The sequence below is a fragment of the Trichosurus vulpecula genome, chromosome 1 (genome assembly GCF_011100635.1).
Source record: "Trichosurus vulpecula isolate mTriVul1 chromosome 1, mTriVul1.pri, whole genome shotgun sequence".
Classification (NCBI taxonomy): domain Eukaryota; kingdom Metazoa; phylum Chordata; class Mammalia; order Diprotodontia; family Phalangeridae; genus Trichosurus; species Trichosurus vulpecula.
The window spans coordinates 305525981-305814338 of NC_050573.1; the positions used below are offsets into that span (position 1 = coordinate 305525981).

Below are 288358 nucleotides of genomic sequence, written 5' to 3' on the forward strand. Positions count from 1 at the left end.
GGATAATTTTATTCTGAGCCTTTTGAAGAACATTATTAAAATTGTTTTTCCCTAGGAGGTCTATTTTTTATCACAGCTGTTACTACTCAATATTCCTATTCACTATCTTTTAGAAATTATTTAAAAAGAGATAAAATCCTTATAAGATAATAGGAAGAGGAGACTTATGCTGAATATTATACATTACTTTGAATAGTTTTTAGCTGCCCAACATTAGCCTTGGTCTTTCTATTACAGTCATGATTTTATATAATGGCTGTCACAACAGCTTTTGCAATTGAATGTGCAGTCACTGCAGAAAGGAGTTTAAAAGAGTTATTCAGCATAGAATAAAGAATTAGAAATATGAAGAGAGAGAAACAAGGAAAGGAAGACAAAACTATGAAGAAAATTAAGTGGCCCCTGCTGTGGCCCAGAACTAGTCTGTGATAATCATAGGCAAATTGGTCATTCAGATACTGTCATGTGGGTTTGATTTTATTTTTCTGAAAGAGGAATGGCTCCTTAATAGAGAAACCACTCAACTGGAAACTTAGAACTAAAAGTTAGGGAAGAAAGGAGAGAGAATTGCCAATTTGTTTTCATAATGGGCACATTGTTAAGATTCTTTTCCTGTAGCCTTCTTGGCCTGAATTACCTCCATAATTGTCTTAACTCTGTGTCACTAGAGCCTTAGATGTGTATTTAGAAACCATTCCCCAAAACACTAAACATGTTTTTTTTTTTTTTTCGGAATGCGATTAGCTTTGTTTCATGAGCTATCTTATATCCAAGGGTGTTCATTTTTCTTCTCATGTTTAGTTTGGAGAACTCCTCCCTGAATAAACAGTGAGGCCTTATTATTTTTTCTTTTTTTGTATATTTAAGAAGTTCATGAGGCTCAAAAGGATTCTCTCCGGTTAATTCTCATTTTCTCTGGTCAGTGCTCCAAGAGAACAAAAGGAGAGAGAATGGCTTAAGAAATCATTACAGATTTGAAGGTTTAAGAAATTTCTGGTCTGATTATGATCTGAAATGTGCTTCCATCTGGTATTTCTGTGGTGCCTTCTATAAAGGTGTGTTTGAGGTTCTATTGTTGCAACAAATTCCAGTTGTCATGGTCCGAGCAAGCATCAAATTCCTAAGGTTATCCAGCTTTTCTCTCTAATTATGCTCCAAGAATTAATCTAAGCTTTTGATATAGTTGGGTGCACTTGAAAGAAAATGAATGGGAAGTTGAGAGACCAAATTCTAGTTTCCACTCTGCCGCTTACTATTCCCATAGATGTGTATCTTCAGCAAACTCTTTAATCTTTGAGAGCCTTAGTTTGCTCACATGAAAAATGAGGACAGACCTATCTGCCCTAACTGCTTTACAGGGTTACTGTGAGGATAGGCTGATGGAATAATGTATTTTAATACATTTTTACTACATTTCATTCATGTATTTAACAAATAAATGAAAGGAAGCACTAAAGGAATTTCTATGGTTCAGTTGGTAAGGCATAGGGCTCTGTGTGTGTGTGTGTAAACATATATATATATATATATATATATATATGCATATATACATATATATATGCATATATACATATGTATATGTATGTCTAAAACGTCTTATTTATGTTCATTTTGACTAGAGAGACAAGTGGTTTGAAAAGAAAATCTTTATAATCAATTCACGAAACTCATTTATGATTTATTAAATACCTGTTGGGTGCATGAGAAGCAGCATAGGAATGGACAGGAAAATCCCCTCAGAATGACGCTGACTTAGTTTCAGGTCCTGAGTGACCTATACTGACTATGTGACCCTGGACAAGTCAGTCTCTAAGACTAAGTTGTAAAGAACATTCTGACCTACGTTGGTAGAGAGGTTTTTCTCATCTACTTCGAGCCTCTATGACTATGCTATTGTGTGCAAGCCTAATTCATAAGCACGCACACACATGAATACAAAATACAAAATCCTGAAATTGACCCTGTCCTCAGGGAGTTTACATTCAGCTAGGAGGAGGTGGAAGTGATAACATGAATGTCAGTGGGTAATACAGAGTAATTCCAAAAGGGAAAGAGTGATAGCTGGGGAAGTCAGGAAAGGTATAAGAGGTGGCACCTGAGATTTACCTTGAGGGATGTAAGGGAGTCTGTGGCATGGAGGAGAAGAGGGAGTGAATTCCAGGCACTGCGCAGAGCTGGATAGTTGTGCAATGCTGTGGAATCAAGACACAGTTTATCATTTACAGGGAACACCTGACAGACCAGTTTGAATGTAAAACTATGTTACATGAAATAACATTGGAAAGGTAGATGTGAGTCCTATGGAAGGAGGTAGGGCTTCAAATGATAGACTAAGGATTTTATATTTTATACTAGATTCAATAAACTGAGACCCTTTCAAGATGTTTTAGTTCAGGATGAGAGTGAGATGGTCATGTGTGTGTTTCAAGAATATCAGGTTTACTTCTTGTGGAAAATGGATCTGAGATGGAAAAGACTAATTAGGAGATTATTACAATACCAGAGGCAAAAGGATATAAGGGTCTAAATTAGTCTTGAAATTGAGTGGAAAGCGGGGTGGAGCCAAGATGACAGCTGGAAAGCAGGGACTTGCCTAAAGCTCTCCCCCAGTTCCCTCCAAACACCTATAAAATGGCTCTGAACAAATTCTAGAAATGCAGAACCCACAAGATAGCAGAGGGAAGCAGGGCTCCAGCCCAGGACAGCCTGGATGGTCGCTGGGTAAGGTCTATCACACGCAGCTGGGAGTGGAGCGGAGCAGAGCCCAGCGTGGGTCGCACCAGGACCAACCCAACTGGGAGCTGGGTGGAACAGGCCATAGGGCCCTGAATCAGTGAGCTAGGGCAGTCACCAGACTTCTCAACCCACAAACGCCAAAGACAACAGAGCAGGTTAACGGGAAAAGCTTCTGGGACAGAGTGAAAGGAATTCGCGGTTCGGCCACTGCCCCAGGGGCAGCAGAGGAGGTGCAGCTCTGAGGCTGTATGCAGAGCTACAGCTGCAGTTGCTTCCAGTCCCAGGCCCACCTGGTGGGAGGAATTAAGTGGCGGATCAGAGCAGGACTGCAGAGCCTGCTTGGATGTGAGTCACAGTCCAGGTTGGCGGTTCTTGGAGGAGGAAGAGCACTGGTGTGGCAGAGCTTGCTGTGTAGAAATAGCTCTGAAGACAGTAGTGCAGCCCGTCAAGCTTGGGACAAAGTACTCTATATTCTAAAAGCAATCATACCCCAATGAAAAGCTCAAGGGTCAAGTAGTTGGCTAGGAACATGAACAGGCAGTGAAAATGGTCTCAGATTCAGACTTTGGAATCTTTCTTTGGTGACAAAGAAGAACAAAACATACAAACAGAAGAACTCAACAAAGTCAAAGAGCCTATATCAAAAGCCTCCAAGAAAAACATGAATTGGTCTCAGGCCATGGAAGTGCTCAAAAAGGATTTGAAAAAGCAAGTTAGAGAAGTAGAGGAAAAATTGGGAAGAGAAATGAGAAGGATGTGAGAAAACCATGAAAAACAAGTCAATGACTTGCAAAGGGCACCCAAAAAAATACTGAAAAATATACTGAAGAAAACAACACCTTAAAAAATAGACTAACGCAAATGGCAAAAGAGCTCCAGAAAGCCAATGAGGAGAAGAATGCCTTGAAAGGCAGAATTGGCCAAATGGAAAAGGAGGTCCAAAAGACCACTGAAGAAAATACTACATTAAAAATTAGATTGGAGCAAGTGGAAGCTAGTGAATTTATGAGAAATCAAGATATTGTAAAACAGAACCAAAGGAATGAAAAAATGGAAGACAATGTGAAATATCTCATTGGAAAAACCACTGACCTGGAAAATAGATCCAGGAGAGATAACTTAAAAATTTTTGGACTACCTGAAAGCCATGATCAAAAAAAGAGAAGAAGAAATTATCAAGGAGAACTGCCCTGATATTCTAGAGCCACAGGGCAAAACAGAAATTGAAAGAATCCACCGATCGCCTCCTCAAATAGATCCCAAAAAGAAATCTCCTAGGAATATTGTCGCCAAATTCCAGAGCTCCCAGATCAAGGAGAAAATACTGCAAGCAGCCAGAAAGAAACAATTTGAATATTGTGTAAACACAATCAGAATAACCCAAGATCTGGCAGCTTCTACATTAAGAGATCGAAGGGCTTGGAATACGATATTCTGGAGGTCAATGGAGCTAGGATTAAAACCTAGAATCACCTACCCAGCAAAACTGAGTATCATGCTCCAAGGCAAAATATGGATTTTCAATAAAATAGAGGACTTTAAATTCTCAGTGAAAAGACCAGAGCTGAATAGAAAATTTGACTTTCAAACACAAGAATCAAGAGAAGCATGAAAAGGTAAACAAGAAAGAGAAATCATAAGGGACTTACTAAAGTTGAACTGTTTTGTTTACATTCCTACATAGAAAGATGATGTGTATGATTCATGAGACCTCAGTATTAGGGTAGCTGAATGGAATATATATATATATACATGTGTGTGTGTGTGTGTGTGTGTGTGTGTGTGTGTGTGTATGTATATATAAACAGAGGGCACAAGGTGAGTTGAATATGAAGGGATGATATCTAAAAAATATAATCAAATTAAGGGATGAGAGAGGGAGAAAAGGAGAGATAGAATGGGGTAAATTATCTCACATGAAAGTGGCAAGAAAAAGCAGTTCGTTGGAAGGAAGAGGGGGCAGGTAAGGGGGAATGAGTGAATCTTGCTCTCATCAGATTTGACTTGAGGAGGGAATAACATACACACTCAAATGGGTATCTTACCCCACAGGAAAGAAGGAGGAAGGAGATTAAAAAGGGGGGATGATAGAAGGGAGGAGGTAATCAAAAGCAAACATATTCACGAAGTGACAGGGTCAAGGGAGAAAACTGAATAAAGGGGGACAGCATAGGAGGGAGAAAAATATAGTTAGTCTTTCACCACATGAGTATTGTGGAAGGGTTTTGCATAATGATACACATGTGGCCTGTGTTGAATTGCTTGCCTTCTAAGGGAGGGTGGGTGGGGAGGGGAAAGGGGAGAGAATTTGGAACTTAAAGTTTTAAAAGCAGATGTTCAAAAAAAGGTTGTTTTCACATGCAACTGGGAAATAAGATATATAGACAATGGGGCATATCTTGCCCTACAAGAAAGTAAGGGAAAAGTGGATGGGGGTGGGGGGAGTGGGGTGACATAAGGGAGGGCTAACTGGGGAATGGGGCAATCACAATATATGCCATCTTGGAATGGATGGGGGAGGGTAGAAATGGGTAGAAAATTTGTAATTTAAAATCTTGTGGAAATCAATACTGAAAACTAAAAGTATTAAATAAATAAAAGAAAAAAAATTGAGTGGAAAGAATGGGAGAGATGTGAGAGATGATATACATGGAAGCTCTGCAAGAGCTTGGAATTGAATGGCTATGGTGATTGAGGGAGAGGAAAATTTCAATGGTGATTGCAGGTTGCAAACATGAGTAGCTAGAAGAATGATGACACTGTCAACAGAAAGATATCAAATACAGGTCAGCCTTAATTTCACTCTATGCATAAAATAGTCCCACCTTTCCCCAGGACCCTATCCAAATCCTGTCATGGGACATAACTAGTATTCTAAAGTGCTATGGAAAGTTTTAATATTCATTTGGTAAAAACACCTTTTGTATAAGGTAGCTTCTAGGTGGCACAGTGGATAGAGCCAGGCATGGAGTTAGGAAGACGCAAGTTCAAATTTGGTCTCAGATACTTACTAGCTAGGTGACACTGGGAAAGTCACCTAACTGTTGTCCACCTTAGTTTCCCCATCTTTCAAACTGGGATAATAGTAATAAGCATGTACTTCTCAGGGTCATTTTAAGGATCAAATGAGATAATTGTAAAGTGCTAACCATAGTGCCTGGCAAATAGGAAGCACTATATGAATGTTAGCTATATCAATGTTAGGGCCACTAGATGGCACAGCGGATAGAAGGCTGGGCCTAGAGTCAAGAAGATTCATCTTCCTGCGTTCAAATCTGGTCTCAGACACTTATGCTAGTCATTTAACCCTATTTGCCTCAGTTCCTCATTTTTAAAAACAGTTGGAGATGGAAATGGCAACCATTCCATTAAGTTTCCTAAGAAAACTCCAAATGTAGTCATGAAGAGTCAGACACAACTGAATAACAACAACAAAAAATGACTGTTAGCCATTATTAAGTGTACAGATAAATCAGGAGTCTCAAGATAACACTATTAACATAATGGAAGGAAAAAGAGATTATAGGTGAGCTCATGAGTTTTAAACATCTGAAGTGGTCGAACTTACCATGTGTTTAAGTTTCTTTTTCTTTTTGCTTGTATAGGTATAGCCCTTGAGTACAGAATGTTCCCTGGTAACAGATGGGATCTGGCCAAATGGTGATCTTTACATTAGCATTGTAATAAGTAGAGAACTGAGTGCTATAATCTTATGTCAGAACTAATTTATAAGAGTAGAGAGATACAAGGCCTCATTAAAATGGTCATGATTCAGTGACTGCCCAGAAAAGCTGGATGGCAATTTTACTCTCGTTACACTGAATATTTTAACATGGCATTACAAGTATCTTTGAGGTTTTAAAAAAAAACTAGCCTTGATTTTGTGAGAGGATAAAAAACAAACACAAGATTAGAAGGCCATCCAATTATGTATACGATTGGCTGCCTTTAACATGCTCATATTATAAAGCACATGGTGAGCTATACTTACATATACAACCATGATAAAATTTTGCCTTCATCCTCAGACCATTTCCATTCATCTCAAAGAATCATTCAGCCTTACCTATATTTGCTTGGCTAGGAAATTGTGGTGTTAATGTGATTAAAGCTCTTCCCAGCCCATCCAATCGGCCTCAAGTGGAGCTAGTTAAAGGAAGCGTTCCAGGTGGAGCCAGTGAAGAGAAGCTTGATAGGAGAGGCTTGATTGTAGGCAGGCCTACACCGTGTACTTACTAGGCCAAGGCCCCAGGCCCACACTGTTTTGCTAATTAGCTCACAAGAGGTGTGAAGCCCTCAGACCCTAAAAAGAATATATATACAAAAGATAGCCATTGAGAGGTGAGAATTCAGGAGTCAAAAGAGTAGCCAGAAATCACAATTCAGCCCAAGGAGAAGGAATAAGTATTCTGAGTCAACAGAGCTGCAGACAGAGTGTAGAGCAGAGAGTAGAAACCAGGGAGTATTGGAGAACAGAGAACTGAGAGGGGAGAGAACTCAGGCAAGCAGGCAGGATTTGTGAGTGTTTACAGGGAGGCCCCAGCAGGGGGAAATGACTTGGGTCTCTGCTTTGATATTGTGCTTTAAGTTCTTTGCTGTTATAATGAAGTGGACTTACTGATTTTGGGATATAATTGCTATGTCAAATTGGAGTCATTGGTTTTGGGATTTGATCCTCTGGTGTTTGAATAAATGTTTTACTTCTTCTGCCTTCTATATGGAGACTCTCTTATATCCTGCAATACAGAACTATAACAGGCATAATCACAAACATCATAGATGTTGTGTTTATTGCCGTAATGATACAGAAGTTCAAACATGATCATTCAGAGCATAAAGGAGTACTTAGCCTAAGGTATCACTAATGCAGCGAGGTGACACAGTACATAAAAATCCAGGCTTTGAGTCAGAAAAAAGTCCTCTTCCTGAGTTCAGATCTGGCCTCAGACACTTATTACCTATGTGACCCTGAGCAAGTCACTTAACCCTCTTTGCCTCAGTTTCCTTATCTGTAAAATGAGCTGGAGAAGGAAATGGCCTTTGCCAAGAAAACACCATATGGAGCCACAGAGAGCTGGACCTGACTAAAATGACTGAACAACAACAAAAAGGTATCACTAGGCTGTAGACTCTGGTCCCAATACTGACCCAAAATGGAGCATTCTACTTTGCTTCCACTAAGATATAAAGGGAAGTAGGGTGAGTAGGAAGGGAGAGAGCAGAAGGAAGACCACACCTCTGCATAATTACTCGTAATCTTCAGACCCTATGCCAACCCTACATCCTCCAGCATATCTCTTTTTTCTATTTAGTACATATTTTGCTTTGAGAAAACTCTTTTAGGTGGTCAATTTGTCTTTAAACTAGATAAGTTTTTTCATGCAAAACACACTGCCTCCTGGTAGGAGCCTTGTAGGAGCCTCATAGGGTCCTTGAAATTGGAGACTTTGTTTTTTCTTAGACAGTCTTGCAAACAACATAGACTTCATACATGTTTACACAATTAAATCAAATAAAGCTCTATAACTATTGGCTAAGAGTATCAAGGAGATCATGTAGCTAGTTAATTATGTCATCTTGCATATCTGTCAGTCATTGAGCATTTATTAAGCACATGCTAGGCATTTTGCTAGTAAAATGGAGTTATAGATACAAAGAATGAAACAACCCCTCCTTGCAAGGAGCCTACGTTCTAATGAATGTGAATATATAAGTATATATGGGATTATAAAAATAATAAATGCATAGTAGTTTATTGCAGCTAGGCAGTGCAGTAGACAGGAGTCAAGAAGACTAAGTTCAGACACATACCAGGTGTGTGACCTGGTCACACATGTATGAAGTCTATGTTGTTTGCAAGACTCTGTCTAAGAAAAAACAAAGTCTCCAGTTTCAAGTCACTTAACCTTGCTCGCCTCAGTTTCCACATCTATAAAACAAGCCGGAGAAGGAAATGGCAAACCACTCCAGTATCTCTGCCAAGAAGACCCTAAAAGAGTCAGACATAACAGAAAACTGCTTAATAACAGCAAAAAGTTAAATACAAATCATTGAAGTCTATGCTTCATTTTCTTAATTTGTAAATGAGACACAATGGAGGAATGAATGTGACACTGAACTTGAATGAGCAAACTTTGTTTAGAGTTCTGACTTCTACTTATTAATTCAATTCCACAAATTTTATTGTCTGCTATGTGCTAAACACTATTCTAGGTACTAGAATCACAAAGGCAAAAAAAGAAAAAGAAAAAACATTTCAATTAAGTACACTACCTAAGGGATTCATTGAGGCAACCTCTCTGAGCATCATTTTTTTTTCCCAGCTAGGAAAAGGGGATGATTTTTGCAGCTACTTATTGGGGCATTATAAGGATCAAATAAATCATATATGCCAAAACTGTATGTTAAAGAAATTCTTGGTTCCACAGATGATCCTCTTTCTTTATGTTTTAACTTAAATAAGGAAATGTCTCTGTTTTGGGGTGTTTGTTAAATTTGGGATATTAAAAACTCTAAAATTAAAAATAAATTATGCAAAGCAATAATTACAAACTGCTATTGTTAAAAATAATGCCTTCCCTGGCTACCTCGGTGGAGTGTTATAATGATCAAATGAGACAACTGTCATTCATTTTCTTTTAAAGGTATAAGAACTATACATGTAAAAGACATTATAATTTCCATATATTTGTTAAAGTTGTAAGTCTGACTTTTTTAATCTCTTGAATTTTTATCTATTTGAATGTCAATTAAAATTGAATCCTTAGGACAGAATCTTCAATACTTTTTTTTCCACATTCACAAATTTTAGCCCAAATTTTAATGGAACCTGTTGAGGTTTAGTCTGGCCACCTAGAGCCAAAAGCTGTTGGGGTTTCATGATGTGTTGTGATAGAACCGTCTCAAATTCAGAGTCAGACCATCTGTAATCCAAGTATAGGCATTTATCGAGATTCATGCCTCTCATGAAGTGGGCTAAGTTCCAAGAGGAACCAGCAGCTTCAGATAAAGCAGGATGGATTTTTATAGGGACAAGATGCAATTACGTAACAGGAATTTACATAGAATACAGGAATATAATTAATATTAAAAAGGGAGGGGGAGTTTGTTAAGGTATTAGGTAATGGCGTAGGGGTCCTAGTCTCAGTGGAACTGTACGGGTGCTACTGTCGGGTAGGCCCCTTCTATGGTTTGGTGGTCAAGCATTCTGGTCATGCTGCCCCCTAATTGGCTAGCTATTGTGGTACTGTCTAGTCAAGATAGATAGGTACTGTATTGAATACAAGAACACACATAGGAAATGGTTTCTGTGGGACAATGCTGGGTTTCTGTTTCTGTGGGAACTAAGAGTCTGGTGACACTCCTGTTGTTCTAGTGAGCAGGGAGGTATAAGTCAGGACACTGGGGGCAGTGGTGGGGGGGGGAGGCGAGTGACTAAGTACAGTGGGGAATGAAGTTAGAATATTGGGGCTGGGGGGCAGCTGTATTAGGACTCCATCAGAAACTACTTCTATTGTTTTGATTAGAAGCAGATTACCAAGAATGGTCACCTTGTGACTCCTACTCTATGTTAGCTTTGTTACTGGGGAAGGCAGGGTACTGGACTTGAAGACATCTGGAAAAGCTGATTCTAGTCCTAATGCTACTACTAATTTTCTGGGTTATCCTGAACAAGTCACTTCAGTTCCTTGAGTCCCATTGTTCCCATATGTAAAATGTAGGGGCTGGGCTAGATAATTTATAAGATTTGGAATGCAAAACCTTTCCAGTTGGTACTCCGTTAAAATGGCCTTTGGTATTTTCCTAGGTCATTGCCAAGCCATGATGACACATCTCAGTAAGGTTTTAGAAATAAAAGCATATTCCTTCTGCATTCTTAGAAAACAAATGGATACACCTCAAAGGAGGGGTTATCGTAGATACAAAGATTGATTAAATTTGATCTCTTTCAAGCTAGAAAGACTCAAGTTTGAGCCCAATGATCTAGTGTAGTCTGTAACCCAGGGACTAGCCTAGCTCATTGGAGGAATGCTCATCACCAGCAAATGGGCCATGCCACTTGATAATTTTTTGAGAGTGGGGGGAGTGCTGCTGCTACTCAAAACAGGAAAAATTTGTGGTCTGAATTACTTCAGCAAGTACCCATACCAATAAGATCTTAGGTTTCTTGACACCTAAAAATATATGGAAACTATTCTTAATGTTTTCGAAACCTTTTGCTGCATCTCCAGTTTAATATTCAAAGGACAAAGCCTTCTCTTTTTTGAATAAATTCTCATCTTTTTCCTCATCATGTTACTTGAGAATAGAAACCCACTGAGTAGAGTTAATATCTGTGTTCTGTAAGCCTTCTAGCTGATACTTAATAAAGATTCATAATGATGTATTGTTGAATAAAATGACTTCTCTTCACTACATGTATGTATGCTCATTATCATCCCCCAGTCAAGGACTGAATATCAATCTCCCATTTCTATTATCCTTATAGCTAAATGAAAAGGAAGATCCTGCACATATAGAGTACCCTCAGTTAAGAGAAAGATTTCTATTACTCCTGTGAATTCTTGTGAAATTCAAATGAATTTTGCATTTACTTCGTACAAGAAGACATTGTCCCATCTGCTGTGGGGGGTTGGAGGTGGGGAGTGGGAGAGTTATAAAATGAACAGGACTCAATCCTTGACCTCAAGGAGTATACAGTAGGATACATATGTTAGCAAATAAGTAAAACACATGATAGTATGACAGTACTTCCTAGTACTTTAGGGACAAAACAACCAAACTGTAGTCATAGTCAGCTAGATGGCACAGCAGCTAGAGCAGTAGACCTGAAGGCAGGAAGACTTTAGTTCAAATCACCTCAAGCACGTAGTAGGTATAACACCTGGGCGAGTTACTTAACTTCTGTCAGTCTTAGTTTCTATGACAGTAAAATGGGGTTTAAAATGGTATTTACCTCATAGAATCATTTTAAGGATCAGATGACATATTTGCAAAACTCTACAAACTTTGAAGCATTATAAATGCTAATTCTTATTATCATGAGGAGACAGAGAAAGGAGGAGGAGAAAGCAGAGTAGGCTTTATAAAGGAGACAGTTGGAATGTTTCAGTAAAGAGTCACTGTACTTATTCCATTTAGTTATTTCTTGCCTATTTTATCCTGGTTAATCCCAGTTCATGTCCTTTTAAGGTAGTGATCTTACAAAACACCCATGCTTCAGTGTGAATCTTTTGACATTCCACCCGTCCTAGGACCATATGGGGGGGGGAGCGCGGTGTGAATATTTTTGTGTGTGCAAACATACATGGCAAAATACAAATCTGATCTTTGTTATATTTGGTCTGGACCCTCTGGTCTGGACCCATCCTTTCCTATTTTATGTCTGTTGGCATGTCCTGTTTCTCCTATTCCAATTATTTCTCCAGGCATGTCACTTCTCTTCTCAGAAACCATTAATAGTTCTCCATTGCCTATGGAACAAAATCCAAATTCTTTGACCTAGTACTCAAGATATACCACAGTCTGGCAATAGCTTACTTCTCTGGCCTTTTTTACCCCAACTCCTCCTCTCTCTGGCCAAACTGTTATCCCCAAATACCTTGGACTTGTGTCCCATTCTCCCTTTTTAGAATGTTTCCCCCTCTTTGCCTATATAAATCCTCCTTTCAGGCCCTGCTTAATTGCCATCACTTCTATGAAGTTATCCTTGACTACCCCTTCTGAAAATGATCCCAGCCTCCAATGAATTCTTTTCTCATGGCCAGGGCTGAACAAATACAAAATTACCTTTTCACTGTAGAAACTTCATCATAATGCCTCATATACCTAGAGAAGTGCAATTCATTCTTCTCACCATGAACTTTCATGTTTTGCCAAAGTGATGACTTGATGGAATAAAAGAAGTCCCTAGCCACAAATGGTGCTAATTAGTCAAACACTGTTGAGGACTTACCTCCCTGGAGTGATCCTCAGGCTTCCCAGAACTTACTGTTCTTGTTCCAGCTCAAAAATGGACTCTATTATCTTTAAGCACTTGAGGGGAGAGGAGATGGATGGAGTGAAACAAGAGCCACCTGCATCTATAGATACTCATCTCTTAACCCTTCATATATACCCAGAAGTATCCTGGACAGAAATGGGTGGTTCCTTCCTTGAATATTTGAAGAGCATTCTTCTAGAAACTTCTATAGCACTCAAAGGATTCTTCTTTGTATTTTTTCTCTACCTGAAGTTCAAAACCATTGTCCCAAAATGCCATGCTATCTTTTTTGCTTCCTCTCCTCACTTTTCTTTGAAAGCTAAAAAGATTAAATGGCTCTTGAATTTAGGGGCTGGCCTCTAGATCCAATGCAAATTTGTCATGACTGCTCAAAAGTATCTCTGCCTTTAAACTGTGCTCTGTGAGCAATAAATTGTTTAAGAGGGGCAATTGCTATTTTTTTATTCCTTTTATCACCTTTGAAGGAAATTCCTTACATGGAAATATCAAGTTTAACAGCCTTTCATGAAAGTCATTTCACATAATGAAAATGCTGTCAAAAACCTTAACTCTATCTTCAGGAGTGCTGCCTGTACATTATACAAAACGAATACTATAGTAATAGCCTTGACAGGCGAAAGTCTCCAGCTTCCTATCTATCTATCTATCTATCTATTTATATTTGTTCACTTGTTCATTTGCTTCTTTCTTCCTTATTTTCTTTCAATAGTTCTATGTCATCAGTCTAAAAGTAGTGAAAATTAGAATAGAACATTATTCTTTTTATTATCTATCCCCCCATTCATTTTATAGTTTTTTAGTAATGTCAGCTTGTACCTAATCATTGCAAAACTAACCTACCATCATATATCTCTATCAATTTAAAATTAAATACAAATTTGAAAATGAATTTAAAATTCAATTTTTCAAATATTCTCCATTATATGCAGTCATGTGTAACAATTGGAAAGTGAGCCCTCTTCCCATATTTTGTCCTTGTATCCTCAGTACAATCATGGCACAATTCCTTCAACATACTAAGAATTTAACTAAATATTTCATGAATATAATGATATAGAATTGCTGATACATCTTCCTCTGCCATTATCTCTATACAACCTTCAGAATAGTGCAACAAACTCTTGGCAAAGATCATGTAAACCAAAAGATTATCCCTCTTACTAATTTTCTCAAGGAGCTGGACAGTTTATGAATACAGATGATGCAGGCACAAAAATTATATTCCTTAACTGTAATGTTCTCTTATGTTCATATTTTGTTAAATGCCAATAGAGTCACTTAATTATTGTGAAATCTTTGCTTTCAGATATCAACATGGCTGGAGAACCCAAACCCTATAGACCCAAACCTGGAAACAAGAGGCCCCTTTCAGCTCTTTACAGGTAAATTTAAAACTAACCATGATGGAAAATGTAGCAATGACCTAATTTGTTTATTTTTATGTGATGATTATGATGATTGTCAGCATTCATTTTTTTAATTATCCCCATTTTATAATCCACTCATAGGAATTGGAGTAATAGAAATGGTACAGAATACTAACCAATGGCAACAAAAAAGAATAAGATCCAGGGTAGTCAGAAGTCAATCTAAACTGATAATCTCAGAAAAGTAATCTTTTTAAAAAAAAAACATAGCCCCTTTTTCCTGATTTTTAGTGAATAAAAAGCCAAAGCACAATTATTTATTTCAAAATAGATTCTGTTCCACTGTTGTATAACAGATAATTTTGAAATGAGAAAGGAAAAACCCAAATTCTAGTCCCAGGTTTGCCAATAGCTAGTCATGTGACCTGGAAGATGTCATATAAATTTTCTAAGCCTCAACTTCTCCATCTGTAAAATGGACTGGACAAGAAAAATCCCTTAGATCCCATCTGGATAGAATTCTATGAATATCAAAAGTTGGAGGATGAAGTATTTGTATTGTAATTAATGAAACAATATTAGTTGCTTTATTCAGAAAGATAATGTATTTTAAAATAAGATGATGGCTTGTTGTGGATATTATAGAAAAGTTATATGCCGCAAGTAAGAGTTGGACAAGATGACCTCTAATGTCCTTTCTCACTCTAAAATTCTCTTATGATTCAGTGATTGTGTAAATTCTGGTATTCTTAGACTTAATTAAGGTATATCTGATCACAAACAATTATCCCCAATTTTTACAACTGATCTCTCATAGAAGTATGGTTTCATAGTACCGTAATCTAAATCTATTCCCCTGTAATTGTTCACAGCAAAATTCAGAGCCACATTGATCTGACAAAAGGCAAATTTTACCTTTGATAACTTTCATCAAATATAAAAGGCAATATTTTTAAAAGAGATAAATTCAAATGACTCTGAAAGGAGACTCATTTCCCAAATGTTCACGCATGGCTGCATATAATGGAGAAAGTTTGATAAAATGAATTTTAAAGTATTAAAAGGCAACTGACAACATCTTTGTCTTTCTTTTTTTCATCAAAATGTCATCCCTGACTTTAAGAAAGAATGCTAGTTTTCATTTCTCTGGTTCTCTATCTTCCATTGATTTGATCTTTTTATGAGAATGTAGCTTGAGTAACAAGAAGCAATGTCTTCACACATTTTAAAGTGCATTTTTAAATACTTAGGGAATGTCATGACAGAGTGCTGCTTAAAAAGAAAAGTCAAAATTCATTTTAATCAGGTTGACAGGGCATCAGAATTACTACAATATGTACAAGCCTAGTTACAATGGGGCCTATTGCTGGTAGCGTAGAGAAAGGGCACACTACTTTCAATGATTTTTGCTTTTTAGATTTGTCTCCATTAAGTTAGTATTTGGCTGTGTTGGCAAGTAAGAGGCATGAGAATACATACAGAAGAGAATAGTCTGCTGCTTTACAAGCAGTGGCATTTGAAAGAATAAACACTGCATTTTCTACATTTCTCATTTTTGCTATAATTGGGTCAAGATTCCCTGAATAGCTGTCTACACATTTGTCATAAAGAAGGTATGTCACATCATCAAATATGGTCATCTATCAATCCCTTGTGCCTCCCCCTACCCTCCCTTTCCTTTTCCCCAATCCAATGCAAAAAAAGCACTATGAGCAAGACATTGTGTTGGGCAGTAGGGGCACAAAGACAAAACCAAAATAGAGTCCAGTGATCTTATATTCTAATGCAGGAATACAAAATGAGAGCAGATAAATGTATACACAGTTGACATGTTTCTTATGTGTGTATGTATATATATGATGCATAATGATGCGTGTGTTTATAGCATGTATATATAGAGAGAGCACATATATATGTATATATATATGCAATAGCATATATGAAATGATAATTTGAAGAAAAAGATAGCACTGAAAACTAAGGGGAAGAAGAAAGACTTTCCATAAGAGATACCACATGAGTTGATCCTTGAAAAGAAGCTGGGGATTCTATAAAGTCATGATGAGGAAGGAGTCCTCTGCAGACAGTGTGCAATGCCATTGAGGCAAATCTACTTGATCAGGGAACAGTAGGTAGATTAGTTTGGCTAGAAGTTATAATGGGTGAAGAGGAGTGATGTGTAATGAGCCTGGAAAGGCGGGCTACAGCCAGCTTGTGAATGGTTGTAAGTGACAAGCTAAGGAATTTGTAGGTTATCCTAGAACAGGGGTTCTAGACCTTTTTTATCATACACCTTTTTGACAGTATAATGAAGCCTATAGACCTCTTCTTAGAACAGAATTTTTTAGAGTATAAAATGAAATAGTTAGGATTACAAAAAAACAATTATGTTGAAATATGATTTTTCTTTAAAGTTTATGAACCTCTGGTTAAGATCCTCTGTCTTTAGAGACAGTGGAGAGCAACTGAAATTTCTTCAGCAAGTGAGTAACGTGGTCAGGCATGCTTTAGGAAGAGGATTTTGGTTACTGTGTGCCAGCTGGACAGAGGACATATTGCAAGCTGGGATTCCCATCAGGCCACGATTGGAATAGTCTTGATGAGAGATGGTGAGGGCCTAAATTTGAATGGTGGCCATGTGAGTGGAGAAAACATACCTTGTAGGTAAGGTATTAAATTTTTTAATGAAAGCACATTTTAACAATAACAAAAATCATAAAACTTAGCTGTCTCACCCTTTTGAAAAATAATAGCCAATAATACATAATCCATAATGCCATAATCTCCTGCTTAGATTATCGCAGCATCCTCCTAATTTTTCTCCCTGCCTCAATTATCTCAGTCCATTATCGATGCTACTGCAAAAGTATTTCTCCAGTGTAAATGTGATCATGCCATTTCTTTGCTCAGTAAACTCCTATAGCTTCATATTACTTCCAGAATAAAATATTAACTTGTCCATCGAGCTTTCAAAGTTCTTTACTATCTTTCTAGGCTTATTGTACATTATTCCCCTTTTTTGCCCTCTTCAATCCAGCCAAATTGGTCTTCTTTCTCTCACACGTACTTAATTTCCCGCCTTCAGTCTTCATACCTTTATACTAACTGTCTTCCATACCTGGAATGCATTCTCTCCTCACCTCCAACTCATGGAGTCCCTCTTTTTTTCCAAAACACAATTTAAGCACCATCTTCTATATGAAATTTCCCCTACCTGATTCCTTCTTCTCTCTCTTGCTATTTTGCTTCTCTCTCTCTCTCTGTCTCTCTCTCTCTGTCTCTCTCTCTCTCTCTCTCTCTCTCTCTCTCTCTCTCTCTCTCACTCTCTCTCTCTGTGTCTCTCTGTATCTCTCTCTCTGTCTCTCTGTCTCTCTCTCTGTCTCTCTCTCTCTCTCTCTCTCTCTCTCTCTCTCTCTCTCTCTCCCTTTTTCTCCCTCCCCTCTTTCTCTCTTATATAATATTGAACTACTTTGTATTTATTCTGAATATATGTATATTTGTCTTCCTTATGAGAATATAAGATCCTTGTAAATGGGAATTATTTCAGTCATAGTATTTATATTTCCAGAGCCTGGCACATAGTAAGTGCTTAATAAATGCTTATTGATTGATTTTTAAAAATATTTGATGTAAATCTAATGACGAAAGATGTATTCTCATAAGCTTCTGTAGTGCCTCTTAGCAGATGACTGTATAAATGTCTTAAAGAATTAGTTGACCTAGAAGTGAGCACTTTAATAACCGTGTTTATGCTCAGTTCCATCATGCTTGCTTGACATTGATGGTTATGTCATGATGACAACCAAAATACAACAGATTCAGCTCTACGATATTCTCTTCTTGGTGCAACATATCTGAAAATTTTGTAGCACCATGATCTTTGAAGAGTAGAAGTCAGTTGCAAAAAGACAATGGAAAGACACATGGTGAATGTGAGAAAGCCACAGCAAATTACTAATGATGATTTCACATAAGAAGTAGTCTGAGACATAAATAAAGACATATGTGACTAGGAAAAGAGGTGACCTTGACATCATGTATTGACAGTAAGGGATGATGAATGAATGGAAAAAACACACTTATTAAGTACTTACTGTATGCTAACATTTTTAATGTCACTAAACACCATGCTAGGGCTTGGGTTATAAATACAAATGCAAGTATAAGCCCTGTTCTCAAGTACCTTAAATTATAGAAAGTGACAACACACATAGACAATGGTAGACAGGGAGGGATATTTCAGTAAGGAAAATCACAGGGCTGGTGAACGGAATAACAGGGAAGTAACAGTGTTTCTAATATAATCAGGGTACCAGAATGGGAAAACAAAGGGTGAAGGATGTGCTGGTACGGGAAGGTAGCTGCAAGATGGCTAAGTAGTAAAGTGAAGTATTTTGGTGCTAGCTTAGATAGATAGAGAGCCATGAGGCCTTCACCATTCAAGACAGGGGGAACCCCAAGTGGGAGATCCAGAGCTTAAATAGTCATATTTTTCAGGACATGATCTCTGGTCTAGGTGGCAAAAAGAGCTGTAAGAAAACAGCCATTGTGCTAAATGCTGGTGATACAAAGAAAGGGAAAAGGCAATCTCTGCTTCCAAGGAGTTCACAGTCTAATGGTCCTAATAGATGGATGGTACAAATGATAAACTTGTATGAGCAAATTATCGAATGGCCACCTGTGGTGGAATTATGGGAAAACATCAATAATTATTATAAGAGGGTGAGATTGCAGTCTGTACCAGTGGAGACAGCACAGATTCTATGGGCTATTGAAAGATTACCTCAGAATACTACAATAGCAGAGTCGCCTTTGTTATTGTGAATGTAAACAGTTAAAGCTTCAGAGCATAGAGCTCTATTTATTTGCCATAACTAAATAACAACAAAAACTGCCTTACTCACTTTTAGGTAATGGTCAGAAATGAAATAAACAAAACTGAAGGAGGAGGGAAAACCAATGACTTTTACTCCCTTCATCCTACCATGTTCTTTCCTTGTGTGTGCCTCAGGTGTGAGGTGACACCACTGCAACAGTGTTTAGAGTTGAGTCACCCTGAAAATTGTGGTTATCACTACAGGAAAATTCTTGGTCTTTATAGGCTTCATAGAGTTCCCTAGAATCATTTCAAGGACTCCAGAGATAATCTCAGAAGGCCCAGGTCATGGAAACCACAGAAGGTTATGCTTCTAGCATCCCCACTTACTAGATCTCTTCATCAGGTCTCTTGGTGTCTTAGTGAGTACTATAATGATTATACATCACCTATGTGTATCACTGACTATATAGGTCACTCGTATGTGGTGACTATAAGGGAAATGGGAGTCCTGACAGGTGAACTGAAATAACCCCTTATTGGGCTTCCCAAGAGGAAAAGAAAGGACATTAAACTCCTTACATTAAACAATGAGCAGCAGAAATTATCATTACTGGAGGCCTTCAAGTAAAGACTCGATGACAACTTTTCAGGAAATTCCTTTGTTTCTTTTTTTTTGGAGGGGGCAAGACAGGGCAATTGGGTTAAGTGACTTGTCCAAGGTCACACAGCTAGTAAGTGTGTCAAGTGTCTGAGGCTGGATTTGATATAGAGGGAATTCCTGATTAGACTCTCTGACCTCTGGGGTCCTTCTAACTCAGAGACTTGGTGATTCTCTCCACTGATTTTCATTACCCTTTAAGTCATGTTTGCGTAGGGCCATTTTAAGTTTTCAGTTCTTTTATCCAGGTGCTTAAAAATTCCTTTTTTATGTGTGTTACTGGGGAGTAAGGGGTGGTCAGGGAAGACTAGCACCTCTGGTGTAAGGGCTTGCTGAGCCCTTTTCAGGGCTGCTCCTTCACCTTTGGTGTCCTCCTGTCTCTCAAATCTCACCTGTGGCTCCATGAGGCTATAGCATGTGCAGTAGCCACACCCCCGTAAATTGTCTCAGCAGACAGCTAAATCAGGTTGAGGGTAACCAACAGGCTTCAAACCTGTTGGTGAGTTAAGGGGATGTCTACCCCATGCGTGTGAATATTTTACCCAGCAAAACGGGCCGAGAACAGTTTGTTCCGAGAGCCATGAAGGTGGCAGAAGCAGGCACTGTGGAGCACTTGGAGTTTAGTCAGACATCGAAGATGCCAGAGTGTAATATCAATTAAGGTGGGACTTTCTCACTGTTTTAAAATGATTAATGAAGTGTCTTTGATTGAGTCTTACTGGGTGCTAAATTCCAGGCCCAAAACCATATCTATTAGGTGCTAAGCCTATGTGGGCATGAAGCCCTCAGGGTCCTAGGGGAAGTTGCTAAGACCAGAGCCAATGGTAAGAGCTTAAGTTCTGGTCGCTCAGATGATGTTTGATGATGGCTAAAGAGTGCATAAAAAAGGAAAGACAGAGCTGTTTGCTTAGGGCTCTCACTCTTGGGGGGCTGATGCGGAGACTCTGGGCAGCTGTAGTTAAGAGCCCTCCAGCTTGTAAACCCAGATGTTTGGACTTTGTTAAACTCTGGTAACTATGCATTGAGATTTGAATCAGACAAGGTCTGTCTGTCGATGTTTGTAATTTGTTTGTATTTGCTCTGAAGCTCAGGGTGCTGGCCTTTTCCCCTGAACTAAGTGAATGATATTTGTATTCTGGATTAAAGTAAGATTGTTAACCCCTTAACATTGCTCTCCTTAGTAAAGCAGATCAAAAGAACTTGGGCTTGCAGTGTTCTGTGAGCTGGTTGTTGTTGGTTTTACACAGCCACAGCAGCTGCTAGCCGAACTGTTGAAACACAGAGTCATCCGCTGCTTCTTGGGCCATCGGCATTCAGCCAGTCATCTTGACTTTTGTCTCACAACAGGACTTTAATGACTCTGGAACAGAGTTAGGCTGATAATTTTATTCAACTCGTCCTCACTTAAATCCAGTTCTCACACAAATCAAGACATCCCTTTGTGATGCCATTGGTCCTCTTCAAAAATGAAGGCAAATGAAGGATGAACAACTTATGTGTTGCTGTTGCCCTTTGAACAAAATATGTCTTCCATTTCAACTGCAAAGCTAAGAAAAAAGGGTCAGGATTCTACAAAAAGAAGTCCTTGGTAGCTTTAAGAAGGGGGGAAAGGTAAATTTTCCTCTCACCGATTTCATCAAAAAATTGAAAATAGCTTAGCTGGCTCAGCCAATTTAGAATTTACCATACAATGCCAGTCCTTAGCATTTTTTTTTGGTTTGCCACTTTCATCTTTGATAAAGCCAGTGGCCTCCTTCCCAGGGGAAAAATGTTTTAAAATGCAAAATACATGAGGTTACAAAGAAACTCAATTATATTGAAATAGTTATCAATTTAAAAAAAAACAAATTCATAGGTCCCCTGAATTCTATCCAAAGAACCCAAATTAAGAATCTCTGATCTAAAGACAACTTGGGGTGGGGGAAGGGTGGCCACTGCACTGAATCCCAGTTATGTTATTTAGCTGTTTGTAGTCAATCTGTCTTACAGATACCTTCTCCCCGCAATTTCCACAACAATCTTCCTTCTAGGGACTTTTAGCCCCACATTTTAAGAACTTTGTTATGAACTTGACAAAGTGGCATAGAAAATTATGTTTATTAGTAGTCACAGAGATAGGATCCAAATAATTGGTTCCTTGCTAGCACTGAGCAAAAGAGCAAGTATAGCAAATTGGTAAGAACATTGGATTTAGGGTTAGGAGACCTGAGTTCAAAATCCGTCACTCCCTAAATTCAGCATGTAACTCTGAGCAAGGCACTTCAGGTCTCAATTGGCCTCAGTTTTCTTATCTGTAAAATAGAAAAAAAAAGAATAACTTTAGTGATTGTTTCATAGAAATACCTCATAGGATCACATGAAGTTATGTATAGAGTTTTATAGACCTTTAAGCATAATGTACATGTCAAATATTGCCATCACTATCCCCAAGAGAATCAGAAGGACTCTCCGTTTTCTACTTGGTCCTACAAAGTATACATCCCTTGATAAACAAAAAGAGATGTGCTGAGAACATTTTCAAATCGAGAGAACATTTTATGAAAGGGTTAAAAAGATTTATTTCCTACAGAATTTGTGTAGTATCGATTTCATCACTCAATATTTTTTAAAGGTGCAGGACTAGGACAAGGTATTCTTAGGAAATATTTGAAATGTTCCTTTACTGGGATTCTTTTGCTAGATTTTGCATCGCTAGCTAAAACAGTTCAAGAGTTCTGGGGAGCTGGAGATGTATGACAGAGAAAAAGGAGAGTCAAAAAAAGAGAAAGGCTTTGCTCACAGCTTCAGCCCCGAGCGAATGGAAGTGACCTGACTGAGAGACCTTTGAAATAGAGAGTTTTTCACAAAAGTGCTGATACAATGCCCGCTAAAATAGCTCTGCTGGGGGCAGTTTTCTGGGATATTAAAGGATGACCTATTTTCACTCTTCTACTGAGCTTTTTGGGATACGGATCTTATGGGCTCAGCTGCTCTTTATGCATATGAAGGGGTGGTAAAGGATTTGGTGATATTGCATATTCAATGATTACAGAGCACACAGTCCTAATGATTCTGATGTGCACATACAATAATAGCACACATACACATGCTCTTTAAGGTTTACAAAGCACTTTAGATAGGAAATATCATTTTTCCTCACAAAAATTTTATGAGATGAATATTATAGTTAATATTATTAACCCCATTTAATAAAGAAATTACATAGCAGAGAAATTAAGTGACTTGCCTATCATCAAGAGACTATATTGTTAGATGCCAGATTTAAACCCCTTGACTTCAGAACATGACATTGCCTCTTCTCAGAACACCACATTGCCTTTGAAATCATTTTTAAAAGTCATTTTTGAGATACATGCTATTCATTCCCAATTCATAAATCTTTCAGTTGAGGTTTGTAGTAAATCATTACCTAAAATATTTGATTTTTCCTTTGACTCAGAGTCTTTTTTATGTTTCCATAAAAACTGATTTTAAATCACATTTCTCAGTATCACCACTGTCATTACAAATGAACATGTCAAGAGCCCACTATGTAAATCAAATCAAGTCAATGTGTTTCTACCATTCCCCTCTTCCTCCACCCCTAGCTTTGTGCCCTGAACAGTGCTAAGTGCTATGGGGGAGGGAGGGCATGGGAAAGATGTTTAGTTTTGTTATAGTGACAGAATAAGAGAACAATATAGTAAGGAAGGAAGTGCCAAATTGTGTGGAACAGAAACTAGAAGTCTTCATGTAATAAGTAGGCCTTAAAGAATGAATTCTTCCAAAAAAATAAAAGAATGAGTTCTGTTTGAAAAGCTGACAAGTGGGGGATGGCATCCCAGATGGATCATAGGATCATAAATTTAAGGCAGCTTTATAGGTACCTTAGAGATTATTTAACCCAAGGGAAGTCCAGAAGGTTAACTGACTTTTCCAAGGTCATATAAGTAGTAAGTGAACAGCAGAGCTGGGACTGTAACTTGAAGTCTCTGACTCCAAATACACTAATCTTTCCATTGTACCATGTTGAAAAGATTAGTCTGAGTAAAAGTAGGAAAGTAGAAATGAGTGCACCATGCACAATGAGAAGATTGATGTAGCTGAAATAAATGGTTCACTTTAGGAAGCAGTGGGAAATAAGCTTGGAAAGGCACAGAATTTGAAGCTGGAAGATAACTTTATGGTCTAGTGACTAGACTCTAGTCTAACCTAGAAATTGTGTCCCAGGAAAGATAATTGATTTTCCCAAAATGATACTAGTTAGTGGCAGATCTGGGATTCAAACACAGACCCTCTGGCTCCAATATACTCTTATTTCCATGACATTACATGGTATCTTTCATGGGAGAGGCCTTGTAAGAACAGAGTAAGGTCAAGGAGTTGGACATGATCCAAAAGTCAATGAGTGCCTGACAGGGTTAAAATTCTGTCTTGGGAACATGAACCTGGCAGCAATGTCCAGTATAGATTAAAGAAGGATATAGATAAGATATTAGAAGCGTGGAGGCTACTAGTTTGTAAATGTTTGTCGTAATCAGGCACGAGATGAGGAAATACTGAGTTAAGATGGTAAGTAGTATTTGGAATGGAAAAGAATTTCCAGGACACAGAGAAATTATAAGTTTAAAAGCAACAGAATGAGAGGGCGGCAGCAGCTGAGGCCCACAGGAGGGGAAGTGGGGAACGGCCCGGGAGCAGGGACTGTGGCGGTGAGTAGGGACCAAGTTGCTGCCACTACAGAACTGACAAGAAGGTGTTTTGTTAAAATTCCTGTGGAAACAAAATACAATTCATAAGGAGATAATGGATGGGGAAGAGAAAACATACAGCGGGTGTGAGGGCCCAGATGCTGTGTATATGAAATTGACATCTTCTGATGGTCATGAATTTATTGTAAAAAGGGAGCATACTTTAACATCAGGAACAATAAAACCCATGTTAAGTGGCTTGGGTCAGTTTGCTGAAAATGAAACCAATGAGGTTAATTTTAGAGAAATTCTATCACATGTGCTATCAAAAGTATGCATGTATTTTACCTACGAGGTTTGCTATACTAATAGCTCTACAGAGATTCCTGAATTCCCAATTGTGCCTGAAATTGCACTGAAATTGCCGATGGCTACGAACTTCCTAGATTGTTAAATAAAATAATTATAGTAAACTATTAACTTTTTCAGTATTTAATATCTGTAGTTCAGTTAGTAACTTTCTTCATGTAGCATGTTGGGTGTGGAGGCGGGGGGTAGTGGTGGTTGAGAGCTGTAAAGTTAATTGCAAAGCAGATACCTTCAGTCTTTTCTTTTACATAGCAATCATAGTTGAAATTTGTTTTACAACTTAAATAAAATAAGGACATTTTCACTAAATGAGAAATAACCGAATATGCCAATTAGTAGATGGCTATGCCTTATCCTTTAGATGTGGTTTTAAATATTAGAGCAATGATTATACTAAGTGCCAAAATTTAGGCAAATAGTACAGGTTTATACCGGCTAAGTATTTTTATGGGTTTTATTTTTTTGTTATTTTTGGAAGGTAGGGTTAACTTGAACCTACTATATCATGGCTGTCTAGCATTATTAGTTATGCAACTATTTTGCATTGTCGACTTATGTCTATAAATATGGCTTGGCCAAAATATTAATTTTTAATAATTTGAATATATAAGAATTGATCTTACATGTCTTTTGGTAAATTGTAATCATGTTATCATATCAGTGTATCTACATATCTGCTTTTGTCATGCAAATTAAGTAATATTTTTCTTTTAAACCACCTTGGAAGATTGTTAGGTATAGCTTTTGCAGTAGTGAATTTTTAAGAACTTTAGCGAAGCTGTCAATAAGCAACCACAGTACTAGATAGCTTTGGCACTGAAAACTTAGGGATAGTCATACAATATACTTTTTGAGCAATCTAAGTACTGTACTTAATCACCTAGCTAAGAAAGCTTCCTTTGCAATTCCTTTTCACTTACTACATTAATAAATCATTATTTAAATGTATTAAAATAAGATCATGGCAAAATTTATCCACTGCTCCACTCTCCCCCCAAAAAAACTAGAATTGAATTTTTAAAAAGCAATCCAAAAAAAGCAACAGAACTGAGTGATAGATTGGATATGGGGACCAGAATTCCAAGCTGTCAAGTCCTAAGGATGAGGTAGTAATTAATATGAGATGCTATTAACAAAAAGCTTTGTTTGTTTTTGGGGTGTGGACCGTGGAAGGAAGGGAAAGCAGAAATTGTTCTGGGGGCCGTGAGTACTTACAAACTGTAGAAAGGACAGAGCCTATGTACTCCAAGAGTTCAGAATATCAGTGGAAAGAGAAGAGTTATGAATGTACTAACCTTTAATCTTGATATTTGATTTTATTGTATATAATTAGTCTTTCTTCAAAAATGATGGGATTTTGAACATAATTTTCATTAGTGTTACTTTAAAAATTATGTTTATTTTTCTCCTGGAGGAAAGTACTTTTAGGTATGCATTACTTAGAGTAAGAAGACTAGGGTTTGGGTTCTAGTTCTATAATGCTAGATATATGACTATGGGGAAGTTACTTAACATTTCTGTACCTCAGTTTCCTCCTCTATCAAAGAAGGGAGCCAATACTTGCTCTGCCTTACCTCCCTAAATTCGGGGAAAGGCTTAAATGACATCTGTAAAAGTTCTCTGTAACTATAAGCCATTAAAAAAGCAGGAAGCAAATTAATACTAAATAGGCAGAGAAAAAAATAGGTAGAAGGGTTGTGCTACCAGGTTGAATGAATAACTAAAAAAATTTACCCAGATAAAACTCCATAATCACATCTGATTCCTGCCTTTCCTCAGATAAACCCTGAACATGTGCTCATAAATTGTCCACTTAACTGATGATCAAATATCATATTACTGCTTTAAAAGACATCAATATCACAAGTTGTCTCAAATAATTTATATCCAACAATACTATCAATTTTTGATTATTCAAATTTAGTATCACCAATTTATTGTTACAACAAACCAGATGAAAGAGGGTTGTCTTCTCTCTCTGAGTTTATAGTGGGCTATATGTTATTTCCCTGATCATAGCAGAAGTGATTCAGTTTTTTAAAGGCTTTCTCTTCTATTTCCCTTTTCCAGAGATGCTGATGATAGCAATAAATGTTACGTGAGAAGAAAAAGTTATAACATCAACAAAAAAATTAGATAAAACAATATAATATCCACAGGTGGTAATGTTAATGATTTTCTGGACAACAGAGATTCAAATATGATTATGATCTTGTTATTCCTGAAGTAGAAATGGGCATGGTAGAGAATGTTAAGATAAAAATGAGTGAATGAATGAGTGATACAGTATTTATTAAGCACTTACCACATGCCAAACATTGTTCTAGACTCTAGGGATACCAAACCAAATATGAAGCAGTTCTTGCCTTAAAAGCACTTACATTCCATCAGGTCAAACATACATATGCAAAATAAATATATAAAATTAGTACAAGGTAAATTTTTTTAAAAGAAAAGGAAGAACTGGAAAGACCAGGAAAGCTGTCATATAGAAGGCCACACTCAGGCAGAGTTTCAAAGGAGACAGAAGATTATAAGAGGCAGAGGTGAGGTGGGATTGCAATGTGTAGGGAGTTATAGGGAATGTCAGCCTGAAATAAAAAATACTACCAGAGTAACAAAAGCTAGGCTCTTTAATGGAGGCAAGGGGATTGCAATCCAGGGCCACCACACAGCACCAGAGTACTAGAGTGCCCAAGATGGCTAGAGAAGGGCAGAGTTAATTACACTGAGAGAGAGAGAGTGTGTCCTTGAGAAGCAGCCACAGAAAGCTGCCGTGCAAGTTGTTTTACATCAAAAGTTCACAGAAAAGACTGGGCAAGGCTGGGAAGTGGTGACATCTGGTCAGAATGGGGGATTCTTTCTTTTTTTTAGTGAGTTCTCCTTTTAATTGGTTTCGTTTGCCTTCAGGCAATTTGCCCCTTTGGGATCAGGCAAGGTCAGTTCATAGTTGCATTCAACAGGAACAACCAAAGTTAAAGGCATGGGGACAGGATGAGGAGAATCATATGTGAAGAAAATCAAGAATGCCCCTTTGTCTGGACAGTAGAGTGGTGGAAAGGGAATAATTATAGTAAGGCTGGAAAGGTAGGTTGGGATCAGGTGGTAAAGGGTTTTAATGCTAAATGAAGGAGCTGGTATTTGGTCTTAGAAGCAATAGAGAGCCACTGAAGTTCATTGACAAGGAGTCAAGATTAGAGCTGTACTTTAGAAAATCACTTTGTCAGCTATGTAGAAAATGGATTGATTAGAGAGAGGAGAGTCTGGAAGTGGGAACAGTCAAAACAAGAGGTAATGAGGACCATAATTAAGGTGGCAACTATGTGAGAAGAGAGAAAGGAGTGGGTGCAAAAGATATCTTGGAGTTACAAGTAATTCAATATCTATTAGAAGGTTACAAACTTACGTGATGAGAGGTATGGTGGTGTCTTCTATAGAAATAGGGACATTCAGAAGCAGACAGCCTTGGGGAGAAGGACAGTGTGATCAGATTTGGACATTGAGTTTCAGATTGGTCGTTCAGGAAAGACTAAGGTAGATACATTGAGAGTCACGTGTAGAGACATGAGAATTAAACCCAGATGTAAGCAGACCTCTTGAGATTGATAAGTGTGAGATAGAGAGGCATATGTTGATCAGCCAAGGAAAGCAAATAGTTAGGGCCTGCCCTGAAGTTTCTTCTTTTAAGATTGTCAACCGTAGACTAATACCACTAATTAGTGACTTCCTTCCATAGGTAAAGATACACAGTATTGCTTTCCAAACCAAAATTCTCACTCTTAGCAGATTTACATGTAAGAGTGTGCATTATCTAACACCATTATCTGCTCCTCATAGAAAATAAAATATTTAACAGAGTTTGAGATTCAGACACTAACTACTGTTCCTCAGTGTCTGAACCTTGGGAAGAGTATTGTTTGGATTGGCCTCACATCTTTATGTTTTCCTTGTAAGTGCTCCCTCCCTTTGATGAAAATGCTTTGTGGATTTTATCATCTGAAAAACACTTTACTCTCTACCTCAGAAGCTCCTTTAACTTTGTTGTCCTTGTTAGTGATGAGAATGTTTTGTTTTTCCTCTTATTTCCTTTTAGCTTCTTTAGAAACAGGGCTGTGTGTTTTTTTCCACTATGCTCCCTAGCTTTATTTTAGGATTCCTCTTTGTAGAGAGTTGGGGGTGGGGAGAGGAGATTTAAGCTCTCTGGCATGAGTGCCATCCATCATTCTGAAGAGTTGCTCTGGGTTGTTCCTAGCCTTTATTTCTAGAGTATATAGCTTTCAAGGATGAGTGCCCCTTCCTGTAGTGCTCACTGAGAGTTCATTTCCCATTCCTTTCTCACTCTGCCAATGCAGTCAGAAGTGGCTTTGAGGTGCCCCCAGAAATAACAGAATCACTGAGCTAGACCTCAGAAATCATCCAGTCTACCCCAAAGCCAAAAAGAAATCTCTTCCACAACATCTCTGTTGGAATCTGGCATTTTCTTCTTTGTGGAAATCTTTTATACAAATTACAGAAGGTATGATGTCTCTCTTGTTTCACACATGGAAACTCTTTCAAGACCTCTGGGGAAAGAATAGGAAAGGCAGTGAATTAAGCCATTGCACTCAGTGGTACAAAATTTAATGAATCAACAAGTACTTTTTAAGAGCCTATGATATGCCAAGCATTGTACTAGACTGGAGATAGAAAGACAAACCTGAAACAGTTCCTGCCCTCCAAGAGCTTACATTCAGTCAGGGAAATTATATGTACATCTGAAAAATAGATACAAAAATGAAAGCATGGTGATGGGAACTTGGAGGTAAAAGCTGTCCTTAGCCACTTAGAGAATTAAGAAAACCCTCATGTAGATGATGATACTTAAGCTGAGCTTTAAATGGGGAGAGAGTACATTCCAAGTTTGAAGGACAACCCGTGCGAGATAAGATATGGAGTGTCTTGCTTGAGGGACAGGAAAATCAGTCTGATGAGTCCTGCATGGGGTGTGTGAAGGGGCACAGCTTGTAATCAGACTAGAAAGGCAAGTTGCAAAGGACTTTAAATGCCAAACCAGAGTTGTATTTACTTCTAAAGGTGATAGGGAGCCACTGAAGTTTATTAAACCAAAAAGAAGCATGGTCAGATCTGTCTCCAGAAACTATGTGGAGAATTGATTGAATTGTTCTGTTTTTAAAAGTTTCTAAATTATACTTCAACTTGAAAATTGAAGGTGTTTGCTAAATCGTAAAAGTAATGTTATCCTTGATCACCTTTTCCCTTCTTCAGTTTACATTAGAAATGTTTTTCCTCTTCCACACAATCCTTGCTGATAGACCTACATGTACCGTTCTTATAGACATTGTGCCACTTTTTACCTCGTGTAGAGGAACCCGTATCATGCTCTGTATCCAAAGGTCACTGAAGCAATGGTGTTGAGTCAGCTAAGTGAAAGGATGGGTAGAGCCCTGGATGTAGAGTCAAGAAGACCAGGATTCAGCCCTCCCTCATACACTCACTAGCTGTATGATGCTGCTCAAGGCACTTCATGTCTCTCAACTTCGGTTTCCTCATCTGTAAAATGAGAATACCTATCAGCGAGACTGAAAGAATAAAATTAGATAATCCTTCTAAAGCCCTTCACAAACCTTACTACACTATATAAATGCTAGTGATTAATGACAACTTGAGTCATAAGAGTAAAAATCTCAAATGAAGAGACAATGGAGTATAGAAATCTAAAAGCCCGCACATAGGCGTGAGTGCAGAAAAGAAGAAGAATACTCCCATTCATCTCTGAAAATCTTATCTATTTGCCATGTTCTCACCTGTGTTATGGTTCTTTTTGTACACATCTGGTCATCCTACTGAAGTGGAGGAAGCTTCTTTGGGTCAAAGGATTACACCTCACTTCTCTTTACACCTCCCCTGGGTAGTGGATAAAATACTGAGCCTGGAGTCAGGAAGACCTGAGTTCAGATGTGGCTTCGGACACTTCCTTGCTGTGTGATCATGGACAAATCACTTAATCTCTATCTGCCTCATTTTTCTCGAATATAATAATAGCACCTACCTATCAAAGGAGATAACATTTATAAAGTGCTTAGCACAGTGCCTGGCATGTTGTAGGGAATTAATAAATATTTATTTCCTTCCTTCCCAGGGCCTGAGGCAGTCAATATTTTTTTTATTTTATTAATTAATAAGCTATTTTAAAAAGAAGTAAACAGATACGACTGGGCCACAATGATGGTTTCAAAATCAATAATTTCTCCTTTACTGTAATGGGGTTTATAAGTCTTGCCAAAGACCATTGGGAGCAATATGTGTCATAGCACCAAAACAAGCTAGTTTTCTAGCAGATAAAAATTCTTTATTAAATAAATACCATTGTCTTACTTAAAAGTGGTTTTTATGCTCAATTAAAATTTGAAAATACATTACACAAATTATGAGTTGATAGAAGTTTCCAAGTCATATAAAAGTTTATTGAAAGTTTTTTTTTTCTTACCAGTTCAACACTGTACAAAAGTAAAATGAATGTTAGGGGAACGAGCATTTATTAAGCACTTACTATGTGCCAAGCTCTTTACAAATATTTTGTTTTATTCTCACAACTATTATGGAAGGTAGGTACTATTATTATCCCCATTTTACAGCTGAGGAGCCTGAGACAGACAGTATCCAGGGTCAAACACACAAATAAGCATCTGAGGCAGGATTTGAACTCAGTACTTACTAACTCCATGCTGCTGTATCATCTCATAGTTATTTAGGCTTGAGTCTAACTGGGTATTCCAACTGGAAAAAAAATTCTGTGTTTAGGAAGAAGGTAGAAATTATATAATCTGCTAGAAATATTGGTGATATTTAATTTTGAAGAGTCTGTAAGCTCATTGGCATAGGTATCCTATCTACCATTGCATATTACAATTTATCCATGCCTTTTCATCCTTGCTATTGTTATTTATGTCTTCCTATAAACCCTCTATATAGAATCTATCCACAAGCTTGGAGATCTTCCTCTAGGTCTTATAATATTTAGTGGATACCAATGCACTATTCTAATTATCCATCTGTTATTCCTGACTCTAGAAGTATGGCTATCCCACCCTCTTTTCTAATAATATATTTCTTTAATAATGCCTCTTATCTTTTGCTTGCACCAAGTCAGCATTGTAACTCTGTTAAAAAAGAAATTCTATAGCACAAAGGACTATGATCAAGAATAAGCCTTTACTGCAATGTCATAGGAGAGACCCAAAGCTAAAATTGAGACTTCAGGCTTCTCTCCCAAAAGTAAGTTTCACCCAGAGGTTTTGTTTTGTTTCATTTCTTATGTATTAAAGAAAGAATAAAGGGTATCAATTAAGACAATTTGCAGCTTTTAGGGGGAAAATTGATTCAGAATATCATCAAAGGAAAAGAATATCAAAGAAAAGGCAGTTGTCTTAACTGTGTTGAATTATGTATGCCTTCTTTATCAATAGGGCCGAATATATTCAGTTATAACAGGGAGGCTTCTTAAGTTTCAAATAATATTTGGAATTACTGGAGCTACCTCTTGCTTCTCTGAGATAAAGCTTACTACTCAATAGGGATTAGATTTTTAATATCTTTATCATCACTCTTCAGTGTTGTTTGGAGTTACTTAAATTTTTGAATGTTTGAAGATTGTGGAGTTCCATGATTTATAAAGTACTTGTTGACTTGAGGAAAATAGATTGGGAGGTTGGGCTGGAAGGGAGATGCGGTGAAGGGGAACATTTTAGGAGTGTTGAAAGCTCCGTACAGTTTCTGATAGGCAATCCTCCTTGTAGTCTTTTGCATTCTGACTTCTGACTTCATCATTCAACTAAAATTACCCTCTCCAAAGTTATCAGTCATCTCTTAAATTACAAAACATGATGCTTTCCCCCCAAAACCTAATCATTCTCTATATCTGATGTATTTAACAAGTGTTCCAGAGTTGGTGTGCCAGCTTGAATGGCCATGAGAGCTGATTGTTAAATTGTCAGTGTGAACATTTACACCTCAGAAAATTGGCAAAGGCTACAAATTAGTGGTTGTTCTGTTGTTTTGTTGTTTAGACTTAAGAAAGTGGTGCAGAGAATGTTAATAATTTCAAAACTGTGTCATCCTATTTTTTTGTAAGAGAGCCAATTGTTAAAAATTTCCCAGCATACTACTGATGTTGACCACTCTCTCCTGGATACTCTCTCCTCTCTGCATTTTTGTGGCAGTATTTGTTCCTGGTTTGCCTTCTACCTATCTGACTGCTCCTCAGTTTTCTTTGCTGTCTCTTCCTTCATATCATGCCACCTATTCCTGGTTGTTCCCCAAGGTTCTATCCAGGGTTTTCTTCTCTTTTCCCTCCATTACTCTTTATCAGTAACATTAAGTTATAGGTTTAACTTATCTTTCTATGCTGATCATATATGCATGTATTATGCATGTATGTATGTATATATGTATATATATATATATGTGTGTGTGTGTGTGTGTGTGTATGTATAAAGTATCTTCCCTGAGCTTCAGTCCCAAGTCACCAGTTACCTATTAGACATTTCAAACTGTATTTCACAGAGGCATCTTAAACTTGCCATGTATAAAATTTAACTCCTCATCCTTTTCCTAAGCCCACCCCATTTCTAGTCTTCCCTATTTCTAAGACACCGCCATCTTTTCAGTATTTTATTTTAATAACTTGGCATTATACTGGACTCCTCAATGTCCCTTACCTCACATATCCAATCATGGAGAACGGATTCTAATAGTAACTGCATTCTTATAATTACAGTGCATTTCATACACGCCACCTCACTTGATCCTCGTAATAGTCCTGTGAATTAGATAAGTGCTGGAATAATTGTCTCCATTTTACAGATGAGGAAATGGACTCAGTGATATGGCTCAGAGCCAGTATTTGAACCCAGGGTATGAGGGAGGCTACCCAGAGAAGCAGATATGGTCCTTGTCCCCACTCCACCCTCTGCCAAAAAAAAAAACATGATTTACCCCCCATGTGAAGGTTTTATGCAACTATTATATGCAATTAGAAGATGTAACGATATAATCATTGCTGTTGTATTTGAGATACACTGGCACTTAAGAGTTCATAGGATCATAGATCTAGATCTGGGTGAGACCTCAGATCAGGAAATTTTGGACCAGAGATAAAGCTTAAGTGACTTGCCCAAAGTCACACAGGCAGTAAGGATGAGAGAGTCAGGATTTAAAACCAGGTTCTCTTTATCCAGAGCCAATGCTTTTTCCCTTATACCGAGGTGAAATAGTTCTGTGCTTACCAAATCGTACACACAGTGTTGAGAGAGATGAAAGAAGCAAGTGGAATCAATTTGATTTGGAATCCCCGGAGTCATTTTCCTCCACCACCGTGACAGGCCTATTTCCCCTTATTATCTAGTTCATATAACTACTGCTGGCGTTGCTGAACCCCTTTGAGAGTCTGGACATAGGTCGTACCCTAAAGAGTAGCCTTTGGAAAATCTGCATTCAAGCTCAGTGGAAGTTGCCAACATGATCTGAGCCTTCTTAGGTTATTCTCTCTCTCTCCATTGCCTCTAGAAAAAAAAGTAGGTTATTTTTAGCTAAATCCTTTATGTTGCAAAAAAAAGTATGATGCTACATAGTTTTCTCTTTAACTTTCATTAAAGCAACTGTTCATGTGTCACAGTATCTGCTCACATATCTTCCACTTCACTACCAGAAGCAATCTGTGCCTCTGCAGAAGCTCTCTAGTGTTATCTGTTGACTTTGATGAACGTGATAGAAAAAGACAGATGTGTTCTTCATGGACTAGTTTATTTCTTACTTCTGATGTCTATGAGGTACCAGGTGTTGACTTCTTCTAGAACAATAATGAGAAGGAGAAGGAGGAAATGGATGATGATGATGATGATGATGATGATGATAAAAGTCACCATCATCCCAAAGCACCCACCCCAATACACTTTGCTATAGGTGCTTTGCAAAGACACTGCCCCTCTTCAGGAGCTACAACCTCCAGGTCCTTACATTATCAAATATATTATATTAAAAATCATTTGCATCACCTTTGATACCATAGCTGACTACAGTTTTAAAAGGCATCTCTTCTAACTTGCTTGGAGAAACATCAACTGTCCATCGTAACAAACAGCGGGGCAGGAGGTTCAAGTAGAGGGAAGAGTAGAAGACTATCTGAAGTATCTCATCTTGAGAAATAGAAAAGTCAAAATTTATGAGCCCTTAAGTGGCTCAGTAAAATGAGTAATCAAGGATGCATGGGGAGTGTGATGCTTCCGACTACAGATTTGTGAACCTGTAATTAGACAACGTATCCTGCATAACAATAGCCATTCCTAATTGTATACAAAGCTGTAATTCAGCCCGAGTTGCTGATAGTGCATTGCAAGGGCACAGTTTAAGTGGCCTGCAAATAGCAACAGAATTACAAGCTTAGAAGAAGCCTTAGTATTCCAAGCATACAACCAGGATGAGGGGGAAAAAATAACAACAGGAGGGAGGTGATTTAGTTATGATTCTTAGCAATGAGAACATATCAGCCCAGCAAAATTTATGTTGGAACAGACTTAGACATACAGTTGGTTTATGAGGATGCACTTTATTGTGTGTGACACCACAAACTAATAGCTAGAGCTGGAAAGAGGAAAGATTGTAGATGACCTACAATCTATAGATAATCGTGTGTGAAATAGCATTTGGAGCTTCACTGCTTGATAACTGTTATAGATAGTGAAATGTAGACACCAGGGAGAAAATAGAATTGTGTCTTCTAATTTCTTGGCTTTTCTAAAGCATGATGATAATTCTAGGAGGTGAAAGAAATGGATTATGAAAATGTGGTATATGGTAAATTCAAGCATTCGTTCTGCTCTCCCTTTTTTGAATTTATGTAATGGTTTGTGGCTTGCTGGGACATGATTAGCAGATTGACAAATGGTAACTAGTGCCAAAACACATGTATTGTCACTTCTATTACCAGAAATTGACATCATTCCAGAATTATATCCAGCCAGCAGATAAGAACCATGACATTTTTTCCCAATCACTATTGCATAGTCTAGCTAGCATCTTGGCCAAGTATAGCAAACATCGTTGTATTATTGTTTAGGGGATTGAAAAAAGAAAGTATTTCATGAGAAATACTGTGATATATGTACTAAGCTGGTACTGGAAGGTATGAGATATTTTGTACAGGAAAATGTCAAGGACATTGGAATGCAGTTGGCACCATTGGTCATCTATTTATGCCTAAGATCAATATATGCTTTTAAAAAAGATACAACAAGAACAAAGAAAAGTTAACTAGTACTGACTGGTGTCTATTATGCTATGTGATGCCATAACGATGACAAAATTCTGTTACATCATCGGTGTTGAAGAGCAAACTGTGATTTGATTGACCTCAAAGTGTTTGTGACATTCTTACAAAATGGCCAGGAGTGCTGAATGGTTGCATGACTTGCCCGTGGTCACACAGCTTCTATTTTTCAGGAGCAGAACTTTGAACTCAGTCTTCCTGACTGGAAGGCCAACCTTCTATTTACTACAGCATGGTGCCTGTCATTTTCATCTTTAAAGAGAATAAGTGAATTAGCTTTTAATAGATATAGATATGATGTCAGTGGTACTACGGAAGACCCATTCCTTGCAAAATACCTCTTTACCTGTCACTGATACAGGAAACTTCCGCAGAGATTCCTTTACCTTAAAGCTTTCTGGACAAGTCAAACTAGAATCCCCTTAACTAGATAATGATTTAAGCTATTATCAGCTACGCGTTCATTTGTTGGAAGGAGCTTCAAATACTTTCTTGACATCAGATATTGACAAGGGAATGAAAAGAGAGCTAGAGAGCCCTAAGTATCTGAGGGAGCATATAAAGAATTTTCCAGAGGAGATAGAAGAGTGGGGGGGTGGAGTTGAGGTGAGAGTAAAGAATGTAGAGGCTGGATAGACTTTTTTTTAAAAAAAAGTCTGTTTCACATTTTTGCTTAGGACTTTCCCCAGGAATAATTATGCTATTTGGACTGGAGTGGGACAGAGAAAACCCACTGGCTATAGAATTGAGGACCTGGATTGAACCCACTTCTGTTACTTACTATTTGTGTGATCCTGGACAATTCATTTAACTTCCCTAGGCATCTGTTTACTTCTCTGTAAAATGGGGATTAAGGAAAGGTAGACTAGATGATCTCTGAAGTCCCTACTGTCTCTAGAGCTTTGATTCTTTTAATTCTTTCATAAGAACCACACTTGCATTTGGTTAACCTAATTCTGAAGACTCAATTCAACAAAGATCTTTAATCGAAATTATTTTAGATCTAATATTTTTGTCTTCAAAGGGAAGGAAAACGTAAATTACCACTTTCAATCATCCAGTGAATGAAGGAGCATTCACTGAAGGATAAGTTCTTAGAGGATAACTCAGTGAATGATTATATACTTCTCCCACTCTAAAATCTTGGCAGATACAATTTCTGCATAGGATTTAACAGCCATTAACAAACCACAAGATAAACAGATTGAAAGAGACAGCTGAGCCAGCCACTTGCTAGCTCATCTTGAATTTACTTCCTTTTATTACACAGACTTGGAACTGAGATGAGTGAATTTCCTGCAAGAGAATAATTGAGTTTGAAAGTGTCATCTATTGTAAGAGAATAATTTTCTGAAATTAATGGAATAGGAGACAGAGTTGTGGGCACTTCCTGCCAATGTGAAGTGTAGTATAACTTAATCATAGAATCATAGTAGTGGTAGGGAAGACCACACTTTATCCACTCTGGCCAAATACCTATCCATCCTGCTTTCTGTCTGTTAAGACTATCAGAGAAAAATTTTTGTGGCCTCTTAGGGAGCTATGCCAGTGTGCCAGAGTTCCCCTGGTCAGCTATTTCTGTCTTATTACCTAAATTTCCTTGTGCTTAAATTCTCCTTTATATAAAGTTATTCAGGGACATTTCAGCATGGTCCAACTGAAGTCCTTAGCTCAAGACATGCTGACTCATTTTTTTCACTATAACAAGAGTCGCAATTGTGAACATGAAAATGGTCTCTGAGATGACACCAAGATGGAACCACTGGTCATGAGCTTGTTTTGCACCTGCCAAAGTAGACAGTGGCAAAATTCAATGAAAGTTCCCTGAGACACACTCCTAAAGAGGAATTATTCTATTGGTTAAGAAATGATTTGAGAAAGATATCTCAGGAAATATCGAATGCAAGTAGCCTAGAAAAGAAGTTAGTCTGTTAGAAGCTAAAGAGAGGCCTCTCACTGTGAGACAGACCAGCATTATCGTGAGTAAATATGGCATGGTGTAATTGAAAGAACTCTGGATTTGTACTCTGAAGACCAGGTTCAGAGACCCAGCTCTGACATTTCTCACCTTCACCACCCATCCTCCATTAACTTCAGTTCCCTCATTTGCAATATGACTATAATTGTACTTGCACTACCTAGCTTGCAGGGTTGTTGTGAGGAACAAATGAGACAATGTGTGAAAAATGAAAGCTTAATAGGGCAACCAGCAGTGTGCTGGTAAATGCTTAACAGCCAGTTCTCTTTTAAAAATATATCTATGACACACTTTAAATTAAATCTGCATTATTAACATTTTTCATCACTTTCTAAACCTAGATAATCAACAAAGCAATAAATCAAGCCCTGAGATGTAGCATTTACTGATTTCTGAGTTATAAATGCTCACACTGGAAATTTAATAATTAGCTCTCTTAAGCTGGCTTCAGCACATGCCTGGCACTACTGTATATGGGAATTGAAAAATTAGTCATTTCCCAGCACACATGAGGGCATCAGCCACATGCTAACATTTATAAATCCATGTGTCTAAAATGTATTTCCAGGGAATGGAGTTCTATTCTGGACTCTGTCACATTTCTTTAGTCTCTTTGTGACTGAGAAAATTAAGAATCTTTTTTTTCTTTAATTAAACTACACCTCTGACTTAATTGGTATTGAGACTTCTAATGAGGAAACTACTACCGATACAGACCTGCGTTGGTTCTGCAACTTGTACTCTTAGAAAGTTGCCTAGACCACTGAGAGATGATAACTTGGCCAGGATCCCACATCCAAGATGTCAAAGGAAGGGCGTGAACTCAGGTTTCCTGACTTGGGAGCCAAGTCTGTCTTCTAAGTCATGCTGCCTCACATTTATAAATCACTACACACACACACACACATACACACACACACACACACACACACACAAACACACAAATTTATAAAAGCTCTCAACAACCCTGTGAGGTTAGTAGGTGTTTTATTTATTCTTTATGTAGCAGATGAGGATTGTGGCATGGCTAACAATGTAGTTTTGTTGCATTGAAGAGTGTATATAGGTAATTACTGACAGACAAAGCTTTGAAAGGTAGATTGCAGACATATTGTAAGGGGCCTTAAAAGACCAATCTAAGCAACTTGTAATTATCCTGAAGGCAGTGAGGAGCCACTGATGAGTTTTGTTCTGTTTTGTTCTTTTTAGCCAGGAAAATTACTTGATCAGCACTCTTTAGTAGGGAGATTAACTTGATAGTTTGTGAAGGGTGGATTGGAGAGGAGGGAGCCTAGAGATAAAGAAACTAATTAGGAAGCCATAACCAGATGAGAGATGATAAGGACCTCACCTAGAGTGATGGTAATGTGATTGGGGAGAAAATAATAGGTATGAGACATTGTGGAGAGAAATTCAACAGAATTTAGCGAGTTATTTGGGTCAAAGAAGAGAAAGGCAAAAGTCAAAGATAATTCCAAGGTTCTGCACCTAAATGACTTGGAGAATGATGGTTCCCTCAAAAAAAGAGAGGGTTCATGGGAAAGGGGCCAGTTTAGGAAAAAAGAAGACAAGTGTGATTTGGGACATGAAGTTCAGAGGTCTACAGCTGGTGTTGGCCTCAAATATAGCTTGTAATTTTAGCAGTTCTCTGACTCTTGTGAAAGATTGATTTTCAACACAGGTAATAGAATTCAAGTGCTGTGACCTATGAATTTTCTGTCCAAGTTATATGTAGGAGATTTTCTTTTTAACAATAAGTGGTGCTTCAAAAAGTGCTCACAAAATAGAGCCATATCCTAATGTGAAAAATCTCCCATAAAGGAAAATTTTCCCTCAAGAAATCCAGGAATCAGTTTGTGTCCATTTTTAACTGCTGGTGTTTGATCACAGTCAGTAGTTGTCTCTATGCTTAATCAGTTAGCCTGAAAGAGAACCTGCAAAAAAAACATAAAAGCCTCTGAAATGATGAAAGCATGGAGGACCTACTAACTAAACATCCTGCAGGAGGGGTGGGGTTAGAGCATGAATGATTTATGATGCCTTTTGGGCTACATTTCAAATATCTGGAGACTTATGTTAGAATGGAGATCTATTTGCAAAAGAGTATATCAAACTGCCACATGAATATGCAAATATTTGGCTGTCACACTTAAGTTGTAGAATAAATGCTAAAATTAAAAACTTTAACCCAATGTAGAATGCTTCTGCTTCTCACCTTCATGAAAGGCAACCCAGCATAGTGGATTTTTCCAGGAACTACATTCTAGCAAGGTCTCCCTGTGCTCCCTGTGCAGTTGATTTTTCAATCAAGTGTAGCATGTTCTGATTATATACTCTGCAAACTTCCTTCTCAGTTAACACCAATCTATCCATCAATCATCATTAAATCATTTCTGAATCTACCACACAGTATTATCAAGTCCTTGAGCTCTCTGGCCATAAATGTCTGAGCTGAAAGAGATATTCAGACCATTAGCATCCTGAGACAAGTTAATTGCCCCCTGCTCCAAGGACAGGTGTAGGGATACCCCTCAAGTTGCACCTCCAGCCAGGCCCAAAAGCTAGTCTAGTTGAGACAAGGCGCTCTGAAGGAAATACAGGTGGCTGAGACTACCACTTCCTCTCTGATCCTAGTGGAGATAGCCTAAGATCCTGTATCCAAGAGCCCTCCAATAATAGCCATTCTCTCCCATAACTTATATCATCCCACAGTCATGGATGCCACCTCTAAGCCATCAATGAGGATAGCAATTCTTGCGGAGATTGCCTGCTATCCATACCACCAATCATCACCAACTACCCGCCATGAGCAGGTTAGCTCAAGAGCTGGTGGAACAGTAACATCACTTCCTTGTAGCCATCATAAAGGAAGCAACCTTCGTGGAGATGTGACTTGGCAATTGCCTCTAGAGGGAAGAGGGGGGCTGAAATCCATTGGCCCTCCTAGATTAGTGGTCTGTAGGATACTTCCACCGTAATATCTTTCTGTCTCTTCATTTTACCAATACCTGTGAGCTCTATGCCACACTTCTTCCCCAGGTTTATGGATTTTTCACAGGAGTATATGTTCTTATTATAACCTTCCACTGTAATATTCCAGCCATTAATTATGTTCCACTATATCTCAGTGGCACCTATACTGTAATATTTTATTTACCTTCTTGTGTTGAGCTCTCTAGCTCATTCTATTACCTGAACTCTGCATATGCATATATTTTCATGTATATGTGTATGTGTGTATATATGTTGAGGGAGAAATGAACCCAGGGATGTAGAAATCCCAAACCAAATTTCCCAAGGTAAGGCTGCCTGGAATGAATTCACAGACCTAAGCATTCTTTAAGTCAAGGAGGCAAAGATTTATTATGCTTTACGTAAATAAAGTAAGCAAGAGTTCCTAGGGAACCTGCAACCATAGAGGGCTACAGGGAAAGTTTAAGTACAAGATTTAGGGATGAAATCTGTCAATTAGTTGTTGTGGGGTGGGATTATGGAGTGGTCAAGGCATGATTAAGGGTTGGTCAGTTCTTAAAGGAACATGCACTTTTTTGTATCTACTGCGCAGGTATCTTACCCAGAGTTCACTGGGAAATAGCCCAAGGCGGGGCTACCTGTGGGTGTGGTTTTTGCTGTGAAATGTCACTAAGTCACCAAAAGTTCAAGACTGACTGGGAATATCCAGGTGGAGTCCATCACGTGTCTTGTTAGACAAGATTAATGTAAGGGAATATACATTTGACTCTGTCTAGGATGTGTGTTAGACTCAGCGTATCATCCAGAATCAATCTATAATTGAGCATAGCTGCTTACTGAGGAAGAAGCAGAGATAATTTTGGGGCACACTGCCCTTTAGCTAGAGAGGCTGCCTGGGAAAGAATATGTTTTGAAGCTAGGGAGAGATGTGATTTTAGAACTGGAGTTCAGACACAGGCACCCAAGCAGAGGCTAAGGGGAAATGTGATGTTAGAATTAGGGTCCAAGCACAAGCACCCCATCATATAAATACAGATACATATGTATAGATACAAGATTAGATAGACAGATACATATACACACATACATATAAGACTAGATCCTGATTCACTAGACTGGTGGACCTAATCTAGTATTTGTAAATTTAATAAAGACAAATATAAGTTCTTATATTTAGGTTCAAAAAATCTTCCTCACAAATGAAAGGTTAGAGAGGCCTGGCTGCAAACAATCTCGGGATTTTAGTGGATTTCCAGCTCAATATGAGTCAGCAATGTCATATGGGAACCCCCAAAGCTAATGTGATCTTCCCAGCCGTCTCCACATCGTACCATCTTGCCCCCAGGCACAATCCTCATCTCCCTCCCAATGAATACTTGGGCTCCACTTCTAGGACACCAGGCTCAGATAGACAAGTTTTTGCCTTATCTCTTGGAACCAGGCCTCCAGGCCATTAAAACAGCAGAAAGGAGAATCAAAATTTTACATGCTTCTTTTTTAATCCCTCATAAGAACCTGAAATTAAAATGAGGAAAGAGGGTAATTTGGAATGGAATTATAACAATTTCTCATCTTGGCATTTAAAACCCTTTATAGTCTGACTAGAGCTTACTTTTCCAGGCTTGTTATACATTACTCTCTGTTTTAGTGAAACCGGTCTACCTTCTGTTGCATGGATTCAGCAGTTTATCTCCCTCCTCAGTGTCTGCATTCTTGGAAAACTTGCCTTGGCTCCATTTAGAATCTCGAGCTTCCTTTAGGTTTCATTTCATGTACCACCTCCTACAGCAAACCTTTCCTGATTCCCTACTTATTAGTTTTTTGTCCCTTCCAAAACAACGTTGCATATATTGATGTTTAGATGTGGTAAACCTTCTCCCAGTAAAATGTAAGCACCTTGAGGTCAGGGGGTATTTTTCCGATTGCTTTTGTGTCTAATGCCTGTTACTCATTGAGCATAGTTAGTTTGGATCAGATAGGTAGAGCTCATCTGATGAGAATAGACGGCTACCTATGCTTCCTCCTGCCCTATAGTATGGGGGTAGTCACTGATGCTCCTATCCAAGAAACAGCTTTCACTGAGCTCCTTCATCTGAGTGCTTTGTGGTCACTTTCTCCCACATCTATTACCATCGATAACCACTAAGGCAAACTGCCCATTTGCTGCTTGGACAACTCAAATGTAGAGGGCTCCTGAGGGTGCTCCTTTATACTGTGTTTATTTTATGTTGACTACCTTGCCAGATGCGATCAGCAATTAGCAGCCTGCTACCAATGCACTGATATAAATGGTGGGTATAAACGGCAGCTTTGGTGAGATGTTCTTAGAACAAACTTCTAAAACTCCAGATTCTCTTCCTGCTCTACCTCCCCTCTTTTATCTTCATTAAATTATAAATGATCACCTCAATCTTGTATGTTTACTATATAACAGATTTTGTTCTTTGATACTTGTTACTCCATTTTATTGCCGTGAGACAAAATTTTTCTGTTTCAGATTTTATTTGTTTTCCTTTTTAATTCTATGTATTCTTTTGTCTTCTATGCAATAATATTAAATTACAGTTTCATAGCAATCTCAAATTCAATAAAGATAAAAATCAGTTCCTTTCTACGCAAGCAGATATTTATCCTACAAATCGAAAAGTAGGGAATTTTTTCCCAAGGTATGCTCCAACCAGATTATCTAGTTTTAAGTGGTAAGATGATGAATCAATTTCACTGGAAAGCTCATTCTCTTAGTATTTTTTCCCCTACAAGTTCCTTTTTAAAGATTAAAACTACCAAAAGTTTACTACCCAGAATAACTAGCTATCCTCCATGGAGGGTAACCTTAGTCCCATTTGCTTCTATATCTTTAATCAATCTCATTCTCTTCCCTGAATCCTCCCTCTCAATCTATAAACATACTCAGAGTTCACGTAACCTAAAAGATCTTTATTTCTCTGTGAGTATGACTTGAACTTACACCCTTTCGCTCTTTCCTACTTCTGTCTTTTCATCATCAAATTGTTAGAAAAAGTATTTTATATTTGATACTTTCATGATCATACTGCCCATTTGGTCCAGTGAAAGAGCATTTACTGTGTGTTCAGAGGACTTGGGTTCAAACCCTGCCTCTTGTCACATGCTAACTTTGTGACCTTGGGCAAATCATTTAAACTTCTTGGACCTCAGTTTCCTCATCTACAAATTTAAGAATTGAACCCATTGGCCACTGAAGTTCCTTCTAGCTTTAGGTCTGTGATTTTATTATCCTCTTATAATCTAACTTCCAATGCTCTGTTGACACAGCTATGTCAACTTTCACTGTTGGCCAGCTGATTGCCAAATTCAGTACCTTTGCCTCAGGGCTTGTGCTCCCTGAATTCTCTGTGGTGGCTAGTAATTATTAACATTCATATCACTCTAAATTTTACAAAGGATTCTTGTAACAGGCACCCCAGAGGTAGGTAGTCCACTGCATTATTATCCAGAAATCTTACAGATGAGGAGACTGAAATTGTTAGAAGTTAAATGACTTATCCATAATGATATAGCTCAGTTCACAAGCTTTTCAGATTTTTTTTATGAGGGGTACCATGATGCCCCCTCACAATATTCAACAAAACATTATTTAACACAATATTTAACAAAGTAATGACCCCCTCCTACTTGCCAGTCTCAATTTTGGACATGTTGAATTTGAAGTGCTGATAGGACATGCAGTGGTAGTTGTGTTAGAGACATCAAAAGATACTGGTCTGCAGCTCGGCATATCAGGGTTAGAACTGTAGATTTGATATCATCCTCCTTTAATCATCTCTTCCCTTTCTTACCTCTCCTTTTCTACTGGATGCTTCCTCTCAGCCTGGAAATATGGTTAAGTCTCTCCTACACAAAAAAAAATTAATCACTTGATATCCTTTTGTGTTAGGCAGCAGTTTCCTAATGTAGTTCCCCTTAGCCTAACACAGCTTTCTCCCCACACACAAGCTCTCCACAACTTCCTTTGGGCCCAGCTTCCCTACTGGCTTCCTGGTGAAGCATCTTCCCATTCAAGAACCTTCACTGGCCTTACCTTCTCTGATGTAGTTTCCTGGCCTACGGCCGATAAAAAGTCCAGGCCATGTAGGCTTGGTGCCTCTTAGACTTAGTGGGTGCCTAAACCCACACTAGTCACTCTGCCTTCATGACAGACCAGTTTCCAGATTGAGAAGATGATGCAGAGGCTTACAGAGAAGCTAAGTGCCTGTCTCTTCTTGCTGTACATCCTTGTTCCATATACTTGCTGTGTGGGGGCGAAGTAAACATCTTCCTTTGTTAATGTTCTGTGACTTACAAGTGCCTTATTTCATCCCAACAATGAACCTGAACTAAGGGGGTGCTGGCTTTAAAGTTGGGTCTACAACTTGTCAACCTATCAACCTTCTTCTCTTTCCTTCTTCACTGCTAAACTGGAAAGGATTAGTCTACGACAGGGCCATCCAATCTTAGGTTTTTATTGAAACGATAGAAAACATATTTTGATTTGCCATTTTAGTGAGAGCTCTGCCGTAGCTCAGCTTCGTTTACTAAAGCATTTATGTAAATTTCGATGCTTGTAGGCAGCCGCATAAATCGCACCGGGTTTTGGACAGCCTTGGTCTACGTGATCAGCTTCTAATTTTCCACTACTCAGTCATTCCTTAGTTCTTTGAAAATGAGTTGCTGTTCCCAAAATTCTACAGAAATGCCTCTATCAAAAAGGTCTGCAAAGGCTTTATTGCCAAATTCAATGATCATTTTCCATGTTTACATCCTGTTTGGCCATGCTATGCCATTTGCGATGGTGGATAGCCAACCGTTTTGTGTTGGTAGGCAAACTTCTCAGGATGGAGAAAGGCATTTGTATTGTATTTGTAATACAAGATGGTTGCTTCTGTATATAATGACCAAGCACTTGATTTTCTTTTGGTGTCCCTTCCCATTTTTCTTGGTATTTCTTTAATTTCACCCTCAAATCCTACTTCAAGCCCAGCCATATGGCTTAGTATAGATTTGCCCGTACCTCTATTCATGCTGACTCCTCAACTATGACTTAAAGGATACATAAGTTACAATGTTAAAGTTTAGGGGACCTTAAGTTACCTCATGAATGTCTGTCAGAATCCTTCTTCAACATTGCTGACAACCTCATGTTCTCTTTATCCTCAAACTAATTCCTTATATGCTGTCACCTATAGTGCCTTTTCCACTCTGACCTTCCGCCTCTCCCCACCCAACGCTCATGTGTGGTACTCCAGAAAAAAGCTACCCAGATTCTAGGCACTCTTGGTGTGAACATCCACTAACAACCACAGTTCATAAGCTCAAGTTCTATATTTGTAAAAAAAAAAAAAAAAGTAAAAAAAATGAGAAAAAACGCTGCTATCGTATTGAGTACATCCTATATAGAGGGTTCATGAGACGCCTTAGAAAAGAATCCTAAAGGATTACAAGATATAGAGAGGATTCAGTTTGAACTGGCAGAGGAAACTGCACCATAAGAATCATGAACCCGTCTAAATGAACTCAGATTATTATTTGCGTGCATGTAGCGTGTAATCTTACCTGCTTGACTGTGAACTCCTTAAGTTTAGGAACTGCCTCTTATTCATCTCTGTACCCAAGTACCAAGCAAACTCCCTTGCATAGTCAACATGATAAATGTTTATTCAATTGAAATCTTTCTTTTTAGTTAATTGAAATGACTCAAGAGAAGCAGTGTGGCAAAATGAATAGATAGGACCGACCTCTGATCCAGAAACACCTGATTTTGATTGCTGCTTCTACGTAGCAAACATTTGACTCAGCTCTCCCAGGGCTTTAGGCACGTTTGTGCTACATGTTGTAGAGAAGGCACTTATTTGCATTGGTGGAGGGGGGTTTCCTCATCTCAAGTCGCCTAAACCAATGAAATCAGGATTCTAGGCAAATAATGACAAATATTAAAACTAACCTATCCAAGAATTCCTTTTCCCAGAATGAGGTACAATTTTTTCTTGCTTTTCCTATATGATCATTTGTGATTGCGGACAAATGGTGCTAACAAGTGCTGTTACCAGTGTCGTTTTTGGCCCAGTGTGGGCCTCGCTGGTAGACAGAAGGCCTCGGGACACTGAATCACCGGCCGCCACAGCCCAGACTTCTCAACCCACAAATGCCAAAGACAGCTTCAAAGGTCAGTGGGAAAGCTCTCTCACCTGGGTGAGAGAGGAGTGTAGTCCAGCCACAGCCACAGCCCCAGGGCGGCATCAGCCCTGCTGTAGCTGGGGCTGCTTCTGGAGCTCTCAGCCTACAGACTATGGGGGAATTGAGTAGCTGATCCGTCACAGTCCTGTATGCGAGGAAGAGCACTTGTGTGGTGGAGCTTGTGGTGGCTGTAGAGAGGGAACCCTCCTCAGAGTTCCAGGACAGAAAAGAGTGCTTGTGGTCACTCACAAACCAGAGCACAGGCCAAGAGAGGAGTAAACACCTCTCTTTTGATCATACCACTTAGGAGGAACTAAGAATTTACAGGTCCCTAGAGATCTCTGAAAACAGCTACACAAAACCCCTAAAACTTGGGGCAGTACACCCTCCACTTAACAGAGAGCTCAAAAATCAAATAATTGCCTGGGAAAATGAGCAAACAGGAAAAAATAAAACTATAGAACGTTACTTTCTTGGTGAAAAGGTATTTTCTTACATCCTTGGTGGTGAGGAAGATCAAAGCACACAACTGAAAGAAGATCAAAGCATACAACCAGAGAAAGACATCAAGGTGAAGGCTTCTACATCCAAAGCATCCAAGAGCAATATGAAATTAGTCTCAGGACATGGAAGAGCTCAAAAAAGGTTTTGAAAATCAAGCAAGAGAAGTAGAGGAAAAATTGGGAAGAGAAATGAGAGCAATGCAAGAAAATCATGAAAAACAAGTTAACAGCTTGCTAAAGGAGAACCAAAAAAATGCTGAAGAAAATAACACCTTTAAAAATAGACTAACCCAAATGGAAAAAGAGGTCCAAAAAGCTAATGAGGAAAAAAATGCCTTAAAAAGTGGAGTTGGCCAAATGGAAAAGGAGGTTCAAAAGCTCATGGAAGAAAATAATTCCTTAAAAATTAGAATGGAGCAAAAGAAAGCTAATGATTGTGAGAAATCAAGAAATTGTAAAACAAAAACAAAAGAATGAAAAAATAAAATACAATGTGAAATATTGGAAAAACCACTGATTTGGAAAATAGATCCAGGAGAAATAATTTAAAAATTATTGGTCTACCTGAAAACTATGATAAAAAAAGAGCCTAGACATCATCTTTCAAGAAATTATCAAGGAAAACTACCCTGATAGTCTAGAACCAGAGGATAAAATAGAAATGGAAAGTATCCACAAATCACCCCCTGAAAGAGATCCCAAAAGGAAAACTCCTAGAAATATTGTAGCCAAATTTCAGATTTCTCAAGTCAAGGAGAACATATCACAAGCAGCCAGACAGAAACAATTCAAGTATTGTGGAAACATTATCAGGATAATACAAAATTTAGCAGCTTCTACACTAAGGGATCTGAGGACTTGGAATATGATATTCTAGAGGTCAAAGAAGGCAGGATTAAAAACAAGAATCACCTAACCAGCAAAACTGAGTATAATACTTCAGGGAGGAAAATGGAATTTCAATGAATTTCAAGCATTCTTGTTGAAAAGACCAGAGCTGAATAGAAAATTTGACTTTCAAATACAAGAATCAAGAGAAACATGAAAAGGTAAACAGGAAAGAGAAGCCATAAGGGACCTACTAAAGTTGAACTGTTTACATTGCTACATGGAAAGATGATATTTGTAACTCATGAGACTTTTCTCAGTATTAAGGTAGTTAGAGGGAATGTGTGTGTATGTGTATGTATGTATGTGTATATATGTGTGTGTGTATGTATATGTGTGTAAATATATGTATGTGTGTATATGTGTATGAATATGTGTATGTGTGTAAATATATGTATGTGTGTATATGTATGTGTGTGCGTGTGTATAGACAGAGAGCACAGGGTAAGCTGAATATGAAGGGATGATACTTAAAAAATAAAATTAAGTCTTGAGAGGAATGTACTGGGAGAAAGAAAGGGAGAGGTAGAATGTAGTAAATCATCTCACATAAAAGAGGCAAGAAAGAACTTTTACAGTGGAGGGGAAGAGGGGGAAGGTGAGAGGGAACAAGTGAGTCTTAGTCTCATTGGATTTGGTTTAAGGAGGGAATAATACACACTCAATTGGGTATAGAAATCAGGAAAGCAAGGGGGGTGGGAAGGATAAGAGAGGGGGATAATAGAAGGGAGGGCAGATTGCGGGGCACAGGTCAAGGGAGAGAATGGAATAAATGGAGGGAAGGACAGGATGAAGGGAAATGTGGTTAGTCTTTTGCAACATGACTGTTATGGAAGTGTTTTGCATGGCTACACGTGTGTGACCTACATCGAACTGCTTCCTTTCTCAGTGAGGGTCATTGGGAAGGGAAGTAGGGAGAGAATGTGAAACTCAAAGCTTTAAAAAAATGAATGTTAAAAATTGTTTTTGCATGCAGTTGGGAAATAAGATGTACAAACAATGGGGTATACAAAGCTATCTTGCCCTACAGGAAAATAGAGGGGAAGGGATGGGAGAAGGGGGATGATAGAAGGGAAGGCAGATTGGGGGAAGAGGTGGTCAAGTATACTCTGTCCTGGGGTGGGTGGAGGGGAGAGATGGGGAGAAAATTTGGAATTCAAAATCTTGTGGAAGTGAATGTTGAAAACTGAAAATAAATTATATTTTAAAAAAGAAAATAATGAAGAGACCAGCATCAGGGTACTTCAGTGAAAATTTAATCATGAAAGAAAGTTGTAGGTGTCAACTTTGGAAAGATAGTTGGCGAGTAAACTGTGGAGCGCTTTGAATGACAAGCTAAGAAGTTCAGATTTTATCCTACAGGAAATGGAAAACCACTGATGATTTTTGAGCAAGGAAGCTTTATGATTAAAAAAAATGTATTGGAGGAAGATTATTCTGGTAATAGATGTGTAGATCTGTGTCGCATGAGCAAAAGCTTGAAGGCTGTCTCAGGGGAGAAGAAATGCTCAAGTTGGAAGATTTATTACTACCCATGCTTCACCAAGGGGTGGTCAGTGAATTCCTAGTTAGGATATTGAATTCATGACTGTGTTTGCTTCTCTGTCTTGAATAGAGACTGCATCTTGTCAATTAGCAATAGCAGCATGGTTGATTTATATGCATACCCTCATAGCCATCCAGAACAAAGCTGGGAAAATTCCCTATCTTTCATCAGCAGCATGGAGAGATTCTTGCATGGGCCAGATATTGAATGGGGGGGGGGGTGCGGCAGCAAGCACTTATCCTGACATGACAGTCTTCTTAAGACTTGACCAGTTACCATCATACTAAGTACTCTGGGATTGTTAACGTTGCCCGTGTGGATTTTTCTGACTAAGACTGCAATGGAGTGGACAACAAAGGAAGACTGTGGGCAACTAGCTTTGACTTGTTGTTGCAAAGTAAATTCCCAACTTGTTGAGTGGTCCCGCTGAGTATCTCAGAATTAGTAATGCTGAAGCCCAGAGTGCAGAACCAAAGTTATGACAGGGAGTACTATGTGGCCCCAGGTCTGCTAGCCCCTCCATTGTCTGATGGCCACTGGACCTCCTGCCAGGGCCTGCCACGTTACTTAAGTGCGTTCTCCTGCCACGTTACCTCATCATACAGAATTCACAGGATCAGCCCAGGATCGGTGAGGATAACAATGCTAAAGACAGGGCATGCTGGCTTCTTTCCCCAAACCAAACCCCAAGAATAAATCCATCCCCAGCCTTTCTAAGTCTTACTCTTCTACCCTGCCTTTCTACTGTGCCTTATTATGTTACCAACAAACTTCCCTCCCTCTTATATTTCTTCCATCTTTTGTTGCTATCTGAAGCCTGGCTATTTCCTGAAAACATCAAATGCCTTATAATTCATTCCAAGGTTGGTTAGCTCTTCTTTCCCACCTCTGAGATAGGGCTAGAAAGAGAACACTGCCACTTTAAGATGCTTCCTCTGCCACCATCACTCAAGGTACACCTCTTATCCTTTACATATCCCTCCATCCTATCCTGGTCCATGATGTTACCTTATGTGGATCTCCAGCCTTCTACAATAAGTTCAATTCTTGTCTCACAGTTTTCTTCTTTGCTTTAATCCTCACCCCGTTGAAAACCTTGGCCTCCTACTTCTTCAACTACCTCAGCTCCCATAACTGCTATCCCCAGTCTGCTTCAAACACGTTAGAGTAATAATTAATAATAATAATAATAACTAGTAGTATAGCATTTACATAGCTTTTTTAAGGTTTTGCAAAGTGCTTTACACATGTTAACTCACTTGATTCCCACAACAACCCTGTGAGGTAGGCACTATTCAGGTGTCAGGACCATGGAAAGGAATGATTATTAATGAGCACTATCACTCCAACTCCCTGTTCAGGGAATATGACTCATTCAATTAATGGCTTATGCCCCTGTCTAGCTACTCTCTCCAGTCATTTCTTCCCACCATCTGTATCAGTCAAAACCTCTGTTTAGAGGTCATAACCTTAATAGGTCACTTGATTGGATTAGGTATAAGTACAATAAAATTAACTAACTTGCATGCATATTATAGAAGTTCAAATGTCTTGAGTTCCCCCAAGCCCCAGGTCAGAATCTCATTCTTAATAGAGCCCAGTTGGTTTGAAATTAAGATAAAGCCCATGTACTTATCAAACCCCACCCCCAACTTCTTCCTGGTATAGGGAAGGCTAAAGTAATTTAGGAAGTCAGCACTGGTAGGGAGTTCTTTCCATGGATTGAAGGACTATAGAAAGTGCCACAGTTGCATGTGCTGGTTCTCCACAATTTTTGCTCATTAGTTCAATTGGACAGGAGCTTTCTTACCATTCTACAGGTTATCACTGTACAGTACTACTCATACCAGGGCCAGCTTTTAATTTCCTCAGCACTGCTTCTACGAGAGGCACCACTTATTGTCTTTTCCGAGGTCCAGGGGGGAAAATCAGGATAATTAAGGGGTTATTTTCCCCTCTACCTTTCTTTGAATGTCTAAACTTAACCTTGAAAAGTGCACATACTCAGTGATATCCCTGAATCATTCACACACACACGTACACACACACACACACATACACACATACACACACACATTCTCTCTCACACACTCATTCTCTCTCTCTCTCTTTCTCTCTCTCTCTCTCTCTCACACACACACACACACACATACACACACACACACACACACACACACACACACACACATACTTCAAAATTATAGAACAATAAAAAGCACAATGTAGAAAATGCTAAATTGTGTGGTTTCCAGAATAAGGGATGTAGTAATTTAGAAATTTGTGCTGAGCTTTCAAGAAAGTGTTGGATTGCTATATTTATAGATGAGAAGGGAAGGCATTCCAAGCTAATAAAATAACTTGTACAGAGGCTAAGGGCCAAAAAATAGTGTAAAATGTTTGTTGAAGAGCGAGAAAGCTGAGTAAAGTAGAGGGGGTGTTTTGGGAAATAGTGGAAAATAAGAGTAAATGTGTACATTGGGCCAGATTATGCAGGGCCTCAAAAATCAGGCAATGAAATTTAGATTTCATGCAGTAGAAAATAGAAAGCCATTATTCTTTTAAATCAGAAGCTTCATTTAATGACAGCAACATTTAAAGAAAATTTGTCAGTAGTATGAATTGTGAATTAGAAATAGGAAGAGACCAGGATCAGAATGACCACTTAGAAGTCTTTAGAAGTAATAAAGGTATGAAATTATGGGGCCCTAGACCGTAATGATTATTGTAGCAATAAAGAGGTTGGGGCACATGCAAGACATGTAAGAGGAAAATTTGATGGAGATGGAGAACCATTCAATCAACAAGTATTTATTAAGCACCTACCATATGCCATGCATGGTTCAGTGGATAGAGTGCCAGTCCTGAGTTCAAATCTGGCCTCAGACACCAGCTGTGTGCCCCTAGAAAGTCACTTAACCCTATTTGCCTCAGTTGCCTCATTTGTAAAATGAGCTGGACAAGGAAATGGCAAACCACTCCAGTGTCTTTGCCAAGAAAACCCCAAATGGGGTCACAAAGAGTTGGACAAGACTGAAACAACTCAACAACGAATATACCAGGTGATCGGAATACAAAGACAAAAAATTAATAGTACATATATGGTAGTTAAGGAGAGAGGGCACCAGCAGTTGAGGTGATCAGGAAAGACTTCATGTAAGAGATGATGTTTGAGCTGAATCTTTAAAGAAAAAAGGGATTCTGTGAGGTAGAGGTAAGGAATAAGTGTGTTCCAAGTTTGGGGGATGGTCTTTTCAAAACACAGAGACAGGAAATGGAATGCCATGTGTAAGGAACAGAGAGTTTGGCTGGATGATGAGTATAAGAAGGGGAATAATGTATAACCAGCCTAGAAAGACATAAAGGGTCCAAAATGCAAAGGATTTGCCAGCGGAGTCGATATTTTATCCTGGAGTTTGCCATTCCACTGATGTTTATTGAATAGGGGAGTAATGTGGTCAGACCTGCATTGAAGGAAAATCACTTTGACAACTGTATGGATTGGAGTGGGGAGAGACTTCTGACAAGGAGACCAATCAGGAGACCATTATAATAACACAGGCAATAAATGATAAGATCCTGAGGTGGCAGCTCTGTGATTGTTGAGAAAGGTCTGTGTGAATTGTGAATAAACAAGAAGGAAGAATAAAGAATGACTTTAAGGTTTTAAATTTGTAGAAAATGTTACATATTTTGTACACTACTATCAAGATTCATAAGCCAGCAATTTAAATACATTAAAATCTTTTTTTGCCTCAGGGATACAATTTAGGTTAAAATTATTGATGGAAACTTTATAGGGAAGGAACTAAGAAGTTTCCTAAGGTTCCCTCTGATTAATGTTATCTTGTATATTGATGCCTTAGTAAAATTCTAGAGAGCAACAAATGTCTGTTAGGGCTTTTTGATTGTTAAAATTTCGAAGAAAATCACTAAATGTACTACTCGTATTTGAAATAAAGGTATTTTAAAATACTTATAAAAAACTCATAAAGTATCTTTAACAGCATTTATATGGATTAAACTTTGCCCATTTTAAAACATTTACAAAAAGAAAATAAAATTTAAAAGTACCATTTTTATAGGACAGAAGTCTTGACCTGTCAAGTAGATAGTTGGCTTACTGCTAGAAATTATTGACCTAATTCATGGAACATATTTTCTCCATCTGGAAAATATCACAGGGATTGTCTATTATGATTATTTACTCATTAAAAATAAGGAACTGAGCCCTAAAATATTGACTTGTCCAATGCCATATGGTACAGCTAGTACCATAAAGGCAATACTAAAGACAATTATTGGCTTCTTTTTTCAACTGAGTTCTCAAGGAATTCTAGGTATCAAGTGATATCCCTTCTTTCTTATCTGTAATTTATATCCCTAAAATGGGACATAGAAAGTGCTATGTGCAATACTATACCTATAGTGTGGTGACTTGATAATCTTGCTATTTAGTGACTTTAAAAATAAATACAATAGAAAGATGTAGATTCTGGAATGTGCATAACACATATCTAACACATAGTTTTTAGTGAAAATTTTAATAAATTATGTTTATATTTAGACTTATGTTGCCAAAGCCAATTTTATGTACAGGTTAAGAGCTTTTTGCATACAAAAATGTGTTTCTTGAATTTTATTCTATAGAATTAAATATGTCTTGTGAAATTCATTTTCTAGAGGTTATTGTTAATGCAAACATGTTAATTAAAGAATTATAATTCATAACAAAAGGCAAAATAGAAATACAGTTCATTAATATGTTGTTTCTTTCCTGATGACAAATAAACTTGCATTCATTCACTCTTAACTCTGAATGAAAATGGACATTGCAAAAGAAGAGGGTTTGTTTTTTAAAAAAAAATTCATGTTTCATAGAAGATGAAGTTTGGAAATTGTTTTTTTTTTCAGAACAAAAATTAATAGCAAAGAATTGTCCTATGGAGTTGATCTCAGCATTGATGAATGTAAATTATTTTTGGAATTATTATTTTGTATTAAATAGCCTCCTAAAAGCATGAAGGAATTATGAAACTAGGTGGCTCAACAGATACAGTGCCAGGCCTGGAATCAGGAAGATTCGTCTTCCTGTATTCAAATATGGCCTCAAACACTTACTAGCTGTGTGACCCTAGGCAAGTCACTTAACCCTATTTGCTTCAGTTTCCTCTCATCTGTAAAATGCACTGGAGAAGGAAATGTCAGACCACTCCAGTATCTCTGCCAAGAAAATACCAAAAGGTGTCAAAAAGAGTCAGACATAACTAAAAATGACTAAACAACAACACAAAATACATACCTTATATACCAAGGGAATTAGTGATTGAACTGAAATCTGGTCAAATGAAATACAAATTTATTCTCATTATGAAATCACAAAGAGATAGTATATGAACCCTCCTACAAAGAAATTTCTTGTGAATAGTAACTATACTGAATATAGACATTATTCTATCCATTTACTTGTTTATTACTGTTATGCTTACGTAGAATTCTCCTTTAAATGAAAATGTTCTTCCATTTCAAATAGGCTTTATATTAACCCAGAGAGAAATCATTCTAGTTCACAAAGGGTGAACTAACTTAATATTCTCTGATTATTCAGAATTGCTAAATTATGCGTTTATGTGCCTGTGGATGCAATAATTTTACTGTTTCCATGAAAAGGCATCTTGCAAATGCTTTTGCATATTGTTTATTTTCAGTGTGCATATTTTGAAATATGTGTTATTTACTTGATAGACTTGAATCAAAGGAGCCATTCCTGTCTGTTGGGTGAGTATGTCTGTAAATCTTCTTTCAGCATTAATTGTTTAACTCAGTTGAATAATAGGGTACTTCTGATATCATGTAACTTCCATATTCCATATTAAGTTTTATCAGTGCATGCTTTATTCATACATCAACATAGATGTTTATGTTTTTAAAATTTTTTATAAAAATTTGTCATCTAATATGTATAGTAAATAATATTGTAACATGAATAATTCAGTTGGTGAATGAATATAAAGTTTTATGCCCTTCAGCTAAACAGAACACAAAGCAAATTTAAAAGATAGATTTACAATGTAAAGGTAAGTTTAGTTTTGTGGATTTGTTCTCCCGGGTCTTCTGAATCTTAACATTTCTGTCTATCCAATTTCTCTTCTCTCTTTTTCTCTCATTTTCTCTGATTCAGTGTTGCTTCTTCTCTCCTTCTCTAAACCTGTCTTCCAATACATGTTCTTTTCCACTTTTCTCTTATCTCACTTTCATCTCCCCAACATCATCATATTGAATGCTGCTCTGAACACACAGAGGAAGAACCCTGAGGCAAATAAAGGTGAGACTTCAAGCTAACCAACCCTGGTGTGTAACCGCTGAATCATGGCAGGGGTCTCAAGTTCCAACTGCTCTTTCACATATCTCATTATATGGTGGTGCTGCTGACAATAGTGTACATTTGCCATTATTGCAATTTGGAATTCATTGAATGCTTCTGTTTCTTTTTTGTCATTGAGTAGTAAATTTTGTGAAATAAAAAAGTTTATTCTGATTAATAGCTAGTCAATTAGTGAGTATTAAGTACTTTTAATGCCTGGTACAAGGATATGTGGTATTGAAAAGGAGAGATCAGTGATGTTCTCTTGAAGCTTGCTTTTAAGGAAATTGTAACCAGGTTGGCAAGAATAGTGGTGCCTTTGCAAAGAAAACTGAATTAATGCTGACTAGGTTAACCAGAAACATTATAGTAAAGGCTTTTAATTGGAAATGATCAGGATTACTTTTTTCCCATTACTTTTGAAGTTTGCTGCTAGATGTCAAGTACTAAGCTCATCCACTGACCACTGGAATTCCTTCTTCCTTCCCAAGCTTCTAAGAAGTACTTTTAAGCTCAATCCAAGTAACAAACAGCAGAATCAGTGCTGGGGAAGTAGAGAGAGGGAAACAGTGTGTATGTATGTTTACCAGAAAATTTTAAAATAGAAAACAAATTTGTTTTACATAAGCCCTTCAGCAGGTTTGTTTTCCACATTTTGGTAATTCCTTTGTGGTTGAAATGGATTTTTAATTTTTAATTTACCAGTTTTCATTCTCTTGTCAAAAGGGACTGAAGTAACACTTTGGTCTCACTTTTTTTCTGTTTTGGTTTTTTTGGTGGTGTTCCCTCTTCTTATGAACTAGTCTGAGTTGATACCATTTTTTGTTTGCACAGTATCAAGACTACATCCTATATAACTATTGTTTTTCATATTTTTACATGTTTAACACCCTTCTTGAAACTTTAATCAAGGTTTTAACCCAAAAGATTGATAGTTGTTTGCATATAAATTCTTAACTATGTAAAATTCAGCCAGTGTTTATGTAAGAGGTATACAGCCCACAGATGCAAAGACTATGCTGTTTTTTGAGAAAATCCATCCCCCAGAAACCAAAGCTTTATCAACAAGTGATAATATTACTCCAACACAGACTCTGAGTCTCTTATACCTTTCCTATTTCTTTGCTTGCAATGGTGTATTGAGATAATAAAGTCATCTGCTATATTGACACACAGGCTTTTGGGGGATAGAAATTGGGACTGGACCCATAACCTAATTGGCATAAGGAACTTCCAGTGAGGACCTTCCATAGCAATGTAGGCAGTTACCTTAAAGTATTAGAGATGCTACCTAGAGCACTGAAAGGTTAAATGATCTGCCCTGAGTGATACAATCAATGTGTGTCAGAGACAAGACTTGGATCCAGGTGGCTCTAAAACCAACTCATCTTCCATCGCCATAATGCCTCTCTTGATGTACCAATTAAAAGTAATAAATTATTTGGCTCATTGGCAAAGACGCTTGCTGTTCTTCTATGGATTCTTAAATGACATCAAAGTATGGTTCCATTTTTCTCAACAACAATTTCTGTCTCTGCTAGATGAAAACGCATATGTTGTGCTAGGGCCTAAACTGGTTAACAGTAATCTACCCCAAGAAGCTGCTTTTAACTCTTCTAAGCCATTAGGGCCTTATTTAGTAGCTTACTGCTCCACTGGACTATTACTGTTCTATGAGGCATTTTCAGGCATAATGGACCCATAATGGATCCCAACGGCAGCCAGAGAACTGAATTATTACTGAGCTGGTATTCCACATTAGATCAGAAAATAAAACTTTTCTTTTATATGCATTGCCTAGTCACATGCAGTCACAAAAAGATGATTTTTATATGAAGAAGAAAGAAATGTACATGGAAATTAACTGTCAAGAAAGAAAAAATAACAGACTCTATCAAATCTTTATTGATAAGCACCAATACCTATGAATAAATTTTGCAAAACAGGAAGAAGATATCAATATATGTTTAATGTGTACTGTAATTAACATACATTTGTGAATCAAATTCCTTCCTTGATACCTGTATACACTGATTGGCATATAAAACTTAACCTGCCACTGTGAAAACTGAGATTAAAGGGGCAAATGTTAAATTCAGCAGAAATATTTGTAAATCTAAAATTTCTTAGCACATGAAGGAAGGCTATTGAGCTACGATCAGAATCTCAAATTCCTAAGAAAAAAGTGATCACTTTAAAATTTCCTTCAGATTCACCTTGGAAATTTCACACAGTATTAAAATAAAGTAGCAGTTTATGTATATAGTCTTGCCATGCCCCACATTTACCCCTAGGCTACATCTGCAAAATCTGAATCCTTCCAGACCCTGATGGGCCTTGAAAACAACACAAGGCACATTTCCTCATCGCCCTTCTTAGCTGAAAGTGGTGTTGGGTGCTCTGAAATTTAGTCAGACTTTACTTATAAAGGACCAGAGAGATACAAAATTTCCTGGGTTTATTAAGTTTTGAGATGTTCAGGGTGTGAATTACCTATTGTAGTACTATATACAAATATACTCATATGTGTGTATATATACATATGTGTATGTATGTATATGTGTGTACATATATGTACATATACATACATGTTCTAGGAAATTTTAAAATTCTTATTTACTTTAACTTAAGCCTGAACAATTTTAGGATAAAAAAATAAAGTTCATTTTTGTCAGTTATATTGACTGACAGTTATTATAATAGTCCATCTGAGAAAAATATCTTTAATGTGAAATAGAGTAAGAAAGAGCCAATAAAAAAATTCCCAAATTTTCCAAGTTACTTTTACATAGAAAGCCAAGGCCTATATTTCAAGACATAAAACCACTAACAAGCCACTTTGTATTTCCCTTATTCCCCTTATCATCTGAGGAAAGGTAGAATAGAACTGGAATCATCCCTTACCCTAAAAGTGATTTAACCAGTGTTTGGTTGTGGCAATATCTTACTTATCACTGCAGAGATCCAGTTATGCGCAGGATACCATCAACCAATTCAATTTAAGTTCATCTTCCACTCAGCCGTCAAACTTTTCTTCCTTAAGCAGAGATTTGACTGTGTCACCCTCCTCCACTCCCCATTCAGTAAACTCCAGTTGCTCCCTATCAACTCCAGGATCGAATATAAAATCTTCTGTCTGACCTTCAAAATTCTTCATGACTCGACCCTGTCCTACTTTTTCAATCTTCTTATACCTCCCTTCCTCCCCACTACTACCACAACCACTTACTTTCCAATCCATTGTCACAGTTTTTTTTTTTTGCCAGTTTTTCATACTTGACATGCCATCATCAGAGAGGCATTTTGCTGGTTGTCTCACATAGCTAGACTACTCTGCCTCCTCATCTCTCCCTCCTGGCTTCCCTAGCTTCCTTCAAGTGTCGGCTAAAATCCAACCTTCCATAAGAAACCTTTCCTAGTCTCCCTTAATGCTGGTACCTTTCCTCTGTTTATTAACTCCAATTTATCCTAGTATAGCTTGTTAGTACATAATTGTTTCCATGTCGTTTCCTCCATTAGGCTCTGAATTCCGTAAGAGCTGGAACTATCTTTTGCCTTTCTTTGTAGCTCTGCAGCTTAAATAGTACCTGGCTTATAGTAGGTTCATAAGAGATGTTTACTGACTGACTGACTGAATTCAATATCAACAACACAAGGAAGGAAGGAAGGGAGGGAGGGAGGGAGGGAGGGGGAAGGAGAGAGAGACAGAGAGAGGAAGGAAGGGAGGTAAGGAGGGAGGAAGGAGAGAGAGAGAGAGACAGAGACAGAGAGACAGAGAGAGAGAGAGACAGACAGACAGACAGACAGGAAGAGGGAGAGGAAGAGGGAGAGGGAGAAGGAGAGGGAGAGGAAGGGAGGGAGGAAGGAAGGAAGGAAGGAAGGAAGAGCTCATTGCTTTCTAGAACTTCTCATCTAAGAATAAGTGGATATATAAATAAGATTTTAAAATATGAAAAGAATAAAAAGATATGTTCAGGATAAAAGGAGGATCAAAACATAGCATTCTAAGGAAATTGGAAGTTAGAGCCATTGTAGGATTTCAGATGTAAAGGGAGATCATCTGAGATAAGCTATAGAGGAGGAAAGTGCAGAGAAGTTGATTGGTTTACTCAATTACGTAGAATATAAGGAATAGCAGGGAGAGTTCAAACCCAAGTCTTCTGATTGTAACCCACTTCTCTTTGATCTACACCATGACTTTCAGTTGAAGAAGCAAGAACAGAGAGATTGGTGGACGAAGTGCACCAAAGCTGGGCTTTAGTAATAATGGTTGAGATTTGTATAGTGCTTTAAAGATTACAAAGCACTTTTATATAGGAAGTATCACTTGATTATGCACAATAGCTGTTTAAGTAAATACTGCAAGAATTATTATTCTCAATTTATTAATGAAGTAATTCAGTTTTAGAGAGTTTAAGTGATTTGTCTATCATCATATAGGTAATACAAAAGCAATATTCAAAACTAGCTATCCCCAGGCCAAATTTCTTAAGGTCTTGAGAGAAGAAAAGGGAAAAAAATCGTCACCTAAAAGGCAATGGAAAGACAGACCATAGTGGGTGTGAGAAGGCTGCACCATATACCCCAAGGGTCAATAAACTAAAACTGAATATTAGATCCCACCTATTGTATGGCCTGAAAACTATGCATGGTTTTTATTTTGTTAAATACAATAATGGTTTGTGACCATTAAAAAAACAAGAAGGGGGGCAGGATGTGGCCTACTGACCATAGTTTGCTGACCCCTGATGCAACCAATGAGAAATTCTAAAGAGCAGGAAAGATATTATCAAGGAATTGATGACAGTAGAAGCAGCAAAGGATGACAGGTAGGCAGACAGAATACTGCCCTTGTTCTCTCACAATGTCAGGAAAAAATGAGAAAGGCCTTCAGCATGTATGTATAGACAGTGTATAGTCTTTGAGAGAAAATAAATGAATCATACAGGACAAACAGACTTGGATGGGTTATGAACTTCATCATTGAAGAAAACTCCTAATTTGATGAGATCAAAGAACCATCTGAGTATATATTTCAGTGAAAGATAGATTAGAGAGAGGGGACATTAGTTAAAAGACTTTGTCATTCACGTAATAGATAATGAGTCCCTGAGCTAGGGGGCATGGAGGGGTGTAGAAAACTAAATGCATAGGAGGAGATAAATGTAAAGGATAAAACAGAGATAAAATTAACAGAGCATGAAAACTGATTGGATGTGGGGCTCAGACAGAAGGAAGAGTAAAGATGATGCTCAGGTTTCAAGTTCAAGTAAGAATGGATAGTGCTGCCATCAGTAGAAATGGGACAGACAGGGAGGATGGAGAATTTTTGAGAAAAAGATAATAATTTTTTGGACACACTAAGCTTGAGGTGCCAAGGTTGGCCTTGGCAAAGTCCATCAATACCATCCACTCCTGTGTACCAGAAAGTATCTTACAGTGTGGCCTAAAATTCCAGGAGTTTCATGCACTGGCATTTTGACTCTGTAGGCTCCCACCACGTTTATTCTGAACTTTGCCTTCCTTATTTCATTCAGTAATCATTTTTGTCATCAGAGAAAGCAGAAGCAAAGAGTTAATTATTTCTACCTCCTCTCCATTATCTTTTACCGGATCATCCTGTACACCTGGAGCAATAGTCACATCCCTATTTGATCATCTTCTACTTACAAGTTTAACTCTTAAAAAAATTTAATGCCTTTTGGTTGTCTTTACCATTCTTTCTCAGCCTCAGCTCACTTTGAGATTGAATGCTTCAACACTATTCTTATGCGAACATACCTTGCTCTTATATTCATTCCATTACCAGCAAGAGCTTGTAACTTCTGTGGCTGTTTCTAAAAATCTAAATTGGTTGATGCAAACCCATCAGTCTCATGACTACTTATGTTCTTCCTAGTATCTTTCTTTGATCTTCAGAATTTCATTCCAGTGAGTATCTCACCCCTCACATCTCCGATGAAAATTGAGTCGTTGAGGTCCCAATTAATCTACTCTGAGACCCAGGAACTTGTTTTCCCCAAATCCACAGTATATATCAGACTATGTCTGCCTTTGTCACCTTTCATATTATAAAATCTAATGTAAAATCATCTTTTGCCTGCCCGCCCCCAAGTTCCGTCATTTCTACTTCAGCAACCAGTTACTCTCTGTTGGTTATATTCAAGTCAGAAAAAAGTCCCCTTGTCAAGTCCTCTTATCTTTTGAAGGATGAAATTATGCTGTTCAAGTTATCTTGACTTTCATTTTGTCTTTGTATTCCTAACCCACGGCCATAGTAAGTAAGTATGTGACAAATGTTTCATGAACTAAATTGAATTGAACCAGGCCAAGCCAAAAATGTATTAACTTCCCAGCTTTTGGTCAAAAAAGAACTTAAGTGGATATCAGCATTATTGAAGTGCCCCCATCACTACTATATTTTACTTCTGTGCAAGGCTTGTGATTAGGAGCTCAGAATTTCAAATTAGAAGGAAGGATGTAAGAGACCATTTAATCCAAGTCACAATTAAGCAAAAATTTCTTGTAAAGGGATAATAGAGGTATAGAGAGAGTTGCATGGTACAGTGCAGAGAGAACTGGGCCTAGAATAAGGAAGACTTGATTTCAAGCCCAGCCTCAAACACTTACTAGCCATGTGACCCCAGGCAAGTCACTTGACCTCTTTTTGCCTCAGTTTTCTCAAATACAAAGTGGGAGTCATAATCATTCCTACCTCCCAGGTTTGTTGTGAGGATCAAATCAGGTAATATGTGGAAACCACAGTAACTGGCACACAGGAAGTACATAGTAAGTGCTAGTTTCCTTCTGTCCTTGGAAAGCATAGCTGACAAGTTTTTATTTAACTTTTGTTTGGAAAGGGAAGCCTACTACCTCCTTAGGGATCATGTTACTTCTCTACATTTCAGAACCTTTTTCTTTCCATCCAGCTCCAATCTTTCGCTCTGTAGCTTGTAACCATTCTTTCAAGTTCTGCCCTCAGGAGACAAGCAGAACAAATCTAATTATAATAGGGATAGAAACTGTACCTTTGATTTCACTGGTTTAAGAACTTGTAGGTAAGGAAACTTCCCCATACTAATGTAGAGCAGCACTGCCTCTGCAGGGTAGAGCTTTAGGGAGGTTGCCTGGAAAACTGATAGCACTGGTGACTTAACCAGGGTCATGCAGCTAGTATGTGTCAGAGGTAGAATTTGAATACAGATCTTCCTGGTTCCAAGACAAGGTCTGTATCAACTGTGCTATGTTCCTTCTCAGTAATAGCAGCTGCCATTATTATAGCATTTTCATTTGTAAGATGATTTAGAAACGTTGTCTCACAGCAAGCCTAAGGGATAGTTACAACAGGTATTATTATATTTATTTTTCAGATAAGGAAAATGAGTCTCAGAGACCTTCAGTGACTTGCTTATACCTTTAGCTACTATTAGACTCAGAATCCAAACCCAAGTCTCCCTGACATTAATTCAGGGTTGATTTTTTGTTTACATTGTAGTTCTATTACTAAATATTAACTCCCATAGCTACATTTGGAGGCATAACATTTTAAGTACTAAAAATGTTTTTTCAGACCAATTTCTTTTCAAATCTATAGAACGATTTTAAAATTACAATTAGACTCCTTAGAATGTGAGTTATAATGTAATAATTTTTGCTATTTTATCTTCATTGCTTTTGTCTGAGAATTTTTGTTCAATAACATAATAAACTATACAGTATTGTTATAATCCTCCTTTAAATCTCTATGTCATAACTGCTTTTCATACTGTAATTAAACTGTATTATGTCTTTCTTGAAAAATGAATATTTAAGAAAAGTTATCCTTTCTAAAATGGTTTAGTTTTTATTTAAATTAGCTAGAATCTGTTGAAAATAGGGGAAAAACAAAAAGTAAAATTCAGCATTTCAAAGTAGGCGGTAAAAAATGTTGCAGAGAGAGACTTTCCGAAGGTGAGTCTCTTATAAAAACCTGATATGAAAAAGGTGGTGTGAGGTATAGGTCACCTAGGACAACCTGCTCCTTTTTCAGATGAGGAAATTGAGGTCTTTAGGACCAAAGTGACTAACTCCATAACACCAGAAGTCAATATAGAATTTGAACCCAAGTCATCTTCCAAATCTAGTATACTTTCTGCTACATTAAGGTGCCTTCCCTCGCATGCTTTATGTGAGAGGATGATATTTTTATTATATTTATTATAATTTATCCTTATTTAGGAGAAACAGAACCAACTTAGACTTTAAAAACCCAGCTTATATAACCGAGAAAACATCTAAAAAGAAAATTGGGCAGTAAAATTAAAGGATTTGAGAGCACAAGGTTATGTTTTTATCATTTCTTCTATTTGAAGTTTGGAATGTTAAAAGACATAGAAAGATATGGGATGTGAACAGCAGGCTATGTAAATTGTGTTCAATACTGGGATTTGAGATAATTTGTGTTGTGACTTCTTTGCTGGAAATGAGGCACTTATCACAATGATTCGGAAGAATATGCTTGCCCAGAGATTAACAATCTAAAAAATTGTATTTTAAATTGAAAATTGGAAAAGGATGGAGCTAGGGTACATTAGCCACATAGCATTATATATAGACTATAGAGAGTATCTCATATGTTACAGTAAAGAAAAACAGTAAAGGAGGCACTTACTAATTAACAGCAGAAAATAATGGGAAAGAAAATTAGCAATTCATATGAACATAGGAAGATGTATATATTGATTCATAAAATATAGGTAATATAGTGAATTTGAAAATGGCAATAAGACAAAGGGAAGAGAATAAATATTTATTATGTGCCTACTATATACCAGGCAGGCATCTAGGTGGCACAGTGGATATCAATTCATATGAACATATGAAGATGTATATGTTGATTCATAAAATATAGATAACATAATGAATTTGAAAATGGCAATAAGATGAAAGGAAAAGAATAAACATATAACAGACAGGTAGCTAGGTGGCTCAGTGGATATCAGGAAGACTTATCTTCATGAGTTCAAGTCTGACCTCAGACGTTTACTAGCTATGTGACCCTGGGCAAGTCACTTGACCCAGTTTGCCTCAGTTCCTCATCTGTAAAATGAACTGGAAAAGGAAATAGCAAACCACTACAATATCTCTGCCAATAAACTCCTGAAAGGGATCACAGAGAGTCAGTCACCACTGAAATGATTGAACTACAACAAAATTACACCAGACACTATAGTGAGCACTTCATAAATACCTCATTTGACCATCACAACAACCCTGGGAGGTAGGTACTATAATAACAGCCATTTTAGAGTTGAGGAAACTGAGGCAGACATAGTAAGTCACTCTCCCAAGGTCACATAGCTAGTTAGCATCTGAGGCTGGATTTGAATTCAGGTTTTCTTGACTCTAGACTTAGTGTTCTATCCATAGACTGCCTAACTACCCGAAATGTAATTCAGTCAGGTAAATATGAACTCATAGTCATTAGAAAGACTTAGTGGAATGGGCCTCAGGACTGGGGTATGGCAATTAAAAAAGATTCCTTGATCAAATGACACATCTTTTAGAAGGGGTGACAAAAAAGCATTCTATATGAAAATCAGTCATTGAATGGAATTCCCTGAAATAGAAGGAGTAAAAGAATAGTGGATAACATTTGGATAAGGAAAAAAGGAGAAAAATAGATGTAATGTTACAGTTGGAATATACTACTTACTGTCCGTCTGGATGAAGGAACTTAGTAAAAATCACTAAAATGGCACAAAGTCTTGGTCCAGTGACAATAGTAGTTGACATTTCCACAGTGCTTCAGGGTTTACAAAGTGCTTTCCTCATAATTATGAAAGATGTCAATTATTTGGACCTCTTCCATAAAGAGCATTCCATTCAAAGCAGAACAGTTGAAGAATTCTTAAATTAGCTTGTTGATAATTTTCTCTCTCACAAAGTAGAAGAACTATTAAGGAGAATTGTTACTCTAGGCCTAATTCTGACCAACGAGGAGGGACTAATTGGTGAAATGGAAAGGATCAGAACTTAACAATATCACCACATCATCAATGAATTCCTGACAGTCAAGAGGGGAACACTGAACATCACCATATATTTATACAATATTTTAGGAAATCAAATTTCAAAGAATTAAAGGGAAAAGATCCCTATGTCCTGTCCTGAGTCTCTAAAGAGGGAGATAACTCAAGAAGAATGGGGGTCTGTCAGAAATGGAATTCATCTGATGCAAGGATGAATTATTCTAATGAGGCAAAAAGAGAGGCATTTAAAGAGACTGATGTGGTTTCACAAAGGAGCTGTTTAATGAGTTCAGATTTTAAAAGCATGTGAACAAAAATGGAAGCACATAATCAATGAAAAATACAAAAGACTATCATAGGCCTGACAGGATAATAACAGGAAGGCTAATCCTTATTCTGAACTGAGACTAAGGAAAATATGAAAGTCAACAAAAAGGGCTTATTTAACTGTGATTAAAATGGAGAAATACTTTCTGAATGATGATTCAGTTGAAATAGTAACTTGTTGATTGACTAGACATAACGTCTTGGTTTGTGTCAATCTGGAGGGATGTCTGTAGTGGTATGTTGGCCTTATTTCTGTTCTGGTCACCATTTTGTAAGTATTTTATAATTTGATGTGGTCACAAGATGATAGACTTAAAGAGCTAGAAGAATACCTAGAGATAATGTAATCTATTACCCATGCCATAATTTTACACTGTGAGCCAAATGAGCCCAAGTGATTTACCCAAGGTCATACAATCAATAAATGTTATTATGAGAACTTCAAACAAAATGTTCAGAGTTTAAAACCAGTGTTCTCTGCTCTACAGAAGAGGTGTCACAGTAGAGGTGTCAAACTTAAGTGCAGCCCAAAACAGATTAAAATATAATTTGGAAATGTTTAATAAATAAAAATGCAATACAATATAGATAATGTTAATTTGTGGTTTTCTAGGCCAATCTCTGCTGCTTACAGGGATCTGTTTCTGTTTGATACCACTAGTCTATAGCATGCTGTTTGGTAATGGTATTTTAGAAAAGCTAACACTAGGAGATATAGCTATATTAAACTTCTAAATGATTGAATCATAGTCCCCAAAGATCCTTATAGTCTGAAGTTATGGGCCAAATATGACAAGGAAAAATCTATCAAAATAATGGTAAGGTGCTATGCTTAAGTTCCAAAAATTGACTTCATATGTGCCAACTTGAGGAGACCTGCTCCCCTTACCCCTGGAAAAAAACACATTGTTCAATGTGAAAAAGATTTGGAAGTTTCAGTTGACTACAAGCTCCATCTATGTCAACCGTAGTTAGAAAGCTAATTTATTCTTGAATTCTATGAATGGAATTATAACGTACAAAATTAGAGGAACTATAGTCTCGCAGTACTCCATGATGGATGAGCCCATATCTGGAGCTCTTTATTCAGTTCAAGGTGCCACATTGTTAAGATGGATATTGATAAAGTATAACGTGTTCAGAAAAGAGAGGTCAGAATGATTAGAGGAGTCATTACCGTGTCAAAATAATGAGTAGCAATCATATAGTGCTTTTTGGTTCGCAAAGTGCTTTACGTGTTATCCCACTTGGTGCTCTCAACAATACTGTAAGGTATGTGCTAGTATTACTCCTGTTTTTACAAGTGATGAAAGTGAGGCTGAGAGATATTCAGTAACTTTCAGAGAATCACTCAGCTAATTAAGTGTCTGCAGCAAGATTTGAACTCAGGTCTTGCTGACTGTAAGTCCAGCATTCTATTCACAATAGATAAAACAGCTCAAGGACCTGGGGATACTAAACTTGACAAAGAATAAATGGTTAAGGAGGCATTTTATAGCTACCTTCCAATATTTAACGTCATGTGGAAGAAAAAATCAAACCTTTTTTTCCTCATGGCTCCAGAAGATAAAACTTAGAACTAAGGTCATTTGTTGGAAGTTTTAGGGAGGCAGATTTTGACTCAACACAAAATAGAGTTTCCCTAGAGGTATCTAAAATGGAATGATGCTGCCTTATGAGAAGACCCCCCCCTTGTCCTCAGTTTCGTCATCTATAAATTTAATAGGTCGTGCTAGATGATACTTAGAACTATCATGAAATGATGGGCATGCATAGATACTTGGGTGGCCACTGAAGGTTTCTAAACCGGGTAATGAGATAGTTAAAGTATGGACGTTTGTGTGCAGTGGGGGAGCACCAGTGAGAAGTATTACATCCCTATCTACTGAGGGGTCAGGACAAGGGTGGTGACAGAGGGAAAGAGGAGAAACTGACAAATAGAGAAGACATCATTGAAGACAAATTTGCAGGAGAATTACTAGTTTGGAAATTTCTTACATGGCAAGTTGATAAAATGATAGAAGCATTGCCTAGAAACTGTAATCTGAAAGTTCAGTAATACCAAGGACAAACGAGATGTTCCAATGGAAAGGCAACCTGAAACTTTGAATGTGTACATCTGACAGCAAATTAATTACATATTGGCCAAGACTAGAGGGGAAATGTGAAAACATATCGACTTTCTGCATTTCTCCTAGAGAAAGGAAGAAAGGATACTAAGGCAGTCTTCTCCACCTAAAAATTTACTTTTGTTTTTCCAAGCAGAGACACTGCTACCTTAAAATTAATGATTCCTTTAGGAAATTCACTTGTTCATTTTTTACCTTTGGTGTTCTTCAGGCTACTTCTCTGGAAACTACACAAAATTTCTGGAGCACTGTTTTTTTTAATCTAAAGTGGTTATTCTTTTAGGCCTGATGCTGCAACTGTAATTTTAATTTATCAACCTGCCACTCTGTGAAATGCTGGAGAAACATTTGAAAGCTTAAACCCATCATTTATTTCTGCACCTGTCAATGATACCCTTCTGCACTTGTCAAAATCATTTAAACTGCACAATGATGACATGTACAATATCACCAATAAATTGGGTAATCAATCGTGTGTGTACATTTTGACAGTAGTATCTTGAATGCAAGGGTTTCTGAATGCATTTTTAAGAAGTGGGAACTCATTACTCTTGAGCGAGAAAAATGCTGTAAAGCCAAAGAGAGAGTGCCTTTCACAATCTGTACAATTAAGGGATGCCGTGGGAGATGAAGATTCTGGTTGAGACAGGAAATGGTTTTCATTTCTTCACTTGAATATCCTCCCCTGGGAAAAGTAAGTAATTGCAGATTACATTAGGCAGAAATATAGCTTAACATAGAGGGAAGTAAAGACACAGAACCATTACATAGATTTATTTAGGTTCTCTCTGTAAGTGAAGCAGCAGTGGAGGGCTTCATTTCTAATGGTTTATCAAGGAAGCACTACAAGGGCTTTCACCACTGTCTGTTTTACAGCTCTATAATAAAGCCCCACATTAAGGCAAATGTTGCAATTTGCATGGAGAATTGGCATGAAATTATAAATCATAAGCAATCTAAATGTTAAAATAGGGCCCAAAGTTTTGTCCAATAAGCACTCTGAGGAATCTAAGAATACTTGTAAATTCTCCCACATCTGGTCTTTAAATAGATGCAGCTATATAACAAGCCTTGAACATATTAGTGATTTGCCAGTTCAGTGTTGTATTTGCTCCCTCCTTTCCCCATTTTAAGTAAAATCATGTAGCATGTGGCAACCTTTGCATATACATTTAATGTAGACATTTAATAAATGTTTGTTTAATGAGTGAATGAATGAAAAGAACCTTCGGCCCTGTGGGCAACCAGTAACATTTGCAAGTATTTCCCTCTTGTATCTAAGAAGCATACAATCTAGGAATGCAAATAAATCTATCTGAAAATAATATCCACACAAGACGTTACTAAAAGCACTAGAAATATACATGGATAACTCTAGCACCATTGCTCCCTTTCTTTTAGAAGTGTTTTAGTAGGTCAAGAAATTTGAGTAAAGACAAGAGAAACTTCTCACCAAAGCAGATTCCACTCCCAATGTCAAAATAAATTGTAACGATTCAGTAAAATTCCATTAATGCACAGCATATTTATGGAATAAATGAATATGATTTAACTGGAAATGTGTATCCTTAAAGATTATGCTAGAAATGTATTTTTACAGAGAGTTATTAATTCATATTGAAATACTATGTTAGCCTCAATGTATTTTTAAATTAGCTTTGTAAATAATGACTTTGTCATTGTGAGAAGCAATATATGCTGAATAAATAACAAAGCATTCTTATTTCCCTCATATTTATCCCTCCTTAGGGGAGGGAAGGCTGGTTAATCATTTTTTGTGACCTAAAAATGTAATTGTGTTTATTTTCAACGTTACTTTAAATTTATCAATATGCATTAGTTTTTAGTTTAATTCTCATAAATCTATAGAGATAAATGCTATTATTGAAACAGTGATCTACATAAGTTAGGAGACCAAGTTTCCAGTTCTGTGAGAATGATCACAGGTAAATCCACAGTTAAATTAATTAAAGAGGCAAGAGAAGAGAAATGTCAGAACATGCCAAGAAGATATAGGTGTCAGAGGAAAGGGTGGGGGGCAGATTGAATGGGAAGGGAGTGGAGCAATAAAGAGTAGTTTTGGTGTCATGGGTGTATTTGAGCTCAAAGGTAGCACAATTTATCTCGGGGAGAAGAAAGTTATCCAGCCCTAGATGAGAGAATAAGAGCTTTTGTTTCAAATCAAAAAGCATTCAGACAACATTACTTTATGTTAGCATCAAGGGCTAAGGGGTTTCTTCTTGGCATCTACATCTTTTTAATATCTTCAAGCTTTTTGGCCAACTTCAGAATTTCATAGTTCTAAGCCAGATACAGTCCAACTACATTGCCAAGTATAAATCCAAAGAAAAAGCTCTTTGTTCCTCAGTTTCTTCATCTGCAAAATTGGAGTAATAATATTTGCACCACCTACCTCACCAGGGTTGTTGTAAGGAAAGCACTTAACAATATTTTAGAAATGTGCTGTTGTCTAAAACTACATTTTTAGTTGAGTCCTAATTTATTGGTATGAAGAAATGTTTTGTATTTATGAGACCTTTCTCAGATGGTCCAAAATATTGTTTGCTCTTATATTATTCAATAACTCCTTACATATTACTGTGAAATGTAGACTCAATATTATTTCTGTTTTCTGTGCAAACTAAGGTTAAGCCATGGAAATGGAAATGAGACCAAAGCCTTTTCTTAAAGGAAAAACCTAAGGCTCCATCCACCTAAAGTGATTTAAGGTCTATAAATTCATTTCACTCATTATGTACCTCTGAATAATGGCCCCATTATTCAGGAAAATCATTATTCACATAAAAATGTTATTTATTGGTTTTAGCATTGTGGCGCCCATATTTGCATTATAAAAACTGCTGACAAGAGTTTCAAAACCTACACTTCACAATGAAATACAACTCATCCAAACTCTAAATGGTTGATCTTTTTTCATCGGTCAGAAAATTTGGCCTTTTGACTAATTTTAATTACATATTCAAAATACAAAATGTTTTCTGATTCATAAAGATTTTCTATTTAGTTTTCCAGGGCAATTCTGTGATCATTGTCTAGTCAATATCTGCCAGAAGTAGGAAATATTAACAGATGTCATTAAAGTCATGCATCACTCATTCCTGAAGAGTTTTCTAAAGAAAAATACTATTGACCATTGGGAGAAGTTTTTAATTCATTTACCATGGCAACTAAGGTAAAAATCAGAAGAAAAAATGACATGTTATTTTTCATGCTGATAACAAAGCAAGGCTCCAAATATTTTACTTTTTAAAAAAAAATTCCCTTGTTACTTATTTCCCCAATGAAGTTGAAAATGCATGTATTTAAAGCTCCCTCTTGAAAAGTGAAATCACCATGCTTGGGGATTTGCCCTGTATCATATGTAATCTTCTGCTGTTGAAATGTGTGAGTCTTTTTCTTAGTTTTGAGGAAAATATATATAATTATAAACATTTAGGAAGATTTTTCCACCAAGATATGAACTAAGACAAATTCAGCATTCATAGAGTCAAAGATCTAAAGCTGGAATGGACAATAGAAGTCATATAGGTCAACCCCCTCATTTTACAGATGTGGAAACTGAGCCCCCACAATGTGAAGTGACTTATCCAAAGTCACGTGGGTAGCAAATAACAGGTATAGGATTTGAACCCAGGCCTTCTGTCTTCAAATCTAGCACTTCAACCACTGGATCACAGTTTACTGTAGGAAAGATGTTGCAAAAGGAAAACTCTGATTTCAGCCAAGGAATAAACAGCAGTATCATTAATTTAAAAGACTAATATTTTATTTTCCTAAGAATGTTTCAATAGTGGAATCATACTATGTAATGGCCCAAATGGAATACTTAAAATTTTGAAAGCATTTTTTTCTTATTTAATAAAAAGAAAGGTAGCCAATATGTGGGTAGCTGGGATCATGAGAATAGATAGGTCGACAGAAAATTTCAGTTAAATTCAACTAAGTATCCATTAAGTGCCTCCTATATGCAAGGCACTATTCATGATAGTACATTGGGACTTGTCATAATTGAATTTTAACAAAAGAGTAAATTTCAGCAGCTCTCCAAGCAGCATAATATTTATTAGCAGAGGCATGCTACTTAGCAATAAATGGGACCATGGCTTGCCTACATTAATGTCAAAGATTCCAAGCAAAGGACACTTCCTCTTCTATAGGTTTTTTGGAGTTCAGAACAAAGAGCAGGGTGGATGACACCATGTAATTAAGGGCAACATGATGGATTAGAGAGCTGCATGAACAACATGATTGCTTGGAAGTTTGGTGATGGGAGGTAGCAACGACCCTCCCTTCTTCACTCATGAGACTAAGAAAGTGTTCATTGTCCGAGTATAGGAACGAGATAGTGGTCCAGACCTTTGGATAGCAAAAGATAAGTTTGTGGAGTAAAGATATCAGTCCCAAACTCTGTTGCTTTCTCACACATTCCCCAAAGTCAGTCAAATTCCTTGAGGCAAGAAAGCTGGATTTTTAAATGTAACCCATTATAGGCCAGCTATACCCTGAACTATGACAATTACAGGCAAAATCAGTTGCAGGGCAAAATTGATTACTTGTAAAAAGGATCAAATAGAAAATTATACAGGATCAATCTTAATCTTCTCAGCTTATTGTTTACTGGCAATATTGGAAGGGACAACCATTAAAATATATTCAAATTAATACAAAGTAGCTCCCGGAGGAAAAGAGTGCTTGTAATTGGGGTGGGGGTGGGGATCAGGAGAAACTTCATGTAGGAGGTGTCATCCAAGCTGTATTTTGTAGGGAGTTTAGGATTCCATGAATGAAGTGAAAAGGGGGTTCATTCTAGTACTGGACCACTTATACAAGGGCATGAGGGTGGGAGTTTGAATGAAATTGAAGTTTCCTGATTTTCCAGCCACAATGGTAGTGGCCAGCTTCCTCAATAATCACATGGCCAAGACAAAAGGCAATACATTTACCACGTTTTCCCAACGTAAAATGGACCACCTCAATGAAAAGTTCACCCTTCATTGAACATCTTCCATCACAGATTAGTTGAACATTTGCCAAAGATGTTATAGAAGGTATTCTTAGTCAGATCGTGGTTGAGCTACATAATTTATGACATCACTTCCATCTCCAGCATTCTATAATTTGGATTCATTAATTCCCTTATCTTTGATCACTACAGTTTTCTCTAAGACTCTTACTAGCATTGAAACTTTTGTATGACATAAATGTGATTATGTACCTTCCCCCCACCGTTCACTGGGTACTTCTGATACCTAGATGGTATACAAATCATCTTTGTTTATATGTATAAATATAAGTTCTGAAGATGATGCTCAACTCAGCTTCCATTCACCCTGGTGAGTCATATTCCTCTAAGCAAATCAACACATCCCCCTCAGGATTCTAGGAGTACTACTCTTAAGGAATTGGGGTGACTTTCTAGAATGCCATCAACTTAAGCCCCCAGTGGTATATTTCCCCTCAAAGTTTATTACTGGACAATGATTTTAGCAAGTCAGCCTTAAGTTGCTTTTAGAAAAGTATATTTACTAAGGTGATACAATGAAAACAGTTGATACAAAACACCCCCACCCCCACCCCAAGGAAAAAGTCTGTGTCATATAGAAATGTACATACAGCACTCTGGGGAAAGTTCTTTAGTTTGGAGATTAACCTGCCACTGTTACAGTTGTGAAAAGTCAGAGGGCCCCAGTTCCATTCTGTTACCTGCCTCCTTCCATGCTTTTACCTAAGAAGTCACCTTCTAAAATTGACTTTTCGCCCATGCTTCATAGAATGAATTCCTGGCTTTGAAAGCACACATAGCAAAGGGGCAATTCAAGTTCTTTTCTTCCATTCAGAACATGCTTGAGAAGTTCCCTTTAGGCATGATGTAGTATCTTTGCTAGGCCCCTTGTAGAGCTATGAATCCATGTTGAATATGTCCTAGACTCTTAATGCAGATGCTGGCATCAGTTGTTCCAAAGATATCCCTTGGACACAGATGGGAAAATGGGAAATCCAAAACCCTCCACACTATTCACAGCCTTTTGGCCCTCCTGTGGCCAAAGACCTGGCCAAGGTCTAAGCAAAAGCTTCTCCTCCCTCTCCCTGAGGTGGTTCATCCTTAGGGGGTTCCTTGGAAATCCACACTTGCTCCGCCCTCTCAATTGCCTCTGGTTCCAACTATTTCACTAATGGGTCATGAGCGGGGTCATGAACAAATTTCCTCAGCCTATCTGAATATCATTCTTGATTCTTTTTGTAATGGGATTCCAGAAAGATTTTTATCACTTAGTCTACACTAACCCTTATGATTGCAGTATGTTCTCACCTAGTTAAGATTAGGGCTAAAATGGGATGTGTTAGTTAGACCACATCTTCACATAAACTTGGGCAATTATCTGGATATTGCAAGAGAAGTCAAAAAAAGCATGTTTGAATAAAATATCTATAGGATTAATTGACTCTAGTCTCTACTGATAATACTATCCTACACCAACCCTACGCAGAAACAGAATAGGGGTATTATACAAATATGAAATTGTAAAATAGAGAACTATATAGTAGACAAATTAATGATCATGGAAATAACTATTTGTGCAATGTTCTGTGGCTTTTTTAGTTGTAATACTTGCCCAACTTGAATTAATCCATCATTCCTCTATGGAGAAGTTCCTGGAATCATGTGAAGTATTAAAAAGTTAAGAGAAAGAGAGAGAGACAGAGAGAGAGAGAGAAAGACAGAGAGAGAGAGAGAGAGACAGACAGACAGACAGAGAGAGAGAGAGAGAGAGAGAAAGAGAGTACATAATAGGGTAACAAGGAAACAGTAGCTGAGGAAGGATTATTTCATTTTTCACCCCTATGGTAGTATCTTGTTTCTAAGGAAATGCTTCTAGTTTGTAATCAGTAGCCAGACATACAAGCTTAGGCCCCAAGTAAAGGTTCATATTCTCATATTCTCGGCCAATCAAGACTGAATTTTCAGTTTTATTCCTGTACCCCAAATATAAAGTTATCAAATCAAAATTGGGGGCTAACAATCTGAGATTATTTGGTAAAAAATAAACCTTATATTTCAGCCATATTTTCCCCAATAGAATGTAAACTCCTCCAAGGTCAGAAATTGCTTTGTTTCATAAAGCAAGTTGACATAGAGAAAGAATAGGGTTGGACTTACAATCAGGAAGACTTGAATACTGTCTCAAGTACTTACCAGCTATGTAACTTACTTACCAGTGACCAGGGCAGTTCACTTCAGCTCTCCCAGTCTCAGTTTACCCATCTATAAGATGGGGATAATAATAGTTCCTACTCAATGAGGATGTTAGGATGAAATGAGATAATTACAGAGTCATAGATCTAAAAAAGACCTCAAAAATCAAATAGTCCAACTAGCTCAATTTTTTTCTTCACAAATGAGGAAACTGAGGTCCAGAGACATGAAATAACTAGCCAGAGGTCATACAGGTATTAAGCAGAAAAGTTAGGATTCAAAGCTGGGTCTCATGATCCTGAGTTCAGGGACCTTTCTGTTGTACCATGTAGAGCTTTGCAGATCTTAAAGGGCTATACTATCGTTGTTTGTGGTTGTTGTCCTCATCATTGTCCTTGTCATTTCTGTTGTTATGGAAGCTTTAAATCCTCAGCTCCTCAAAAAAGTGTGCATAGGGAATACTTAATAAATGTTTGCTCCATTGAATGGAATGACCCTATGTGTTCCCTATTCCAATTTTCTTGGGAATATCAAAAAATGGAAATCTTGATTTTCAGATAATATTCTAGATGAATTTGTATTGCACAGGACTGCAAATATTCTGAATCTTTATGTTGACAAATCTTCCTCAAGAAAGATTGGTTTAGATAATGTTTCCTTCTTATTTCACAATCATTTCTTCTTGTTTAGTGAGGAAGAATATTAAATAGTGCTTGGAGTGTTATATTAAAGCCTTTTGAATTGCTTTTATTGTATTGGACTTCATTTATACAGATACAGAATACATCTATAATATTGGTACTCAAGTTAAAAACAGATTTATCTAATGTATAAATGGTGAGGAATGGAATTGAATACTTATGTGACCATGCATTTCCAAAAACACACATTCCCTCAGAGTTCTGTAACTGTGTGTTTTCTTGAAACTCTTAAGTGATGTTTTCGTAGCATTGCTCCCCTTCTGTATGATATGCAGAAATAAAAGTCCTAGAAATACTTGGGTCTGACAGAAGTGGGATGATACACCTTCTCCCACCTCTGACTTGGGATTATGGTCTATACTTTTCGAATCCAGATGAGATATAAATATGCTATGTTTTTCAAATGAGCTTCCAGGATACGAAAAATTGAAGACATAGATTCAGTAAAAAATAAAATGTGTTATATGTGGTAGTTATAACTAGAGTATTAGACTAAGATAATGGAAAGACTTTTGAAAGTGAGCTAATGCAAAGAAAGATCAAATAATTTCCCCATTAATCAATTAATCAACCAGCATCCAGTATTTATTAAGTTCCCTGTATGTGCTAGGTACTGGGAAAATGCAAAAACTTAAACCAATACCTTCTCTCAAGGATCTCATTCTAATGTAAGAGCTTCTAAGAATGTACGTGTATCAAAAGTTTCAGTTATGAATTCCAAGGCAACAGTATTACCTAGTTCAGTGTCTTGTATACAGTAAGCATTTAATAAGTATGGAATGAATGAAAAGTAGCATACTGTAGTGGAATTTGCACTCTAAATCAGGAGACCTAGATTTGAATCCTGACTCCAATACTCAGTACATGACCATAGGCACTCATAATGCCTGCCTGAGTTTCTTCATCTATAAATGATAATTATAATACCCCTGTTACTTCACATGGTTGTCGTGGAGAAGTGTTTTCTAAACTTTAAAGGGCTATATAGATAAGATTGCTGCTACTAAATGAATTAATGACCAAATAAATTAACTCAGATATGCAAATGTCTATTGGAAATAAAATTTTAATAGAAAGACATTAAGTTTGGGAAATGACACCATCTTAGATATGTGATACCATCTCCAAAAACTGCTTGCTTCAGAGAAGATGATTTATGTGAGTTGAAATGAGTAGGTTATATATAGCTTTAGTGACCCTGGTCTGCTCTGACTCAGATTTTTAAAAGTATCTCTTTTCAGCCCCATACTATGACTTGTGGTGGAGTATCAGAAAGATCTGTTAAATATTATTTGCCTTTATACAGTTACCAGAGGTAGACATCATAGGGAAATTGAGTAAAAATTTAGAATTTTGAAATGATATTGATAGACTCTCTTAAGAGGCTAAATATTATAGACTAACGAGCAATAAAGGAATCATGAATAAGTTAAACTCTATACACTTGTGCAGTAGAATGGTAAAATTAGTATGATGTCTACCCAATGCCTACAGGGCGGATGGGCATAGATGGCTTGCAGTCTATATCTTTGGAAAGAATATGATCCAAACTGATGAGATAAAAGATCCGTTGGCTATACATGTTATATATGTGTGTATACACACACACACACACACACACACACACACACACACACGTGAGGGGAGGATGTTGATTGAGTCAATCAACCCTTCTGTTTCACCTAGAGAACGAATTACCAAGGCATTCCACTGATAATTTTATCATGTGGGAACATCTTTTGTGAACCAGTCAACCAATCTGTCAATGACATTAAACTAATGTCCCTCCTAAAAAATATGATGAAAATGTGTAAAAGCAAGATGAATATGAATAGGCTACACATAGGCTTATGTGCCACACATCCAGAATCCTAAGAATTCAGTGAAATTCAAAAGAGGTAACTTTTAGAAAAATGAAAGTAGCACTTTCCATAATATGTAATTAAAATGTAGAGCAAATTACCCTAAAGGTGATACAATTTAAAAGTAGAAATGGTTTAAAAATGAGTTTAGATAAACTGATGTTTGTGTAGAAGTACATACAGATTCACTAAGAAAAAGTAGGAATTGGGGACAGAATCACATATCTAACCGTTTGAATGAGGAATTTAGACTGCATTTCTAGATTTTTCAAAAAACTTATAGAATTTATTAACTCTGCCCCCCCCAGAAAAACTATACAAGTAGAATATATAGTTTCCCTAAATATTTAGAGAAATCCATATTGGATCATTAAGGGATATAAGATTGAAATCATAGGAGATACATGCCCATTCTTTGAGACTAGGACTAAAAAGAAAAGTTGTGTGCTCTCTATGAATTGAATTGAAAATATCTGCCTACGTGTCCTTTCCTGCCATTGTCAGATGCATACTACTGGGATGGAAAGATAGTAACACCAACCCAATATCACAATTCTAAATTTTTTTAAATTTTAACATGGCTAGGAAAGAAATATTTATTAAGGGCTTATTAAGTTCCAGGCATATAATGCTGGGGATACAAATACAAGCTAAAAGAAAGATATTCCTTGTCCCCAAAAAGCTTACATTGCAATGGTGGAGTGGAGACAGCACACAAAAGAGAGAAGAAAAGTGTGAAGGAAGAGAGAAAAGAATGAGGAGGGAAAGGGGAAAGAAGATTCCCACACTGGAGCATAATGTAGAAGTTCAGAAGGTCAGAAGCAGGGCCAAGAGGGAAATGCAAATTGTCCAGTAGTAGCCCATTCCTAAAACCGAGACCCTGCTTGGAACTCACTGATGAGAGAACAGGATGGCATGGTAGACAGATATTCTAGGTTAAAAACTCTGAAAAGCTGGATAGATTTTTGAGGATGAGGAGACTGAGGGAATTTTTAGGGTGAGACTACAGCTGAGGCATCATGGCAAAGTGCCAAGAAGATTGGGCCTGTGCCCAAAAGGAAGGCCCTGGGAGGAACTCACCAATAGGAGAAAGGGGTAAAATGGTGGACATTTGTTCTTAGGTATGAAGTTTGAAGGGGCACATGGATATTACCCGGTAAGAAGATACTATGGCTATACAGATATTTTGAAGAAGGAAGACTAAATTGAGTTATATGGAATAAGTAAATGTGTATATGTTTGTGAATATATGGCAATGAGATAGGCAATAAAAAGGCAGTTTGAAAATTTGGGGGCCAAATAGAAATTGAAATAAGGAAGGATCATACTTGCTATGAGACTCTGACATGAGCTCTCCTGGATTATTTTACTCTGAGCACTTCAATTTAATAAATAAAGAGAAGAAAAAAGGGAAAAAGAGAAAGGGAGAAAGAGAGATAAATAAATAGATGTAAAGAGTCAGAGAGTCAGACAAAGACAGAGACAGAGAAAGAAAAAAAAGGAGAAAGATTGAAAAAACTGGATAAATCTAGAGGAAAGAGATAGAAATGATTAATGGAATAGTAAGTTTTGACTGGTAAGGAAAAGGCTTGGAGATAAATCTTTATAGATTAGCTAATTGACAAGTAAAGCAAGGACCTGACTAGTATCTGACAGTTGTAAATACGAAGGGAAGAATTTAGAACAGTGCAGGGAGGCATGATCTGGTAGTATCCAGTGAAGTTAGAAAACAAATTTCAAAGCAAAAAAATGCTATTGTGACTCCATATTTCTAGAAATATTTAAAGCTATATTAGGCTAAACGCTAGAAGGCAGGTAGTATGTAGCAGTAAACCATTGGGAAAGGATAAACTAGATGAGGGAAATATGGGTATAGTTTAACTGGATTTTAGCAAAGTTTTTAAGAAGATATCTCATATTATTCTTATGGAAAGGATGGAAAGATTTGGACTAAAAGGTAGCATATTTAAAGTATAGTTAGATGGACTAAGAACTAGTGGGATGGTGGAATTCAAAGAGTAATTCATTGTTCAAGGAGCAGGAAATCAATGTCAAATCCAATGTTATTTTCTCAGTCCTCATCCTTCTCACCCTTGATCTCCTCCTTGGTATACTCTCCTCTTTAGGTGTTCATGACGCTACTCTTTCCAATTTTTCTGCCTATCTGTATGAATGCTCCTCGGTCTCCATTGCTGGCTCATCATCTTCATCAACCTCCTAACTGTGGGTATTCTCCAAGGTTCTACCCTAGACCCTTCTACTCTACTGCCTCTACATTTACTCTTTTGGTGATCTCATGAGAGACAGAGACAGAGAGAGACAGAGAGAGAGAGACAGAGAGACAGAGACAGAGAGAGAGAGAGAGAGAGAGAGAGAGAGACGGAGACAGAGAGAGAGACAGAGACAGAGAGACAGAGACAAAGAGAGAGAGAGAGAGAGACAGAGACAGAGAGAGACAGAGAGAGACAGAGAGAGAGACAGAGAGAAATTTCTACACATATGTATGTGTATATATAGATATCCACTTCCAGTCTCTCACCTGAGCTTCAATCCCACATAACTAATTGCATATTGAACGTTTGAAACTGGATGCCAGTGACATCCCAAACTCAACATGTCTAAAACTGAATTCATTCTCTGTCCCCTTTCCCAAACTTCTCTACCTGCCTCAAAGGCACGACCAACCTTCTAGTCCACTGTCAATTTCAGCCTCATCCTTGACTGTTGACTCTCCCTCAGTGCACATGTCCAATCAATGTTGCCATTTCTTCCCCCACAGAATCTCTTGCACCTTAGCACTACTTTCTACTCACACAGTTTCCACCTTAATTCAAGTCCTTATCATCTCTCACCTAGATAATTTCAAAGGTCTCCTAATTGTTATTACCGCCTAAGTTTCTCACTACTCTGGTACATCTTACAAACTGCTTCCAGTGATTCTTCTTAAATGCAAATCTGACCAGGTGACTTTCCTATTCAACAAAATCTCCAGTGACCTCCTATTAACTATAGTAACGTGTGTGTGTGTGTGTGTGTGTGTGTGTGTGTGTGTGTACACACACACACATATTTTTTAAAGACCTTGGCCCTAGCCTATCTGTCCAGCCTCATGAGTTTGATTCTCCCTCCCATGCTCTTTAATCCAGCCAAAATGAATTTGCCTTCTGTTCTTTATATGTGAGTCCATCTCTGATCTCCAGTCTTTTCATTGACCTTCTCACATACTTGTCCCTCACTTCCATGTTATACAGTCTTTCCCTTCCTTTAAAATGATTCTCAAGCACCTCCTTTGGTGTGAAGCTTTTCTTGATCTCCCCAACTGCTAATGGCTAATGGTCTCCTCTTGAGATACCTTCTATGTATCTGTATGTATATGTATATATATCTATGCATATATACATATATATACACAAATAGAGGTATGTTTGTATACATATACATAGAGATGTGTGTATGTACGTATGTCGAAAGACTCAGGACTCATTCTTCCAAATAAAGCCAGGTATGCCCCACCCAGGGTTCAGGATGTGCCCAAGAAGTTAGGGGTGATTCTTTAATGCTATCACCTCAAACCCTCATTCTAGAGTTTTCTCTCCACTGTTACCTGCCAGTAACTAGCATAAGTTCCATTTAACCAATTAATATCAATCAGATTTTAGATAGGGCTATCTACCATGAAGATATAGCAAGTATACACATTGCCCCCCACAGTATTCAGGGAGCATACTGTCCCCATGCCACCTTGGTCTCTAGGATGATAGATGACACAATGAATAGAATGCTGGGCCTTGAGCCAGGAAGACCTGCATTCAGTCTGGCCTCAGATACACACTAGGTGTGTGGCCTTGGGTAGATCATTTAACCTCTATCTATCTCAATTTCCTCAAATGTAAAATGGGGATTATAATAGCACCTGCCTTTGAGGATTGCTATAAGGATCAAATAAGATAAATTTGTAAAGTGCTTCACGGTGCTTGGTATACAGTAGGCACTTAATAAATACTTGCTTCCTTCCTTACTAAGGAAAGTGGGCTCAGACTTAAAGTCATTTCTACATATCATTTTTCTCACCAAGTTCACCTCCATATGCAGCATAGCTAACAGATGTGTGAGTCTGCATCTCTGGGTCAGGCACATCACTTGAGACCTGGTGCCTCACTGTCTGGCTTGCAGATTGAGTTGGCATGGCTTCCATCCCTTACACTTCTAAGACTTGTATTGCTTGCTCTTCTGACCTTTTGAAAAAGCTCACAAAGTCACAGCCATCTTCATTCTCCTTTATCTAAAAGCAGAGGAATGAATAGGCACAAGAGAAGAGGCACAAGCAGGGCCTGTGTGTAGAGATAAGATCTTAAGCCCACTCTCCATGCTGAGGACTTTCTTCAATCCTTTCCTCTAAAGCCTTTCTCTCATGCTTTATTATGTTGTATTACAGAAAATAGTAGGAAGGCTATTCCAGCGAGGCACAAATGCTGACAGCTTTGCTAAGCTCTAAATGTTTTGACTATGTCACTGACGATAGACTGTGCATGTTTATCTTCTGAAAACCAGCCTGGCTTAATTAGGATGTATTCATCACCAGAATGCTGGCCACTGGGGATGTGTTTTTTTTTCCTTTCAGCCATAGCCACTCATGAATATCACCTCTAAAGTTTAGAGGGGTTACACTTGCCATCAGTGAGGAAATTAAGAACCTCCCAGTTTTTCAATCAGTACAGGTCCCATGACTGACTTCTCTCTACCTCACCCACAGAGGGATGGCCACACCTATTGCCTCACTGTCACTCGGGAGCATTCTGCTTCTCTAATCAAGAACACTGAAATTCTTTTATCTAATGAGAATCTCCTGTCATTTAATCTTTCCCTATATTTTACTTCTGAACCTATTCTGTATCCTTAACCTATCCTCCCCCCTCAATATCTTCCCAGGCAATCACTTGTGCTCTGCCTTCACTTTCCTTCCTTTACCATTCATACCTTGCCAATGCCCAGTCCTGGATCACTCCTACCATCCATCTCCTTTGTTCCTACTCACTTGCTACTATAAAGTCCTAGAATAAGACATGCAATCAAGAAACAATATGGCAGAGCAGATGAAGAGCTGGCTTCCAAGCTGGAAGAACTGGGTTCAAGTTGCACTTCTGAAAGGTCTGTGTAACCCTAGGCAAATCACTAAACTTGTACTTAAGACTATAAGTTGCAGAGAAATGCTGACCTGCATTTGTAATGGCAGCTAGCTGGCACAATGGATAGAGAGCTGGGCCTGGAATCAGGAAGACCTGAGTTCAAATCCAGCCTCAGACACTTACCAGTTGCGTGACTCTGGGCGAATCACTTACCTACTATCTGCCTCAATTTCATTATCTATAAAATTGCAGTAATAATAACACCTATCACGGGTTCTCATGAGGATCAAATAAGATAATATTTGTAAAGTGCTTAACATAGTACCTGGCACATAGTAGGTGTTTAATAGATTTTTTTTACATCCTATCTTCCTTCCTCATGTGGAATTTCTGAATACCAGTAAGATCCCAGGTTCAGTCCATATTCCCCTAAGCACAACTATGCTTCAACTACAACAAAGCCATTCTTTTATTTCTACCTACTTGAATCTCTACCCCACTCCAGTGGGACAGCACCTGTTCACAGCATTTTCACTTCTCAAGACCCCCCTATCCTTCCAAGCAGGCTATCATTCTATATCTCTCATTCCTTTCTCACTCCTAGGAAAGCCATCTGAAGTCATTGCCTTCCCTTCCTCTCCTCTCACTATCTCCCCTATTCTTTACAGCCTGCTTTCTGACCCTATCACTCAACTGAAACTTTTACCTAAAGGGTACCATCAATCCAGTTCATCATGTCATTCACTGCCCTACACAATGTGACTTGTCCTTGAGAATATACTGTTGATGGGGAATAGGTTTGGATGAAGAGCGTAAAAGCAAATAACAATGAGGTATCTTGTGCCAAGTGCTAAATGAATGCTCACCAGGTTCACCTCCATGTGCAGCACAGCTAACAGATTATTAAGCATTCCATGGAAGGCAAGGTCACTGTGAGCTGGTATAGTCAGAGAGGAATAGGGAACGACAGTGGGGCACTGAATGAAAGTCAAGATAAGGTGAGACGTGGCCAGTGGCAGGAAGAGAGTCAGGCATGTGTGTGGCATATTCAGGGAACAAGTTTTACTTTACCTAAAGTGGAAAGCTTTGAGGGGAGGTTGGAGAGATAGATAATGGTCATATCATAGAAGGTCTTGAATGACAGAGTACAGTGGACTTTATTCTGTAATCGCTGAGAAACTATTAAGAAGCACTGTGGTACATTAAAAAGTACATTGTATTTGGAATCAAGGATCAGAATTCAAATCCTAGCTCTGCCATTCAGTTTCCATATGACCTTGCCCAAGTCACTTAACCTGTTTAGGAATCACTTTCCACACATAGGAAATTAGATGATTGAACTAGATGAGCTCTATGATCCCTTCTACCCTTAAATCTATGGTCTTATATTTAGGAACCGTGGTAAAGGATATAGTCCATGGTTGTCTATCCTGTGTGAATTTTCCCCACACTCTTCTATCACAGGGGTTCCCAAAGGTACTGGGTCAGGGAGAGGTGTCCTTCTATTGTCTTGAAATTCTGTAGATCTATATGGAGCATGAAGGCTATCAGGAATTATTCACTCTTCCTACCCCTGGTAAATCTTGTTTCCTGCTGATATGGTTCTTTGTTAATTTCTCTCTGCTGTTCATCTCCTCCATCCTCCCATGATGGTTCTTACTGCTACAGTATACAGCCCCTAAATGGATGAAGGGAATCTGTCTTTTCCCATGCCGGGTAGGGGGCAGCTAGTATCATCAGGGGATGGTGGAATGGATCCTGTTATCCCTGCACACACTTTAGCATCTGTGTCCTTGGGTTGTGAGCAGTGCTACTCCTGGGAATCTATTCTATAAATGATGATGGCCTTCCAAGAAAATGGATAAAATCCTTGAGAAACTACATTCGTAAAAGGATAGAATGTGACAAGGTATCAGATGCTGGTTCTTGAATTGTTAGGCCAAAAAAGGGGGAACTTGAAGGATGTGCCCCCAGATTCAATTCAACAAATATTTATTTAGCAGCTACTATGTACATGGCACTGAGGATACAAAACTAAAACGAAACAAATGCTATCCTCAAAGGCTTAAATTGTACTGAACGATACAAGTTGAGCAATGGAGAAAGGATGTAAGTGTCTTTCTTATTATATTAAATCTTAGAATTTTTTAGAGGAAGGCAGGTCATGTGGAGAGCAGAGAATCACAAGGAGAGGTAATAGGGAGAGCTGGGAGTACCTAGTCTACAAAGAGGTGTCACGGTTATAAAATAGAAGGGCACATAAAGTGTACTTTTTCTACCTGTCATCTATAATAATAACACAAGGGATAGCCTGCAGCCTTTGTACAACAGCTTGATAGGTTACTGAAGGAAACCAGCCAGAGGTTAAGAGTTTAGCGGTAGTCATGGTTGTGATTCTTTAATCTCTCCATGTGCTTGAATTTCTAGGCTTTGCTAGGCTGAAAGTATAGATTGCATCAAATAAAGCTTCTCCATGGGGATGCTGGGAGCAAATCTAATCAGCAAATATTTATTGAGTACCTTTCCTGTTCTCAGTATTCTGCTGGAATGCCCTGTAAATGGGAGCAGCCAGATCAGGGCATGGGAGGAGGTGGGGGAAGCAGGGGGAGGTAATTTATATCACGTGTGTATGTGTGTGATTGTGTGTGTATACAGATGTATGTATGTATATATATATGTATACATATATGTATGTATATGTACATATCCTGGTCTCTTCAATCTGGTTATATTATTCCCAAAATGAAAAAAAACTAATTAGTAGAGAAGTGGCAACCAATAATTGTAATAAGGACTTTTTATTTTTATTTTAATCACTATCATGTGGAAGCATGCTGGTTAATTTTAGGTTAATTTATTATTATTTTAAAGAAATCTTAAGCAGAAAATGACTCCAGACCAGCTTTTTGTCACACTGAAAAGCAAAATAATTCTCTTTAAACATATTGTAAATGAGAACTTCTCATAAACCCAATGGTACAGTAAAGAGAGAGCTAAACTTTGAGTCATGGCACCTGAGTTCAAATCCTGATTCTGTTACTTGCTATCTGTGTAACCTTTAGGCAAATCATTTATCTCTCTGGGCCTTAGTTTCCTCATCTGTAAAATAAAGGATTTGTATGCAAAATGTATGGCTCTAGATTTATGATCTAGATGGGATCTATGATCCCATCCTTAGTCTCTTCCATTATCATTAGATTTTTAGTAAACAGTTTTCCCTTTAATATCTATGTAGACTTTAATACTACTTAACAAGTCACTTAGTGTATGAACTGATTGAGTAGAAATGGATGGATTATTTCCTACACCATATTTTATGTGCTCTAATCTATATAATTCGGACTACTTTACCACAGGGATGAGTTTGGGATCCATTATCAAAGTCCTTTGGTGCGTTATATCTAAAACCTTCCAAATGGCTTTGAATTCACTGTAATCTCTGAGCAGTGGGAAATCCACTCTGAAATGGCTGCTGGATGGCATGCTTTCCCCTCCTTCCCTTGTCAGGGCTTGCGACTAGAACAGAAAGTCTACCTGATACCGCATTCATACATTTCTTCCCAAAACCAATCATTGCCTCTCAGAGAGGGGCTGTCCCTAAGAGAGACATTTCTATGTAGGGACCTGTTTATTTCCTTACACTCCTAGGGAAAGCTCTAGCAGTGGGGGCCTACTGGCAGAACGTCTGCCCATAAAGGTATTATTAAATTGTTATTTATATTTCTGCTGAGAAATATGCATGTATCCTAAAGATTCTATTCTAATGAAGCTCACCAGAAACATCAAAAGAAGAATTAGTCTGTTCATATGGAACAGATTTTGGGACTGTAAAAAGAATTAGATAAAAATTAATCTCTTATATTGCAAAAATCCAATGAGATGTGGCTTCTTCTACAAATGAAAGTGTTTATATTAAATTCTAAGATAGTTGCTTTGACCTCTTCAAATTTAATCATCAACAAAAAGTAATAAAACAGAACAGCCTGAAAGTCCTTGGAACTTCTGACTTCCCACTAGGTTTTATTGTGAGTATTTGATCAGTTATGAGGACAGATTGAAAAGTAAAATGAAAATTGCAAAAATAGAATGAATTTAAAATGCAAAATGTACAAACCAAAAATAGTGTTTGGCCTATAACTATGGCAAATCACTTTTTTAGAATGGGTAGATGGCAACTAATAAAATTAGATTAGCTCCAGAAGAAGTTAAAGGCTTTTAAGCCTGGTGGCTATTAAAGTATGAGACTCTGGGTCTGACTCCTGTCTGCAAACAGCTTTGACCCTCCCTGGGTTTATTTCTTCTATGCATGAAACAAATTCTTATTTTTGTCATTTTCTTTAATTGGTACTGTGAAAATCTAAAATTTTTTAAATGGCCTTAGGCAGGAATGTGTTATAAAATGTCATCTTAAGGGCAAACTACCCTAGATTCACATCTTTGCAAGAGAGGTTCTCTATAGGGAAGAAGAAAGTGACATGAAGGGGTAGAGGGGAGTAGGGTGAAAATAGTATCATTGAAATGAATGGTACTTTCCTAATGGGATTAGACTTCCTTATCAATATTACTATAAAGCAGCTAGGCAGCAGAGTGGGTAGAGCACTGGACTTGAAGTTAGGAAGACTTGTGTTTGAATCATCCTTTGATTTCTTCATCTGTAAAATGGGATTAATCATGGATTTACCTCAGAAGGTTGTTGGGAGGATTCAGTGAAATAATATATGTAGTGTTTTATACATCTTAGAGCACTATAGAAATGTTATCTCTATTTTTATGGAAATACGAATCTGATAGTATTTATTGGTTATGTTTGCTTATGATAACTTAAGAATGGGTGGCAAAGGAGGGGAAGAGAGAAGAAAGTTTAAGAGAACTTGCCTGTGAAGAGTCAAAACAGAAAAAGGAATAATGAGGGAAGCAAGGTCACTGGAAAAAAAAACATCATGCACATGATACAGGCCACTGTGGTGTGGGTCTCGCCTGGCCTCAGCTTTGAGTTCCTGTCTCTTCCTGTCTGCTTACTCCTAGAAATACTTCCTAACTTTCATGGTATTTACCTGTGTTGACTGATGCTTCGGAAGTCCTAAGAAAAACCTTAGTCTTCAAAACAATCAAGTGCCGTTCATGATTAATGTAAATAAGTGTTTGTCATAATTCTTAAGTTACAAATCTATTTGTGGGGGATTTTACGCTCTTGACTTTATGATGTGAATTTATCTGGAAATTAGTAAAACAAAATGTTGGGCTACATATCAGAAAAACATTGGGGATGAGAGAGAGCTAAATCTGTAACCATGGTCCTGTTAGCACCATGAAGCTTATCAGTCACACACAGATACAGATCTAATATGCTAGCTATATAATCTTAGGAAGTATGTTCGCCTAAGGTACAGTAGTGATTGAAGATGATAAATCTGAACAATAAATCTTTTGTCCTCTCCCACCCCCAGGCAAAAAAAAAAGAGAAGGCCACCTCATCCTCTCTTGAATGCAAAGTAGAAGGATTTCTATCAAGGAATGCTTCATTCACTCATTCATCAAATGGGTTAAGTGCCTATTATGTACAGTGCATTTTATGAGGCACATAAAAAGATGAAACAAAACACAGTTGCTACCCCAACAAAGTTGCTACCCAAAGGATAAGACCAACACTTGGATAATTGTAATGCAAGACATAACAGAAATACATAAAGGAGATAACAATAAATGGAAGGAAGGAAGGAAGGAAGGAAGGAAGGAAGGGAGGGAGGGAGGGAGGAAGGAAGGAAGGAAGGAAGGAAGGAAGGAAGGAAGGAAGGAAGGAAGGAAGGAAGGAAGGAAGGAATATTGGTAATTAAGATGAGACTTTTTTACTGTTTTCTCTTTTGGAGCATTGTTGTAATCAGGTACCTTTGATGAGTCTGGCCTTTTTTTCTTTGATTAGACTGGGAGTCTTTGATGACCTGCTTACTTCAAGGGAAAGCCTAGTTCACATAGGTTTCAGTCGCATGGTTGTGATGTCCTTTGACCCTGAACAGGGTATATAAACTCAGAGGTTAGCGTTTTGTTTGGAGCTCTCACTCATTGGAAGAGTGATGTGTTATTTGACCGGACAAGACTGGGTAGCCGTTGTTAAGGAGCCTCCCATCTTGAAAACCCAGATGTTAGTGCTTCCCTGGTAACCATGTACTGAAATGTTGGACAGAAAGCTAGAAGCCTGTCTACTGGTTTGTGCTATTTGATCTGTTGACATTTTCTGTCTGTAATTTCTGTTTGTATTTGCTCTGAAGTTCAGGGTTCTGGCTTTTCCCCCTGAATTAAGTGAATTATAAATGTATGTTTGATTAAAGTGAGATTGTTAACCCTTTAAAGTTGCTTTCCTTAGAAAATCAGATCAAAGAACTTGTGCTAGTAGCCCTTCTATGTGCTAGTATTATTGGTCTTACACCTCTGTAGCAGCTGCTAGCAACATTGTTGTTACAGAATGGAGGGAGGGAGGAAGGGATGGAAGGAGGAAGGGAGGAAGGGAAGGAGGGAGAAAGGATTTACTAAACACCTACCATATGAGAAAATTAAAGAGAGACAGAGCACTTAGAGAGATCAGGAAAGACTTCATGGAAAGGAGCCATGAAAACTGAATTGTGAAAAAGGGGAGATTTTCATCAGGTGCAGATAATAGTGAGAAGATCATTCTAAGTATGGATATGGGAGAAACATAGCTGAGATCAAGAAACAGCTAGCATTTCATTTTGCTTGGGAAAAAAATGAGTACAGAAAATGGAGTAATATATTAAGTTTGATAGGTTGGAGGTAAGTGCAGGGAGGAGAATGAAAAAGCTTCAATGTCAGGCCAAAGAGGTTGTGTTTTATTTGGTAGCAGTGAGGCGTTATGCAAAGTTTTTGAGTAGTGAGGTAAAATGGTCAGACCTTTCTATAGTAAAGGTTACTCTGGTGGAGGAGTGAAGAATGGGCTAGATAAGGAAAAGTCTAGGGGAAGGGAAATCTATTAGGAGATCCCTACCAAAGTCACAAACTTGGCTGACTGAGAGAAAGGTGCATCATGAGCAAAATGAATGTTATGAGGAGGAACTGGTTGTAAAGAGAAGATAATAAATTCATTTTCGACCATGATAAGTTTGAGTTAACTGTGAGATATCTCATTGGAAGTATTCACTAAGTAATTGAAATTTCAAAATTGAAGCTCATGGAAAAGTTCAGGGCAAGATTTATAGGCCTGGGAATTATTTGAGTAGACTTAATAATTGAAATCATAGCAATGCAAAATATTTCTAAAGCAGAGAAGAGGAGGGATGAGAACTGAGCATTAGAGAAGACCCACATTTAAGATGTGGGATGAGGAAAAGAAACCAGCCAGGACAATCAAGATAAACAAGAGAATGACTTTGTACAATGTCAGGGAAACTGTGGAAGGAGAATATCAAGAAGGAGTGGATGGTTAACACTGTAAAGTGCTACAGAGAAGTCAAGAAGAATAGGACCTGAAAAGAGGCGGTTGATGATGAAGAAGATGATGATGATGGTGGTGATTGATGGTGATGTTTTTGTTATAAGTTCAGTAGTTAATTTCAGCGCTATGGAAGAATTAGATTGAAAGAGACTGAAGAATGAGTTGGTAATGAGACCATGGCAGGAGCAAGTATAGATTTCTGTTGTTAAAAGTTTAGCATAAAAAAGAGAGGGATAAGGTGATAGCATGAAATTGTAGGAGGGTCGGGAAGGTTTTTAAACATCTAATTCTAGCTCTGTTTCTATTCTGAACATGAAGAAAGGCAAAAATATGGTTCTTCCTATCAAGGAGCTCACATCGTAGTGGGGAAGATAACATGCAATTAACTATGTATAAATAAGATGCATAGGGCAACTAGGTAGTGCAGTGGATAGAGTGCTGAGCCAGGAGTCAGGAAGCACAGTGGCTGGAGGACTGTGCTTGGCATTAAGAAGACTCATCTTCCTGAGTTCAAATCGAGCCTCACACACTCTTCCTAGCTGTGTGACCCTGGGCAAGTAATTTAACCCTGTTTTCCTCAGTTTCCTCATCTGTAAAATGAGCTGGAGAAGGAAATGGAAAACTGCTCCAGGATCTTTGCCAAGAAATGCCCAAAATGGAGTCACAATGAGTTGGACATGACTGAAAGTACTGAACACAAGAATAGAAGGCAGATGGTGTTGATTACTCAGTGTTTAGCATTACTACAGCGAGAAGAACAATAAAACAATAGAGACAGATTTGGAAAACACACACACACACCAAAGTGGCTGACCAGGCCACTGGTAGAGAGGAAGGTAAATTACTCTAGAACAAGGGTAATGGACCAAAAGAAAATGGAAGGACAGATAGACCTAATAATAAGGATAAAAAAGCAGCTTCATACTTCATGTTATCCCCTGCTGTATGAGCATATTTTCCTCCTATTATTTATTCTATGGACCATTTCTTCTTAAAGTACCTAATTTCATTTGTCTGTCTAGAATCTTTTTACCCAAAGTAAACTAAAGTAATTATCTGAATAATTGCAGTAAAAATCACTTGTCTTGATTATCTATATGTATTAGACAAAATGGGGTTTTTACCCTCAGTTCTCTGGATCATTTCATCAGTTAGCACATGTCATGGTGCAAACATAGAGGGAGCAATGGTTCTGCCCTTTGTATTAAGTGAATTTAATGTGTCTACTCAGGAGAATTCCTATGAAGATTTTCAGTGGTTGAGCTCCAAGAATAAGAAGGGGAAAAGTTAAAAAGCTGTTTCCAAGTATATTACTGATATAAGTACAATGAAGTCAGAACCATCATGGCTGATAGACTAAGGATATTACTGTGTATCAGACTTTTACTATATACATATATATATATATATATATATACACATGCATATATATATACATAGATTATAATGTGCATGTATGTATATGTATATATGTTTCAGAAGTCATTATTTTGTCAACCAGCAATGTAACTACAAACAATAACAAGAACCTAAGCACTTGGTATTGTGGCTCTTCTTTAATCACTCAGCCAATCAATAAATATTTATGAAGTGCCTACTATGTGCCAAATACTAGGGTACAAAAAGAGGGAAGACATCCCCTACCTTCAAGGAGCTTACAGTAATGGGGGAGACAGCATGCAAACACATAAATACAAAGTAAGCTATATAGGACAAATAGTAAATGATTAACAGAGGGAAGGCACTGGAATTAAGAGAGGCTGGGGATGGATTCCTGTAGAAGGTGGGATTTTGGTTGGGACTTAAAGGAAGCCACAGAGCTCAGTAGTACTTTAAGGCTTTTGCAATTAAAAAAGTGACAAAATCAGAACCAAAATTGATTAGAGTAAGTGGAGTTGGTAAAAATAAAATCATTTCCTGCCAGTGAAAATATTCCATCTGTTACAAAGCTAAGATTTGGGGACTTTTAGCTTTACCTACACTCCCTATGTTTTCTTTTGTTGTGCAAATGTTTATGGGTTTCTTTATTTTATACTTTCACCCATCTGTCTTGATTTTCTGGTTGTTCAAATCTATCTCATTGATGACTACCTGAACCTTCTTTTTAAAAAGACTTAGAAGACTATATTGTTATTCATAACACTCAGATGAAACTTTCTTAGCTTCTTTTCCCTTTTATGGTATGGACCCCACTCTTAACTGAATGTAAAAGTGCCAAATTTCTGAAACAGCCACATTTCCATTTATCATACACATTATCAGTGAGCCATTAAGTCTTTTCTCTCATCTTCTCTGCTTTCTATTAACTGATCATATGGAAAGAAAAACTAGTGAAAGTTATAGTATCTTCTCCCTTTGAGCAGGGGAAGGGCCATTCATTACATATATTCATTATGTTACATAACATGAAAGACAGCATTGTGGAGGGCATACAGATCTAGCCTCAGATTCTGGAAGACCTGGATTCATGTCCCACCTCTGATGTGTCCTGGTATTGTGGCCCTGGACAAGTCATTTAACCTTTCATTGTCCCCAAGCAAATCTCTGAGATCCTAAGTAGAATAGCGCATGCTAATTTATGATTTGCTTTTGAAGGAAGGAGTTTTCTCAGTGGGATTTCCTACACTGATAAAATAACAGATTCAGACAACCCTCACATCCCTCCCAAGTTACATAGTGCTTATTCATTTTACTATTCATTATTATCTTCTAACTTGCCAATGGAAATTATTATTTCATATTTGTAAAAAATTGAGAGTAGCTTTATATACCTTTGTATTAAATGTGTATATTACACTATAAACTCAATTTATAAATAAATATATCGAAAATTGGTCTGAAATAAGAAAGTCAACAATATTGTAATACCACAAAGCCATAAGTTTACTGAATTCCAACTGATGATTGTTTTTGTGTTCCCTTTGCAGTGGTTATGTCTTTGATTATGATTACTACAGAGATGATTTCTACAATCGGTAAGTTGGGCTTTACTCCTCAGTGACCCTTTATTTTGCATGGTTTTGTGTTTAAATGCTTCATGCATTTTGTTCATAGATGTTTCTTGATCTACTTTTAAAAGATGTATTTTTTTTAAATTAAACAAAAAGGAACCCTTCCCACTGTGTCAAAAAAAAAGTCTTCCAGAGGATGAAGCTATTAACCCTACATTTTTCAAGTCAATAAGCACTTATCAAATGCATACTTTGTGCCCAGCACTGTGCCAAGCGCTGGAGATGCAAAAAAGGCAAAAACAGTCCCTAAACATTTAAACATTTTCTAAAGTATCTTCAGACTTTAAAGATTTTTGGAGATGCTTGCTTATCTTATTATCTTATTATAAATTAAGGAATGTTTGAAAAAGATTTACATTTTTATATAAAATTTTTTTCCTGATTGTCATGTGCTCTTGAGAATCCTTGAAGAAAAATTCAAAAGTTCTTAGAGCCCAAAAGGAATTTTACAAAAGCAGGAAGTGTTTCTCTATTCTGCTAAAATACACCTATTTCATTCATTCATTAGGAAAACATTTACTAAACAACTATTGTGTGCCAGATACCATGCTAGGTTCTGGGACTACAAAGACAGAAAATGAAACAGTTCCTAAGTCATTTGATTTCAATCAACCCCCAAAGACTCATATACTGAGTCATAGATAAGTTGTGATGTTCATTAGTGGAGGAAGCTTCTGTAACTTTATGTGTTCTTTTTCCCATGTCCCTTGAAAATGTTTTCTTAGGTCTAAAGATGTCCTTAAAAGAAAATAAGCACAGTCTAAAATATAATTATCTAATATACCTGACACATAGTAAGCGTTTCACAAATATTTTGTGGCCGATTGACCTGTACTTTAGGAAAATCACTTTCATGAGTCTGTGGAGGATATATTGGCATGTGGAGAGACTTGAGGCAGTGAGGCCAACCAAAAGATTATTTCAGTAGTCCAGGAGAGAGGTGATGAGGGCCTATACTAAGGTGGTGGCTGTGTGAATAGAGAAAAGGTGCGTATGTGAGAGATGTGGCAGATAAAGAAATGACAGGATTTGGCAGGTGATTGTACATGTAGAAAGAGTGAGAGTCGGAAGTCCAGAATAAAACCAAGGTTCTGAACCTGAGTGACTGGAAGGGTGGTGGTATCCTTGTTAGTAATAGGGAAGTTCACAATAAGGGTGGGGATAAGGGAAAGATAATGTGTTCCATTTTAGACATGTTGAGTTTGAGATACCTCCAGATATCCAGTTCAAAATATCCAATAGGCCATTTGTGATATAGGGCTAGAGCTCAAGAGAGACTAGGATATATAGATCTGCATAAATCTAAGAACCATCTACAAAGGTGGATGATATTGAATGATCAAATAATAATTGAACATATGGTTTGTTTTTGTTCAGTTGTTTCAGTCATGTCCAACTCTTCATGACCCCATCTGGGGTTTTCTTGGCAAAGATACTGGAGTGGTTTGCCACTTTCTTCTCCAGCTTATTTTATAGATGAGGAAATGAGGCAAACGGGATTAAGTGACTTGCCCAGGATCACACATATAATAAGTGTCTGAGGCCAGATTTCAACTCAGGAAAATGAATCTTCCTGACTTCAGGCCTGGCACTCTATCCATTGTGGCACCTAGCTGCTCAACTGAATCTATGGGAGCTGATAAAATAATCCAAGGAAAGAGTATATAGAGAAAAAAAGAAGACCTAGGACAAAGCCAAAATGTACTTCTTCCTAACTTCTACTCATTTCCACTCTGCTGGGCCAAATAGAACAATTCTAATCCCTTTTCCACACAAAAGCCCTTCAAATACTGAAAGACTATTCTCATGTACCTTCTTAAATCTTCTGTTCTCCATAGTAAACATTCTCAATTGTTCCACATAGTTTTCCTGTAGAGTGACTGGCCTTCTCTAGAAACTTTAGCTTATACTATGTCCCTCCTACAATGTGGCACCCAGAACTGGGTGGTATCCATTATATTATCTTCTTTAAGGGACTGATGTGCACCAGTCCTGCTAGACAGAGTGACTAACTGCATTAATTTGTAAGATGGAGAGGCAGGAATAGGGTGTATAATCTGTGACCAGTAACAAAGGAAAACTAATTTGTTCATATCACAATTGGAACTCTAACCACAGCCTCACTGATACTATGTTCATAATAACTGAGCAAACTAACCACAAGTATCATTAAATGTATATTTCATTCACAATTATTGCTGTATAAAATATCTATGGAAATGTCCTTGACGAATGCCTTTCGCCATATCATCTGTAACTTATACAGGAGAAAGCTGATTTTTTGTATCCAAATATTAACTTAGTTTGTAAAGAAACTTTCCTTTTCAGAAAGATTTTCCCAAGCTATTCTTATAATTCTTAAGAATTTAATAGATCTCCCAGGAGTGATAAGAAGGTTAAGCTGCATTTTAAAAAATCTATTATGGGTACCACAGTTATAAAGGATAATCTTTAGACCTTGTTTCTAGTATTCTATAATTCCATATTGATGATAATTAGATTTTTAAATGTTTCTGCTACAGCTTTTATTGATTCCTTAATGTGGAGAGCACTAAACTTGGGACTATGAATATCTTATTATTCAATGAATATACATTGCCTCATATTCTATAGCTATTATTTTTAACCAAGTAATTGTGAGGCGCAGAGGTGACCCTTAAATTGTCCCAGTAGAACTCAAACTATAGCAGATTCTACCAAGGTGACAGGCTTTGAGGATGGACTGAGCAGCAGAATGTATGTCTGTCATCCAAAGATCTGGCTAATTTTGGAGAGGTTCATAGCAGGTCAGATACAGAGTGATGAATTTTTCAGCAAGTATAACTTTGCAAAGGTGAATAACTAAATCATAGATGGCTTGTACTCTTCATTGGCATGGCAGACAGAGTATCCATACCAATAAAATCATAGATATTTAAACTATAGGAATATTCATACTTCATAACATTGTCCTCATTATGCATTAGATTACCTCCAACTTCTAAAAGATTTCTACCTGCATGTCTTTATAAATATCCAAGGAATACTCCACTAGGAGTCAGAAAACCTAGGTTTTAGTTACTCACTCCTTCATGTCTCTTATTCTCTAATTTGCTAATTTTGTTATTGGACAAGTCACTTGAACCTTTTGGTTATTGGTTTTCTCATTGGTAAAATGAGTTGGATGGAATACTCTCAGCTTCTTCTAATTCTGTGTATGCCATGTATTCTACTGGACTCTAAGCTCTGTGAAGTCATATTTTTTAATGTTTCTGTCTTCTCCATTACCTGGCATAGTGTCAGACATATGTAGTAGGAACTTAATAAATGTTTGATGACTGAATAAATAAATGAAGGAGTGCTTGAATTTATCAGTGCCAAAAAATGACAGATTTACTGTGCTGTTATTTGTCTGTTTCTAACCATCTAGATTTTTCTTAAGGGAACGTAAGCATCTGACAGTAGCAGATATCCTCAGTAGTTACCCTGTAAACATCAATTCTCAAGAAAACCAAACAAAAAGGAGAGGTAGCATATGAAGAGGAAAGAGAATTTTTGTCCCATTGCCAAATTATTTTTTGTTGATGCTGATTTTTGTAAGGACTACTCTGCTTACATTTATTCATAAATTTTTACCCCTTTTTCTCATCTTCATTTCTAAAGCTGACCAGATGGAACTTGTTTCCTTTTTTATGTTTACAAACCAGAAGAATATATGGACCACCGTTAATCGCTCTCCACTCATTGGCTAGGAGTTTGTCCTTTTGGCAATACTAAAAGCAGCCATTTTAAAGACTTGTCTCTGACTCAATCTTCTAGCCCCATGAAGGATCATGTAATTTTTAGGTTCCATTTGAAAGTCCTGTAATGATTCAGCACGACAGCAATTTATGTTACTTTCATTCCCTAGCTAATTACAACTTATCATTTTTCAATCTGAGGGTTCCTGAATGGATGGGTTTGAATAGTTATAATAGAAAGGCTAACATTTCACTAGATGCATGTGTATGTTTAGACAGCAATTAAATTCTAGGTTATTGAGATCTCTCTGGTACCTTGAGCCATTTTTTTAGGCTTACAAGTATTAGGGATTCTGAAGAATTTAATTGCTTAATAGGCCTGTATATTTTCTCCAAATCGTGTGCATGTCAGAGAGAAGGACAGATAGTACAGGATCATTCAGAGCTAGAATCAACCTTAGAGATCACCTGGGATAACACCTGTGTTACGGATGAGGAAACTGAGGCCTATAGAGTGATTTACTTTGCTCAACATCCACCAAGTAGTAAATGGCAGAGCTGGGATTCTGATTCAGGAACTTCAAGTCCGGTGCCCTTCCCACTACAATATTCTTTTTCAATTGTAAAATCTTTGCACATAATTTAAAAATGAAAATCTTTATACACTCAAAGTAAATTGGTATAAAGAACTGAAAAAGTTTGAGCCTTACGGAGTGTTTTCATTTACTATAATGTTACCAATTGCAATTGAACCTTTTTTCCCCACTAATATCAGCAAAGATGCTGTGTAATTAGTGAACACCAAATTGTTTTCTTAACAGAAAAACAATAACAGCCATGCCTGAAGTGCTTTTACAAAGTTAAAAAAGTTAAATATAATAATAAGCAGTCGTTCAGTTCTAGAACCATTTTGTTCTATTAATTAACCATTAATTAAAAATGGGAGCAAACCCAATGTAATTTCAGTGAATGAAAAACTCTTAGGTCAAGTTAAAGTTGTTTTAGATCATTGATTTCAGGGTATCATTGTGTGTTGAGCCCACACAAGTACTGGAGAAATACAGCAACAAGCTTTGTCTGTTTATTAATGCTCATTTCAATTAGCATTTGACCCAATTGGATTCCATTACGTAGGATCTTGCAAGTCTTAATTCAATTTTAAGCTTAATAAATGTATTTTGAATATATTTAATGTATATTTTTATAAGTATGGTTTTGAAAAATGACTTTAATACTTTGATATTTAAGGGGGGGAAATTCTTACATGACTTTTACAGAGTCCCAAAAGTCTCAGAGCAATTTTGAGCTTATGGGACATTCTGTTAAGTCATGTAAGAATTTCTTTACCTTACATTTGAAAGTTTAAAAGCAATACTTCAAAATTATAATTATTAAAATTTCCATCAATGTACTTAAAATATACAATTATTGTCCTATTTCAGAATAATGGAAGATATGCATAAATTATTTTTAAAATAAGCATGTGGTATTACTAGAATTGTTTCCTTATCCATCCTAGAACTAATATATCAGGTTATTGAATAAATTATATGAAATAAATGGGAAGTGAAATTATTTACCATTGTATGGTTTTCGTGGCAAGGAATGACACTGAAAAATAATAAAAACAACTACTGTACCCCCAAAAAGTAATACCCTGGTTAAATGAGGCATGGCATGCAAAGTCTCATCCATTGGAAATATCTTTCTGAGCCATTGTCTGTGTCAGATAGCCTTGTCAGGCTGACAGGTGATACTAGTCGCTGAGATTGGAGCCTGCAGAGATGAATGAATATCAGTCTCAATTTGTGCAACAGGGAGTCCAACTAACCCACCTAAAGGCAGTCAATGATTTCAGTGAATAGTGTTTTTGGGGCTTCCATCATCCTCTAGGATTTTTTCGTAAACTGACACCTGACCCAGTCTCCCTACTACTATGCATGGAGTGGCTTTCCATCTACCAACTTGTGTGTCCCATTAACACCAAGATTTCTCAATAGAAATCTGTCACCACCTTGAAAGTCTTGAATGACCTTAACAATGAACTCAAGCATTATGTCATTGTTTATTCATTTCAGTGTTCTTCTGGTCCAAAGTTCTAGTAGGTGGTAAGTTTCCTTTGTCTTCTCCCTCAGTTGAGAGATGCATTGGTTGTGTGAGTCTCTTCAGAGACTCCAAAACATAAATCAATGAGTAGATATGACTGATGCTCAAACACCAACAAAATGTAAAGCCAATGGTATCATTCCTGGTATAGCTGTACACATGTACTAGGAAAATCATATGTCAGCTGTGCTGAGATTTTCATTCTGATCTCAATGTACCTAATGTATTCACCAGGATATAGTTAAAACATTCAGATTGTGGGCCCCCTTGAAGATGATAAGGCATTGTATTAGACTTCTTAATACTTAGCTTAATAAAAAGCTAGTGTGTCTTTAAGCAACATTTTGAAAGTCTCTGCCTTGGTCCAAATGGGTCCTGCCAGGAAGTATATGTACTTAGAAATACTTCTCCCACGTTGTGAATTGGTCAGTTATCACCAACATGTGATATATTCTTACTCTCAGAGAACAGCAAATGTCAGAATTGGGAGGGGAAAATAAGAGTTGGGTTGATTGATTTGTTCAATCAAGTTATTTCACACCACTTAAAATAAGTGATAAGATACCCAATCAATCAATTACTTTCAATCATAGACTAAGTGCTGTTGTACTTGGAATTGGAATGACCTTGCACAGAATAAAAGGTTCAAATAGGCCAAGGAATCTTAGTCATGATTCATAAAGCTAGTTTAGAAGGGTGGAGTAAGAATGGCTTTCCTGAACCACTGAGGTGAGAGCTATTGGTCCAAATTAAGGATGGGAATGTGTGCTGGTCTGGAAGAAGTGGAGAGGACAAACCTTGCTTTCAGTTTTGGTCACATCTCATTGCTCTCCTCTCCCTTTGACTAGACAAGCAGCTTTGAAGGGTCCAAAGGATATTGGACCTCTAGTCTTCCCGTTGGTATATTACTGGTCTCTCCAAATCAGATGACAATAACGTCTGTATTTAGAGCCAAAGACACTCTGGTCATAGATTCCTGGATCTATAGGAAAACCAGTAAAGAAACTACACTAAGCCTAAGGATACTTTTGAGTACCCCACAAATGGGAGAAAGAGACTTTCAGGAATCAGGAGGTGTGAGTTAACCCTTTCTCCACATGTGCTTTAAGCCTGAGCCCACTTACCCATGAATTCTGTATGTACTTCTAGTAGAATATGCCATAGACATTTGGGTGTATATTTTTCTACAAACAGTTCTTACTGCACCACCTTATATGCACCTTTTTTTCTAAAAGCAACTTAACACTGACTGACAAAATAATTCCCAGCTGATAATCTTGAGTGAGAGTACACTAAGAGGGGATCTAGTTGATTGCATTGGAGAATCATCTCTGCCTCCTCCTGGGCACCCCTAGAACCATAAAGGAGAGATGTAGCCTTCCTCTGGGAAATGAGAGTCATTCGTGAGAGGAGTGGGAATCCTCAGAGCTTATATGAGTTACAGTAGGTTCCTTCCTCCCAAAGAGCATATGAAGTAGGTATCTTCATTTTACAGATGAGAAGAAGGAGGCTGTGGAGCTGTTAAGTAAATTGCTTGTGGTCACCTAAGTGTTAAGTGCCTAAGGTGGGAAGCCAACCTAGGTATCCTCATGTAGCACTATATTCCCAAGTGTCTTGCCCAGGTTTTCTTATCACTTAGGTCCTTTGCAGTTCTAAAATTCTAAGGACCACTCCTTACTTTATAGATGAGGAAATTGTAAAACAGAACCAAGGTGATTTGCCCAAGAACACTCAGTAACTAGCAGAGCCACACCATGCTGCTTCCTCTAGCCTCCCAGTTTGAGTCAATCATCACAATAATTTCTGATCACTTAAATTTTGTACAGTGCTCAGCCTAGAGCACTGAGTGAAACCTCCAGGACTTCTTCTCACTCACCTATTAGTAATGTGAACAGCAAATAACACACACACACACACACACACACACACATACACACGAATACTGAAATAACAATGACATGATGATGCTCAAGTTCATTGTCAAGACCTTCAATGTGGTGACACATATATATTTGTATATCCATTATACATACACATACACACACATATACATATATGTATTTCTTTGCTGGTCACATTGTATATAACCATACATACAACACACATTTATATACACATACATATGTATACATGCATACATATATATATGTATATATACACACATATATATTCCCAGTTAATTTTAGGCAAGAAAATTGACTTTACCAAAACTCTGTTTTCTGCTTTTAAGATAATGGTGTGCCTTACTAACGGGATTATTGAAAACAAATCTTTAGACACAAATCTAATTTCAACATGAGAAGAATTCTGTTGTAAGGTAGGACCAGTATATTCAGGGTATGAGGGTCATTTCTGAAGCTATAAGAACATGAACTAAATATCCACTGTATGCCAGGCATTGTTCTAAACACTGAGGAGACAAAAGCAAAAACCAAGCAGTTCCTATGCTCAATTCTGATGTCCAATGACTATACCCTAAGGGAAATACTGCACCTCCAAAGAAAAGGAATAATTACTGTTTCAGGGACAAGATTAGATTCAGCTACTTTAGGTGGTACACTTTACATTATTGGACAAACTGAGTTCTGGAAGTTTTAATGTTCTTTTCCCTCACACCTATAAAATATTTTGTTAGTTGTTTTTAAAGTGTAAGAATATAGAGTTTTTATCTGCTCTCTTTTTTCCTTCTTTTTTGGTTTTGTTTCTTCTTTCTCATGATTCATTCCATTGGTTATAATTCTTTTTTTACAAATGGGCTACTATGTAAATAAGTTCAACATGAAGGTGTATGTAGAACCTACATGGATTACATGCTATCTTGGAGGTGAGGGGGGAGGAGAGGGAGGGAGAGAAAATTTGGAATCCAAAAACTGGTGGAACTGAGTGATGTAAACTAAAAATAAAAAATAGATTTATCTTGTTGCATTTTTAAGTTGCATCGTAGAGACCTGAAGCTTTCACACTGGAGAGATCTGGATCTTGGGTATGGCTGTTGCCGTAGTCCTCTCCTAGTAGCTTTATGGTTTGGAATTCATAAGAGCACAGTAATGTTTGATTGTATTCATGACATATGAAATATAAAAGGTCTTATATGATTGAAATTAGGAATGGGTTTGGTTGATCCTTTTTATCCTTAAGACCTTAGAGACATAGGTGGCCTTTATAACCTTTTCCAACCTCATCTTCCCAAACGGTAACGTGTTGACTTTCATATCACAGCCAATGCCAAGAGTATCTTAGCTGTAATGGACCTCTCACAGACTCTTGACCCTCTTGAACTGTCTTATTTCATCTTTCTTCCCTTCCAAATATCACTCAGCTTTTTCCTCAGAATGTGTTTATTCCATTTCAGAACATTTTACCTCTGATATAAGAAAATCTCAAAGTACTTTGGAGTTCTGTCTAGCAGTTTTAAAATTAGCTTTATATATTCCTTCTTTCCATTGTGTAAGGATGTTTTTAAATTTTCCCCAGAGTGTCTTATCATGAAAGGATTCTTTTTTTTTGAAATGGAATTACTGTATCATTCATTTTATGCCTAAGAGAAAACTAATTTTCCACACTAATATGTTATATAAGGTTTTTATTTTTTGTCCTGTCTTTTCTCTCCTGCTCATCATGACATTGGATTATTGCTATTGATTGTCTATTTTTAAAGATAGTACAAGAATTTAATCTATGTAATGGGAGCACAATGTTATATGTAACCATTATATATCTTAAATCAATAACATTATTATCTGGTTCACTGGGGGTTAGTTTCATATTCTGGACAACTAAATAAGTTCCAGGCTCAATAAGCTATTTTTTCCTCCTGCTTTTAATTTTTTTAGATCAATTTATTTATTTTTAGTTTTCAACACTCACTTCCATAAGATTTTGAGTTTCACATTTTCTCCCTCCTTTCTTCCCCCCTCCCCAATATGGTGTGCATTCTGGTATAGGCTCTACTTATGCATTCATATTAAACATATTTTCACATTAGTCATGATGTACAGAAGAATCAGAACTAATGGGAGGAACCACCGGAAAGAAGAAACAAAACAAAGCAACAAAAGAAAAGGAGAGCAAGTAGTATGCTTCCATCTGCATTCAGACTCCAAAGTTCTTTCTCTGGATGTGGATAGGATTTTCCATCATGAGTCTTTTGGAATTGTCTTAGATCCTTGCATTGCTGAGAAGAGCTAAGTCTGTCAGTCAGTCATTGCACAATGTGGCTGTACCACGTACAATGTTCTCCTGGTTCTGCTCCCCTCACTCAGCACCAGTTCATAAAAGTCCAGGTTTTTCTGAAGTCCATCTGCTCCTCATTTCTTATAGCCCAATAGTATTCCATTACATTCATATACCACAATTTGTTCAGCCATTCCCCAATTGATGGCCATCCCCTCCATTCTCAATTCTTTGCCACCACAAAAACAGCTGCTATAAATATTTTTGTACATGTGGGTCCTCTTCCCATTTTTATGATCACTTTGGAATACAGACCTAGAAGTGGTATTTCGGGTCAAACCTCCAGACTTTTATTTGTGTTGATTTTTTTTTAGAAATGATATAACAGTACAAACTATGTGCATCCATACATGGTGTGCATATGCATAGATGAGTATCTATTTTGTACATCTTATATTATTCAAAGACAAAATATGTTTACCATAGTTTCTGGCAATAAGATATTTTTGTTAATTTGCAAGTAAACTTCTAGGGATTTTTCATCCCAATTATATTTTAACAGGATGTTTTCATCAACCACCTGTATGACACTGACAAAATGTTGAGTTCATCCTCTCTGCGTTGTAGTTTCTTCATCTGTCATATGAATATAATAATACCTACCCTGCTCACTGCAGACTGGTGAACATAAACATCGTACAAAGAAACAGAGACAGAAAATTAATGCACACTAAGTGATGATAATGCTGAATATTCATAGCACATTATAACCACATCAAAGCATTGTCAGTTCCAATAAGTGTGGGAATACTTCTTTCCATATATGTTTTATACCATTTATACAATTTTTATCTAACCAACATAAGCACTATAGAGTTTATATGTGTGTATACATACACATATAGCAAAAATATTTGAAAAAGATATAATGCTATGTAAATATTATTTATTGTCACTAATTACCTAGACCATTCTCAGCATCTAAGCAACATTGCATTAGAACACCCAAAGGGAAACCTACATATCTGAGAAATGGCTGAGCACAGTCCAGGAAGACTAAAGTTCAAAAAGACTTCTGGTATTTATTAACAATGTGACCACCGGTGTATTGTTAACCAGTAAGCATGCACCCTATGTGCCAGGTACTGTGCTAAGTACAGAAAATACAAGAAGAAAAATGAGTCTCTGCCTTGTAGGAACTTACATTCCTAGAGTCAACATGTATGTGTATAAGTATAAAGAAAATATATACAAAATAAATATGTACCATATATGCATATATGGTACACACACATATTATATGTGTATATGCATATATATATATATACGTATATATATATATATATATAGTTGATTGAATATTCTAGTAGCGAGCCAAATCTAAGTACCAGTTCTATTTGTTAAAGGTTGTTTGATTACCACGGGCGTGTCCCCCCACCTCCCCGAGCAGTGATACCCCTAAAGCGTCCCCGTGTGGCTGTGACAGCAACTCGTCGAGGCAAAGGTGTTTTTTCCATGAAAGGGGGATCGAAATCTACATCAAGTGGGACGTCTTCTTCAGGATCAAAATGTGAGTCATTTTCTTCATTGTTATTCCCTTTGGGAGAGTGTTTGAATGTGTTGTGCTGGAAAAATATGTGTCTATTAATCAGAGTCCTATAATGCATCATTTTGACTTGGTGAAATAGTAAATCATAGCACTCAAAAGGGGGCACAAAATAGGTTTGAGGTTAAAAGATTAGACATTATTCATCATATTGGGGCCATTTACACATCAAAGCCATTAGTACGAACAAGTTACATGGCAATTTTCCTTAAAGGGTGACTATTAACTTGGAATGAGTTTGTCTTACCATGATATCTTCAGCTCAATTCAATTTAATATTTTTAAGTACCTGCTACTTTCAAGGCACTGTGATGGGTACTGTGGAAAGTGACAAAAATTAAAGTTTTCTTTTCCTTAAAGAGTTTGTATTATATAGGATAATAAGAGAGCATTGACAACTGGTGGGGATATCAGGAAAGGTGGATGTAAACACAGGAGTTGAGCCTTGGAGCAGTGTCGAAGGAATGGGGATGGGAAATGGCCTATGCAAAAATACAGAAACTGCAGGAAGAATGCTAAGTGTGGGACAGCAAGTAGACCTAGTAATTGACTCATAGAATCTCAGAGGTAAAAGGTCATCTCATTCAATCAGTACTTCTAAAACATCTCTGAAAGGTCATTATCATGCCTCCACTTGAAGATATCTCTATATAGTAAATTATACTCGCACACATATACATATATATGTGTATATATAGTAAATATATAATATATCTTATAAAACATATAATCATGTATAGTTAAAAAATATGTAGTTCATCTTATCTCTTCAGTTTCTCAGGCTTTGTATATTTTATTTATTTAGATAAAATAGATATATGTGCGTGCCACCTAAATATATAGACATAGCTCACAGGTGGCATGGCTAGACGTTATCTGAGGTTTAGCCCACTATTACAAGAGTAGAAAGATAGCTGTGCTGGAACCCATCTGTAATGAAGGGTAGTCAAGATCTAGGACTGTTGACATCAGGCAGTCTCTCCTTCAGTCTCTGAGATTATCAGGCTAGAATTAAATCTATCCACCATCCCTCAAGTATCTCTAGTCTAGAACTCTGATAGGTTCAGAAAAAAAGGCCACTTTCCTGACCACTCCCAAAGACGAACATAGCTCTTAACTTTTAGCCATCTTAGCTCCTTCCCACCTAACTCTGGTTACACGAAAGACCATCATGAATGCTGAGTAAACACATTTATCCAAGAAAAACAGCAAACAGAAATTGGAGTTTTACAGATGAGAATATACCAAAGAATCCATAGGAATAAATTAGCTCTTTAGCTAGGAGCCAGATTAGATCTGTGCTCAAACCAAGAGTGGGAATGTTCTCGCTGAAGGGAGTCAGTTCTCCAGGGTGAACATGGGGTCCAGCTTCCTCATGTATGTGATTCCTGGGGCTCCGTTAGCCATTCAGAAGGTTTTGCCTTACCTATCTCAACCTCTGTCAAGGTCCTCTTTCTAAGTGTGTCCAACATTTTCTGGGCAAATGAAGAGTTATATTTAGATGTGTCTATATTGCTTTCCCAAACAAAATGAAAAATCCTTGAGGACAGAGATGGTTTTGCGTGTGTCTTTTTATTCCTCACTTAATAAGGTGAAGTGAAAAGTGAAATTGTTATTGATTGATCAGTATAAATAGAGAAGCAACTAAGTCCTGAGGCAACCTATTTCACTTTGGGATGCTCTAATTATTAGAAAGTTATCTAAATTTCAAACTACCATTTACTTTTCTGCAGCTTTCAATCACTGCTTTTAGTTTTGCTCTCTGGAGCCAACCAGAACAAATCTAATTCTACTTCCTTTTAAATACTTAACAGCAACCAGCATGTTTCTAAGTCTTCTCTAGACTAAGCATTCCCAGGTTCTCATGTGATATTTCTCCAGCCCACTAATCATTCTGGGACAATGTCTCTTGATTTGCTCTTTTAATTTCTTGAAATGTGGAAAACCGAACCAAACACAATAATCCAGACATTATCTGACCAATCAATAAGGATTTGTTAAGGTTTTGCCAGGTGCCAGCCACTATGTTGAGGATGCAAAGAAAATCCCAAATTGTCCCTGTCCTCAAGAAGATTATATTCTAATGGAGAAGATAGTTTCTAAATAAATAGGTACATATAAGATACCTATGGGGTCACACCGCTAGTAGATGGCTGAGGCCAGATTTGAATTCAGGTCCTCCTAGTGTTGTATCTAATGCATCACTTAGCTATATAGGATCAGAGTATTTTGAACTGGAAAAGACTCTGAAGATCATTTAGAGCAGCCCCCTCCTCTCACATATCAGGATCATAGCTCACTGAGCTGGAAGAGGCCATCTAGTTTAATCTCTTCATTTTCTAGATAAGGACACTGGAGCCCAAGAAGCTGAAGTAAGTTACCCAAGGTCACACAGGTATTAAGTAAGAAGTGAGACTTGAACCTGGATCCTCTAACTCCAAATTTATTTATCTTTCCACTGTACTATTCTGCCTTCAAGAAGCTGAAGCCCAGGTGGCTTAAGTGCCCAAAATTATCCAGGAAGAAAATCTAATCCATTCATTTTATGGATAAGGAAAATGAGATTAAGAGGAAGGTAAGGTGAAATGATCTGTCCATAGCCATAGACTTTGTGAATGGCACACCTTAGACCATGTCTTCTGACTCCAAAGTCGGTGTGCTACCCACTGTACTGTACTGCCCCTCTAGAAATAGCTATACCTTTAACCACCATAAGAAAGACTAAGATGGGTTTGAAGTTGAAGTGACGTCCAATCCACCACGCACTTATTAAGAACTGACTTTATGCCAAGCAATTTGCACGTGTGGTTAAGTGGCAGCTAGGTAGAAAAACAGAGAGGTCACTGGGCTGGGAGTTAGGAAGACTTGAGTTCAAATCCTGCCCTACATACTTGTTTACCAGTGTGACCCTGTACAAGTAACTTAACAATGGTCCCTACTTCATGTGGTTGTTATGAGTATCAAATGAGATAACATGTGGAAAGTGCTTTCCAAAGCTTAAAGTGCTATCTAAATGCTAGCTATTATTAATTCTTGTTGCTGTTAGTATTCCTGTTATTAACTTCAGGGAACAGTAATGACTTACTATCCTTGGAAGCATCCTATTGTTCTGGCATTATGAGAATGTGTCTAGCTACATTGTGAGCTTGATTATAGCTAGAATGAATGAATACAAGGATATTTAAATAGACATACAGAAAGGGTAAAAATGACTATTTTTAGCCTAAAATTAGACTAGTGGTAAGAAAAAAATTTAAGATGGGGAAATGCTAACGTTTCCATGCAACAATCTTAAATTATGATTCCTACATTCTCTAATAATGTTGGAAGGAGGATATGATGCTCCTAGATTTGCTTCTTGAGGTAGCAACTGAAAATTGATTTCCTACAAAGTTTTGGGATATTTCAATGTAACCAAAGTTTAATCGTATTAGAATAACACCACATTTATTTAACAATCTCAAGCTGCATTTATCGTTCAGTTCCCACCTTCCTAGCCTACTCCATCCCCTAGTGATTTCTTCTGCCTTTGCACCTGCCCATAATAGCCATTTCAAAATCAGCTGTGTGCTGACTTTTGCTATCTTTTGTTTTGTTCGAATATTTTTTTAAGTTCTCATATGTTTTAGTTCACCATTCCACAACTATATTATAAATTCTTTGAGGGCACAATGTTTTACATTTTTTTCTATTCCTAACAATGGCTTGAACATGGTAGATGATAAGTGAATATCTATAGATATACTGATTAATTGAATCTTGGTAAAGGAAGAAGAGTGATGAAGATGAAGAAGGAACATTCCTGTAGTTTTAGACTTGTGTGCCAGAAACCATTTAATCCTCAGTAGGGAAAAACAGAAATGAACAAAATAAGACAACCCTTTGTATTAATTAATGTCTCTGTCTTGGGTTTCTCTTTTTTTCCTTCCCAGATTTACATTGACTACAGTTTAGATGAAGACTTGTATTTCACAAACCTTTGTTTCTCTTGCTTTTGATTATAGTATGAAATTATAATACTTGATATATAAAATCAAAAATGTTTCACAGTAGTTTTCTTGACAGCATCTTATTTTATCCTAACTAAAAAAAATTCAGTAGGATAATAAAACAAAAGCAAATACCTAATTAAATTTTGAACTCCAAAAATAAGCAGCAAATAGAACACTGAGAAGGAAAAATTCTTTCTAGAGCTAGTCTTCATTCATATTTCCTTAAGGTAGTAGTCCATTAATTTAACTTAATTAATTTAATTTATGAAGCACCTACTTTGTGCCAACATTGCTTTAGTTGCTCTCAAGAAAAAGATGAAAGAAACAGGGAGGGAAGGAGGGAGGGAGGGAGGGGGAGAGAGAGAGAGAGAGAGAGAGAGAGAGAGAGAGAGAGAAGGAGGGAGAGAGAGAGCGGGAGAGCTAGCTCAAGGAACTTAATTCTACCATGAATGGCAAAAGAATAGTACAAGACTAGTATTTTAGGGAGAAATTTAGAGGAAGAGTTGTTTTGGGGAAGATTGGTTAGCCTTAATTGATATAGATTCTGAAAGTAGACATAAGAATTAGCTGCCTCAGGAATTCAAGAATTACTTATCACTAAAGGTCTTCAAGCAAGGTCTAGATGGCCACTTGTCTTGGATGTAACAGAGGAGAGAAATCTATCCAGGTAGGATTTGGACTAGATATTATTTGAGGTCTCCTCCAACGCTAAGGTTGTATTCTAAGGCTTTAATCTCACACCATTTAACACAGTGTTCCGCAAGTAGCAGCGTCTATAAAATGGTAACTGTTGGTGAATTATATGTGATTCCAAGATTATGAGTGAGGAAAGTGAGGGAGATTGGAAAAGAAAAAGGGAAATGCTACAAGGGTGATTATTCAAGGACTATTTACTACTGTAAAATGACTAAGAACTTATATCAAATATTCTAATTCTCTATTGTGTTGATATTTGACTTTAATAAACTTTAATGTAAAATAAAACCTATTCCTTGCTTCTATTATTCATTTCTATCTATTTAACTTATAATTCATGTGAATAAAAGTATAAAGCATTATCTTAGTAAAAAAAATCTAAACAAATTTTTTACAAAAAATTTGCAGTGTGCCAGTATTAACAAGAGCAAGATAATTGGACCTTCATTTGCATAGGAGCATGTCAAACTATTCTGTGCATATTAGGAGTTGTATTTGAAAGGACTTTCACATAATTAGCCTAGCGCCTGGGTTTAATAATTACCTCAGAGTTCATACTACGAAGTCTGAACTGTAAAGCGTTAAATGATTAGTTCAACCAGAAATAGATTTTCAGGTATCCATTTTACTCATTCATTAATGACTTTGCCGGTATTTAATTGTTTGGCAAGTACAGGAGAGAAAATTAATGTCGTGGCGTGCATAATTCATCATTTGCAGCATACAGAAGTTTTTTAAACATGATTAAATTCCTCTGAAGAGAAAACCCACATAAAGAGAAAATAAATTAACACAATAACTTGCCAACACCGAATACTGATAAGACTTTTTCAGTGGATCAGCATAAGGTATTCTTGCCTGTCTTCATATTGCTAAAAACTAGAGTAATAATCATCTCAGTCTTCATTGAATTCAATCAAATTGTGTAGTCACCAGATGAGCTTTGCAGAAATGATGATTGCATTCAAGCATTTTAGGAAGAACAATAAATGTGTTATAGACATAGGCTATTGTTTCTTGATGGTGAAAAACATCACCCTGGCAAGAGTTCCCTTTCACATAATTAACATCTAATAAAAGAAACATCAATAGTTTTCAGTTCACAGGGCCTTCAGAGGCAACCTAGTCCAATATTTACCCGAAGATGAATCTGCTCTTCAGAGCAACAAATGGTAATCCAGCCTTTGCCTGAAGCCTGCCCGTTACCACTGAGGAGGCCCATTCCACTTTTGGAGAGCTCCATTGTTACTGAGTTTTGTTTTCTAGTGAACCTGAGTTTGCTTCTTTGTGCCTGCCTACATAGTTCTCTCTGTTGCTTTGAAGCATCCAGGTGGCAGAGAGAATAGAGGACTTCTAGCTGGAAGACCCGAGTTAAACTTTTGCTTTGGACACTTACCAGCTATGTGACTCTGTGCAAGTCACTTTCCTTTCTTAGACTCCTCCATAAGACGGGAATAATAAAAGCACCTACCTCATGAGGTTGTTGTGAGAATCCAATGAGATAACCTATAAAGTGCTTTCAAACCTTAAAGTGCTATATAAGCGCTAGTTATTTTTATTTATAGAGGTCCTCAATAGATCTGTTTCTTCATGAAACTATCAATCTGTAATTAATTGAAAAGGTCTGAAAGAGCAGCTAGGTGGCACAGTGAATAGAGTGCCAGGCCTGGAGTCAGGAAGATTCATCTTCCTGAGTTCAAATCTGGCCTCAGAAACTTACTAGTTGTGTGACCCTTGGTAAGTCATTTAACCCTGTTTGCCTCAGTTTCCTCATCTGTAAAAATTAGCTGGAGAAGGAAATGGCAAACCGCTCCAGTATCTCCACCAAGAAAGAGTTGCAAAGAGTCAGACATGACTGAAAAAATGACTGGACAACAACAAAAACAGCCTGAAAGCAAAAAAAAACGAATGTGACTAGACAGAAAATTACAGATGATTCATTTATCAAATAAATACTTGTGGGATAATAGTAAATGATATGATATTTGTAAAGCTCCTTGCAAACATTAAAACACTATATAAATGCTAGCTATATTATTATGCAGTCTTTAACATGTAAGTTCACTATTAAAGGAAAAATGTAAATGCCAAAAAAATAAGTGCCTGAAAGAATTTTTTAAAGACATTAAGCAAATTATTTCACTATGAACCTAGATGTCCTTATGTGTACTAGTAGGGAGTTGGACTAGCTGACCTCTAAAGTGCCTTCCAGCTCTAAATCCTGTGGTCCTATATGATTTTATATTAATTTATGCAAGATACAGCAATGAAGATAAAGAAGTCTAATGGAAAAGAGACTCAATAAAATGTTTATTTGGTTAATGTTTGTAAATAGGCAATATACTCTCATATAACAAAGATAGTGGCTAAAATATTTCTAATCTAGAATGCTCTTACCATGAAAATGAGTTCTTTAGTAATGGGCCATTATTTGGTTCTTTCCAAATTAAAAAAAGCAATAAAGTTTCTAGAGGATAAGGTATTTAACTAATTCCAAAGATTAGATCATTAACATGCAGCTGCTTTTCCTATATGGTTGTGTAGGTAATATCCAAGTATGTTTTGTTGTCTAAATTCATGATGATAAAACTACAGTCCAAATCTTATTGAGTATTTATGTTATCTGTCCCTACTCTCTATTCTTACTGCTGCCAATATTATTTAGACCCTCTGGGTGTTTGGCTCCACATGGTAGTCCAGTACCCTCCTAATTGGTTTCCCCACCTACAGTCTATCTCACTAATCCATTCTGCATATCTCTACCAGATTTATGTTCCTAAAACAAATACACAGTGTCAATACACAGCCAATAAACTTTGTTATTTTGTTGTTCAGAGATGTAATTTCATCAGTGTTGGGATCTCCTTCCTAGTAAAGAAACTCCTACCTATACAAAGGCACAACTATTCTGCCACTTATAAGAATTCCTTACACCATTGAGAAGTTATATGTTTTATGACTTATCTAAAGTCACAAAGCCATTGTCAGAAGCAAGAGTTGAACCCAGATCTTTCTGAATCCAAGATCAGCACCCTTTCAGTCCCTTCACATTGCCTCCCTGCTGATCTATTTTTAACAATCCCCCTTTGTCTGCACTAGTCCAGACTCCTCAATCTGGCATTAATATCATCTGCAATCATGCTACATCCTACTTTTCACACTACCCTTTACCCTTCCCCCCACAACCCTGCCCAACTATAACCTGTGCTTCATCTAGATAGGTCTCTGAGCTAATCCTTAAGCATGGCCGATACTAGTTCCTAACATCATAAAATCCCAGTCTTGGACTTGGAAGGGAACTCTGAGGATACCTAATCCAAAGCATGGATACCCTCCGCAGTATCCCTCAACACCTGGTTATCCAGCCTCAGTGAACTTTAACTCAATCCAAGACACATTCTTCAACCATTGGTTCTTGGGCAAGCCTGGGCACAGGGTCCGCTTGAAGCCCTGGGAAATTCTTCTTGCTATGCCCCACTCCCCACAAATACACCTTTTAACAAGCACAAGAGAGGCAGTATTGCATAATGGATAGAGATCCATCTTCAGAGTTAGAAAATCCTACATGCAAGTCCAAGTACTGATTTATTCTGGTCGTGTTATCCTAGACAAGTCAATTAACCTCTCATTGTCTCACACAGCTCTCTAAGACTATAAAAGGCAAAGGAGTTGCCGATCTGTAGGGGAAGTTTCCTTGCTCCCTAGCATAACAACAGTAACAGCTAGCAATCATACAATACTTAATTATATTACTATGTTATATGCTCTATATTATCAGTTCTATAACTTTGTATTTTTCCTCATTTTTATACCCTTGCTTCAATCTTATATATGAAGTACCACTAGAACCCTGATCCCTCACTCGACCACTGACTAGTACAGATCAGCGCAAATAACAAATCCAGTTAAGTGATCACATTTATTTGAATTTGCAATATTTTACATTCTAATTATGTCAAATATTGTAATTGGTTCCAGCCCAATGGATATATGCAGTACAAACTGAAATAATGCTACTACTTCATGTGGTTAATTATTCATACTAATTTGAACCTATACCTTCCCCTTCAAAATTATCTATGAAGAGACACAATTGACTCCCCAGAATAGACTATAGGCCTCTTAAGGACAATGATTATCTCATTTTGTCTTTCTAGCACCCAGCATAGCTCCTGGAACATAGTAGATACTTCATTACTAATAATAATAATAATAGATAACATTTATACAGTGCTTACAAAGTGTCAGGCACTGTGCTAAATGGTTTACAATTATTAACTCACTTAATCTTCATAACAACTTTATCAATCAATCAATATTTATTAAGAACCTATTATGTGCCAAGCACTGTGCTAAGCACTGGGGATAGATAAAGGGGCAAAAGACTATCCCTTCCATCAAGGAGCTTACAATCTAGTAGGAGAGGCAACATGCAAACAGGTATATGCAAAGCAAGCTACATGTAGGATATATAGGAAATAATTTACAAAGGGGAGGCACTGGAATTGAGAGTAATTAAGGTGGAATTTTAGTTGGGACTTAAAGGAAGCCACAGAGGTCAATAGTTAGAGATGAAGAAGGAGAGCATTCTAGGCACGGAGTACAGCCAGAGAAAATGCGCAGAGCTGAGAGATGGAGTGTCTTGTTATAGAACATCCAGAAGGCCGATGTCACTAAACTGAAGAATACATGTCAGGTGTAAGAAAACTGGAGAAGTAGGAAGGGGTTAAGTTATCCCCATTTTGCAGATGGGGAAACTGAGGCAAACAGAGGTTAAGTAACTTACCCATCATCATCATAATAGTATTTACACAGTATTTACTATGTGCCAGGCACCATGCTAAGCACCTTACAATTATCATCTCATTTGATCCTCATAACAGTCCTGGGAGTTGGGTACTATTAATATCTCCATTTCACAGATGAGGAAATTGAGACAAATGGAAGTTAAATGACTTGCCCAGGGATACAAAGGGAATGTCTAAGGACATATTTGAACTCATCCTCCTGACTCCCGGCCTGAAGCTCTTTCCACTGTGCTACTTAGCTTCTCCCTGTTCTTTACTTGTTCTGTAATCATTTCATTTTTTAAACTGTGGAATCATCCAGAGTCACTTTCCCTTTTTTCTTCCTTATCAATATCATTTATAGTTTTAAGTTCAAAATTCCATTCTTTTTTAAAAAAATTAATTTATTTTTAGTTTTCAACATTCATTTCCATAAGCTTTTGAGTTTTCAATTTTCTTCACCTCTCCCCTCCCCAAGAAGGCATGCAATCTGATATAGGCTCTATATATACATTCATTTTAAGCATATTTTCACATTAGTCATGTTGTAAAGAAAAATCAGAACCAATAGGAGGAACCACGAGAAAGAAGAAACAAAATAAAACCAAGAAGAGAACAAATAGTATGCTTCGATCTGCATTCAGACTCCATAGTTCTTTCTCTGGATGTGGATAGCATCAAAATTCCATCCTTAAGAAGTTCTTGGTCCCCTTAAGTCAATTACCCTTTTAGATTTCCTTGGCCATGGAAAGCTACTTAGCTTTTTCTATGAACTCTTAGAAACTATTTCCCTAAAGTCTAGAGAACAAGTTTCATTGTGATCCCTATTCCCTTCCTTCTCTGCATAAGGAAGTTCTAGATTACTCCAGAATTTTTTTAAAAATTCTACTACAGCTTTAGCCTTTGACACCCATAAATCCCATTATTTTCACTTTGATGACCAGGTCCAACTTTTTGATCAGAATTTAGCCCACAATAGTTAGTCAGTTACCAGGCAACAAGCCTTTGGTAAGCACTTACCAAAGTGCTTTTTTTTTATATGCTATAAAAATAATAGTATTACTCATCATTTGACATTTTACTGTAATTCTTAGGCTATATATCCACCAGCATTTTGAAAATATTCTAAACTCAAGTCAAATTCTTTCTGGAAGCAATTTAACCGTTATTTGGAATGGTTTATGTGAAAGGGAGAAATGGAAGGGATGGGGCTAGTGATAAAAGGCAAAATAGTAGAATTATCTGCATAGTTGTCACAATTCCCTGATATTTTTTTTACTGAGGTAGATTTGGCAGCAATGTGTGAGAGTGAAATGAAAGATAAATCCTTTACACAACATAAACTAAAGAAGCAAACGCTTTTGATAAAGACAGACATATTCAATATAGTCTTGTACACCCAATTTCCCTTTCAGATTATATCTCTCTTCTCAGCACAAGGCAGAAACATCATTTTGCTGGCCAGGACACAATGTCATCTGCTTATATTGTCAAAAAAATTTGTCAGAAAAACCGACCAACTTCTTCAGAGAGAGCAGAACTGACAAATTGTATTTACTTTGTTTCTTTCTCTCTTTAAAAAAATTTAAAGAATAATTTAGAGGGAAATACTCAAGATAATATGGATAATCTTAAATTCATTCTTTTTTTCCTTTGGCTCCTAAACAAAGATCCACATCAAAAAAAAGCTAAAATGAATGATCTCAGGAATTTTAATTTTCTCAATTGCCATTTTGCTTTATTTCAAGTGGAAAAATTTAAACCCAGAACTACTCTGCCAGATAGAGGAGTTTAATCAACCTGGCTTGTAAAGTAGTATTTGGGAAAATGGAACTCATGATCTTCTAGTCCTTGACCATCTCTGTGATTCATATCGTACCAGGTTATAATCCATAATAGCGTCCAATGTTTTTACTCACAAAGCACTACCTTTTGTAACTCTCTAAGGTACTGATCATATAATGTGACATTACAGCCATGTTTGTCGGTAACTTACCCCCATAATAATAGTAATAATAATATTAAAGCTGATATTTCTGTGAAGCTTAAGTTTTGTAAAACACTTGACATGTTATCTTGTTTGAGTTTTACAATAATCCAATGAGGTGAGTATTCAAGTGTTAGTTTTCCATTTACACATAAGGCCCAGTGAGGTTAAGTTACTTGCCCATGGCCACCAAGTTAATAAGTTTAATGACAGTATTTTAATTCAGATCTTCCTTCTGCTTCCTATGAACTCACTGAAGCATAGATTATAGCTTACCTAAATTTGCTATCCTCCTTACAATCTATTCTAGCTCTCTGGATATAGGCACTTAATGATCGTTTGCTACCATTACTTTTTAAAACACCCTTTTTTGTCTATCAGTTTTTATCTCAAAATTTTCTTCTGTCATGTTAGTTTTCTTAACTATACTTATATTATGAGGAGCTATTCATATATGAACATAATGCTGCCCATGGCAATTGCCCTGGGCACAAAATGACTTGTCCATGGCCAAGAGTTCTTTTCATGCTCTAGAATAATTCAGTAATAATAATAATTCAGTAACAATGACAGAGGAACTAGGTATTGGTTTCAGTAAATGGCCCAAAAAATGTGTTTAGAGCATCACAGTTTCTAGCATCTTGTGGGGAGGAATGTGAATACTAAAAAGACTAGGTAGAGGGAAGCCTTTATTTCAAATGCATCAGACTGCTCATAAATCAAAGGTATGTTCACAGCTTGCTTCCAGACCATAATGTTTAATAAATTTAAAATCTGAGCCTCCTCCATCTTAACCTGTTGCTCAGCTCTTAAATCCAAATGCTAGAAAAACTATAGTAACTCATCTATATAAGGATTTTGTATGGGTACCACAATTGCAAAATAATGGCAAAGAGCTGACTATAAACCACTAATATTCCATATCAGTCAACCAATAGTTACTCAGTGCCTACCATATACTGGGCCAGCTGCGATGAGGGCCCAAAAATGTACAGAGCCCCTCTCTTTTCCTAGGCAGGTTCTTGAGATCCCCATCAATTAAAAAAAACATAAATATTTGTTTCTTCAGACAGCTGACCATATTTCTCTTCAAAGCCCTCCTTTCTCCAAGGCTATTTTAATTCTTCTGATTATATCATTCATCCCCTTTTTTAAAGAAATTTATTGAGCAACAAGAACATCAAAATTGTATAGTCATCAATCTTTTGGACATCACTTTATCAGTTTTTACCTTTCTCTTTAATTAAAAAAAAATATGACCAGGGCTTAAAGAGCTTGAACTTGGAGTTGTTGCTTGTTGTTCGGTGGTTTTCAGTCATGTCCAACTCTTGGTGACCCCATTTGGGACTTTCTTGGCAAAGATACTGGAGTGGTTTGCCATTTCCTTCTCCAGGTCATTTTCCAGATGAGGAACTGAGGCCAGTAGGGTTAAATGACTTGTCCAGGGTCACACAGCTAGCGTCTGAGGCCAGCTTTGAACTCAAGAAATGAGTCTTCCTGACCCCAGTCTTGGTACTCTGTCCACATTTAGAGTAGGAAGTAGTGAATTCATAATGAGCTACTTACTAACTGTATGACCCTGGGCAAGTCACCACAGTTTAGGAAGGATAATTATAAACTGAAGAACCACCAGTATGATGAAGGTCATCAAATTCACAACCATAAAAGAATTGGATTAAGGAATTGAAATGTTTAGCTTGAAGAAGTCTTGGAGAGACCTCTTAGCTCTCTTTATATACTTGAAAGTTATCCTACGGTGGAGGACTTTTCTTCTTGTCCCAGGGGTCAGAACAAGGCACAATGGGTAGAAGTTGCAAAGAGTTTGGCTTGCTTAAGGAGAAAGTTTCTACCATTTAGAATAGAATGGACTATCTTGAGACAGAACGGGTTCCCCTCTAGCTAGGGTCTTCAAGCAAAAGCTGGATGACCACTTGTCTGGTTTGTTATAATGGGGATTCTTTTTCAGTATTGTTGGACGAGATGGTCAAAGCAGTCCCTTCCACTATGAAATTCTGTAATTCTGTGAACATGGACAAGCCACCCTCCAACCCCGCTTCAATTTTCTCTTTCAAAAAATGGGAATAAAAACCCCAACTGTTGACTGAACAGTGTGGTTGTGCAGGACAATACTTTGTAAGACTTCAAGCATCATGAAGGGTTATTATTATTGTTACCGTATGAGAGCAAATTGGATCAGGCCCAAAGGCAACAAAACACCATGGGTTCAATGACAGAAGAGAGCAGCAGGTTCTTAGGTTTCAAGTTGTTTTAGGAACCACATTGAGATTTTTGAAGTGTAAATAAATATAAGATAGGCAATCACATTCCTATTGCAAAAAAAAAATGATTTTGTGATTTTGGAAAGGACTCCATTAGTTTTCATCACCAATCCTATTTTGACCTGACATTTTCTTGTGTGTTGAAATTTAAAGCAGTCAGACAAAATGTTTGGCATTTTATTTGATAGCTTTAAGTAGAACTACATAACATGCTCCTGGCAAAAGAATGTTAATCATTCGTCAAAGGAGAATCAATTTGCTGTTGTGGCAGAAAATGTTTTTTCAGATATATAGGCAACTCAAAAATGATAGTTTCATATCTCCCAAATAATTGACATGAAGCATAATTCCTTATTTTAAAACTATATTCTACTGCCTGTTGTTTGGCATTTTTAAAGTAGCTATTCCCCATAGATTCCGAAGTCTTGTGATTTTTATTTCACAAATGACTTGGTGACTTAAGAAAATGCAAATAAATAACTGCTTTTATAATTGAGAATTTTTAAAGGAAAAAAAACTTCATCTGATCTATTTTGTTAATAAGATTCAAGCCAAGGCATTTTCCAAGTTTAAAATCTCTTAAAATGAGATTATAATTGAACTATAACTATAGCTCAAGCAGAAATAGAATTGTAATATATTTTGATTAAATATAAATGTTTCCTGAGGGCTGAAGAGAGTCAAACTAAATGTTCCATTTGGCTCAGCAATCCTCAGGGAATGCCCAATGTGAGATCATTATAAGTAAAAAAAAAAAGGAAGTAGATATAGAAAATCGTGTTCATTGGAAATTCGGAACTAAATTGGATTCTAGGCATTATTGAAATGAAGAACTTCACTTTATAATTCTCTGCTCATTTATATAATACAGACACATACATATATAAGAGTATCTTACAATGAATAAGATGCATAGGCAACCCAAAATCTGAACTTCATTAGACTATAAACTCTTTGCCAGCAGGGATTGTTTCATTTATTGTAATTATATCCTCATCATCTAACACAGTGCTTGGCATGTAGTAGGTGCTCAATAAATGCTTGTTGATTGATTGATTAATTTGTACATACTTAAAGCCTCTTTTTGCTCATAATTTCCATCCAATATCCTCTTTTCCCATAATGATAATTCACATTTTGTATTGTATTTTCCTCATCACAGTCCTATCAAATGGGTAGTGTATATATTATTATGACCATTTTACAGAAGAAATTAAGTCTCAGAGAGATAAAATGACTTGCCCATTAACACTATTAATAAATGGTAGAGGTTGTACTTGAACCCAGATTTCACAACTTGCTTATACCAGACCGAGTAGCAAAAATAACTTGTTTAATAGTTTTTATTTACCTTACCCGCTCTCTTGTAAAGATGCTCACAAGCAATAAAATAGCCTGAAGTTGATATGAAACTATTAGCCCGGCTTGTTGAGACAAGTTGTTTAAACACTTCCAAATCCATCTAATTGTAATGAGCCCACACCTCTCTATCTTTTACACATGAATGGAATGAGAGACTTTATCAAGTGCTTTAGTAAAGGTGAGTAAACTATATCTATAGCATGCCTCTGATCTCCTTGTTAACAAAAGCAATGAGATTAGTCTGAAGTGACTTATTCTTAACAAAGCCTTCTTAGTTCTTTGTGATCACTGTTTCCTTTTCTGAATATCTATTAACTTTACTAATGTTCTAGATTTTGCTAGGAATCAAATCCAAGTTTGCTGGACTCTAGTTTGCGTGCTCCATTCCCTGCCTTTTTGTTTTTCTTAATTGAGACATTTGCTATTTTCCAATATTGTATTGCCTCTCTAGTTCTCTGGTCTTTCAGAGATTACTGAAAGTGACTCAACAACATTTGCCAGTTCTTTCAGCACCCAATGAATTGAACTCATCAAAGGAAGCTAGGTCTCTCTTAAAGCCCCCTTAAATATTTGGATATCAACTACCTGTTAGCCATTGTGTGCTGTCGATTCTGGTCCAATGATCGTTCTTCCTGGCAGAGGATATGAAAGCAAAGTAAGAGTTGAGCAGCTTTGCCTTCTCTTGGAGTCAAGTATAATCATTTCATCTATATTGAACAGTGGTCCTCCTCCTACCTTTTCATTCTTCTTACAATCTATACTCCATCACCCTAACCCACTCCAGTATACTGTACAATCCAGTAACAGTGGTCCCCTTCCTGTTTCTCCAACAAGATAATCCATCTCCTGAGCCTAGACATTTTCACTGACTGTTCCCCATGGCTGGAATTTACTCCTTCTTTGCCTCTATCTCCTGCCTTCTTTGGCTTTATTCAAGTCCCAATAAAATCCCACCTTCTACAGGAAGCCTTTCTTGATGCTTAATCCACTTAATTCTAGTGCCTTCTGCCTCATGATTGTCCCCAATCTGTCCTGTACATATTGTATTTATGCATAGTTGTTTGCTTGTTGTCTCTCCCACTACACTCTGAGCTCCTGTGAGAGCACAAAGTTATTTTTGCCTTTCTTTGTATTTCCAGTGATTAGTACAGTGTTTGACACATAGTGGGCACTTAATGTTTGTTAACTGACTATCTTTTCATGATTATTTAATTTTCCCAAATATGTTCTTTTAAATAACCCTTTTTGGGTTATTTAAATGGCAACAAATGCCTTCAAAAATGGATGTGAGGAGACTTTTGCCTTGAAGAGAGGAAAAGGAGAGTGCAGGTAACAGTTATTAAAGGGATAATTTTATGAAGTAAAGAACCCTGGATTTGGAGGCACCATACCTGGCTTCATGTCAAAACTCCCATACTCACTAACTATTTGACAATGGGAAAATCCATTTTTGGATCATCAATTATCTTGAGATAAATAGGTGATAATTATATTTACAGTAACAACCTCTAGGTGCTGTTATAAGTATCAATAGAATAATTTAGGCAAAAATATCAAGGGCCTATGGTTTTTCATCCATGTGGGAACTCTCTCAGTCAACACAACCAATCTATAACAACATCTTAAATATTTGTCTGATGGTAATAAGTATTACGTGACTTTCCTACACATCAAAGTCAGGATTTGAATCTGGGTCCTTATAACTCCAACTCTAGAATTCTAGTGCTTTCCCTCAGTTGATTCTTTCATATTTATCCCATTTATAACTTGCTTTGTAAATATTTGTTTGCCTGTTGTGTCCCTCAGTAGATTGTAAGTTCCTTGAGGGCAAGAACTATCTTTCACCTCATTTGGTATTGCTAAAGCTTAGCACAGTACCTGAATCATAGAAGGTGCTTAATAAATGTTTACTGGTTGTTTGATTAAGCGAGCTATCCACTAAATCATGCAGACTTAAATCACATTAGGCCTGTGAATCGTAATAGTCATCATTTTCGTAGTAGCAGTTGTTGCTTCTGTTTTTGTTATTATTTATTCATTTAACATACAAATACCAAATGATGTTTTAATTGAGGCATTGGTGTGTTCTCAGTCTGCAGCATCAGGACGTTTGCTGTTGTAGTAAAGAATAGTTTGTCAATTTTTCAACCACAAGAACAAATTGGCAGAATTTCCTTTCTACTTCATTAAAATATAAGAAAAATGTTTTCCTAAACTGCCCTCAGCTATTACAAATTGTAATCATTTCCATGGATTCAAAAACAAAAACAATAATTTTATGGAGGAGCCAAGATTTCTAATGCAACATAATTAATATTGTGGGGTAAAAGAAGAACAATACTTATAAATGCAGATAATCTGGAAGCATTCGGGGGTCCTCTAAATATGTACCTCCCGATTCAGTGTTGTTTGCGACAGTGTGATAGGACTTCTTTAGTAAGAAACAGGCTGCCTTTGGCTTCCTTCCTCTGCTTTCTATAAGGGTTAGGGCTCATTTCCTTGGGGACAACTCTGTGAATAGATAACGTTGGTGACCACTTTGCTGGTGTGATTTGAGAAGCTACTGTTTGTAAAACAACAGAAGTAGTTTCTTGGTGTGGTACAGAGTTTGTTGGTGGTTTTTTTTTTGGGAGGGGGGGATTTATTATTTATATATTTTGAAGTTTCTTTTCTTTTTAAATTTTGGATTCCATATCCTCTCCCTCCCTTCCATACCTCCCCCAGTCACTGAGAAGACAAGCAATATAATATCAATTATACCTGTGAAATCTTGCAAAAAATTTCCATAGTAGCCATATTTGGGGGAAAGAAAGCAAGAAAAATTAAATGAGAAAATTATACATCAATTTGCACTAAGTTCATTAATTCTCTTTCTGCAAATGGATAGCATTTCTTCATTAAGAATCCTTTGAATTGTCTTAGATCATTATATTGATCAGAATAGCCAAGTTTTTCCACAGTTGATCACTACATTGCTGTTACTGTGCACAATGATCTCCCAGTTCTTCTTTGCATCAGTTCATATAGGTCTTGCCATGTTTTTCTGAAACCATCCCCCCCTCATCACTTCTTGTAGCATGATAGCATTCCATCACAATCATATGCCACAACTTGTTCAGCCTTTCCCCAGCTGATGAGCAATCCTTTGATTACCAGTGCTTTGCCAACACAAAAGGAGCTGCTGTAAATATTTTTGTACATATAGGTCCTTTTTCTTTTTCATTGATCTCTCTGGTTTACATACCTCATAGTGGTATTGGTAGGTCAAAATATATGCACAGTTTTATAACCTTTTGGCTATAGTTCAAATCATTCTCCAGAATGGTTGGACTAATTCACAATAATTCATTAGTGTGCCTATTTTCTCCTTATCCTCTCCAGTATTTGTCATTTCTGTTAGGGTAAAATAGTACTCAAAGTTATTTTAATTTGCGTTTCTCTAATTGATAGTGATTTAGAACATTTATTCATATGACTATAGTTAATTTGATTTCTTCTTCCGAAAAATGTCTATTTATATCCTTTGACCATTTATCAATTGGAGAATGGTACTTATTTTGATAAATTTGACTCGGTTCTTTACTCAGTATATATTTGAGAAATGAGGCCATAATCAGATAAACTTTCTGTAAGAGTCTTTGATATTACTTCATTGTCTTTGGTAACTTTTAGCTAAATGTAGCTTTCCTGATTATCTTTTTAAATTAGGTCTATTTTTGTTTTTGCTTTGCCTGAGATGATGATTTTATCCCTGCCTTTTTTATTTCAGCTGAATCATATTAGATTCTGTTCCAGCCTTTATTTAACTTTGTGTGTGTCTTTCTGTTTCAAATGTGTCTCTTGTAAACAACATATTGTTAGATTCTGGTTTCTAATCCATTCTGCTCTCTGTTTCCATTTTAGGGTGAGCTCATCCCATTCACATTGACAGTTAAGATTACTAACTTGTATTTCCCTCTATCCCATATTCTTCTGTTTCTTCTTCTATCTCTCTTTTCATCCTATCCTTCCCCAAAAGTTTATTTTGCTTCTAACCACTGCCTCTCTTAATTCACCTTCTCTTTTATCATTACCCCTCTTTCTATTGTCCCCTTCCTCTCCTATTTCCCTATTAGGTATGTTAGATTTCTATTCGCAACTGAGTGTGTCTGTGTGTATGTGTACACACAGATACGTACATATATACCTTTTTTTAAGATTTTTTATTTTTTTAATTAGATTTTTTTACTTTTAGTTTACAACACTCAGTTCTACATGTTCTGGAATTTCAAATTTTCTTCCCTTCACTTCCCTCCCGCCTCCCCACCATGATGGCATGTAGTCTGATATAGATTCTGTATAAACCTTTGCATTAAACTTATATGTATTTATATATGTATTATTTTCTTCAGTGGTTTTTTTGCCTCTTTTACCAAGCTGTTAATTTTTTTCATATTTTTCTTTCATTATTCTCATTTCTTTTCCCAGTTTTTCCTCTGCTACTCTCATCTCTTTCTTTAACTCTTTTAGGCATTCTTTTGGGGCTTGGATCCAATTAACATTTTTCTTCGAGGTTTTAGTTGTAGCTGTTTTCACATTGTTGTCTTATTCTGAGTTTGTGCCTTGGCCTTCCCTGCTACAGTCATAGCTTTTTATGGTCAAGGTCTTTTGTTGTTGTTTGCTCATTTTTTCATCCTATTTCTTGACTTTGAACATTATGTTGAAGTTGGGCTCTGCTCACCTGAGTGTGGAGAGAAACTGTCCCAAGTTTAGGATTTTTCATGCTGTTATTTTTAGAGCTAGTTCTGGGAGTCTGCAAGTTTTCAGTGTTTCCAAAGTGGTGTGATCCTGGGAGAAGTATAATCACTGCTCTCTTGGTTTATACTCCGGTCTTTACCCAATAAAAGTCCCTGGTGCCCTGAAGTCATAAGGGATAGCACTCCTCTTTGCCTTGGAACTGAGACAAGGGCAGCTGCTCTTTTTTGACCAACCACCACTACTGCTGTCCCCCTGGAACTGTGACCAAGGACTGTGTATGAGCAATAGAATTGCCAATCAGTGCCAGCTGTACCCAATGCTAGCAAAGGGTCCCCTATAATCTCTTTCTGACCAGTTGTCTGACCCCATACTGTCTCTGGGCTGAAAACTCCCAAAGCTTCTGCTGCTGCTGCTGCTGCTACTGTATCCCCTGTTGCTGCCCCCGTATGTGCTCTGGACAGGCCTCTACCTTGGTGTCAAAGATGGCTCCTGCAACCTCACAGATTTTCTTAGGCTGGAAAAATGTTTCACCCTGACCTTTTGTTGCCTCTTCAGCACCAAAATTTTATTTGAGGTATTATTTTAAAGTTGTTTAGAGGGGAATGATGATGAGATAGTTCAGCTGAGTTGCTGCCTCTAATCTGCCATTTTGGCTTCTACTGGTATAAAGTTTTGATAAGAGACTCTCCCACCCATTGCAATAGAGAGATGAGACCCAAAGAGAGATAACTATCATCCACATAATATTAATATAGTAAGTGAAATAGAAAGTTATAAAACAAAATACTTTGTGGGCTACGAAACGCAGTGAAGAGAGTCATTATCGATCAAAGGAGATTAGAAAAGGACATCTGCAGAAGGAGTCATTTGAACTGACTTTGAAGAATTGGCAGGAATTCAACAAACTGAAGGAAAAGGAAGGAAGTATAATTCAGTAGTAGGGAGAGCACTGTGACCAAACCATGGAGACTGAGGAAGAATATATTCAGGTGACAGAAAGCAGTCTAATTTGGTTGGAGTACCACATTGGGAAAAAGGATTTATATGGGACGTGTATGAAAGGTAGATTTATGTCAGTCTGTGAAGGGCCTTGGATGTCACGAAAAAGAACTTGAACTTTTTATAAACAATTGAGTGCCACTGAAGATTGTTGAGCCTGGAAGTGATATAGCTAGCTATATTTATAAGAAAGATTATTCCGGGAATAGGGTGAAGAATTAATTAGAGGTCTATGGGGGGAAATAAAAGATGGAAGACATCTAAAAGTCTACTAAAAAAAAAAGAATTGACAGGTCTTGGTAATCAATTGGTTATACAATGTAAATTTGTATTCCCAAGGCACTGTTATGGGTCCTCCACTCTTCTTTCTCTTTGTGTTTTATCCTGAAGATCTCATTGGTTTTCATGAATTTAAGCATCCTCTTTATGCAGATGACTGACTCCTAGATCTACCCAGGAGCTATCCAGCCCTAACTCTTCCTTCAATTGCAGTCACATGTCATTAATTGCCCCATGAGTATCTCATCACTGATGTGCTATAGGCATCTGAAACTAAATTTGTCCAGAAATGGGAATTCATGAGTTACCCTAAACTTCTCTCCTCTTCATACTTCCTATTTGTTTTAATGGCATCATCATCCTCCCAGTCACCCAATTTTGCACCCTAACTTTAGTGTCATCCTTGCTTCTTCTCTTTCTCTAATACCTCATATCCAGTTCCTACCTCTTGTTAATTCTATTTCCACAACCTCAGATGGTCATTTTCTTGATCGTGTCATGTTCCACAGTTATGAACTCTGAAATTCCTCCATCTGATCACAATCTTTTATCATTCTATCTTTTCCCCTGCCTTATAACTTCTAATCCTGTTCTTCATCCACACCAAGGCCTCTGATCCCAATAACCCCTCAGGTTTTCTTAGGCCATCACTCCTGAACTAACTACCCTATCTTGAACCCTTGGTGCCAATCCAAGAGGTCAATTCTACATTCTCTCCTACTCCCAAGCCCCTTGCCTCCTCAGTTTTGCTCTACCAAGCCCCATCCCTTTATCATTGCCATGATCCACTGCCCTGGTTTCTATATATATGATAATGAAAAGAGCTGGAGAATATCAGAAAACCATACTGACTGGGTCTACTACAAATGCATATTACATCATCTCAACTGAGTCCTCCTTGTGGCAAAATAATCCTTTTTCATCTCTCTAATTGATTCACTATCTACTCACCACAGCAAGTTTTCCAAACCTTTTTATCCTCTTCATACCTCTCATGGCACCCCCTTCTCCCACTTTTTCAGCTGTGGACCTTGCATCATATTTTACTGCAAAATAATTTGATTCCATTTACTAACAGTTCCTCCTTTTCCTCTTCTTTTCTTCTCATATTACTCAGATGTCTTCCCCCACTAACTCTTCCTTCATCCCCATTTACTTGAAAAGGTGACTCTTCTTGCCGAGGCACACTCTTTTATATGCACAAGTGAGCCCAGTCTATGCCATCTTCTTCAGTAAATTGCCCCCTCTATCATTCCCATTATCTCAGTAATCTTCCATCTCTCTCTACTTTCTGGCTGCTTCACTGCTGCATACAGACATGCCTTTGTTTCCATCATGCTTAAAAAACCCTCTTGTGAGCCATCTATTCTGCTAGCTATCATCCTATATCTTGTCCCTTTCATATCATCCTGTATCTCCTTCCTTTTATAAACCCCTTTAGAAAGTTATCTACCATTGATGCTTGCGGTTCCTTTTCTCTCCCTTTTCTTAACTTGATGGAGTCTGTCTTCTTACTTCAACATTTAATCGTAACTACTCACTCCAAAGTTACCAATGATATGTTAATTGCCAAATCAAATGGCCTTCGGGATCTCTCTGCTACCTTTGACATTGTTAATTTTTAATCACACTCTTCTCACACTCTCTCCTTCTCACTCTTCTCCTTTATTCTCTTTGTAAGTTTTCACTACACTGATCTCTCCTTGTTCTTCTACTACCTGTCTGACCATTCTTTCTCAGCCTCCTTTCCTGAATCATCATTCAGGTCTTGCCCACTAACTGCAATGTCCCACAAATATTTTTTTTCTTGGCCTTCTTTTCTCGTGCTATATCCTTTTGTTTGGTGATCTCATTAGCAACCACAGATTCAGTTGTCATCTCAATGTCGATGATTCTCAGATCTATTTATCCAGCTCAAGCCTCTCCACTGATTTCTAGTCTTCTATTTCCAACCGCCTATTGGCTATCTCAAACCAGACATGCTGTGGACATCTTAAACTCAACAGGCCCAGAAGTAAACTCATTGCCTTTCCTCCTAAACCCTCCTCTCTTCCCCAGGTGCCATCATCCTCGCAGTCACCCAGACATGTAACCTAAATGTCATTCTAATTCTCTTACTCCCTGCCTCTCTTATCTGTTGCCAAGTTATATCAATTCTACTTTCATAACATCTCCCCTTTCTCCTCTGATGTTGCTACCACCCTCATGCCAGATCTCATCACCTTACTCCTGGACTATTGCAAGAGCCTGCTCATTGGCATTCCTAACCCAATTCTCTCTCCACTCTAGTCCATCCTCTGCTCAGCTGTCAGATTTTCGAAAAACACTCATCTTATCGTGTCACCCACCAACCCATTCAATCAATTCTATCAGCTCCCTCTTATTTCCAAGATCAAATCTAAATCCTCTGTTTGATTTTTAAAGTCCTTTGCAACCTAGACTCTTCTTAGTCTTCAAGTTTTCTTATAATTTACTCCTCTCGTTAGTTCTGTAATGAAGTGACACAGACCTCCTTGCTGTTCCTCTCATAAAACACACCCTCTCCAGATTCTGGACATTTTCACTGGATCCCCCCTATGCTTGAACTTCCCTCCTGCCTAACTTCTGCTTCCTGGCTTCCTATGCTTCCTTCATATGCTAGATAAAATCTCACCTTCTGCAAGGAGCCTTTCCAAGAGTTCCTTAATGTTAATGTCTTCTCCCTGAGGTTACCTACTATTTATCCAATATACATCCTACTTGTGCACAGTTGTTTTTATGATGTCTCCTACTTTAGACTGTGAACTCCTTGAGAGCAGGGAATATTTTTGCCTATGTATGCCTAGCTCTTAGTATAGTGGCTGACACATTGTAAGCGCTTGACAAATTCTCAATCGCTAACTGATGAATGTGCTCTTTCTTCCTTTCTGCTCATATGGTGATCACCATCTTAGTTCATGCCTTCATTACTTCTTGTTTGGATTATTATAAAAACCTCATAATTGATCATTTTAAAAGGTTAATGTTCTATATTGGTATCAGTATATTACCTAGCTCTGGATAAAAACTTAAAGTTCCTGATGAGATATAATATTCCAATGCAGCCTTACAAAATAATCTTAGGAAATGACTGTGCCTATCGTGATTCCATCATTCCTCTCTTTAAATATACTTTATATTATAGACTTATAGGCACTGTAATTTTTCAAGCCTGAACCGATTATTATACTTTGAGTCATTTTATATCTTATTTTCAAGCTCCCCATCCCTTTGTAAAATAACCCATTGTCAACTGGATTTAGTAGCTCACACACATCCTGCTGAGATTCAGTATCTGTAATCTGAAAGAAGTCCATTTTAAATATCCAATCCCAAGGGTCCTATAAGACATGAGAAACCAGTAATATTAGGCACTGTGCTGCATACATTGGCAAGGGCACACAGGAAGTGGGGGTTCTTTGCATGAATCAGAGTGTATTTCATGTTCTGTCTCTTTCTTCCAGTGAAATCAGATGAGTTACAGACAATCAAGAAAGAATTAACCCAAATCAAAACTAAAATTGACTCCTTGCTAGGCAGACTGGAGAAGATTGAAAAGCAGCAGAAGGCTGAGGCAGGTAAGTGAAAATGATGTGTAGTCATAGACAGGTCATTAGGAGGTAAATGAGACCAGGCCAGCACTATCAGTCACACTGACAGCACAGAATAAGAAGAGAAACTTTGCTGAGTTTTTATTATGTATTATAGATGCTAGTCATAAAGTCACAAAACTGGGACTTGATGTGATGGAATAGAATTTTGCCCTTTCAAAGATTATGAATAACTGCTTATTCTAGGATTGACAATTTCAAAAAGAAAAGGGAGTTTGGGATTTACATCTAACCTCTATCAGTATCAAAATATGGTTAAGGATTAAAGGCATTTGATGAAATACCATTGCAGTGAAAAGACAGATTTTCATAGCACTATCCATAGCAAAATCTATCAGCATTCAAATCTGCATTGCAAAGGAAAGACCTGTCCTCTGTCTGGATCCCCTCCTTTAGTTCCATCATTCCTGGTTAGTATAAGCAAGTGATTGGACTCTAGCCCTATATTATCATTTGGGACCATCCCCTCGGATACTAACCCTGATGTAAGGCTTCTGCTTGAACCACCATTACTCACATTCATTTGACCAAAGACATTCAGAGTCACCCAATGGGAGGTCAGTTGGCTGAGAAAGCAATTTATCAGTGGCACCAGCTGGGATCTCTTGCTCAAGTTTAAGGGATCTGATCTTATATCACTGTTGTAAAGATGAAACCCTCCTCACTGTAGGAGGTCTACATGTCAGGAATATGGGAGACACAGACATCGCTATAGGAAAAAGTGGTTATAGAAATAAAAGATCAGCAACCACAGAAACAAATATTTAAATATTTCAAACATCTCTTCTACTTGCCTACTCCCTTATTTTTACTCATTTTTTATAGAATGAACAAATAAGATCTTTTAAGAACTTACAAAATTTAATGATTTCTCACTGTCACCACCCCTACCACCACCACTACCCCTCTTCTACTACTCTCAAGGATATATTTATGCCCAAGAAAGGCAGTGTAGGATATAGAGGAGAGGCCAGCCTGAGAGCAAGAAAGACTTGAGTAAAAATTCTACCTCTTACTCATAACTGTTGTGTGAAACAGCTGCAAATCTGGATAAGTAGAGGAATTTTATTTCCTTACCCCAATGAAATTACAAGCCTGGATCCTTCCTTCCTTTCTCCTTCTTGCTCCCTCCAATCCCCCCAAAAAGTTTATCCACAAATTGTTCATAAGGAAGCTGCAAGTATGTAATTTTCATCTGCCCTGTCATGTTATGACAACATCTTGAAGTCTTTTCTCTAACTGAAATATCATCCTGTGATACTGTTGAAATCATTATTTCCATTTTAGGAAACATTGTGAAATTCATTATCATGCAGAACAACCCTTCCAGCAATGGACTTTGATAACCAATTTGCACTTCAGTTTAAAGGATTATGGTGAACTCATTTAAATATAAATCACCTCAAAGAGAAAGATTTGATCCTTATGGGATTGTGTTACATCTTCTAGCCTGCTACATCGAATTACACCTCCACATATCTTCCTGAATGATCATCTATAAACGTTATACTGTGATTCAAAAGCTTGTATTTTCTTCAGAAGAGAGGATGGCACCCTGTTGCTTTGCATGCCTGTAACCATACCCAATCAGAGAGTTTCTTTAAAGACGAAAACCTGTTTGTTCCCTTGGGACTATTACATGCCCCTCACATTAACACATGAGAAGAGAAATTGAATTAATTAATTTACTGTTTGTTTCTCTTAGTATTTTCTGCTGAAGGATGTTCATATGGATATCCTTCAGTTGGAAGTTGAAATTGAAAGCTATAATTTTCCAAGTTTTGCCAAATGAAAGAAATGAGAACTGTGTATACAGAGTCGAGTTGTGATTTAAAGGAGTTTATCGGAACAACAGTTTATCTGAAGCAACTCTTACTTTCCAATTTATTGATAAGAACCTAAGGTACTATCTTTAATCACTTGGTTGGTTAGCATCTACCTATGGTGATCACTTCCATCTAATGCTTCTTAATTACTTGTTTTGTACATTTCATGCCAGTTTACTATTATTTTGCATCAAGTCTGCATCTCACAGGGAAGCTATTTAAAGCTACAAATTTCAATTAGAGCCTTTTTCCAGGAAAAGATTGATTAGAAAACTATTTTGTTTAACCTGGTCTTGAGGGTGACCTTCCAGTATGGACTGAGTTACAAGGAGGAGCTGTGCAGGGACCACAGTGGGGAAGTGAGCAGCTTCTCAGAACCTTCTGAGCTAAGTGTCAGAATGTAATTTTGGTTTGTGTTTTTCTTCGCTAAGTTTGTTTATAAACATTGTTAGGACACCAGAAACACCTATGTTCAAATGTAAATAAATCATTTTGCCTCTTCCACAGACCACCTCATTCCAATAGTGTAGTTAACAGTTGACTACCTTTGTATGTCATCTTGGAATCCTGCCTCAGACACTAACTCTATGACTTTGGGCAACTCACTTAATATCACTAGGTCTCAGTTTCCTGATCTATAAAATGAGGTAATTGGACCTGATGAATTCTAAAGCCCCTTCTAGCTCTAAATCTATAATTCTGTTATCCTGTATTCTCTCTCCACTATTTGGATGACAAGTTCTGTTTCAGCAGGGATACACTGTCACATAATGCACATGTCCTTGATATGGATTTAATAAAAAGGCCACTGGACTGGAGACTGGATTCTAGTCCTGGTTCTGTTACCCATCAGTTATATGACCTTAATCTACATGGTTCTCGTTTTCATCATCTGAAAAATGAGTTGGCTAGACTATGTGATCCCTAAAATACCTTCCTCTTAAAATTTTATAATTTTGTTTAACTATTCTTCAGTGCATACGACATATTTCTATATAGAATACAGCTCATTATTCTAGGATACAGAAATAGTTTAGACCAGGGTTTCCAAACCTTTTTCTATGCATCATGGTCTCCTAGGGCATCCTGGTGATGCCTGATCCAAATGTGATCTGTTACTTACAATCATAATTGAAGGGAATATTAAATTTTGGTTAGAGGTTTTGGTGAAAATAAAGCTATATTTGTTTTTTATCCAAATTCACAGAACTTAGATTAAGGACTTAGGTTATTCAAATCCAAAGAACATGAAGACATCATTTTATTCATACTTTCACTTCTTCCCTTGTTGCATCGTTTAACTGAGCTAGTTCTAGACTCCTGGCTGGCCTGCTTATGCTCCACTACATTTTATCTGGTTTGTGGCTATCACCCTTAAAGTGTGATAAAGTGATCATTTAGTTATTGTCTGATTAGTAAGGTAATAACTTCCTCCATCTATGTTCTGTTTCAGTGCCGTATATATTTCCTCCCACAGTCTGGACATGCTACTTCCATTAATATAGCCTTAGATGCATTTATTTTTGCTTGCATGTTTGTTTATCAGTCATAGTTGGTGATTCATATTGAGCTTGTAATCATTAACAACACCAGTTCATTTTCACATATCCTGTAACTAAGGCAGATCTCCCCATCTTGCAATTAGCCAATTAGTTTTTTGTAACATAAAAGCAAGATTTCATATTTACGTTCAGTCTACTATTGTATCCTACCCTATATTTTTTAATCTTGTATATTATGCATTATGGTATATATGCCTCCAGCTTTCTTTCATTTCATAAATATGAAAAAAGAAACAATGTAGCATACTGAAAAGGAAGAAGACCTGGTTTCACACTTAAGCTCCAACATCCGCTAGTTGTGTGGTCATAAGTCATTACTTGATTTTTCTGAGCCTTGGTCTCTTTATCTGTAAAATGGGAATATACACTCATAAGGAAGTGATTTGCAAACCTTATGTTGCTATATGAATGCATTATTTTTCATCCAACTATTACTTAAAAATGTAGACTGTGATAAGGATATAGACAATCCTTCCCCATGAAGCTAGAAACCTTCAAAGTTGACTTTGACATATAAATCAGATCTCTTGCTATGGTTGCAGTAAATGCTTATTGATTACGTGGCTGAACCAAAATGTGATTTTCATCATTAGAGCCATAATATTACCAAATTAACAGAGACTATGTCCTCATAGTATGATTTAAGGTATCATTTCCACATAGTCAATTTTATTTGTTTTTGAGATTTGGGGATATTGAATGGATTATAGGATATTGTCTGTCCTCTTTATTGTCCTTACCTCTTTTAAATAAGAGGTATAGATGGCTATCTAACTAGAGCCTATCTGTTAGAACATACCAGTGTCTTTTCATATAAGATATACAATGAAACAGACCAATGTGACAGGCCCCAAAACAGGGCGCTTGAATAAAAAGATAATCAGATTACCTATTAATGCCCTTACTCCTCTCCTTTCTTCACCTTTATTGAATTCATTTTCCTGAAACACTTCTGTCTTACCTTTTCTTCACATTGTTACCATTACTGTTCCATCTCAGTAACCTCTAAAAGCCCACAAGACACCCTTCAGCCCTCGAGTGGGAGGGAAAAAAGCCCCTAGGGACATGTCCATTTAGTTCACATAGCAGAGGTATCAAAGAAGAAAGGCCAGTAAGAACATGGGCTTTGGAGTGGGAGGACTTAAGTTCAGATCTTACCCCTGAGGTTTATCTCCCACTATTTAACCCTCCTTGGGCCTTAGTTTCTTCATCTGTAAAATAGTTTGGACTTGAGGGCCTCTGCAGAGGCCCTATATAGAAGATCCTTTGCCCTTTCTTTGTTTTAAACATTGGAGAGAGAAGTGGGCAACAAATTGAATTGTGAGATGAAGCTGTGCTCTGATCATTAAAATGGATGTACCATGCTTAGGAGTCAGGTCTGTATGATAGGTTGGTAATCTCAACAAAAAAAAATTGAGGGGAAAGAATTTAGATTTAACAGGTTTTGAAGGATATAGTTTAAGAAAGAAATATATTATTAGTAACTTAGTTTATATATATGTATATATATACAAATATATACACACACATATATATGGATACCAGTAGTTTTATACACATATAGAAAGGTACATATAGTTATATTATATTATATGCATAATTATATATTACTATATAGAAAACATGATTTCTTAATTATAGGAGATTCCTAGTATGGGAATACTGAGTGATAGATCCAGTATCAGAGAACCTGGGTTCAAATGCTGATTTTGCATGACTACCTGTATGATCCTGGACAAATCATTTAACCTCTTAGGATCCATTTCCTCATCCACAGAATGAAGGAGCTGGAGGAAATGACTTCCGGGGTCCCTTCCCACTTTAAATCTATGACCTTAGGTCTTAGATGCATTGAGAGGGTGAATGATTTGCCAGGGTTCACAGAGTTAATAAGTTCCAAAGATTGGATTAGAAGCCAGGTCTTCCCAAGTTCAACCCTTTTCACATTCCAAATTCATGATATACTGCTTCTTACGTACAATTTTATAATATTCTCTAACTATAACTATATATGTATATGGATATATAAAATACACACACATACATATGGATTATATTATTGATGACCGTAGGTTAATGGATATGCTAGACAGGTTCCTAATATTCTCTCTTCTCACACAAGACTTGGCTTAGTCCAAGCCTTCATCACCCCTTTTCTGGACAATTACAAAGCCTCTCATTTTGTCTTCCTGCATCAAATCTCTCCCCTCCACATTTTATCCTCCACACAACTGAGTGGAGGATTAATATTCTGAAAGCACAAATCTCATCATATCATTCCTTTGCTTAAGAAGCTTCTGTGGCTTCCTTTGCTTTTAGGTTAAAACAAAACTCTCCTGTTTGACATTTAAAGGCCTTCACATTCCTGTTCCAGTCACTTCTACCTCTCAGATCCCCTATCTCCTTTTAAAGCTTCGTTCACATGCCATCTTCTTTAAGTGTCTTGTCTATACTCCTCCAGTTTTTAGTTTCTTCAACCCCCAAATCACTGTGTAGTTATTTTGCGTGTATAGAGTTTCTTTAAGTGCATTCTGTCTCCTCCAGTAAATTGTAAGCTTCCTGAAAACAGGGCTATCTTCTTTTTGTACTGTATCTGTAGTTCTAAGAACAGTGCCTAATACATAATAGAAACTTAGTAAAAATAAATGTTTATTGGATGATATTAATTGCAAAATGTTTGGCTGATGAGGTTGGAAGTGATGCCTTTTATGCTCCTGAGCTTCCTATATAGCTCTCTATAATTGCATTTGTTAGGAGCAGTTACTCAGATTTCAGCTCTGTTCAGGTGTTTTAAAAGAAACTTTAGAAGAAGAGAAAAATAGACTTATTTAAGTTAACATTTACACAATTACACAGTGATTGGTTTGGCTCTGTTTAATATTGCTACCATTTTTCTATGAACATTTTTTCAACCATCTGTTAAGTACAACTCAGCTAGCAATTAACTAGTATTTAAGCCAGCATATCAAAGGCTGAATTGCTCTCTCAGCCATTTTTCTGAGTGAAATTAATGCTAACAGCAGATACAAACTCAATTTATTCTTTTTTAGAAAATGCCTTAAACATAAATCCCAGCAAACAATTTCATTGTCTCTGTACCTGCTAAGGCTTTTAAAGTGGTAGTCGTCTGTGGAGATACAAAATACCCAAATATGGCTCTTGAAATATAATGCTAAATTCTTTTCCCTCTTGGCTTTTTAGAACAAATGTCTGTCCTTTAAGCAGAGAAATCTTTCTTTTCCTGGCATGGTCACTCTGGTCACTATAATTCAATGAGAATAGGGATAGTCATCAACCCCTATTATTTACTTCTTGAATTGGTTTTGTAATATATTGAGTTCTTCAAGGACTTTCCTTGACCAATATGCCTCCAATGATAAGAATATTCATGCCCCCCATAATATAAAAAGGGTACATTAGTGAATAGATAGGTAACTAGGTGGTCTTAGCTATAACACTCAATGTAATAGCCCAGAGGCAAAAGTACCTTTAAAAAGATGCAGAAGTGTTTCATATTAATTTCTATTTCATCACCCACATTAGAAATAGCCATCAGATATTTTTCTTTGTTTTTCTTAGGGTTTTTTGTCTGTTTTCTTTCACAGAATGAAAATGTATTTTGTATGGCTACACATGTATAACCTATGTCAAACTGCTTGCCTTCTCAATGAGGGGTGGGAAGAGAGGGACGGAGAGAATTGGAACTAAAAATTTGGGGGGAAAAGAATGTTAAAATGTTTTTACATGTAATTGGGAAAAAATAAAATATTAAGTAAAGAAAAAGAAATCCCTAGTAAATCAAAAGAAGAAAGAAAGAAATATCCATCAGAAAATGCCAAAAAGTACCTCCACCCAAAAAGAGAACTGATAGAGAGTTCTCTGACTCCTCTGGCTGCTAATGCTTCTCCCCTCAAAACTGCCTCACACTTCTCTTGTATCTACTTGTGTGTTCTTATAGATATTTTGTGTCCTCATATAGGATATATGCTCCTTGAGGGCAAACACTGTTTCTTTGTTGTCTTCCTATGACCCATACTGGAAGAATTTAGAGTAAGTGCTTAGTCTGTCTGTGTTTGTTATAGATGTATTGACTCAAATTCTGAGAAAATCAAGAGCTCTTCATTGTTCAGAATGAACCCATCCTCTTCATAAGCCCTGCTGTATCTCCTGGTCACTTTTCCCATTCTCAGTGACCCTTCTGTCAGAGGCTGTCACATAGCACAAAGGGCCCAGATGCATTGGGAAAAAGGAAAATTTCTCACTTCACCCTCACCCAATCTCTCCCCGTCTCTCTCCCCCTTTACCCACCCCCCTCTTCCCCCCCCCCATCACACACACATACACACACACAAACACACCACAAGGTTTGAAGAGCAAGGAAGGTTTGTTTGTTTTTACAACTCAATTAAAACAAATATAACTATACCTGTTAAAACCAACTGCTCCCTAGAGACCTATATAATCTAAGTCACTATGTTCTTAGTTAGTAGCACAACTGCACTAGATAGATCTCCCAACCTTGCCTCTCTCCCATGTCTTTTCAATACAGATAGCCTATTGATGTGCTCATAATCACTCTTTAAGCAGAATTTCCTTTATGGTTCCTGGTCCACCTGCTAAATGCAAGGCATAATGCTGCAATTCTAGCCATGCCTAACAAATGGAATGGGTCATTTTTGGTAGCTCTTTCGGACTAATCCCCATTATTTATGGTCTTCTGTAACTTTCAGCTGTTGGTGCCTCACTTGTACCCTAATACAGTCTCTTGTTACCAATCACCTAGACCATTGCAATAGCAGTCATTCAGCTTCTCCTCAAACCCAACATCCGTGGGACAGGAGGGCAGGAAGAATGATATTGCTCTTCACATCACCTGAATGAGCTGAAAGTTACAAATTCAGATCCTTCCTGTGAAATATGAACTGTTTACTGTGTGTCAAGCATAGTACTAGGCCCTGGGGATGAAGAACTAACCCTTTACCATCTTGCACTGTATCCCAGTGTATCTCCCAGCCTCGCCTCTCTCTACTGCCTTTAGGTTCCAGGTACTCTCACTTTGTTTGTGATAGACACTTTGGACATCTAGGCCTTCCCAGCATCCATACTGCTGAACTTTTATGTGTTGTCTCTCAAAATTGGATTATAATCTTATTGAAAGCAGGGACTGCCCTACTTTTTTCTGTTTATATCTTTGCCACTTAGCATGTTAGGAACATAGTAAATGCTTGATAAATGTTTTTTTTCATTCATTTATTCATTCTTTTAATAGTTCTTTATTTTTACCCTGTCCCATCTCTAATTAATCCTTTATACCACTGCCAGAAAAATCTCCCTTAAGCATTTGCTTTTCTGTTCAAGAGTCTTCTCTAGCTTCCTAAAGTTGTCTACTACACACAATCCAAACTCTTTTTCCAACACAGTTATACTATCCCTAGACATTTCCTACACTTTCATGCGCCTATGTATCATGCTTCCTAGTGTCTGGAATATTTTCACACACCCCCCCCTTCTAAATGTGTCCTACTCATTCTGCAAAACTCAGTTCAATTGCCACTCTTCAGTCCTCCCTGATATTAACATTCTGCACAAGATCTCATCTACCACAATTTTTGTACCTTTGCAATGTGCATATATCATGTAACCTTCAGTATCATAATGAATAATAATAGTTATCTATGCCTATCCTTTTACTAAGCTATAGACTCGATGGGGGTAGGAATCATGTCTTATCTAAACTTTATATCCCCTCCTGTCATTTAGTGTATTTCCCTAACAAATATTTTTGTTGCATTTTATTAAATAACAAAGACAACCACTATCACGTAGAACTTTGAGCAAGCAAACCACATCAAAATGTATTTTTACTACTATAAAAAGTACTAGTTTTTAGTCAAAATAAATGCAGTCAAATAGCTCTATGGAAAATATATTTACTTAACTGAAAGTTGTCATCCTGCATAGTCATTTTAACTTGTCATGTCAGCGTACCTCCTGAACAAAAGTGGTTATTAAGCTACTCATCACAATGTTAATAACTAAGATGTGCTTTCATGTGTTATTTCTTTGATGGACCTTGTCATCCTTTAGTGACTAGAGGATTTCCTGTCTGAGCTCTAACACAAGTCAGTGCTGGTGAAATCCTGCAGAAACCATGAAGCACTTGGAATTCTTTTAGATTGTTTTGGCTAGAGAACACATGTTGATTCTACTCCCTACTTTTTGGCCCAAAATTCATCATTTCTGACCATTTCACTTTCAATTGACCACCAGTTCACTTTCGAGGCAACACAGCCCTTCCTTATGCTTTGTGTATTTATCAGTATTGCAGTACTTCAGTAGGTTCATGATTTCATAATACAGGGTATACAATATCACATAATATTGGATAATGGTACAATTTTGCACATCATCCCACAAGTTTCATTGCAGTTTTGATCTATCAGTGTATAAAACCACATTGAGATTTTTGGAACACTCTGTATAGCTTTTTAAAGTTTACACAGTGCTTTATATAACCCTGTCCTTATGGTGTTTGAACTTTACAGTAAGCCTGGGAAGTAGCTACTATAGTGATTATCCCCATTTAATAGGTGAGGAAACTGAGACTTAGAAGGGTGAGTGACTTGCCCAAAGTCACATAGCTTATAAATGTAAGACGTGTGATTTGTAAACCCAGGTCTTCTGTTATCCAAGTCCAACACTAATTTTCACTATGCCATGCTCTGTCTCTTCTCTGTGGATTCTCACCGTGCTAATGCAAGTCATACCCCTTCAATGCGTCCGCAGTCTATGAGATTCTTTTCTGTGTCCTCCCATACATCCACAAGAATTTGGCCTTTTGAGATATCATTTCTGTAGCTCTCAACCTATCTCCCTCTTCAATCAATTATTCCATTTTTGTCTGTAGATTAGCCGTATATATTTTATATCAAGATTACTAGATTTATTCTTGTTTGGCTTAACTGCCAAAATAATTTTTAAAATACTACATAAGCTTGGCATTCCTTTAAAGCAATGTGTATATGAATTAAAATCCAAATCCTTTTTTCCCCACCTACATTTAGACATTCAGAATAGGTTGAGTAGCTCAGTTGGATTAGAGATTTATAAAGCAAAGCATAAAGGAACCATTCAGATTCCATAAGAGCCTAGCCTGTGTCTATGTGACATATCAGAAATGTTTGAAAAGAAAGAATAGTAGAATCACTGATTTAGTGGGTTTTAAGACACCTTCTGACCATGCATGTTCACTTTCATATTTTACTGAATCCATGAATTCCATCATATCTCTTTCTCTTTAATTCATAGAAGTGACCAACAAGTTTTTAAAAATCAAAGCAGCTCTCTAACTGTAATCAACGCCTATGTAGATAACTGTGCTTGCTTCAGTTTTTATTGTAGCATAAAATTCCACAGTGTACTGAAAGACGAAGAGTTACAACCGTTACATCAGTTAAAGCAACTGTTCATTTCCCCTTTAGAATTTCTTTTGGGCTACATTAGATGATGAGTATAGCCTCCTACCCCACCCCCAAAAAAGTTTTTAAATCACATGTTTAATTCAGTGAAACAAGTGAAGATATACATAACCTTTCCCCTTATTAAATATAATTTACAATGGATTGTTTTCTCAATTTAATATATCCTTTGTAACTTAACCTATGTTGTCTGTGGAATTTAAATTTGAAAATGCATGATGAATGTTTAGTGTATATTAGCAGATACTTGGTGATCGCATTATGAACATAAGCAACCAGACCACCATGGTGATAATTAAAGCTTATGCATCAGCATCAATTGGAGATACAGAAGCAGAGAAATTCTATGAAAAATTCAATGACTCCTCAAATTAAATTATTATCGTACTTTAATAATGACCTCAAAGTAAAGGTAAACATAGATTGAATGGCAGCACAAAATGTTAGAATATGATGAAGGGTCAAGAGAAGCATGCCCAAAGGTTTGCAAACTGTACAGAAATCCCACTCCTAGATATTATAGATACTTTCTTCAAAAGGAGAATTGAGGCATTTAAGGACAAAACTGGAAGAAAGACAACAAATAGACCAAAAAAGGAAAGATCTACTAAAATTTCTATAATGAATTATTTTGTCTTCTATGTATCTCACACTTACCATGTCTAAAACAGAACGAATTATCTCTTCCCTAAAACACTCCCCTTGACCAAATTAGCCTATCTCTGTCAGTGGTACTACCATCCTTTCAGAAACCTAAGTTCACAACCTCAACATCTTCAGCTCCTCATTCTCAATCACGCTGATATGGAGTTAGTTACCGTATCTTCTTGTTTCTGCCTCCACATCTCTCACACGTATTCCTTTCTCTCCACTCACAAAGCTATCACCGTAGTGCAGGCCTTCCTCACCTCTGGACCAGACTGTTGCTATTGCCTCCTAATTAATTGGTCTCCCTTCCTCAAGTCTCTCTTCAATCCATCCTCCATTCGGCTGCCAAAGTGATTTCCTAAAGGGTGGGTCGGCCTGGCTCACTTCTTTATGTAATAAAATCTAGTTAGTCTCTCTCATCTCTAGCAATATTAAACATCTATTGTCTACTATGTGTCAAGCATAGTACTAGGCCCTGGGGATACAAAAACAAAAAATGAAAAACCGCCCTTGATCTCAAGAGGCTTACATTTTGCTTGAAGAAAATGTAAATATAAATAAATTCATATTACATGCATGATAAAAACAACTGACAATGGGTGATCAAGGAAGGCCTTGTGTAAAAGATGACACTTTTAACTGCAGAATTCTTCTGTTGATTCTATATTGCTACATACCATGAAATGTCATAAATTTTGATAAGTCAAATTACATTTTTACCCAAAGAGCATTGGGTATTTCATGGTGGAACTAAACATGTTACAACATTTTACCAATGTGCAATTGTACACAAAAAGTCATATAAAATATATTTCCAAAGAGATATGTGTCTGTAATAGGAACTAAACCAATGCATTGCCTACTTGTTTGTGCCCATATAATATTAATATTCCTAGAAGAAGGTTCTCTGCAAGTTGAGTGGCCCCCTTGTCAAGGATTTAGGAAGGACATGGACAAGAGTGACATGACGAAAGAAAAAGAATGGGTGGGGAACTGTTTATGAGAGGGAAAAACCAACATCAATAAGATCACAGAATCTTAGAAATTTAGTAGCCAATCATTCTACCACTGTTTCCTTCAGCCTTAAAAATGTGTATTTAAAAACCCACAAAATTAATAAATATAAAGCAGGGCACATACATAATGAATTCTGATTTGCTTTAAAGAGAGTATTCCAGTCTTACTCCTATATGAGGTATAATCAGCCATTAGGTGTGTGTGTTGAACATTAGATGTGGTTCTGAAAGGCTGTATATTAATGAACTGCTTTACATTGGCCTGTTGTCTTACATTACAAAAAGGAAGGCCGCAGAAATGTCTAATATGTCAACAATGTGATAAACCTTTAAAATCCAAGAATTAAAATAAAACTAATATTAAATATTATTAATAATAAAAAATTTAAACAAAAATAGTGTCCTTACTGAGTTGGAACTGACATGATCTTAGATACATTAAAGAAATATCATAAAGAAAAAATATCACAGATAAAATGTGCATGTTCTCATATGTCTAGTGATGATTAAGACCCTTCTTGCAAAGATGTATGGGATTAGGAATAAAAAATGGAAAATACAAGCAAAATCCAATGACAGAATTTAATCTGTATTATTTAAATTTATTTTTTACATAGACTTTGCCTTTAATAGTTGTGACTCATTTGTCTATAAATAAGAACCTTTTGACTTTGGGTAAATCATTTGATTTGTCTTCATCTTAGTTTCTTCATCGGCTGAATGGGGACAATAATATTTTTATGGTTATTGCAATGTTGTTGCAATGTTCATGAAAGAACTTTGCAAGAACTATATAAATAGAACCTATTGTTATTATTAGTAATATGTATAGTTAACAGTGCAGCCAGGTGGCAGTGTATAAAGCACTGGACCTAGAGTCAAGAAGACTCATCTCAGCAAATTCAAATCTGCCCTCAGACACTTACTAGCTGTGTGATACTGGGCAAGCCACTTAACCCCTATGTGCCTCAGTTTCCTTATCTGTAAAACAAACTGGAGAAGGAAATGATAAACCACTGCATTATCTTTGCCAAGAAAACCCAAAATAGGGTCATAGAGAGTCAGACACAACTGAAAAATGATTCAGTGACAAAAATAGTTAACATTGCTATCATTGCATTCTTTAACTACTGCAAAATGTTTTTATGTGCCTCTTATATTTAGGTTTGTGCTTTCTCGCTTTTCGTTGGGTTTATTATTTATTTTTTCATATGTCATCTTTACTCATTATTTTGCTTTCATTTTGTCTCTAAGGTGCCTATTCAATTAAAAGATTATATTTTAAAATATGTTGTATCTTATAGACGTATGTTAACCAGAATGATTTGCTTTATGGAAATGTTTCTCCCACTCCACTATTTTCTCTGAATTTTAGAAGTTCTACATTTAAAAATACAATACATGAATCAATTTAAGTGAGGTTGCACATAATCGATATGTTCAAGTCCACTTAATCACAAAATCACTGGCTAGAAAACTAAAAAGAAAGTCAGATTCACATTTTTATCACTGCAGTGCCATCTTTTATGGAATATGTTGCTTCAACTATTTTTGGTTCATCAGAACAGACCATTAACTATGAAAGGTAGCCATTTGCTCTTTTCCCTCAGAAGCTCAGAAGAAGCAAATGGAAGATAACATAGAGTTGAACCAAGAGGAATGTGTGTCAGAGAATGCAGATAACTCTACAGAAGAACCTATTGAAGGAGGACCAGATGCAGATGGAGATGGAGAAGAGATGACTGATGGGATAGAGGAGGACTTCGATGAAGATGGAAGTAATGAGCTGGTATGAATTAAATATTTAGTATCTAAAGTGTTCCTATAATTAACATGGGGATTTCCAAGTCCTTTTTTATTTTAAAATCAGGATTAATGCAATTTAACCTTGTCTCTTATTTACATATATTTTAATAATAGCAAGCATTCATATAGCACTTTAAGGTTTGCAAAATTCTTTGCAAATATTATCTCATTTTATCCTCACAGTAAACCTAGGAGGTAGATGCTATTATTATCCCCATTTTACAATTGGGAAAATTGAGGCAGGCAGCGATTAAGCGACTCATCCAGATCCACAGAGCTAGTAAAATGGCTGCATTTGAATGTAAGTCTTCCTGATTCGAGCACCAGGACTCTACCCACTTCACCACCTAGCTAGGATACTGCCTTTGCACGTAGTGAATGTTAAATACTTAATTATGAAGAACAGGAGCTTTATATGGAGAAAAAGGGGGACTCAAATCCTAAATGACACATACAGATGTCTGTTCCTACTATTGCTCTGCTGTGTATGGAATTATTCATTAGTCAGTAAGATTTAAAATGAACTACACATTAATAAACCATCCCTGTAATAACTTACAACATTTTACTAAAAAAAATATTGCTTACCCACATCCTCGATAATGCTACTGATTGGAGCCATCATTTCCACTGAGTGAGGCTGAAAAATCCTGTGTGGCCAGCATGATTTTTCACATGATGTGGATAAAGATGATTTCATTTGGTTGGTGGCTGCAGTGACTGCCATGGTGCTGTTTGCAGCTGTGTCTCACGGGCTTGATTTCTTACGCAGGGCCAAGACCCTGCCATCCTTTTTCTCCTTCAGGTGAAACAAGTTCTCTCACTTTAATGTTTCATGGCATGTTGTTTTTTCAGTTGTGTTCACCATTTACCTCGGCACCTTTCTGGCCCTTCATTACATCAGACTGAAACCCAGAAACCGCTGTCGATGATGCTGTTTATCTGACTTTATTTATCCTGGCATCCTATATAAATTTTAGCAAGGCCCCACTAATACAAAGGAAGAGGGTGCAGAAAAAGTGTATATCCTAGACAGCGAGGTGGCACAATGTTGAGAGTGCTGGGCTTAGAGTCAGAAAGACCTGAATTTAAATCCTGCCTCAGATACTAGCTGTAGGATTCCAGGCAAATCACTTAACTTCTATTTGCCTCAATTCTCTCACCCGTAAAATGGGGATAATAATAGCACCTATTTTGTAGGGCTGTTTGAAACATAAGATAACATATGAAAAGTGCTTTGCCAATCTTAAAGTGCTATATAAAATTAGCTATTAGATAGCTATTACTGCTATTTGTTTTGGTAGTCAATGTTCAGTTAATAGGTGCATCACTTTTATTTAGGTTTATTCCTGGAAAATAGTGTTTGAATCAGGAGACCTGCATTTGTAACTCCCTATTCAACCTTTAACAAGCTCCATTTCACATCTAGAAAACATTTGGGTTAAAAACCTTGGCAAATGTTTAACAACTGGCTCTCCAGAGGGAAAAAGTACAAGTGACACACACACTTTTAAGTTTAATTTGTCTTACTACCATTTTCTCCATCACTTTCTTTAGTCTAGACAATCAACAAAACAATAAATGAAGCACTGATTTTTGACATTTGCTTGTGTCTGAGGTGTAAATACTCCACTGAAAATTTAACAATCAACTCTCATGAGCTGAAACAAGCTGACTCCAAGCACAACCCTGATTAGACCACATAGAATTTTTAGTGATAGAAGTATCTTAGAGATCATGTTTTTTTTTATTGAATTCAATGAATGGATTATCAGTTTCTTCATATGTAAAATGAAGATACTGAACTAGAAATGTCCCTTCCAATTAAAAAATTCTGATTCTATAATTGTCATGCTTCTGCCAACTACTTTCAGCCTGGATAACTAAGAACTGATTTTATATAGGATTTCAGGGTCATAGGTCTAGAACTTTAAGGAACCTTAGAGTTAATCTGGTCCAAACTCCTCATTTTATAAATGAAGGAACTAAAACCCCAGGATGGAAATAACTTGCTGAGGTCACACAGTCACTCAGTGGTGGAACCAGGAATGGAACCCAGATCTTTTGATTCCAAATTCAGTGTTCTTTCCACTGAACCACACTGTATCTCAATAATATAGCCTGCTTTAGAAGGTCATTGTGAGGGAATAAACCTTTGCAAACCTTCAAATGTTATACAAATGTGCATTTTGTTATTATTACTAATAATAACCTCATTTTCATTCTGTATTGGAGTGCAAATTGAAACATTGCCAGGACAAATCACTATCCTGTTATGATTATTTCATATTTATGTTTGATAGACTATTGCACAGGTTGATAAAATAACTGATTTTTTAAAAAAAGATTAAAAGTATTGCAATGTAAGCTCATCTTCTGAAGGCATCTTCAGAACAATTCCAGTAGCAGATTGGACAACAGGGAGGATACATAGATATTTTCCACTAGAACTCAATATATAGATAATTTTTGTTCCACAGAGCTTGAAGACTGATTTTTTTTCGTAAGATGACATCTATTAAATACATTGTTCTTAAATCTCAGTTCAGGTTAGATTTGACGTATTCAGATGATGATTATAATATGATCATGATGATGGGAGAAGAAAAAGAACAAGAAGGAGGAAGAAGAATGAGGAGAAGGAAGAGGAGGAAGAAGTGATGGAAAAGGAAGAAGGGGAGGAGTAGAAGAAGAAGAAGGAAAAGAAGAAGAATTACCTTTATATAGAGATGCTCTCTTAAACCAGCACCACACCCTTGCTTTTTATATATCAATCAAGTAATTTATTGAGCACCTATCACCAGAGGAATATGTAAAGCACAGTGGAAAATGTAAATTTGTATAAGGCAAAGTCTCTGACTTCAAGAAGTTATCAATCTAAATTGGAAAGTAAAGTATAAACATAGGAAAACAGAACTAACAGTAGTAGACACCAAAAGATAAATACAAATTTTAGAGCAGTATAAGATCAAAAGTAAATGCTAAAGGATTTAAGGTTCCATGGAAGAGATGGCATAAATTGGGCCTACAATGATGAGCAGGATTCAGACAGGTATAGAACAAGGGGGAGGAAGCACTCCAAACTTGCAGAATGATATTAGTAGAAATACCACAAGAAGAATTCTGTAGGGGGAATTCTTGATTATACTTCAAACCCTATAAATTCCTATAAATTTTCTAGTTTATATAAAATATAACAAATATTTGCCAATCTGCATTTATTACACTTCACATAAACTAGAAAAGGGAAAAAAAGAAATTCAATTACCAACTCTATTTGGAGGCTGAATCCCCCAAAGCCAACCAAACCACTAGCAAGAATGAAAAAAACAGAGGTTTACATAAGCACCTAGGCTGAGACAAGTGCCATTGCATTTGAAATGAATTAGGTTATTTCATCTCACTTTGCAATGTAAGCCATATATAGCGGGGGGAAAAAATCACTGGCTTAAGGATGCCAAGAGAATTCTAACTTTTATGAATTGTGCTTGTGATTAATTATTCCTTTTCTTGCTGACTAGACACAATCAAAATAAGACTAATCATGTAGGAATGTGGAATAGATTGTCAAGCTAGAATGAGTAATATCTTGGCCTACCTACTATCTACTGAGTAATAATGCAGCCATCACAGCTGAACAGTAAATCACATGAGCTTACAGAATTGTCATACATCTCTGCATATTTGAAGGAACTCTAAACCACCAACTCAGACTTGCAGATGAAGCAAATCGAAAGCATGATGTAATGGGAACAGGAACAAAGTTGGAGTCAAAAAACCTGATTCTGAATCCCAGTTCCAAAACATGAGCTATGAAGAAAGCCTTTGAACCTTCATTTCCTTACCTATGAAATAAGGAAATCATACCTGTGCTACCTACATTCTTGTGTTTTAGAAAGGATAATATTATAGTTTATGATACTTGTAAACTGTTCGTTGTCATATAAATGTGCAGCATTATAAAGCGATCCATTTGCCAACCATTGCCATTAAACACATATTTATTAATTTTCTAGTCTATGCAAGACACTATGCTAGGCACTTGTGATAAAAGGTTGAAAAGCTCCTCAAGGAGTTTTTATTCTAATATATTGGATTTATTATTTGTACAAGCAATTATGACAGAAAACGAAATATAACAATATGCTGTAAGAAAATATAAGGAGGAAAAGTTTGTTTTCAGCTGGAGAATCAGGGAAATAGTTATGAATTAATGCATTTTAGGGAACAGCATGAGTGAATGCCAAAAAGTAGGAAAGTACAAAACAAGATCTGAGACCAGTTCTAAGTCCAGTTTAGGTTGAACGTATACTGTGTGAAGGGGAATAGTACGACGTAAGTCTGGAAAGTGACCAGATAGTGATTTTTAAATGTTGATTTGTATTTTAGTCTAATGGCAATAAGGAAGCCCTACAGATTGTTGGGGAGTATGTCATGTGCATTAGAAGATTAACTTGGCAGCTGTGGGAAGGACAGGTTTCAAAGGGGAGAAACTGGAGGGAAGGAAACCGGTTAAGAAATTACAGCAATAGTCAAGGGGGAAATTAGGGTGGTAGCAGTGTGAGTGAAGAGGAGGTAGCAGTTACTGTGAAGACTGAATCAGTGAGACCTGTCAAGTAATTGGCTATGGGGAAACGAGGAAAGAAGCAAGGATGACTCGGGTTTCAGGCCTATGTTTACTGAAAGGATGATAATTCCAGCTCCGCCCCTTCTTGTGTAATGCTTCTTGTTCATTGATCAAAGCTCTGTAGGTTTCTAGTTTTACCTATTGATAAATTAGGTCTGAGCTCCCTACCAGCTCCCAAAACTCTGCCTCCATCCAAAATTTGTTATATTTCAATGAGACCTAGACATTTGACCTTGCCACGATGGAACTGGCTCACCACAGAGGTACACAAATATAGGGTGTACTGCTTTGTTTTTCCCTCTTGGCAAAGAGTCAGTGAGCAAGTACATAATCAAGCAGTTGTGAGCCATTCATTCCCATAGATTCTGGAAGTCCCTAGGCAGAGGATCAATCTGATGCAGGAGCTCTAGAAAATGTATATTTTGAGTGTGGTTTGTTGTACTACATTTGCACCAGGCACATGCAAAGAAGTATAAGCAACAGCTTTCGTAGGATCTTAGTGTCACTTATTCGTCATAGATGTCGTGAGGTAGAAAGGCAGGAGCTTCAGATTGGAACTCTTGACATGAACTATGGACTTGGGAGCTAGGTGATTTTGGGACCTCAGCTGAGCCTGGGTCATGGAACTAAGTCTTAGTAAATGTCACTGGAAAGAATCTATAGTGTCTTCTGGCTGTCACCAAGTAGTATGAGTAAATAATAGCATCTACCTCACTGGGTTGTTCGGAGGATAAAACGAGATAATATTTGTAAAGCACTTTGCAAACCTTAAAGTATCTCATAAATGTTAACTATTATTATTAATATTGTAATTTTGTCCAGGAGTGATATCATGTTCATTGGTCTATACTTTCTAGAATGAGTGTGCCTTTTTTCCATCATGGAAATTAAGAGATTTTTGACTTTCTCTAGCCTTGTAATATTTCTCCTATTTTCCTCATTTTTAAGACATTAGCAGGGATTTAGTGATAACATTCACAAGGTTCTTTTTTTACCTAGAGATGAAATAACTCCAGATGAAGAGATCTGATTTCATTTAGAGCAATGAGGTGTTTGTTCTGTTACTACTTTTTCACCTACGTTGGCTACAATTTCCTCTTAATCAGTCTTTTCACCCTTCTAAGTCTAAAGACTATTTTCTTGACAGAAAAGATGGAAGCAACAAAGAACCATAGTAAAAATGGAAGTTTTATTTTTAAGGGACTTTTATTTATCAGGACTCTTCAAATTTTTCCCTTGGACTTCAGTTGAAGTGTGGGAAGATAAAAACTCTCTCTGTGTGTGTCTCTGTCTCTGTCTCTCTCTGTCTCCGTCTCTCTTCCTCCCCTCCCCTTCCCTCCTCCCACTCAATGAGCTCCAGCAATTCCTGTAATCTTCAAGATCAAAAATAAACATGTCTGTTTTGCATTTAAAGCCCTTTATAACCTGGACCCTTTCTGCCTTTCTAGTCTTCTTATACTTCACTGCCCTCCAAACACCCTACAATCCAGCTATGTTGGCCTACTTGCTGTTCCTCATTTCTACCCTTTAGTTTCTCTGCCTTCCTCCAAGACTAACTCAAATCCCATTTTCTTCAGGAAAGACCAGCTGCTAATGCCTTCCTTTTGGAGGCCACCTTCCATCTATTCTGTATGTGTCTTGTGTGTACCTAGCTATTCATATATTGTTTCCCCCAACCATTAGAATGGGTGCTTTGAAGGCAGGGACTGTTTTGGCTTTCATCATTCCCAGTAATTAGCGCAGTGCCTAGCACATAATAAGTGCTTAAAAAATACTTATTGACTAATTGGCAGTTACTTAACTGTGCCACTATTTTAAATTTGCAAATATGGAATAAAATATAATTAAATATTTCCAGTACTTTTATGTGATATTAGAGTATCAAGAGAAGAGTAGGTTTTTGTAATATTTCGGTAATTGACCTAGGAATATCAATTCCATGGAGCAATGGAAAAATCTTTAGCACACTGGTGCAGAACTTAGTGTAATTCTTATATACAAATTAATTAAGTTCTTGTATAAAAAACCAGAACCTCGCTTTAGAGCACTGCATTAAGTGTGCTTTAAAATGCATTTGCTTTAACCATCATGTTTTATAATCATTTATTGATTTCCTCCCCAGCTACTTAAAGATCACTTCTGGATTTGCTGCTACTTAATCTTGCTAATGGTAGCCATACTTTTCTTAAGAAGTTTTATTGATGTATTTTGTTTTTACACTACAAACATTTACAGATTACTCCCACTTCATGAGACACTGTGGCCTATCACTTACATGTCCTCCTTGCTCTGAACAACCTGTAGCAATTTTTTAAAGAGATCTTTTTGTTTTTCCAGTATCTGCTGCAAGCTACAACTCATGCAGTATCTTAGCCTTGTGCTGCCATTCTTACAGGTCTGTGACCTTCAATTGCATTCATCTTTGGCTTTATGCCTCCTGTTTCTAATGTTGATAAATAGTCTATTAAACTCTTAGACCTCTGTGTGTAGCCACAGTTGTAACTTTCTTTACATGGCTCCCCATCTTCTTCAATCTAAGTATGATTCAAAATGTTATCATTTTTAGAGTATTCTGTAGTTCTTTAACCAACCACCCTATTTAGAATCCCTGCCTAAGTATCTTAGCTATCTTTTCTTTTAATTTTTGAATCTACATTTCTAACACCAAAAGTACATGTCTGACTCCACATAACCTAAGGAAATAGTTTAATAAATGGGATGAAGTCAGAAGGGATTTTAGAGATTAGCTAACACAGTTCCCCCATTTTATAGCATCTGAAAGGCAAAGAGACATTGACTGAGGGCTAGAAAGATTTAATGACAAATTACTTCTAGTAAATTGCAGAACCAAGAACCTCTGACTTTAATATAGCATCAATTCCATTAAACCATATTGTCTTTAATGTGGCAGGCAGAAATGGAGGAAACAATTGGATAAATTCATATATGGCGCCCCAAATTTTAAAACATTTCTTGAATTAATAAACTTGGAGAGTCTTAGAATGACTTTACATAATAATGAATACTGTGAATACTGAATTTCTCAGTAAATAAGAATTTGCCTCCATTTTTCATATATTGTATGTGAATAGTTCTTTGTATATTTCTAGTTTCCAAATTAATTTAGTTATTTTCTAAAATAAAAAAAATTTAAAGCAAAACTTGGCTTTAGAATACAACATTGGGTTTTACTTTAAAATAAATTTACTTTCACAATAGACAGTGCTGCCCAATTGCAATATTATGATTTCATCCCATTTATTAAATTACTTCTTTAGCCTATGTGGAGTCAGACGTACCTTTAGATATTAGAGATATAGATGAAAAAATAGAAGAAAAGATAGCTATAATACTTAATCAATAGTTCTAAATTGGGTAGTTGGTTGAAGAACAATAGAATGCTCTAAACAATGAACTGTTCATAACATTTTGAATCATACTTATATTGAAGAAAATGGGGAGCCATATAAAGATACAAATGTGTCTACACACAGAAGTTTAGGACCTTGATAGACTATGTACCAAATGGAAAAAGACACATAAACAGAAGATGAATGCAATTGAGTATAACAGACCTATAAGATAGCAGTAGAAGGCTAAAGGCCTGAATGAGTTAAGACTTACAGAAGATATCACAGACAATAAAAAGGCCTGTTACTTGCATAGAAAAAATGTAATTCAACATATTGAGAGACAAAAATTGTAAATGTCTGATAGTCCTCTAATTGCACATCAACCAAATTGTGAATTCCCACTCACAACTTATTTCAAAAGACCCATGATTTTACAGAATACTCCTCTATAGTTAGCAATTGCCTTCATGAGTTGTTATGATCAACCAAAAATCAGGACCTGGAGGCCAGCTCTCTGGTAGTGAGCCTTTTCCCATTCAGTTCATCATCTTTTGTTCCTGGACTAGTGGAATAGCCTCCTAATTATATCAAATAAGACAATATGTGTTCAGTGCTTAGCACACAGTAGGCACTATATAACTGTTTATTCCCTTCCCTCCTTCCCCTTTCCTAACAGGTTTTCTGCCTCAAGTGTCTCCCTTCCCCAGTTCATATCCCACACAGCTGCCCAAATGATAGTATAGTGAATAGTATAGGTCTCTTTCTCACAACAATCCAGTGGTTCACAATTATCTCTAAGATCAACTATAAACTCCTTGATTTGTCATTTAATTCCCCTTGCAACCTGGCTTCAGACAATTTTTCCAGGTTATTATTAAAGATTACTCTCTTTTGTGCACTCTGTGGTCCAGGCAAACTGCCTTGCTTGCTATTCCCCCCACAGGACATTTTGTCTCTGGTCCAGGTACCTCTTGACAGGCTGCCCCCAACTGAAATGTGGTTCTTCTTCCTGCACACTTTGGGATCCCTAATTTCTTTTATAGCTCAACTCCAATGCCACCTTCTCCAATGTCAAACGACATAAGGGATCTCTTTTTTTGTATCATGAACACCTTTGATAGTTTGGTAATGTCCAATACTACTGTAGTTTTCTGCCCATATTTATAATAGAAGTTAGTTAGTGGTTAGTGAAAATAAAGGTGTGGAAGTTTTTTGCCCATTCCAAGTTCATAAACCCCCCCTTCATATGAAGGGCCAGCTTGAAGTCTGTAGACCCAGGTTAAGAATCTCTATTCTACATAAAACTTTCCAATTCCCCCAGCTGTTAATGCCTCCCTCACCAAAATTACCTTGTATTTTTTGTTTGTATTCTGTATATTCTTATTTTAAGTATACTTATGTGTACATGTTGTTTTCCCCTTTAGAACATAAGCCTCTGTGTGGGCATTTTTGTATTTGTATCTCCAGTGCTTGGTACATAGTAGGCACCTAATAAATGCTTTTTGATTGATTAGTTAGCTAACTGGTCCTCAAGTTCCAGTTTTGGCTATAGTCTTGTTTATCCTGTACTTACCCTATACTCGAAACCTTTTTAGCTTGGTTGCACCTACAACAGCTTATCTTCCACAATGCCAGCTTTTAAGAACCAAGGTTCATCTCTACTCCATGGTGAACCATTAATGGTAAAACATTAATGGAGACATATTCCCTGTATTTTTCCTTGGGAATTATCGTTCACACAAATTGTGTTGTAACTAATATTTTAGACCTACCTGCTATTATTTGGGGAGTATATTTTATAAAGAAGAAGGGGGGACCACAATTTTTACTCTAGAACTAGTTCACCTAGTCAGGCATGTAATCAGTAGTGGTGTCTTTAAGAAACTGATGAGGGCACAGAGGGCCACTTCACACTACTGTATCAAAGTCAACATTCTGTTCTATTGGTTTTCAATGGTTCTGTATTATTCCTTCCCAGGAGTAATAAAAATGCAAACATAAAGTGGTCTAATGTAAGTTAGCCAGCCAGAGGGCATTAAAAAGCCAAAAGGGAAGATAAAAGTTTATTCCAAAAGTGGAATTCCTATAGGCAAAAAAAAAACCCAGAAATTAAAAAAAAACCCAGAAACTCAAAAATTCAAGAAACATGGCAGATATTTCAAAAAGTAAAGTTTCTGTATAAATACAAGAAAAATAGAGACTCTTATTTTTCCGTGCTATTTGGACAAAAAAGAGGTAAAAGCTTTGGAGGCTTGAAGAACCCTGGGATAGAAATACAAATTCAAAGCTGTCTCTGATGAGTTTGAAAGGCAGAATTATAAACCCAGAGCCTAGAGCCAAATAAAATAAAATCTCTCCTCAAACCCAATGTAGAAAGCTTCAGAAATTCTAATCCAGGCAATGTCCCACAACATGCTCTGAATGGGGGTGGCAGAAGGGGAGGGGGTGATGTAGGGAGAATGATAAGGTGGATTTCATTTAGCTAAAATAATGCTGAGGCAAAATGGAACTATAAAAATTACTTCTTAATACCCTCAAAGTGTGGTGAGGAAAAGGAAAATACAAAGGCTTTTGGGTTGTTGGGTTGTTCGGTTTTTTTTAAAGTAAAATGGAGTTTTAAAAATTATACTTCTTAGAGATCAAATAGTAAAAGTGATTTGACTATTTTTTTTCTTACATTACCATGACTTTCCCTGTTGTAACAATATGGATTTATTTATGAGAGCTTTTTTTGTATTTTACATGCTTTTTAAAAAAACATATATTGAGGGATTCTCTGGTGTTTATCACAGTTGAAGTGTGATGGTTTAACACAAGGCTATTAAAATGCTCAGAGAAAAGTTAAAACCTATAGATTTTTTTAATTGTTTTCATTTTTACAAGTAAGCAAAAGATAAAAACTAAAGTATAAGAACAAGGAATATGGGAAAGAAAAAAACCATTGAGAGTAGCACTCAGAAACTTGGTTAAAATCAGTCATAAGCCCTTTAGCCATTCACAATACAGCCTGCCTTATCAGAGATAGATTTTCTCCAAAACCTGGCCTTTTTACATAGGCTATTTGTAGGTTGTCCATCTGGATCAGGTGTTTGTAACCTATGGTCCATGAACTTGTTTTTTTTTTTTAATTTTCATAACTCTGTTTCTTTTTTTCCCTTTTTTGGTGGGGAGGGGAGAGGTAATCAGGGTTAAGTGACTTGCCAAGGGTCACACAGCTTAGTAAGTGTCTGGGAACAGATTTGAACTCAGATCCTCCTGACTCCTGAACTACTGCTCTATCCACTGTGCCACCTAGCTGCCCCTCATAACAGTATTTCAATATAATTGATTTCCTTTTTAATCACATGTATTTTATTTTACACATTTAAAAATATTTACCTGAGAAAGCTTCTCCAGATTGCCACAGGCGTCCATGATACAGAAAGGGTCAAGAACCCCTGATCTAGACTGTGTATACATCAGGGCAGTAACACAGAAATGCGTGTATCTGGGATAACCCAACATAATGAAAATGGATTTGTCTAGATATTTCTATTTTTTATGATAAAATACAAATTCCTTTATTTGATTTATAAAGCCTTTCACAAGCTGGCTCCAAGCCATCTTTCCAGACTGATTATACATCATTGACCCTGGCCTACTTGCTAACATCACATCTCCCACCTCTGTGATTTTTTACAGGCTGTGCTCCATCCCTGCAGTGTTCTCCTTACTAAATATCCATCTCTTGGAAATCCTGTCTCTCTTCAAGGTCACCTCCAGAGGCCTTTTTTGAAACCTTTGGTCATAGTTTTCCTTTTTAAAAAAAATCACAGTGTATTTATTTTGTGCATAGGTTAAGAAGTGGTGTTGCTTAGTGAAACAGAGAAGCCTCAGAGCCAGGAAAGACCTGGGTTGAAGTTTTGCTTTTGATACGTTCTGAATGTGTGACCCTGGACAAGTCACTTAACTGCTCAGTGGTCCAGGCAACTCTCTAAGACCATAAGTTGCAAAGAAGCTCCTGACCTATATTGGTTGAGGAAGTTTCTTCATCTGGAAGTTCCACAGACCAATGAAATCACAGGTCCGTTTCCTATTCCTATATGTTGTATTTGCTTATCTATAAACATATTGTATCCAACCTACTAGAATGTGAGCTCCTTGAGGTCAGAGACCATATCACTCTTATATCCCCATTGCTTACCACAGTGCCTGGTAGAGAGTAGATGCATAATTAATGCTTGCTAATTGATTTAATGACTGATCATATATCTTGAACTGCCTAGGAGAGTTCCCAATTTAAAAAAAAGTATACATTTCTTAAGGACTTTTCAGAAGGAGCAGACTTTGTTAAACAACATATCCTGATTTGGGGTTCATTCTACCCACAGGACAGGATTAGAGATAAGTAGTAGATAGTCAGACCTTCAACATATAATTACATAAGGAATCTATGGCTATGTGATAAATGAGGTAGGGGACATTTTTTAGATTTTCCTATTTGCAATAAGAATGAATTGAGATAATTTCAATGATTGAATTATAATTGAGCTACATGGCTTTTACAAAAGTTTCCTTGTTTGTTTTTTTCTTTCTATTTACCACTCCAAAAGGAAGTTTGAATGATTATAACAAGGATTGATATAAAAGTATATCCATTTTTACTGTAACCATTTTCTTGCTAGGCAGAGAGCTCTCAACCTGGGTCTGGTTTTTGCAAATGAGTTTTACTGAAGTAGTTCAGTCTTGCTACTCAGTCTTCCCTCCCTTCCATGGCCCCACCAAATTGGGAGAGGAGAAGGAAGGGCAAAGGGGTTGTATAAAAGGTAAGCCAGAGTGCAGAGGAGGAACATCTCTATTTATGCCTATGTAAAATAGACCATCTTAAGCTTCGTACATGATATTATTACTCTTTTCCTTCATTTCCTAGTGATAGCTTTTTAAATTTCCTTAAAAACCAACTGCATAAAGCATGCTTTTGTTCATGCAGTGAAAAGAAAAGAGAAAGGAAGCAGAGAAGAGAAGAAGGAGAGGACAGGAGAGGAAACTTTTCTTGTTCAAAATATCAGTTTCACAAATACAGGATGGTTATGATAGGTTGGTAGAAAAACAGCAAATGAGATCTCAAGTCAACAAGCATTTATTAGATACCAGCTACAAGTCAGGCACTTCACTTAAGAGAGGAATAGTATCCAGAATGCTGAGACTTGGCAGTCCCACTGTACTTTGCTCTGTTCACACCACATGTGAAGCATTATGCTCAATTCTGAGTGCTACATTTTAAGAATGACATTGATAAACTGGGAAGTTTCTAGAGGAGGAAAGCCAGTACAGAGAAGAGCCTAGAGACCATTCATGCAGTATGATATTCGTATGAAGGCACTTTGTGTTTCACTTGGAGAAGCAAGGACTAAAGGACGATATGGTATCTGTCTTCGGGCATTTGAAGGGCCATCATGTGGAAGGAGGTTATGCTTGTTCCGCTTGACCCCAGAAAGCAGAGCCAAGATCAATTGGTAGAACCTAATTAGAGGCAGATTTAGTCTTGACAATAAGGAATTAACAATTTTCACAAAGTGAAATGGGTTGTAAAGGAAGATGAGAGGGTCCTCCTTCGTTTAGAGTACTTTGGCAGAGGCCAGATAACCAGGGCATTGTAATATCAAGGATATTTTACTGGCAAGACCGTCTCAAGGATTCTCTAACTCAGAGATTCTGTGATTCTTTGCTGGTTGAATTTAAGGGAAATTTGCTGATCAACAAGACAGTAAATAAGGCCAGAATTTCTTGAGGCTTAGGGTTATGTGGTGGCAGTGGAAAAAGAACAAGGAAAAAACACTTAACAGGCTAGTTAAGAGTGGGTCTCAGTGACAGAAAATAGTTCCTAGGTTAATAGAGCATCTCTCTCTCAGAGTCTGACAATGCTAACTAAAAGCATCAAATAAAATTTTACTTCCAATTACCTTTTTGACCAAATAATTTAAATGGTTTGGAAATGCCAAGCACCTGGAAAACCTGAAGTTAAAATGAACTGCAAATAACCAAGTACCTGTACTTTATTCTAAAACGATGAAACATAGTATTAATAAGTACTGTGCAGTATTGTAGTTCCAGAAAAAGAAAAATTATAGTAATGATGAATAACTTATCTTCAAGAGAGGAGCATATATAAGCATGCTTCCTAATACATTTTTTTATCTAAGAACAAGAATTCCTATTGATCATTCACCCACCCATTAAAAATTATTCCCTGATGGTCTGGAAGTTGAAAATTTGCTCCAAGTGACTCTTTAAAGATCATTTTAATTCAAATTATATCTAACTTATTGGAAAATCTGAAGTCTTTCCAAATAGAATTTATTAAAGAGACATTCAAAATAGCATCATAGTCATGAAAATAACATTTAGCCACCATTGCCAATATTCATTTCCCTTTTATTAACAGTCTTTGATTGCCACCATATGTTGTGTGCATCCAATTCCCTTTTCCTTGTGATGATAATAATAGCTAGCGTTTTAAGGTTTGCAAAATGCCTTACAAATATTATCTCATTTTATCTTGACAAAAACTCTGTAAGGCAAGTTCTTTTATTATATTCATTTTGCAGATGAGGAAACTGAGACAGAGGTTAAGTGACTTGTCCCATGTCACACAACTAGTAAATGTCTGTAGCTATATTTGAACTTAGGTCTTCCTGACTCTATCCAATAAGTCACCTCAGTGTCCTATCTGATGTTTCATATTTGTACTCTTTTTATATTGAGACCTATGTGTTGTTAGCTCAAGCTAGTGCCCCACATTTTACTGGGAGGAAATTAAGCAGTCATTACAGTACACCTTAACACTAAAGTAGATGTATGAACTATTTCCTTCATCCTACTATACATGAGTTTCACCTCTCTGACAAAATAAATATATATTCTATCCATTTTCCATGATCATCACAGCATGAATGCTCAAATAAAATATTTCTTAATATAATTTTCTTTTACCAGTGCCACATCATTCTGCTTTCTATAATATTAAATCTACAAAGAATGATTGGGACTTAAGTAATGTGTTTTCCTTTATTCCAATGATATATCAAGTTCAAAACAAATGAAATGTCTCATAAGTAAATATTAGAATATGTTTATTGCATCAACATATAACATGAAAACTCTCACTCGGAATAATATATATGGGAACTTGATTATGTTAAATATCACCAAGGTTATTTGACCTTCTGGTCACACAAGCCAAGTTTCCAAGACCATATATGCTGTAAAGATTACAAAATTAGTGGATTGATCAAACAAATCTACTGTGTGCTCATCACATTCCACCACTTTTACCAAAGGCTTTCAAGTTCAATGTTCTAAGTATTTTATCTGATGGATTGCTAGAAAAAAATTGTTTTCACTGGATCTAGAGTTTTTTAATGTCCAAAATACAATTGGTCGATTTCCCCAGTGTTCTGAATACATCAAATTTTATTGAACTTTTTCTCACCACCACTGGGAATATTGGGTATAATGAACTTTAAAAAGCCCTTCAGCACAAAGATAAATGAATAGGTAAAAGTCGGTGTTGCCTTGATGAATATCAGTTCAAGTTTGTACTTGAGTAAGCTAAGAAAGTCATTAGCAGTGGTGTATCTGACGGAAACTAATGCATTGTACCTGCAAGGCTATACTGAATCTAATAATCTGTGACGGGAGAAATGGAAAAAGTCATAAAGGCATTTCATTAAGTTAGAAATTGAAGCAAAGAAAAGCATGCCCTCTTTTTCAATTTAATATACATCGCAACAGACTAGATCACACTGGGAAAGAAATTAATTATCACAAAGGGCCTGACCTTTCACCATCCTCTGGCTCATTATTTTAGAAGTTGGCCATTTAGATATTTTTATTGGAACAACATGAAGTTTTATCTAGCTATGTTTTGATGTTTTGGAGAAGTTACTTCTCATTCACCTACCTGCTTTCTGTGGTTCCTTCACCCGAGAAATATAATTGCTTAAATTCAGCTACTTTTCATAGTCAATAAAAAACTTCACAGATGAAAACTAATCAGCATTCTCATTTATACTCTACCTAGGCATCTTCCCTCATAAATCTTTACTGCTTTAAGAATAGGCTGTGAATATGGAAGAAGGGCATGCATGCCACAGTAGGATCAGATGAGAGTTAAGACCTTGAGAAGCCTGGTAAGCATTCCTATCAACTACAACGTGATAAGAATTCTTATCACATTATAATTTTTTTATATTCTGCAACTTACCATATTTGCAAGAAAAGTTTTAAAATTCAGGTAGTAATCTAAAATTTAATTTTTTGAACATGTGCAGTATAATTATGGTAAATAATAAAGAAGCATGTTTTATAGTTGCCCTCTCAAGACTTTTGATGAATAAAGAAAAAAATGCAAAATAAGCCTTTTAGAGTTCAATTAAACATGTCTGAATTGTAAAAAGTGGTAGACTAAAAAGAATACCAACCAGATTAGAAAAAAATAGATTGCTTCTTTTTCCTCCAGTTAAGATTTGCTCAAGTTTTTTTTTAACATCATTACTATTCAACTGAATTTAACTCAAAAATTTGTTAGATGCCTATACTGCACTTGTTCTCAGTGACCTTACTGGGGGAAAGACATGAATGGAAATAGTTATATGTAAGAGAGAAGAAGATAAGAGTAAAGGAAAGGCGGGGTAGCTAGGTGGTACAGTGAGTAGAACACCAACCCTGGAGTCAGGAGAACCTGAGTTCAAATTTGGCCTCAGACACTTGACACACTTACTAGCTGTGTGACCTTGGGCAAGTCACTTAACCCCAATTGCCCTGCCAAAAAGCAAAAAAAAAAAAGGGAGTAAAAGAAAGGTCCAGGCAAAATGGAAGTTGGATATTGAGCAGGTAAAGATCACTTCCAGCTTGTGGGAGAGTAGGAGAGAAGGGAAAGGAAGAGAAAAGAAGGTGTCTATAGAAGGCTTCATGAAACTGGTGACACTTGAATTTGACCTTTAAAGAAAGGGAAGATAGTAGAGTGATTGGGGAGAGAACAGATTGCTCCTCTGAATGCAGCAGGAGGGTCTAACCATAAGTATATATGGGAGTTTGTACAGAGACATATTTGGATGTGCAGGAACAAATTCCCCACATGGCCATTTCTCTTCCTCCCCCATAAGCCAACTGTGTGGCATTACAAGAACAATGCATTAAAAAGGAAGCTTAAGATAAATGTATAATAATTGTAAATAGTAATATTTAGTGGATAAATGGAGTTATGAAGGTTTTTGCCTTTTTTGTTTTGGGGTTTTTTTGGTTATAGTTGTTTTTATCTGTTTCTTTTGTTTTTATTGAGTCAGCAGATCTAGAATAGAATGGAACAATGTGTGAAGATAGAACTCACTTTTTAAGTGAACTGAGATTATGGGGCTCCAACTGTTTAGGTCTCTAATTTGTTGATGCCAGTTTGGCCTGATGTTACTTGATCTTAAGGCCATTGGTCTAAGAACAAATTTCATGATTTCCTGACAACTCATTAATAATAAGTATTATCTAAAATTATTTCTAGAACAACTAGGTGGGATAGTGGATAGAGTGTCAGGCCTGGAGTCAGGCAGATTCATCTTCCTGAGTTCAAATCCAGCCTCAGACACTTACTGTGTGAGCCTGCACAAGACACTTAACCTTGTTTGCTTCAGTTTCCTTATCTGTAAAATGAACTAGAGAAGGAAATGGCCAACTACTCCAGTATGTTTGCCAAGAAAATCCCCATGGGGTCATGAAGAGTTGGACATAAATAACTGAACAACAACAAAATGTTTCTATGCCTTTTTCATTAAGAATCCATTTCTTTTGCCTTGTTCTGTGACATGCGGAAGAACAAATTCACCTTTTTATATATATTTTATTTTTCCTCAATTGCATGTTAAAACAATTTTTAACATTTTTTAATGTTTTGAGTTCTAAATTCTGTCCCTTCTCCCTTCTCCTTTCCTCTCCCCTCTCTGAAATGGTAAGCAGTCGGATATAGGTTGTACATGTGCAATCATGTAAAACATTTCCACATTAGTCATTTTGTACAAGTCAAAAGAATGAATGAAAGAAAGAAAGTGAAAAATAACATGCTTCAGTGTTCAAACAATATCAATTCTCAGGATTGTCTTGGATCATTGTATTGCTGAGAATAGCTAAGTCATTCACGGGTCTTCATCATATAATGCTATTACTGAGTACAGTGTTTTCCTGGTTCTGCTCACTTCACTTTGCATCAGTTCATGTAAATCTTTTCAGGTTTTTCTGAAATCATCTTGCTTGCCATTTCTCATAGCATAATAATATTCCATTACAATCATATACTACAGCTTGTTTAGCCATTCCTCAATTGATAGGCATCCCTTTGATTTCCAATTCTTAGCCACCATGAAAAAGCTGCTATAAATATTTTTGTATAAATAGGTATTTTTCCCTTTTTTGTTTTTTTATGTCTTTGAGATATAAATCCAGCAGTGGTATTGCTAGGATGCCCTTTATCACTTCTATTATTCAATATTGTACTAGAAATGTTAGCTATAGCAATAAAAGAAGAAAAAGAATTGAAGGAATTAGAGTAGGCAAACAAAACTATCACTGTTTGCAAATGATATGATGGTATACTTAGAGAATCCTAAAGAATCAATTAAAAAACTACTTGAAATAACTAACAACTTTAGCAAAGTTTTGGGATACATAATAAACCCATATAAATCATAAGCATTTCTATATATTAACAACAAAGTTCAGCAGCAAGGGATATAAAGAGAAATTCCATTTAAAACAATGATGGACAATATAAAACACATGGGAGTCTCCCTACAACGACAAACCCAGTAACTATATGAACACAACTATCAAACACTTTTTACATAAAAAAATTAGATATAAACAACTGGAAAAAGATTAATTGTTCATGGGTAGGCCAAGCCAATATAATAAAAACTACAATTCTGCCTGAATCTATCTATTCAGTTCTATACCAATCTAACTTTCACAAAAATTATTTTATAGCGCTAGAAAAAATAATAACAAAATTTATCTGTAAGAACAAAAGGTCAAGGATATCAAGGGAGAAAATGTGAAGAAAGGTGTTCTAGCTGTACCACACCTATTTTTTTTAAACAACCACTGGGCATAGAGCAGTGTGCTGAGTACTAGAGGACAGCCAGACACAGAACACATCTTCACGGAACTTACACTATAGTGAGGACTTTTTTAAGGAGCTTAGGTTTATATTGTCAACATGGACATTTAAGCAAGATTTTAAAAATGGGAATTGAAAGAGAATAGAAATGTTACTCTTATTGAGTTGGGCCTCAAGAAATATTTGCCAAATGAATATTAAATACATTACTTTATAGTTGTCATTTATATGCATATTACATATCTTTGTATATGTATATATGATATATACTGTGATGTTTAAAAAGATTCAAGAGACATAGTTTCTGGGTAATTTAATCATTTTATTAATAAGGCCAGCAAGTTATTAATAAAAGGGTGGTCATATTTGGGCATCTCTCTTAAACCAAAGACAAAGATGGCAGCCTCACACTTTATACACATTTCCAGGGACAGGGCTGATGTCACCCATCATCATGTCACCCTTGAACAGAGAAAATATCTCTATAACAGACCACTCCCAGCCTTGGGCTATCTAGACAAAAAAGTCTGTCTCCACCCAAGCTTGAGTATAACACAATGGGGCTTCCCTACCCTAGATTAAATTTCTTGAAGGGTTGAGTAGGGTCTGGCTTAGATGTCAATGCAATCATATCAGTAATGTCCCTCAGACTGAACTTTTTTAAAATGAGGAATTTAGAAGAAGGAGAGAGCCTCTGAATATCTCCCAAGATATTGGTTATAAATAACCATTTCTCACAATACTATATCTGTGTATCTTTTAGGTAGGGAGCTAGCTTCATAAACAGGAAGACTTGAAGTCCTTCCTAAAACCTTGGGCGTGTAACTTAATCTCTAGGTTTTCCAGATAACATACTAAGACTTTAAGTTGTAGAGAAATTGATGATCTGCATTGATAGAGGGAGCTTCCTCAATGGAAAGTCCCTACAACAATGAACTCACCAGCTGACACAATAATAACAGACATTTGTAAAGTGCATCAGATCTTTATAAAAATCCAGTAAGGTAAATGCTACAGTTGTTATTATAATATTCATTTTACAGAACAAGAAATTTAAGCTCATAGAGGTTAGGTGAGGTCCCCAGTTGCAAACTTTCTGAGTTTCTGAGGCAGAATTTAAGCTCAGGTCTTGATTCCAAGTCAGCATTTGGTTCACTATATGGACAAGGATATCACACTTATGACATCAAGAGTTAAGGCAATTTTTAATCAATAGCATAAAAACTGTGTGATTATTAGGATTCTCCTCTCCCCCCAACCCACACCTTTCAGCCAGCCTACCACTATCAGCACAATAGAAGGAAGCTACACAGGAGTGGGAGTCATTTAGCAGTTTTCATTGTTCCATGGACTATCATTGTAGTTATCATTACTCAGTCCTTTTTGGTTTTACTTCACATTTAATTTAGAGTACAGCAACCACCTTACCACTGCTTCACCCAGCTCCTTTAAAGTTTTGCTAGTCATCAGAATGATTTAAAGGAGACATAGGCTAACAAGCCAGAGATAAAGTAGAATTAAAAGGAATTTCAAACTATAACTTAGATAAGAGTTTGGACTAAAAGACCTTTAGTGTCTTGTAAAAGAAAAGGAGCGCAAAAGACAAACTTGAAAATGCCTAAGGGTTACTCTAGCTATTTGTCTGGGTACTACTGTTTGAGGTTTGCCTCAAAAAAGAACTAAAGATGACAGTTGGGGCTATAACCCAAATAGTTAGACATTGAAGCTAAATACCCACATGTGGCAGCCGAGAACAGCAACATGGCAAATAAGCTGGATAACATCAAGACCAGCTAGTGGCTACAGGAGGCAACAGCAGCTCCACAGGTAAATTTAGTTGAGAATAAAAGGAGAAAAACAGTAGTGACATTATGGTAGAAGTGTATTGCCTGGCTAGATGGCAATAGAGATAATGTTTTCCTGAAATAAAAACACAAGATACAGTATTGATGGTTCAGCTGTCCAGAAAATTGCTAGAATTACACTCTGCAAAAGGGGATATACCTGATAAATTTGCAACTAAATGCAGCTGTACACCAGCAGAGAAGAAGGTAGAGCTATTCATTGGAGGCAAAGCAGAAAGTAGCAGAGAGCAACGTGATGACCTCAAAAGAGGACCTTGGTACCTCTGAAGCGGTTTCAGGACACTTGAAATTTCCTGGCTGCAATTATTCCCTGTATGTGTGCACCTCTCCATTATATCACATTTTACCCATTCCCTGGACATGGTATAGTAAGCTATGAGAGAGAATGTGTCTTTGTTTATGGGTGAAGTCTTTCTTGGTGCTTAGTTTGCTGTGCTGTTTGATTTCTTTAAATTAACATATCCTCTAGTTGGCCTAGTAAAAGTAAATACATATGATGATTATGTAAATACATTATGATCCATACTTAACTCTACTAGTACTTGAAAAGTAGTCTCTCAATGACTCTGTACCTGAAGCTATACCTCTGAACAGTTGATTCTGCCAGAGTTTGAGCTCCGTTGGCCAAGCCTTTGGCAAACAAGAGTCATTTCTAAATGCAATGGGGCATCAAAGCTGAACTTTGGTGGATATGTGTGTATGTATGTTTAGTCAGCTGTACTTGGTTATTTAATATTTATTTGATCATACCACAATAATAATATTATTTTAAAAGGCCAATCCCTAGAAGAATTGTAAAGTGGGTGAAAGTTTTCTTTCAACCTTTTCGCCTCTCCTTCCTCTTTCTTGAAAACCTCCTACCACTAAACACCTGATCAGTGCCCTGTTCTGTCAGAGAGGAAAGGAGGGAGGGAGGGAGAGGGGGGGGAGGGAGGGAGAAAGGAAGGAAGGGAGGAAGAAAGGAAGGAAGGAAGGAAGTTTGGACACCCCAGAAAGAGAAAGTATTCTTTCTCTGACACATCTATCAAAAGCACCGCAGTCTGACACTAGAGTTTCAGAAGTTAGGGTATTAGACAGAATGTTCTCTTGTGCTTCCTTCCAGTTTGAGATCAATGCCTCTATGATTCTGTGATCTTGGCTCCAATTTTCATATTTTTCCCTTAGTCTTTTAACAATTGCCAAATGATTTCCACTCACATAGCATGTTGCACTTTTAGATGGTCCCATTTTGGTAGGGCTTTTTATGACATTGTTAATTGAAGAGTTGAAATGAATCCCAAAATAAATATTGTGTCTACATATGTTTCCATAGAGCAGATTAATTTAGTTGCATAATACATTCATTGACCAGCTGTCAGATTTCTCTAGCATATACCCCAAGTTTCTTGAGGCTATTCAGAAAAATTTTAGTATAGAAATGCAACATTTTATTTCATGGGATATAAGGCCTCTAATATGGAAATGTATGTTTTCATCTGGAAAGGGTGGATTATCTAAAAATCAGTCTGTTATGAACTGACAATATGATTAAGATACAAAGAACTTAGACAACATTGATCTAATGTAAGGTGAGATACTTTTCAGATATGAGCCATTGTGTGAAGAAACGTAGTTTTCAGGTAAGATGTGAGATAAAGATACAGAAAATGGAATTTTGCATACATTAAAATGCTTAAATTGCCTTTAAAGGATATGAAGTGATGACCTTTTCATAGGTGAACATTTTGGTGGCTGAAACAAACACAAAAAGAACTTTTATATACTGAAAGCTCATTAATGCAATTGTAAAAAACATTTTTCAGAGGCACAGAAAGTTAAGGGGGCTGGTTTGAGGACAGAGGAATAGTTAAGGCTTCAGGGCATTATAGTCCCTCATCTCATTTGCATGCAACTATATTTAGGCTTAAGTGGTTAAAATTCAGAAAATGATGAATCAAAAAGAACTGTTTAGAGACTATGGGATGATTAAATAAGTGCTGCTAGTTTCATAACTAACAGAAAAGGGAAGTTTGTGAATTGTTGCTTCATCGGGAAAAGGTGAGTCACTAACTAGAACAGGGGTTTTCTTGAGGCCCTCTAGGTCCTCAAGTGTGGTGGGCTATACTTGAGGAACTAGAAGCTCTGACTTGAGCTTTGAAATTAGGGTGGGGTGGGGGGAGGAGGGAAAATGGGTGAGGGTGGGAAATGGATGCAGGCTTGAATAAATAGGCTGGGATGAAGAACTAAGCCAGAGAGAAAACTTAATAGAAGGTGGAAACATTACATTTGACCAGTCTGTGTAAGGAAATTGATAGTAGGAGATTCAGCTGACAAGAAGACTTCAGCTGCTCATTCTTGATTGCCTGGATAAAAGCTGAAGTTCTTTGGAAATCAGGTGAATTGTCCTCTAGAGGCACCTATAGTTTTGAGTGAGATGAAGCTTCTTAGAGGTAACGGTTGCTTTCTGCTGTGCTCTTATTGAAGAGGGAGAAGCAAAAGGGGGAAAGACAGGTATGCCCCTGATTTATTGGTGGTTGAAGCAGTATTGATGGTACTGTTACTAAAGAGAAAAGAATGAAAAAAAATGTGGTGGCTGATCTGTTTTTTTTTCCTAATTGTTTTGTATTATAAGTTCTAATATTCAAGTTGTGCATCTATTTTCAGTGTACTATGGCAAAAGGTATAAGATATTGATTTAAGTTGCCAAATGACTTTCCAGTTTTCCTAGCAGTTCTTGTCAAATAAGGAATTCTTACCCAAGTAATTTAGGTTCATGAGTTTATTGAATACTGGGTTATTGAGTTCGATTGTTTCTGACTCTTCCTTATCTAGTCTGTTCAACTAATCCATTTTTTTCTGTTTCTTAGCCAGTTTCAAATAGTTTTGATAATTACTATTTTAAAGTGTGATTATGCTTCAAGTCCTTATTAACCACATTTATCCTACCCACTTTACAGAGGAGACAGAAGCAACTTAGGAGTTGTATGGTTTGCTTTATTCTCTCTTATTTGTTAACATCCCATCAAGCAGTGGGCTGTACAATAAGTGCTATCCTTATTTGAACATTAATCTTAAACTAAGTTTTTTTGTTCTTAGCATTGGGGGGTGAGGGAAGATGAAGCCTCAACTCATTTGGGGCTTTAGCCTTTCAGACATTATTTAGATCTGTGACTCCATTCCCTTATACTTTTCCTTGGTAGTAGATCCCTGCTTCCATTTCTTTATGAGTCCTTTTAAAATATCAGTTTAAAATAACTTTATGGTTTGCTTTAAATTTCTTACCTTTTTGTGTCTCTTAGGATCATTCACAATAGTATTGTCATATTTTTTTTTCTCTGAAAGCCACCTATTTCCCTTGATTTGTCTTCCCTTTTAATCGCAAGCCATATGACTATGCCAAATATATATCTGAACTTTTAAAAATCTACTTCCTTAAGTCTATGAAACACATCTGACCATTGTCTAGCCTTTTGTCCATCTTGATTGTCATCAGTTTAAAGGTGATCTAGGCATCGTCTTCTTTGATTCCCATTGCAGCCACTTCACCAAAATTGGTTCCTTCCTATGTTTCAGAATTAGATCCAGAGCAGTTTTTTTCTTTGTTACTTTCCCCATCTTCTGAAATATATAATCTGAGTCTCAAAGCCCACTGGTGTTGGACTCTCGCCTCACTGGTGGAGAGCAATGCCTCATATCTGTGTGAAAGGTGGAGAGGAGCCGGCAAGATCAGGAGAGAGAGAGGAAAGCTCTAAAAAGGAGTCTCTAGAATTTCTTCAAGTTTTCTGTCTCTTTGGGCTCTGCAATTGCTTCAGGCACTTTTGGTGTCCAGCTTCAAGAGAAAGCAAGATGGATGATACCAGCACCATTTCAGATTATGGAGGGAGAACAAGACTCTGGGAAGAAGCCAAAGTGAAAGAAGCTAGTAGTCTCTATTATGTCCCTAACAGTCCCCTTGCTATACTAGAGACTTTTGGGAATTTCCCCTTGAATGAGATATGGGACTGCCTCTCTTAGTTGAGCTGAGTTATCTTGTTCCCAATGGGAAAACTTTATCATGTTGTATCATCTGGTGTATAATCAATGTTTATTTTCTCTAATTTCTGTTTGCTATCGAATGGGATAAATGAATTTCTTTGCTAATTGCTATGAGTGTTCATTGTGGAACTGGTATTTGGTGAGAAGGTAGTAAAGCCTTGAATATAAAGCTTGGATCCTTCTTCCCCATTAATGAATAGCAATCAAAAGTTTAGACTGAATCTGAAAAGCACATCCCCTAGACTAAGAATATTTAATGGAACAGATAGGTATATTCCAAGGTACTGATTCTACCTCTCTCTGAGAAGAGTTGAGTAGGCAAGCTTCTGGCCCCAAACTCCTGCTTCCTCTCCTGAGAGGAATTAAAGTCTCCCTTGGAGAAGGGTGGCAGGGAGAAGATACTAGATATGTCTTTTCCGCTTCCCTTTGAGCTATACAATGGCACCCCCATACTATGTGTGGGATCCAGTCTTGCTACATGTATATAATTGTCAGCAAGGCAAATTTATCAGGTATATCCCTTTTTGCAGAGTGTAATTCTAGCAATTTTCTGGATAGCTGAACCATCAATACTGTATCTTGTGTTTTTATTTCAGGAAAACATTATCTCTGTTGCCATCTAGCCAGGCAATACACTTCTACCATAATGTCACTACTGTTTTTCTCCTTTTATTCTCAACTAAATTCTTTCCACTAGAATAATCAATTTCCATAATGAGGCTTGTCCTTTTGACGTAAGAGACACTCACCCCAACCCTTCTATCAGAGTTTATTGTTGCTTTTTAAAACAAGTTATACTTTTATATTGGCATATTCTAGGGATGAGTCTAATTTTTACTGTACTTTGGTATCTTGTATCATATCTACTTCTTTGTGTTAAAATTTCAAGTTTATGTTGTTACCCATAATTTTACAATGACTTATAAGAATCAAAACTATCCTCCCTATTTCCTTTGAATTATTGCCTACTTTCTCCACTACTGTTCTTTGGATTACTACCTTTTGCTGTACTTCTCATTTTGCCCTTTTTACAAAGCTTTGCATTTCTTCATTTTCCGTTTAAATCCCCCCAGAGCAAATTTACAAATCTCCAGTCAAGCACATTTTCCCCAGTCATTATTAAATACACTCCAACACTAGCCAGAAATCTTTCCTTTTATAATCTTTGGTCAAACTCCAAAAATACCAAAATACTCAAAGTTAAGTGGATCTTTGATCTCATCATTTGAGATATTCTCTCCATCCATGCAGATCATCACCCATCACTGCTTGCTCATTCTGTGCAGTGTTTGTCTATGTGCTCCCACAAGTTCACCAACAGGAGTTCTTGCTTTTCTCCTGGCATTGAGAGGATACCAACAGAGTACTCCAGTTGTCCACTGCTTTCACCAAAGGACCAGCCCATCTTCTCTTCTGTCATATACTTCCTCAAGTCTATATGTTTTCTTCTATTCTTCTGCAAAATTCTTCATTGCTTATAAGTTACAGCTTAGTTTTGTTTGTGAGATCAAAATAAAAATCTGAAATAATTTTAGAAAGAAATTTATTGGGTCATTTGGGGGAGGGAGGGGGACAAGGAGAGAGAGAGAGAGAGAGAGAGAGAGAGAGAGAGAGAGAGAGAGAGAGAGAGAATGAGAGAGAGAGAGAATGAGAGAATGAGAATGAGAGAGAGATGGTTCCCACCCTGTCTTTGTGAGGTTACATTATATAGAGTTCGGACAAGGACATAAGGACATTTGCTTAATTGTTCTTAAGTAGGCAGTAAGTAGTCTCCAAGACAAGGGCAGTTTAAGATGTATATCATCAGCAAGGTAAGTCAATCTATTTTGGAGAACACAAAACACAAGCTTTAGGTGAACCCAAAATAAAACCTGAGGGGACCCAAATCAAGCACTGGCTGGGATCCAAGCATTTCTTACAACTATCTGGCTTCCATGAAGTGTCTCTAAGAACAACTTGGCCTCTACAATAAGCTATTTGGGTTAGACAATTTTTTAGCTACGTAAAGCTAGATTCAAACAATATTAACAAATGATAAATAATAAAACTCAATGGTCATGCCCAGTATACATACAGCTCTCCATTGCCCTCTGCACGGTAATTAATTTTTACTTCTTTGAACATTATTATATTCCGTGTCTCCCAGCCATACAAAAACACTGAGAGATCAATGACATTTAAAAAATACTTCCAGAAGAAGTTTGGAGTCATAAAGGGAACTCACCAATTTCCTGAAAGTTATCCAGCCCACTGTCCTATTTAATTCTGGGTCCGATTATCCCCATTGAGGGAAACTGAGGCTATCATCCATATAACCAGTTGTTCACTTCCTATATTTTACTTTTTCTTCTTCTTAAGTTCCAGCCCTCCCAAGGAAAAAAAAGATGCCCTCAATTAAAAAAATATATTCTGTGCATTTTACTTCCTGAAGTATCCCCTCTCATATCTGCTTTTTTGTTTTGTTTTGGCACACAAAATCATCCTGGGGCTATGTGTAGCTACAGCCTTAGTGACCCCATGGCTCTACTTTTTGAATGTGTTGACCTCATTTTGTGTTTATCTGGGGAAGCATTGGTTATGATGTGATATTAGCGCAATCTCTGTGCTTAGGCCTGCAGAGTCCCTGCCATGTAGGCCGGCATTGGTTTTTTGCCCTAAAAGCAAAGTAACTGTCCCCAAGACTTGATTGGTCTAGAAGGATAAGGTTTAAGACTTTCATGGGGGCTTTCCTATCACCAAAGGGCATAAAAGATGCAGTCAGTGTCCTTCAGACTTGGTAGATGACCCCCTGTTGTAGAGTCCGTCACCACACACCCCAGACCAGCTGCATTTGTTTCTGTATAGAAATGGGGGGGAGGGGTAACTATTCACCTGAATCAGTACTTTAGTCTTTTATACTGAGTATCCTCTCTATACAATGGCTAGGCAAAACTCTTTTTGTTAACCATTAGATGGTCAATTAATCTCAAGCCTGAACTAACAAACCTGCTTGAGTCAAGTAGACATTTACCCTGGAAGACTTTGCTCTTACTACATGAGGTTTTCCCTTAAAGAAGTCTTTGTGAGGTTACATTATATAGACTTCAGACAAGGACATAAGGACATTTGCTTAATTGTTCTTAAGTGGGCAGTAGGTAGTCTCCAAGACAAGATGTATATCAGCAAGGTAAGTCAATCCATTTTGGGGAACGCAAAACACAAGCTTTGGGTGAACCATGAGAACTGAGCCACTATCGAGTTTTTGGTGTATACCCATGTCTTAATAGTCTGAAAAAGCTGCAACATAAAGTGTCATAAGAGAAAAGCTCCAATTCTTCATAAAAACTGAACATTACCGTAACTACTTTTAAAGTAATAATTTAGAAGTGCTGGCTTGTTGTGTTGTCTCCATAGTTAATTACTTGAGTAATCTGATAGCCCATTGTTCCGGTGATAGCTAGCTTTAAGTTCTTCTATAGGGAATAATTTTGTCTTTTGTGGGGAAACATGGCATGTCATCTATTTTTAAAATTCATTGCTCATCTTTGCTGTGAGGAAGCTGTAGTAATGATGATTTAAATAGCTTCAAATTTCCTAATATTTACATGGAGTTTAAAGTAATTCCTAAGAAAATTGATCAATTAAGAATAAATTTTCTTGTAGACTTTCCTGGTAATTTTAAATTTCAAGATAAAGTTAATTTCAAAATCATTAATGAGATATTCAATATATAAATACTGAATTTTGAGCAACTAAACAGTATCTTCTCTGTGCCTGTAAATCATTGCTCGCTGTTCAAAGAAGCTAATGTAAACGGCTGAAATTTCAGTCAGGCTTCCCATTGCTAATGGAATATAGTACTTTAAATTTTGGTAGATATAACGATCCTGTCAATGTAGGTGCACCCTCCAACAACCCACCCATTCCTCCTCCTCCACTACGACCCTTGTCTATAATCCTTTACAAATGCTTGGCATGGAGGTCCTCCCAGCATTCTGAGAACATTCCTCTAGAACAGTTCTTAATTTGGGGTCATGTATCCCTTTGGCAACCTGGTGAAGACTATGGACCCCTTCTTGGAAGAAAAATGTTTTAATACACAAAATTTAATATAGAAGATTAAAAGGAAGCCAATTATAATGAAATTCAGTTATCAAACTATTTAAAACACAAATTCATAGACTTTGGGTTAAAAAAAAACCTTGCCCTAGATCATTTAATACAGTATAGATACAGAGTGATCAAGTGGGCCTTTGTCTATCACTTCTTCCTCCTTTTCACTACATAAGAAGCCTTCATATCTTGTCAACATCTCTTTGATAGAGAATCCCAAGTCAAGTCAACAAGCATTTATTAAGCACCTACTACGGAAGCAGCTCAGTGGATAGAGCCCTAGGCCCGGAGTTAAGAAGCCCTGAGTTCAAATCTAGCTTCAGACACTCACTGGCTCTGTGTCCCTGTGCAAGTCACTTAGCCTCTGTCTTAATCCAATGGAGAAGGAAATGGCAAACCACTCTAGTATCTTTGCCAAGAAACCCCATATGGGGTCACAAAAAATTGGACACTAATAACAACTGACCAACAATGTGCCAGGCACAGTGCTAAGTGTTGGAGGTACCCAAAAAAAGGCAAAAAAAAATTCCCTGTTCTCAGGGAGCTCGCAGTCAAACAAGAAGACAACATGCAAACAATCATGTAAAAACAACATACAGGATAAATTTGAGATAATCTCAGAGGGAAAATATTAAGATTAAGTTGGGCAGGGAGACAGGAGATAGCTAAATTTTCACTTTCTATAAGAAGTATCTAAGACTTGAAGGAAGCCAGGGAAACCAGGAGGCAGAGATGAGAAGGGAGAGAATTCCAGGCATGGGGACAACAGTGAAAGTGCCCAGTCAGGAGATAATAGTGTTCAAGAAATAGCAAGGAGGTCAATGTCACTGGTTCCCAGACTGTTCTGACAGAAGGTGTAAGAAGAGTAACAAGATAGGAAAGGTATGGGTAATGTAAGCCAAAAAGACTATTTTATATTTCATCCTGGAAGTAACAGGAAGTCGTTGGACTTGATTGAATAGGGAGGTGACACAGTCAAACCTGCACTTTAGGAAGATCACTTTGACAAGCTGAGTGGAAGAAGGACTAGAATAAGGAGAAATCATCTTTATGCCCCTTCTCTTGTGGAATCCTTCATTGTTAATATGTTGCAACCTACTTTTGTCTCTCATATACCTTTCTGTTATCCATGGGATAATCCAAAAATTTAAGTCTTTAGAGACTGTGGTATTGCAACCATTCAGCGTCACTGAAAGATTACTGAAGTTAAAGGTGAGGCTTATTTCAAGGAAGAGATTTATAATATGTTAAAATTTTTGCAATTTACCAAAGGTCTAACCACTCACTTTTTATTCAATCCAGACCCAGATAATTGGCTATCTTCAGTGTCTGTCCAAGATAGACATCCTGATGAATAAACTCTATGAGCTATCTGTCCCACTTTGTATTATAGTCTGGGTAATAAGCATTCTTCTTGTACTTGGTTTACCTGCATGGATAGTTATTTTAAAATATTTTAAGTGATCATGCATCTCATTTAGGATACTCTGCAATATTCCATGCTTAAATGCAATTAGTGCAATGTCATCTGTAATCAGGAACATCTGGAGGAGGATTCTAAAGAGAACCAAGAAAATAATTTACGCGATGATTACAACAGTATAAGTGAAAATAATAATAATAATGACAACAATGGAATTGAATGCTGTGAAATTTAATGAAATTTGTCCCTGAAAAAGAGATGAGAAAATGCATCTCCCTGTTTTCTTTGCATAATTGGGAGACTATGGGTGGGGGACATTGCATATACTATTGCATTCAGTTGATATGTTGGCTATTTTTGCTGAACTACTCTTTGTATTTTGTTCTTTATTACAAGTAGTAGTTTACTGTGTAGGGGAGGGGAAAGGATAGATTCAAAATTTATGTGATATATAGACAAAAGATGTCAATATAATTTTAAAAAAAGAAAAATCCTCTTCCATTTGGTCTCTGGACTTGACATCCTCTACGAGAGCAGCAAACAGCTTTGGCAAGAACAAAGCTCCCTGTTTTGTGCCTTGCTTCAACAGGTCATGAATTGTTATCTCTGTTGTTATATCTTTCAAGGAATCTTGTATTTTTGACTTCCCTCCCCCCCACACACACACATAAAAAAAAACAAATTCTTTTGTATTTCAAAGTGCAAAGGGGTTGACTTTCTGAAATACAAAGAGGAGAGACAAGATGGATCTGATCCTTAGCTTTCTCTGTGAGCGCTTCCCCTGGCTGGGATGGCTGGGCTAGGTGCTGCAGTGGGAGCATAATGTTTAGAATTAAATTTCAAGGCTTGAGGTGATATTGGCTTTTGTTTGTTTGTCATGAAAAACCTCTTTTCCTTCTTATTGGGATATGAGATTTGGCACCTCTCTGCTGTGGGTATCTCTGAGCTATTATACGGGTTGCCATGCCCCAATCTATACCTCTGGAGTGTTGTTCGAAGAATAAAGTTTGTTTATTCAAAAAATTTTGAAGTCAGAAGGAAATTTTAAAAATAGTGAGTTCACCAGATTTAAGTGTAAGGAAAATAAGCTCAGGTTTGGATGTGTTGCGTTTGAGGTCCCTGGGAGACATACAGGTAGAGATGCCTTGTCCTAGAAGTCAAGATTGGAGAGCGGCATTATTAATCCATTTTTACCAGGCATGCATTGTTGTAACCTCTGGTTCATGTGTACATTAGTAAAGCATAGTATACATAATTGATAGTTTTTCATTAATTACTGAGACCTAAATCTAAGAAAAAAGTTGATAAGAAAAAAATTTTGGACTTGGATTTGAAAGACCTAGGTGAAATTTTGCCTTTGTTACTTATGACCTGTACAACCTTGATCAAATCACTTAATCTCTTTTAACCCAGTTTCATTACCAATAAAGTGAAGGCATTGAACTAGAGAGTCTCTGGGATCCCTTCTACATCTAAATTTATGTTGTTATGGAATTTATATTATTGTTTTAAACAGTAAGGCAGCTGGTGGTGAGGTGGATAGAGTGCTGGTCCTAGAGTCAGGAAAACATCTTTTTGAGTTCAAATCTGGCAACAGACACTTACTAGCTGTGTGACCCTGAGCAAGTCACTTAAGCCTGTTTGCCTCAGTTTCCTGATCTGTAAAATGAGCTAAAGAAGGAAATGGCAAACCATTCCAGTATCTTTGCTAAGAAAACCCCAAATTGCCTCACAAAGAGTTGGACATGACTGAAAAATAAAAATTCTGAAAGGAATTGGATTTTAAAGGGAAATCCTTTACATAAAAACCCCCTTACAAGAAACTTTCTGTGTCAGAACTGAGGCTATTTGGAATTTCTGTCATCAAATTAAAGTAATTATTGTAAGTTGTAAATTATTGTAAATTAATTCATATGAATTACTATCTGTCCAGAATACAATGACCAGAATTACAATATCTGGATTTATTTTTTGCTGTCCTCAACTCTGCTTTTATGAGAAAAACCAAATAAGTCAGTAAGCTGATATCAGAGTTTTTATCAGCAAGCCACCTTCAGGGTATGTCATAGGGACAGTTCAGATTCAGTTTAATTTCCTATTCATTCTGGTGTCTCTAGCACTATGAAAAGATAATTATGTCCGTATGTGACACCAGCCACTGTAATATCCTGAAGCTCCTTCAGAACTATCAGAAGTGTCAGAGGTCTCTGACCTCAGTCACAGACAAGCTCTAAGGGAGGCAGAATGTTTCAGAAGATGCTGTCAAGGACACAGCTTTTGCTGACTGGCTTATGTGGATTTATCACAGCCAATTTCCCTTGGGGTGTTTCCTGTGCCTGAAGCACTGAGACACTAGCCTGAAGGCATGTGTGATTTAACCAACATCATGCCCTTCCAGAAATTTCCCAGAAAAGAAAAAAGAAGAGACAAAAGAAGGGGAGAAAAACCCTAGGAAATTTCTATATAACTAGAACCCCTTATCCCTTGCTCTTGGCCCTTTAGACCCTTCCCTGACCTTTGTCTCCCTCTCAGGGTCACCCCCCCACCCGCCCCAGATAATACTGTCAGAAGTATAGGCCTAGCCTGGGGAACCAAGAATCTGGTACCAGAAATTCGGGTCTGCAGTTTAGTACATGAGCTGCTGCTATAGAGAAAACATCTGTGGCCTTCCCAGTACAGAGGGCCCCTGCTCTTTTCTGCCCTCGTGGTTGATCCTACCTCCTTCCCTGTTGGACTAACAAAAGACTTAATTAGTTATATTCAGCATAGTTTTGTGGAAAATGTATTATAGTGCAGTTCTTTACAAATCAGGAGTCCATGTGTGGCAAATATGGTACTGCTCATTTCACCCAAAAAAAATGCATTTAACCAACATTCCCCATTCCCCTCCAATCTGGAAAAATGAGTGTTTTTAACACATAAGAACGTGGAGAAACTGCAGCAAGGTAGTACTGTTGAGGTCGGATTAAGGAGAGCCGTTCGATCATGAAAGAATTAACTTAGATATTCTCTTAGCTAGTCAGAGCTTTATTAATGCTAAAGCAATGGGCCTATAGAGCAACGGAGCAAAGTGAAGCAACAGGTATCTGAGGGAGCTGGGCTTATATAGAAAAAATCTGGATGCAGCCTATACATGTTCTGGATGAGGGTGTGTTTATGGTGGTTCAAGATAAGAAAGAATTTTATGGTATGGGATAGGGAGGACAGGGGGAATTTTATGATATTTCAAGATAAGGAGGAAGGGACTTCAGGATGCTCTTAAGTTACAGGATGAGCACCCCTCAGGAGGGGTCTCACAAAGTACCGGAGAATCAACCCTTGTTATTTTCCTTGACCCCTAGGGTACCATGTGCTGTATCCACATCAGTACAGTGGATATAGCACCAGGCTTAGAGAGAGGAAGGCCTGAGTTCAAATTGAGCCTCTGACACATGCTAGCTGTATGATGAAAGCAAGTCACTTAATTTCTGTTTGCCTCAATTTCCTCACCTGTAAAATGGAGATAATAGCCACCTCACAGGGTTATTGTGAGAATCAAATGGATAATAATTGTAAAGTGTTTAGCACATTGCCTAACACATAGTAAGCACTATAAAATGTTAGCTGTTATAGTTGTATTAATATTTTATTATTTATGTTTAATTTCTCAGATTTAAATTCAAGTAGATTCAATATAGTTTTCATGTTCATTTTATTATATTCTATTTAATTCTTTGAACACTTAATTCACTTCAACAAATATTTATTCTCTTCCATAGGCAAAAACGGAAATAATTACTTCCCTCAAAGAGTATATATTCTATTAACAAAATTCACAGTATAGGTACACAGATAATGTGGATTTGGTAACTTTCGTCTAAGCAAATTCAAGTAACCAGAAGGATCCATTTGGGAACTATTCTAGAAAATGGAAATTCACAGTCAAAAGGCTGTTTATATTATAATTCTAAACCAACACATATTTCCCATTGAATTGTTAGATATGAACTAGGATGATTCTATCTTAGGTTTCCCAAAAATAATAATCCTAAGGAAATAGAGTTATAATAGGTGTCATTCCAAGAGACATAGGATTGTCAATATTACTTAGCATTTGGCTTCTAATACTAGAACTACTGAAACGTAACCCAAATTTGAGGATAAAACTCAAATAATCATGATCATTTCCAGTATCAGGAGAAACTAATCATTGTTAGTATGTAATTGGCATGAAAACTGAGCCATTGGTACATAATCAAACACAAGCCCTGTGTCAAACATAATTATAGTCATTTATCAACTCATTTAATCAAACATATTTTGGGTCAGGAAACGCAAAACGCTCTAAACATATTCCGAATTGAACCTCAAAAAGTAAGAGAATATAGTACATATGTGGGAGTAAGAGAAGAAATGGGGGTCAGGAATAAGAAAAAAAAATATATATATATATATATACACACACATATATATATGGATAACATCAGCAAAGTAGAATTTAAACAATGTAATTAAAGTTATTGCTGTTTAATCCAACTAAACTTTTTCTTCCTAATTCTAAACTAAATAATTTAATCCAGGTTAGATTATTTTTCAAACTCTCAAGCTATATCTCTCTTTTATAAAATATACAGTCATTCAATATTTTTTTGTTAACAAAAGGTGTTAATGAAAACAATTAGCCGTACTCAAGCCATACCTTTTACACTGTCTACACCAGCATTACATTGGGGGAAGTCCCCAGTTTGCATATGCAACAAGAATTCATTGGATAAACATTTATTAAAGCACCTACTATGTGTCAGAGACCATACTAGAAACTGGGAATACAAAGACAAAAATTCAACAGTGCCTGCCTTCAAGGAGCTTGTGTTCTATCCGTATTTTAGTAAATTGACATATATAAATATAAACATATGTATTAGATATAAACATATACACACATGTATGCATGTAGGTAGGTATGTAGGTATATGCTATCCCTTATATATAAATAGCTATTCCTGAGGAAATAGCTATTCTGTCTCCCCATTAACATGGCTTAGAATTTCTCTTTCCTTTTCTTTCCTTTTCATCCTCTTTAAGATAGACCCCAAAGCTGCAGAGATCTTCCCCTTTCCCTATTTCTTTCTCACCTCACTGCATTAACGGTCCTGGGAAGAATAGGCAGTGACTAAGGGCTAAAGGAAGGTAAATCCTCTATGTAACACCCTTCCCTCTCCCTGGAATATAATCTCCCTACGGTCACTTTCAATTTCCTTTTTGTCCTTATATCCCTGTTACCTAGCACCGTGCCTGCCCACAGGCATAACCTGTTTATCACCGTATTACTTCACCTCTGGACTATTGCAATAGCCTTCTAGCCAGTTTTCTTGCATCAAAATCTCTCCCAAGATATATTCCACTCACCTTCCAAGGTGATTTTTCTAAAGCATTAGTGTCACTCCTTGTAACCTGGTATATAATAAAGTACTAATTATGCTACAGAACTAGAGAGAGTTACTTAAATTTTAAAGAAAAGCTCCACGAGCTCCAATTGCTCCTTATTATTTCTAGAATCACTCCCAGACTCCTATTCATAGGAGCTGTTCATAGCCTGGTACTTTCCTACCTTTCCAGCCTTCTTGCACTTTATTCGCCTCCTTGCAATGTATATTCCTACAACCCTGACCTCTTGTAGTTTTTCAAACACAACATTCCATCTCTTATCTTTCCACTGTCCCACACTATACATGCCTTTGCACTAGCTAGCCTTCCTGCCTGGATTGTTCTACCCCCTTACCTCCATTTTTGCTTTCTCTGACTTCCTTTAAGACTCGGCTCCAGTATCAGCTACCTTAGTAGAATTTGACCTGACTCTCCAGCTAATGCTAATGCCTTCCCTCTGAGATTACCTACTAGGTCTCCTAGTGCATCCTGGGCCATCTCCGGTTGTCCTGATCTATGTCATGCCACTGGACCCAGAAGGCTCCAAAGGATAAAATGAGGCTAGTCTCTTTGCACAGCCCTCACTTAAATCCAATTCACTTGCAAGTCAAGACATTTACCTTCCTGACATCATAGTCCTCTTCCGGAAAGGACAAACAACAACAACCTGCTAGGTCTATAGATTACTTATATCAACCCACTTGTTCACATGTTGTCTCCCCCATTAGGATGTAAGCTCTTTAAAGGCAGTGACTGTTTTTGCATTTCTTTATCTCCTTGGCACATTGCGGGCACTTAATAAACGCCTATTGACTGACCTTGGTAAATAGTGGGCAATAGGTGCTTGTTTGATTGAACTCTTTCAATATTCTCATTGCTGATGGCATTGACCTGGTTCCTTCTTATCCCAGGCCCAGAACCCTCATTGTGCTCCTCACCTAGAGCCTTCCCTGTGCCGTATCCTGTGATAAAATGTCCAAGATTGCCAACCCTGAATGGGAGCTTTTCTCTTACATTTACCCAACTGTTCCTTTATTCCTGTATTACTATCAGCACTTTACTATGTACTCAGGTACACTGCACATGAAATAGGTTTTGGGACATAGGCTAATAACTCAATTGCCACACAATGGTGTACCAAAAAATGGACTCAGAATCCCAAACTATAGCTCAAGCTGTTTGTAAATTCTATCCTAAATTTAAAGCTAGGGAGTATCTTAGAAATCATTTAATACAATCCTTTCATTTCACAGACAAGGAAACCAAGGTATAGAGATGTGAAGGGACTTGCCCAAGGTCACATGTGTAGTAAGTGATGTAGCCAGGATTTGAATACATATCCTTTAATTCCAAATCCAGCACTATCCACTGCAGCACACTATATATGTAAGAGATTTTTTTTTTGCTTTTTGGGGGGGCAGGGCAATTGGGGTTAAGTGACTTGCCCAAGGTCACACAGCTAGTACATGTGTCAAGTGTCTGAGGCCAGATTTGAATTCAGGTCCTCCTGACTCCAGTTAATTCCAAATCCAGCACTATCCACTGCAGCACACTATATATGTAAGAGATTTTTTTTTTGCTTTTTGGGGGGGCAGGGCAATTGGGGTTAAGTGACTTGCCCAAGGTCACACAGCTAGTACATGTGTCAAGTGTCTGAGGCCAGATTTGAATTCAGGTCCTCCTGACTCCAGGGCCAGTGCTCTACTCACTGCGCCACCTAGCTGCCCCCAAGAGATTTTTTTTAATTTGGTTTTAACCCCATTTGAGACCCTAGCAAGTAATACTTTAAGTTTATCTAATGTTGTCCCAAGTTTCTATCTCAGAACCTGGAGTGAGTTCTCCATTGTCCTGATCCTCATGACATTTGTATTTTTAATGCTGGTGTAAACATCTCATAGGAAATTTATATTGAGACAGCTTGGACAAAAAATAGAATGCCTTACTAAAATACTCAAGAAAAAGCAACCAAGTATTTAGGATATTCTACTGTGAATGTATTTCTTGAAATCATGTTTATAACCCTTCTCTAAAGTTTTTCTGATGCTTCCTTTTGGTGTGTAGATGACCATGGGTTCTCAATAGCTAGACCAGCCAAGCATACCAGGAAACACTTTAAGCATAGGCCTAGAGATGGACTAGATGTCTCTTTTTTGAAGACCAACTTAGGGGATCAGCAGAATGGTTTCATAGGTAGGGGAATTTTTTGGTCATATCAATATTCAAAAACTGTCTGCAAGTCATAGAAAGATTTCCATGGGTATCAGTAGAAGAAGGCACCATACCAATGAAATTACATATCCTTGAATAAGTTTACATAGAGTATCCTGTAAAATCAGACTCTCTCTCTCTCTCTCTCTCTCTCTCTCTCTCTCTCTCTCTCTCTCTCTGTCTCTCTCTGTCTCTCTCACCCCCTCCCCCTCCCCCCCTTCCCTCTCTCTCCCACTTTTCCTCAGTATTCACACTAATTTTTGCTACCAAATATGGATTAATTATAAACCATTTTTCCTTCTATAAATTTTCTTAATCAAAATCATGTTATGATTCAATTTAAAATAAAGAATCTAATCCCATGGTGTATCTTCACCTTGGCTGTCTGTAAATGATGTGATGAGTTTGAAGATCATAAAGAATGGAAAAATAATGATCCATATAACCCTTTTGGGTTTACAAAGCTCTTTACATATATTATCTCATTTGAGATCCTCACCTATGTGCTCTTCCAAATTAGCCAGTACATCATTAACTTTTAATCAGAAACATTTAATAAACAGAAAGCAAAGCAAAACTAATTTTAAAAGAATATTTCCATCATAATCCAGGATAGTCTCCTTCCAATGCACACAGTGTTCTAGGGAGAAAGTGAGTATAAACTTTCAAAACCATAGCAAAGAAGCACATGAATCAGGAACACATTGCCCAGGGCAACTCCCCACTGTAGACTGTGGGACTTGATGTCTCTTGCCTCCCTTGGGAATATCTACCACAAGTCATTGATGAATGTGACCCTTCTCTTCTGGGCCTCTTTGCTTTCTTACTATACTCAAGCTAAATTCAATTCCAGGTTGGCATGTTAATGTTAAGCCCTTTGAGCAAAACAGACCCCTTAGCCTCAGAACTGCTGGATTTCACTAGGTATGCTTCCTTGACCGTGTTTTGGATGGTTGCTCCTTTGCAGTAGGCAGCATTGGCAATGTCTGCTGTTGTAGCTCAACCAAGAGCAATGCATTTTCTTCCAAGAATCAAAACCTTTCTTCCATTCAGTTCTTCCAGGCAGCCAAGTTTTTCCTGCAAGTTTCTCCAAGGAGCAGAATTTCTCCCACCAATCTGCTCTCTTAAGGAGCAGGTGGCAGTGCAGACTCTGAAGTCTTAATAGCTCTTAAGATTGCTTCCCAGACCCATTGAGAAGTCCAACCTTGTCCCTGAGAGGTCTGCTCTAAATATCAATACTACTGCTCCAAAGCAAGGGTTTTTTGTGTGAAAGAAGAATATACATTTCTGTCAGCCAAGCCACAAATAGGCAATATACAGTCATCCCATAGTTAACAAATAGTTCTAGGTATCATAGTTTCCCAGCTTTTGATCTTAAAGTCCTCGTATCAGTCATAAATTAAATAGATGATAGGAAGTGGAGCACTTACTCTGAATGGATATCTTCACTCTACAAAAGTGCTTTTTCATTGTTTCCACTGAAACTAATTTTATTTTTCTTTCTCTTGCAATCAATAAAATTGTTCTAGTTAGAAAGGATAGTTTGAACAAAAGTAGTTATGCTGAAGAAGAGTGTTGTTATATATAAAAAGATTTTAGTGAAACTCTTCCTCAACTTAGCCCCCAATATTTTTTTGCATTCTCCTCTATTTTATCACTCAAATTACTTTAGATTTTTTTGTATGCATTTTACACTTATTTATCTGACTACATGCCATTTTGGCCAATAGAATGCAAGCCCCATAAAGACAAGAAAGAACCATTTTTGTTTTTATCTTAGCATGCCTAACACCTACCACAGTTCCTGGTGCATATTAAGTGCTCATTAAATGCTTGTGCAATTAAATTGATCATGAAAGGTAAATAAGCATGCAAGAATCATAATAGTTCATAATAAATTTTCTTCTAGGAAAATTCCTTCTGCAATAAAAAGATTAGTACTGCATTTTCTCTTAATAAGGAACAAATTTTAGGTATCTTTCTCATTTATTAAATATAGTCAACAGCTTCCAACTACAAGTCCATGAAAGAAGCACAATTTTTTTTCTATTTGATTTACTATATTGTTGTCTCAATACCACATCAAAAATGCCTAAACAGACTCTATAAAATGATTTCATATTACTCAACAGTGGATAAGTGATAGCTTTAACATTTGGTACCTGCAAAGTCATCTCATTAAATTGTAGTGTATTATCTCTTAAACAGATACTACTCTAGTCTCCACGCTGGGACTGCCTAGCATTGTAACCTTCAATTCTGTGGGCCTCTTCTTCTTTTGTCAAATGAGGGATTAAAAGAAATACTGAAAGTACTTTCTGGTTCTGATAATCTATGACCAGATTCCTAACAAAACCCAGGTGCAATGAAATGGTGTTGAATTAAAACAAGTTTTCAGTTGATGTAGAGAAAGACTTCCTGTTTTAGTGCTCAATATAGATCCTAGGAATCAGTATAAACTCTTGAAAGGTTAAATGAGGTAAAATCGAAGTGAGATGTATTATGTCTGCTCAGTCCAATGAAGTGTCATTTGATCGAAATAAACTACCTAGCAGATCACTGAAGTTCGATTGACTCTGCTTTTTCCTTAACAGGTTTTATGGTCTAAATTATCTGGATAATTACTTCCATTTAATTTCATACTTAAAGAGAAGCAATACAGTATAGCAGAAAGAATTCTGGATTTATAGTTAGGGAGATTTATGTTCAAATTCTAGTGCTGGCACTTACTAGCCATGTGACAATATATAAATCACTAATTCTCTCTGTGCCTCAGTTTCCTCATTTGTGAAGTGATGATAGTCACACATGTAGTACCTACCTCATGGAATTGTTGTGAGGATCAAGTGGGAAAAAAATGTCTACATGGCACTTGTCGGACATTAAAGTGAGAGAGAGAGAGAGAGAGAGAGAGAGAGAGAGAGAGAGAGAGAAGGAGGGAGAGATTTCAGGAATAGGCTCTAATAGCTAACTAATGTTCTTTAATCATGGTGGGGAAGGAAGCAGGAGAGTGTTTTAGAAGGTGTCTAGACCTGTGATTTCCTTGGTTGTAGAGAGCTCCTAGCATAGAAAGAAGCTCTCTCCACCAGTGCAGAGCAATCAGTCACTCATCTGTAATTCAAAGTCTTGTAGAGTTGCTGACTTACCTACAGCCACATAATTAACATATTAGAGACAGAACTTGAATCCTGGCCTTTTTGATTCCCAGGTGTGTCCTCCATTCCCTACACTATGTTTCCTGTCTTCTCTAATCATTTAATAATCATAAATTCATTTTAGAAAACAATTATTTAGAAAACAATTTCAGAAATATTTCTGATCATAAAGAAATCCTAAGAATCCCTAATGGTGCTAAATTATTTTTATAGCTGTAAATAAGAGGCATTTATTTCACATATTATGTTATTGTAACATTACAGTTCATACTTTTATAAGTTTGAGGTTTAATATTGAGTGTGTTTTGTCTTTCTGGTTTAATACTTTCCTTTTATCTTTATTAGATGAAAGCAAATTGCTTGGTGCAATGTCGTTCTATTTTGCTGTCATGTTTGAACCTCTAATACTTTTGTCATTTGTTTATAAATGGGAGTGAATGAAAAGCCAGCATTCATGATCAAGATGATTTGTTTTAACATCATCTTAGCTTCCAGAAAGTCATAAATTACCTACCTCTTAAGGGGGAACCATAGAATACAATTAGCTTCATTTCATATTAAACCAATTATCCCTGAGTGTCGTTCTTGAAGAGAAATGCCATTGATTTTCACCTTTCTTCCTGGGTTTTCAAAACAAATAGCAAAGAACAAGCCTTCCCTCCCAAAGAATTAGCCTGGCTGGGAGCATTGCAGGGAGGTGGGTGGTTCAGCACAATCTTTTAGTTGTTTCTAAATGGCAGGAAAACAGTAATTCCTTCTTCTTAACACTACTTCAATGAAGCTTTTTCAGTGCCAGTCAATGACAGGTAAATGCTTTGAAGCTTTATGGACAGAAAATAGAGCTCCAATAAATAATTTTGAAATCTGTCTCTCTTCTTCCCTGAATAATTATTGCCTTTTATATACATACATAAGTGGCTAGCAAAGGAAGGGTGAAGGAAAGGCTAGTATGAGAAATGTCTCTGGAGGTAATGGGGTGTACACAGAAACTGCAGGGTGTTTTTTCTTCCTCACAAGATGGATAGTTACTTAACAACCACTAGCCCCTCAGAGGCATCCAGGGAGGAATCAGAATCCATTAAATTAATTTAGGTCTGCCAAGGCTTTATCTAGGGAAATAGAAAGCTCAACAAACTACAAATACAGATCTTTTTGGAAATTTTGAAAACTTTTTATTTTGAATAAGAAGATGTGTTTTAAAAGACAGAAAGGTAGAAATGATCTCAGTTATATAATGAACTGAAATCTCTTCCTATGTGCATTGAATGTACAAAGGAAGAGATTGCGGTGACTAGCATATCCACGAAAACTAAATGTCAGTGACACAAAGCCAAAACTAATGATGACTTGGGATCAATCATCAAACATTTATTAATGCTTACTATGTCTCAGGCACAGTGCCTGGGTCATGTCCAACTCAGCACTAAGGTAACCTGGATGTCATCCCATATGTCAATTTCATCTTTTCATTTTGAACGTATTTATATTAATGATGGAGCTATTTTAAAATACTCAAGTCTCTTTAAGATATTAAGTTGTTTATGCAACTGTTTTCTGTAAGTTCAGGCCTCTGTATGAAAACAACTAATTAATTAAGCCTTTGTATACATATACATGCTCACATATTCAAAGTGACGTGTTTAAATTATACCTCTGAAAAATAAATGTTTCTTTAAACATTACTCTTCTCAGCAGATATAAATGATACACACAGAATTACAGAATTTACTATTAGAAGGGACTTCGGTGACCCTTCTACTCTGGTCCCCACTATAACATACCTAACAAGTGGTCAGCCAGCCTCAACTCAAAGACCTTCAATGAAAGGCAAGCCACCACCTTTTAAGACAGTCCCTTCCACTTTTAGACAGTTCTAATTGTAAGGAAGTTTTTCCTGTCATCAAGCCTGACTTTGCAACTTCAGAGGATCATAGACTTGGACCTGTAAGGGACCCCAGAGAGGCCTTCATTTTACAGATGAGGGCCTGAGTTCCTGGCAGCAGCTTAGCGGCCACTGGGCCTGGAGTCAGAAGATCTGAGTTCAAATACAAACTCAGACACTCACTACGTGACCCTGGACAAGTCATTTAACCTCTGCTTTAATTCCCTAAATTGTAAAATTATTATAATAATGGGACCTACCTTCTAAGGTTATTTTGAGAATCAAATGAGATAATATTAGCAAAGAGCTTAGCACAGTGGCTGACACATATTAGGTACTTAATAAATTCTTATTTCCTTCTTTCCTTCCTTACCAGAAAGACTTGCTCAAGGTGATTTTAGTAGAAAATAGCAAAGCCATCTGTTACTCCTAACCCTGCCTTCTAAAGCCAAATAAAATCAGTCTAATCTCTCTCCACAAGATAGCCCTTCAGATAATTGACTAAAACAATCATGTCCCTTCCCTACCAAGAACCTTTTCTTTTCCAGTTAGTTCAAATGAGAATTGGACTCATTCACCATCCTGGTTGCCCTCTCCTGGATGCTTTCCAGTTTTTTTGGTAACCTTCCTAAACCATGGTGCCCCAAACTGGACCCAATAATCTAGATGTAGTCTATCCCCAAAAGACTACAGAGGAATTCTCACCTCCTTATTCCTGGAAATTGTGTCTCTTTTTATGTAATCTAAGAATATATTAGCTTTTTAAACTACTATATTGTGCTGCTGATTCTTAGTGAAACTGTGGTCCTTAAAACCCCCAAATCCTTTTCAGACAAATGGCTATCCAAACATGCCTTCTCATCATGTTCATATACAATTGATTTTTTTAAACCCAGGTATAAGATTTGACATAGATATTTGCATGCATGTATATATACATACATTATATATATCCACATATAATGTATGCATGTATCTGCACACATTTATATTTACATATATATGGATATATATGCACACATACACATCTGTGGTTTAAAATCCACCCATGGCTTGTCCACAGTATTCTTCTTTCCCTACTTCCAGGTCTGTCCTTTCTAATCACCTAATTAGTGTGAACTCAAGACATGGGAAATAGTGTTAGACACTGCCCTATTCCAGCTCCAAAAGGTTCAGCACCACACTCAGTAAAACCCATTGAGAAGAGAAATTGTTCCCTTGGCCACTCCTCTTTGTGGCAGTTAGATGGTGAGGTGGGTAGAGCGCTGGGCCTGGAGTCAGGAGGACCTGAGTTCAAATCCTTCCTCAGACACTTACTAGCTATGTGACCCTGGGCAAGTCACTGAACCCTGTTTGCCTCAGTTTGCTCATCTACAAAATGAGCTGGAGAAGGAAATGGCAAATCACTACAGTAGCTTTGCCAAGAAACCCCAAATGGGGTTATGAAGAGTCAGATACGACTGAACAACCACTCCTCTTAAAGCAGCAAAGGGAGAGTGGAACTGACATAAAATCACAGAATCCTTTATTTGGAAGAGGACACAGTAGCTATCTAGTCCATTCCAGATCTGAACAAGAATCACCTCTTCTTACACCATTTGTAAGACAGTCATCTGTCTATTCTTTGCTTAAACAATTCCAGTGAAGGGCCAGCCCAAAGCAGTTCTCAATTCCTCTTTTAGATAGCTCTAATTATTAAGGCAATGTTTCTTAGATCAAACCTAAATCTACCACTCTCCAATGCCCTCTCACTGCTCCTACTTCTGCCTTATGTAATCAAGCAAAACAAGTTTACTCCCTTTCCCATTTGATAGCCCTGAAAATAATTGAACACAGCTGTTACGTCCTCAGCCTGAGTCATCTCTTCTCCTAGCTAAATATCCCCAGTTTTTTCCAAGTTTGTATGGCATGATCTTAAGGTCTTACATCATCATGGTGTTTCCTCTGGATCTATTCTAGCTTGTCAATGTCCTACCTAGAAAAGATTCCCCGGAACTGAGCACAGTGCCTCTCTATCACCTCCCTAGATACTACACCTCTTTTAATGAAGTCTTAAATTTGCAACAGCTTTTTTGTGTGCAGTGTCATACTGTTTACTTCCATTGAGTTTGCCTGCAGTCCAACAAAACCTCCAATCTTTTTGAGGTGAGACCATGTTTTCTCCACCTTGAAATTATGAAGGTGATATTTTTAAACCAAAGGTGAAGCTTTAAATTTGTTCTTATTAAATTTCATCTCTATGTATTCATTCCGGAGTGTTCTGTCTGGCTTGTTGAAATCTTTTGGGGATCCTGCCTCTGTCATCCCTCATTTTAGCTGTCATTTGCTTCACCTGAAAATGAAGTAAGCATTGTATCCATGCCCTTATTCAAGTCTTTAATTTTCAAAAGTTAAATTATACATGGCAAAAGATGGGCTCTTGGAAACTCCAGTAGAAACTTCCTTGTAAGTAGACCCCCAAACCACTAATAGTCTCTTTAGGTATATAACCAGTTTAGGTATAACCAGTTCCAAATCTACCTACTTATATCCTACTGCCTAACTTACATCCTTCCATATTGTCTATAAAGATGGCATGAGAGATTTTGCCAAAGGCTTTGCTAAAAATCTCAGTAAACTACAGTTTGTCTGCAGCATTCCTCTATCTTCTCTGTCAAAAAAGATGAAGTCATACAGACTCTTTGGGACCTCCTTTCTTTTTTTAGATGTTCACTAACCATCCCTTTGCTATACATTCTAGATTTTTGCCTATTCTCTTTCTTTTCTTAAAAAATATGACAGTATTGCCCTTCTTCAATCCTGTAGCACCTCTCCCATTTTCCAAGATCTTTCAAAAATCATTGACAGTGGTTTTAGTAACTCATTTGGACCTAGTGACTGGCACTGATCGAGATCATCTAGGGCCTAGATTCTAGGCATTTCCCTGAGCTAGAGTCTAAGATGTGCAATGTCATCTTGGCAGCTGGAAGATGGGGGAGGGAGGTGACTACTAACCACAAGCCACAAGTTCCCCTTTAAAGTGAGCTCTCTGGTTACAAAAGACATCACCTGTAGAGCAAAAACTTCTGGGGTAATCTCACTTTGACAGCTAGATGTTGCTAACAGAACAAACTTGGGAGAAGCTAACTAGTCAAATGACCTGCTTTATCCAATTAAATTATGTTTAAAACAAGTTTCTACATTTTTTAAAAATTTCTGTCTTCTGTTATAAAAGTCAGTTCTGTAAATCACTCCTGGTCTCTGACATTTGAGAACTCAGAGGACCTGGTTTGATATGCAAATGCTAGCTTTGCAAATTAAATCATAAATGTTCCATAACTTTGTACGTAAGTTTATTTTTATTTCAGCTAGTTATTTTTAACAATTGTCCCACCTACTTCAGGCACTTTACTACCCCTTCTTTGAGCTTCCTCTTTTCCTCCAATATGTCTTTTTTAAAAAGCTACCTCAAGGATTTCATCTCCTACCTTCACGTGAACCTTTCAGAAGTTTGCCTCCTCTTGGAAATCAACACAATATAATGAAAAGAGTACTGGGTTGAGAATCTAGAATACTGGGTGTAAATCCTGGCTTTACTTCTTACTTATGTTGTGACCTTGAGCAATTTTCTTAACTGGGTGTAAATCCTGGCTTTACTACTTACTAATTTTGTGACCTGGAGCAATTTTCTTAACCTTTCCAGCATTATTTCTCTGAGATGTCGAATGAGGAAGTTGTATTCCATGATCTTTAAGGTCCTTTCCAGTTCTTAATTCTGTAATCACTCTAATTGAAGGTCATCACAATCTCCAATGCTTAGGTCAGAAAATCAGGTTTAGTAATTGGAGGAATTATATATAAGGAATATAAGGAATTTTAGGATTGCTCTGCTAATTTCTAGACTCCCCTAGTCAGGGACAAGCCAATTATTAACAATCTTTCTGAGTGATGCCTCAGTCAGAGGTATAGAATCACCCTGAGAAATGGCCATACCAGTGCAGACGATTTCCCTATTTCCTCTCAAGTGAAATGACAGTTCTTTCCCTAAATCCAAAATTTCTAGTCTCCTCTAGTCACTGGACAAAATTATTGTCAGACAAATGATAATAAATATGGCAGAGGCTTTCCTTTAAAAATATCTTCAAGCCAACAGAATGTACAACTTTTAATGGCAATATCAGAGGATCCTAAAAATGAGAAATGAGCTAGTCATCATACTTCAATCTTTACTTAGTCTTAAAACCAAATGCGTATGTGCTACCAAGATAAAGTCATAGGTTTTGTATTAAACATCTATATATATCTTCTCTCAGTTTCTACAGATAAAGTGATCTGAAGTCATATGTGATGCCTGTGTATGATGAAAAGAGAAACTGTGACCACCCTCCCCCAGAAATGTGAACTGCGGTTTCTTACTGGATAGCAACATCCTCAATCAGATTTGTATGAAAACTCAAGTAAATATAATGGACAATATTGTTCTACCTTAGAAACTCCATTTCTTATATGTTTTGAGCTGTACAATTGTCAGATTTTTATGATTTAGATTGTAAACTGTGTTTTTTTTTTCCTGGAAAATTATTGGTCTTTTTTTTTCTCATTTTGATGTCTTAAAGGCCAGTGTACTGTATGATAATGTGAAGGACATATATAAAAGGTAAGGGAGACACTGTATACAAATGTATATTTGTAAAAGCTATTTTTATGATTAGCATGTTTTACTGTATATCATATTTAAAGTCAGATGATATCACAATTATCTGTTTAAAGCTTAATTATAACGGTATCATGTTATGATTAGACATGTTGTATGCTAGGTCTCATTACTTTTGGTTTTTAGACTTTCTAGTTATAACTTCAGTTCATAGGCATAAAATACCAAGGCAAAGTTATATTTCTGTTCTCTATATGCACTGTTAGAAATGCTGAAGAATGCAAATTTTTCAAACACGATATGAATCATTCAAAACCTATCATTTTCACCTGATGTCTTTAAAATGAGCATGCTCAGCTCCCCTAGTCAGGGACAAGCCAATTATTAACAATCTTTCTGAGTGATGCCTCAGTCAGAGGTATAGAATCACCCTGAGAAATGGCCAAACCAGTGCAGATGATTTCCCTATTTCCTCTCAAGTGAAATGACAGTTCTTTCCCTAAATCCAAAATTTTAAATGAGATTTAACACTTCGTTCATCTTCTGATCATAGGAGCTTTCCGTTACTGAGCATCTCAAGTGTTCTCCAGATGCCATAGCTATTGTCTTGTGCTATGGACATGGAAGAGTCCATGTTCACAGAGACTGTAGGAGAATTCAACATATAATTTCTTAATAAATATTGTTTCTTTTCAAACAAATTTGATGTGTTACTTTTCTTTGGGCTGTTGTTAGTTTTGATATTAATTTCCTTCTGTTTTTCCCCCTGCCATTCTACATCTTTACACAGGAAAGTATTTTGGAAAAGATGAGCCCTCTATGCAAAAATAAAGTCACAAGCTCTAATAACTGATTCAATAATACAACAAGAATTTATTCAGTACCTATGTGCCAGGCATTATGCTAGGAGCTAGAGACAAAAGAAAAACAAAAAAAACAGAACAGTCTCTGCCCTCGAGAATCTTATCTTCTATTGAGGGATGGAGGAGCAGATAACATGTACATTGAAAATTAAATACAAAATATACCCAAAATAGGGGTCAGGCTAGGTTTTCTGAAAGGGTTAATTAAGCCAAGTTCTGAAGAAAACTAAGGATTCTATGATGAGAAAATCTCTGATCGAAGTACCTTCCTCTCTCTGGTGGAGTCCTCCTCACTATGGGTCAAGTATAAACTGGATGGGCCCCTTTCTAAGGGAAGAATTTGAGCCAAACAGTTTTTAATGTTGGAATTAGGCCACTAGATCCTGGGTATAAAATTACCTCTGATTCCAAATTCAGTAATCCTTCCATTATGTCAATTTCCTGCCCTCAATAAATATCTTATAACAACAGTGCCACTGAGAAGCAGTGGGAAGAGCACTGATTCTGGAATCAGAGGACCTGGATACAAATCCTACCCTAATGCTGACTACCTGTGTGATTTTGGGCAAGTAACTTAGCCTCCTTGATGGTTTGACCCTACGAGTATTATCAGTGACAAGGAAATACTCTGGTTATGTAATGAGAGTGAAGGACAAGAAATGGAATTGCTCTCAGAGAATTCAAGTCACCTAACCGAAATGAACTTCATCCTTGAGTACTAAAAAAAAACTGGGAGATAAGCCATTGTCAATGATATCCAAAATGTGTGGGAAATGGGAGAAGTACTGGAGAACTAGAGAAGGGCAAATATTAGGGAAGAAATCCAAGTCTGCAAACTATAGGCCAATGAGCTCTACTTCAATTCCTGAGAATATTTGAGATTGAATCTTTAAAGAGATGGTTAGTGGAGATCTATAAAGCTTGTTTCATGACAAAGAGCCTGCATGGCTTCATCAAGGACTGGCACTTTCCTTTTTTGACAGAGGAGCAAAACTGGGAGAATTTGGAGATATGGTCACCTAGCCAATATGTGTCAGAGGAAGCATTTGAATCCAGATCTTCTAAACTCCAAGGCTAGTCTCATACCCACCATACCACACTGTCTCTCCTGCCACATAGATAGATAGATATGTATGTATGTATACATATATATGTATATACATATACACATACATTTATGAAGCAGAGCTGTAAATGTGCTGGAACACTTGGATTACCCCATCTGAATGGGGCAATGCCCCCACCCTAGTTGGAATGCCCTCACCTGTTTATTTACCATCTACTGAGGGAGAAACAAAAAAGTACTCTGAAAATTTGACAATGTCAACTATTCCTCTGGTGGACAACTTTGTGTAGAATTAAGTCAAAAGTAAAACTGGAGGATGTAACCAGTATCCCTTGCTCTCCAGGGTTCCAGTGTTTCTTACCATTATTAGGCTGAGCTATCACTTTGCATAAAACAGCTAGAGATAAAAAAACAACAGATTAAAACAATGCATGGTTTCATAGAACTATTTCTAGATACAAAATAGTACAAAATTCCTATGTTTTGCTCTGATATGAAGAAATGAATGATTAAAACTCACCAAACACAGGAAGCTAAAAACCAAAGTCCTAGAGAAAGAATTTGGGCTCTTTTATTTAAAGAAAAAAAAAATATTCATCAAGAAATTATTCCTAATTTGATGGCATTCAAAATGTATACAATACATTGATGTATTTCCCAGTATAGGGGATTGCAAAATAAACAAACAAAAAATAAACCTGGCACCAATTACTGCTTAGGGTTTGCTTATGATAATCATAATGACCACTGAGACCTTGTAAAATATTCCTTTTTGGAAAAAATCTGGAAAGGAAATATGCCTATTTAATTGTATTGTCCTATGTGAAGTCTGGAAAAGTCTTCCAATGTTGAGTATTTATTTTTATTTTATAGAGGAGCCCACCAGAGAAGATAAAGCGCTGGGCAGGGGAAGGGGCACTAACAGGCTTAATAGAAGATATTGTACAGAGGAATGCATACAGAAGGTGATATAAAAGTTCAATAAACACTAAGTAAGCACTCACTATGTTCAAGAAATTGTTGTAGGTGCTAAGAATACAAAGATGAAAAATGGAGCAGTACCTGCTCTCAAGAAATTTACAATTGTACAGTCGGAAATGTCACATAGAAATAATGATAGATGTGTGGCCTCATACCTATTTTGTATTCTAGAATACTTCATCACTCATGTTAGCAAGCTAGTGAAAAATCCTAATCACTATATTCAACCTGCGGTAAAAATTCTCAAAATATCCTTAAAAGCTAAAATCGATTTTTAAAAGCCTCTACCATTAAGTCATTCTTCCTCCATGGCACATAGTGAAATAGAGATTCATATCTGTTTAATTTGCTTTGTTTATTGTTCAATCAGAATTTTTTAAAAATTCTTAGGAAAAGCCTTTCATAATAATAATATAATAAAGAGAAGAGGCCATGTGCCAAATCTGAAATGTAATTTTATTAATCTATTACATTGTAGTGACCTACAAAAACCTGGCTAAAAGCCAGAAAGAAGAAAAGAGAGTATAATGGCAGGAAACAATCACACTCTCCTAAGTTATAACCCAAGTGCAACATTTAAAAAGATTGATGAGAAGAGCTTTTCCCAACTCATCAGAAACATTGTCAAACACACACACGCACTCATGCATGTGCGCACACACACACAGAGCTAAATAACAAAAAGCTTTTTTAAAGTTATGTTTAAAACAAAAAATACAGAAGGCCTAAGATGGTATACTGGAAAAGAATTTGGATTCAGAAACCAAGATTCACCTACTGCTACTTCTGACTGACTGTGTGATGCTGAGTTAGTCACCTAACTTCGGCTTATTTATTTTTTAAATGGCATAGTACTATATCTGTCCTATCTTCCTTGTGGGGTTGTGTGTGGTGGTGTTCAATCATTTACAGTCATGTCCAATTCTTTGTGACCCCATCTGGGGTTTTCTTGGCAAAACTACTGGACTACTTTGCCATTTCCTTCTCCAGCTCATTTTACAGGTGAGGAAACTGAGGCAAACCGGGTTAAGTGACTTGCCCAGGGTCATACAGCTAGTGTGAGCTTCCTCACTGAGGAAGGGTTTGAACTCAGGTCTTCCCCTGTGGGGTTGTAATGAGGATCAAATAACATAATATATTACATTGCGTGAGGACACAGCTAGATGATGCAGTGGATGGTGCTCTGAGACTAGAGTCTGGAAGACCTGAGTTAGAATCCAACCTTAGACACTTCCCAGCCAGTCCCTTAACCTCTGCCTGCCTCAGTGTGCCCATGTATAAAATGGGGATAATAATACCACTTGCCTCACAGGGTAATATTTGTAAAGCACTTAGCGCAGTGCCTGGCACACAGAAGGTGCTTAATAGATGTTTGTTTCCTTCCTTCCTTTACTTCTCCAAACAGGTGATTGCGTTGGTATAAGGTACACAGTGGTTAGAGCACCAGGCCTGGAGTCAGGAAGACCTGAGTTCAAATACTTCTTCAGACACTAACTTTGTGACCCTGGGGGCAAGACACTTAAGCCTGTTTGCCTCAGTTTCCTCACCTGTAAAATAAGCTGGTGAAGGGAATAGCAAACTATCACTCCAGTATCTTTGCCAAGAAAACCCCCCCAAATAGCATCACAAAGAGTCTGACTGGACAACAAGAACAAAAACTTCAACCATCCAAGCAGGTCAGCAATTGTTCTGAAGCTTGCAGTCTTAGAAAGATGCACAGAGTACTTAAGGGACTTGCCCAGGGTAATAGTCAATATGTGGGTGTCCCTCTACCTCACTGCTCTTTTGTATTATCTATCTAGCATAGGCTATAGAGAACCGGAAGCCGAGAGTAGAGTACAGGGCCAGAGCCCTGTTCTGTACCCAGCCACTGGGGCTTGTGCAGTGGGTTCAGGGCTGGGGAAGCCTAAGGAGATTCAGGGATTTCTCACATTCTCACATTCTTCATCTCATCCAGGACCTCACTCTGGCTTCTATGGAAAAAGTTACCATGTGGCTCACCAGTCCAGGGATTCCCCAAAAGGGGAAAATCAAAAAACTAAATCTGCAAACGTGAGTCTGGAATAGGACAAGTAGTTTAGATCTTTACTTAGAGAAACATTAAACATAGATAGATATCAGTACATGAATTGGACTTTAAAGGATGGGTAGCCAAGGCTTTATCTCACACCTTGCAAACTGGCAAAAATGACCTAAACATGGCAATGTTGGAGGGGTTCTGAAAGGATAGGCACACTTATACATTGTTAGTGGAGCTGTGAAATGGTACACACCATAACAAAACCAACTTAAACAGGATTCAGTAACTCAGCTTAGAACTATTGTTATAATTTCTCCTAGGAGACTGATAGGTCTCATCAAGACAGAAAGCAGTGTGAAAAGCCTGCTGATTGGTCATTCTACATTTAGCCCCAGCTCAAGCCAATCATCCCTGCTGATAAATGGAGGCAGGCTTGGCCTCTCTCCAGGAGCACTAGAGTACTTGCCAGAATAACTTTTCTGCTATCAACCCACTCTTTCTGAAGCTGTAATTGCAACCAACCAGGCCTCACAAATAGAAAGGAGAAATGCCTCAAAGAGCCCAGTATCTTCCTTTCATATATGTCTTGAGTTATCAGCTCTTGGAGCTCAGCATTCAATTAAAGGACTTTTCATCATTATATGCTGTCAGGCTCTGCTGAATTCTGTGCCAGGGTGATGAAGAAACCTGCAAGTGTGACCTCAGAGCCACTGTTGGTAATCTGAGAAAGTGAAATTGGTACCATACAATGGGAATGAACCAATTTTATCACACTTCTCAAAAAAGAGAGACGGGGACACAGAATTTGATCAAATAAAATCCAACAAATGCAACAAACATTTATTAAGGACCTAATTAGTGCACAGTACAATAATAGTGTGAGAAATACAAAATTTAGATAAGAAATGGTTTTTGAACAGAAGCTTACAATACAGTAGGTGAAGAAGATGCCAACACAGAAAGCTATAATATGCAATACTATGTATTAAAGAGTAGTCAAATATATAAAATGCAATATTTAAGAAGTAGTAGTGGGTGGAAATTACAAAGAGGCAAATTTAGACTTGATATAAGGAAAAACTTCCAAATAATTATAGGGGCTCAAAAGTAGAATGGCCTATCTTGGAAGGTACTGGTTTCACTTTTGTTGGGAGGTCTTTATCTTTTTGTTTGTTTTTTGGAGGGAGGAGTCAAAGCAATGGGGTTAAGTGACTTGCTCAAGGTCACACAGTTAATGTCAAATGTCTAAGGCTGGATTTGAACTCAGGGCCTCCTGACTCCAGGCCGGTGCTCTATTCACTGTACCACCTAGCTGCCAAAAACTTGAGAGCTTGGAATTTTCTGACCTACTCCACCATCTTCCCTGTTGGAGGTCTTTAAACAAACCTAGATGATCAATTGAGTAACATGCCATAGACGAGATCCCTGAATAGGTATAGTTTAGTCTGATTCTCCAATACCAATTGGAGAGCAAAAAAGCTTCATGGGACAGGTATCATTTGAATTAGAGCTTAAACAGAGCTGATCATAAAAGATAAAAAACATGGTTTTATTACCTTTTAAAAAAAAAAAAAGAATGTCTCTCCATCTTGTCCGGGCTGGAAGTAGAACAGCTCCTCATAGGCATGATATCATTGCTGGCAGGCACAGAAGTTTTGATTTGCTCCATTCCTAACCTAGGCTGCTTGACTGCTCTTCCATTAGGCAGCGTGGTGTTCCTCAGCTTCTAGAGGCTCATCATATTGGTATCAGACTTAGTGCAGATATATGTTAGGCTTTAGCCCCACTTCACAAAAAAAAAAATAACAAGTTCAAGTGATCCACTGGCAGGAAGGTGCCACCATGGATGGCAATAATTTTAATTATATGAAACTGAAAAGATTTTTGCATAAATAAAATTAATACAAAGAAAGGAATAAGGAAGTGGTCGTTTGGGTTGTTTTTTTCATTAGCTGTCCCTCATAAGGTTCTTGTATCCCAAGACACATAGGAAATTAATGAAAATGTATAAGACCAAAAGTCACTCTCCGGTAGTTAAATTGTCAAAGGTTATTAACAGTTATCAGAAGAACTGCAAATCTTTAAGAACCATATGAAATATTTCACCAAATCACTGATAATAAATAAAATCTAAACAACTCTGAGGTTTCATTCTGTACCCACCAAACTAGCAAGATAACCCAAGATGGAAAGAGTGTTATGAAAAGACAGGTACAGTGATGGTGGAGCTGTGAATTGGCCCAACTCTTTTTGGAAAGCAATTTAGAATTATGTTAAGAAAGTGGCTAAAATGTCCATATATTTAAACCAAGAGATCCCAAACCCAAGAAAGTCAATTTTTTTAAAAGTCCCATATACACCAAAATATTTATAGCAGCACTTTTTGTAGTAGCAAAAAAATAAAAGCCAAGTAGATATCCATCCCTGGAGGCATGGCCTAACACATTGATGAGGTAAGTGGATTTTATTACCCTCAAGAAACAAATGGATATGAAGAATGTTGTTGTTATTGTTCAATCATGTCCAACTCTACGTGACCCTGTGAACTTTGTCCCTGAAGTTTCTTGGCAAAGATACTAGAGTGGCTTGCTATTCCCTTCTCCAATGTGTCTTCATTTTACAGATGAGGAACTGAGGCAAATAGGGTTAAGTGACTTGCCCAGGGTCACATAGCTAATAAGTATCTGAGTCCACATGTGAACTCAGATCTTCCTGACTCCAAGCTCAGCCCTCTATCCATTGTGTCATCTAACTACCAATATGAAGGATATAGAGGACCAATGGAAGACATATGAAATGATACAAAGTGAAGTGAGCAGACCCAATAAAACAGGTATACAACATCTACATTGAAATTGAAAGAACAAAAAATGCTATGAAAGTATAATAACCAAGCTCGGCCCAAAAGAAAAGCTATGTACCTTTTTCAGTTCCCTGTGTGGGCTGGGTATGGAAATAGATAAGAGAGGTGTAAACAAGGGTGTAATGTTCTGCATATGATGTCCAATCATTCCATGTTTTGCTGAGTTTTTTTTTCTCCTTTTTTCTTTGTTATTTTTTTCTTTCATGGGATGGCTCTCCAGGAGTGAATGGAGAAGATTATATAAATTCAGATGATACAAAAACATAAGATATCAGTACATGAATTAGACTTTAAAGGATAGCCCACCAGACCTACAGTTAGAAAGACCCCTTTTCCTGAATTCAAATCTGGCTTCAGACATTTACTAGTGGTATCACCCTGAGCAAGTCACTTAACCCTGTTTGTTTTAGTTTCCTTTCTGTAAAATGAGCTGAAGGAAATGGCAAACCACTCCAGTATCTTTGCCAAGAAAATCAGAAATCGGGTCATGAAGAGTCAGACATGACTGAAAATAACTCAACAACAACAACAAGATGTGGCAAGCACCAAATAATACCACCAAAAAATTATTATATTTTAATGATTAAGAAATGACTCATTACGATTAAGAAAGTTACTTCTGAATTGGTTGACAATGTACGGTCAGAACAATGACTAGTATGAACACAGATTTTAGTACAAAATTAAAAAAAATAAAATTAGAAAAAATGTGTTGTTTTTAAAAAATTCACATTGTCCTATTGAAACACATTATTGATCATTTTAAATGGTACTGGGATTAAAATACAGACATTAATTATAATAATTTCAATCAAAAGTTCAAGTAAATCTATTCTGATGAGACCAAAAGAGCTTCAAAAAACCTATCAGCAAATATTTGACTTATTTGCCAAGCAGAGATACGCATCAGCCATTCTTCACAATGATGCCACTTGCGTAGCTATCCTCTTCAGTACTGGCTACAATTTCTCTACACACACACCCAACTCACTGTAAGTCAGAATGCTCCTTGTTCCCTCTTCCTTTTTCCAGATCCTTGACCAACCTCACTAAGCAAGCTCTTCTTTTTTCAGATATAAAATATCCAAAGTGATCAACAGTCCAGATCTTTGTGGCTATTATTTATAGATCCCTGGGACATTCTCCTTCCATCCTGAACGAGTTTAGAACCTGTTTCACTGTCTTCCTCTTTTCCCCATCTCCTGCCCTCATTCCAGGAGATTTCAACATACATATTTCTACCCCCTCAAATACCTTAACTTCCCAATTTTCCCACCTACTCAATTCCTGTGACCTACTTCTCCACTACACCTCAGCTACACAGAGATGGTCATATCCTTCATCTTACAAGTGATAATTTTCTTCTTTTACTAATAAAATCATCAGTTTAGTAAAGATGAAAAAAACAGGAATATGAACAATGTTATAAGCATTGCAGGAAAACAGGCACATGAATGCACTGTTGTTGGATCTGCAAATGGATACAACCATTCTGGAAAGTGATTTGGAATTATACACAAAAAGTTACTAAACAGTGTGTGCTCTTCGATCCAGCTGTACCACTGAAAGGTCTACACTCAAAAGAGATCAAAGAAACAGAAAAAAAGTCCTTCATGTACAAAAAAAATTATGGCATCTCTTTTTGTGATGGTAAAAACTTGAAACAAAAGGGATGATCATCAATTTAGAAAAGGCTTAATAAGTTGTGGTAACATATGAATGTGATAAATACTCTTGTGCCATAAGAAATGAGAAAATAGATGATTCAAAGAGACATGGAAACACCTAGACAGAGCATTTATTAAATATTTAATTGGTACCAGGAATTGTGCTAAGCACTGGGAACGTAAATACAAACAAGCAAGACAAGCCCTGCCCTCAAGGAACTTATATTCTAATAGGGTTAAACAACACATAAAGCAGCCAGAGAATTATACCCCATTCATCGGAGGAAACATCCACATTGATGAAATTAAAAATCCATTTTAGTATTATGTAGTTCACATCAATATTTTAGAAAAAAATTATTTTTCAAATATTTAGTTCAGTAAGGTTTTATATAATTTGATTTCTCTGTTAACTGAATAAATTAGAATTTTATTCATTTGTTCAACAAACATTTCATTTCTTGAAATTAATTTTCCATTCACCACTTTAAGCCTTCTGTAAAGTCAAAATATATATGATGTTTAAATCAACATAATTATTTTTTAAACCCTGAATCAAACTTCTGTTTGCACTTGGAAAGGTCATGATTTTGATTTGCATCTTCAAATTTGAAGATGATTCAGTCCCTGCATATGAGACATAACACAGACAATTTAAAAGTCTGCTATACTATTTGCATTCATATCAATTCAAGCCCTTCTATGGAACCTGCTTCCTTTAAAACAAGGAATGGAATCAGATGGAGTTTAATGTAAGAGGATTGGCAAGCCCAGTGTCACTAGATTATAGAGTGTATGGAGGAGTATAGAGTTGAACTGGTATGCCGAGGAGTCAAGATAGGAAACAGAAGAAAGTGTATCAGTGCAAGGGTTTGGGCCTGGAAAAGAATTGAGGGGCAGAGGGACAGGTGGTCATGATGAAGATAAAGAACAAGGTTAAACTGGTGACAGAGAGAAAGATGGTTCCTTCAAGAAATGTAGTCTAGTTGCTTGTCACTGCTCGGTAATTTGCTATAGAGCTTAAAAGGGTACACAGTTCTTTCAGAAGTCAAAATAGAAGCCAAATCCTCCTGAAGGCCACTGCTGACTTCATAATTCATCTTTCTTCTAGTGCATAGTTTGTTGTTTAAAATAGGATTAGTATTCGTACACAATCAATAAAACTAGAGGCTCACCCTCAGCACATTGGGCAGATTCTAAATGGAGTAATTATGGAAGGTAGCAAACTTGAGTTGCTGAACTGTGTTGTGATCTGCACCTACATCAGTAAGATAACAGATTCATCAAAGTATCAAAGAACTGATTCTAATACTTGGTCCATACTAATTTTGATATCCTCTCAGTCAAATCACTCATTCTCATCAACTTCATTTTTCTCTACTCTTTTTAAAACGTAAAGTTAGCATGTTCAATTTTTAGCATTTTTTTTAGTTTCAAAGAAAAAGATAGTTCTCTGCTTCTTTTTTTCTTCTGTTGCTTTTATTATTTTTAAATATCTTAGAATTACTAGCTGAGGTTAAGCTTGCAGCTTTTCAACAAAGAATTGTTGAATGTTTACTGGTCTTTGTTTTCCTTCTTACTTGAGGCTTAAATTCCTTGAGAGACACATAGGAAAAAAAAGATAGCTGCAGTTGCTGTCTTTGGGCAATTTATCAAAAGCCAGGATAAGAGATTGGTTCTTTCTTTCCATCTTATCTTATTAGCCTCCTGAATTATTTCTGATAATAGACTAAATTCATTCTTGACTGCTGGAAAATTCAGAGTATGTCAAATGACATTAGTTCTTTTTAATCAGTACAACTGGATACTCATCTCTTCCCAGAGCTGCCAAAATGCTCTTTAAAAATTTTTTGACTAACACTGTTATCAACAATTTTTCACTTTATGAATTTCTAAGTCGGGTCAGGTTGTTAGCATTGTGAGGCATCCCCTGAGGACCCAACCCTCCTCCCGGGCAGCCCTAAAAATCTACAAAGTTCTGTTTTGCTCTGAAAAACAGTAGACAACTTCCAGGCCTTAACTTCCACACAAAAAATTATGCTTGAGGCAAAGGGATAGATCACTCTCTTGCCAGGATCAACATTCACATCCCAGCTTTTCCAAACCCTGAATGGATGTTCTCAGTTTCTCTTTTGGGACACCATTCTCTGCCTTCTCCTTCATGCATACTTCCAACCCAGACTACCTTCTCAGCTTCTACTTCTGACTGTAACCAAGACTTTGAGTCACATCTGATTCATGGACAATTCTGGTCATATCAATCCATCCAAATATGGGGAGAGAAGGTATCTTTCTGGTAAGATGGCAGAATAAGAGTTTGAAAGTGAACCCAGCTATCTAATTTCTCTTTTAAAAAAGGGTGGGAAAAGCAATACGTATGTTAAACAAGGAAAACTAAAAGAAAAAAAAGAAAAAGAAAAGAAATGAGTAAGCAAGAAAAAAGTCTACCATAAATGAATACTTTGGATTAAAAGGAATCAAAGAGAAGACACATGAAGAAAGAAATAATAAGTTAATATTAACAGAGCTCCATAAATGTGGTTAGACTCATCATTAGGAAGATAATACAAACTAAAGGAACCTAAGTAAGACCTGACATCAGTAAGGAAAGAACTTATGGTGGCAAAAAAAAGGAATAAGCTATGAGAACTAAATTTGATATCTTGGAATTCTGAATAGATAATTCAAGTAAAAATAGGGATTCTCTGAGAAATGAAATTGTCTTACTAGAAGGCAAATGGTGGATATGGCAAAATAATGAACAAAAGAAGCTCAAAAGAACTTGATTATGTAAAAATAAAAGCAACAGAGCTAGAAAAAAAGCTTCATGAGTTATTGAACTTGATGAAAAATGTAAAGAAAGGCAGCTAGGTGACATAGTAAATAGAGCAATGGATCTGGAAGCAGGAAGACTTGACTTTAAATCCAACCTCAAACATATCTGTCTATATAGCCTTGGATAAGTCATTTTACCTCTACCTCAGTTTTCATTCTGTACAATGAGGATAATAATAGCACATGCCTTCCAGGGCTGTTATGAAGATAAAATCAGATATCTGTAAAGCACTTTGTGAATCTTAAAATGTTATATAAAGGCAAGCTATTGTTAAAGGAAGAAAATTTGACTGCTGTGTGTGAGCAAATCATTTTTTTAAAATCTCTATTCTTAATAAAAAGTCTCCAACAGAGATTCAGATTTAATATATACAGACTCATGATTTTACAAGAAGCTGAAAAGACACACATTACATATCATAATGTCTTTCCATATAGCATATAAATGGTTCACTCAAGAGAGGGAAAGCCAGAAAGAACTAGGATATGATATACCCTAAGTCATGGGAATTTGGATTTTGCCCCTAAATGAGTGGCCCTGCCAATCTAAAGATACTCTAACATGACAAAAGATGATCCTTTAAATAGCCAATACGCATTGATTAAGCACCTATTATGTGTCAGACACCATTCTAAACTCTAGGGATATACACAAAGGCAAATAATAATGATAATAATAATAATCCCCACCCTCAAGGAAAACATATTTTTAATGGGAAGACAATATTATAACTAGATACATACAAATTACACGCAGGGCAGATGGGAGGTAATCCCAGGGTGGGAGGAAGAGACAGAGGGTGGGAATTAGAAAAAACTTCCCTTTGAGATTGAGGTGAGATTTGAACTGAGTCTCAAAAGAAACCAGGGAAGCTTGGGGGACAACCAGCGCAAAGGAGCAGAGATGGGAAATATAGAGTGTCCCTTTCAATAACCATAAGTAGGCCACTAGTGGTGTATGAAGAGGAGAGAAAACACAGCCAGGTATTCCTAGAGTATTGGACAAGGGCAAGAAGTAACTTTGATATGGGATCGAATTTGGAGAACTTCCATATAATAAACTCTCAGTGAACTTCATGACTGAGTGACTAAGTAAATGTAGAAATTCTTTATGGAGATAATAAATCAATAAAAGGATTGTTTTGATCATCATCTTTCTCAAAATAACCACCTGGGGAAAAGGGAAAAGGTGGATACGATGAGCTGAATCATAGCGATGTAAATCAGCATGGAGGATACCAAAGCAACAAGAGCTTCTACTTCATTAAGAAATACTTTAAGGCAAACTGCATAGAGAGAAAAACAAAGCAGTGGCAGAGCTGCTTTGGTTAGCAACCAAGGAACAGAGAAGAGCTTTGGCTGGGCAGGGAGGGGGAGGAATAAATAAATGCATAAATAGACCAGGTTTTTCCAGTATAACGAAGAAGAATAGAGGTGATGAAATCTTTGATTATAATCATCATAAATGAAAAAATGAGGGAAGAGAGGGAAATGGATAATCCCAAAGCAATAATCTATGATAGGAGGGAGGATAAGGGAGATATATATATATATATATATATATATATATATATATATAGTAAGCACTCTATGAATTTCCTCTTATTCTTTTATTTCTTTTTTAGAGCCTGGATCTCCCTCTCACTCAGGCTATAAGCCACTCACAATCCAATTGTACTGCTGATCAGCACAGAAGGTTTGGCCTACTTCATTCCTGAACTGGACCAGTTTGCCCCTCTTTGGAGTCTTGGATTTCATGCATTCCCTTGGGTTTACCATATCAGTACTTGACTTACGGCAGATATCCCAATGACTTCAGCCCTTCTACAGCTCACTCACACAACCTACCAGCCCCAGCCTTCCATTAGCCATCACTACAGGCACATGCCACCACACGAGAATTCATAAATATTTCAATGACTGTTGCTCCACTTTTTGAGTTACCACTGCTCCCAAATTGTCACTATTCTTCTCTTCTACCTCAAAGAGGCAGAATTTTCTAAGCACTATTTTCTGCATTCTACTCCTATGAATTTGCCTTTGATGTTTCCTTCATTCAATTGGCAGTGACATGTAGGAAACACTCTCAGCTACTACCAGACCAATAAATAACCACTTTCTCTCATCCTAGTTTTCATTTCTTGGTATGAAGTCAAAACATCAACATTTCTCATGTCATGGCACATGACACCAGATTGCTCTAACACACACTTTTAGTGTGTGATGAACTTCCTGGTTGTTGTATCTGATTTCCTCCTGATCACTCACTTCTTAGCTTATTCTGAATCATCTAGCATGGGACACATTTTAAACTCCAAAGTACTCTCACCATTTCTATCCTGCCTCATTATCTCAATCATCCTGATATCTTAGGGAGGCAAGCAAGTGGTAAATTAAGATCATTCATTCCATCAATGATTAACAATTCCCCAGAAGAAAAAAAAATCAGGAAACCTTGCCCAGATTTCTGAGATGAGTCTAGTTGCAATCTGTTACCAGGAACTACAGGAGGAATAGTACAACTTAAAAAAACTATCCAGAATCTTAGAATCTTAGAATTATAAGGGAACCTAGCCCTTAATCTAGTCCATTTAATCTAACCTGTACATGAAAATGAATCCCCCTTACAACACATCTGACAAGTTGTCACCCACTTTGCTTTAAGACCTCAAGGAAAACTTGCTACCCACCCTCCCCCTAGGATGTCCATTTTACTTTTGTATAACTAGCTGTTGAGTTTTTACTTATCTCAATCTTAAATTTGCTTTTTGTTTTTGGAAACTTCTACCCATTGCTTCTAGTGCCTTCTAGGGCCAAGCAACACAAGTCAAATCACTGTTGCACATGGCAGCCTTTAAACACAACCCAACCCAACCAAGATCTTCTCTTTTCCAAGCTAAATCTCCATTCCCTGAAATTGATCCATAATTTGCATAAAATGGAGGCCTTTCACCATCCTTTTTTCCCCTCCTCTAAATACCCTTTAGCTTCTCATTGTTCTTCCTAAAATGTAGCTCAGTACTCCAGACCTAGTTTGACCAGGGCAGAGGACAGCACCATTATCACCTCCTTATTCCTATACAATATTTGTCTTTTAAATTTTAATTTATTTCTAATTTATGGAATAAAACAAACACTTCCATAACGTAGTATAATAAGAAAAGATGGTTGCACATGAAACTGCAGATCTATTATGTACAACTTGCTATTCCTTTTAAATATACAATAAAATTATCATGTAAATTTCTTCTTTTTTTCTTTCCTCACCCCCACCCTAGAGATGGTTACCATTAGACACAAATATGTATATATGTGTAAAATCATTCTATACATACTTCTATTTATTAGTTCTCTCTCTGGATGCAGACAGCATCTTCCTTCATATGTCCTTTGTAGCTAATTTGGGTATTTATAATAGTCAAAATGACTTAGTCACTCAAATTTGTTCTTAAAACAATATCATTACTACTGTATATAGCATTCTCTTGGTTCTGTTCATTTCACTCTCCATTATTTCATGGAAGTCTATCCATGTTTTTCTAAGACCATCAAGCTCACCATTTCTTATGCATGATAGCATTCCATCACAATCATATAATACAATTTGTTCAGCCATCACACAATTGATGGGCATCCCAACAATTTTCAGTGCTTTGCCACCACAAAGAGGACTGTTATAAATATTTTAGAACATATAGGTTTCTTTCCTTTTTCCCTAAACGTCTTTGGAAATAGACCTAGTAGTGGTATTGATGGATCAAAGGATATTTTAAAAATAGTAAAATTCACAGCTGCCCTTTATGGTAAACTGTTTTGAATAAGGAGATACAATTTGATGATCTAATGAATAAAGCACTGAGCTTTGAAAATAATGAAGCATCAGCCATTGTCCTATGTGTCATTGATTCACTACCTGAGTTTAGGTACTTCAACCTCTATATGCCTTTTTATACACTAAACGATACATTTTCCAAGATAATGGAAAGAACATGGATTTAGAATTAGAAATGACTTTAAAGGCCATCTAACCCAACACTCTCATTTTCTAAATGAGGAAACTGAGGCCAGAGAACTTATGTAGTTTGATCTGGATTAGCATTTGGGCCTCTGACCCCAAATCCAGCACTCTCTCCACTATACCAGATGAGGATTTCAGTACATCTTGAAATGATAGATTCATAGGCTTTTATCTGGAATGATAATCTTGTCCAAAAGCCTTATTTCACAGATTGAGAAACTGAGGTTCAAAGAGATTCAGTGACTCCTCTAGTCATTACATTAAGAAGTAATAGAGACAGTAGTAGAACCCAGGTCTTCTGATTCCCTGTCTAATGTCCTTTATACCAGACCATTGTGCACACAAAGATGCCAGTGAAATGTATCAATCAATATTAATTAATATTTATTGGCATAGTAGAAAAATCTAATTTTTCTAGGTTATTCCATTTCTTTAATATTTCATCAGCTTTTAAAATTGCAGTTAGAGAGGACTCCAGTGTGTCATTTTGGCATAGATGTGACCCTAAAGGTACCACTAGACCATAAACCCTGGAAGATTCTTTCAGGCCAGAAAATATTCAAGTATAACACCAGAAACAGATTTGTCTTCTGAAGATCAGCCTATCAAAGAATAGAGAGGCTCATGCCCATAACACTGGCCATTTGTAGGTAAATTCTTTGAGCATAGTAACCCACAAAACAAAGAGGCAAAAACTCCAGTTTTGTGTGGTCCACTTCTGCTTTAGCAGTGACAATATCATGGGGGTAGAAAAGGTTGGCAGAAGATACTGAGAATCACATCATTTTTAGACCATTTATAAGTACTAAGTTAGATAATGATATGCTAAATGTGATATCCTTGTCCAATGACCAATGAGTTGCCATGCTAATGAAAAAACCGAGTAGCATGAATCTTGAAACCACTATAAATGAAACCAGAAGACAAAAAGAAATTGCAGCTTAATGGAAAGATGGCTCACAAATTTCCTTTGAAGAGGAAGATAAAGGAGTTATCAGAGTTGATTTTAAAATGTGTCCAAAGGCAGCAAGAAGTATTATTTCATGGGACACTCGGGTCATCTTTTATTATTTATGAAAAGTATTTACAATAAAAAGACTAGCATGAAAATAGTAGCTCTTTTAAAACAACAATATTTGTTGTTCAAGATAAAAAAATTTGTGAAAACTCAATAAAACATATTAGACTAAATCAAAATATAATTTGATACTTATTAATTTCAATGTAAAAGTGGGAATGAGGGAGGATGGCTAAAATGATGTTGGAAAACATGTTTCTAGGAGTAAGAGCTGAAAGAGGCCAAAGTTTCTCACAGGAGCCTCACAGCTCTATAGCATGCATATTTTCTTTAAGAAAAGTCTTGAGGAGTTGGCTAGTTCAATTCTAGAAAACATAACAAAAATAGGAATTGATTATAAAACCATACAGTTATTACTGATGTGGGAGTCATTAACAAATAACTTACTTAATTCAATTAATTTATTAATCATTATTAAATAATTATTCAGACTACTTGTTAGAACAAAGATAAGAATGTATTAAAAAAGTAGAAAAATAAAAATAAAGACATATGGCTTTTAATTAAAATTGCTTCAACTTGACCTATTTAGGTGAGATTTTTTTAATGGATTGGGGAACAGATATTGAAAGAGATTATAACCATTTTTAGTTGATGTAAATTGAATTCTATAACGAAGAAAACAAAATTTGCTACCTTAGCCAGAAAACCCTAGGTGCTATCTTTGCCAGATGGAGACCTATGGAAACCAAGGGCAATCCAGGTTTAGAATAAATATCATTTCATAAAATCTCATGGAGAATGATGATGAAAGATTATGAGTATTATTGCCTCATCCAGGATCAAGAAGGGGAAGGATATCAGACATGAAAGCTAATTATAGGCCTAGGAGAAACATTGGAAGCAATTGTGATCCAGCACATTTCTCCCTAATCTTAGAACACAATCAACTATGCTCAGAACACAATCAATAGCAATCATTTGAATACATAAGTTATGCATTAGATTCTGCTTTTACTTTTTAATGGTGCAGTGGGAACACTATATAATCATCCATTTAGAGATCATTTGCTGCTAAATATGGAGCAAGAGCTGAAGACCCTGAAAAAAAACAAACCTGAAAACCCTCCAGCCTCTGAAATTAGCCCTTCAGACATTTAATTGATTATATTTTAAAAATAAAGGAAAGGACAAGAGATAACATAACGTGTACATAGATAGTAAATACCACAATTATACAAAGTAATTTTGAAATGTGATAGCACTAACAATTGGTGGAACCAGGAATCTTAGACCAAAAGGATTTCAGGATTCCAAAAGGTGGATGTGAGAAAGGAAAGCATTTCAAGTGTAATGGATATCTCATAGAAAGGCACAAAGTCAAGAGAGGGACATCATATACATGGATTGTCATGAGCAGCAATTAGGCTACTTGGGCTGGAACCAAAAGTGTGTGAGGGAAAGAAAGGTGAAAGCAGTCTAGAAAGATAGATGAGAGCCAAATCATGAAGGCCTGTAGGATGCCTTCTTTTAGTGATCCTAGGAGGAGTCACTGGAACTTCCTGAACAGGGAAGTGATATAGTCACACCTATGCTTTTGGAATATGAATTTTACAGCTACGTGAAGGGAATTATCATAATAGTCCAAGTGAGAGGTGATGAGGGACTTAACTAGAATGGCTGGAGTATGAATGGAGAGAAAGGGGAAATGGGAGAGATATTGTGAAATTAGAATCAACAGACTTGGTAACTGATTGGACTGGATAACTGAATGGATATGGAGGATGCTCCACTTGACAATCTGTGCATCTATGTGCTTCTTGAGTCATTTTTTACTTCCTATTTTAAATTCACAGAGATGGGGGTAATGTGCCCATCTGGCAGCAAACCCCAAAGATTTTAGTAACTTTCTAGAAATGAGCAACAATAGAATATACTTCAAAAAAAAAACCCAACAACTCATTGAGCCCTTGAAAATACTCTAAACCAGTGTTTGAGGTCTCTTTTTTCCTTTCTAGGAAAAATCTTTCTCTTGTCTTCCTCTTCTTCTGACTTCTTATTCTCCTTTCTTCATTTTTCTCTCCATTCCTTCCTTCCTTATTCACTTCTTTATTTTCTTCCTTCCTTCCTTTCTTCTTTTCTCTCTCTTCCTACCTTCTTTTGGTAGCCCACCTAAGCTCTGAGGATCCTTATTCCCAACTAACACTCTGAGGGATGAGTTTGGTCCCCAGAGCTCAGCTATATTTCCCTCTCAAGATCTTAATAGAATGCAGGGCAAAGTGGTCTCAAGCTTAGAAAGTATATGTGGCAAAGGGATAACTCAGAACTCCTGGTTGTTGCAAGTCCTTTTCCCATTCTTGAGGTGATCAGGATCTATGGCATCTGTTCTCATTGACAGATGCAGACACTGCTATCAGCTGATCTGATCCAGAGATGCAGTTAGGACATCACTGGGAAGATTGGAAGACCAGTGTCCTCTGGACCTTTCGAAGCTCTAAAGGTCTTTCCCCAGCCAAGTGTGGGAAGTGGGAAGAAAGCTTAATCATAGCTAAAGCTGAGGCCTCACCTTCTCCTCCTCCTCTGGCCCCATGGTTCCTCTTTGGCGGTAAATTGAAAATAACTATAGAAGTTATGGATCCATTTTCAACTTACTTGATAATTTGTGGACAATTTTTGAGCCATGGCCAACTTTGACCTCTTTGATCTCAATTTTTGTGCAACATCAATCCAATTCAAAGGCCCTTTTATATTTGCTCTAAGACCTATGAATGAATTATCAGTTAGGCATCTAATCACTTACTCAGCAACATGTAAGAAGTAGCTGTAAATTGGAAGTGGAGAGAGATCAGAATTCTCAGAATGTTCATTTCTGAGCATTTGAAAACACATACTGTATTATTAAAGTGAGAGCTCAAATGCATTTCTCTACAGTTTTCAAGTCCTTGTTTAAAAGCTAAGTAACGTGTCTGCACTTATAACACACTACGTTACAAGAGGAGCTATAACTAGCAACTTTGGCAACAAGGGCAATTATTGGGGCTAGGGAAGGATAGAAGCCCCATGTTAGGGAGAGAAAGAGATCCTAGGACACTGGCTTCCATATCCAAAGATCCTAGAGGTCCTTGATAAAGAGGTAACTATTAAAGTGCAAAGAGAAGAATAGATCAGGTCATAGATGAGTTCACCTGGTGGGGAGGGGCCGAGGTGAGAGAGAAAAACATTTACCTGGTAGCTTCTTATGTTAATTAATTATTCTTACTAAGTACTAATTTCAGTTGTTGCTATTCAGCAAAAGTTTAAGTGCTATGAATGCCCTTTAAATTTTAATGTCCTGTACCTAAGCCACTACCGCCCCACCCTAGTTACATCTCTGGATGTCAAAGTAATAAGCAATACTCTTTAAGGCAAGCATACTACACAATTTACTCACATGACTTTTGTCCCCAAAAACAGACCCCTTGGGAAGCAATATACTCATTTGAAAGAACTGTCATTGCTCAAAACATGCTTTAACTCTTTTGGAAACTCCTTCGATTAACAAATATTTATTAATAATTAACAAATATTAAATTAGACATTAACAAATATTTATTAAGCACCTACTATGTGCAAGATACTGTGCTGGCACTTTAAATATAAGTACAATGAATGAAACAATCACTACTCACAAAGACCCAGAATTCTGTAGTCATTTAATCTGAAGGCTGGAAGAGTCCTTAGGGAAGCAATGTAATACAGTGGGAAATGTACCAGATCTGAAGTTAGATGATGTGGGTTTTAATCTGAAATTTACTATCTATGTGACCTTAGACAAGTCATTCATCTTCCTTGAGACTCCAATTTATCATCAGCAAATGAAGGGGCTGGACTAAATGGCTCCTGAGTTCACTTCTAGTTCTATAGCTAATATCCCATAATGGTAGGGGTGAATAAATACCACAGCAAGAAGTGTGACTTGTCCAATGTCACACAGAAAGTTAACGATAGAATGAGGACTAGAAGTTAGGTCTTGTGGCTCCAGGATCAGTGCTCTTTCAAAGTCATGATGCTGTTTCCCAGAGTTTGATACACATCTCTTTCATTTCTGTATCTCACTATCATTAGTTGTATAAATCAATGTTATATTTTTCTTTTAGGAAAAAGAAAGGCATTCTTATAATTTCTCTTCTGTCACTACACAGGCCCTCTGACTAGGTTCTGCAAATGTCTTATTTTTAAAAGACATTGATTTTTTTTTATTCTAGTGCCTTATCTTAAGCAAGTTTAAAAAAAAAGGTTGATAGTTCCTAATCCCTTATTAAATAATGTTCTTCTATTATCAATGACTTGATCCATGAGAAAGTCATATGAGCCAAGGGAAACTTTCATATATTCACTTTCTCCCAATATGGACAGAATTTTGGAGAGAGAAATATTATCACTTCCTCAAGAGCTTTTGCCTACAGAATTCACACCACATGTCACAAAACTAAAAAATTGAAGTTTTTTCATTTTGGAATTATCATTGACAATAAATCAACACATTGTTCCTGCCTTCAAGGAGTTTACAATCGAGCCAGAGAGGGCAACATGTACCAATATGTAGCCCCAACTTCAATAGCCTCCCTCACAGAGACTGTAAAGGAGGTAATGAAATCTTAAATACAGTTACTTTTACTGTCATTCTATGAAGAGTTTGTGAGAAGAAAGAGTTTAACTGACTTCTAAAACTGCTAACTGTGAGAGAAATTCTGAGAAGACAGTGAGAAAGGTCTAAGAGTTGATCAGTCAGTCCATAAGCATCAATTAATTACTTACTATATACCAGATAATGTGAAAAGCACTGGGATATAAATACAACCAGAAAGACAGTTTCTGACCACGAGGAACTTACATTCTAATGGAGGAAGAAACACATAAAAGAAGGCTAGGAGGATGGAGAGGGGACGCATGGGTGGGTGGGGGGTGGTGGGCGGAAGGTGGAACACAGGAAAATGCCTTTAGCAGACATATGGTAGAAAAAAGTCTGAAAGTCCAGAGGAATTAAGACATAACTGGCCTGAATGCCCTCCTTAAATGGAGGTTCTGGTCAGGAGCCATCTACTCAGAGGCAGAGGCCAAGGTGGAGGAGACTCCCAATATGTGAATTCCAGAGCTGGAGTGAGCTTCCTGGATGAAAAGGTTTCTGGACCATGGTAGGTAATGTCTGAAGTGCAACATAGAGAAGAAGAATTTTCTGAGAGAACTGTTTGAATCTTGTGAATGATCATGGAGAGAATTCTTGATAAAAGATTTTAATTGGTAACTTGAGAAAGACGAATAGTGGGCTTATGTTTCCAGAATTAAGAAAAAGTAGAGAAAGAGGGCAGGGGAAAGAAACAGAGGGAGAGTGAAGGAGAGACAGAGACAGACAGACCAAGAGAGAGAGACAGAGAGAAAGAGAAATGAGCAAAAGCTTATAGGAAAAGAGCTTTCTCAACTTGGGTGGGGCTCAGCACTACTTCATCAATAGAAATTGTAATTTTAGGAATTAATGAGGAAATGTTGGAACATACTCTTGTATTTCCTTAAAACTCAGGATGGTAATGATTAAAGAAAATGAACTAGTGGCAGGTATAGAATGGTGATTACTAAGGCCACATGTAGAGTGGATTACTTTAAACCCCTGCAACATTATTGGTATATTAAAAAACAGATACAAAGGCATTGGTAAGAGGAGGGAGCTAGGAGCTAGGGATCAAGAGAAGAAGCTTCATGTAGAAGGTGGCATTTAAGCTGAGCCTCGAAAATAACTAGGGATTCTAAGAGGCAAATTTAAAGAAAGAGCATATTTCTTCATAGGGAAAAGCCAAAAGAAAAGCACAGAGCTGGGAGATAAAGTGTTATCCATAAGGAACACGAAGGAGGACAGTTTGGAATATTATAGAATAAGAGAAGAGGGAATAGTGTTTAATAAGGTTGAAAAATACAGATAATAACGTTTGATCAAAGACAACTCATGCCAGACTAACTTCATCTCCTTTTTTGACAGGATTTCTAAACTAGGAGATGGTGGGAATAATGTCATTACAGATTTCCTAGATTTTAGCAAAGCTTTCAACAAAATATTTTATACCATACTTGTAGAGAAGATGGAGAAAATGGGTTCAGTTATAACAGAGTCAGAGAGTTTCAGAAATTACTGGATGATTGGACTCTAAGAATGGTTCTTAATAATTCAATTTCATCTTGGCCCCAGATCTCTGGTGGAGTCCCCCAGCAATCTTTGATGGAACTTTTTGTATTTAACATTTTTCTCAATGATTTAAGAGTGGTGTGGAAAAACATCTCATTCCATTTTAGCCTCTACAATTTATCTGTCTAGATTCTGATAGCTGTTATTCCTAAAGGACTTTAGTGCCTAGCCCAGTCTTTCTCTACTTTTCCACTCCTATTCTCATACTAGGGTATTTCAGCATACATACTGATACTCTCTCAAACATTCTAATTTCCCAACTCCTCAACTTATAAATTTCCCAGTACCTCTACCCCACTTCAGCTACACACAGAGATGGCCATACCTTTGATCTTTACATTTTCCACAAGTGTTTCACTTTCATGTTCATGAACTATGAAATTCTTTTATCTAATCATAATATATTATCAATCTACTTCTCCCTCTTCATTGCAAATCCAAACCCTGTTCTTCATTTTCACTATGACCTTCAATGCTTCAACCATTCCATTCTTTCTCTGGACATTACCCTTGCATTGACTACACTCCCTTCCCCATCTTGACCTTTTGATAAACTAGCTCAATTCTACACTGCCCTCTATCAAGTCCCTTTCCACTTTATCATTTTTTTTGCTTGTGTCTTGCCAAACTTCAGTCTTGGATTATTCACTCCATTGGCTACCTTTGTTCCTATTCACAAGCTGCTAGAAAAAAATAATAAAACCACTCAGTCTGAGTCCACTACAAATTTATGTTACATCATCTCAACTGGTCCTTACTTTGGCAACACAATTCTTTTACATCTTTCTGATTGATTCTCTACCCTACGTACCATGGTGGCTTTCCCAAACCTTTTCATACCTCTCAGACTTCCCATTGTCCCCCTCCCTCTATCCTCTCAGCTAAGAACCTTGCTTTATATTTCATAGAAAAAAGTTGAGGCTATTTACCAAGAGGACCCTTTTTTCTCCACCTCCTCATCTCACATCATTCCGATGTCTTCTGTCACTATCTCCTCCTTCATCCCTCCTCACATGAAGAGGTGGTTCCTCTCCTTGCCAAAAGAAACCCCTCTGGAGGCCCTAGTGATCTCATTCTGACCTATCTTTTTTTCCAGTAAACTGTTTCTTCCATCATCTTCACCCTCACCTTCAATATCTCCCTGATTCCTTGCTCTTCCCCTAGTGCTTATACACATGCTCATGTCTCCCCTATGCTCAAAAAAATCCTCATTTGATCCATCCATCCCTGCTAGCTATCATTCTACATTTCTCCTCCCCTTCAAGCTAAAATCTATGAGAAGACCATGTATAATCCATCTTCCACTTACTTTCCTCTAATTCTCTCCTTAACCTTCTACAGTCTGGCTTTTCATCTCATCATTCAACCAAAATTGCTGTCTCCAAAATTACCATTGATCTTAATTGCCAAACTTCCTGGTCTTTTCTCAGTCATAATCATTTTGACCTTTATGTAGCCTTTAGGACTGCCCATCATCTTATCCTCCTTGATATTTTGTTCTCTCTAGGTTTTTGTGACTCTACTTTCCTGGTTCTCTTCCTACCTATCTGATCACTTCTCAGTCACCTTTGGTGGACCTTCAATGAGGTCACACCCACTAACTGAAGGCATCCTCCATGGCTCTCTTCTAAGCCCTCTTGTCCTTCCACGCTATTTCACTTAGCAATCTCATTATTTTTCATGGTTCAATCATCAGCTGTATGTAGATGATTCTAGGATCTATTCATGTAGCCTAAGCTCTTACCTGACTTCCAGACTCCCTGCTCCAAATGCCAATTGAATTTGATGTCATGTATACATCTTAAACTCACTGTGTCCAAAATTTAAGTCATTGTTATACTATTAATAAATGACAATATCCTTTATCCCTCTACCACAAAGAAGAAAAAATCTCTTTTTCCTAACTTTCCTGTTACTGTCCAAGGCACTAATATTCATTCAGGATTACAATCTATGTGTCATGCTTGACTCCAAATTCTCCTTAACCCTGCCCCTGCCAAATCCAATCAGTTGCTAAGTCCTGTCAATTCTACCTTCATACCATCCCTCCTGTATATGTCCTTTTCTCCTCTGACACTGTCACCACCCTGGTATGGCTTTCATCACCCCATCCCTGGACTGTTGCAATGGCCTTCTTATTGGCCTCCCTACCTCAAGTCTCTCTAATCCATCTTCCACTAGGCAGTCAAAGTGATGTTCCTAGAGCACAGATCTAATCTCCCCTTCCCCCACCCCATTCAATAAACACTATGGCTCACTATTACTTCTAAGATCAAATATGAAATCTTCTTTTTGGCTTTTAAAGCCCTTCAGAATGTGGTCCTTTCCAATCTTCTTACACTTTACTTCCCTCCATGTACTCTGTGATCTAGAGGATCTTTGACCTCTCATCGTCCCATCAGTGTCCTCAACTGAATCCATGGATCGGATTAGTTGATGGCAGTGTCTGCTTTGGAAGCCAAGTAGAGAGGGACACCGATTCACCATGCTAAAGGTAAAATTGTTGAGCACCCCACAAATAGGAGAAAAGGACTTCCGGAAGCCAGGAGTTGGGAATTACTTCATGTACTCTACAAACTCAAACCTACTTTAGCCTCAACTCAGTATGAATTTGGAGGTAATTATGTCACAGATTTTAGTGCTATGTTTAAGATGAACTATTCTTATTGTATCTCCTTAGTATACTCCAGAACCTAGCAGGAGAGTTATAGCCACTCTCTAGGGACCCACAACTCATCAGTGGAAGTGGAAGTTTGAATAAGTAAGTTCTAGACTTTACATGGATTAAAATCTTGGAAAAAAGCAGAGATGGCATGCTCATCAAGTTCATGGGTGACAGAAAGCTGGAAAGGATAGTTAAGAGTCAGTTTCCAAAAGGGTCCTGGTAAGCTAGAGCATTATAACCCTGGATATGACAAATACATTAAAAATAATTTTCCAAGCCCAAGTTAGTGAGTAGGCTGGGGCCAGAGCCCTGCAGAAGGAAGAACAGTTGGAAGAACAAACTTAATCTTAGCCTCTGGGCCTCTGTTGATAGCCTAGATGGATGGAGCCATGATAGCCTTAGACCGATCGGGTCATAATAGCACTAGGAAGTAGCCTGGGGTTTATAAATAACAGACATGAGCCCTCAAGCTGGACAGGGGCTAGATAGATAGAGAGGGAGATGGATGGATGGATGGATGGATGGATGGATGGATGGATAGGTAGATAGATAGATAGATAGATAGATAGATAGATAGATAGATAGACAGATTTTTATATAATTGGCTTCCTTTATAATTCTATACAGTTTTGGTTTGTAAATTTTAAAATATTATTCTAAGGGATCCATAGGTTTTACCAGACTTTTCTCTTAGTTGAGCTTATGTGTACTATTTTGTCAAAGGGGCCTATGACATAGAAAAGATTAAGCATCCCTAGCCTAGATCCAGTGTCGCATCAGATTGAAGCAGAAATAAGCAGAAGACTGAGAGAAGCTAACTGGCTGAAGACCAGCACATGGTAAAAGAGAACTAGTCCCCAGAAACACACAACAGTGGAGACTGTCAGCAGAAGTGCAGAGACACAACAAAGAGTGGAATGCCCAATAGAAAGCAGTATGACAGAGTGGCAAAGGACCCTGGATGAGAAGAGATAACAGCTTTCCCAGAGACATAACCAGAGGATGTGAGCCTCTTTGCAGGTCTTAGTGGCCCTAGCCATGCATATGCTCTTATCACCTGATGCGTTCCTTACATGCATGCCCCTTCACACTTGTCCCATAGTCACAATATGCCCTTTGTATGTGCCCCTTTACACATGTTCCCTGGTCATGCATGCTGCCTGCATATATTTTCTTATCTTACTGATGATGTATTAATCAACCTATGAGAAACTGGAAGCCCCATGGGCATGAGGGATCTTTGTCATCATTAAAATGCTAGTTCCTTCAAAGCAGAAATTGTTTCGTTCTTTGTATTTGTACCTGGTGCCTAGCACAGTGCCTGACACATAGCAAATGCTTAATCAACTCTTGTTGATTGTCACTTATTTTACTGAGCTATTTGAATGAATGAGTTTTGCTTTGAATTAATGTATCCTATTGTTGGTCTAGTAAAACAAATTCTTCAGTGAAAGTTCATGAGCTATAATTTTGAGCATATGCTAAAGGTCAAAGGGCTTTGAATCTGTGGTAGCTTTCTAGGGGCCTCTATGTAAGGAGACTCCCAGGTTTTACATTGGGGTAGCTCTAATTGTTATGAGGTTTTTTCTTTTAAGTGAACTTATATTTGCTTTATTGGCATTTCTAACTCATGTTCCTTGTTCTACCCTCTAGAATCAAGCAGTATAAGTATGTTCCCTCTTCCTTATAATGACCTTTTAAATACTTGAAGTCAGCTATTATGTTCCCTTCAGTTCATCTTTTCTCCAAGCTAAACCTCCTCATGTATAAACCCAAGATCCTTCACCATACTGGTTTCTGTCCTCTGGACACTCTCCAATTTATCAATAGTCTTCCGAAAATGTGGTACCCACAACTGAGCACAGTACTCCAGATGTGCTCCTGCTGGAGCAGATTCTGATAAAACTATTGCCTTCCTAGTCCTGGACACTGTGCCTCTCAATGCAGCCTAAGGTCAAATAAACTTGTTTCTCCTAATGTATCACACTGTTGGCTCATATTGAGTTTGTTGTCCATTAAGACCCCTCCCCAGATTTTCTTTTTAAATAAACTGCATCTAGCCACATAAACAATATAATAATGTTATATAATCTAGAACCACGAGGAAGAAAGAAGTCACTGTCAAAAATTATACTATACACACCCTCATGGGAAGGAAATTCAATCTATAGCCCTATCCAAAGTGGGAAAACTTTGGTGATTCGCTCATAAAAATGAAGTTAAAATTTTACTTTTGCTATTCAGGGATGAGATATTTATAACAATGGTACCCAAAATATGAATGAAAAAAAGTTACCAACATTAAAGTAAAAATGACAAGTCTAAAGTTCCTATTCTCACTTAAAGGTTGAGTTCTTCCCTATGAGGAATGTGAAATATGAGGCAATATCTAGTAGCATTATTTTCCATCTGCAAATGCAATGAGTGGGCTTCTTTTCCTATAAACCCATAGAAGGCTGACTTACTAGGAACTCTCCTAGCTTTACCTAATGACTCTGTTAGGCTTCTCAAACAGCATTCAGAACCACAGATCTCATATGAGATTATCAGCTCAGGATGAACTTTGTAAAGATCAGTGCATCACAAAGATACCAGAATAATCAGAAAAGAGACATGTGAAGAAGTAACATATGAAATCTGTTTCCATAGAAACCATTGTTTAAATTGTTATTGGTAAAAGAAATGTATGAAATGCATTTGAATTAGAAAGAAATAATGAATAGGTCTAAAGATCAAATTAAACCAAAATGAAAAAAAAAGTTTAAATAAGAAAAAATTCACTTATATAACTGGATAGTCTGAACTCCACTCACATACAGAGAAGAAAAATCCAATCAACAATGGAAAGATAGGGATATAGTGTCACCAAAAAACAGGAATATAGTGTCACTTTCCCCCTCGTTCAAGCCCAAAATTCTGGACTCATCAAGATCGATTCGAATATCAGAAGGACTGCCCCAAAAGCATCATTTCCTCTTTTTGGTTGTTACCCCTCACCCAAAGATGAACAGTTTCTAAATAAAGTGCATGTCTAGACTTCCACAGATATTGCAAGCTCTTTTCACTTTCTGCCTCAGTGCCTTAATAAGACACTGAGAAAAAATGTTCCACTATTCAGTGAAAAAGTAGAGAACTACTACAATCTTTAGATCTTCAAATAGTAGGGAATCTTTCTCTGTCCAATCAGCTCCAAGCCTTTCCTCATAGCAGGGCACAGCTCACTGCAATATATAAGCAAAATCTTTCCATACCTCTCCCTCTCAAACCAGAGAAGGAAGTAGAGGACAACCCAAGCACTCCTCGAAAGGTTTTTGCTCTCTCAGCCTGTAAGGGGCACTAGAGAGCAATAAGCCTTTGTAGTTCTTCACAGAACTGCAGGATTCAGCTCTCTTCCAGTGAGCTTTCAGCAGCTATTTGAGCTGTTCCTTTCTCCAGCCAATCAGTAAAACCCAGCCTCTCCAGCACATTCCCTGCAAATCAGCTGAGTGGCTGATCTCACCCCAAGAATGGCCATATTCTGACCACATCATAGCTGCAAAAGAGTTCTTCCCTTAACACACCTGACAAGTGATCATCTAGCCTCTGATTAAACACCTCCAATCTGGGGAACACACTGCTTCCTAATAGCTGTAATTTAATATTTTTCTTTATAAAATGCTCAAAATTACCTTTGGCAACTTGCGTCTGTTGCTCCTATTTCTGCCTTCTGGGGTCAAGCAGAATCCCCCTGTCACATGACAGCTCTTCAAATCCTTCAATACAGCTAGCTATCATATCTGAGTTTTCTCTTCTCCAGGCTAAATATCCCCAAATCCTTCTTCTATTCTATGGCATGGACTCAAGATTCTTTACTTTTTCATTGTCCTCATTGGAATCTTCTCAAGCTTATCAATTCCCACTCTAAAATGGCACTCAAAACTAAAGACTATCCTCCAGATGTTGACTAATTAGGCCAGATCTCAGGGAGTATATATTATCTGATTCTTAGAAGCCATGCCCCTCAATGTAATCCAAAACAGATTTTGGGGGGTACGGTATCATGATGCTGACTCATATTGGACTTAAAATTCTCAGGTATTGCTCCACCCAGCACTCACCATCCCCGCCCCAGCAAACTGCTATCTAACCATTCCATTCCTGTCTTGTCCTTGTGAATTGGGTTTGGTTTTTCTGAACCCAAGTTTAAGTTTTACAGTTATTCCTACTAAATGTCTGATGGATGTTTCAACCTGTCAAGATCTTGTGGCTCCTGGCTGGATGACAGCATGAGAAGCTTATCAATGGCTCAGATTTTTTTAAAAGGCACATCAGAATGGAAAGACACTGAAAATGGAGTCAAAGGACTTGGTTTGCTCATTTATAAAACCAACCAAAGACAAAGAAGATTATTTCTGGGGCAGATAGCATTCATTTCCCCAAAACAAGAATTTAAGGTAGTACCTCTCCTCTTAACTCCCCTATGAAAGGAACAAAATTCAATTCAACTAACATCTGTTAAGCATCTACCATACACAAGGCACTATGCTGGGCAATAGGAATTCAAAGACAAAAATGAAGGCATTCCGTGCCCTTAAGTACCCTTTATTCTATTGGGGAAAACACCTTCCATCCTGCTACCCAGCTACCTGCAATGGTCATTTTGCCAGTTGCCAGCTACCACTGCCTCATTCCTCCCTGCCCCACTGTAGTAGCAATTAGATTTGAAGATCTTTCCCATCCATTAATAGGCCATGTGACCTGCTTACATCACAGGAAGCCCAAGTTACATGGTGGGAGGAGCTTCCTGACAGGAAAAGGAAGTTATGTCACAGGAAATGCTGAGAAAGAGAGAGAGAGAGAGATGTTATGGCTGCTAATGGATGCTAATGGCCGCCATCCTGATTGTTAGAACTGAACAGGCAGACTTATATGTACTGTGAGTTTATCTTTGGGGAACAACCCAGCAGGGGGTCAGAGAGGTTTGGGGATGAAGAGGCTCCATGTTGTAATATTGTATATTGAATGTTTTGGGTTCCTTGCTGTTATGATTAAGTGGACTGACTGGCTGTGGGAGCTGAGCATTTGGTTATGTGATATGGTTCTCTGGTGTCTGAATAAATGGTTTACTTCTTCCACCTTCTATGTGGAGAGTCTTGTATACTTCACAATACAGAACTACATAGGCATTTTGACAATTATCATCTACATTGTTATTATTGCCTTGCTGTTACACCCACCCCACCCGTACCTTCTATACTACCATACTTCCAGAGGGCAGAACTAGGACCACAGGGTAGACGTTATAGGGAATTGGAAAGAAAAAAATATGAATAATTTTTATTTGGTTCCTTCAGTAGTGTCTGACTCTTCATGACCTCATTTGGGATTTTTTTTTAACAGAAATACTGGAGTGGTTTGCAATTTCCTTCTCCACCTCGTTTTATAGATGAGAAACTCAAGCAAATAGTGTTAAGTGACTTGCCCAAAGTCACACAGCTAGTGAGTTGTCTGAGGCCAAATTTGAACTGAGGAAGATGAATCTTCCTGACTCCAGGCCCAGCACTTTATCCACATGTAGCTGTCCCTTATAAATAATTAAGGGTGATCAAAAATTTGAATGTACAACCTTGGAAGCTAATGAATTTCCCATACTCAAGATTTTCAAGTGGAGGTTGAATAACCAGTCCCTATAATTTTGGGGGGATATTGTATGTGTGATTCGTGATTTGTGAGGGCTGGACTACATAGTCTCTGAGGTTCCTTCAGTTATAAGATTCTGTGATTAATTCCGTGAGCCAGATTTTTGTTTATTTACAAATGCTTTTATTCAAGACTGTAAACTTTTTTTTTCCTTTTAAAACTATTCACAATACTAAAGCTAGTCAATATAGAAATATATTTAATAGAAAAAAGTACCCAGTATAAATGACCAACAGAATCTTTTACGTAATATGTAAACTAATACATTTCATAAAATTAAGAATCTGTATTCTTCAATGATTTATATTCTGAAAAGTATTTATTCTTTTAATAGGAGGTTAAAGCTGTAAATAGTACAATTCTCCCCTCAAAATTAGGAACCTAAATTAAAACCATTGATTATTTCTATATCCTGAATTTAGACACCAAAAAAAATCATGTATGTCTATAATAGGGACCAACTGAGAATAATGAAAAAAATGAAGGATTCTTAATTGGATAGCTCTTTAGTGTAAATGACTATCATTAAATATAAAAGTAGTGATCAAATAAAAAGATGCTTTTCAAATGGTCTCTATTTTTTTTAATTTTTAAAACTAGTAAGCTACTAGTTACTTCCCATATCTGACTACTGGAAATTGAATGTTGATATTTTGAGATACAATTTATTTCTTTTTCAAGGTTTTATATTCTGATAACTGAGAAAATGAAGAATGAAAAAGGATTTATTCAGTGCTTACCACATTCCAGTTACTGTGCTAAGGGACTTGGGGATACAAATGCAAAAAGTGAGATAGTCCCTAACCTCAAGAGCTTATATTCTAATGGAAAAACGATGCGTGTGGGGAGATGGTGTTCAAAGAAGGATGTCTATCTCCACCTTTTCAAATCCTTAGGTTCTTTGAAGGTTCAGCTCAGGTTCAATCTTCTAGAGAAAGCCTTTTCAGGTTCCCCTAGTCAGGTTTCTCCCTCCTCAAGATATTTTGTATTAATGTATCTGTGCACAGGAGTGTTACAACTTCCCCTTGCCCCTGCCTCCAATAGAATGTAAGCTCCTTGGGGGCAGAGTCTGTTTTTCTATTTGTTTTTGAACTCTCCATGCCTAATGCAGTGTCTTGTATATGATAAGTGTTTAATAAGTATTCATTGAATTTAATTTGGTTAGTTTTATAGGAAAATTTAATAAATACACTTCTTTAAATTACCATTTTGATAAAAAAAATTCTACTTGTTCACCATGGGAGATTTTACCTGTTGGAGAAGGAAGGTTATACCCTGGTTTGCTAATGCACTTCTGATATGTGCCTTATTGTTATACTACAGGCCAGCCATTCCTTCAAGAGAATGGCGCTGTTCTTGCCAAGGGGTTGCGGGCAACGTAGTGTAGGTGTACGTCATTTACTGGATCCTTTGGAGTTTCAGCATAAACACCACTTTAAGTACTCCATTGTATAAAAGGCCTAAACCATTCATCTTCAGGCTTGGCTTAACACCTGTGAGTTATAGAGTCAATACTGCTGTGACATCAACTCAATAATGAAAAGTTAAAATAAGTTATTTGCTATTTAGTGAATTCTCTGAACATCACTGGAAATCCATTGATCAGAGCTCTTTGGGGCTTTATCAGGCCTGAGGCAATATACTAAATGTAATTAAAATGCTGCTGTAATGAAGTCATAGGATGATAGATTTGGAGCTCGAAGGAACCTCAGAGCCCATCTAGTCCAACCCCCTCCATTTTACAGATGAGAAAACTGAGACCCAGGGAAGTTAAGTGACTGGACCACTGTCACACAGGTAATAAGTGTCAGAGGTATTAAACTCTCTACTTTGACTCCTCTGATTTTGACTCCACAGCCGGTTAGTTTTTTAAAAATTTATTTAAAATTTTTTTTTAAATTTATTTTTAAAAATTATCAACTAAATACCAAAAAAGAGAGAGGTTCATTTCCATACACAGAATGGAACAACAGTAGAAGGACTGTATATCAAACTGTGAGTCTCCTTTTCAAACATGAGTATATAATAAATTCCACATCCGCTTTTCAAAGCTATCCTGCTTATCTGTGTTTCCTTCTGACCTTCCTTCTCCTCTGGACATTTTTGAGGATGTTTCAATGGGTCCCTCTTTTGTTGGCATCACTATTGCTAACTACCTCTACTTCTCTCTCTTAACTCCCGAATTAAAAGCAGAACAAATCCACACAGTGACTCAATTGTCTTTCCACTAGAACATTCCTCTAGGGGTCAAGTCCTGATTCTGCTACTTTTGTAACTATGGAATCTTAAGCAAATCACTTAATCTCTCTGAGCTTCAGCCTCCCCCATCTGTAAAAAGAAAAAAAAAAAGTAATTATGTTTTTGCTGCTTATTTCATAGTATTGTTGTGAGGATCAGATTGTGCAAAGTGCAAAATGAATGTAAACTATTATAAATATTATATTATATCATATTTAGCATATGTTTGCATTACATTTATATGTTATGTATCTAATATAAAATTTATAATATAATATAATTAATAATTGAGGCAGCTAGGAGATGCGGTGGATAGAGTGCTGGTCCTGGAGTTAGAAAGACCTGAATTCAAATCTGGCCTCAGATGTTTACTTGCCATGTGACTGAGCAAGTCACCTAACCCTGTTTTTCTCAGTTCCTCATCTGTAAAATGAGCTGGAGAGGGAAATGGCGAACCACTCCAAATATTTCCCAAGAAAACCCTAAATGGGGCCATGGAGAATGAGACATGACTGAAACAACTTAACAACAACAATAGCGGTTTTCATTCATTAAAACAACACTGAATCTCATCTGGTAATTCATGATTATCAAAGCCCAGAATACTAGTTCTGTCTTCATTCTATTTATTGTGTGAATAGAGACATTAGGTCTTCCCTTCATTGGTCCCTTTTATGAGCTCTACCTTCATGGCAAAGGGACAATTTAAGTTCTTTAGATACCCGAAGCAGAGAAAACAGTTTCCAAGTAGAACACGAACAGTGGATTCCTTTTAAATGCACTTGAGTCCTTAGAAGGGCCTGCTGCAGTGTTCTCTGAAGTGGGTGAGACAATATTTCCAATTCAGTTATTATTCATTTTAATCTCAGGCTTTTGTGACTCATGGCTGCCAAGTATAAAATGTGTCAGCAGAGGCCATTCTACAGCCAAGTGAGAAAATGAATTCACAAGCCTCTCTTTCTAGCAGATGCTTTTTATTGCCATCTCAGTCTCCTCCGACTGATGGGTGTAAAGCAGGCTTTTTGAAAGTGAAATGAATCACCCCTTTGTGGGCTTAAATCCATTTCATAAAATTTCAAATGGGGCAATAAGCCCGACTGACCTGCATTTCATTGGATCACTGGCTTAGTGTGTTTATTTAACTATCCCAGGTATGAGTCCTAGTATTCTTCCAATTGTCTTTAAGGAATGAGGGGCTATTTTCATATCAGGAAACCAAATGGCTTCTATTATTGATGAGCTCTATTACCAGGGGAAGTACCACCATCGCTTCTTAGGCCAAAAATTCTGCTGAAAACAGTACAGCTTAGGGATTTGATTCACAGTCATTCTGTATCCAAACTCCTGCAATTGTAGAAAGAAGATATCCCTTGCTATTGACTTTTCAAAGATCTCATCAGTGTTAGTAAAAGAAAAGTTTGCAAAGGGCTTTATGCTTCTTAGAAAAACGTATACATTCTATAGATCCAATGTATTAAATTCACCCACTGTCAATTTATGAAAATAGTTCATTGAATCTGAATGGGGCCCCCACAACCAGTAAATGGAAGAGCCAGAATTAAACACAGGTTTTCAGACTCCAAGACCAGGTTTTTTCCCCTACATTGTACCACAGTACAAAGACCAATATATGGAAATTATACAGAAGCAGATTTTAGCTCAATAATAGAAGAAAGAACTTCCTAATGATTAGAATTGTCAAAAAGTGAAATGGTCCATCTTATGAGGCAGTGAATTCCCTATTATTGGTGGTATTCAAGCGAAGCCTTGATGTCCACTTCTTACAGATTTTAAAAGGGATTTGAACTTTAGATTAAGGATTGGACTGAATGTTTCACAAGGCCCCTTCCAAGTTGCTGGTTCTATCATACTTTATTTAGAGACTAAGTTTATGTGAAACATTGAGAGATTGACAAATCCTGTGACCCTCTATGGGCAGCCAACATGTTTTCAGCTTTTTGGTGTCTTTTCCATCTTTTCCTGTTTAGTGCCTCCCCATTCTCATTCATTCTTAGCCAAATGTGAAGCCACCTCCCCTGCACCTTCCCTGCCCCACCCCCACTATTTCCCAAAAGGTACTTGCTCCAGCTTTAACATGATTACTTACTCATTTCAGAAACTTCCCACTGGAGCTTTTAAGACAACTTTATGGATTTCTTTCATGTGCCATTTATGTGCTTTAGATTCTTTGCTGTGTTTCAGCTTTATGAGTATCAGCTGCAACATAGACCTATGGAAAACCAAAGAGGAAAGTGAAATCCATTCCTCTTCTCTCATCCAGCTATCCAATGACAGCTCTATCAGTGAGATGTCCAGCAAATGTCTAACAGATATCACAGTTCTCCTCCCAGAAAACTGGAAAAACACATTAGAAACCAGATTACTGAAAATGTTGGATTCACCAAGGAATGGGCAGGTGATAGGAAATATATCTAGTCTAATAAAAAGCCAAGAGCAGGCAGGTAATGGCAAATATAGTATTCTAAGTACCACTTGCTATTACTGGGACCAGGAGATCAACATGTTTAAAGATCAAAATGAGAGCGATCTGGGTTTCAAACTGCATCATTTAAGTTGGAGGTAGCAGACCAAAGTGAGGTACTCTGAAAACAACAAAAGGAAATCTTGATTTAAGCCACAAATCCCTCATAGTGAATTTGAGGTGAAGATGACACTTTGGGCAACTTGGTTGTATTATCAGTAGTAGCATCTACTTTTACAAGAGTGTGTTAACCTTAAGTCCCTTCCTCAGTGACTGATTCATTCAATCATTCAGCAATATTCACCTAGCCCCTGACATGAAAAGATTTAGGACCAGGGAAATGTAAAATGGTTAGATAATACATGGCCCTTCCCTCAAGGAGCTTATCATCCAGCAAAAAGATAAAGAAGTCCTCTGGGTTAAGGTTTCCTTTGATTCCTGGAGGTATCACCTAGAGAACGGGCTGTCACTCCAATGTTCAAACCTATAAAATGAATCCAAGAATGCCACCTTGTTCTGGTCTGACTGGATCTTCAGGAATCTTATTCTACAAACGATCTGACTTGGGTCAGAAAGCCAGGGAAATATGCAGCCTGATTGGAGGACCACTTCAGTGAACTCATTTTGCGGACCAAAGGTGATGTGTCTATTTCTACTTGCTCCCTGAGTCATTCATTCTCCTCTCATGGGGCTATAATCATAACCCAAGCTGATGTACCCTCACTTTAGAGTCTATTTTCTTTCCCACTGGGATAGGATGAGGAGTGACTATTGGTAAGTGGCACTCTGAGTTCTCATCCCTGCAGGCCACTCCATTACCTCACAGCAGATAGGAGAAGTAGTCAGCTGAAATGTTCTTGTCTTGGGTCATTGAGATAGGGTTAGTGGAGCAGTGGTGCCAGTTGGGACTTAATGGCTAGCCCAAAAGAAATTTGGTCATGGGGCAGAGGACCATAGAATATCAAAGGTATTCCAGTCTAGTGATCTCTAAGAGGGAATCCGTTCTACAAAATATCTCCCAATTTTAGAGTCAAAATACCTGTCTTTTTCTTTTCGTCAAATTTTACTGATGAAATCAGAGTACCTGGATTGCCTGCTTCTTATTTCAGCACACAATTAATAAGAATAATACTTCGTTGCATCTCAGCTTCAGAGTACCCACAAGAGAGAAGGTGCTGTGCGCTATGAGCAAAGCAGAATCGAAACAGCTCTAAGGAAACACAGGATGCTCAAACTTAGAGTATCTATGCCAAATGTTCACACAAACTATTTGTGCCCAATCGGTGGTAGAGCATTCGGAGCTCATATTGGTCTGATCACCCAGAGTCGGACACATTGAAACTTGACTAGCATAGTGATGTCACTTTGGTCCTCTTCAAGAAGGAAGGACAATAACCAACCAACCAATAAGAATGATGATGACAACAGCAATTATAGCTGTCATTTAAATAGCCCCTACTGGGTGTCAGGCATTGTGCTAAACACTTTACAAATGCATTATCTCATTTGCTCCTCGCAACACCTTTGTGAGGAAAGTGCCCTTATTATCCGCATTATACAGTTGAGGAAACTGAGGTAAACAAGGTCACATAACTAGTCTTAGGTGTATGTCTTAACTAGGTTGATTAGAGGACTTCTTTGACATAGTTCAGTCTGAGGCTGAATTTGAACTCAGGTCTTCCTGCCTCCAGGCCTAGTGCTCTATCCACTGCACCACCTAGTTTTAGCGTGTTTGTTGTTTTTTGGATTTTGATTCTGTTAGCCAATGTATTTGTTATCCTATCAGAATATTGAAAAGCGTGTTATCTGTATCTCTATGTTTATGATACAAGCCCTCAAACCGGCAAGTAATGACATATGTAACATATCAGATGCAAAAAGGGAATCGACAGGTCAAAATTCAAAGCAACCAATCGGCTTGTTTAATATACAAAATGAGAACAGACAAGGTTTCAAGCCTCCTTATTCACAAGGAGGGCAAATCTGAAAGGGGAGGTTGGAGTTTCCAACCAAGATCAAATCTAGGGAACATTGATTGGTTTGGGACAAAGACTGACAAATAGCCTTAATCAAGGTGACTCTACCTTATACTCTCTAGGGTGGATCCTACCCATTATGGGTCATTCAATGACCTTACCTCTTCCATTGCTTTCACTGTGGGTGCCTTTTACAGGGATAACTGTAAAAAGTAGGAGCATAGATTTAGAACTGGAAGAGACTTTAGGGGTCCTCTAGCCCAACCCCCTAATGTCTAGATGAGAAAACTGAGGCTTAGAGTGGTTAAGTGACTTGCCTAAGGTCACACAGGTTGTAAGTAGCAAAGCCGGGATTTGAACCAAAGTCCTCCGACTTCAAATCCGTGGTTTTTTCCGATGTACTTGCAGCCCTTTCTGTACCACCTTGCACTGCTATAACAATGGTAGATATTGGTATTGGGTGTTGCAGCAAGGGGTAGAGAAGAGCCCAGGGTCACACATCCAGTAAGCATCCAAGGAGAGATTTGAATTCAGGCCTCCTGACTCTGAGCCCAACATTCTGTCCACTAAGCCATGCCACCTCTATTCACTGCGTATAAATAGTATTGCAATGCTGTATTGCTGCATTCAAGGAGGGAGGGGGAGCGTTCTAGTGGGACTTGCCAGCCCCCTTTTTCCTCTCTACTTCTTTTACCTCTGGAAATTTAATCAGCCATGCCTTATTATAACAAAGAGCTAATATTTTAACCTGAGGCAATATAATGGCCCTTCACATCCATGTGGTTCCCTCCTACTTTGTGCAATTTATATTAAATGAAAAGTTGGGAGTACAGTCTCAATTGCTTGGAGACTCTGGTTAGGAAAATTTCTAACTGGAAAAATATTTAGAAAGATATTTGACTCTGCACCTTAAATATATGTTCATCTCTACTTATTCTCTGACTTCTTTATGGTTGAAACAAAATTCAGGTTACTGGAAATATTTGGTTAAATAAGCAAGCAGAATGTGACAGTGTCTGTTAATGAACAGACACCAATAGGGGAAGTTGAGAAGAAGTTTATAAAGAATAGATCATCACTTAAAATTTTTCTCAGTCCTCAAAGAGGTAAGTAAAATGGATGGCTTTGGTCCACTTTCTGCTCTCAGATGTCAGTGTTGAGGGCTTCCCTCCATCTTTCCCTTCTCTTCTATAACTCAGTCTTACCTTTTCTTCCTCCCATTTCTTGTTGCCTCAATGCCATCAAATCTTCCCAGCTTAACTTAAATCCTGGCCAGGGCTCAGGATGCTAATCCTATTGCTGCTAGTGCTCAGCTATTAGCATTCCCACCTCCTTATCACAGTCCAACTCTCCCCATCTGTATCTGTGTAATAGGCACAGCCCTAGGAATAACTGCACCTCCCAAAACACTGGCTCTGCTTCTAGCCCAGACCTCATAGCCATCATTGAGGGGAGAAATCACTGTGGAGAAGGAGACTACATTCCTCATCACCACCATCAACAACTTTGACCTATTACCTCCAATAGCCATGTGCCAAGCAGATCAAATCACCACCACCTCGACCACCATCTCCCCTAAGACCCTGAACCCAAGAGACTTATGAATAACACTGCTTCCAGCTAAATACCTTCGGCAGCTAGGTTGTGCAGTGTATAGAAAGCTGGACTGAGAATCAGGACGATTAGAGTTCAATCCACACTCAGATATTTACTAGCTGTGTGACCCTGGATGTGTCACATTCTGACTCAATTTTCTTTTTTTAATTTATTTTTTTATTTTTAGTTTACAACACACAGTTCCACAAGTTTTTGAGTTCCAGATTTTCTCTCCCTCCCTCTCTTCTCCCCTCCCCTCAAGATGGCATGTAATATGATATAGGTTCTACATATACCTTCACATTAAATTTATTTACACAATAGTCAACCTGTAAAGAAGAATTATAACCAATGGAATGAATCATGAGAAAGGAGAAATGAAACCAAAAAAGAAGAGAAAAAAAAGAGAGAGCAAATAGTTTGCCTCAATCTGCATCCAGACTCGGTAATTCTTTCTCTGGATGCGGATAGCTTTTTCCATCGTGAGTCCTTTGGAGCTGTCTTAGAACATTGCTGAGAAGAGCCAAGTCTATCAAAGTTATTCATCACAGATATTGTGTGTCTGTAATCGTGTAGACTGTTCTCTTGGCTCTGCTCCCCTCACTCATCATCAGATCACTTAAGTCCAGGTGAATATGAAGTCTGTCTGCTGCTCATTTCTTACAGCATAATAGCATTCCATTACATTCGTATACCACAACTTGTTTAGTCATTCCCCAATTGATGGGCATCCCCTTGATTTCCAATTCTTTGCCACCACAAAAAGAGCCGCTATAAATATTTTTAACATATGGATCTCTTTCCCACTTGTGTGATCTCTTTAGGATACAGCTGGGCATTGCCCAGTGGCATTGCTGGGTCAAAAGGTATGCACATTTTTGTAGCCCTTTGGGCATAGTTCCAAATTGCTCTCCAGAATGGCTGGATCAGTTCACAACTCCACCAACAATGAAACAGTGTTCCAACTTTCCCACATCTTCTCCAGCATTTGTCATTTTCCTGTTTTGTCATGTCTGACAGGAGACATGTGGTACCTAAGAGTTGTTTTGATTTGCATTTCTCTAATCAATAGTGATTTAGAGCATTTTTTCATTTGACTATAGATATCTTTAATTTCTTTGTCTGAAAACTACTTGTTCATATCCTTTGACCATTTATCAACTGGGCAATGACTTGTATTCCTATAAATTTGATCAATTTTCTAATATGTAAAATGGGAATGGTAATATAAGAACCTACTCCTTGGTTTATTGCAATTAAAAAAAGATAATATTTATAAAGAGTTTTGCTAACTTTAAAGCACTATATAAATGTTTGTTGTTGTTCAGTCATGTCCAACTCTTTGCCACATCACAGACTCTTTCTATGAGGTTTTATTGGCAAAGATACCAAAGTGGTTTGCCATTTCTTTCCTCATTGTATCCCCATTTTTACAATGAGGACCTGAGGCAAATAGGGGTTAAGTGACTTACCCAGAATCATACAGCTAGTAAGTATCTGGAGTCACATTTGAACTCAGATCTTCCTAACTCCATGCCTCGTGCTTTATCCATTGCACCACCTAGCTGACTGATAGAAATGTTAGTTATTATTATTCTGTCATTATCCAGAGAAAGTAACCCCTATGGAAGCACAGCCCAGTAATTGATCCAGCGGGCATTACAGACACAAATGATCCAGAAAGGTAAGTTCTTGCCAACAAAGTCCTTTGCACGATCAAATAGTTCAACATAAAAAACTGATACGATTTCTATCAGTGCAAATATATTAAAGAGGAAGCATTAACATTAGCTTTGCTGCTGTACCCTAAGACTTCACGTCTTTTCCATCTCATTTGTAGCAGAAACTTCCATGTGTGTTGTCTCCCCCCTTAGAATATGGGTTCCTTGGGAGCAGGGACTGTTTTATTGTCCTATTGGTATCCCTAGTACTTAGCCCAGTGTTTTATGTATAGTAAGTGCTTAATAAATGCTTTATTCATTCATATCTCAGTTCTACTTTCTGTCTCAAAGGTCTTATAATCCTAATCAAGGTTGGGAACCTGCAGGCTCAAGGCCACATGTAGCCCTCTAGGTCCTCAAGTCCTCAAGTATGGCCTGAATTACTAGTTCAGTCAAAGGGCCATACTTGAGGACCTACAGGGCCACATGTGGCCTCAAGCCTGCAGGTTCCCCACCCCTGTACCTAAATCTTTTCTCAGGGTTTAGGAGGGAATGCTTACCTTTGTGGACTAGAAACCCCAAGATGCCACCATAATTATATTCAGTTGAAAGCTTCATATGAGCCGGGACTATATTTTATCTTAGCTCGATATCTTGCCCCAGCACACACCGCAATACTCTCCACATATCAGGTATCTTAGCAAATGTTTGTCAAATTGAATTATTGTTGAATGCCCCCCTACCCTGACTGCCTTTCCTACTGGGAAGCTCGGTCTCCACTAATTTCCTAAGAAGAGGATGTGGGGCTTTCTCTTCTCCTAGCCACATGTTTTCTCCAGGGTTAAACCCCTTGATATTTACTGTGGCCTAAGAATTAATAGAACTCCTTCCTCCAGGGGAGAACTGGCCCAGTTCCATACAGAGAACTTACCCTCTGACCCAGTTAATTCTAGACAAGGTCTTGGCCCCTATAATTATTTCTCCTCTCCTGAATCCTAGTCCCTCTTGAGCAGTTCTCAGAACTAAGCAGAGATCACAGAGTCACAGACTGCTTGAGCTGAAAGACTGCTTTGAAATCATGTAGTCCAACTTTACCATTTTATAGAGAAAGCAATTGAGACCAAGAGGGGAGAGATAATTTGCCATAAGTCACAAGCCACTAAGCCATAGAGTTTGGCCTTGAATTGAGTACTTTCTACTCGAAGTCTCATGAGTGGTCACCCTGTATCATGCTCACCACGATGTCTCCCTAACATGCCCCATGGAAAATACAGCATGTAGATATGGAACTGTGATTTCTTCAACAAGGAAAACCTTTTCTACTTACAGCAGTATAAACCCCAGGGAGTTGACTGTTGCATAAGGAGGTTAAGTGACTTGCCAGGTTAATATCTGAAGAAGGATTTGAACCTACAGGGCTCCACTACGTATCTAACCTCTGCTCACTGTATATAGTATTGTACTGGTTCACTCAGGGGTGAGCACCCACCTGCTTGCTCGCCCATCCTCTCTCCTTATGCTTTTACTATCAATCTTGCCATGGCAATGCTGTGCATGGAGACTGGATGCAAATTCATAGCACATTCAACTTTATTTACTTCTAATTGTCTATAGTGTTGATAAATCTCTACTAATTATTGAGGTTCATGACATCTCATGTGATGTGAATGATACTTTGTATTTTGTCCACATTTCTTTAAGATCTTATCTGTCTATAGAGCTCATGATTACTATATCTTCCTTCCCTTTTCCTTCCCCCTCCCACCATGGCCTGGAACTTACCTATGAGTTTAACTCATCATCCTTTCTCTTATCACTGGTAGTTCTGACTGCCAACTCCCTTCTCATTCCAGCTTCTCAATAATGCTGGTCTATTGGAGAAGATTGTAGAAATGAAACAACCTGTGCTCATTCCTAAAGCTATATTGGGCCCACTTTATGAAACTGGTTTTCCTCCATGCCTATTTATATTTTTTAGCCAGTTTGCAAAATGGATTTCAGAATTGTTTCTTTTGATGAAAGTGGCGCATCCAAACTGAAACTAGGAAAAATCATTTAGATCAAAGAATATGCAAGAGTTTCAGCAATGTTCTTCCTGAAAGCATTGTCCAATTAATTTTTTTAAGGTACTGCCTCCTATAAATAAGGCCATGTGCTAGGTACTAGGAAATCAAAACAATAAGCAAGAACAGTCCCTGCCTTCAATGAACTTATATTCAGTTATGCAACAGACCTAAACCTTAGTATCTGACCACTAATTTTTTTTGAGGTGGAGGAGGTGGATGGCGGAAGATACCATGTCATCGATTTGTTTTATTTTTATAGTGCTGTGGAGAAGATGGTAGGCTGACCATCTGGTAATTAATACTTTGCCATGGCATCAAAGAACCCAAGTTGAACATCAACCTGATTAAACCCACACTTATTCATTAACAAATCAAAAACCTATAGTATACCCACTTCTTTTAGAAAAAAAATTGCTGAATTTAATTTATGTAGATGGGCATTTTGCCCTCAAAAATAAGATCTTCATCTTCATATTTCTCCTATCACTCTCTAAGATTCATCTACCAAAATATAGATGGTTTAGAATATATAAGGCAGAGGGAGTTCTCAAACCATTGAAATCACAGAACCTACATATATTGGCATGCATTTTCCATAGTAATTTATCTGGCCCTATCTTTCAGACTTATCACATTCTGCTTTGCATCATATTTACTCATGCATGTGCCTTACTACCCTTTCACCATTACACTGTAAGCTTTTTGAGGGATAGAATTATATCATTTTTGACTTTACATCTTTACCGCTAGAGAAGCAGAATGATGAAGTGCATAATGGTGAAACACAGAGGCCCCCAACGTTCCCAAGTGTGGCGCAATCCAGATTAAAATGTAATCGGGAAATATTTAACAAAATAAAAGAAGAAGGAAGGATAGATCATGTTGATATGACATTTAGTGTCTCCCATTTCTATTTGAGTTTGAAACCACCAGTTTAGTAAATAGAGGGCCAGATTTCGGAGTAACATGTGAATTAAAGTCCTTCTTCTGACATTCAGTATTTGTACCATCCTTGGCAAGTCACTTGATGTCTCAGCATCCTAGAGCACTCCCTAAATCATGGAAGAGTTGCTGAGCAACTGAGTTTCCACACTGAGAGTTCCCACACCAATGAAATTGTAGACCTCAAACCACCACCACCCCCAAGAAAAAGTCTCAGAGACTCATAATCATTTCTTAAAAGTGAATTAGAATTGAATTGAAATCCTCACTTGAAGGGAATGCAGATATCCCATATTGGACAAGGAAATGAGGGGTTCTCCAGAGAAGGAAACTAAGCTACCATTAATTACAAACTTTAACACTGATGCCCTAGGGCCCTGAAAGAGTTAAGCCTTCCATAGAAGTGCCTGTGAACAATTCGATTAAGCAACTACCAAGTGTAATTTTTTTTCAGATTGCTTTTACCAGTTGAGTCTTGTCAATATAAAAATCATATCAAGAAAATATGAAGATTGTGAGAAGAAAAAAAATCAGCGTGTGAAAGCTTTTCCCATATACTCACAGTCCCCAAATGTGAAGTAGAACAGAGCAGAGAATAATGTAACAAAATGTACTTTCTTGTGTAATGATAATATACTGAAAACTATTTTACAATTCGCCTATGTGAATAGAATAGGAATATCAAGAGCCTTAGTGAAGAAGCAAGGGGAAAAAAATCTAACCTGGATGTTGGTGAAATAGGCCACAACATGCTTTTTTAAAGTGTAAATATGGGCCAGGCTCGTGTTATTGTTTTTTCAAGTAAATATGGCTAGTTTACTGCAGCTGATGACCTAATTATACTTTGGGGCTCTATTTTGGAAAGGAGATATTTCAATTATTTATGTGCTTTCCTGCATGGCTGACACCATAATATGAAGCATAGATTAAATTTATCAGGATATTATACAGACTTGCATAGCTGGGGAAAAAAGATAATTTCCTAGATGGTAAAAATAAAAGAACTCAAAATGAAATAACCCATATCTATATTAAACTAGCATTTGTGAAAATGAACTCTAGTTACTCAAGGGGAAAAAATCTCCTCAGAAAATCCTCACGTTCTCAAAGCTCTCATGTTTTAACAGTAGTCTTGTCTTTTAAATGGTCAACTATTTTATTCACTATCTTTGATGAAATAAATGCTTCACTAGCCATCTTTGTTTTGGAGAATATAGGGAGTTCTAACATGGCTATTTCAGTGAACGAGAAGGTGGAAATAAATAGCAATGTTCCAGCAAGCCACAACCACATTTGGTATGAACTGCAAAGTGGATGGGGCTATAATAAAATATTTTTGGAAACTTAAAAATGAGACCCAGCATCCCATCTACTTTAAATTGGGTTCTAAAAGCCTTCAAAAATCATAGAAAAATTATGACTGTTTTAGTTCAAATTTGTTATCCTGCTCTCCAAATAGCCTATGGTATAGTGCTAAGGATATAGACCAGTTACCTGGAATGTCCCTAGTCTAGGAGTTCTTAATTCTTTTTAAGTTATGGCCCCCTTTGGCATCTGATGGTGTAATTATACTTTGGGGCCCTATTTTGGAAAGGAGTATTTCAATTATTTGCTTTCCTGCATGGCTGACACCATAATATGTGAAGCATGTGAAGTCCTTCTAAGCACAATGTTTTTAAAGAAGAGAATGTTCAGTTTCAGCTAGAAGCTAGTGAAAATAAAGATACATATATATGTGTGTATACAAGTGTGTGTGGAGATATGTGTATGTATGTATATACATATAGTATATATACATACCTATATATACACACCTGTGTATATAATATGTATATATGCATATGTGTATATGTAGATATGTATATTATGTGTGTGTGTATTATTTTTCCCATCCTGGATCCCTTGAAACCTATCAATGGACCTGACCTCCTACTGCAAATGGTAATGTAACATAGGTGTATAGCCTCCTCAAGGGCAAGGACTGTTTTATTTTTGTCTTTGTAGTTTTAGCACTTAACACTGTTCCTAATATATAGTAAGCATTTGATAAAGGGTTCCTGATTAATTAATTGATCTCTTATAGCATTTTGGTTCTACCTCTCATGAAATTATCATGTGCCACATGAATATGCTCCAACAGAGTGATGACCCAGTTGATATCTCCCCCAACATCTATCATAGAAATCTCCACAAAGTGTAGAAGTTTAATGAGTATTCATTCTAATAAAGTTGAAGGGAAAAGTCAAGCATACATCATAAATAATGTCCGAAATAAATTAGAAACCCCTTTGTAGAAGAACCCCAGAAATGACTCAGGGTCCCCAGACCATTATCTAAGCAGGATTCAAGCAACCTCATATATGACAGCTGCATGTTCCCTACATACCCCATAAGTTTCCTAGGCCCAGATCAGCTCTAGAACTATAACCCTGAAAGAAACCCAGAGCCTACAAACCTGTCATGAGGACCAAAGGTAAAGCTAAATATGTCCCACAACTGGTTAACATATCACTTGGTCATTAGGTATCTCTGAGGTGCCCCTGATAATTTTCTTCTGAAAAGCTATATTGACTCAACGCTAGGATATGATTTATTAGACTAGGACATCTAATTCTTTTAATGGTGCTGATGGTGAAATGGTCATATCTCAAAAGCATCTTCCTGAACTACCCATAACACGAAACTATGTAGAAATACTCAGACCAAAGAACGGCATCTGCCTGCTAGATTATAAAATATTTAAAGACAAAGACCATATCTTATTTCTCTTTGTGTCTTTCCTAGTGCTTACCACAGAGCATCGCACAGATTAAGTATTTACTAAATGTTTGTTGAAAGAATGCCAGACCAAGCCAGAAACCCTGTAAGAACAGCTACTAAATGGCCTTTTCAGATTGAGGGGGTTGGACAAGATGATTTTTCTGGCCTTTTCCAGTTCTAAAATTCTATAATTCTATGCATGTTGACACATGTTTAGGGAGGGAAAGTCTGCCTTACCACTCTGTCTCTTCCCAACCATTTACTCTGATGGCAAATGGAGCATTCTCTTGGGGGGTCACTGACCACACCTCTGATGATGTTCTTGGCTAGATCATCTTTTATGGAACAAAGGTTGCAGGCACAGGACAGGGTTAGAAGACAGGGGTCTCATGTTAAGGGCTACCACCACTGATCCTCACTTAAATCTATAACCTCTTTCAGCATAAAAGGAGACTTGGAGCACATTCTCTTACATGCTGATGGGCCCTTTTGGAGTTATGGCTTGGACATTGATAATCCATGTTTGCCAAAATTATTTTTTTATTTTAAATACTTTTGTCTTTTGTGCCTTTCATTAGTCAAGTCATATTCTAAGTTATTTAGTAGGTTATCCCTATCAACTCTTTTTGTTTCTTATGGAATTTGGAATTTCATATAACACTTCTCTTAAAGTTTCAGAAGAGATGAAACATACCTTACCTTATGTCAACATATGTTTTTTCTTTGAGGTTCATTCATTCAATGATAGAGCTGTTTCATTGTTGTCTTTGTATTCCCCAGTGTCCAAATAAATGACTCGCACATAGCAGGCATTTAATAAATGTTTGTTGAATCAAATTAAATTGAATTGAACATATGTGGCCATATGCTATTTTCAAGATATGAGACAGGGTCTGTGAAGTATTTTCCAGCCTTGGATTCCATGCTTTGGCCTTTGAAAAAAGACTAGTCCCACCATACATAGTCCCTACTGTACCTTATTAGCTTCCTAGAAAAACTAGCTTCTCAGAAATAATCCAGGGGGCCTTTGCCTTTAATACCAGAGCTTTTTTCCTTATTAGTCTCCTTATGGGGGCTTGCCCTACATCCTGGCTATGCCTGGATCACCTAATTTGGAGGCACCCTGCTTTCTAGTATGCCCCCATCACATAGGTGGGAGTAGACTTCTTTGACTGGCCATGTAGCCTGAACAGGCTGTATCTCTGAAACTGGGGAGACTGAGATAGTCACTGTACTGGACATTCTTTTCTACTGCACACAGAGCATGAGGATTTGTGAACTAAACAGGGAGAGGGGATACTTCAGTTCTGAGAAATGAGCCGTTTGTTTCTTTTCTGTTTTGTTTGTCCTTCACAGGTTTAGGGTACCCCACCTGTAATTTGAGCAAGGGCAATATTGAAGCCAGGATTGTGGGCAGGACATTACAACTGGCCGACCCTGAGGCCACTTATTTGGCTACCTGAATTCAGGAATGCTCTACCTGAGGCCTTGTGATGTGTAATTTTTTTTCATTGTCAAGGTAATTGTATATTCCATCCTGATCTCTGCTTTCACTTTCCATTCTTACCCTGTCTCCGTGTCAGACTACAAGAATGAGTTTTCAAAGTTTGTTCACGAGGCAAAGGATCATATACAAGTACATAAATAATTCATCAGAGCAAGGTTGTTGTAAATATGTATAAATATTTCTAGTCCTAAAGCTGGATAGTAGCAACTTTTTAAGCTGTTCTATTCAGCTGCAACTACTTAAACTAGCTTAACCTAGGACCCTTTCCAGGATAGGAGCTCCTCCACCACAATATCCAGCTCCTTCTGGGCCCCACAATTAATGAATCAAGCCAGCAATCAACAAGCACTTATTAATATTTTCCACTTCTAAACATCATCTACCGATTTCGGGTTTGCATCCTGGATTGAGGTCATTCATCTGTTCTGCAGTCCCACACTTAGTCCCTGACAATCAGGAAGATTCTTGATCTCATGTTCCATTGATACTAGCTCACAAACATTCTTTCACCTGCCCTGTATACTCAACAAGGGACCCTTTGATGCAGTCATCCCATTTCTATGAAGTTCTTCAAAAAATTCTCCATGGAGAATCTGCCCAATTGGAATTCTTCCTCTGCTTTTTTTTTACATATGTTGTAAAAATTAGGGCAATGCTCAGGCTATGCATCTGTTACCACTTGTCCTTTTTATTTGAGCAGCCCACCTCCCTTTCCTAGCTTTAATGTGATAAATGGAAAATAGTGTTGGATTTGGAGTTAGAGGAGATGTACTCAATCTAGTCTCCCCCTTGTACTATCTCCCTTGTGATCATGGACAAGTGATTGAATTGTGATCTGGGCCATAATTTCCTTAGCTGTAAAATGATGGGGTTGGACTAGATGACCTCTAAGGTGCCTTCCTATTCTACATGCAACTCTATGACTCTATTATTCTACTTCATGTGGGCAAGTCCTCATGAACAACATGCTGTAGCCTGATTTCACCCACCATTGATGTTTTTTTCCCTGCAATTTAAATTGTTCTGAGATCTTGGTAGTCTCTGGGTTCCTATCACTGGTAGCTAAGTGACCCAGTGGATGGAGTGCTGGGCCTGGAGTCAGCAAGACCCGAGTTCACATCCAGCCTCAGACACTTACTAGCTGTGTGACCCTGGGCAAGTCACTTAACCTCCATTTGCCTCAGTTTTGTCAACTCTAAAATGTGGATAATAATCATAACTAATAAGAGCAATTCCTTCACAGAAGATTAAATAAGATAATGTTTGTAAAGTACCTAGCAGACTTCCTGACACTTAATAAATACATGTTCCCTTTTCTTTCCCTCCCTACTGGAAGAATATTAATATTAAAAAGATAGACTTCGGGAATGTCTGGGTCACTCTCTAATCCACATAATCTCTCAAACCTCTCCAAAACAGAAATTATGGGCAAAAGATAAGGCAAGTTCAGCTGGGTCTAGGAAACCCAAAATCCAAAAGGTTAAAAAAAATGGGAACTGATACTCACTGACCCTGAGCTCACCCAGTATCCCTCTCCTACTTCCTACACTACCAGCAGTGAGGCCACACTAGCAGACCCAAAAACACAACACAAGATTGTATCAAAACCCACCCCTGTACCCCATTCTCCTCTCCCTCTTTCCAGTGCTGTAGAGATCTTGGCTCCAGGTTACAGAAGTTTTCTTGGGCCTCAACAGTTTGATTAGCTTGGCCTTAGGCCTTCAAAGCAAAAGCCTATTAGAGGGCTGTAACCTAAAAGGACCAGTGCTGCAACGCTTTCAGTTACTAGGACCAAGGAAAACAGGCTCTGAACTGCCCAAGGTAGATCAGAAAACTAAGGAACAGAGGAATGGGACTGGTCATCAAGACAGGACTTCCCATGTGTAGGATGCTGTGCAACCACCAAGCCTAAGGAGAAAAGTGTATCATCCAGCTGGGGCCATTTCTAACTGAGCAAAGGTCCTTTGGAGCAGAGACCATGGCTGGTGAACCATAAATTGTGTGGGAGGAGGCTGAAATGTTTCAAGCCCAGAGTGACCTATTCTGCAAGTATGATCTTCATCTTACAGGACAAAATATGGGCATTCAATACTAAAGAAGAGTTTCAGTTTTAGAAAGAAAACCAGAATTGTAGAGATTGTTCTTTCTTTAGCACCTCAAATGACAGAATTGCAGGAGTCAATAAATGCAGACAGTAGCAGCAACTAAGGGACGATAGAAAGACCAATAAGAAATTTCTTTCCAAAGATATACTGGGAGACAGAGGTGAAGGCAGAAATCTGGTAGAGGAAATAGTGAAGAGACAGACAGGGGCATTATGGACCAAACTTGGAAACACCCTGCCTCCAGGTTAATGGTTCTTTTGTAGAACTGCATTACAGCATGGGAGTGTACATGAAAGGAGACAAGGAGAGCACGGGAGTAGAGAGGAGTGAGTGATGCACTGGGGTCAAATCAAGTGGTGGCAATGATGAGATGACCTCTGTGGTCTCAGAAAGAGAAGAACCTATAAGGGATGAGGGTAAGGAGGAGGGGGAAAGACTGAAAAAGAAGAGGAAGGAAGGAAGCTTTACTTTAGATGTGGGAGAGGTTCCACTGATGAATGCTTCTTTGGGTGAAGAGAGATGAGGACATCACATTGGATGAGGTTTGGAGGATTTGGTGCCTGAAAAGTCTATTTGTACTGGGAGGGGGGAGATAGAACCCCTGCAAACAACTGGCATCTGGAGGAGTGGGAAAACATGGGCACAGGGAGGAGATTTCCAGGCATACCTAGAGGGGGAAAAAGGTCAACGCGAGAGGGTATAGATCGGGGGGTGAAGGGGGGGAGGGGCCCCACCATGGAGCAGTGTCCTCTTGGACACTTACAATAATTTGTATTGTTCTGAGAGCAGGGCACAATGGAAAAGGCGAATCTATGGGCCAAACCCTATGAGGCAGTAGGAGAAAACACGTAGAAGGCAGAGCCTAGAATGGGAGCTTTGAATGTATAAAGAATACAGAGAAAAGAGACCAGATAATCAGAGGGGTCATGAATCAGAGAAGAAGGGTCTAAAGTAAACACAAAGAGAAGATGGATAATGAAAAGAGTGAGAGCAATCCTTTTTGGAAAGGGGTGAAAAAATTAAATTAAAAAACTAATGAACAGGACTAGCTGAAGGGGAGGAGAGGAAGAAGCAATCTATTTGACTGAGATGAAAAAAGAGGGATAAGAAATAAATAACCAGATAAATGTAGGAGAGAGGAACAAATAACCAAACTCCTAAAGAGGAAAAAAATAACAAATGAGAAGAGGAGATAGGGGGCAGGGGAAGAGAATAAGTGAGAACAGGGTCACCTCACAAAAAAAAAGATTAAAGATGATTGAAGGAACATAATGCTGTATTTATAATAGGAGAGGGGAATCATAATTTGAAAAACAGTTTTAGAGACGAAGGAAAATATAAAGCTAATTCATAGTTTTAAGTGTGAACGGTTTTAACAATTTAATAAAAAGAATGGATAAGAAAGCAAACTCTACAAAAAGATAGGTTTCGGGGGCAAGGAACACCCTGGGACTGTTGTAAAAATACCACACGATTTCGCAAATACCATCCACCCCATTTCTTTCTTTCATTTCAATTCTAGGTCTTGATCTTTATACGTTTACACTACCTATCCAAGTCATGTACACTGAGGGATTAACTCCACAAACTATCTATCCAACTGTTGGTAATATTCACTCTTTATCCACTTAGTTTTTCTTGTATGGATTACTGTGATTGATCTTTCTGAGTGGCTGTGGCTCTCATGAAGGATGTGGGGTGTTCTTGAGCCAAATGCAATAAATCCAGTGTCATTCATAAACAGAGCAGCTAGAAATCCTCACCCTCCATGGTGAATCCCTTACACTCAGTTCAGTAGTCCATTTAATAAAATTAGAAAGTCATCTTTCCCTGAAATTTTGTTCAAGGTATCCTTCATGAGAATGGGCATTTGTCTTTTCATTTTATGTTTTGCTCAATATGGGTAGTCAGAGGATCATCAAGAAAAGTTATCTTGGTGTTTTAATATTTCATTAGGAGGCAGCTGGTGGTGAAGTGGATAGAACCCTGGACCTGGAGTCGGCAACACCTGAGTTCAAATCTGACCTCAAACACTTACTAGATGTGTGACCCTGGGAAAGTCACATAACCTCTGTTTACCTCAGTTTACTCAACTATAAAACAGCACCTACCTCCCAGGGTTGTTATAAGGATCAAATGAGATAATATTTTTAAAGTGCTTAGCACAGTACCCAATGCATGGTAGGCACTATATTCTCTCTCCCTTGCCCCTTCATCTTTTATAGAATCCTGTATGCTCTTAACTTATTCATGAGAGATAATATGGAGTCTTTAAGTCTTTGTTCTGCTCTCTGAGGTTAAATGCTTTTCAGTGACTAAAGAACAAGATGTAGGATGGAATTTTGTATCCTCTATACCTCTTAATTAATCGTTTGATTGAAAAGATTCATTCTAGTGTAGAGAAAAGGAAACACAAGAAAATGCCAACGAGTAAGGACAGTGTGCCCATCACACCATTAAGCCAAATGTACATAAAAAACAAGCTCACCCTGCTAGACCTTGGCCTCAAAGAGCTTACAGTTTAGTTCTAGAGAAGAGACAGAACCACATGACAAATTAAATAATAAGGAAACATTCCAATAAGGTTGATTGTAAGCAAAATTACTTAGGCCAGAATTTTTATTAGAGTTCAGAGGAGGAAGTGATAACTTTGGCTTGGGATAGTCAGGAAGCTGAACTAGGAATGACTTAGGCCACAGAGTCCATCAGTTTGGCATAAACTGTATCCCCCCTAGAAATATCCTGTTTGTTCACAAAGTCCTATTCAAAGGCTATGCTAGTAAAATAAAAACTCTAGAAGATTGTGGTAGGCTAGAAAGACTGAGTTTGAGTATAGTTCTAGCAATAGATTGTATTCGTTTTCCAAGGACCAACTTGCAAGGATCATCTCTAGGCTGACTACTTCGTAATGAATTCTTCAAAGTCATAGCAATCCATGAAACAAAGAGGTAAATGGGCTAGATTACCAATGGGAAACTGCAAAGTTATTTTAATGACTGCAACTTTCTCCCTGAAACAAAGGCCATCTTCTTTCATATGGCCATTCTTCTGCTTTCTTATTTTCCTGCACATCAGGGAACACTGCAATCACTAAAGATGGGAAATTGAGGATCAGCCCAAGGACAAGGGAGTGCATGGTAGGTGTATTGTGCGGCAACATATTACAAGCAAGAAATTAGGTAGAAAAGTGGAAGAAAGTACATCATCTGGAGGGGGCTATCTACATCCAGGGAAGGAACTATGGGGTCTGAATGCAGATTGAGGCACACTGTATGCTTTCCATTTTTTTCCCTTGGCTTTTCCCTTTTTTTGGTTTTGTTTCTTCTTTCTCATGATTCATTCCATTGGTCATGATTCTTCTTTACAAGTTGGCTGTTGTGTAGATGGTTTCAGTGCGGAGTTGTGTGTGGAAGATGTGTCGGATTCCATGCCTGCCATCTTGGGGAGGGGGGAGGAAGGGGAAAGAAAATCTGGAACTCAAGGTTATGTGGAGCTGTGTTGTGGACTAAAGGTGAAAAATCTTAATTATAGAAAAAAAGAAAGTATATCATCAAAGAAGTATATGAATAATGGATGAAAAAGCTTTTATTAAGCACTTACTGTGTGCCAGGCAATAACCTAATGCTGAAGATACAAATGTAAAAAATATTTAAAAAGAGAGTCTGCCCTCAAAGAATTTACATTCTAATAGAGGAAAGCAACACATATGAAGGAATGGAGCCAGAGGGGGCTCCTTTGGTCAGAGAATCCATAGGGAGGGTGAACGAAGTCATAAGGCATTTAATTCCTATGTGCTTTCTAAGAATAGTGGTTTTGCTTGAATTATTTTTCCCAGTGCTAATGGTAGAAAGGCAAGAGGGTGAGTGAGGAATAGACCAGGGGTAGAGAACTTGCAGCCTCGAGGCCACATGTGGTCCTCTAGGTCCTTTGACTGAATCTAAACTTCACAGGACAAATCTCCTTAATAAAAGAATTTGTTCTGTAAAACTTGGACTCAGCCAAAAGGCAGCACCCAAGGACCTACAAGGCCACAAGTAACCTCGAGGCAGCAGGGTCCCAACCCCTAGAATATACAACCATGATGCATTGTGATCTGCATCACTGAAGCAATAGCTGTATTGGTGGCATTACAAATACATCAGATTATTGGAGGTATTATAGCTTAGGTTATAGATATGATAGAAACAACTATTTTTCCTGATGCTAGTAGAAAAAAGACAGGTGCAAAATGTAGCAGAGTTAGAATTCCAGTTTTGCTTCTTATTACCTCTATGATCAGCAAGCCTCTTCATTGCTCTGGGCCTTGGTTTACTCATCTGTCAAATCATGCTCTCCTTATGCCTCTAAATCTATGATCCTATGAAACCATTAAAGACCCTCTAGTTTCTCTTGTTTTCCTGACTCCAAGTCCAAACCTCTCTCCCCTGAGCCCCCTAAAAGTGCACCTCCTGACACAGCAGTTTTAGAGACAAATGAGAGTGGGCATAAGCAAATGATAGAGAAGAGGTGATTCAATGTAAAGTACCTGAAGCCTATAATTTAGCTCCCAGAAATCATCCATTTCCTTTTGAAAACAGAAAAGCCCAACAGCCTCCACGTCTGCTCCCTGCCACTTGCAGTGTTGCTTTCTACTTTAAAAGCTGATTTTATTGTAGATTACTTTATCACTTTTTGCTCTTCTACAAGGAAAATCAATCTCATCCTCTCCTTGTAACCCTCCTAGGTCTCTGTTTCTCAGTAATTCCATCAATCTTGCAATAAAATCTCACTTTCATTTCATGTCCCATGGCATGAATAGTAACCAATTTGCCCAAACAGCTACACAAACATATGGTAAATTTCCAATCATTAAGTTCAAGAAGAAATGATGTGTTCAAGTAATTAAATATGAATCGCCAAACAGTTAGGAGGTAATAATAATATGGACTTTGGCATGGGGGTTCATCATTTCAAAAAGTTAGCCACATGACCTGGCAATACAGTGTGGCAAAAGCTCAATGCAAGACAATTCCAAATAGTAAAGCTTAGATGATAATAATAACTAGCATTTATGTAGTGCACTAAGATTTACGCATTGCTTTACATACCTTAACTCATTTGATCCTCCCAACAACCCTGGAAGGTAGGCGCTATTATCATTTTCATTTATTTAATGAATGAGGAAAGTGAACTTTAGAGAGGCCAGTTGATTTGGCCAGAGTCACACAGTTTGAGGCAAGATTTGAACTCAGATCTTCCTGACTCCAAGTCTAACACTATCTACCGGACCACCTAGCAGAACAGCAGAAAAGCTTTCTAGGATCTATTGATTCAATATATATATATATTTATATGATATGATCAGAACTGGAATGGAATTTAGAAGTTAATTAGTCTAGCTATATTATTTTGTAGATGACAAAACTGAGGCATAGAGAGATTAAATTATTCACTCAAGGTCACTCAGGCAGCAAGAATCTGTCCATGAAGCAGTGGGTTATAACAGATGGTTGTCCTTAGCATGAGAAAAATGTGGATTCAAATCCCACTTCTGGGGGAGGGGGCTGTCTACATCCAGGGAAGGAACTATAGGGTCTGAATGCAGATTGAGGCACACTGTATGCTTTCTGTTTTTTTCCCTTGTCTTTTCCCTTTTTTTGGTTTTGTTTCTTCTTTCTCATGATTCATTCCATTGGTCATGATTCTTCCTTACAACTTGACTGTTGTGTAGATGGTTTCAGTGCGGAGTTGTGTGTGGTATCCTTTAACTTTTTTGAACTTCAGGCAATTCTCTGAAGATTCATTTGCTAAAAATATATGATCTGCCAACAAAATCACAGATCTTTGAGCTAGGTAGCACAGTGGGTGGAATGCTGGACCCAAAGTTGGGAACAGGAGTTCAAACCCTGCCTCGGACACTTAATAACTGCATAACCCTAGGCAAATCACTTAACTAACCACCATCTGGCTCAGTTTCCTCACCTGCAAAATGGAGATAATCATGGCACCTACCTCCCAGGGCTGTTGTGAAGGGAAACATTGGATAATGTTTGCAAAGTGCTTTGTGAACCTTAAAGCACCATACAAGTTAGAACCATTAGTTACACACACACATATTCTACATCCTCTTTTTCCACTGTTACAGAAATAATATATATGGAGGGCAACATCTCAGGCACTCAATAAAGACCTCATTGATGTTAGGTGAAAGTCCTCCTATCACAAAGTTGGTAAATTACATGAATTTAGTTTGAGCCAATTTTGTTCACTCAGCATTAGTCAGGATGTCATGAGCATTACGGAAATCAATCACCTCTCAAAGGTTAGACTATTTTTTTAAGTTAGTGTGATAGAGTTTCACTATACTAAACTCAAAGCAGCATTTTTGATAGTTTTGTGAAAGGCTTCAAGTAAATAATACTTCTGTGCAAGATTTTTAAGAGCAAAAACTACATATAGATGGATCATAGAAAATGGCCTTAAAAAGTATATAATCCTAACAAATCACACTGAATTTCAGACTCATTTGTGGTTTGAAATGGAGACTACATGAATATGTGAAAGATGAGATTCCCAAAATTCTACTTAACTTTACTATCCATGCATCTCACAGTGAAATGTAACCTAATTGTTTAAGTGGTCCATTGACTGCAAAAACAAAATGTAAAACTGAAGCCATTTGAGGCCTGCATGATGTCTTCTCCAAGGATTAATAGTCTCTATTTAGACCTTAGGAGCAAATCTTGCCTCTCCGCTGGTAGAGTAAAAGCTCTGCTAGGATATCACTTAGAGCTTTCTAAATTCCTCTTAGAATGACCAAAAAAATTGCCATTCAATGAAAAAAATAAAGAATCTCATGTAATTAAGGCCAGCTGCAAAAGTCAATATTTCTTGCTTACTAAAAGAAAATACATGGCTGTCGGTACTAAATTATTAGGGAATAGTGACTTTAGTAACTGGAATGTAATTGTTTATTCTCATTTCTTGGCCCCAGTTCCAGACTGTGGACTCAGATCAAAAGGCTATACTGGTTTGGAATATCTTAAGGTGAAGATTTTTTTTATCCTTTTATTTCCAGGAATAGTCCATATTCATAATAATGATACACACTGTCACATCATAATTTTATCTCCTCTCACAACTTTCCTCATGAATAATAAAATAACACTTCCCCAAAGTGTGACAGATGGTAATAAGCAATAAATATATTTTATTGTAATGGGAGAACATATTGTCATAGAATCCATTTCTTTAAAAATAGGGCATTACACAATTCCTTTTTGTTCAGATTAAAACTTGGCTGTTTTCTGTTTTGTTGTTCTCAAACCTGGAATCCCTTTGGACCAGTTCGATTCGTCAGATCCAAAGTTAAAAACTCAGATCTGGGATTTATAAATTGCTGCATGAATATCCTAAACTAGCAGGGTTAGGATAATGGCAACTAGGAAGCTAGCAAGAACAAGAGTCCTCCTCTGTGCTAGAGAGTGTTTGAAAAAGGAGAAGTTGACCCAACCTAGAATGTGATATGTGTACCAACTTAACTGAGAAGCAGTGTGGTGGACTAGAGACAGGGAGATCTTAGTTCAAATCCTCCCTTAGATGCTTGCTAACTGTGTGACTGGGCAAGTCAATTAACTATTCATGGCCTCAATTTCTCCTTTGTAAAATGAGTGGATTGGACTATATGAATCCTTTCAGTTCTAAGTCAATGATCTAATGAGTGGGTCATAAAGAACTCAGGTCGTTTTAATCTACAAGCTAGCTAATAGGGTTTGAGCTGTGAAATGTTGAAAACACAAGAGTCTAATATTAAATATTTGAGGTATAAGTGTATATACAGAGAAAATAGCATTGCATAAGTAGCAATGTTAAAGTATGTGTGAAGAACAGGTCGTGTGAAGGCCCTTCTTTCCAGAAAAACCAAAACAACCCCAGAGAGCATAGATAGGAATAGCATGTAAAAGTTCACACACACACACACACACATACACACACACAACCCAACAAAAACAACAACAAAAATAAACCCAAATTTAGGTTGGGTGTCAGGAAAAACGATCTGAAATTGGTTACCTCATAATGGAATGTTCTGCCTCGGAAAATAATGGGGCCTGCCTCCTGGAGAAAGCTAAGCAAAGGGCAGATGACCACTTGTCAGAGATATTGTAGAAGGGATTCTTTTTTTTTTTTTTTAGGAAGGAAAGGCAGGGCAATTGGAGTTAAGTGACTTGCCCAAGGTCAAACTAGTAAGTGTGTCAAGCGTCTGAGGCCATATTTGAACTCAGGTTCTCCTGACTCCAGGGCTGGTGCCCTACTCACTGTGCCACCAAGCTGCCCCTGTAGAAGGGATTCTTAGTCAGATCCAAGTTGAATTTCCATCTTGAGGAAGGATGAGAGGAGCAATGCTTCACTCTCCAGACATTGTCACCATGCTTCAGCTGCCTTCTGCCTCTGTTCCCATGCCCTTCTCCCACTGGTGAGCTCCTCCTAGGACTTACATCTTAAAGATTTTGCCACCCTCTCTCTTCAGCTCCTTTTTACATGTCATATCTTCCCATTAGAATGTAAAATTTTTAAAGGTGGGAACTGTGTCTTTTTATTTGTATTGCGTTCCCAGAACTGAGTACAATGCCTGTTTTATAGTAGCAGGTAAAAAATGCTTGTTTACTTGACTTGGCTAAATGCCCACTGTGATCCCTTACAACTCTGAAGTTCTGTAAAGACTGAGAATCAACACTGTTGAAGTGGAGAGTGTCGTCCAGAATAAACCTCGTGAATGTCCTCCTCCAGTTAAGCAAGTTTCGTTCATGCGCAATTTCTGGTCTCATGCTATATGTGGATATGTGTGACAGGGAGAAGCCATTCTAACAGAGTCATAGGGTTTCTCCTATTAAGAGAGATTCCTGCTGGCTTCCAAGATGGGGTAAGCATGTGTCATATATCATGGAAGACAGGCCAAAAGAGAGTCAATCAGGAGTAGAATTCCCATATGTGAACCTCTTCAGGAAGAGGAAGGGGATCCTCAGGAACCAGTCTGAGCTTTTTGGCCTTTTTACCAAAAGGTAAAATGGTTTACATATTATTATAGGTAGTCATGGAGCTATCCATCAGTTACCCTTAGGTGATACGCTGTTTAAAAGCGTCATTCAGAAAATGGAAGTCTCCTCTCCTCTGATTCACACATTAACACTCTGGCTTATCCATTCACATGCTATTAGTCTTCCATAACTAGCCAACTCCACACTAGATTAACTAGGACATGTTTAAAATTCCATCAAGCCATCTACCCTGGCCATGTTCTTGCCTTCTGACCTGCCATCATGTATGTACCCATCCTCATTTCCACCTCTTCCTCTGGAAACCATGATTCAATCAATCTAATCATTGCTTCTGGAAAAATTATGTCGGTTGACTCCCCTATAGCTCTGCTAACCATTCCTGTGACTTTCCTGGCACTATGATATTCCTAAAGTCCCTTCTAGGGCTAAATTCTATTGGAGATAACGTGGTACAAAATCAAAAGAGACCTGATTCAAATTTCATCTGAGATACTTCCTAGCTAAGCATGGACAAGTGACTCATCTCAAAGCTCTTAGGGCTGGTGCTCTTATAGAGCTCATAATCATATGGAGGAAATAATATGCAAATAATTATGTAAAACAAGCTATATGCAGGATAATTTGAAGTAATCTATGGAGAGAAGGCACTAGAATTAAGAGAGATTGGGGAAAGCTTCCTACAGAAAGTGGTATTTTAGCTGACTTGAAGGAATCGCAGAAAGTTAAGAGGTGGAGACAAGAAGGGAAGAAATTCCAGGCACGGGGGACAGACAATTAAAATACCCAAAGGTGGGAGATGGGGTGTCATGTGTGAGGAATAGCAAGGAAGCCAGTGTCACGGGATCACAAAGTGCAAGGAAGGGGTTTGGAGGTGAGGGTGTAAGGTAAACTAGAAAGGTAGGGAGAAGACCAGATTATGAAAGGCTTTGAATGCCAGAGACTTTTACATGTATCCCTTCCACATCACAGCTTTGCCCATCACAGTTTCTATATATCACAGATTAGCAAAAGAAATTACCATAAGTGGGAATTGGGGGTAGTTTTGTAGAAGCCACAGATTTTTACTTAACAATGACCTACATAGTACCTATGACCAAATACTTAATCCAAATTTTATAATAAAGTACTGTAAACACCTCATAAAAGAGAAAGAAAAAATTCAGACTTCTCTGGTGCAAAGGGAAGGCCAAAAAATTTAGGCAGATTTTCCAGATCATGGGGTTGCTGGGCCTCTAACCCCGGTGATGTGGAAAGGATAATTGTATACTTGATCCTGGAAAAGATAAGGAGTCACTGGACTTTATTGAGTAGGAGTGGAGGTGGCATAATTAGATACATCACTGGCAGGAGAACTCACATTGATGAAATCACAGATCTTTGCAGTAAATACATTTTTGCCAGCAGAGTTTTCTTTTTAAAAATTGGATTCCAGTTGTCATGTCTAATTCCAGCTGCAGTGAAGAGCTTCTCGGGATGATTGTTCCTACTTTGCTTCCCTTTTCCTATTAGTCCTCTTGTCAGTTCTCATTGGCCTCTCTTTATTTATAGCACTATGAATAATGAGCCAGTAACCTATCCTGCTAGGTAGACACATACGCATTTTTAATAACATCCTGTACTGCACAGAGCATCTGTCATTTTTTTTTCGATCTTCTGGAATTTTTCAGTTTATTTGGCTGACTTGGGCATTATAGCATTTAGTGTTAAATGACTAGGTCTATGAAATATCCTAATAGTTCTTTTTTCATCCATTATTGTTCTTACTGAGGGAGTATATTAGGTGAATACACAAGGCTTACATTAGCATTCCAAACTATGAGAGTTTCATTCCTTGTAAATGTCTATTGGTCATTTTAAAGAAGCTGGCCCCTGATCTAAGTCTCTTGGTAGGGATTCTAATAGCAACGATCATCAATCAAGGAGTGTAATTACTCTTCACAATAGATCATCTTCAATCTTGCAAGGTGGGGGAGTCGCTGAGATACGACCAATACTCTTCAAAGGAAAAAAACCTTTCCATAGAGGCAAGTAATTCTCATGTGATTAGGACAGAATTATAGTATTTAAGGATTAATAAGTTCTAGGGATAAATATGCTAGGTCTGTGAAGAAAAGACTCTAAGAAAAGAGAAGATATATAATTTGGCACTGGCAGTGGATGCTATTTAAAATTCAAAAGCTAACATTCTACTAATTGCTGCCCAGAACATAAAGGCAGGCAAGCATAGTGCTTGCTACTTGTGGGCTCCCATTAGAAAGATAATTATCCCTGGGGTTTGGAGAGAAGTCCTAGTGCGTTAGTGAAAAAAAAAACACAGGCATTTTCCTAGACACCGTTACAGTGGAAATGAAGATTTAAACCCTTCAACAGGTAAGCCATCTCCCCAAGGTAAGTGATAAGGTATTGGAGTGGGCTGTCAAATGGGTGTTCAGAGATAGAGATGGACTGCAAACTGCGCCTATTCATCATTTTTGTGTCTCAGATGACAGGTGGCACATTAAACAAGGACTGATATTGCTCTCTTAGATTATGACTTCTTAGATGAAATCTTCATATTCAGAACCTTTGTCCTATTATTGTCAAGCACTTATACTTCCAAAATATTCTATCATCACCTAGTCATTCTCCTCAACTGGCTTCTGAAATCAGCAATAAGATTTTCTCACTGCTCTCTTGGGATCTCTTTTCTGCTAGAGCTTGACATGGGTAGGGACTTCATGCTGAGTCCTCTTCCCTGAGAGGAGTGAAACAAAACACCAGGGAGCTTTTTGAGCCCTTTACCCAGCACTATTTGGGGGCTGTGAACTCAAGCCAGCTTCACTAGCTCCATAGCATCTTGTGCTGCAGAGTGAGACTGAATTCCTAAGAACAAAAGCTCAAGTCAAAATAGTGGGAGCAGTCAGTAAACCAAATACCTCCAGTTAACTCAGTGAAAAAAAATTATTTATATAATTTGCATTCAGTTATCCATGTATTTTAGGTTCACATCATTACTACCCCAGTAAAAGTAAGCTCCATAAAGATAGAGGCTATTTCTCACTGATACATCTGTATGACTAGCACCTAGCATGATCCTTGACACATAGTAGGCACTTATCAATGTTCATTGAACTAAATCAGTATCATATATGATGAAATAAATGTAGCTTTAGGCAGCATCATTTCCTCTCATCAGAGAAAACAGGACTCAAAAAGTCATCTGGGGCGGGGAACATTGGTGGGCAAGGCCACAGGGGGTAAAAAAGCGAATGGCCTTTAGAAATAGCTTGTTTTGAAATATGAATGAGGAACCCAATATGTTTTACCCCTGATTCTAAAGTTAGAGGGCTGGATTCAAATATCACCACTGAAATCCACTTCTAATGTCATCTTCAGCAAATTACTTAATTTCAATAGACCTCAGTTTCCTTTATATCTATAAAATAAGGCAATTGAGATAGATGGTCTTTGAGGTCCCTTCCATTTCAAGGGAACCTATCCATGAGACAGGAATCATTTCTGATGGAACTCAACTTGCCAAGATCTCAGAAAACCTGGAGTCAGCATTAGTGGCAGACATATGCGGGTGCTCTGCCCAGGACCAGTCCATGGAAAAAATTATGAAGTATGAAAAGCTCATCTTCATAGGCAATTTTTAGATAAAGAAATTAAAGCTATCTACAGTCATGTAAAAAATGGTCTAAATCACTATTGATTAGAGAAATGCAAATTAAAATAACTCTGAAGTACCACCTCATACCTATCAGATTGGCTAATATGACAAAAAAAGGAAAACAATAAATGTTGGATAGGATGTGGGAAAATTGGAACGCTAATGCATTGTTGGTGGAGTTGTGAACTGATCCAACCATTCTGGAGAGCAATTTGGAATTATGCCCAAAGGGCAATCAAACTGTGTGTACCCTTTGATCCAGCAATACCACTACTAGGTCTGTATCTCAAGAGATCATAAAAAAGGGAAAAGGATCCACATATACAAAAATATTTATAGCAGCTCATTTTGTGGTGGCAAAGAACTGGCAATTAAGGGACTGACCATCAAAAGGGAAATGGCTGAACAAGTTGTGGCATAAGAATATAATGGAATACTATTGTGCTATAAGCAATGATGAGCAGGCAGATTTCAGAAAAACCTGAAAGACTTAGATGAACTGATGCTGAGTGAAGTGAGCAGAACCAGGAGAACATTGTACATAGTAACAGCAACATTGTGTAATGATCAACTTTGACAGACTTAGCTCTTCTCAGTAATATAATGATCTAAGACAATTCCAAAAGACTCATTATGGAAAATGCTATCCACATCCAGAGAAAGAACTATGGAGTTTGAATGGAGATTGAAGCATACTATTTTCACTTTTTGGGGTTTTTTTTGTGGTTTTTCCCTTTTGTTCTGATTCTTCTTTCACAACATGACAAATGTGGAAACATGTTTAATATGATTCCATGCATAGCTTACATCAAATTGCTTGCTGTCTTGGGGAGGGGAGAGGGGAAAAAGGGAAGAAGAAAAAAATTGGAACTCAAAATCTTATGAAAGTGAATGTTGAAAAAAATAGAAAAACTCATCTTCAGTGTCATGAGATTTCTCTCGTTGATTCCCCTCCTCCTTGTCCCAGTTACACTCCCCCTCCCAAAGGGCCATGCTGCCCCTACCAGTCCAGAGTTCCCCTTTGCAATGCCTGAATTTGCCCTCTCCAGGAATCACTCTAAGCTCTGGACTATTTCTTCTTTTCCCTATAATTTGTTAAGGAGTAAGAGAATGTTAGGGCTGAAATAAACTTTAATGTTCAAAGTCCTCTCTTCCCTTCACCATTTTACAGATGAAGACATTGAGCCCCATGGATTTATTTGCCTAAGGCCAAGGTCACATTATTGGCAGAGCCAGGACTAAAACCTGAATCTGTGCTCCGAGCTCTTTCCATTTTATCCTGGCTAACACTTGAATAAAACATCCCATGAGTGCTCTGCTTCCTGCTAACTAATCTCATAAACTCATCCCCAACAAAATATTAATTAGCCCTAATTATTTTAATCTTGGCAAATAAAGGCAGAGCAGAATACAAATTATAAAAAAAATCCCACAATAATTACGTTGTCCTAATTACGCGTAAGGGACATGCATAGTAGACCAGTATGGCTGTGTGCTCCATTGGCATCCATGCAACATGAAAACATCTAAAAGATCTCTAGCTCATCAGGTAGACCCCAGTAAAAGATTTATGGGAGTACAGCATGGACAAACATCCCACAAGAAGAGAAGATATTGGTGGTATGCAATCTGCATCACTGGATAGAGAACCCATAGACTAATATCACTGGGATCACAGATCCAACAAAGCAGAAGTAATCAGTTAAATTTTGCCCCTCTCAAATGTCGAATTTGCATTTAAATTGAACCTCCAGAAAACAGTATCTTTATCCAAAAGGACAATTCTAATAGTTAGAATTGTCAAGCCTTCTGACAAGCCAGAGATTTTTGGGAGAAAGGTAATTTTAATTATTCAGACCACAGTTGACTGCTTACTTTGTTTATAGAGAGAGCCAGACAGCCCTACATCAGCAGCTACACTTGACAATTTTAGGAAATTCTGAATGTCTCACCATTCCAGAGACTTCTGGCATAGAAGAGTACAGTGAGGCTGTACTAGATCTCAAACTATCATATAGAGCAGTTATCACTGAAACAATTGGGCTGGTGAAGAAATAGAGTGGCTTGTCAGTCAAACATTAGAAACACAACATACAGAAGAAGCAAATGAGAACAGCTGCCAAGTGTTTGATAAACCCAAAGACCCTATCTCTCTATTTAGCCAAAAGTTGCCAGGAAAATGGGAAAGTGGCCTGGCCAAAGCTAGGTATAGATCAGCACCTCACACAGTGTACTGAGATAAGTGTCAAATGGATACATGACTTAGACACTAAGGGTGACATCATTAACTAATTAAAGGAATAAGGAAGAAATTAACTTTCAGATCTATGGACAGAGGAAAAGTTCATGACTAAACATATTTTATATATGTTTCAAATGTTTTAATCAATTTATAGACATACTTTACAGTTATATATTTAGACACAGTCAGTGCAGGGATTTATTTCACTTGACAGACGCTATGTATCTCTGTTGCAAAGGTTTTGTTTTTCTTCTTTCTTTTCCAGCAGTGGGAGGAGAAAAATTAATTATTGTTAATTGAAAAAAATTTTAATTCAACAAAAAGAACATCAAAGAAGTGGTGAGGTAGTACCTCCACAGCATGACTCTACTCAAAATTAAACCCGTGTCCCAGTTCTCCTCTTCCTTTATTCCTGCCTAGTCTTAGCCCAGCCTGAAGTCATTCTCTTGTGTCTCCCACTGCACCCAGGGCCATCTCCAGCTGTCCTAATCAGTATCTGACCACTGAACCTAGATGGCTCCAGAGGAGAAAGTGAGGCTGGTGACTTTACAGAGCCCTCCTTTGCTTAAATCCAATTCACTTGCAAGTCATGGCATCACCTCCTGATGTCATTGTCCTATTCAAGAACAAGGGACAAAGAACAGCAACCTCTATGTATGAGTGAAGAATTAGGCTCCCTTATTCACAAGACTGTTAGTGAATCTAAATCACCAACAAGTATGAAAAGTTTTGGACAAGAAAGAAGTAGAGCATGAGTGCTAGCAAACTTAAATGACCAGTCTCTTGGGTGAAAAAGAAGGGCCAGTTTTCCACTTTTACTTACACAATTTTTGATGCACTCTTCACCTCTCTGAAGCATCACTCACAGACACTGTCACCTTAAACAGTCACGCTCAATAGAACTAAAGGATTTGGTAGGAATTTACTGTTTCAATGTCACTGGTAGGACATAGGGTGTGCTGAGTGGATCATCAATCACCTCCATCCTCTTAGCTGAGCCTAAGAACAGTGTATCCAGACACTGCAATAGAGATACAAAGCCTGTTTTACTACACAGCACATCCATAGGCATTTATTGTCTTTCAAAGAAGCATGTCAGTAGATACTGATTAAAATGTATTATAATTCTCTCAAAGTATATTGCCTTGTAAGTTATTGTCTTACTAACCATGAACAATAAAGCAGGAGCAGACAGGTCATACTTTGCATATTAATTCATGATTTATAGGGATTTTTTGATGTTGGCTCAGGTAATAGCAAGCAGGCAAGAAGATAAATCAGCCTGTCTAATTATTCACAAAAAATCATTTTTGTGAACTTTACCATTTAAAATACTTAGTAGAGCTCCTGACAATCAGTCGATGGAGCAGAAAACATTGAAAGAGGCATTGTGCTTTCCAGAAATGTTTGAATTTTTTTTTGGTATCGTTTCAATATCTGCCTTACTCATATGGATTGACACAAATTCTTTTGATGGTATACAGGAAGGTGATGATATGTTAATATGATTAAATTTTTTAACAAATACAATAGAATTTATACATCCAAATTAGCACCCTCCCCATTAAAGTAGTCATTTTGGGAGGCTATGTCTTTATTTTAACTGATAACTTCCATTGTCCAATACATCCTTGAAATTTTTCTTGGACATTCCCATTAAGGTCCCACAACACATTCTTTTGGATATACTTGAGAGGTGGCGAATCTCCATACTTAGAAAATGATTTGATTTTTGGAAATTCCCCCATATTGCTGAAACAAGTCTGGAGAATAAGGAAATGAATCAAGCTGGGTAATATTGTCCCTGGTCAAAAAATGAGGTGTTACTATCAAATTATGAGATAGGTTGATTTTGTCTTATCTTTGCAAGAGGAGATGAAATTATGAACTAGCTTCATAGACATTACAGAAGAGGCATTCAGAAATGTTCTGGGCAATGATAGTACTGCAAGAAGTATGTAGAATCAGAAAGTGACTGCTAACAGGAAAAAAAGACGTATATGAGTGCTGGTATATTTGTTTATTTTTCAACTATATCATAACTACACCTTTTATCAATCAGAAATTAGCATTTCAAACTTATAGATATTGCTACAGAGAGTAAGCAAAAACTTCATTTTATCTTTTTGCCAAAGCAGTTGAATCTTTTTTCTCCTCTTCCTTCTATTTCTAACTCTTAAAAATCCAACTAAGGTCCTTTAAGTTGCAGCTATTTTGAAACTGCCTGTAGAAACTAAAATAACTTGGATTTGAAGGGTACACTATACAATATTGCCTCACTCTCTAAAAACTTCAGAGAAACCCATGGATTTTTTGGAGGTTGGGCATTTCTAAGGGTCCCAGTTAATCTGAGAATATAAGCAATTCCCAATTTACACAAAGTTTGTTTTGTGGTTTAGGGCTTTTGGTCCAGATCTGTGATTTCATGAATAAAGGGATGTTCCTGATGAGGAAATTCACTCTTTCCAGCACAAAGTTAAGGATTCTATGACCTATGTTTTAGAGAGTTGCCTGTGATACTGAGAAATTAAGTTATAGTCAGATTCACATAACTAGTATATATCAGAGCTGGACTTGAACCCAGGTCATGCTGATTCCGAGACCACTGTTCACACTGGCTACAAAAGAGTTTTGGGGATTTAAAAAGATAACTTATAAATCAATTGTGTGTAACTAAATTCACTTCTACGAGAAGTAATATGCATATGGTAGGCAACCCATTCCACCAAAACATATTTTATCCATAAAGTGCACATCTAAAATAAGAACTGCAAAAACAGCGTCATGGAACCTAAGCACCATGTGCTATGATATTTCTATAGAAAAAAAGCTTTTGCAATTCTCAGGTGGAAAACCAGATCATAGGTCCACATAAATGGGCTTCCAGACTCCCCTTTCCGTCACCACCACCTCCTAGCTATGAAAAACCCATTGGTTGAATAGCAAGAAAGGAGGCCTACTCTAGTTCCAACGTACTAATGGTTACTCCCATCTGGCTCAAGTTTCCATTAAGACTGAGGCTAACAAAAGGTACTAAAGTGTAAAGGTTGGAGTTCTAACCTTGCTACAATGTATGTAATCACAGTTGGCTCAGACACCTTTTCTGAATCAATTAATTAATACAGACTGGGTGATAGAAGTTTTAAAAGTGTAAATAAAATGATTTAAGTCCTGTGATCCTCTTTATGAGTCATGAGTCTCTTTGACTAGGTCAAGAAAGAAAGCAATGTGATTGGCTAAGATGAGTTGTGGTCATTAAGTCTGTGTATTAAAAATAGTTAATCAAACTACAAAGCACTCTTTGATCAAATAGATCTAAATATTGGAGAAACATTCATTGATCAGACATACCAATCAGTTTACCAAAAGATTACCTTATACTAGTGATGTCAAACAAATAGAAATGAAGGCCAGTGATTTGAGCATAAGGATCCCTTCAGGCTGCATATTGTCTTAGTTTTAAACTGTAATATTATCTTTATTTTATTTATTTCAAGTTATTTTGTTAAATATTTCTTAATTATATTTTAATCTGGTTCAGACAGCACTCTAGAGTGTTATGGCCGTGTGTTTAATACAATTAGAAATAAAATTCATCTGGAGGAAAAAAAGGTCGAAAATCTCAAGAGAAATAATGAAAAAAAGTAAGAAGGAAGGGGTGCTACCAATGCCAGTACTACACAGAAGTAATTATCTGTCAACCCCAGACTCAGTATAAAGAAAACTAGAGGAGTCAGGAGTGAAAAACAAAACAAAACAAAGAGCCAGAAATGGATCTTTAGGGCAGGACCAGAGATGTGCATCAGGACATTGAAAGTCCAAGAGTGCCCATTAATATAGGATCACAAAGCAGTATTTAAAGACCAAAGTCACGAGGGGAACAAAGGTTTGGAGGAGGAAAGTTTTTAGAATGAATGGAACAGGCAGGTCAGCAATCCCAGGATCAATTTAGGCTGGTGTAAGGTGGTCCTAGATGCTTCAGGCACAGGGTTCAGTCAGAGGACAGACCCAGAGACACCTGGGTAAGTGTAAGACTTTGGTTCATGGTTCTCTTTGGTAATTAGTCAACTCAGGTCTTCCTCTAGGAATGGGAGTTCTGCCAAAAGTTTAACAGAATCAAACTCATTTTCACATATCAAAACAATGTGGTACTAGTTAAAAATTAGTAAGCTTGTATAGCAACAATCCGCTAGCAGCTACTGTGGCTGTGTAAGACCAACAACAACCAACACACAGAAGGTGGCTAACACAGGTTCTTTTGATCTGCTTTACTAAAGAAAGCAACTTTAAGAGGTTAACAATGTCAGTTTAATCAAACATACATATACTTATATCATTCACTTAGTTCAGGGGGAAAAGATCAGCCCTCTCAAATTCAAGGCAAATACAAACAGAAATTACAAACATCAACAGACAGACCTTGTCTGATCAAATCACAATACATAGTTACCACAGAAGAACCAATGGGTCTGGGTTAGCAAAGCCAGGGGGCAGTTATGGTTTGCCCAGAGTCTCAACACTCCTTCCATGAGAGTGCCCCAAAAGTCAAATGCCAGCCTTGGATCTTATATACCCTCAGGGTCCTGGGGCACTTAATTACCTGAGTGCTGAGAAGCACTCAAACAAAGAACAGAGAAAAATCCCATTTTGCTGGAGATTGCATTTGAAAGGCATTTGAAAGACTCATCGAAGGTACTTAACTACCTCAACATTCCAAAAGAGAAGACAACAAAAAGTCCTGCCCTGATTACCATTACTTTGTTTTAGTGCTGAGAAAACATTCCAAGACAAAAAGATCTCATTTTACCTGCCACATTCAAACAAAGGCCAGAATCATTAAAGGCTCTTAAAAGAAGAACATCAAAAAATCCCACCTTAATTACTGATACAGCTTGATTAATGGAATGTATTAAGTATACAATACATATAAGCAAACTAACCTAGTAACCTTGTGTTCAAGAAATCCAAGAATCCAGCTACTAAGGTAAGTCTTTATTTGACAAAAACTCCTGGGAAAACTAAATATCAATATGGAAGAAATCAGGTCTAGAACTAGACCAACATCTCACACCACACAGAATGGATATATGAGTTAGGCATAAAAGGTATGAACAAATTAGAATAACAAAGAAGAAATTACCTTAGAGATCTATGGATGGGAGAGGAGTTCGCTGCAAACAAAGGATAAAGAAAAACACAGAACATAAAATGGAAAGTTTTAATCATATAAAGTTAAGAATTTTCTGTCCAAAAAAAAAAATTCAGTTAAACTTAGAAAAGAAACAGAAAACCAAGGGAAAAAATCTTTGCCACAAGCTTCACTGCTAAGGGTTTCATCTCTAAGAAGCAGCTAGATGGTACAGTGGATAGAGCACTGAGCCTGGAGTCAGGAAGACCTGAGCTCAAATATAGCCTCAAACATTTATTATCTAAATCCCTGGTCAAGTCACTTAACCCCTATTTGCCTCAGTTTCCTCATCTGCAAAATGGGGATAATAATAGTACCTACCTCCCAAGGTTGTTGTCAGGAACAACAACAAAAAAGTAAACAACAATAACAACATATATCAGTAAGGCAACATTCATGACCTTGGAAATGACCATGAACATGCCTGTATGGTTCAGAATCACAAAGTATGAGAAATTTTCTAAGTAGAAGGCAGAGAAAGTATAACATTTATTAAGATACGAGAGAATCCAATCCCAGGACCAGTCATTCCAATTCCATACCACAGCAATTATATCCCAAAACCAGTAAGTCCACCTAAATGTAGCAACAAGGAAATTATAACAAAGTTTTATAGCAAGAAGCTAAGCCATCCTGCAACCTCCCCCTACACACACACACACACACACACACACACACACACACACGCACACACACGCACACGCACACACACACACACGCACACGCACACACACACACACGCACACACACGCACACCAGGGCCTTCCTATAAACAATCACTCACGAATCCTAACTCTGCTCAGCACTCTCTCCTGGAGCTCTCCTGACTCCAAGTTCCTTGATCTCCCCAACTCTCTCTTGTTCTGCATTCTCCACTTTGCAGTCTCTCTTGATGCTGGCTCTCCCTCAGTGTCTGCTGCCTCAAAGTCCTCTCAATGTCTGCTTCTGAATTCTGCCACTCTCAGTTCTGCTGCTCCCAGCTCTGCTGCTTTCAGTTCTGGGCTCTCTTTTTATACAGTCCTAGCTGGCATCTGATTGACTAGAACTCAGTGCACACACCATTGGGTCTGGTCTTAGCAACTCCCCTTAGGACCCTGAGGGCTTCATACCCACGTCAGCTTAACTAGCAAAAGGGTGTGGGTCTGGAGCCTCACATCTAGTTAGTGAAAGGGTGTGGGCCTGCCTCTAATCAGGCCTCCCTTTGTTGGACCTACCTGAGGCCCATTCAATGGGCAGGGAAAGATCTTTCACTTACTGATTGGCCTTACACAACAAAACCAGAAATACAAGGAAAATGACAAATGTTAGAGGGGCTGCAATAAAACAGGTTTATCCCTCCCTCCCTCTCCAGCCTTTTTTCCCCAATTAAGAGTTTCTCCTAGAGGAGCCTCTCCATTTTGGGGAGAGACGCAGGTCAGCCATTCTTCATTCCCCTCCCACTTCAGCTCTGATTCTCTCTAGACTTTCTCACCAAGGCCCTGCTTTTCAGCCCCCTTTTATGTGTTCAGTTCTCCCATTAGAATAGCTCCCTGAAGGCAGAGATTGTTTTTCTTTTTAATTGTATTTATATCTCTAGAACTTAGCAGGAGTGTGGCAAATATTAATTAGTTAATGAATCCTTGTTTCCTACATGCCTTGAGACACTGTTGGTGGATCAGTGACTTGGTTCATCTCTTCTGGAAAGCGATTCAGAATTATGTTCAAAAAGTTGCTAAACTGTACATACTCTTCAAGCCAGCAGTACCACTGTAAGGACCATATCCCAACGAGATCAAAGGAGGAGGAAGGGGTCCTAATGGGTATAAAAATACTTATGTCATTTATTTCTGTGGTATCAAAGAACCAGAAACTAAGAGGGTGCCCATCGGCTCCAGAAGAGCTAGACAAGTTATTATATGTGAACATACAGCATATGATTAAATATGTAATATAAGTCGTGAGACCCACTTGAGCCCCTCATCACCCAAAGAAAGCTGAAAGCTTGGACTGGCCAATCAGAGAGGACAATTTGAGCCCTTCTGAACTGACATACCAACAATCCTCTGTGATGCTCCCCGAGTGAACTGGAAATCTTCCTGCTACATCAGCAACCACAAGACTGGATTAAGTTTGCACAGACATCCTGAGTCAGGGGTACTTCCTTGCTTCATGGCTTTACAAACTGTGCAGTTCCAACTGCAGCTCAGCATGCATGCCTCCAGCTTAAGAGAAATAAAAGCATTCATACCACCTAATTCTGTTTGTCTTTCTTAGATTCAACTCTGGGATTGATAATATATATGTAATATATGAGTACTATTTTGTGGTAAGAAATGAAGATGCAGACCTAGGAAGACTTGTATAAGCTGATGCAGAGTGAAATGAGCAGCAAATTCACACTACGACATTACCTTTGTAAAAATGAACAGTTCTGAAATACTCAAGTACTTTGATCAACAAAATGATCGTGATTCCAGAGGACCAATGATGAAGTGTGCTACCCTACCTCCCAACACAGATGTAATAGGCTAATAAGCAGAATGAAACACACATTCCTGGACCTGGCCAGTGGGGGAATTTGTCTTGCTTGACTATGCTTATTTGTGACAAGAGTTTAATTAAGAAATTTGGGGGATGGGAAGATAGAAGGGGAAAATAAATGCTTAATATTTTTAAAATATCATTGAATAAAAAAGTGAGCCCATCAAGTGGAAAAACAGTCTATGATACTATGATATCCAGGAACTGAAAATTCCAGTTCAAGAGAAAATCATTTTTAGGGTTTGGGGAAAGAGATAGTTTTCTGTCTCTTTCATCTGTCTGTCTATCACAGCCTCCTCCACTGACTAGGTCCTCTGAGAGACTGGACAAGTAGCAGTCAGTGCATCAAGTTGGGATCAGAAAGACTATACCAGTAAGAGACAAGACATCTATCCGGGATCAGACTGTCACACCAAGAACAAAGAGATCCAGAATGAGTCACCCTAGGAGGGGGGATGCTTCAAGGAACATTATCCTTTATACTAGAGAAGAATGTTGGCTATGGATTCAAGAAAAGACTTCTTGGCCATAAAACACCAGGAGTTATGAATCACCCTTTTGCCATATGTGTATCCTATACTATGTGCCTCGCTACTAATGCACTCCAAGTTTAAACCCACTCTTCCTGTGAACCTGTAAGTATCTGCATGAGAGGGTGCATGCCAGATTTGAGGGGTGATGTTTTCACCAACCATTCTTACTATACTATCTTAGTAGGTACATTTTATAACTACAATTATATGCCGCCTTAGCAAATACCTTTCCAAAAAAGGCTAATTGTGTCAACTGGCTGGCTGATTGTTAATGGAAACTCATCTGTGTAGGCTTGCAAGCGACAGCACTAGAAACCTAGCTCCTCGAAGTTACCCTTCAGACTCGTAGAGTAGTAGTAACCACCGCCTTGGGAAGCCCAAACCATGAGTATAAGTGAAGGTTGGAGGAGGGACCACAGAGTAGAAATGGCACTAAAAGGTGCCTGAAAATGAGAGAGATAAGCATCCTTAGGCATCTGAGGCCTCCTTTTGGTGTAGAGCCTTAAGGACCTTTATTATTTTGACTGTTTACCTTGTCATCCCCTGACCTGTCCTATCCTTCCAAGAATTCATGCTTCTCTTTCTAGTGCCATTACAGTTGCTTATCACCTTCCCGACCAACTGCAGAACAGATTTGCACATAGCCTGTCTCGGATTTTCTAAATTGTTTCTTGTGCTGCCCCCCTTTCTACCCCCACAACCTCCACCACACACAGACATACATACACATAACAATGAACAAATCATCAGGGAATTTAAAAAAAATACTTCTTCCTTTACATCTTCCTTCATTTTTTAATGCTCAGACTTTAAAAAAAAAGAAAGGTTATCAATACTTAGTCAACTAACATTTATTAAGCACCTACTATATGCCAGGCATTGTACTAAGCATTAGGGATATAAAGAAAAGAAAAAAAAATTAGTCTCTGCCCTCAAGGAATTTACAGTCTAATGTGAGTATGTGCAAATTATGTACAGACAAGATACATGCAGGAAAAAATTGCAATAATAAACACAAGGTGGGTGAAAGACTAAGAAGGACTAGGAAAAGCTTTTTCCAGTAGTTAAAACTGTAGCAAAGACTTAAAGGAATCCAGGAAAGCTGGAAGGCAGAGATGAGGAGGAAAATTGTCCCAGCCATTTGGGTATAGCTAGTGAAAACACTTGGAGTCAGGAGTTGGAGTATTATGTGTGAGGCACATCAATGGGGGCATTGTCATGGGAATGCACAGTAAAGTGCACAAAGGGAATGAAGTGTACAAAAACTGAAAAGGTGGGAAGGGACCAAGTTATGGAAGACTTTGAAAGCCAGTAGGTGGCAATGATGAGTCTTTGTATATAAAGGATGAAAGTAAGATTATTAGGCATTTAAAATGAAAAGCAAACTATCATGTGCCACATAACTAGGGCATGAATAGGAATTTCCAACAAGACTGGCACCCAGCATCATGGAGGAGTACCTTGTCTCCCCCAATAATTGAATTTCTCTGCCATTCCCACACTGCTTCCTCAACATCATTGACAAGTCATGTCACTAAAATCTCTGCCTTGGATGTGCCCTGGACTGAATGGACAATGCTCAGATCATGGGTGCTGTCCTAGGAAACAGCCTTATAAGTGAAAGGAAGAAGAGAGGGCAGGGAAATCCTTGCCATGATGAAAGAAAAGAAATTCTTGTGACCACTAGTGACTTCTAGATGCCTAATTGTATATAACGGGCATACCTAACTCAAGTATAGTATGTATTATTGGTTACTGCCTATGTCCTTTGTTGAAGTAAAATCATAGTTTTTATCTGAAACCAAGGAACCCAATCAATCAATTGACAAATTTAATCATTTATTAAACACCTGCTACATGTCAGACACTGTGCTAGATGTTAGAGAAATAAAGACAAGGGAAAAAAAAGAAAACAATTTCTTTATCAAGGAACTTACAGTCTAACAGGATAGAATGAATAAATCTGTGAGGAAAGAAACTGGTCAGGAGAAACAAACCCTCTTCTGATTCTAGGCCTTTGCCTACTCTTCACCCAGAATGACCTTCACCTTCTGCCATCTCCATTTACTGAAATCTTTCCCTTTCTTCAAGGCCTATCTCAATAGGCAAATCCTCCAGAATGCTTTCTTTGATTGACATCTGGAAATGATCAAATATTTTCTAGAACTTTGTATGCAAGCATATTCTAATTTTTTATATGTTATGTCTATATATGCTTTGTCTTCCCTACTAGATTATATACCTTGTAAGGGCAGGAATTATGTCTTATTTATTCTTATATTCCCAGTATTTAACACAGTGCATAGCACAGAGCAGGAGCTTAACATTAAGGAGGACTTGATGAATGAATGTGTAATACTCTTACAAAAAATAATTCATTTTAATTCTAATGACCCCTAATATATGGTTTTCAACTCTTCAGCTTGAGGGAATTTATTTTTAGACAAAATATTATGAATTCATGTATCCAAAGGACTATAAAGCTGTGCATACCCTTTGATCCAGCAATACCACTACAAGGTCTGTATCCTAAAGAGATTTTTAAAAAAAGGAAAAAGAACCCATTTGTACAAAAATATTTATAACAGCCTTTTTGTGGTGACTAAGAATTGAAAATTGGGGGGAATGCTCATCAATTGGGAAATGGCTGAGCAAGTCATGGTATATGATTGTAATGGAATATTACCATGCTATGAGAAATGACAAGCAGGAGGATTTCAGAAAAAAACTGGAAAGACTTACATGAACTGATACAAAGCGAAGTGAGCAGAACCAGGAGAACATGATACAAAGTAACAGCAATATTGTACAATGCGGAACTGCTAATGACTTAGCTATTCTCAGCCATACAATGATCCATGACAATCCTAAAGGATTGTCTCATGAAGAAAAATGCTTTCTACCTACAGAGAAAGAACTGATGTCTTCTGAATACAGATTGATGCATACTATTTTTCACTTTCTTTCTTTGTTTCATTCTTTCTTTCTTTCTTTCTTCCCTTCTTATTTGAGTTTTTCTGTACAAAATGACTAATAGGAAAATGTTTTACATGATTGCATATGTGTTACCTATATCAGATTGCTTACCATCTCAGGGAGCGGGGAGGAGAGGGAAGTATAAAATTTGAAACTCAACACTGCAAAAAAATTAAAATTATTTTTACATGTAATTGGGGAAAAATAAAATATTATTTTAAAAAATTAAGAAATAATAAATGAAAAATATTATACTCCCAAGCTCCCACTTAAGGAAATTCTTAACATTTAGGCAGAGGTTGGACTCTCTGCCTAGCTTTCCACTTGTAGCTGTCTCTTTTTGACCCCTGACTTCTTTGTTGTTGAAGCAAAATTCAATTTACTAGAAACATTTGGCTAATGAAACAGCAGAGCATATTACAAGGTCTGTGAAAAGATAAGTATGTAGAGTGGAAGTTGGGGAAAGAGTTGACCTTTTCTCAGATCTTCCCTAAGCCTGAGTCTTCTGTTCTAAGTTCCTGTAGTGTGGACAATTCTCCTTAATATCTTCCTTCTCTGCTGAACTCAGTCCTACCTCTGCTAATCAGGAGTGTGCTGAAGTTCTATGCTTGCTCTCACTTCTCACATCCATCCCTTTTCAACTTGATTTATTGATGATACCAAGGGTGTGGCCATCTTTCTTTGGCCCATTCAGACATAATTCTTACGTAATGTTATAAATGTCCAATCGATCTTTTCCATTATATTCCTAACAGAAATAATGAAAATATTAAATTTATTCAAATTTTCCCAGAATATATCTTTCAGTCAAAGCAGGGAAGCAGGAGAAATATACAAGAAGAGACTGAGGATGACATTGGAGCAGGAGTTTCAAAGGTCACCATAGAAGTCCAGATGAATATAGGAATTGGAATGGCTTAGCTGAAAGGGAATGAGAATGTGTGTGAAGGAAACAGGGAGAAGCAATTTTCACCAAGAGTAGTATTTATAGATGACCAAAATTAGGGGAAGCAAGAAGAAGTGTGGGAGACAAAATGGATGGGGGTAGTGGTAGTGGAGGAGAAAGTTAGCCTTAAGGAATTCGAGTTGGCAGAGTTAATTAATTGAGAAACTTATAAGATTAATCTGTCTGAAGGTTACAATTACAATTGGGCCGCTTCTGAAGACTGCAGAGACCAGATTAATTTGTTTCGATTTGATACCGTGGGCTGGGTGACCACATTCCCATGGGGAAAGGGAGGGTGGGCAGAGTGAAGACTTTAGATGAATTATTTTTTTAAACATTGTATGTACTCATCAATAAAATGTGCAGAAGATTCATTTGCATTTATGCCCAAATTAGCTGTGAATTAAGCTCTCTCCCACCTGTATGAAACCGGTACAGCCTGATCCCAAATTAATTGCTAATACATTTTCCTTTCCAAGTCTAAGGATACAACAAGGGAAGGGGTAGGTTGACAGGCCATTCTGAATAACTTAATCATCTCCTATCCTCTGTGCATCACTTTCACTGTACCCTTTGGAACCCCTATTCTAATATCTTCTTTTATATTTCTTCCACCTCCTGGCTCTGACTGAAACTTGAAATTGAACTCGGGAGAGACACCATATCACTTGCCTACAATATTCAGTGGCAATCATTCTTCTCTTGACCCAGGAACCGCAGGGCCAAGCAATGGGGTCAGCATGACTCTTGCCACTTCCAGGTCTAGACTTTTGCTCCACTTCTCAACAATCTCAGCTGCTCTGACGTTAATGGTCAGTTCATCAACAATATGACATACCAAGAGTCCTGGACTCGGCTTTGCAAAAGTCTGGTTTTAAATCCTGCCTCTGAGATTCCCTGGATCTGTTATCTTGGGCAAATCAGTTAATTTCTCTGAGTTGCGTTTTCTTCACGTAAAATAGAATGGTACCTGTAATACTTACTTACTTCACAGGGATATTATAAGAATCAGATGAGGAAATGTATTAAGCATTTTGTAAATCTTAAAGCATCACAGAAATGTCAACTTTTTTGAAATGCAATATGATGCAGTGGAAAGAACATGGGACTTGGAGTGAGGAGAGACCTGGGTTTGAATTCTACATTTGACTTTATGGCAACTTCCATCTATTAATGCCTCCTTTTTTCTCTCAGTCCTTTATCCCTGTTCTGCTTTTATTTCCTTATTTACCTAGATTTAACTCAGTGGTCAGACATGTTGCTTTCATCTTCCCTCCTATATCCCTCATCCCCTTGTCTTCCACTGTTTCTATCCTGATAATTCCCACTCCTGGAAAAATCCAACCTTCTTTATTCCTAAACCTGAACCACTGAGCTTTGCTGGAGAAAGTAACAAAACCAAGCTGACTGGGTTCATTATTCATGACTGCTCTCTAACTTCAGTTGGACCCTCACTGATACATAGTAGTTTATGTGATGTAGAGCTTCAAGAAACATCAGAGGCCATCTGGTACAACCCTCTCACTTTACAATTAAGGAAACTGAGGCCGGGGGTGGAGGGGACAAGTAAGATGCTTAATATCCCCCCAGATAGTGTCATGGCTCCCCTTCTATTCTAAACTTCCATCATCCTCAAACTCCCAATTTTATTCCTCCTCTCTTCAGCATATTATCTTGCCTCCTACTTTTTAAAAGATTACCTAACTCTACCTCCACATCTCACAAACTCTAACTGTCACCTCCTCCCCACTAAGAGTCTTAATGGAAGAAGGATGTTGTCCTCTTCTTTATTAAAAGTACCTTGTCCTCTCCACATGAGCCTCTAATTCCCTCCTGTCCTTTCTCTTCTGTGACTTTGATTCTTCAATAATTCCCTTTCTCTTTCATCTATAATATATCTTTCTTTCCCTCTTTACTGGCTTCTCCCCCTTTGCCTATAGTCTTTTCCTCTATCTTGTTCTCTTAATATAATTTTATATGTTCCTTTTGCCCTTCACTGCTAATCTTCTAGAAGGATCAAATGCTTCAGTTTCCTTACCATCCACTTCCTTGCAACATGGTTTTATGCTTACCTACAGAAATTGCTTTTTCTCAAAGTAACTAATGACCACTTTAACAATGTCCAAAGTCCTTTTTTAGTTTTCATCCTCTCCAACAGACTCTGCTGTGTTTGTCTCTGTTGGTCATTCCCTCTTCTTAATATCCTACTCTGGATTTCAACACATTGTACCCTCATGATTCCCAGAATCTTAGAAATTGAAGTAACCTTAATTAAAGGCCACCCAATACAAACTGCATCTGAACAAGAATCTTTTCTAGACAATGCCTGACAACAAGTGGTTGTTCAGCATTTGCTTGAGGATCTTCAGTGAGATTGAGATAGGTAGGGTACACTCTCCACCCTGACACAGCCCATTTCATTTTCAGATAGGTTTAATTGTTAGAAAAGTTTTAAGCCTATATGTCTTCTTATAACTTCCACGCATTGCTCCTAGTCAAGGTATGCTCTCCTTTCTATGCTTTACTTCCTGGATTCCTTGGCAGCTTAAATCCCCTCTTCTGCAAGTGGGCTTTCCCACTGCCACTGCTAGTGCCTTTTCTCTGAGATAACCTTTTATTTACACTGTCTATAACTTGGATTGACATAGTTACTTGTATGTCATCTCCCCCTTTAGAATGTGAGCCCCTTGAGGGCAGGAACTATGTTTTTACCTTTTTTGTACTTCTAGTGATTAGTACAGTGCCTGTCTGGTGCTTAGTAGATATTTAATAAATGCTCATTTTATTTTTTTATTTATTTTATTTTTAATTTACGGGATAAAACAAGCATTTCTGTAACATAGAATAGAAAAAAAAAGATGATCGTACATGAAACTGCAAATCTATTACGTACAACTTGCTAGTCCATTTAAATATATAATAAAGTGATCACGTAAATTTCTTTTTTTTTCTTTTTTCTTCCCTCTCTCCTCCACCCTAACCATTAGAGACAAATAAGTAATGTGAGCATACATATGTACATATATATAATATCATTTTATACATACTTCTATTTATCAATTCTTCCTCTGGATGAGGATAGCATCTTCCTTCATGGGACCTTTGTAGTTAATTTGGGTATTTATAATGGTCAAAATGACTTATTCACTTAAAGTTGTTCTTAAAACAATATTATCATTACTATATATAATGTTCTCTTGGTTTTGTTCATTTTGCTCTTCATTATTTTTTGCAAATCTTTCCATGTTTTTTCCAAGATCACTGAGCGTATCATTCCTTACTGCACAGCAGTATTCCATCACAACCATATACCACAACTTGTTCAGCCATTCCCCAGTTGACGGACATCCCTGCAATTTCCAGTTCTTTGCCACCACAAAGAGAGCTGCTATAAACAATTTAGAGCATATAGGTTCTTTTCGTTTTTCCCTAATTATCTCTGGAAATAGACTTGGTAGTGGTATTGCTGGGCCAAAGGGTATGAGGCAGTTTAATAAAACTGGACTACAAGCCATTCCTCAATCCCAGAAATTTCTTTTCTGCCATCATGCCTTTGTTACTTACTATGTACTATCTATTTTCACTGAGATGTATGCCTGTTGAAATTTTTATTTTTCCCAAAGACCTAGCTCAGGGTCTACCCCATCTATGAAGCCTTCCCTGATTCTTCCTGTTATGGCATCACTTTCTCCTTGAGCCTTTCATGCCATTCAGACTTCTCAAATGGATTCAATCACTTTCTTTTACTGCTGTTTAGTCATTTTCAGTCACATCCAACTCTTTGTAACCCCGTTTGGGGTTTTCTTGTCAAAGATACTGGAGTGGTTTGCTATTTCCTTCTCCAGCTCATTTTACAGATGGGGAAACTGAGGCACACAGGGTTAAGTGATTTCCCCAGTCACACTGCCAGTAAGTGTCTAAGGCCAGATTTGAACTCAGGTCTTCTTGACTCCAGGCCTGAAATTCTATCCACTGTGCCACCTAGCTATCCCCAATAATTTTCTAGCTCTTTTTAAAGTTATTCGTGTATACATATTACATCCATAACCCTATAGGTGCTTCATTGTGAGCTCCTCAAGGATTGAAGGACTTTGCCTGGTTTCCTCTGTGCATCCTCAGTGCATTGCAAACAGTAGCCACTTAATAAATGTTTGTGACATTGAAGTGAAACAACGAACTTTCCAGGACGATCATCCCTGCTTGGGGATAAAGATAAAGATGCGGGGAAAGGAAGAAGGAAAAACATGGGCATTCCAGCTCCTCTGGGGAAAATAACAGAAATTATTACTCTGCGGCACACAATTTCTCACTAATTTATTTTGGCAATTATTTTTAAGCTGTCCTGCTGCTTGTGAATGATTCCATTTAATTGGCATCATCTAATTCACAGCCTCTTGCTATCATTTGTCAAATAAAACTCTGTTAATGAAGCTTGATGAAACCGCTACCCAAACAAGTAACATTATTAATGGAATAAAGACCAATCTATTCTTTTTAGAGACACAGGTCATTTGTTGCTGTTATATGTGCCTTAAAAACAATAGAAGGCAATAATGGAAGCAACAGCAGAAGTTGAGGTTGAGAATGCAAGAAAGCTGAGCTACACTGGGATTGAAATGGGTTCCTAGATATAATGATACATATCACATATCATATCATAGATCATAGATCATAGATATAATGATATACATCACAGTGGCAAATAGATGACAATGGTAACAATGGAACTCACCCTTTTATAACTACTTGCAATTTCCAAAGCTTTTTCTGCAGAAGCGACCTTAAGAAGCAAAGGCAATAAGCATTTATCTAGCACTTACCATGTGCCAAGTACTATACTAAGTGCTTTACAATTATCATCTCATTTTATCCTTACAACCGCCCTGTGAGGCAAGTCCTCTTATGATCTCCATTTTACAGCTGAGGAAAGTAAGGCAAACAGAAGTTTAGGTGACTTTCCCAGAATCCCACAGATAAAAAATTATCTGAGGTTAGATTTGAACTCAGGTCTTCCTCTATCCCCTGCACCACCTAGCTGCCCCTTGCCCCTTTCTCTCTACTACCACCATCTAGTAATGGAGTAGTAGAGAGAAAGGGGCAGCTAGATGGTACAGTGGATAGAGTGCCAGCTTTGGAGTCAGGAAGACCTAAGTTCAAATTAGGTCTGAGATACTTACTAGTTGTATGACCCTGGACAAGTCACTTAACCTTGTTTTCCTCAGTTTCCTCATTTGTAAAATGAGCTAGAGAAGGAGATGGCAAACCACTTCAGTATCTTTGCCAAGAAAATCCCAAATGAGGTAACAAAGAGTTGGACACAACTGAACCATAACAGTATTTTGCCTGGAGAAGAGCCAGCTCCAAAGTTTGTGTCTCCAAGTCAATCCCCTGGACCCTATCCTCAAACTCTCTTTATTCTACGGCTCAATAACAACTACTGAATTGTCCTGCAAAGTACAACTACAAAGCACATATGCTACTCTCTGGTTTCCAGAGACTAAGTGGCTGAAAGGTGCTGGTGTTGCTAATGTGAAAATTGCCAATCTAGGGAATAAAGTGATTTGGGGTCTTATCTTCTTGGGAATGCTACAAGGTTCAAGTGCTAATACCTTAGTCACTATACTGAGGATCTGGAAGATGTATATCTGAAATGGGGAAAGAATAGAGGTTAGTCCCCTGTTAATCCTAATCTTAGCCCTGACTCAAGATTTATCATTGTGTTTTCTGTCCAGTGTAACATTGTATAATCTACTGTAACGAGTACCTTTAGATTTTTTTTCTCATGTATTTTTTTCAGGCTATCTGTGCGTGTGTTTTGATAGATATTTTTATATTTATACATTTATGTATTCATATATATCTACAAGGTATTGACATGGATTCAAACAGTGCTCTAAGAGTTAAAAGGAATAGTAAGGATCACTTTCCCAGGCTACCTGAGGGGGTTTGAGGCTGATTCTGTAGCCCATCCTGTAATTTGAGATCCTGTAACTTAAGGGTGTCTTAATGCCCCTTTCCCTTTATCTTGAAATCCCATACAACTTGTACCAAAAGAATTGCTTCTGTTCCCCTCATCCTGTCATTCATCTTCCGCATCCTGTCATGACAATTTTTCCTTATCTTGCAAGCAACTACCTTCCTCGCCTTGTTTGTACTTATCCTAAACCTAAATCTTTAACCCCCATAAGAAACCCTAAAATTACATCATCAACCTACAAGCTGTAAAGCTTTCTGTCTATATAGGTCTAGGTTTTTCCTATATAAAGGCCTTTGTTTAGCTCCTTGCTAAATCTCAGGTCAGTGTGTTTCATGTAGTAAAGCTCCCAATGAAAGGCTAAGAGAAAATCCTCTAAGTGAATTCTTTCATACCTGAACCAGCTCTCCCAACTGGCACCTCAAAAGTATTATTTACTAGTAGGAAATCACATTTTAAAGTTCAGTTTTTACAGTTTGGGAAATCAAGTAACCATAGCAGAGAGCTCTGCCCCTCACACATAGGGAGAGACAGCTAAGAAATATTAGGGCAGACAGTGTTTTCTGGTGTTTGCTTCAGTTTCTAGGACATTCTTTATACTGAGTCTCCTATCCAAATAGCAAATGTACTTTTAGCTCATTTTAATGTGATTCTTTAAAATTGGATTGAAATCAAGACTTGCTTTCTAAAAGGTCATAGTTAAGTGTTTACATCAAGGATTATAAAACACTCTGAAAATGACATTAATGTTCTGTGCATCCCAATCAAAGGACACTCTGAGGAGAACCAAATGGCTTTCCTGAGATGATTCAGTAAAGTTCTGAACCCATGTTTCCTCAACTCCGACCTTTAGAACAGCTCAAAAGCAATATTGCTTTTTATGATACATTTCTAGATAATTTAACATAAAGCCTGTAATATTTTGAGACAATTGTGAAGAATGTATTAGTCTAAGTAGGAAAAAAATAGTATTTGTATTCTTTAATTGATATTTAGAATCATAAAATTTATTCAATATCCATCAATTCAACATAATTACTATATTAATTATATATTAGAACTGAAAATATTGAGTACTTTGCACTATAAACAGAAATTCTTAACATGTTATCTAACTGCTAATGTGAGGTTGGTTCTTTACATCTAAAATCATAGGTTCTTTCTCAGCTTTTTGCAGAAAGTTCATAGACTCTAGATGAAGGTGGGTTTGGGGTTTTTGTTTATTTTTTGTTTTGTTTTGTCTTGATAAAAATATGAAAGACCTAATTTTCTCTAAGGAAAAGCTAAAAGATCATGAGATTGGAAGTCAGAAAGCCTAAACTCTCACATTAGCTCTGTTACTAGCTAACTGTGTGATCTGGGAAAAGACAGCTTACTTGGGCCTGTGAAATGAATTACAGCTGGATTATCTGTGCAGTCTCTTATGTCTCTAAAAATAAAATACTGTTTTATGCAGTGTTATGCGCCCTCAGTGTAAGGTCGAACTACTAAAGCAAATCTTGTGAGAGGCAATTGGTTAAAAACTTCACAGAGGCATCACAAATGTCACATTATTTGGTGTAAACAGACAAGGTAGCATTTTGTGTACAAAAATTTTATTTAATACTTTTATTTTTTTATCCTGATATTTTTAAAAGTCTATGAACTTATGCATATGACCTCAAAAGTAGTAGTTCAAGTCTCCTTTAGTTATTTGAAATATAGAGTAATCAAAAATGGGCCTCTATGGATTTTGAAGAAAATAAACTTTGCTAATATATTAAGATGTGTTTCCCAGGGCCACTTTGTGGCACAGTGGCTAGAGCACTGGGCCTGGAACCAGGAAGACCTGAGTTCAAATTCAGTCTTAGACACTTATGTGCTGTGTGACCCTGGGCAATTCACTTAACCATGTTTGTCTCAGTTTCCCCATTTGTCAAATGAACTGGAGAAGGAAATGGCAAACCATTCCAGTATCTTTGTCAAGAAAACCTCAGATGCCTTCATGAAGAATAGAACATGACTGAACAATAACAACAAAAAGATGTATTTCAAAAAAAGGCATACAATTCTAAACCATTGCTATAACTAACTGAAGTATTCACCTAATTCAAGTTTATACTCTAACTGTAACCTTCGTTTGATTTAACCATCCCCACCAGCTACCGTCCTATATCTTCCTTTTGTGGTTAAATTCCTTGAGAAAGCCATTTTCAAGCAGCATCGCCATTTCCTCTCCTCTTACTCTCTTTGAAAACCTTTGCAACTTGGCTTCCGATATCATCATTCAACTGAAAAGGCTATTTCTTAAAATACGGGTGATAAATTGCAAAGTCAACTGGGCTTTACTCCATCCTGACCTACTGCAGCATTTGACATTGTCTATGACCTATCTAGGTAGATATCACGTCTAGGTTTTCACAACAATATTTTTTCCAGGTTTTCCTCCCATTTGTCTGACAGCTCCTTCTCAGCGTGCCCTTTGCTAGTTAGTTCCTCATCCACAGGACATACTTTAACCATGGATGTCCCACTGCTAGCGTATTTCCCTTTCAGACTATCTTCATGTACTCTGTATCCATCTTGTATGCACCCAGATATTTACATATTGTCTCTCCATTAGAATATATGATTAGGGACTGGTTAGTTTTTTTCTTTTTTGACTTTTGTTTGACATATCCCCAGTGCTTAGCACTATGCCTAACACATAGTAAATACTTGTTTACTAACTACTTAGAGCACATAGAAAAAAATGTTTAAAGCTTGAAAACATTCCATCTCAGATATTCATCCCTTAACAACAAGTAGCCGAAAGCTACAGAGGTCTGAATTCAATGTAAATAAGCCCTAAACATTCCAACCTTAAATCTTCCTCTAGAGTAAGCCATATTTATTTAAATGTCCATCACATGGCCTCAGGAGCAGACCCTTTCTTGGGCTCCTCTCAAACTAAAACTCAAAGAAATGAACTTAGCAGATGTTATATCCCCACTTCCAATAATTTATCTTTTCCATTGGCTCATGGAAAACTGGCCATAAGACAGAAGTATAGGACTATGCCTTCCTGTGGCACGTGGGCACTGAAAAATCAACACCAACAATAACAACTAAAACAAAAACATGATGTCTCATCCACTGCCTTTTCAGAACCCAGGACTGCCAGTGGAAGCCTTAGCCCAAACTGCTTTCTAATATTTGGTCATTTTGGAAATGACCAAATGGAAAGAGTTTGCTAATTCCCCCAGTTGTCAGACAAGTTGGCTGCTGCTGAGGACAATTTTCCCAATTCCACTTCTATTTTTAAAAAAACAACAAATATAGATCTCTCAAGCTAAGGACAGTGCAAGAAGGCTGTGTTCAGAATTCCTGTATAGTTCTGCCAAAGTATCTTTGTGGTGGTCTTCCCTATCCCTTACTGTTTAATACCTGTGTCCTTTTTGTATGAGATGGAAAAATCAAATAATGGGAGAGGCATCTTTAGGCACAAGCAAAATGAATTTATTTTACAAACCTTGCGAGATTTGGGTGTCACTTCCACTAGGAAACCAGTGGAGGGGGGCGAGGTTCAAAGGAAATGCATCAACGGATATGCTCTATCCCTTCTCGCCATTGGCTGGGAGGCGGGCTTACAATCTAGGCATGACAATACAGAGCCAATCCATACATACTTTCCTTATTTGGCTGCTGATGTGGTGATGACATGGCTTAAGAGAAGGAATGAGGAAGGAGAGGGGGACCTTCCTGGAGCAGAGAACAAACAGCTCACAGGTAGTCCATTATCTCCCTATTTGGTAAAATTCTTGTGCTAGCACCAAGAGAGCTTCAGGCCCTGACTTTCCAGAAGTTAGGTAAGTCACTGCAAGGCTAAATTCCAAGCCTCTCCTACTCCCTCAGACATTCCCCATTCCAGAAATATGAGAAGAGAGTAGCCCTTATATTCTTACCCTGTGAAGTCTTCACAAATTATATCCTTCTCACTCATTTTGATCCTATACTTTATTTTTTATAAAGCAGAATTTTAAAAACAAGAAAAAAAGGAAATTATAATTTGGTATGTTTGTGACATCACTTTCAGATCATTGCAAGATTTGAATGATATCCCAGACTCACTTTCCCAGTAATCCTAAACAACAGAGAGAGGGAGAGAGAGAGAGATGGAGAGAGAGAGAGAGAGAGAGAGAGAGAGAGAGAGAGAGAGATGGAGAGAGAGAGATGGAGAGAGAGACAGAGAGAGAGAGAGAGAGAGAGAGAGAGAGAAGGAGAGAGACAGAGAGATGGAGAGAGACAGAGAGAGAGAGAGAGAGATGGAGAGAGAGAGATTGAGAGAGACAGAGAGAGAGAGAGTGAGAGAGAGAGAGAGAGAGAGAGAGAGAGAGAAGGTGAAAGGGAAAAATCATTGTTGCTATTTTAAAATAACTGAAAGAACCCTTTTAGTCGCCTTCACTGTCCACCTTTATTTCAATCTTTCCTGACTTTTCTTTACAATTTTTTTACATCTGTCAAAATCAGTGCAGCTATTATTTCAATTATTTTCTCTTTTGTTCTTTATTAGTTAATTGCTTTATTATTAAATAACTTAAATAAAAATATTCATAATTAGTCCAAAAGATAAAAGGTAAAAACAGAGCTAAACATACATAGGTAAATACAAGGGAAGGGAGAGAGCTCTAAGAGGTACAGGAAACAAGAAAGGCTTAGCACAGCAGGTGATATTTGAGTTTAGCCCTTCGAGAAAGGTCTTTAAGAAGTGAAGATGAGTCAGAAATTCATTCCAAGAATGGGAGACAGCCTGTACAAAGACATCAAGGCAGGAGTTCAAATGCCATATTCAGAGAAAACCAAGTTAAGCCCATTTGACTAAAATGTAAAATGCACAAATGGGTGAAATGTGAAGTAAGTCTGGGAAGATGGGCTGAAGCCAGAAGGCAAAGGGCCTTAAATCCACACTAAGGAGTTTGTTTATCGTCACTGAAAAATGTGCCAACTTTAGAAAATAGACAATAAGTATATATGTTATCCTTCCACTAAAAAGGCATTGAAAATGATCAACATCCCATTAATCAACATGATGCTTTTGAAGTCCAAGTACCAGGGAAAATTAGCTACCAACTAGTGTTTTCCTTAAGGTATGTGGCCAAATGGAATGTGTGGCATGAAGATTACATTAATCATCATCCAACCCGTTGGCTGTAAAGCAAGACATGGTTATTTGGGGAAAAAATTGGACGAGACACCAGCTGGTTTAATCTCTATCCTCATTTACTATTCCATTGAATCCCTTCCAGTTGTCTGGGATACTTTCATGTACCATGAAAATGTTTTTGGGCATAATATCCTGGGTTTCTTCATTATTTTTTGCAAATTTTTTACCAGAAGCATAGAAAATACATGTGATAATAATCATAGAGGAGAGAATTAAATGAATAAAAAGTATATGTTAAGCACTTAAATATTAAGAGTTGGATATACAACTATAAAAATGAAAGGTAGCCCCTGTCCTCAAGGACATTACATTCTAATAAGTAAAAACTACACATATATGGGAGTGGTGGCCAGAAGGAATATTTTGGACTGGGAAGTTACAGCAATGGTAAGCAGAACCACAGGACAATTGATAGAAATGTCCTTTAATTGTGTTAATAATTGTGTTAATTAGAGGACTACTCCCACTGCTAGAAATAGAAAGCAGAGATCAGGGAGGAGGGTATATAAGGCTTGAAGATGGCTAAAGAAAAGCAATGAGAGAAGTAAGAAAGCACTTAGGGGTGTGTGTGTGTGTGTGTGTGTGTGTGTGTGTGTGTGTGTGTGTGTGTAAAATAAATGCTGGACTTAGAGCCAAAACACCTAGGTTCAAGTCTTACCTATACTATTTGCTGTTCACATGACCTTGGACAAGTTATTCAATCTCTTTAAGTCTCACTAAATTAACTTATAAAATCACAAAAAAGTGATACCTACTTTACTTAACAGGAGTGATATAAGCATCAAAGGATGTGTGTGCATATATATATATATGTATATATTTATATATACATATATATGCATTGTAACTATTGAATGCTATATGATGAGAACAATAATAAACATTATGCATCTACTGTGTGGAAAAATACTACTAGGTACAAGATAGATACCAAGTGAAATAATAGTACCTGCCATAAAGGGACTTATAATAAAGCTGCAAAACACATATTCAAATATTTCATAGTGACATACTATAAATACTACATTTTCCTCCACCCACCCCCACCAATATCTGACATGTATAAAACCTAGGTGTTATCTTTCAGTGTATGATTATGTACTTTTTTTTTCAAGGCTACCTTCCTGAAAGAGCTTCATTCTCATCCCGAAGAGCCAGAGTGACGAGCACCATATGGGAAGCCAGCACATAGAGTGGACAAAGGTCTCACAACTATATGAAGCTTGTGGAGCAATCACAATAACCCTAACCCAAACCGTGTCTGCAGATGGCTAAGCCATCCCCATGAGCAACTGCCTGGCTTTTCCTTCCCATCGTTTACTGTTTTGTGACAAGGTGGTGATGAAACTGACTGATTTGTCATGGAGTAGGGGGAGAGATCATACTGCAGCCAATGGAGGGAGAAAAGGATTTTCATACTGCAGGGTGAGTATGAGAGGTGGATTGTTTCTGTTGCAATTTATACTATCTGTGCCTGCCGCTATTTATTTTCTGATAGTTAAACTGCTTTGCTCTACTAAGGGTGAAGATCAAAGTGATTGGTTAATAGCTGAGTCAAAGAAAAGGGAATTTCTCCTTGGATGAGGATTGAGCCAGTATAATGTTTTTGAATCCAGGCACAGGTAGACTTGGGAATAACAACACAGGGAGATTAGTCATAAGTCCTAAAGAATATGTTACATACAATAAAGCAAAGAAATGGATGACCTAACTAGAACCAACCATGCTTCTTTTTACTCCAAACATATTGATCAAATGTTCTTAGTAATCATATTTTTTTTTCTTAAGGTAGAATATCTTAAAACAGGGTGGGCCAATAAACCTAGTCCTTATGAATCTATATGGAGTGCAGCAGCAGTCTCAACTTGTGCAATGCCTGATGGGGTGCTTGGGTGCTTGTGCTTGGGCCCTAATTCTAACATCACATTTCTCCTTAGCCTCTGCTTGGGTGCCTGTGCCTGTACCCCAATTCCGAAACCACATCCAGTTCTAAAATCATATCTCTCCCTAGCTTCAAAATACTGTCTCAGGCAGTCCCTCTCCAGTTCAAGGGCAGCATGCCTTAGCAAAACACTTATCTCTCCTCCTGATACTGCAGCCAGATGCACATATAGAATTTATTAGTTTGGATTCCCTGTGTATATGCTAATTGGCTGTACACTGGGTCATAACAATATTTACTACTTACTGACCTTACTGATATGTATCATAGACATAGTCAAATGTATACTCTCAGTCTTGGGGTTCCTGGACCTCAGCTCTACCAACCCTCAACATGGCAATATGGACTTTAGAGCATATGTAGACATTCTATACCTGAGTTCTACTTACTAACCATATAATAATGAAAAGTCTCTTTGTTTGGCTGCATAGCATACAATAAGAGAAAGAAATTAAGGAATAAAGGCAAAGAGGAGACAAAATTATCTCTACTTGCTATTGACATTATGGTTTCTTTAGAAAATACTAGGGGGCAGCTAGGTGATGCAGTGAGTAGAACACCGGCTCTGGAGTCAGGAGGACATGAGTTCAAATCTGGCCTCAGACACTTGACACACTTACTAGCTTTGTGACCTTGGGCAAGTTAACTTAACCCTAATTGCCCTACTTTCCCCTTTCCAAAAAATTTTTTTAAAAAATTAAAAGAAAGTACTAGGGAATCAGCAATAAAACTGAGGGTTTTTAAATTATGTATACATTTATGCACATATATTTATACTGTTTTTATTCTATGTAAGCATCTATATTTACATAAGTCATTTAAGGTTGACAAAATATTTTCCTGACAACAGCTCTGTGAGGTAAATACTAAAAGTATTGAGGGAAGGGAGTGGTAGTCTTGCGAGGTCATGAATGTAAGAAACTTTAAGTGTGGAACAGCTTCCACCAATGCAGTTAAGCAACCTGTCTGTTATTTATTATCATAAAAAGGTGCCTGGGGCCCTGAAAGTTTAAGTGACTTCCCGTAGTCACATCAATATGTGTGAACCTAGGTCTTCTTGATTCCAAGGCTGGCTCACTATGCCACACTGACTCTCAGATAAAGAACTGTCAATAAAATCTTACTCTGAAGCTTTGGCGTTATGACACTGAGTCCTCAAAGGCTATGCCACTGTATAACAAACTCCCAAAATTTGTAAGAAACTAGAAAGACTTTGAATATAGTACTAGCAAAAAACAATCAAATCAAACAAACAAACAAACAAAAAAAACAAACCTAAGTCCAAGGCCTAACCTAGCTAAATACAGAGAGATTTTTCACAAGATTAGCCACTAAATTATTCGTTCTTTGGTCATGGCAGCCTTGTGAAAGGATAGGCTTGTGTAGGTTGGGAAATGGTAGAAAAAATGTGCAGAGTATACCGAGAATCTCAAAGTTTTAGACCATCTTTAAACCTAAATTTATTGATCGGTATACAAAATGTTAGGTCCTTGTCCAACAATCAACAAATAGAATTGCTGCTGAAAGGAGAACTATTCCATTTGGACATTTTCACAGTAAATGAAAACAGAAGGCACAATGAAATTTCACCTGAATGGGACGTCTTCCCTTCAGAAAAGCATATGAAGGAATTGGTGGCATTGGCTTCATCATATGAGAAAGAGGCAGTATTTTATGGGAAACAGATTCATTTCAACTTGCAGTGTTTATGACAAAAATAGGGAAGGGGACCACTGTAGAGATAATTGCAGGGTTTTATGAAATACCATCTGCTATGGAAGCTAAGGAAGCAAATAAAAAAAACAACTATATGAAGAATTTGATAAGATCTATCAACCAAGTCCAAATATTTTTTGATCTTCAGTCATGTTAATATGAAGTGAAAACACAAGGGAAGATGAAAAATATTGGAAAATGTGGTTCAAAATTAAGCGATGAAAGAAGCCAAATGCTTCTAGATTGTACCTGTATAACATGAATGTCTTCTTAAAGAAAAGTTGAAAGGTAATCTCTAAAGTGCTATGTAGATGTTAGTTATTATTATGATTACATAACCTTTGGGTAGTAATTCATGACAAGAATGGTACAAATATATGGAGGAAGGGAGGGAACCTTACTTAGATGGCTCATAGCCCCAACCTCGACTGAGGAAATGGTACCCTTTGTTATGCTGAGACCAATTCCTTTTATTCAGGAGTTGGTAAAGATCCCCAAGTTCTTCCTAAGTCTCTGACTTAAATATTAGAGAATGCCCCTAAAGAAAATGGTTGGGTTCATTCAAATAACCCAAGTTTATCAGCAAAACTTTCTGGTTAATTTGCTCCCACCTAAAGCACAGAGGGATCAGAGAAGGCTTGAGACATAAAAAGGTTGTAAAGGTAGGAAGAGCTCACCTTATGAAGAACTTTAAATGCCAAATAGAGGAGTTTATATTCATTCTGGGAAGCAATAGGGAACCTTTGGAGCTCCTGGAGGGGGAGGACAGGTGACGACCTGAGAACTAAGTTTGCCCAGGTGAGCCTGGAAAACACTGTTGCAAGAATTAATGCGGACTATGGGCTTGTTTGGTTAAGCTAAGTTAGGTTCGGATTCAGATTCGCGCTGGCAGTAAGACACACTCCCGACAGAACGAGGATTTTTATTGAAAGGGGAAATACTCTGTTAACCCCCCCAACCACATTATTTCACAATTCCTACTACACAGTTAACGCAGTGACAAAGACAGAGGCACAGACACACAGAGGCAACACCTATTCAGAGGCAAACCACCCGCCCTAGGTTTCTCCAAGCTGGGGAATCCCTCTCTTCTCTACAAACACAGAGACACCGACAAAAAGATCCACATATAACACACAACATACATACGCTTACCACCTACACCAAAGCTTTTCCTAAGCTGGAGAACCCCATCTTTTACAGCCACTTTGGTGAGTCCCTTCTGAACGTAACCCCAGGTGAAGTATCCTCCCCATGGGTGAGGTTCCAATGAGCCTGTCCTACATGGTGACTTTTATAAGGAGCTGAACAAAGAAAGTTTTTCCCGCCAGAGAGAGGAGACTCACTAATAACTGTCCTGGATGTTCTCCGCCAGAAAGGGTAGCCACTCCCCTTGGGAGGGGAAGATCCTGTCAGTCATTTTGCTTTTTGAGAACTGGCTAGGTCATCAAAAAAGCAGCTTCAGAAATATTTCCTCTTCTTTGTTGAAGACCTATCTGTCTCCTAGTGGAAGTGTATTCCATTCTTTGTTTGGGCCTAACAGCCAGAGAGGAATGTCTGAGAGGTGCATATACAGAGAGGGGCTTCTCAGTCTCCTAGCTGGAAAGGAATGTCTGATTCTTTATTCCAAGCCAGAGAGTTTAAAGATCTTGCAGGAGCTGGGGGATGGTGGAGGCGGGGCAGGAAGGAAGAAAAGCCAGGCTTATACTGTAATATGGAGGATCTTCAATAATGATTTATCATTCAGGGCTAAGTACATATTTTCCAGGTAGTGTGATGGTGAGCTAAGGAAATGAATTCTCATTTGTAAATTTAGAAAAATCACCTTTGTAGTAGTGAAAAAGAGTGAGGATTCAAGGATTCCACTGAGGTTTCCAGCCTGGGTGACTCTGAAAGTGGAGATAAGGAAATTCAAAAGGGGAGGGAATTTGAAGAGGAAGGATAATGAGTTCTGTCTTGGACAAGTTGAGTTTGAAAGGCCTATGGGACATCTATCCAGTGTGAGGTCTCCAAGAGGTAGTCGAAGATGTATGACTATAGTTTATTATATGGAGATTAGGACTGGACATATAGATTTGGGAATCCTCTGCATAGAGATGATAACTGAACCAAAAGGAACTGATGAGCTCACTAAGTTAGAGAGTATTGAGGGAAAAGCAAAAAGGGACCTAGGACAGAGGCTTGAGGGACACCCACATTTAGAGGGCCTGACATAGATAAGGAATGAACAAGAGACTGAGAAATCTAGAGAAATGTATTAGTCATTAACCAGCACCACTAGAATACTGAAAGCTACTGTCTCACTTGATTAGCTGCTGATAAAGGATCTCAGTTTCTTCTTAATTATCTCCAAAGTACTGAAAAATCTGTCTTAAGCTAGTGGGTAGGATTATTCAACTCACCTAAGGCTATCATAATTCATGGTAGTTACCAGCCCTGTTTAAGGAAACCTAGAATGGAGGTTGGGGTGGGAAGCTATGCATTCTCCAATCTTCCAGCATTCATCCCCTGGAGGGACGTCAATTCA

At 37.5% G+C, this 288358-nt stretch overlaps 2 protein-coding genes across 2 annotated transcripts; both read left to right on the forward strand.

The window, feature by feature from the left end:
• The first annotated feature begins 14050 nt into the window (after positions 1–14050).
• Positions 14051–193398, forward strand: RALYL (RALY RNA binding protein like). The gene is made up of 7 exons (XM_036742106.1): positions 14051–14121; positions 55768–55800; positions 94129–94176; positions 105617–105780; positions 130417–130530; positions 144704–144882; positions 192360–193398. The coding sequence occupies exons 1-7, from the start codon at positions 14054–14056 to the stop codon at positions 192375–192377; spliced, it is 624 nt and encodes a 207-aa protein (XP_036598001.1). The 5' UTR covers positions 14051–14053; the 3' UTR covers positions 192378–193398.
• LOC118834660 (elongin-C-like) lies at positions 24369–24707 on the forward strand. Its single transcript, XM_036742105.1, has one exon. It carries the CDS (start codon positions 24369–24371, stop codon positions 24705–24707), a length of 339 nt encoding a protein of 112 aa, XP_036598000.1.
• Positions 193399–288358: the final 94960 nt, after the last annotated feature.

What these genes read in the sequence shown, in the direction of transcription:
- RALYL (XM_036742106.1), top strand. Translation starts at nt 14,054, where the DNA reads ATGGCTGGAGAACCCAAACCCTATAGACCCAAACCTGGAAACAAGAGG. An exon ending in CCCCTTTCAGCTCTTTACAG is followed by an intron (nt 14,122 to 55,767) that starts GTAAATTTAAAA and finishes TTTACTTGATAG; the next exon opens with ACTTGAATCAAAGGAGCCAT. An exon ending in GAGCCATTCCTGTCTGTTGG is followed by an intron (nt 55,801 to 94,128) that starts GTGAGTATGTCT and finishes TTCCCTTTGCAG; the next exon opens with TGGTTATGTCTTTGATTATG.
- LOC118834660 (XM_036742105.1), top strand. Translation starts at nt 24,369, where the DNA reads ATGGATGGGGAAGAGAAAACATACAGCGGGTGTGAGGGCCCAGATGCT.